At 44.5% G+C, this 288,358-nt stretch overlaps 2 protein-coding genes and 2 long non-coding RNA genes across 7 annotated transcripts; 1 reads left to right on the top strand and 3 right to left on the bottom strand.

Annotated features, from left to right (window-relative positions):
* Positions 1-2,505: 2,505 nt before the first annotated feature.
* Positions 2,506-10,265, bottom strand: LOC120638132. The gene is made up of 3 exons (XR_005659636.1): positions 9,728-10,265; positions 8,260-8,497; positions 2,506-2,745 (listed from the first exon to the last, which is right to left on the bottom strand). It is a non-coding gene; the product is annotated as an uncharacterized LOC120638132 (long non-coding RNA).
* Positions 10,266-18,228: 7,963 nt separating this feature from the next.
* On the bottom strand, positions 18,229-58,366 carry ICE1 (interactor of little elongation complex ELL subunit 1). 4 transcript variants are annotated; one of them, XM_029053697.2, is made up of 20 exons: positions 58,216-58,365; positions 51,190-51,248; positions 49,132-49,166; positions 47,203-47,221; positions 46,005-46,116; positions 45,019-45,095; positions 43,732-43,769; positions 41,477-41,559; positions 41,144-41,183; positions 41,001-41,060; positions 39,080-39,169; positions 38,908-38,970; positions 38,106-38,482; positions 31,562-36,613; positions 29,594-29,762; positions 27,014-27,174; positions 23,375-23,565; positions 22,111-22,217; positions 20,250-20,348; positions 18,229-19,322 (listed from the first exon to the last, which is right to left on the bottom strand). In XM_029053697.2, exons 1-20 carry the CDS (start codon positions 58,297-58,299, stop codon positions 19,141-19,143), a joined length of 7,098 nt encoding a protein of 2,365 aa, XP_028909530.1. In that variant the 5' UTR covers positions 58,300-58,365; the 3' UTR covers positions 18,229-19,140. The 4 variants fall into 4 exon arrangements, with proteins under 4 accessions (XP_028909530.1, XP_028909528.2, XP_028909531.1 ...); XM_029053695.2 differs by lacking the exon at positions 58,216-58,365 and adding an exon at positions 51,498-51,755; XM_029053698.2 differs by lacking the exons at positions 51,190-51,248; positions 58,216-58,365 and adding an exon at positions 49,397-50,880.
* Positions 58,367-96,902: 38,536 nt separating this feature from the next.
* Positions 96,903-108,672, top strand: LOC114807568. The gene is made up of 2 exons (XR_003755624.2): positions 96,903-97,043; positions 108,225-108,672. It is a non-coding gene; the product is annotated as an uncharacterized LOC114807568 (long non-coding RNA).
* Positions 108,673-141,203: 32,531 nt separating this feature from the next.
* On the bottom strand, positions 141,204-277,991 carry ADAMTS16 (ADAM metallopeptidase with thrombospondin type 1 motif 16). The gene is made up of 23 exons (XM_007655522.3): positions 277,434-277,991; positions 277,171-277,273; positions 268,760-269,085; positions 239,033-239,315; positions 235,575-235,774; positions 234,827-234,910; positions 233,224-233,383; positions 231,190-231,295; positions 225,129-225,266; positions 216,191-216,344; positions 212,144-212,239; positions 206,198-206,346; positions 203,024-203,196; positions 202,431-202,561; positions 200,371-200,494; positions 199,761-200,005; positions 195,934-196,072; positions 184,206-184,332; positions 157,681-157,882; positions 155,733-155,927; positions 154,986-155,210; positions 143,399-143,546; positions 141,204-142,544 (listed from the first exon to the last, which is right to left on the bottom strand). Exons 1-23 carry the CDS (start codon positions 277,491-277,493, stop codon positions 142,429-142,431), a joined length of 3,684 nt encoding a protein of 1,227 aa, XP_007653712.2. The 5' UTR covers positions 277,494-277,991; the 3' UTR covers positions 141,204-142,428.
* Positions 277,992-288,358: the final 10,367 nt, after the last annotated feature.

Raw genomic sequence — 288,358 nt, 5'->3', positions numbered from 1 at the left:
TTGGGAAGGGGATGAATAAAGGGAGCGAGTCAGGGCAGCACAGCAGGGAGTGGAAGGAAAGGCACAGAGGGCTAATCAGGGAAGGCCTCTTAGACGAGATGTGCCTTCAATTAAAGCTTCGAAGAGGGTAATGGGCTGTTGGATATGAAGAGGAAGGGTGTTCGAGGCCGGAGGCAGGACGTGGGCGAGGTAGACGAGATCGGGGCGCGGTGAGGTTAGCGTTAGAGGAGCGAAGTGTGCGGGCTGGGTCGTGGTAGGAGGGCAGCGAGGGAGGAGGGGGCAAGGGGATCGAGCGCTGTAAAGCTGATGGTAAGCACTTAATAAACACCATAACGATGGTAACAATAATCATCATTTCGAACCCTTGAAGGGGAGAAGGCGGAGACGAGGTCCTGAGTTTGCACGCTGTCACAGGGAGTGATGGGAGGCTTCGGAGGGCTGATATCTGCGGGCCGTGCAGCTCCCATCCCTCCTCCCCACGCGTCATATTGTTCTACTGGACTCTCCCGAGCGCTTAGTACACGCCCTGCACGCGGTAAGCGCTCAATCGATACGACCGGCCGACTGACCCGACTGAAGGGCCACAACTCAGGCCACTGTGCCGCCGAGTCTCTCCGTGCGGTCACGGAGCGCGACCGACGGTGCGCCGCTCTAGCGTGTGGAGTGCGGATCGGTCAGATCAATTTATTGAGTGCCTACTGTGGGTGAGAACAAAGTACTAAGGGCTTGGGAGAGAAAACGGGGTTGGTAGACACGTTCCCTGACCAAGGTGAGCTTACAGTCTAGACGGGGAGTCACACGATATTATAAATTACGGATCCTTCCCGAGCGAGAGCAGCCTGCTGCTATCCGTCTCCAGCAGCGCACCGTTCGTAACGTGTCTTCCTTCGGCAGTAGCCTTTGGGATCTTAGTATCGCGTTGACCGGCTACGTGTGTGTGTGTTCTTCTTTATAAGCCAAGGTAAAACCGTTAGATGCGACTCTACCCATATACGTGAAGGTACCGGCGCACCGTACCGGGTGCCTGAAAATCGAGAATAACCCAGAGCCACATTTCCATTAGCCTTTAGGCAAAGCTGAGCGAGAAATAAAATGCCAGGCCCTCGACTCCCTCCAGCCAGGAGTTCCCTCCAATTGGCCCGGGATGAGAGGAACGTAGCCCCTCTCCCCAAAACCGTTCTCCTGGGAGTCGAACGTAGCCCCGAAGCCCACCTCGCCCTGCCGGACCCACTCCGAGGCCGCCGGGAGCGGGCCGAACCGCTTCCGTTTGAACCAGGGGAACGTAAAGTCTCTGCTTGAGCTCAAGAGAACAGCTTCCGTCGAGCAGGGCGGTCATTCGGCCAGTTTTACATCGGATATAACGGTCTGCGGCTGACCTGGGCCCGGTCAGCGTGACCCGGGGGAAAGAGCAGGGCTGGGCTTCGGATCGGGGTTCTAGATCTGACTCTTGCCCGCCGTGTGACCTCGGACAAGTCATTTAACTTCTGCCTCCATTTCTTCAACCGTAGACTGGAGATAAAATACTTGGATCGGTAGCCCCATGTGGGACAGGGTTCATGTCTAATATGATTTTCTTGCGTCACCTCCCCCCAGTGCTTAACAAAACTAGATAGCATTAAGAACTACCGGTATGGTTTCGGGGCCAGATTCCTTTATTTCCAGCATATTTATTTTCAGCGGCGATCCACCCTCTGCTGCTGCTGCTCCTCTGCTGACTTCTGCGCCTCAGATGCAGCAGCCAAATTCAGAGGAAGGGGAGGTAGTGGGAACGGGCTAGGATTGGGCAGAACTGGGCCAAAGCGGGCAGTCTTTTGCGAAGAAGGGATCCGAACGATGTCTTCGCGTTCCATCACATACCCGAGTGAGAGGGTAAATGTGTGCGAAAATAATAATGATATTGTTAAGCACTTACTGGGTGCCAAGCACCGTTTTAAGAGCTGGAGTGGTTACGGATTGATCACATTAGACACTGCCCCTGTCCCACATGGGGCTCACACTCTTCATCTCCATTTTACGGACGAGGTGACGGAGATACAGAGAAGTTAAGCGATAGGCCCGGGGACACGCAACAGACATGTGGCGGAGTCGGAATTAGAACCCAGGTCTTTCTGACTCCCAGGCCCGGACTCTGTCCACCAGGTCATACTGCCTTGCGCGCTGTCGTCCCATGCATCTTGGAAACTTCGGCTCCCAGCTCCAGCTCCCGGCGGATGGGCCTGGAGCAGATGGCACCGTTAGAATACTTTCAAAGGCAGGGGAGGAAATCCTGGGTCTAAAAGCCTGCAATTACACTACACGGTCAAATTTTACTCCCGAATCCATTAGCTTCTACCGTCCTGGGTTGCCACGGTGGCGGTCTCAGGTGCGTTTGATGAAATAGAAAAAAAAAAAATCCTCGTCCAGGGGAGAAAACACTAACGGCTGAATCCCTGGGGTTTTGAGTGGGCGCACGGAAGGCAAATGGCACGGAAGTTCGAAAAAGTTCGAAAAGCAGAATAGAAGGGATCTGAGCAGCTATTTATTGCCTGCTGTTTAACCACCAGGATAGTCCCAGCCTCATTTTCGAGCCATTAAGCGGGGAACTGATGACTAGTACTCTCGCTTTCAAGTGGTCTGATCCGCCTTGGTTTGCTTTGGATACCGCAGGCCGGGCCCATCGAGGCAGGGGATTTGTGTAATGATCAGCCCAGGAGTCCGCCTGGATAGACAGCCAAGTGATGTAGGCATTCTGGAGGTCTTCTTTTCCTAATAATAATAATAATAATAGTACTCGTTCATTCGATTGTATTAATTGAGCGCTTACCGTGTGCAGAACATTGTACTAGGCGCTTGGTAGAGTCTAGAAATCTAAAAATTCTAAAAAGAATCTAAATCTAAATATAAAGAGAGGCCATCAGGACGATCCCCCTCGTGATTTTACGGCAACACTTTTGCACCTTTGGATTTGAACCTCGGGAAGGCTGAAACGCATCGGCTGGGCCGGATCTTCCTTTAACTTCCTTTACAAGATCCTAAACCACCCGCACAGTCCCATCAAGACTCATCTGTATTCTTGGAAGGTAGGTTTGCTGCTGAGACTCCGCTGCCTATTGATCTGTAGTATAGTACAGGAAGATTATTCCTTTTTTTTTACTGAATTTACTTCTTTTTGATTTATTGCTTTTGCAAGCGAGTTATTGATCGGAACAAAACTCGGATAAATTAAATTAAAGGTTTAACCCTAAGCAGCTTTTTCCGATATCAAAAGTCATCCGTATTCTTTTATGCTATGCGTTACATGCCTGCTACGTGTTAAACACTGTTCTGAACGCTGGGACAGGTGGAAACTTAATTAGATCGAATACAGTCCCTGCCCCACGTGGGGCTCACAGTCTAAGTAGGAGGTAGAACAGAAGCGTGGCTCAGTGGAAAGAGCCTGGGCTTCGGAGTCAGAGGTCATGAGTTCGACTCCCGGCTCTGCCACTTGTCAGCTGTGTGACTGTGGGCGAGTCACTTCACTTCCTCTGTGCCTCAGTTCCCTCATCTGTAAAATGGGGATTAAAACTGTGTGAGCCCCACGTGGGACAACCTGATGACCCTGTATCTCCCCCAGCGCTTAGAACGGTGCTCGGCACCTAGGAAGCGCTTAACAAATACAAATACCAACATTATTATATTTACTCCCCATTTTACAGGCGAGGAAAGGGAGGCTCGGAGCAGTTAAGTGACTTACCCGAGGTCACACAACAAGCGATCGGCAGAGCCGGGATTAGAACCCAGGCACTCGGACTCCCGTGATGTGCTCTTTCCACTAGGCCAGCCTGCTTCTTCAGTTAAATTCTGCCATTTGGGAATATTACACTTAGTCTTTCTTTCTCATTTTCCTCCCTCCTCCTTCCCTGCCTTCTCTCAAAACCCTGGCAGAAAGCTTTGCTCTCCAGTGACAATATCTTTCCCCGTGCAGTACTGGGTTTAGACACGGAAGAATGTGTATCGCTTTTTATTCATTCATTCATTCAATAGTATTTATTGAGCGCTTACTATGTGCAGAACACTGTACTAAGCGCTTGGAATGTACAAATCGGCAACAGATAGAGACGGTCCCTGCCCACTGACGGGCTTACAGTCTAATCGGGGGAGACAGACAAAAACAATGGCAATAAATAGAACCGAGGAGATGAACATCTCATTAAAACAGCAGCTGAAGCTCTATTGCGAAGGGCATTCAGAAAGGAGGGGCAAAGAGATGCCGTTCTGATATCGACCGCTCCACTTCACATTGGTTCCCGTTGCCATCAGAGGCACTTATAAATAATAAAGAACATCGTATTTCTCTAGACATTTCCATCAGGTGGCCTCAACATCAAATCCGACGCAATCCTGTGAAGGTGAAGGTCCAGTGGCTTTAGTTTTCCATTTTAGGGATAAAACGTGGACCTCGAAGAGGATACCGTTGTCTTCCCGGAGATTCCAACCCTTCTCCTCTAGGGGATAGAAGCCCTGTGGTCCAAAAGAAGCACTGAGACGATGGATGAATTCCCAGGTGAATGGAACGGACTTTCCCATTTCTGGAGAGTCAGCTTTGGATGGCAAATGGGCGGTATTTATTGAGCACTTACTGTGTGCGCAGCAATATACTGGGCGCCTGGGAGGGGTCGAAAAAACAAGGCCAGCCCAGGTAGAGGCTGGGTTCAAGTGGCTGCTGAGGCGGGCGGAAAATGACAAACTCAGCTGGAAGGATCCCGGTTGCTCATTGCAACCCGACCCAATCAAACATTTCTATAACATATTCTAAATAAAGTTCAGGAGGAAAGTTGCAAGGTCAGAAATATTTTTGAATGGGTTTTTGCAGAAGGAAAAGAACATTTCTGACCTAAAGCTGCACTGAACAATCTTTCATTTATCATTCGCGCTTGAGCAAAGACTCTCCCTTAATGTTTTCAAAATCACTGCTCTCTCCCTAAGCCTACCCAGAGAAGCCTCTCCTCAGTCAATCGGTAGCGTCTATTGAGCATTCGCTCTGTGCAGAGCGCTGTACTGAGCTGTACGCTAAGATGCACACATCACCATGTCTCCCGATAGGCAGGTTGCCCTCCTCTCAGTCAATCAGTGGTATTTATTGAATGTTTACTGCGTACAGAACACTGTTCTAAGCGCTTGGGAGACTACAATACAGTCTTTCCCTCCGCCGCTGCCCGGGAAAGGTCCGGTCAGAAAGATACAAAAAGTGATTCGGTGAAGTAATCTGTGGTGTGAAAGGGAGAGTTTAAATAGAGAATGGCGGTAGACGGAGAAGAATCAAGATTTTTAAGATTCCCCACAACTCAGACCATATCGGCACTAAAACGGTAACATATATATTCTAATAAGAGCCTTTTCTTATGGTACACTCTGTCTAGGTTCACACTAAACAATAAGATAACTCTACCCAAGGCCGGCTTGGCCCATCGTTGCTCCAGGTCCAAGAGTATGGTTTTAATGATTTCTTGGCCAAAAACTATTCTTTGCCCCTGGAAATGAGTGGGGATAGCAGGAATTCTATCGTATTGTACTTTCCCAAGTGCTCAAATATAGTGCTCTGCCCAGGATAAGTACTCAGTAAATACCACTGAATGATCAGAGGAACACAGAATACTGTTTAATTGCCATCTATGTGGTCTATTTTGATCAGCGCACGTATTCAGATCACCATTTCCCCTGTCATTAACTCCTAAGCTTTATACATTCCCTTTAAAAATCAGTATTGATAATGACGACGATGTTAATGGTATTTAAGTACTTGATACGTGCTAAACATCGTATTAAGTGCCGGGACGGATACGAGACCATCAGGTCGGAAACAGCCCCCGTCCTGTCCGACGTGGTGCTCGGGGTCTAAGTGAGAGGGAGGGGAAGTGCAGATGAGGAGCCGGAGACACTGATAAGCCAAGTGACTCGCTTAAGGTCGCAGGGCAGTCACATGGCACATCCAGGATTAGAACCCAGGTCCTCTGACCCCCCAAACCCGCGCTCTTCCCGCTAGGCCACACCGCTTCCCCTCTAAGACCTTTATCGTTCATTTCCTTCATTTCATCTATTCACTGTGACGGCACACGTTTAGCTAACAGTGATACCGAAGCATCCGCGTGAGCGGAAAGGAGTATTCCATACGTTACATGAAGTGTTGATTTAGCTGATCTCCGAGAAAGGCTTCTAATTATTCTGCATTATTTCTAACCCTCCATTTCTTTTCCTTTTCCTCAAGAACTCTCCGCTTCCCTTCTTATCCCTCCACAGCCTAAACGTCTCCGCTGCCCGAATCGAAAATGTCCACCGGTTGTTGATTCTACTCTGCATAAAGCAGAAATGATTAAGCCTGGGCTTTAAGGTAACCAATCAGTTCCCTCCCCACCGCTTATCCTCGCTCCTATCTCACTTCACCCCAGCTTGGATACTTTGTTCCTCTCATGCCAATCTACTCACTGTGCCTCATTTTTTTCCACCGCCGCCCACCTTGTCCATATCCTCCTTATACCTGGAACTCCCTCCCCCTTCACAGCCGGCAGACCCCCGGTCTCCCTACCTTCAAGCCGCTGATAAACATCACGCCTCCTCCAGGAGGCCTTCCCTCATTAATAATAATAATGCTAATAACGTCGGTATTTGTTAAGCGCCTACTATGCGCAGAGCACTGTTCTAAGCGCTGGGGGAGATACAGGGTCATCGGATTGTCCCACGTGAGGCTCACGGTCTTCATCCCCATTTTACAGAGGAGGGAACTGAGGCCCAGAGAAGTGAAGTGACTCGCCCACGGTCACAGAGCTGACAAGTGGCGGAGCTGGGATTCGAACCCACGACCTCTGACTCCCAAGCCTGGGCCCTTTCCACTACAGCTCCTAACCACTTGGGTACTCACCCCCTCCCACAGCATTTATGTCATACCTTAGAGAAGCAGCTTGGCTTAGTGGGAAGAGCCCGGGCTTGGGAGTCAGAGGATGTGAGTTCTAATCCCGGTTCCGCCACTTGTCTGTTGTGTGACTTTGGGCGAGTCACTTCACTTCTCTGGGCCTCGGTTCCCTCATCTGGAAAATGGGGATGAAGACGGTGAGCTCCACGTGGGACAACCTGATTATCCTCGTATCTACCCCGGCACTTAGAACAGTGCTTGGCACACAGTAAGCGCTTAAACGACCAGATGCCATCACGACGATACCGTCACACTCTATTGCTTCCCCCCATTTTAAGGTCCGTTTTCCCTGCTGGATCGTAACCCCTTGAGGGCGGGGATCATGTCCACGAATTCTAATAATAATAATAATAATGATAATAATAATAATGTTGGTATTTGTTAAGCGCTTACTACGTGCGGAGCCCTGTTCTAAGCGCTGGGGGAGATACAGGGGAATCAGGTCGCCCCACGTGAGGCTCACAGTTAATCCCCATTTTACAGATGAGGGAACTGAGGCCCAGAGAAGTGAAGTGACTCGCCCCCAGTCACCCAGCTGACAAGTGGCAGAGCCGGGAGTCGAACTGACGACCCCTGACTCCGAAGGCCAAGCTCTTTCCACTGAGCCACGCTGCTTCCCCAATGTTAATTCTAATAACGTGGATCGAAAAGGGCAGGTTTCTAGAGGCCCAAACCGAGCATATCTGAATGGCAGTCGGGGCTCCTGTTTGGAGTCCTTGGAAAATGAGCAGTGTCCCCAACAAAAACAATTCCCCAACTGAACCACCTTCCCGAGAGACACCGAGGTACCAGTTGATCCGAAAAGCACCCGGTTGAGGAAGCCGTGTTCTTTTCCTGTTAACCAACTACGCCCATCTGACGAGGCCGCTCGCTTTATGGGTGGCTAAGGGGGAAAGAGAAATCTCTCTTAAGGAGCGTCCCGTGTCTGGTCGGAGCTACTGCCGGCTCGGGGCTGCACTACCGTCGGAAAGCAGGGAAACAGAGCCGTCAAATCACACCTTAAAATTCCTAAATTTCCATTTAAAACCTGGAAATGAAAGGAAACCACGTGCACGATTCCTCCCTAGAGATGCACTCTGAGGAAGCAGGGTTTATTGAAAGGACGGCTAGAAGAGAAAAAGCCAATTCTAAGCTTTTGCTCCCAGATCCCACCACAAAATTTGAAAGCTGTTAAGAAGAGGAAAGGACAGGCTGAGATACCAAAGCCAAAGTACCACGTTTACTTCAGCTTTTCCCATACCACTTCCTTAAACCCAAAAGAAAGGAGCCGGTGGAACTGAAAGAGAAAGATCAAAAAAACCCCAAAAACCACACACACTGGTCAGGGTGTTCACCTTAATCTAGTTTCTACGATGGCCAAGTTTCCAAGTTGTTCAGAAATTGAGGTCGGGCATTTCCTAACTCTGTTACGAACCAGAAGATTGATTCCTTTGCCTCTGAAAAAGAGCAGCTTGAATATAGAGTCTCGTAAAAAAAGATTCTCGACGAATCCCGAGATGGAAGCAGTCAAATTTCCAAGTCTCTCTTCGAAAAAAGGTCAGGCGGGTTTTAAAATTTCCATTTTCCGCTCCGCTGCAAATTGAACAAACAGGTTTTTTACTACGCAAGTAAATGACGGCCTCCGGTTATACAGATCCACAGTAGAAGTTGTTTGGACACTTCTACGGAGACCTTAAGTCATAATTTATCTTCCTCACTTGTACTGCAGGCGACTCTCCATCCAACAGAACAGATCTGCTGTTTCTCTGGGAGCGGGACTAGCTTAGGAGATGAGCGAGAAAACACAAGACGGATGCTAATCACATTTTTATAAAAGGTTTGGAGGTTATTTCGAAGAAATGAAGCAGGTTGGGATATTTAATTTACTCAAACGGCTTCTACTTTGGCATACAAACCATCCTGGGGAGACAAACAGTGATATTACTTCGGAGAGGCTTGGCGGCGGCTCCGGCAGAATCCAATTGTGCTTTTATGGACACGTTTCCCTTTTAATGAGATTCTGGATTAGATGTAAGCAGAACAATTAGAATGCTTTTCACACCCTCCCATTGTCTCCCAGGGGTGAGGAAAGATCAGAAGCTCGAAATGAAATAGGAAATCCCGTACAGCATTTGAATGATTGAAAACGCCGGGAAATGGGAAAAGGGAAGGGAACGTGTCTGCCGACTCTCTCACACCGTACTCTCCCAAGCGCTTAGTAGAGTGCTCTGCACACAGTAAACGCTCGGTGAGTACTTCTGATTGAAAAGTCCGCTTCTCGGATCCCGGATATAACGATAATGATCGTGGTATCCGTTGAACGCCTCCTACGTGCAAAGCACTGAACTAAGCGCGGGGGGGGGGATACGAGGTGGTCGGGTGGTCCCACGTGGGGCTCGCGGTCTTAATCCCCATTTTACAGATGAGGTAACTGAGGTACGGAGAAGTGAGGTGACTCGCCCAGAGTCGCACAGCAGGCAAGCAGCGGAGTCGGGATTCGAACCCATGACCTCCGACTCCCAAGCCCGGGCTCCTTCCACTGAGCCACGCTGCTTCTCATGAATACGAGGCGAAGACAGTTCTGGAGCCACTATAAACTACAATAATTTTGGGTGCCCGTACGGGGAGCAAGCACGTTAAACCTGTTCTCTGAGGTAACAAAAGAGTATTCTTTGCCACGGCTCAGTCAGGATCCAGGCTGGAATGGCGGAAGCACCCAGCGGCAGGAGGAAAACCGATGGGGAAATCCAACTGGGCGATGTATCCCCAGAGAAGGCTGAGGTTAAAAAAAGAGTTACAACTGAACGATCATCACGCTCTCACCTGTGGCTATTATCATCATCGTAGCCAGCGGCGGCAGCAGCAGCATTTAGAGTTACTGCGCCCTCGCCGATGTGCTTGAGAGCAGAAGACACGGTCTCCTCTTTATTCTTTGGACCACCCAATGCGGCAGGTGCATTTATGATCAGCAAGCTGTCTGCGGGGTCCCGTGCAAACGGGAGCTGGTCTTACTACGCGAGGGATGTCCGTGGGGAGCAGCCGAGAAAAGAAAACATAACCGACTTTTTAAACAGCGTCCACGTCGCGTAACCCAACTTCCCCTTCCCCCGGACTATTCCGATCTGTTAGGCAGCCGACCGCTGCGTGGACCCAAATACGATTTGCGATTCCGCTTCCTTATGGAATTGCCTGTACCCCTAAACTTCGGCCCGGGCCTGAATTTTCATTCACTCATTCGATCCGACGGTATTTATTAAGCGCTCACTGTACGCGGAGCACTCCGCTAAGCCGTCGGGAGGGTACGATACGGCAATGGACAATTCGCACAGCCACGAGGAGATGCCGAATTTAACGATCGCCACCTAGATTCAGGCCGAACCACCGGCCCGGGAATGATTTCTGTGAGAAAAGGCACCTGCGCTTCCGAAAACGCTTCTCGTGTGTGGAAGAGAGCGACCGGGTCTCCCACGAGGCACGGCTGAGTTTGAGAGGTGCTTTTAAGCCTGCCGTCCCAGCCGGGAAGGAACGTGAATTGGGTTTCAACTCTATTTCCCATCTAGCCCGCAAAAAAGAAAAATGCACAGTAATCGCTTCTAACGGCTCAGAGAGGTGGCTCCGGCCCCCTGCGCAATCTTCCTGAGAGCGACTTCCCTCGGGACGTCTCGGGCTCCCGTAACTATTCACGGTGCCGACGCCTCACATTTTCCGGCTACTTCCACAAACCCGCTTCTCCCGCAGGGACGTCCTGCGGGAGAGGGAGGAATCACACGGCAGACACGGATTCTCAAAGCAGATTTAAGGTAAGCCGGTTTTGTTTTGCGCTTGGTGATAAAGCGATCAAGTGTCTGGATGGCAATTATCGTCATCGTTTCTTCCCCTCCCCGAATCCTCTCCCGGCCGCTGCAGCAAATTCCATTCCATTCAACCTGATCAGCAAAAAGCCAGAAGAGGCTGCTCTCTACTGGGGCAGATAAGACATCATAATACGTGGCATCTGTTAAGCGCTTTACTATGAGCCGATCACCGTGCCTAGCACTGGGATGACAGAAGGTAATCGGGTCGGACCCAGTCATAATTATCATAATGATAATTAGAGTACTCGTTAAGCGCTTACTACGTGCCAAGCACGGTACTAAGCACCGGGTAGGCACAAGATAATCAGGCTGGACATAGTCCCTGTCCCACACGGGGCTCACGCTCTAACTTCCCGCCTTCAAATCCTTACTGATTTAGCTGCCATTGTTTTTACGAGACGTTCTTCCCCTCGACTCTACTTATCGCCATCGTTCTCGTCCGTCCGTCTCCCCCGATCAGACCGTGAGCCCGTCAAACGGCGGGGACCGTCTCTATCCGTTGCCGACTTGTTCATTCCAAGCGCTTAGTACAGTGCTCTGCACATAGTGAGCGCTCAATAAATACTATTGAATGAATGAATGAATGAATACTGAGCGCTCACCTCCTCACTTCCCGGACTGAGCCCCCCTTTTCCTCTGCTCCTCCTTCCCTCATCGCCCCGACTCCCTCCCCTCTGCTCTACCCCCCTCCCCACAGCACTCGTGTATATACACACATATTCACTATTCTATTTATAATGACATGAGCATATCTATAACTTTATTTATTTACATTGATGCGATTGCTCTCCGGCCACCTGCTTTTTTTTTTTTGCCCCCTCTAGGTGCTCGCAGCCTACAGCAACAGAATTTCTGTTGCTTCTACGATCAAAAGTCAGGTCACAGGCCAAGCTGAAGTCTACAATTCATTCATTCATTCACTAGTATTTATTGAGCGCTTACTATGTGCAGAGCACTGTACTAAGCGCTTGGGATGTACAAATCAATCCAAACAAGTCAAACACCAATCAAATACAAATCCAAGTCATACTTATTGAGTGCTTACTGTGTGCAAAGCACTGTGCTCAGCACTATCCAGAGGCTGGCCCGAGGCCCCTCGGGACCGTAGCCACTACTTTGGTGGTGGATGAAAAGGTCCTCCTGGCTCTCTGCTGGGGGCAAAGGGTGACTACTGAAAAAGAGCTCTTTCCTTCCCATTTAAAAAAAAAAACAAACCCCAACTTCCTCCTTGAAATTCAGATTCTGCTCCTATATATCAGGGTATCTCCTTGCCAAAGGATATAAAACTAACAGAGAGCGTTTAAAAAGAAAGTCCGGAACAACACATCTACTCCATCTGCTACGACTGAACTGTTCCGCTGCCTCCCGGCTCCTCACCTACACGTTCTCCTCTCCAACCTGTACCATTAAAAGCCGTTCGGCTGCACTGCGCCGAGAGACCTGCACGCACCGCAAACGACGCGGCACGTAACACGTTGGGCATATCGAGAAGTGAATGTCAAGCGGATAAGGAACTAAACGCTTCTAATAGAGCTGTCTCTTCAGAGACAGCAAATGGAACATCCCCGTATCAATTGTACAGGCTTAATCTCCAGCCGCCCCCTCATCCCCCTCCAAAAAAAAAAAACACTTAAAAAAAGTCACAGAGTTCTTCTTGGGGAAGGTCAGAGGAGAAAATATCACTCCTAAATTAAAGGTTCCCTTTCGGTCACCAGGAGCACTAGGTGAAAGGGGGATTTGAACGCCCAATCAGGATCGACGTCTTAGCTCCGGGGATACCAAAGGTCACGGAACCGAGAATGTCAAAACCGTCACTGGACAAGTATCCCGCCCTCTGCCAACCTTTGTACTACATCATCTTCCATTGATACCATTCCAGGGCTTCCGATGATGATGATGATGATGATGATGATGATAAAAATAGTATTAAGTGCCCTCTATGTAATAATTATGGCATTTGTTAAGCGCTTCCCATGTGCCAAGCACTGTTCTGAGCGCTGGGGTAGATACGAGGCGATCGGGTTGTCCCACGTAGGACTCACAGTCTTCATCGCCCTTTTACAGATGAGGGAACTGAGGCACAGAGAAGTGAAGTGACTTGCCCAAGGGCACACGGCTGACCAGCGGCGGAGCTGGGATTAGAACCCATGACCTCTGACTCCCAAGCCCGGGCTCTTTCCACTGAGCCATGCTAGTTCTATGTACTAAGCACTCTTCTAAGCACTGGGGTGTGATACAAGATAATCAGGGCCCACGTGAGGCTCTCGGTCTAAGCAGAAGGGAGGACGGATATTGAATCCCCATTTTGCAGATGAGAGAATGGAGGCACAGAGAAGTGAAGTGACTTGCCCAGGGTCATACGGCGGGCAAATGGAGGAACCAGGATTATTCATTCATTCAATAGTATTTATTGAGCGCTTACTATGTGCAGAGCACCGTACTAAGCGCTTGGAATGTAAATCGGCAACAGATAGAGACGGTCCCCGTCCTCTGACGGGTTTACGGTCTATTCGGGGGAGACGGACAGACAAGAACGATGGCGATAAATAGAGTCAAGGGGAAGGACATCTCATTAAAACAATAGCAAATCAACAGAATCAGGGTGATGGACGTCTCATTAAGCAAAATAAATAGATTTTGGATTAGAAATGGATCAGAACCCAGATTTTGGAGAGAAACGGATTAGAACCCAGCTCCTCGACTCTCGAGCCTGTGCTCGAGGCCATGCCGCTTCTCCTTCCTCTACATTTAGGGCCCAACTGTGAGGAAACGTCTTTTGTCCTAATCCGACTCCCGACTGCCCTACCAACTCCTTTCCTCTCTAAAACGCCGCTACGTTTTCCCAGCGCATTCTACTCAACCACCCGGGTATCGCGGTCCATCGATCTAAAATTCTACGACGATATTCCTTTCGTCACAACGTACGCTTTCAAACCACCGACGTGTGATAAAAACCTTCCTTTTATGGGAGGAAGTTGATGATGAAGAAATAACCGATAAGAAAAAGAAGAAGGCTTTGGGAGTCATCCAGAAGTCACAATAATGGTAATAATAATTTCGGCACGCGTTAAGTACTCGCGGTGCCTATCAGACGCCGTATCGGACGTCGTCGGGTCAGACGCACGGGGTTCACAGTGTGACTGATAATGTAATAATAATAATGATGTTGGTATCTGTTCGAATCCCAGCTCTGCCACTTGTCAGCTGTGTGGCTGTGGGCGAGTGGCTTCACTCCTCTGGGCCTCAGTTCCCCCATCTGTAAAATGGGGATGAAGACTGTGAGCCCCACGGGGGACAACCTGATGACCCTGGATCCTCCCCAGCGCTTAGAACAGTGCTCGGCACAAAGTAAGCGCTTAACAAACGCCATCATTCATTATTACTCCACGTTTTCCCTGGACTTTTCCTAGCATCAGTGGCCTCCCGGATTACGCGTCCAAAACACGCTCCCCTAAATCGAGTCACCTGGCCTCCCAGAGACCACTTGGGTTCAACCTGCTCTTCAATCCACTTGCCTGCCTCCGGGGCCGTCCGCGGTATCCGCAGAAGCCTTTTCTCCGACACCGCACGTCGAGAGAGTCGACGTTCTTCCCGTCGCGGTCTTCCCCGGTCCGGCTTCGGGATCCGTACGTCGCCCGTTGCCGAACTGTACGTTGCAGGCGCTTGGTACGGGGCTCTGCACACAGCGAGCGCTCAATAAATACTACCGAACCACCGAATGAACCGGAAACCCTAATAAAGATGCCCCATATTTCTTTATTTCGCGTCCACGTCCGCCGTTCGTGTTTGGTATCGGGGCGCCCTCTGGCGGGCCAGCGCTCTCACTCGCCCATCCTTCTAGACTGAAAGCCCGAGTGGGCGGGGCCTCGGTCGGAAGGAGCTGGGTTCGAATCCCTCCTCCGCCACCTGTCCGTTGGGCGCCCTGTGCCTCCATCACCTCACCCGCAGAATGGGCACCGAGACCGTGAGCTCCACGTGGGACGTGGACCGCGCCCAACCCGACTACCGTCTATCTACCCCCGTGCCCGGCGCGTAGTGAGCACTTAATCACATTCATTCCTTCGATGGTATTTATCGAGCGCTTACTATGTGCAGAGCACTGGACTAAGCGCTTGGAACGAACGAGTCGGCAACAGATAGAGACGGTCCCTGCCGTTCGACGGGGGGGGGACGGACGGACGAGAACGACGGCGATAGAGAGAGTCGGGGGGAAGAACGTCTCGTAAAAACAACGGCGACTAAATAGAATCGAGGCGACGTACGTTTCATTAACAAAATGAATAGGGTGATGAAAATATATACAGTCGAGCGGACGGGTACGGTGCCGAGGGGATGGGGAGAGGGGGAGGAGCGGAGGGAGATGGGGGGAAAAGAGGGTTAAGCTGCGGAGAGGCGAAGGGGGGGGGGGGCGGGAGAGGGAGTAGAGTGAGAAGGGGGAGCTCCGTCTGGGAAGGCCTCTTGGAGGAGGTGGGTTTTAAATAATAACGTTGGTATCTGTTAGGCGCTTACTACGCGCAGAGCACTGTTCTAAGCGCCGGGGAAGATACGGGGTCATCGGGGTGTCCCACGTGAGGCTCACAGTTAATCCCCATTTGCAGATGAGGGAACTGAGGCCCAGAGAAGCGAAGTGACTTGCCCACTGTCACCCAGCTGACCAGCGGCAGAGCCGGCATTCGAACCCATGATCTCTGACCCCCAAGCCCGGGCTCTTTCCACTGGGCCACGCTGCTTCTCTGCTTAACAGATACCATTAAAAAAAAATTAAAATTCGCTTCGTAGGTAGCCAAACACCGGATCTGACCTTTAGACGAAGGGTCACCACCTTCTAAAAAAAGAAACGTCCGACGTAGAGAACATCAAATTGTTAAACACGGAAGATTTACGGATTAGATCGGGGGTCGATAACATTTCTCCTTTCGTCAGATCTGGAAACGTCGCGTATCCCCTCACCTGGGAGCGGCCTGGTTTAGGGGGAACGGGGTGGCCTAGTGGAAAGAGCCTGGGTCTGGAAGTCGGGAAACCCGGGTTCTCAACCTGGCTCTGCCACCGGCCTGCTCTGACCTCGAGACTTTACTATGCCTCGGTTTCCTCGTTTCTAAAAATGGGAATGACATTCTCCCTCCCGTTCTCCCTCCCCCTTGGATCGTGAGCCCGGCGTAGATCGGGGACCGTGATTAATACGACTGTTTCGCATCTCTCGCAGCGCCGAACACAGCGGTTGGCACGTAACCAAGACAGGCGTCATCGTTGGCGGTAAGGACGCGGGACGGGGAGTCAAGATACCAGGGTTCTAATCCCAGTTCTGCCGCGGGCCCGCCGCGGCACCTTAGGCAAGACGCTCTACCTCTGTGGGCCTCGATTTCCTTATCTGCACGATGGGGCCGAGATCGTTTGAAAACCTGTGTCCCTAGTACTTAACAAATGTCGCCATCATCGCCGCTCCCTAGCTGTCTACATCTCCGAGCCCTGGTCGCTGTTGTTTTCAATTTAGGCGGCGGTTCAGCGGCAGGCTGATGGCAGTGTAATCTAATTACGGAGCCGGTACGGGGGAAGCCGGGGCGCTTCCCTACCCTGGGCTTTCTTCCCTACATTGTACTTTTCCAAGCGCTCGGGACAGCGCTGTGCGTACAGTAAGCGCCCGATCGATCCGGCCCAATGAGTGAATGGATGAATGCCATTTTACTGAGCACTTACTGAGCACCGGATGGAAGGAATCCTGAAAGGTCAACGGGTCCCGCTTCCAGCCTTCGGCCGGGTGACCCGCTAAATCACGGGAGACACAAAGAACTCTACGCGCAACCGATTCGCCTCCGTTTTCATCTCCCGACTGGGGATGACCCGGGTCCCAGCTGCTCGGTGCCCGTCTCTACCCCGCGCGGCCCACCTCTGCCTCGGCGACAAACGCCCGGCCGGGGTAGCGGGTCGGCGCTTACCTCCGCGGCCCTCGGCCCCCTCTCTCTCGGGGAGGGAGGAGCGTGCGTGTCGGGGGTCCGCCCGGAAGAGGCGGCGACAGCAGGAGGTCACGGCGTAGATGGCATCCTTCTCGTCTCCATTCCTCCGGAGGAAGGGGATGAGGCTAAAAACTAGAGAGCAGCAAAGGTAAATCTCACAGGACCGGGGAGGTGGACAGATCAAGCGGAGACCGCCGAGGACCCCTGGGCAACGTAGCGCACGCGGACGTGCGTGGGCTTCGGCAGGCGTGACGATAGAGAAGCAGCGTGGCTCGGTGGAAAGGGCCCGGGCTTGGGAGTCGGAGATCACGGGTTCGAATCCCGGCCCTGCCACTTGTCAGCCGCGTGACTGCGGGCGAGTCGCTTCACTGGGTCTCAGTCACCTCATCTGTCAAATGGGGATTAAGACCGTGAGCCTCACGTGGGACAAAGTGATTACCCTGTATCTACCCCGGAGCTTAGAACGGTGCTCTGCACACAATAAGCGCTTAACAAATACCAACATCATTATTAGAAACACCTCTGCCGCCAACGGGTTACGTCGACTGTGGAGACTTGGCGTGTCCCAGTGATACTCGTTTCTTAATTATGAGAAAGCCAGATACGCGGTAACGTTTTGAAAGTTCTGCTCGGTAAAATCACTTCGTTCTCAAGCTTCCGCTTGTATCACGTCATCGAAATACAGCGACGACTTGATGTCAGAGCGATCCCTTGCTTAGTTTGCTTTCGCCCGTGGAAAGCGGCGTGACACGGGGCCCGGGGGGTCTAAGGACCCGGCTCCTTAGCCCAGCTCTGCCGCTCGTCTGCTAGGGGACCACGGGGGAGATGCCTTAACTTTTCGGGGCCTCGGTTCCCTCGTCAGTAAAAAAAAAATAATCGATCCGTTACCGACCGCTTACTGTGTGCCGAGCACTGTGCTGAGTGCTTGGGAAAGTACGACCCAAAAGAGTTGGCAGATGCGATCTCTGCCTACCAGGAGCTTACGGAGACGAGAGGCCCGTTCTCCCTCCCAACTTGGAGCGTGAGGCCCAGGCGGGACAGGAATTGTGCCGAGCCGATTATAATAATAATAATGTCGGTATTTGTTAAGCGCTTACTGTGTGCCGAGCACCGTTCTAAGCGCTGGGGTAGACACAGGGTCATCAGGTGGTCCCACGTGAGGCTCGCGGTCTTAATCCCCGTTTTACAGATGAGGGAACTGAGGCCCAGAGAAGTGAAGTGACTCGCCCACAGTCGCACAGCTGACGAGTGGCAGAGCCGGGATTCGAACCCACGACCTCTGACTCCAAAGCCTCTTTCCACTGAGCCGCGCTGATTATCTAGTCCAGTGTTCGGGCACGGGGACTGGCACGTGGTAAGCACTTAATTACCGCTATTTTCTTATCAGCGATAAATTCCTCATCCGGTGATTCTCAATGAACTTACTCTTTTCGATTGCTTTCTTTGATCCGGATATCCCGAACTGAAGTTTACCTAAAGTCAGGCACTTGTTTTCCTTCACGTACGCACGGCCGGCTAGCAGTATTCACTTTGATTTTATTATAAAAAAAAAAAAATGTACAGCGTTGTCTAAGAAATGGTCAATACAAGATAAACCATATTAGGAGGCAGAACCACGTGAATCGTTAAACCTGCTTTCTATATACAAACTCTAAAATTCCCAAAGTGGAACATCATTAAATGTGAAACACATTATAGCAATATACCCTATATACAAAACATACAGAGATCTGTTGGTTACCTCTGAATCTTTCATATACACGTAATCGAAACATAAAACTTTCACTGCCGCGATTCCATCGTCCCCGTCGGCCGGAAGCCGTCGAGTCGCTCTACGAACGGACGGAAAATAAGTTAGACGGAGTTTTCGCCGCCGGCTCGGCTTGCGGCCGGCCGGGAAGGCCCACCTAAATAAAACACACGGACACGTGGTCCGCGGTCCACGTGGCTCGCTTAAGGGAAGACACGTCCGGCCCACGTCTCGAGGGCGCGGCCCGGAGGTATCTCCGGCTCCGCGACCGAAAGCTGTCGTAACTTACGTCCATTTTAAAATACCGCGCGGTTTAAAAAACACAAAAGGGCATCTCCTCCTTCTGCAGCAAAAAGGGCAAGTCCGGGTTCTCCTCATCCGACCGAAACGCGTCGCTTCGGCCCATCTGTCATTTACAGGGGGTGGTGGGCTCACGTGAAATGCACATACAAGTTACACGGGACAACTGTGCAACTAGAACGTCCCCGGGGCGGGAAGGGGAGGGAAGCAAACAGTGCCTCCGGCCTCTCCCTCCTCCCACGCCGGCAATCAGAGAGCGATTCTCCTGGCCGTGTCCTTCTGGATATTGCTTTCGTCCTCGGGCGTCTCGTAAAACGGCACGACCCGCTTTTCTCCTCCAGACAAAAAGGCACTTCTGTGGGCAGAGCGGTTCCGGGCGGTTTAAGCGCGTTCCGCGGCTCGCATCTCGCTGATTTCAGCTATGCAGCCGCTGACCGCGGACGGGACGCTCTTCGCGGCCCCCGTTCTCCAAGAGTTTAACACGTCGAACGCTTCCGACGGGTTGCTGGGACTCAGTTCGCAAAGCGCGTAGACAGCCGCCAACTGCACGGCCCAGGGTACGGCTGCGGGGAGGAAAAAACCGATAAGAGAGTTCGTTCGGTCAGTCACCGGGAAGGTAGGTTTTCGTATTCTTGGAAAGGTCATTTTTCACATAAAAGACTATTCGAATGACCTGGATCCCACAGCTCAGTTTTCTACCTACAACGAAAATCACTCAGATAGAGAGAACGGTAATTTCAGAAGCCGACGGGCGCACGGAGTTAAAGCTCTGCTGGCCCAGGGATCCAAGCTGTTTAAACGGAAGACTGGGACTCGGCTTCAGAAACCTAACAATGATGATAACGTTGGCAGTTGTTAAGCGCTTACTACGCGCAGAGCACTGTTCTAAGCGCTGGGGGAGATACGGGGTCATAGGGTCGTCCCACGTGAGGCTCACAGTTAATCCCCATTTTACAGATGAGGTCGCTGAGGCCCGGAGAAGTGACTTGCCCACCGTCACACAGCTGACAAGCGGCAGAGCCGGGATTCGAACCCACGACCTCCGACTCCCAAGCCCGGGCTCTTTCCACTGAGCCAAGCTGCTTCCAAATTCCAGTCGCCAACATGGATGCCACTTATGGAATTCCGGGCTGGGCTCAGCCTCCCTCTAGCCCAGAGCCCCAGCAAATGCTCTGCTCCCAGATCCGTGCTCTACCTAGTAGGCCCTGCAGTTACCTGGGCTCTCTGTGCCTCAGTTTCCCTACAGGCATAGCAGACAGAAAGCTGTGACAGTAATTGCTACCTTGGGGGGGGGGGGGGGGACGGTACGGCTTACTGAACCCGGTGCTCAAAGACTTCCGGAAAAATGGCTGCCTTTTAACTTTCTCTCCCTTGACCAAACTAAGGGAGACAAATCAGTGAATTTCCAACACGGTGAAAAACTACTAAACGGAAAGAAGAACTTCTAAGTATAGCAAGCATAAAACGGAAGCTATAAATGGGGTCTTTACCTTCTTCTGGCGCATGTTTTATGAAAGTACCGATGACTCTGCTGATGTTTTTCACAGCAAAAGAATAGCCTTCTTTTAAACCTAGCTGGCCTAAGCGGCCTGAAAGAAAAAAGAATCGACACGCAAAACATCAATGGATACGTTCGTATTGACCGACCCGCCACACGGAGGCATTTAAAAGTGAATACGTTAAAACTCGGTTCACTGTAAGTGCCCAATAAATACGCTTGATTGATTCTACTCTCTACAGGCGCACCCCCAGATTGTGGCCACCCCACGATACCGACTCGCCCCGGCAAAGTCCATTCGCTCCCGGCTCTCCACCGGCTCTCCATCGCTGTCCTCTGACCACGAGCCTCCCGTCCCCCGTCTCCACCACGACGCTCCCCTTCTTTAGCCTCCGTACTTTTGGTCCCCCTAACGTTCTTTCATTGCCGCGTTGGCTTTCCTCGTGTGAAAACAACGGACGAGGCCACGGCGATTTTGAAGCGCTGGGCGGAGGCCGTGAGACCCAGCGGGAAGCCGTCTGCCGATGGGAAAAGAATGACAAAATGGCTCTCTGGTTCTGGCACTTCCAAGAGGGGGCAGAGAGAGGAAGAGCCAAAATCTGTGCGCTGCTCATCTCATTTACACGGCGGCGTAAACGAAACAGAGGAACAGAGTTGAGGACTTGATCTCTTACCTCTAGTCAAAAAAGATTTAAACTCTCTCAGATAAAGGTCCAATATAGATCCCTGGAAAAATATTCCACAAGTTGAGATCCCATTCCCCTCACAGGGGAGTTCTTCCCCACTTCTAATAACTCCTTCCCCTTGGAGAAAACTGATTTTCAGATTTTATAACTTCCTCGTATCCCTGATAATTATACCTCCCCTCCTCTTCTCAGGAAATGGAACATTCCATATTCCCTTCCCACACCAATCAGTGGTTTTTATTGAGCGCTTACCGTGGGCAGGGAACTGTACAGAGAAATTGAGAAAGTTGGGTACACCAGAGTGGACAGACGTCGTACCGGCCTACAGGGAGTTTACAGTCTAGTCGGGGAGACGGATTAAAAAAAAATACAAAACTATAACAGGGGAAGCAACAGAGTGTTAGGGTACGCTCTGGGGATGGAGTGAGCTCAAAGTGCTCAGGGGGGCTTGGGAGTGAGAATGGGATGGAGAGCTTAAATAAAGCATCAAAAAATGAAGACGTATACATCGGTAACACCGGGCCAACCGTTATATTTATTAAGATATAACACACACACATACTCCACCCTCAAAAAAAAGTGTATCTTGTAATTCCTAAGAGCAGGATTTGAGAGTGGTCTTTTTCCAATTTGTGTTAAGGGCAAGAGAAGCAAGGTTTAAACGAAGTTCACATCTAAAAAAAAAATAGTTTTACCCATTTTTAGGGTGACAGGACTTTCACTTACCGGGAGTCGGGCAGGGAACACCAAAGGCTGACACCATCGGTGCCTTTGAACACCAACGGCCCAGCGGCCCTCTCTCAAATCCCCTTCAAAGGTCCTGTCCCCGGGGGGGCCCGAGAATGACTCAGAAAAGCAAAACGACTCGAGTACAGACAGAAGGAGGGCGACAGTCTATCATGAGGACGGTTTGATTATTAATAGTTTATCACTTAGCCCTGTCAACAGATCGGTTCGTTGGAGCCTCGGGGAAGGGGATTCAGCTGCTCAAAGGCAAATCGTGCCCTCTCCCCACCAGGCTCACGATCTTCAATACCAAAAGGAATAAAAAAAGCAACGAAAGCAAGGAGCTCTAAAATGGCAGAGCGGTCCAACTTCCACGATCAAGTCTCTTTAGGTCGCTTTAGAATGGACTCGGTGCCGTTTCCGGCACGACCGACTACTCACCGATCAGTCTGAGTATCGACGCCACAATAACATCCGGAGGGCACGTAGTGTTCGTGTTCCCCTTTCTGTGCCGTATCCACGTGTCCATGACTGGCCACAGCTCTTTACTGGAAAATGAAAAGACACCACTCAGTGCTCAATTCTGCAAGTCTTCTGAGCGATTATGACTCGATCTTCAAAAGAGCTGGGCCACAGCCGGTCCAAAACGACCCCGCCCGCTTCCTTCATCGACGGATCTGTCATCAGCTCCTGAGCTGGGGCGTGGACGGGAAAGTCAAACTGAAAACAGTCTATGGTCTCGACCCACTTCCTCTCCAAGACTCGAGGCTTTATTAACCCGCTCCCTTTTCTCAAGCTGCCAACAAGGTTGCTTTCAAACGCCATACGGTTGCAGCCACGGACGGGTTTTCTAGGGATAACGCCTTCCACCGGGGAAGCGTTTGATACTCCCGTAGTGAAATGATACAGCTGTGGCACAGCCTGCTACGAAGATAACGGCGTCACCTCCCGCTCCCACCCAAACGGTACAACTGTGGAGAGAGATAGCCTTTCAAACAGAGCGACTGAGAAGATTTATTAAAGAGACCAGAGGGCCTGTCCCACCTTAAAGCCATCAGGGTGCCCGGATTCAAACTGCTTCCATCTTGCCTTCTTCCCTTCCTGGAACTCCCTCCCTCCCTTCTGAAATCCCACCTCCTCCAGGAGCACCCCCCCCCCCCGATTAATTATGCATTCACATACTGCACTGTTTAAGCACTTATCCATACATCTAGTCTCTTTTTCCCTTAAGTGCAAATACTCTTGTGTCCGAATCCCCCATTAGATCGTAAAGTCCTGAGGGCAGGATCCTTTTCTTCGGCTGTAAGCTTCCAAGGAATTAACAGCACTCTGCACGGTCGCTCAATAAATACCGACTGACCAATATACAGTAATCAACGAGGTATAGAGGAAGCACCGCGGCCTAGGGGGAAAGAGCACAGGTCTGGGAATCAGAGGAACTGGATTCGATCTCTCCGTCACTAATCCGCTGGGTGACCTTGGGAAAGTCACTTAACTTCTCTGTGCCTCAAGTTCCCTCATCTGTAAAATGGGAATTCAAAACCCGCTCCTACTTAGACCGTAAGCCCCATGTGGGACCCGACCCCGGCGCTCAATACACCGCTTGGCATATGGTAAGCGCTTAAGAGCTTCCGCAATTATCACTGCTCATAATAATAACGACAGATCACTTCCACACAGCTCAGATCAGAGAACAGCTCCATACCTTACGATGTTATCGTGTGTCCAAACCCATTTCTGATGACAGCAAAGTAGATCGATAGCAAATATATATTCCCAAGTGCTGTCACTTAGGTCTTCACCAAATTTTTCTCTTAACTGAAATTCCATTTTAGGACATAACTGTATCGCCAAAAGCAGACTTGAGATCATGATACCGACATCCAAGGAGGAGTTCTGGAAAGTGAGAGAGGAAAAAAAAAAATGTAAAATTAAAAGGGGAGTCTACTATTTAACACAAAGTACGCGAGCTAGGCTCAGATGGGGAAATCATTCACAGATAGAACTGAAGAGATCTTAGATTAATTTTGAATGGGGAATAATGCTGCCCTCCGTTTCATCTGAGTTTCGACTGACCATTTTTAACCTCAGTGGAAACGACACAATCGTCTATTCTTCCCTCGCCGCAACGACGAACGGTAAACGCGCATTTATTACTCAGAGTGGATGTCCCTGAACCAGGGACAGAATGCCCCTAAAACAATCAAGACTCCTCTCTCTCTCTCTCACTCGGTACTTGGCTGAAACAGAATCGGTGAATAAATTCATCGTCCGTTTTTAGCCACTGCGGAGTTTTCACTCTCCACCTCTTCTGGCCTCTTCACCCGCTGGTCCTGACGGGTAGAGACGAGCACAGTTTCACAGCAGCAGTGGACGGGGCCCAAGGCCCAGAGCGGAAAGAGCAGCGGCAGCCCACGCCTCCTGTCTCTCCCGCTCCCGCACACTACCGTGATTTAATCCTCCCCACCTTGGTGCCTTCAATTTTAGCCCCCATCTACCGTGACACCCCACCCCACCCCACCCACAAAGCTGAGGTCGATAAAATTCATTCATTCAATAGTATTTATCGAGCGCTTACCATGTGCAGAGCACTGTACTAAGCTCTTGGAACGGACAGTTCGGCAACGGATAGACACCATCCCTGCCCACTGACGGGTGACAGCGGGGAGAGAAGAGGGGGCCGTAAGTCTTCTCTTCGGCTCTGGTGCCGATTCTACGCTTATCATCGCAACGCGCGAAATGGATCTCCCAGGCTAGATGCAGACCCCACGTATTATCACTGTTCAACTCCCCGGCCAATTATCCCTCATTTCGTTTCCGAAGTTCCCCGAAATGGCTTTAGGCTAACCTCGACCAGTCAGGTTGGTACATGAATGACACTGTTTCAGATCACGATTTACAATTTCTCTACAAAACATTTTACTTATATCCAAATATGCCCGGCCGTTCAAAAACACCAGCGACCGCCCTTACCTTCGACGGGGCGGGGCCAATAATCTGTCCTACGCGTTCTTAATCTGCCTAGTGCGCTCTTAGAGAGTAAATCTGACCTTCTGGGGACCACCCACAAAGCCTTCAGAGCAGAGGTGGGAAGTTACATCTGCCAGAGGACTACGTTTCTGGGGAAAGGGGCCCCAAGGCCCCACGAAAGCAACTCTCCATGAGGGGGATGAGTTGACGGTGGTACACTTCTAGACAGGCCACCCTATGACCATCTGTCATTAACATTCTCAGAACTTGAAATAGAAACGGTTTGGCGGTGGAGAAGGGAAAATGAAAACTGAATCCAATAAGGAGAATTATTTAACCCAACGATAGGAGCTTTGGTAAACTCTTTAGTTCCTCACTCAAGGACAAGTTAAAGTCTACCTGGGTCACTATACGTTTTCTCCCTGTTAAAAGCATTCGTCCGTTCTGTTCCGGTGTCAGGATTTGCCCACCTATTCTCCCACCCGCGGTAATCTCGGAGCACGATCAGATGACCGAACCTGGTCAGAGGAGTCAAAAGGGCAAGAAACGGGGTGCAAAACTGATTTAGATTTAACTTATTTGTGATCCACACATATGCCAATGAACACCTCATGACAGCTCCCCGCCCCAAATCTTCAGTTTCTGTGCGTCTCAAACTGTGGGAGCAGCTTGTGTAACTATTGGAATATGAGATTCAAACACTGACTTGCCGGCAGGCGTAAAATAGGTAACTTGTTCTGCCTCTCATCTGGGTGGGTGGTTGAAAGAACCGTGCATCTGACAGAAGCTTTTGTCTCTAGACACGCAGAGAGGAGAGGCGAGGCCTAATGAGTACGGCACGGGCCTGGAAGGAGGAGGAGCTGGGTTCTAATCGCCGCTCCGCTACTTATCTGCTGTGTGACCCTGGGCAAGTCACTTCACTTCTCTGTGCCTCAGAAAAAAGGGGAGTAAGACGGTGAGACCCATCTGGGACACGGACTGTGTCCAACCTGATTAAGCTGTACCTTCCCCAGGGCTCAGCAAAGTGCCTGGAGTGTAGTAAGCACTAACCAACTACCAGTGACAAGCAGAAAGCATCCGGCATCCAGCAGAGAGTTCTATTTTGCAAAGCGGTACAACTGGACGGAAGACAATTTTAGAGGCTGCTGAAGTGAAATGCTGTAGAATAATAATGATAACAATAACGGTCACTAAGGACTTACTGCGTGCCAAGCACGGTGCTAAGCACTGGGGTAGCTACAGAATCGTCGGGTCCCAGATGGAGCTCACAGTCTAAGCAGGCGGGAGAACGGGGATTGAATCCCCATTTTGCAGATGGGGGAACCGAGGTACGGAGAAGCGAAGCGACTTGTCCAAATCACACAGCGGACTAGTGGCACAGCGAGGGATTAGAACCCAGGTCCTGACTCCCAAGCCCACGCTCTTTCCACTGCGCCATGCTACTTTTCAATCACACTATCAGTTCCATGTACCTGACCTTTCTTAGCCAACCGATCCCACAGTCCAATCTTCACTTTACAGTTCTTTACTCAGATTCCAGCCCATTCTTCCCCCAGAGCCATGGTACTTTGAAATCTCCACTAGGTGTACAAATATTCAAATCCATCATCGAATGAGAAGAGTGACTGTTGCTCACGAAAGAGGTGGCTCTCTTTGCCGTGGGTCAGACATCAGTCCCTTTTTCTACATAACAACCCAGGAGAAAGAAGGATTCATTCAATAGTATTTATTGAGCGCTAACTATGTCTGCTCCCTCTCTGCCCCCCCCCCCTTCACCTCCCCTCACCTAAGCCCCCTTTCTCCCCTTTCCCTCTGCTCCTCCCCCTCTCCCTTCCCCTCAGCACTCTGCTCATTTTTATTACCCTATTTATTTTGTTAATGAGGTGTACGTCCCCTCGATTCTATTTATTGTGATTACGTTGTCTTGTTTTTGTGCATCTGCCTCCCCCGATGAGACCGTGAGCCCGTCGACGGGCAGGGATTGTCTCTATCTGTTGCCGAATTGTCCATTCCAAGCGCTTAGTACAGTGCTCTGCACGTAGTAAGCGCTCAATAAATACCATTGAATGAATGAATGAATGAATGAATGACTGAACTCTGTGCAGAGCACTGTCCTAAGGGCTTGGAATGGACAATTCGGCAACAGTTAGCGACGATCCCTGCCCAGTGACGGGCTCACAGAAGAATGATGGGCTGGAGTAGGGGGCCGCTACTCTAAGATACAGCAGCCCCCGGCCCCCCAGCGACCATTTCCGCCCAGACAGAGGTGGACGAGGCCCGCGTACCCCAGGCTACCATGCCAGCCCCCGCCCTACGTGCCCAGCGTTGCTGGCTGGGGACGCCCAGGGCCGGGAAGGGATCGAGCCCAAGTTACCTCTTCCCAGTTGAGATAAGCACTCAAGCAGTTCAGAACCTCTCCTCTGGCACGCTGCCGGGCGACGAGCTGGATGGCTTTGTTCAGCACTCCTTGAAAGATAAATATATCATGCCACGTGCTTGCGATGAACAGAGTTAACTTCTCAGATTCTGGAAAATCTAGAGGAGGGAACACGGAATACAACTTTTCACCTCACAATCTGGACAAAATTCCAACCATCACTTTGTCACAGACTTGAACGTTCAACCCCTGCCCTTTCCCCCGCCTCACTACACAGAAACGCAGAACCGTAAGGCTCTGGAGGGCTTTTAAAAGTGATCTGCTCCGGCCCCTGCAATTTAGACGGGTCTCTTTCAAACTTCTCATACGTCATCATTTCCGAAAATTGTTACGTAGATGGAAAACAGAGTGATTTGATAAAAGTGACGGGTCAGATAACCCAAAACCTGCACACATAATGAAAACGATTCATTTATTAAGCACTCACTAAGTGCCAGGCACTGTGCTAAATGCTGGGCCGTTTCCAGGATGCTAGATAAATAAGACGGATTTTGAGTAGGGCTCAGGGAAACGGCTGGGAGGTTTTCTGACCTAGGACTTTTCTTACCAAGTCTTTTAAGATCGTGTTTTAGAGGGAATCAAGCAAAAGTGAAAGGATTGTTCCTCTATAATCACATCGGCTCTTAAAGTGGAGGTGCTAAATAGACAGGGAAGGTCTCAGTAAATACAAAATTAAACAGGGAAATGTACTGAATTTTATGACATAAATTTGACTGTCTTCACTTACACTGCAAGTTCTTCTTGAGCAGGGAACCTTTCTACCACCTCTACTGAACCGTACTCTCCCAAGTGCTTAACGCAGTGCTTGGCACACAGTAAATGCTCAATGAACACCAATGACTGAAAAGGTGTCTACTAAAACCATTTTAGGGTGTCCCATCTGAAACACAATGCAGGTCGATCCCTCTACCCTTACCCATTTACCTCTCGTGGTTCTGTCTTTAGATCGTAAATATTAATGTCTATCTCCCCTTGCAGACCGTAAGCTCGTGGGCAGGGAACGTTTCTACAGCCGTTATACCGTACTCTCCCAAGAGAAGCAGCGGCTCAGTGGAAAGAGCACGGGCTTTGGAGTCGGAGGTCATGGGTTCGAATCCCGGCTCTGCCACTTGTCAGCCGTGTGACCGTGGGCAAGTCACTTCACTTCTCTGCGCCTCAGTTCCCTCATCTGTAAAATGGGGATTAAGACCGTGAGCCCCACGTGGGACGACCTGATGACCCTGCGTCTACCCCAGCGCTTAGAACAGTGCGCTGCACGTAGTAAGCGCTTAACAAATACCAACATTGCTATTATTATTTAGTACAGCGATCGGCGCCCAGTAAGCGCTCGGTAAACACCACTGAACGACTGATGTCGAAAGCTCGGAAGTCACACGGTGGGAAAGGGAAGGGGGGTTCGCCCCGGTTGACCCTTCGATGGGGACAGGGACGACTCCAGAGCCGGACGGTGATCCGTCGGTGCCCCGGATGAGGCAAAGGGGCATTCCTCGGAAGCCCCATCCAGCAGTGCTTTACCGCTAAGCAAGCTGAACGTGGAGGCGGTGTGTTTGATTCTGAAATCTAAAGATTTCTCCAGTCGGTCTCCTTCATTTCTAGGTAAAGACAGCCCGACCCATGTCACAACTGAATAGCCGTCCCAGTTGAATCCGCTATTGGCTTGGACCTGCCATGTCTATTTCGCACGTACGCTTTAGGCACGGATATGGTCATCGACGAGCAATTTCTGAAATAAACAACGTCGGGACGATTCATTCGAAACCTCTAGCCGGGAGAGCTGGAGTCCAGGCTCCGGGCAGGGCTGATGCAATCGTGAGACATCTAGGCAACGCATCTACGACTTACTGCTCGCAATTTAGAACTCCGTAGGTTTAACGGCTCATTTACGTTCAGCCCTCCGATACATTACGTGTCACCTGATTTGATACTAGCCTGGCGATTGCCTTGATTGATAGAGTAAGAAAATTATCACTGGAAACCTGAACATTTCAGGGAGGTATGTCACTACAGGAGCAGAGAAGTAGGGGAGATGAGGCTAAATGATTGAACATTCCTTCCGAAGACTCCTTCAAAAGACCTTCAGCCTCTTCTCTCCTTCCGCATTTTTTTTTTTTTGGCCTGAACGCACACCTGATTTCAAGGCTCTCACCTGCTCCAACAATCCCAAAATAACTCAGCTAGGAGGTACCTGACCTTTTCCTTCCCGATGACTAAGACCGGTGTTCCCACGAGCAGAATGAAAGAGTGAAATCAGACTAATTCGCACTCCCTCGGTGAGGGACTCTCATCTCCGGCATGACCGGAAAGCGAATACCCGGGGGTAGATCTTGCCGAAGCCATATGAGAAACATTTAGTCTGTAGGCAGGAGACCTGCCTCCGTCTTGCCTTTACTCAACGGGTAAACCTGCACGTCCGCTAGCAATCTGAACAAATTCAAAGGTTTCCTCGGTGGAAAGGGCTACGGGTAACTGGGGAGGGGCAAGATGACGTCTTCCACGAAGCACGACCTCTCGCCGTACCTTCTTTAAGCAGGGTGTAACAGAAGAGGCGAGCCCGTTCCAAGTCTCCGAGATGCCTGCAGATCCCGACATACACCCTGCACAGGGCATGAACGTAACTGTGGTCCGGAGACGGCTTCTGCGTTTTCAGTTCGGAGAGAATCGCGTGAAGCAAGGTTTCTGCTAGATGCTGTGACGACAACGGAGAGAGCGATTTAGACCGGCCTCGACTTTTGGTCTCAACAAGACCAGCTGTCGGAGTAAGATTAAAAACATCCCAATCGTTTCTAACAGAGGAAGGCGATAACCTCGTTATAACACTGCCGCTAGACAAAAAGAGCATCAGGCCCCTGCTCGGAACTGGGTTGCACCAAGGGGCCCGTAGCGGAGTAACGAGAGCAAAGAATCGCCTGAACGACGCGGATCAAGAAAACTAACTTCAGACCGTCAGGGCCCTTGCCTCAGAAGCAGATTCAACTGGCTGTCACGGACCGTTAAATGTAAAGTCTAAGTCAGTCGGTCACCGGTATGTATTTAGTGCTTACTGTGTGCAGAGCACTGCTCTGAGTACTTGGGAAAGTACTCACGCTTGAAGCAGCGTGGCTTAGTGGAAAGGGCACGGGCTTGGGAGTCAGAGGTCACGGGTTCTAATCCCCGCTCCGCCACTTGTCTGCTGTGTGACCTTGGGCGAGTCACTTCACTTCTCTGTGCCTCAGTTCCCTCATCTGTAAAAATGGGGATTAAAAAATGTGAGCCCCACGTGGGCCAATCTGATTACCCTGTATCTACCCCAGGGCTTAGAACAGTGCCCTGCACATAGTAAGCGCTTAACAAATACCATAATTATCATCATTATTACGATACAACCGTGTGGGTAGACGCGATCCCCACCCACAAGGACCTCACAGACAACCGGGGGGACACCGATGTTAAAGCAGATTAGGGATACTCTAGGGGAAATAGAGTATAAAAATATTTACGGAAGCAGGACTGCGTCCAACCTGATTTGCTTGTATCGACACCAGTGTCTAGTACAGTGCCGGACACGTAGTAAGCACTTAGATGCCAGGAAAAATAGTTCACTGTCAGGCGCGTTTATTCATTCAGTCAATCGTATTTATTGAGCACCTACTGTGTGCAGAGCACTGTACCAAGCGCTTGGGAGAGAACCATATAACCCCATAAAGAGACACATTCCCTGACCACAACAAGCTTATATTCTACAGTCTGGTCGATGCAGAGGGGAAGATGGAGGAAATTGAGGGTTTAGTCTGAGAAGACTTCTCGGAGGATATGTGATTTCAGGAGGGTTTTGAGCATTCCATTTTCTGTCCAAGAGGTCCGTCCCAAAGCACTCCGGGAAAGGGGACAGATGACAGTGACTCGCTCTGAAGAAGGGAAGAGATCCGTTCAAAGCATTCGTAGGCATCGGGAACAGAGTCGGGATGAAAACTCCAAAATTAAGTCTGTAGACTGTGAGAGACGAGACAGCTCCTTTTCGGGGTACTGGCCAACGCACAGCAAAGGGTCTACAAGATTTTGTTAACGGAGCACTCGTCTGCCAAAAAATGACAAGCGAATAAAGCCAACAGAGAACTGGCCTAGTTGACAAGAGCCCGGGCTCAGGAGTCAGAAGGACCGGGGTTCTAATCCCCGCTTCGCCACCTGTCAGCTGCGTGACCTCGGACGAGTCACTTAACTCCTCTGGGCCTCGGTCACCTCATTTGTAAAATGGGGATTAAGACTGTGATCCCCATATGGATCAACCTACTTATTTCGTCGCCATCCCAGTCCCCGGCACACAGTAAGGACTTCAATACCATCAAAGCAAACACAAACGAAAGCTTCTGCGGCAAAACTTTCATCTCTTGAATTCTAATTTTTTGGGGGGGGGGGGGGGCAATTCATCTCCCCTAGAAATTCAGTGAACTTTCTATCCTGTCGAACCGAACGTCGGAAGTCGGCGACGAACCAGAGCACACCGCTTACCTTCTTCGTGATTCCGAATTCAGAGACGACTTCTTTCTCTTGATCTCTCATTACCGGCTTCCTAGAAATATTCCCCACGTACACATGGCTGGAAATGACAGGCAACAGATCGAAACAGGTTTCGGCGATTTTCTTCAGCGCGTCGGTCACGCCGCCGTCGCGGGGCTCGGCCATCTCTTGGGTCGGCGAAGGCGATTCGCCAGCAGAGCTGTTGGCCGGCTCCCCCCCGGGCTCCCCACGGCCCGCCCCCGGGCTTTCAATCTGAGGGGACCCGGCTGGGAGGTCTTCGGCGATCCCCGCGGGAGCGTCCCCCAGACCGTTCTCCGCTTTGGGCGACTCGCTGTCTAGGCGCAGCCTTTTAGCGCTCCGCAGAACCGACGTGGAGACCGATGCCCTTTTACACCCCCGCTCCCGTGAACTTGCGGACTGAGTCTCCGCGTCCTCTACCTTCTCCCTGTCGCCCTCGGCGCCGGCGCCGCTTCCCGTTTTAACGAACGCCGTCGACGTGGAGGCGATCGCTTTGAATCCCGTGATCTGGTTGACGGGCCCCGGTAAACTTTTGCAGTTGGACTGGGGGCACCTGTTCAGCTGAATGTTGCCTTTGAGGATGTTGAGCGTTCTGGCTCTGGCGGACAGTTCCGGGTACATGGTGTCGAGGATCTTCACGGAATTCTCCTGTGGCCTTCCGGGCGTGGAGTTGCCCACCGCGGACGGAGGAAGCCTTCCGGGCACGGGGAGGGCGTGCTTCGGCGTGGCGGCACAAAACTGCAGGGGGGACGTGAGGATCCTTCGACCGGCTAACGCATCCGAGGGCGACGGACTGGCGAACAGGGGCGATTTGTACCGAGGGTCGTCCGACAGCGGAGACATCAGCGGAGGGACCGGCGTGTCCCGTAACGGGGAGATCAAGTCATCAAGAGGTGACGGTAGCGAGGACTGACTAGAGGTCGACATGATCGGGGAGACGGGACGCAGCGCTCTCGGGGGCGTATCCAGTAAAGGGGGCAGCAGGGGAGGCAAAGGCGGACCTATCTCTTCCCTTATCCTGGTGATCACGTCGGAAGAACATTTCGTCGGGGTGGAAGTGTCGGCGTTGGCTAAAACCGGCTGGGTCACGTGACCCTGCTGAAGTTTGCCTTTACACCTGCTATGCGATAATTTCTGAGGAGGCCTCCCTTGTTCAGGTTTCGTCTCGGTGGAAGCCTCCGTCGACGGAACCGGTAACTTTCCGTTCGGGAGATCTGACCGCGTCCCGTTGCTACACACCGGGTCACCGAAGGTCTCCAGTTCTAAGATATCGTCTCTACTATCAAATTCGACGCTCTGGGACTCGGGAGTTAAATTATGTTCTCGAGGGACGGAGAGTAACCCGGATGCGGGGAGTAGATTCCACAGACAGCTGTCTTTGGACATAGCGCTTTTACCATTTCTGGAAAAACTTTCCCGGGACAGTAAGGGATGGACGAGCTCCTCGGGAGCGAGATCATCTTCCAGCCTCTCTGGACAAATATTATTTTGAGCTTGAGGGGCTTCTGCGTGAGTCGCACGGGCCTCGGTCCGGTCCGTTTCTGACTCGAGTTGTTCGCCATTTACCGACCTCTGGTTGCCGGGCTCTACGATTCCCAGATCCAATTCCCCGTTCTTCACAACACGTCGATTTACGATTTCGGGGTCCCTCCCTGACACCCGATCCTGCGGCTGGGTATCTTCCGACCCGTCGGTATCATTCCCCGTGGGGTCCCGTACTAACGTCTCAGACGGCTGTAATGTTGATCCTGTCCACTCGGACAAAACGTTCTCTCCATCGCTAGTTCCCCCGTGTGCAGCTGAGCGCCGTCCGTGTTCTACCCTTTGGGTCGTTTCACCGTTAACCCCGTCGAGCACGGGAGGGCCATTTTTACGACTGAGGTTCTCCATCGGTGCTGGGACACTTCGGGTGGTTTCGCCGTGAACCCCATCAACTGCGGGAGGATCATTTTTACGATCGAGTTTTGCCACCGCTGGCGGAAGCTCATCTACAGCATCCGATGAAGAGGGGTTAGCCACGGCACAAGGTAGAAAGATTCCTTTAATCTCTCCCCCGGCCACGCTGCTGCATGTGGTCATGAGAGAGGAGTCTCCAGATTTTCTGCCAGCAGGAGCCTGGAAATTGGTCTCAATGTTTTGTGCTTCTTCTCTGGTAGGTGTCTGAAGTGAGGCCCCCATAAAACACTGGGTAAACTGGCTCTTACACTTGACTTTTCTTAAGGGATAAACCTCCTCTTCCGATTCGCTCGTCTCTTTGGTAGCCTCCAAAGAGTCTTCCCAGAGTCGGCTTCCATTTTTTTCTCCAGGTATCACCTCCTCTTCCTTTAGTTCGTTCTCTCCACGCTTCTCGGTCACCCTTTCTTCACCAGCACTTTCTGTCGTGGAGTTCCCCGCCGCATAATTCCTTACAGGATCGCTTTCATACTCTACTCCCGCCGCTGGAAATCCACTGCTCTCAGACGCAGCATTTAGGGTAAAATTTTCCAGGACTGCCGTTAAAGATTCGATTTCCGTGGATGGCCAACGCTCTCGTTTCACCACAGGTACGTCGGCATCTTTAGCTGCAACTTCCGTTCGTCGCTCTGGAGGTTCTACGACGAGAACGGGTTGCTCGCTCTCACTCTCGATTTCTCTCGCGCTTTTACTTTCACTAGCGTGACTAAGTGGCTCACGCTTCGCTTTTTTAACATCAGCACATTCTGCTTGCCGATAAGCCAAGGGAAACTGAAAAGAGTGACTGACGGGATTCGTGCCTCTGCCATTTTCTTTACTTAGGGAAGAAAACGTTTTAAAGCCCCAGAAAAAACAACTCGCATCAGCCGGGTCAGAAACTCTGCACTTCTGCTGCAGAGGTCCATTCCGGATCCGGGGCGTGCTCGGAGACGGGAGGTCAGGGCGTACAGTTCGAGCTTCGCCTCCCGAACTCACGGAACCCCCGGGGTCTATCTCCTCTAAAGCCCTGCCGTCTTCCCACGTCCCGTTTATACAAGGCCGGGGGTCCTCGTCGACACCCGCTCCCGAGGTAGTCAGAATCGTGGCATCACAAGGCTGATTTGGCTTCCCTCTATCACGCAGGACAAACATTTCTGCCGTATGGCTTTTCTGGCTTTGAACCGAGAATCCTTCAGAAGGGACCGGTGACTCTCCGGCTGTTGCACACACAGAATCCTCTACGGCGAGGAAATCAGCAGAGGCCTTCAAATCGGACCGTGGCCAGGTTGAAGTGGCTTGCTCGACCGGCGATGCCGCGTCTACTTCCTCGCTTTCTAATGGTTCGTCACTTTTCTCGATGACACCTTTCGGTTGGGGTGACGTCCGTTCAGGTGGAATATTCACCTCCCTACCACACGATTTTAGAGATTCAAGCTCCGCAACGGGCTGTTTTTCAGATTTTGTCTGGTCGCCGTCTGTTCTCGAATTTGTTTCGAGGGATAAGGACAGAGTCCTACGGTTATGGCTAGCTACAAGTAATTCCTCCTTCAGTTCTACGGGATCGTCTTCTCCCTCAAGAAATTCTAATTTGGGTGACATTCTTGTGCCTTCCAAGGTAGACCTCAGTTCTAACTTCAAAACTTCTTGTTCACCGCCTGGTTCAGCTCCCGGTCTTTCAAAATTTCTCTTCAGTAGCTGCTCGCTTTCTTCAACGCTACGTGATTTGTATATTTCGAAACTACGATCACACTTTACCAAATTACTAAGACAGTCGCTTAAAGATGGGTTTTCTAATTCGGTTTCATCAACTTCAATCCTCTGATCTTCAATTTTATCTCGTTCGCCACTTCTGCCTCCACATCCCGACTGATCGCCTGGCTGCACTTTGGCCTGGTCTTCTGGAATGCCGGCACCCTCCATCTCCGTGCTATTCTGGACTGATTCCGTCGTCCCCGATCCGAGCTTCAAAGCCCGGAGGGTGAGCTCCAGTTTGCTTTCGCCTCGAGAACCCTCTGAAGGCTCCGACCGCCTGTCCGACGTGGACAGATTCTGAGACCGAGGAACTGGCTCGCAAGTGTTTGGTTCCACCGGTGGGATCTCGCCAAGGTTAGCCTCAGTAACAGAGTCTGTAACAACACACTGCTTTACTGTCCTTTCCATCCTCGACTGATACGTCATCTCGTTATCCTGACTCTTGAAACCGCTGGAGTTAAGCGATGAAGAAGCATCGGTAGAAAAGGAAAACAAAAAATCCTCCCCAGGGTTCTCTCTTCTAAGGGCGGCCTCTCCGTCTTCTGATTCGCTGGTTTCTTGGAAACCGGGCTCCGACTGACGGTTGGACATTTTCATTTCTTCCTTCTCACTCGCTGCCTCTCTGCCTTCTTCCTGGAGACGTCGGTGGGCTGTCGACACACTTTCGCCGGGACAGGCGATTTCCGTTGCCATTTGTTTATCAAGTTTCGACTGGGACGCTTGTTCTTTAGCTGACACGCTCTCCCCCGGAGGCTCTGCTGGTTGAATGGACCTTTCCCGGCTACGTTGAGGGCTACACGGATCCGTACGCGAAGGGGAGGCCTCCACCGCCGGCACCGGGACAGGTGTCGCCTGCCTCGGGCACTCAGAGCTAGGAGACGAACAAACAATTGCACAGGCTGTCTCTTCGACTTGCACCGCTTTGTGATCCACCTCCTGGATTGTTTCTGCCACTTGGCTTTCCATCTTCTCTGACGTACCCGACTTGTCATCCGTTACATATTCAAATGGCACCGCCGGGGGTTCTTCATCAGTTCCGGTGGAAGTTATCGAAGCTGTCTGCTCTGACTCCACTTTGTCCTCACTACAATCTCTTGGTTTTGTTGTCAAAATGTCGTACCCACCGGGTGTGACGTCATTCTTATCCAGTTTACTTGGGCTCACGATGCCGGGGTCTGGTTCGGGCCCTTCGTCCCAGTGTTTACTTTCCTCTTCTACACCGTTGAGGCCATAGGTGTTCTGGAATTCAGCTGGGTTGTTTTCTAGAATACATTCGACAGCTTGCGCACTATGAGATATTTCGTCGTCGCTGGAATCCGAAAGGTCTCCAAACAACGTGTCCTTCAAACGACAGAACAGTTTTCATCATCAAATATGACATTTTTAAATTCAAGACTCAAAATCCCTTTTTTTAATTAAGGGGGGACGGTACAAGCTTAACCAACATGCCTTCGTAAGATGATTCATTCTTTTTGAGTTAGAAGTTTCCTTTGGCCAAATCTCTCAAATACCCAAGGAAGTCAAAAGGATGAAGGACCACTTAGAAAAACAGGAAGTAACAGGCTCAAGGTAACAAAGGCTAAAATGTGACATGGCCATAGATAAGGATTAAAAAACGTTACAGTGGGACGTGGTCGCCAGCGGGAGGACTCCTACACAAGGGTATAGAAGCACCTAAGGAAAGGCTTCCCGGTAGATGACTTTGCCGTTGCAAAAAAAATAACTGAACCGCATGCCTGGCGTCCTTCTGACCCCAATTTTTGATCCGCAGCACCACTGGTTAGTGCTGAAACCAGCTGCCTCAAAAGCACTTAGCTATTTTAAACTTAATAGAGAGTCAAACGAGCAAGACGTCCCTGAGATGAAAATGACCACGATCGCTTTCTTTTTCGCGACGTGACGATCGAGTGAAACCAACCGGGTTTCACTTCCTTGAGCAAGACATGGCAGTAAACACAAAATGCAACTCCCTAGGTGACTGTCACGTGGAGAACATCTCTCTGCCAAAAGTTGCATCACAAAAGGAGGCTGGAGGCAAAGTAATAGATGTCACGCTGCTCCATGTCTGTCTTTTTACTTGCGTAGCTAGAAAGCCTTTTGTCCCCTCTTTAAAGATCTCCTTGCTTCTTGCTGACAAGGAATATTAAAATATTGTCAAGAAGTAGCAGGCCAAATAGCACAGCTGCACCGTTTTAAAACCTCAGAGTAATCTCTGAGAACGACAACCTCCTCTGTCAATAATAAAATAATTGAAAGCTTCATAAAACACAGATAGAAATGAAATCCATTTAAATTCAATAAATACTTTCAGCATGACATTACCATTCTATCGCTTCTAATATACCAAAGGATATGAACCCATTCATCAAAAACTAATTACCTAAAAAAAATGGCTGAAAATGACTTGGCAAACAAAGAGGTGGAGCGATTCAGAATGGAAATAAAGCTGCAATCTGTGCAACGATTAGCAACTTGAGTGAGACTAATTGAGATTTCAATTCAGCCGACAACTCTGATCCTCTCAGCCTTGTCTGGGGACCACTGACGAAAACCGTGGACCGGGCTGACCACCAATCTGACCCCGAAAAAGAGTTCTTTAGCTTCTCTCCTCTTTAACGGAAGACATCTGAAGAAGGATAACCAGAGAAGCCCCCGGATTTTCCACTGATTCCAAATACAAACCAGATTTTGGCCCCCAATTCCATGACTTCAGTCTTTTACATTCACAGAACCAACACACACTAATTGATCACAACGGGCGTCCAGAGACAGCCTGAGATAAAATACCACAGTAGCAACTGGGAAAGACAACTGCAAACACTCTGTAACTCACTGGCGTAAACCGTGGCAACGATTTCACCGGAGACAAAAGGGGAGGGGGTTTGACCCAGTTCAAGATCACTTGTAGCTCCTCTTCAGTGAGTTTGTGTTTTTCACCCGGGAAGTCAGACCATCTGTCCTGTGCCTCTTCTGTCCTCCCAGGCTCTGTCCCGTCGTCCTCGCGAAAAGCAATTTCAATACTGCGGTCCTCTTCGCCGATCCTGTCATCGGCTGAGGAGTCCGAGCCAGGAGGTTCCCGGTCTACTTCCATCGACAGGGTCGTTAAGCACGTCTGCATTTCTAGGGTTTCTACGGGACTGCTCTGGTGTGGAGGCGCTTCACAGTCATCAAGAGACTTCCTCGACTGTCGGTGTTCTTCGGCCGCCTTTTCTGTGAGCAGATATTTAGAAATCAAACATGGACTATCGAGCTTTACGGAGGTTAGCGGTCAACTACCTTTACGTTAAGTCCCCTCGTGTTAATCAAGCTAAGTGAGTTAAATTAGCACTTTAAAAAAGGAAACGTTCTCTCTCAAACTGGATTTTAAGGCTTCCAATCTACCGCGCAGCGGGCTTTCACGCCAGAGGTAAGAATGCTGTGCCATCCCGAGTTGTATCGAGGGACCCGTTCGACTGTCATCCCTTGATCTGGAGACCCCGTTCAGCACATACTTATTTGGAAGCCAGCACAACATTGTCAAACTACACTGAGAGTGTGCCGATTAAGGACGATATGTACACGTGAAATGATATTTCTAGTCTCAGAACTCCTAAAATGGCTATTTTTTAAACCGTCTTAAATGCTGCATCACGCACCTTCCTCATTCAAAGCCTTAGTTTTCTTTTCTGGTGTCACTGAAAGTTCTTCGAAGGAAGGTGCTGTTAAAAAAAAAAAAATCCCATTATGTATTGAGAATACTGGGTGACAATCTGCCGGGAAAAAATAATTTACTGAGCTCAAATTCACGCTAAGATGGATTTCTCTTACATGGGATGCATTCTTCATCCTCAGGCTGCAGTGTCTCTGAGGTGGAGTCGATGCACAACCAGAGTTCTTTCAGTAACAATCTTATTTTTTCTAAAATAAAAAAAAGGAAGCATAATAGGAATCTACTGTATTGCCATTTCTATTTTAGACTCCTAATGATACCCTGCATTTATAAAAACAATGGCTTTGGTTGCTTTTCTCTTAAGGGCATAGCACAGAATTCCAAAAATCAAACAGCGCAGGACAAGACCGCACTGTTGACAGCTCAAACTGAACACGTCCGAAACAAAACTTCTATCTTCCCACCCAGACCCTGTCCTCCCCAGTCATCCCCATCCCTAAGAGACAACGTCACTATCCTCGGTATCTCACGAGCCCATAACTTCCCGCTGTCCTCGACTCGTCTCTCACACTACGCACACATTCGATCCGTCACCAAATCCTGACAGTTCCACACCTTCGCAACGTTGCTAAAATCCGCCGTCTTCTCCATCCAAACTGCTACTTAACGGATCCAAGCACTCATCCTCTTCCGCCTTGACTACTGTACCTGCCCTCCTCTCTCTCCGCGCCAATCCATACTTTGCTCTGCTGCTCAGATCATTCCTCTAGAAAAAGATTAGTTCAAGTCTTCCCACTCCTCACGAACCTCCGGTGGTTGCCCGTCCACCTCGGCATCACGCAGCAACTCCTTACCACTGCCTTTCAAGTACTCAATCCGCTCACCCCCTCCAACTTTAACTCACCGATGTCCTCCTGGAGCCCAGGCCACACGCTGCCCTCCTCCTCTATCACCAATCCGCTCCCTGGTGTGTTTTACTCTCTCAAGCGCTTAGCAAAGTGCTCCGCGCACAGCACGTGCTCACTGAATACGACTGATCGATTGTGCTCTATTCCCGTTTATCCCGCCACCAACTCCTTGCCCACGTCTTCCCTCTCACCCGGAACTCCCTCTTCCTCCAGACCAGCAGTCTCCCTACCTTCGAAACCTTATTAAGTCACCATATCCTTCAAGAGGCCTTTCCCCAACAAACCCTCTTTTCCCCGACTCATCTCCCTTCTGCGTTGTCTGTGAACTTGGATCTGTATCCTTTGGGCATCTGGTATTCACCGTACCCTCAGCCCATAGCACTTATGTGTATATATATATATATACACATATATATATATATATCTTGATATATAGAGATATAGATATATCTTGATATATAGAGATATATTGCTATATATCTTGATATACATCTTGATAGAGATATAGATATATCGATATATATCGAGACTTAATATATCCGTTAAGTAGCAGTTTGGATGGAGAGGACAGGGCAGATTTTAGCAACGTTGCGAAGGTGTGGAACTTTCAGGATTTGGTGACGGATATCTTGATATATATCAAGATATATATATATATATATATCCATAAATTATTTATTTAAATTGATGTCTGTATCCCTCTTTAGGCTGTAAGCTCACTGTGGGCAGGGAATGTGTCTATCAACTCTGATGCACTGTACACTCCCCAGCGCTTAAGATGGTACTCTGCACACGGTAAGCGCTCAATAATTACCCCTGATTGACTGAAGATTTAATGCAGCTGATACGGTACTTACGATTTGGCTTTTTTCATATGGCAAGTAACCCAAACGAAACATCAGTACTGATTTCTTCCCCCAAACAGTCTGGAAATGGTTTGATGTTGATTCAGTTTTATTTTTTTTTAGAAACAAAAGAAACGATTGATCTTTATTCCAAGAGCTACTTAAGGAAGATAGTAATAATAATGGATCCACACAGGCTTGTTAAACGTTCCCATTACGATCACTGAAGACTATTGATATTGCTAAATTTCAACTGCCGGTCTAGCAAAAACAACAATTTTTTAGCTCTGGGAGGTGGAGTAGAAATTGACATGCCTTATACTCACTTTTATCTAAATTGGCAACTGGATCATCATTGGAGCTTTGTGTTCCTGTATGTTTCAGCACTGTAAAGATAAATGAAAACACATCAGTTTGAATTCCAATATAAACGGAAAGATACGAAAACATGGATGTACCAGATAATCACCTTTTTTATTCTTCTGCTTGGGAAATGCCTCTATTTTTTCCTGGAAAAAACAAGTTTGACATTACAATCTTTGCCCTTGATAATTTCCTGATATTCCCCACACCTGAACAACATCTAAAATGCTTCATCCTCATGAAAGCCTCTGCTACTACTAAATGATGACAAAGAGCCAAGAATTCCTGTAATGGCACTGTTCAAATTGGTTCCATTATTTGAACCTCAAAAATTGAAGTCTCCATAGAAAACCTATTTTATTATGTCCTGAGATTTTACACCAACATCACCCAAACCATAAACTCACACCTTAGGAATTATACAAAATATCAGTACTACCTGTGCCTTCTTAAGCTCCTTTTCAAGAATTTTCTTTTCCATTTTCAGTTGCTTGAAGTCCTGGGTCTGTTTTATCGCAGCCTCTGCATTTCAGGAATGCAAATGGGGGAAACGAGGAAGGAAGATGGGAGGAAAAAAACATCACTTGGGTTGTTGTATTTAACAAAATCCTTATATTTTGCAAAATTACAATGTGCACATCTTCAAATGAAGCACACGATAATTCAGATCCATTTGTTTGGAACGTCTACGAGACGCAGAGAACACTCCCGAACAGATTCTTTACAGACTTACTATTTAAAGCTTCTTCTAAGTGGCTAAAAATCTTAGGGTTACTTTTAGAATATTGGGAAGGCGGCACAAGGAGATGCTTGAGAACCTGTTGTTGCTTCTGAATTTAGTGTCAGTTTGAAATCCTCGTTGGTTTCTCCCTGAGTGTCTGTCTGGCCTTCCTGTTAAAACAATGATCCTCACGTAGGTCGGAGACCACGACACTCAGCGTCACAGAGCGTTCCCAGTGCACCACCCACTGTTAGCGTTTGGGGAAGGAATCTTGAGAAGCTCCATGACCAATCTCGAATTCTTCAGGTCTTCCACTCCTACACTAAAGGACTAAAGGACACTAGAGGACCCTCGAGTCACGGTCCTCTTTTAAAATTCCAGGATTGAACACTGGAATGGCTGATCACCATCCTCTGAACAAAAACCCTTCAAATACTGGAAAAAGGTTCATTGACACTCAGCCTCCAATTCACCAAGTTAACTACTCCCTATACTTTAATCTTTCTTTAAAGGTCTTTTCCCTTTCATTAGATGAACGTCCGAAGAACCAGTTCCATCCGTCCTCAGGGGTTTGGCTTGATGCAGAGGTGAGAGGAAGTTACCGAGGAGCGGAGAGACACGTAGACCGTCATTTTTAAATCACGAGTCCTTTGCCGTGTGCTATCTCATCCACCGCTTGGAGTCATTTTTTGAATTAACCCTCTGGATATCCCTCTCTTGGCGGCCCTAAACACGTACACCAGATCTACCTCTATTTACCCCTTAAAAATCGGCCTCGGTCTCGTGCTTTCAACGATCCCGTCTCCTGCGTGACCGGACCTCAACCTCGATGGGCCGAACGCTTTCCAGGATTTCACCGTTACTGATCCTCTTCCACCGATGCTATTTATTGAGCGCTTACTGCGAGCAGAAAACCGTTCTAAGCGCTTGGGAGAGCTCGATGCGGTCGGCAGACACAACCCTCGCCCTCAAGCAGTTTACGGAAATACTCCAGCGAGGGAGATCAACGCTAATCGACGCAGGGGGAAATCGACCGGGATTGCAAAGTGACACTAAATTCGGAAGTAACGACGGGTCCTCGTGCATCTCCTCGTTCCTTTCTGTCCCGGTGCTCCTGGGATGCGGTCCTCTGTTCCCTCTGGACGTGGGCCCTGCTCCCCTGGGACACAGCTCCCGCTGTGGGAGTGAGGTATCAAAGTGCTTAAGAGGGATGGATCTGAGTCGAAATGTCCTCCTGGGGAGGGAGAATAAATAGCATGTAGGGGTCACGTTAGCCAGAGAGACCTCGAGGAGATGTGACCTTACTGCGGCTTTGAAGACGGGGGTGTGGTGGACCTTGCCTTGCATTTCGTATTAAGTTCAGTTCATTGGTAATCCTTTAAAAACTGTTCCAGAAGTTCAAAGCGTTCTAACCCAAAGTTAGAGAGATACTGCTCTTTGACAGCAAGGCCTCCAACAAATGATTGAACTAAGCTACTCAAACCCAAGTATTTCTCCAAGATCTCTCTCAAACGGAGAAAACACAGCAGTCCTTTTTACCAAAATACCAGGAGGATTTGGGAAAAAACAGGCTTTCAATTTTTCTCCTATTACAGATTTCCACTGATTTCACGGCTACAAACAGTAGCTTTTTATACTAGCGAGATATTTCCTACAGAACAGAGTACGGAAACTCTACCTTTCCATTTTCTACAATAAACCCACTCCTAATTGATACCATGTATGGGAAAACGAAAATGCTCCGACTATTACGGCTGTAACAACATTTCGTTTATTCGTCCCATTTAGGTTAGATGATATTGTCTAGTGATTTCAGAGATCGGTACGGTATTTATACTTCCTCTGACAGAGCTGTTAATGGGTTTCCATTAAGGCAGCATCAAAGATGACGGGAGAAAGATCACTTTACCAGGCATCGGTGCCACCTACCAAATACTCCCCATTATTAAAATAATTATAGTCGTGCGAGTTACCTTCCAGCTTTTTCACTCTGGCTTCCAGCTTCTTCTTCCTGATGATGAAATTATACGTTAGCTGCTGAAGATCAGAGTATTAGACGTGAAACTGCTTCCAAAACTAGATTTCTTAGCGGGTGAGATATCAATCAATTATTGGGATTTCCTGAGCACTTACTGTGTGCACAGCAATGTTCTAGGTGCTTGGGAAAATTGTACAGTATAAAGATATGAGAATGAGTAGACAGGCAGTGTCAAACAAGAAAAAAAACTGCTCTGTATACAAAACGAACTGCTACAGCTTGAGGTTATCAAGAAAAACAGAACAAAACATTTTTATTACTAATTAAATAACTCTGGAGATACAGCGTAGCTCAGTGGCAAGAGCCCAGCCTGGGAAAAAGAGGATCTGGATTCTAATCCCAGTTCCTCCACTTGTCTGCTTCGTGACCCTGGGCAAGTCACTTATTTTCTCTATCTCATCTGTCAAAATGGGATTAAACCTTCCTGCTGCCGATTTAGACCGTGAGCCTCTCGTGAGGCAGGGGCTGTGTCCACCGTGATTATCTTGTATTCCTCCCCAGTGCTGTTCCCGTGTTACTGTTCTAACCACTGACAGATTCCATAACTAATTACTGAGGTTATTAGACTTTTTATTTAAAATAAATGCCATTTTTAAAAGTGATTGGTAGGGGAGTACAGAACTGCATTGTAAATTAACCCCCCGCAGAAATCTGTGGGTCTTTATTCTGTAAAACACATCTTATGGAAATGATGAACAGACCTTTGGAAACTCAAAGGGCATTATCGGGATTGATTTTCACAAATATATATCATGGAAGTGAAGGTCTCTCATATTTTCATAAAAATCCTTTTAGGTTAGTTTGTCATTTTACAGAATATAGCACTTTTCTAAGGAACCTCAGCAGCAGTAATAAGCCAGCCTTGTCAAGAACACTATGTATAATAGTATAATATGTTGCAATTCAAAGATTTTTGTGTGTCTATAATGTGACCGTTTTAAACTACCTGGAAACGAATGGTCGCTGATACCTGACAGTTCTGTTTAATCTTCTATGACCGGATTATTTCTTAAGACTCCAAAATGTTCGGTTTCAAACACCGTAGAGTAAAAGACAATTCCAAAGAGTGTGTTAACAACAGTCACAGGGTTATCTCACAGAAATACGCTGGGATAGCGCCTTAAAAATTAATATTAACCTTACAGGAGCTAAAGGTGAAATGCATTAATGACCTTTAAAGTAAGACATATACACACTTATATAAAGTGGAATACACACTTACACGATATCACTTTTTAGGCATTCTTCTTTCACACGTGTGTATTCCAGATGAGTCTCCTGGTATATCTTGAGCGTACTCTACCAGTGGAAAAAGAAAACGGTCACTGGTCCAAAGTCGCCTCTCTTCCAGGACCGAAATACACAGAGACTGCTCGGTTCTTTTCCCCGTTCTCAATCGGTTCCCCGGTGGTCCTCGACTAGTTGGCAAGGATTCAATCTCTAAAGGTTCAGGAAGGTCACTGAATAATCCTACTTTAGGACACTTGGGGAATCGATCTTCCTGTACGTGGCCAGACCAGAAAAGAGAAAGAGCAGGATGGACTCACGTTGACCTGCGCTTCCTTTGTTCTTGCCCTGACTTACCGGATCTCAGATCAGAACTCCCACCTTTCCCTGGAGAAATCTGAAAAAGGCACCTGTTCAGAAGCCCTTCTAGAGGAGCAAACCGACACCATGTCTACCCCGCAACAAGCCCTACCAGCCACACAGGTATAATCAATAGAACAGATGCTCACGTGATAGTTCACGAACGCTTTTGGAGTCCTAGGACTAGTTCACGAACGCTTTTTGAGTCGTAGGACTAGTTCTATTTAATGCTTACTGACCACAAACAAAGAAATCGAGAACGGGTTTATCAGATCTGCAGAGGAAACTAAACCGGTTGGGATTGTGAGCGCTCTGGGAGATAGGTTCGGAATAAAACTCCAAGATCTAGGCAGATTGGAGAAATGGGGCAAAATTCGGTAAGGACAAAATTTTGGGAAAGGAAAAAACAAAAATACAGATCAGGAAAGACTTGTTAGGAGAAGAACCGGGAGTAATAAAAGACAAGCTGAACGTCTCTAGCTGCTATTTAAGGGATGGAAAGTCGGTTCCGTAAAGGTATAGATTTGCACGAAAGAAAAACGCATCTCTAACCTTATTTCCTTCAGATTACGGAACGCTGAATACGTGGGACTTTAGAGCAAGTTTCAGACCAATTTTTACCTTTTTCTCTTCCAGCTCTGCTTTCAAGCATCCCAGTTCTTCCTGACATTTCTCCAGAGGGGAAATTTTTTCCAGCATCTGTTCTACTTGGTGACGAAGTGTGCTGTTTTCTCTAAGATGAAGAAAACAAGTGAGCTTCACGGCGCTTGTATTTCGCTATTGTCATAAATGATTAAAAACCAATCCTGCTCTGGTCACTTTAGAATTGTACCAAATTTTGCGGGTAAGAAGGGTGGAAATCTCCTTTTGCTCTACAGACCGAATGACCAGGACAGCTCTGAAATCACTGCCCTCTCCCCCCCCCCCCCCCCAAGAAAAGTGACCCTTGGTTCTATTAATTCACCCGTGCTGAAAATTATTCACTGGAAGCTGCTAATTTGGTTCACCTGCTTAGGAAATGTAAAACACCTGGACATTTGGAATGAAGTGACTTTCACACTTTAAAAGTGTGACGTCAGCAAGCCCTTAAGTAATAACGATAATCTACTAATGACGATCATTCGTCAAGCGCTCGCATTGTGCCGAGCACCGAACTCACTGAGGAAGATACAAGGTCACCCAGTCAGACCACAGTCCCTGTCCCACGTGGGGCTCACGGTCGGGGCGACCCAAATGAATTGTCCGAATCACATGAAAGAATCGGTCCCTATAAAGCTTCATTCCAGACGGAAGGATGAAAAACTCTGTTAAAAGTCCAGACTGAAGCTAAGCCAGATTCTGAATATTAGCTTGTGCAGAGCAATCAATTCAGTTAAACAAACTGCTGTTTAGGAGCTCTTCTGATCTTCCTGACATCTGAACTGAATTCGACAGAGGACAGATTCATTCGTTCAATCGTATTTATTAAGCGCTTACTGTGTGCAGAGCACTGTACTAAGCACTTGGAAGAGTACAATCCAACAAAAGTGACAATCCCCACCCACAACGAGCCGCTCAACAGCTTGGATGATTCCGCCACACGGTTTAATACATCAGGTCATAGCCGTGAGCAGCACTCTGGAAAGTGCGCCTCAATGTAATAAGAAAGCCACGAGGAAGAAACGGACAGATCTGTTATCCAAGTAATCCGGGTTGAAAAAAAAAAAACTAGAGTAGGGCAGTAGCAAAACCACCAAAATGTAGCTTTCTGTCTTTAGGGTCAAACTAAGTAATATCACTTAAAATGCTACCTATGGCTACTATGTAAATGTGCACTTACCTTTCGGCAAATTGCAGCTGTAATCTCTGGTTAAAGAAAACTCAGAACTGGATCCTGTATCCCTTCCGGAGGGAAAAGTTATTTTTAATCAACCGAATTCGTAGTCTTCACGCCCCTTTCCGTCCCCCTTCCATTTCACCAAAGAAGGAATTGGACGACGCCAGTTTAGTACCCCAAAAGACTTCAAGGATGCTTCTGGATTTCCCCACTTGCACGATTCAGGAAGTGAGAAAAATTTGAGAGGACGAGATCGAAATTAACAGCGAACGAGACAAACCGGAATAATGGTGTTATAAAAATTGGATGAAATTCGGCCAAGGCGAGTGCAAAACCGTTTCCCTTCGATAGGTGTAACAGCATAAAAAATAGAACGGAGAGAGCCCGACCAGACGAAAAGACAGCAGAAAAAGAACTGATGGGGGTCATGGCCGATCACAGGCTGAGTGAATTCAGAAGGTAGTGTGACTGTCAGAAAAGTCAATATACATTCCTCCGCTGGGCTACATCTGTAGAAGTATGGCACACGAGGACAAGGGAGCAATCTTTTGTTACGCTTAATGCTCTAATAAGGATCTGGTCCGTGTAATTTCCCGTTTCGGTCAGGCAAACGGGTGAAAGATCGTAAATACGTCATCTTACGGGATGCCTAATTTGGTCTCCTTCCTCTCGGAAGGACTACCTGCATGACGCGTCCCATCTGGAAACCTCATCTCTGATGCGAAAAGGACAGAGGTTTTAGGAAGAGGTCCTCTCACCTTCCATTTGAAGCGCTTTTAAGGGTACTTGTAGAGACAGGTATTCTGGAGAAGAAACCGGTACAGGATTATTCTGGGCTCTCCTTGGACAGTGTTCAATCTGTTCAATCAATTTGAGTGCTAACTGCGTAGAGAGCATGGCAGAGTATGACACAGTTGTTAGATATGATTCCTGCCCTAAAGGAACTTAATATTAATAATAATGATGGTATTTGTTAAGCGCTTACTATGTGCAGAGCACTGTTCTACGCGCTGGGGTAGATACAGGATACTCAGATCGTCCCACGTGGGGCCCACGTTTTTTAATCCCCATTTTTGCAGATGAGGGAACTGAGGCCCGGAGAAGTGAAGTGACTTGCCCCAGGTCACCCAGCAGACAAGTGGCGGAGCCGGGATTAGAACCCACGACCTCTGACTCCCCAGGCCGGGCTCTTTCCACCGAGCCACGCCGCTTCTCCACTTCATATTATTTACTGAGCTCTCGCCAGAGTACGGACAAAAGGTTTACGGCCCCTGTCCTCAAGTTTATAATGTACCGGGAGCATTTCTGCATCCTTCTGAATAATGTCCTCTAAAAATTTAGTCTGAATAATTCATTTCTCTTCCTTTTAACACCTTTGTCCCCCTTTACATCATCAGTGCTTTTCACACCTAAAAAGTATCGTTGGGGTTTTCAAAGTTTTGAATCGAACTAGAGACTTAGTTTGAGTCTTAATGACACTCAAATATAAATAATTCCTAAGTAGCAGGCACTTCAAATTGGATACCCCATGTTATTATTATTATGGCATTTGTTAAGCACTCAGTATGTGCCAAGCATCGTCCTAAGCGCTGGGGTGGCAAATCTGCTCCCCCTCCCCAGTAAGATGACCAATAGTGGTATAATTCAGGAAACCAGAGATACCTATAGCACTCAAAATTCCGGGCCAAGTCTAATCACAAAAACCTTCTGATTCCTCACCATCATTACCGTCAGCATTTAATCAGTGCCCAAAATACATATAGAGAGACACGGTCCCACAAGAATCTTTCAGCTCAATTTCCAACTGTCGAATGAAAAACGTTAAAAAAAAAATAACACTTCAGAAAATGCCCTCTAAATTGGCACCAATAAAATTCTGGAAAATAATGTACACCATAAGCTTAGAAGTTAAAAAAAAATTGTAAAGGATATCATTACATTTATGTTGATATTCCGCCAGCAAATTTCTGTAAAAGAGAATGAAAGAGAGAATGAATTCCTTTCCGGGAAGTCGGTGGGTACTCGGGAACATGGAAGGTGGAAAAGTTACCCTGCTTTAATCAGATCGGTTTCAGAAAATCTAGAAAATTATAAACACATTATCATCCCGCTGTTAATTTAAGCACAATTTTGACTCCCTTTTAAAGGTACACAGTAAGTATACTCCAGTTGGACTTCTCATCGTGGCCAAATTTACCAAAGGATGACGTCCGACTGCTCCATCATTCGAAACGTGCGCCTGACGACGAGGACGACGACGACGACGACGACGACGGAGTCTCCCATCGAGTACAACGGTGGTGTTCCCCTGCCTGCCTCACCGGCTCATTTCTATTCCGTGCCCGGCCGGGACGACAGCGTGAGTGGCCCCGTTCAAACCACTACTACTGAAAACGCGGGACTCGACATCTTTTAAATACACTGTTGAACCGAGGTGAGCTATGTCAAATCAGTCGGTTCCGAATAACCTCTAATCCTTCTCCGGTTTGAGGTTCGAAAGCGGCTTTTGTGAGGCTTAACGGAACATCACGATACTGAGACGATCCGTGCCCTCACGTCGGAACTCTTTCGTCGTTCAGACACGTTACCGGCTCAATCCGTGCGGCGGAGAGAATGGCAGACCCGAGGAGAGGTTCTAGGTCCTAAACCGCCATTTCCTCTTGTCCCAGATGAATCCTCGATTCTTCCAATCGGTTTTTGCCAACCGACACCCACTTCTAGCAGATGACGGTACTCGACAAATAGCAGAGAAGGCCCGTTTCCCTCATTTCGCTACCCGCGTGCCTCGGCCAACAGGGTGGGCCGGGAATTTCTTCGCGCTCACCTGCCGGGCTGGCCGGCCAGCAGCGACCTTCACGGTACCGACGCCGGCGGACAGGATCTGAAAACTCTCTTGCGCTCATTCCCACGAAACACGGGTCACGTGAAAAGAAGAAAAATTCGGAGCAACAGAGGCCGAATGGCAATAAAATCCCTCCTTGCCAGGGAGATCAGTTCCTCCGTGAACGCTCCCGTTACTGCTCCGTAATCATCAGCACTAGCCTCCCTGCTCCTTCCCCGCTGTCGGGACTCGGCAGACTGAATTACCAAAAAGAAACTAAACGCTCGATATGATCGTCGGATACGCCCAGAAGTCAAGGACGAGACCGCTCGGAGCTCTGAAACCCTGATGAGAACGGGACGGGTTTCCTGGGAAACCAAGTGCCGGCGACGACTGGCTAATAAAAGTCCGCCGTGATTCCGAAAAAGGCAATGACCCAACGGCACCACGTCGACACGATCAGACGTCACGTTACTAAGCCATCTGCTTTATTCCCATCTAACGCTGACCTGAATGCAGAACCTCCTGCGGAAAGTGTGACACGAGAGAGCGAGCGCGGGTCTGATGTGCTACGGATGTGTAGGCGGGAGGCAGAGTCAGTCCGTTCCAAGTGCATTTCCCTGAACGTGCTCGCTTGACCCGAACGCTTAGTACAGCGCTCCGCGCAGAGTAGGCGCTCAGTTAATACGGTCGCTCGATTAAAATCGACGGGCTTAAGCCTCCCCCATTCAGGTCTGCTAAATCTGCTCCGATTATTTATACCGGGAGGAGGTACGGGATCAGAAACGCGCAGAGAAGACGACGAGAAGCAACGAGGGGTAGGAATACGATAAGTACAGAGATGACACCCCCGCCGCCCCCGATCATCTTATGGATAAAACACATCCCCCACTTCTTCAAAATGTCAGAGGATTGAGATCAAGCATTTTTTAAGAACAGACCTGACCTGGTTAATCTGTCACGTCTTTAAACCCCGATTTAGGATCCTCGTTGGTAGGTCTTATCCTAGGATCACTCCTCAGAAGAAGAATGCAGCGGGCTTATGAAGGAGGTGGGCTCTCGTGGCGAAAGCCACGTAGAAATCCAGGCCGAGAAACTCTGAAGATGTCCCTCCCCCAAGAGTGTTAAAGCTAAAATACAGATTTTCAAAAATGAGCAGAAACACTTACCCCGTATCAATTATTTTTTGCTTTAGGGTGATTAGCGCGGCCACGTATTCATTTAAATTCTGAAAATAAGAAAAAAAAATACATAAAATCACCGACTATCCCCTTGCTGGCGCTGACCGTGGGAATCACAGATCGACAAAGCTTTTGGATCTGGCGGTTGATTCTAAATTTGCAGCGCCTTTTCATAAGCAGATCGGATACATCCACTTTGGGAGAAACGTAATCCCCATTCGCCCGTTCCTTCGTTCGATCGTATTTACTGAGCGCTTCCATCAGAAGCTAGCGAATCGACAGTTCTTACTGCGCACCTCGTGTGAGCGGAGCACTCCACTAAGCTCTCGGGCGAGCACCAGAGAGGTCAAAGATCTGACCCTCGTCATCGAGGGGCTTCCGATCCAACGGGGGAGAGCGACGAGGGCATCTGCTGAGAGGAGGAGGAAGAGAATGGAAAGGTGGTACCTAAATAGAGAATGTACATGGATATCGGGTGGTCGAGAGTGTTTACGTATCAAGGTGGTTGGTAGTTGGGAGAATGTGACGGGGGAGCGGCGGCGGGGAGAGAAAAAATGAACTCACGAGAACCTCTTGGAAGAGGGGGGATTTCAGTAAGGCCTCAAAGACGGGGAGAGCTGAGGTCCGGCAGGTTTGAAGGCTGCGGGGGAGGCTGGCAGATCTCACGAGTCCCAGGCAGGAAAAAGAGGACGTAATAATAATAATAATAATAATAACGTCGGTATTTGTTAAGCGCTCACTATGTGCCGAGCACCGTTCTAAGCGCTGGGGGAGATACGGGGTCACCAGGTCGTCCCTCGTGGGGCTCACGGTCTTCATCCCCATTTTACAGCCGAGGCCCAGAGCGGCGAAGCGACTAAGTCACACAAGTGGCGGAGCCGGGATCGGAACCCCCGCCCTCTGACTCCCAGGCCCGTGCTCTCTCCACACTGAACCACGCTGCTTCTCGGGGGTCGGAGACACGCTAGGAGGGGATCAGGCGGAGGTCAGACGTGTAGACTGACGCAGAGGGGAGCCATTTCTTGGTGGAGAGATTTTAGGTGTGAAATGACATTTTAGAAAGATCCGGGACGCAGAATGCAACGCGGACCGGAGACGGAAGAGATCGGAGACGAGTGAGGAGGGGGAAACAGTAGTGTAGTCGACACAGACCGGAGAGACCGACGAGGAGGAGGATACGGTAGCACAGTCGGCCTATCGTCATCCGCGGTATCTGAGCGCTTACTAGGTGCAAAGCACTGGTCTGAAGCTCTTGGGAGAGTAATAATAATAATAATAATAACGGTGGTATTCGTTAAGCGCGGACTATGTGCAGAGCACCGTTCTAAGCGCTGGGGTAGACACAGGGGAATCGGGCTGTCCCCCACGAGGCTCACGGTCTTAGTCCCATTTTACAGATGAGGGAACCGAGGCACAGAGAAGCGAAGTGACTCGCCCACAGTCACACAGCTGACGAGCGGCAGAGCCGGGATTCGAACCCATGACCTCTGACTCCCAAGCCCGGGCTCGTTCCACTGAGCCGCGCCGCTTCTCTGGCCAAGCTGCTTCTCTAAGAGAGTACAGGACAAGAGAGTTGGCAAACACTCTCCCTCTCTGCAATGAGCTCACTATGTAGAGGGGGAGACAGACACTGACGTAAATAATTTGTAATATGATGACTTTTTTTTTTTTTTAAAGTGCTTACTACGTGCCAGACATTGCACTGAGCCCTGGGGTGGATACGAGCTAACCAGGTCGGACACGATCCGCGTCCCACACGGGGCTTACAGTCCGAATCCCCATTTTAGAGACGCGATACAGGTAACGGGCACCGAGAAGCGAAGTGACTTGCCCATGGTCACACGGGCGGCAGATCCGGGATTCGAACCCAGGTCCCGGGACTCCCGGGCCCGCGCTCTTCCCAGTCCGCCACGCCGCTTCTCCCCCGACCGCTCGGGCCGGGGCAGTGACCGCTTGGAGGGGGGGTGGGGGGGAAGGTTGGATGGGGAAAGTGTGGCGGAGGGGGAGGAAAGGAAAAAAGCGACGGGATTCAACGAGACCGAATACGAGAGTTCGGAGACCGGATCGGCCGAGGTCGTGGATTGAGGAGAGGAGGAGGACGGCGGCGTTCACGGGGACGGGAAGGGCGGTCGGAGTTGGGCTTTCGACGTAAGGACTCTGAACTGAGCCGCGGCCACGTCGCGGAGGGAAGGGGGAGCGTGGAGGCGAGCGGTGAGGAGTAGCGAGATGGACGCAGAGGGGGTGGGCGACGCCACCGGGCAGGTGCATCTCCCGGGCGAGCACGGGAGAAGACAGAAGAGCGGACAAGAGAGCCGGGGGAGCCAGAACCCGGCCCGCAGGGAGAGTCGGAGTTTTAGGGGCCGAGGAGCGGAAGCTACCGAAAGAGATCGAAAAGCCACTGCGGGATGTTCTTCTTCCCTCCAGCGGCAAACAGAAAATCATCTAAATTAAACCCGCTCCTCCTCAAAGACGTCACTCAGCGAAAACAACGCCGGGAACCGGGATCGGCGTCCCGCACATTCGTCTTAAGGAACGCGGACGGGCGTCTCTGCGGCGAACCAAGGGGAGTGGGCTCGGAAGTCATGGGTTCGAATCCACCGCTCATGGGCCGTACGCCCCTGGGCAAGTCACTTATCCTCCCCGGGCCTCAGTTATCTCCGCTGTAGAAAGGGGACGAAGACTGTGGGCTCCCCGTGGGACGACCCGATCACCTTATATCTTCCCCAGCGGTCAGCACGGCGGCGCTTGGCACACAGCAAGCGCTTCCAACGAGTACCAACATCAGGCGCTCTGGCTAATTCGGGCCTTAAGGCCGGCATTCCCTATTCATTCGACCGTCCGCCGGTGTCTACCGAACGCTCACGACGTGCGGAGCGCCGGACTAAGCGCTTGGGATGGATAATCGGGCGACGGATCGAGACCGTCCCCGCCCAGTGACGGGCTCACGGTCTGACCGGGGGAGACGGACAGCGGAGCGAAAGAGAACGAGACGAAGACGGGACCACATCATCGAGAGAAAGGGAATCAAGGAGACGTACGCCCCATCAACGGAATAAGCGGGGTTAGAAATAATATATACACAGATACGAGGTAATCAAGCTGTCCCACGTGGGGCTCCCGGTCTTCATCCCCATTCTACAGAGGAGGTGACCGAGGCCCAGAGACGCCGAGTGACCCGCCCAAGGGCACCCGGCTGACGAGCGGCGGAGCCGGCATTGGAACCCGTGACCTCCGACTGCCAGGCCCTCTCCACCGAGCCAGGTGGCTGCCGTTCTAGATCGGCGCGTAGAAGAGCGCGGCGGAAAGACGCCGGGCCCGGGAGTCGGGTGGTCGCGGGTTCTACCTCCGCCTCTGCCGCTCGTCCGCCGGGTGCCCTCGGGCGGGTCGCTTCACTTCTCCGGGCCTCGGTTCCCTCCTCCGTGAACTGGGGATCGAGACCGCGGGCCCCACGCGGGGCAGGGACCGTATCCTCCCCGGCGTTCAGTACCGTGCCCGGCACACAGTAAGCGCTCATCACCCTGATTAGGATCATCTCCCCTCGGCTATCCGCGTCACGACCCGACAGCGCCGTCCTCTATTTTCTTTAATGGAACTACTGAGCGCTTACCGTGCGCGGGGCACCGTACTGAGCGCTTGGGAGAGTACGGCAGAAGAGAGCCGGTCCCCGTCCGCGACGAGCCCACAGTCTAGAGGGGAGGGAGGGAGGGAGGCAACGGACCGACGCTCCGCAAGGCAGAGGGTGTCTCAGTTTGAATTCCACCCCTTTGAAATTCTCCTTTCGGCTAAAGCTTCTTTTAGGGTATCTGTCGAGCGGGTCCTACGGGCCGGGCCCCGTACTCGAGCACCGGCGCTGACGGAGGCTAAGCAGGTCGGACACGGTCCACGCGGGGGTCACAGCCTTAATCCCCCCTCGACGGTGGCGGGGACCGAGGCCCGGAAGTTACACGACTTGCCCGAGGTCACCCAGCAGGCCGGCGGCGGAGCCGGGATCGGAACCCAGGTCCCTCTCTCTCCCAGGCCCGCGCTCTATCCGCTCGGCCACGCCGCCTCTCTTCACGGGGAGGACGCTGCTTGTCGGTCCGGAGAGAACGGCACGTTGCGATCTACGCACGGAGGGGGCTCGAGGACCTCGGCGACTCTCTTCCCCTCTTCCTAAGCCCAACCGAGAGCTCCCCTCCTCCGGGAGGCCTTCCCAGACCGAGCCCTCCCTTCCCCTCCGCTCCTCCTCCCCGTCGCCCCTTCTCCCGCCCTCTGCTCTTCTTCCCCCTTCCCCTCGGCGCTGTGCTCGTTTCTATATATCACTCATTACTCCGTTCATCTTGGTAGCGACGCGTACGTAACTGGGGTTCTATTCATCTCGACGACATCCACGCCAGACCCCGCGTTCCGTTCCGCTTTGCCGCCTCCCCCGTTTAGACCGCGAGCCCGTCGTCGGGCCGGGATCGTCTCTATCGTCCGTTGCCGAATCGTCCGTTCCAAGCGCTCGGCACAGAGTGAGCGCCCAATAAATACGACTGAGTGGATGAACGCAACCCCAGCACCGAAAGCGCTAGACCAGTCTCCGGGAGAAGCGAAGACCGGCGTTCTCATTCACCTTTCGCCGTGGCACGTCTTGAACGGCGCCGCTCAAAGCGCATCGCCACAACAACTTCTCCCCGCGGGAGGTTCTTCAAGGACACGGCGCCCACCCGACGGGAGAATCGGCCGCCATCTATCCCGGGCACGGTGACCGACGAGCAGAAGCCGCGCGATCGACTCCGTCGCTGCAGTCTTCAGGGAAAAGAGGGTCCGAGCGACCGACCTCGGGCGTGGATGAAAATTCTAGAAAACCTAAAAGACGCCGGTTCACCCCGCGACCGACCCGGCGGCCACGCGGGCGGAAGAGAAGAGTCGGGGCACGTAGACGGAGGAAGAGTCCGGATGCGAGAGCAACGAGCGTCACCAAAATGTCTGGGATACCTCGGATTTAGTTCCAGACTATATCACGGGAGAGTCGAGAGGTCCCCGATGAGGGGAAAGTTAACAGGAGCCTCCCAGACAGAAAACTTTTAAAAGGTTTTGGGTAGATATCACAGCAGGTGCTCAGGTGTCAGGTCCTCTTCCCCAACCTCCCTTCCTCCCCGCTTCCCTCCTCCCACCCTCGTCCTCCATCCCCATCCTCCCATTCCCATCCTTCTTCTTCCCATCTCTGTCCTCCCTCCCTTCTCTCTTCCTCCTCCCTTCCTCATCCTTTCCTTCCCTCCTCCCTCGTCCCCCTTCCCTTTCCTCATCCTCCCATCCGCGGTCTTCTTCCCTTCCCTTCCCTCCCCTTCTCCCACCCTCCCTCCGTCCCCTTCTCCCACCCTCGTCCTCCGGTCCCATCCTCCCATCCCCGTCCTCCCCCTTCCCATCCCCACCCTCTCGGGTTCTCCGCGTCTGTCGTTTCAACGCCGAGCGATACGAGCAGACGTAGCTTCGAGGTATTTACGGAGCACCTCCCGGGCGCAACACGCCGAACCGCGGGCTACGGGAAGCACCACGAGACGCAAAAGACACGTTTCCCGCCCGTGGGTCTTCCTATCCAGTTTTGAATCTTGAGAAACGAAATGCCACTCGATCGTCAGCCGCCCTCTACCGGGACCTCAGCCTCTCCATCGTTTCACTCGTCCGGTCTCTCAGAGGTAAAACAGGGATCGTCCCCAACTTCCCAACAACCCCGAATTCCACAATCGGCTCCAAACGGCACCTAACCTCCTAGTCGGAACCGTGGTCCGAAAGGCAGGCGAGACCGTCACGCCAGTCCGCGGTACTTTTTGAGGGAGGAGGGGGATGAGAGGAGGGAAGAGGAGGAGGGAGGATGGGGAGGGGAAGAGGGAAGGGGGGCAGAGAAGAGGGAGGGAGGACGGGAATGGGAGGAGGATGGGGATGGGCGGATGGAGATGGGAGGAGGATGGGGATGGGAGGAGGATGGGGATGGGAGGAGGAGGATGGGGATGGGAGGAGGAGGATGGGGATGGGAGGAGGAGGATGGGGATGGGAGGAGGAGGATGGGGATGGGAGGAGGATGGGGATGGGAGGAGGAGGATGGGGATGGGAGGAGAATGAGGATGGGGATGGGAGGAGGCTGGGGATGGGGATGGGAGGAGAATGAGGATGGGGATGGGAGGAGGAGGATGGGGATGGGAGGAGAATGAGGATGGGGATGGGAGGAGGCTGGGGATGGGGATGGGAGGAGAATGAGGATGGGGATGGGAGGAGGCTGGGGATGGGAGGAGGATGGGGATGGGAGGAGGATGGGGATGGGAGGAGGCTGGGGATGGGAGGAAAGGAGAATGGGGAAGGAGGGAATGAAGGAGGATGAGGAAGGAGGAACGGGAGGGAGGATGAGAAAGGAGGGAAGGAAAGGAGGAGGAAGAGAGAAGGGAAGGGAGGGAGGACAGAGACGGGCAGAGGAAGGATGGGAGGACGGGAATGGAGGGCGAGGGTGGGAGAAGGGAAGGGAGGGAGGACGGGGAAGACGAGGGGAGGGAAGAAGAACGGGGATGGGAGGATGAGGAAAGGAGGAAGAGAAGGTGGGGAAGGGAAGGAAGACGGGGGAAGGCGGGGAGGGAGGGCGAGCAAGGGAGAAGAGAGAGAAAGAAGGGAAGGAGGACACAGACGAGGAGAGGAAGGATGGGGGTGGGAGGACGGGGGTGGAGGACGGGGATGGGAGAAGGCCAGAGGTGGGAAGAGGAAGAATGGGGATGGGAGGATGGGAAAAGGGGGGCGGGGGGAGAGGAAGGATGGGAGAATGGGAAGGGAGGACGGGAAGGGGAAGCCCGGGGAGGGGAGAAGGGAAGGGAGGGGAGAATGGGGATGGGAAGGGAGGGCGAGGAGGGGAAAAGGGAAGGGAGGAAAGGAAGAGGAAGAAAAGGGATGGGAGAGTGGGAAGGGGGAGGGGAGGGAGGGTGCGGCTGGGAGGACACGGCGGGCGGCAGAGGAGCAGGGGGAGGGATGGGCAGCGGGAGCAGGAGGAGAGGAGGAGGCCGGCGGTACCTGCTGGAGCTGGGAGCAGCCCTGACAGGCCGAGGCGTCGGCCGCCGTGCCCGCCGTCATGGACTGCGTCTCCCCGGGCATCATGGTGGGGCCGCCGCCGCCAACGCCCCTCTCTCTCTCCGTCCGTCCGTCCGTCCGTCCGCCGCTCCTCCTCGGCCCTCGGCCCTCGGCCCTCAGCGGGGCGGCTGAGCGCCGGCCGCCATGGGGGGGGGGGGGGGGGGCCGGGGAGGGGGCAGCGCGGGGCCCCGCCCCCGCCCGCAGGCCCCCGGGGCTGCCCCGCGCCCCGCCTGCCCGGACGCGCCGCCGCCGCCGCCGCCTCCCCTCCGTCACCTCCGACCCTCCCTCCCGCCGGGCCCGCCGCCGGACCCCTCCCGGGAGGGGACGGGGCGGGACGGCGGGGGCCCGGGCCCCCCGAGGTGGCCCCCGCCCGCCGGGACTACAACTCCCGGCGCGCCCCGCGCCGCCCGCGCCGCCTCCCCGCCCCCGGCCCGCCGCCGGGGCTGCTGGGAAATGGAGTTCCCGCCCGCCTGGGGGGGGGGAGGGAGGGAGGAGGGAGGAAAAAGGACCGGCCCGAGGCCTCCTCCCCGCCCGGCGCTTAGAGCGGCGCTTGCTGCCTTAACGCTAACGTTCTCGCCCACGCCTTCTCCCCATTTTCTTTCTCCCCCGATTAGAGCCCGTCGAAGGGCAGGGACCGCCTGATTATTAATAATAATAATAATAATAATGAGATGATGATGTGGGTGTTTGCTAAACGCCGACGAGGTGCAGAACACCGTACTAAGCGCCGGGGGAGAGACAGGGTGATATCGGGTGGCCCCCCCGTGGGGCTCCCAGTCTTCATCCCCCTTTTCCAGATGAGGTCACCGAGGCCCAGAGAATAATGATGTCGCTATCCGTTAAACGCTTACTATGTGCACAGCGCCGTACTAAGCGCCGGGGGAGAGACAGGGTGATATTATAATAATAATAATAATGTTGGTATTTGTTAAGCGCTTACTAGGTGCAGAGCACTGTTCTAAGCGCTGGGGTAGACACAGGGGAATCAGGTTGTCCCACGTGGGGCTCCCCGTCTTCATCCCCATTTTACAGATGAGGGAACTGAGGCACAGAGAAGTGAAGTGACTTGCCCACGGTCACACAGCTGACAAGTGGATATCGGGTGGTCCCCCGTGGGGCTCCCAGTCTTCATCCCCATTTTACAGATGAGGTCACCGAGGCCCAGAGAATAATGATGTCGCTATCCGTTGAGCGCTTACTATGTGCACAGCGCCGTACTAAGCGCCGGGGGAGAGACGGGGTGATCGGGTGCCCCCCCCCCCCCCCCGTGGGGCTCCCAGTCTTCATCCCCATTTTCCAGATGAGGGAACTGAGGCCCAGAGGAGTGAAGTGACTCGCCCACCGTCACACGGCTGACGAGCGGCAGAGCGGGGATTCGAACCCATGACGTCTGACTCCCAAGCCCGGGCTCTTTCCACTGAGCCGCACTGCTATCTGTTACCCATCTGTCCATCCCGAGCGCTTAGTACAGCGCTCTGCACATAGTGAGCGCTCGATAAATACGATCGAATGCATGGACCTGCCCTGTGACCTGCCATCATGATATTCGTGGCGATCGTTAAGCGCTTACTAGGTGGCGAGCCCTGTTCTAAGCGCTGGGGAGACGCAAGCGCAGAGGAGCTCGGTGGGAAGAGCCCGGGCTTGGGAGGTCGTGGGTTCGAATCTCGCCGCTGCCCCTTGTCAGTTGTGTGACGGTGGGCGAGCCATTTCACTTCTCTGGGCCTCAGGGACCTCATCTGGAAAATGGGGATGAAGACTGTGAGCCTCACGTGGGACGACCCGATGGCCCCGTGTCTCCCCCGGCACTTAGAACGGTGCTCGGCGCGTAGTAAGCGCTTAACGGATACCGACATTATTATTCTCTGGGCCTCGGTGACCTCATCTGGAAAAGGGGGATGAAGACTGGGAGCCCCCACGGGGGACCACCCGATGACCCCGTCTCCCCCCCGGCGCTTAGAACGGTGCTCTGCACATCGTAAGCGTTTAACAAATACCGACATCATCATCATTATTATTATTATTATTATCAGGCGGTCCCCGGTGGGGCTCATCATCTTCATCCCCCATTTTGCAGATGAGGGAACTGAGGCCCCGGAGAAGGGAAGTGACCTGCCCCAGGTCACCCAGCAGACAAGCAGCGTGGCTCAGTGGAAAGAGCCCAGGCTTGGGAGTCGGAGGTCGTGGGCTCGAATCCCCGCACTGCCGTTTGTCAGCTGTGTGACCTTGGGCGACGACTCACTTGACTTCTCCGTGCTTCAGTGACCTCATCTGTAAAAATGGGGATGGAGACTGTGAGCCCCACGTGGGACAACCTGATTACCTAGTATCCCCCGCAGCGCTTAGAACAGTGCTTGGCACGTAGTAAGCGCTTAACAAATGCCACCATTATTATTCTTATTATTCTTACAAGGGAATCGGGTTGTCCCACGTGGGGCTCACAGTCTTCGTTCCCATTTTACAGATGAGGCGACCGAGGCCCAGAGAAGTGAAGTGACTTGCCCGAGGTCACACGGCTGACAAGTGGCGGAGCCGGAATTAGAACCCAGGACCTCTGACCCCCGAGCCCGGGCTCTTGCCATTAGGCCGTGCTGCTTCTCTAAGCGCATACTATTTGAGCCGTTGTGCATAAACTCGCCTGAGGACCTTCACTTTCCTCGCCCCCGCTGTGCTTTTTTTTTTTTTCCCCCTTCCCAGAAATTGATGTGTAAACGGTGAATTTTGCCAAGTCTTCTTCTTCCGTATAGCCCACCCTCACTACGCCAACGGGCCTAATAGAGAACGCACAGTGAGAACACTTGACAAATGTGACACTCGATGATACACGGTGGGGCGGATCCCGGGGCAGACAGGATTTAGGAAAACGCTAGTTCTGTATTCCAATTTCCACCTTTTCCTGGAGTTCTTTGTCCGAGCCCAGGTTTGGGGGCGAGGGGGGGGGATAATTGCTTTAATTCTCCATTTCCAAAAGAGATCCATCTACTGATCTGGGGGTTTTCAAATAGTATTTTACTATCACCAAAGTAACTTTGCGGTTACACCTTATTTTAAAGTAGGCTACCGATGCTAAAGTCTTTTAGAGTGAAGGACCCTACCTTATCCATCTGCTCCTCCTCCCCTCTCCATTCCCCCTGCTCCCACCCTCTGCTCTTCCCCTCCCCACAGCACTTGGGCATATTTGTTTATATTATTTATTGCCATATTTTAGTGATGATTTGTATAGATCTAAGAGTCCACTGAACTATTCTGATGGTATCGATGCCCGACTACGTGTTCTGCTTAGCCGTCTGTCTCCCCCTTTTAGACTGTGAGCCCGTTGTTGGGCGGGGATGGTCTCTACGCGTCGCCCCAGGTGAAGGCGTCGTGGCAGAAGGGCAACAGTAAACTACTTAAAATTACGATTTCAAAGACAACGCTGGTGATTTCGATTTAGTCAGTGACAACACAGAAATGAGGCGGCCGCCCTCGAGAATCCTGGCATTTGCGATGATTGGTACGTGCTCGAAAAGTTGCCCGTCAAACCAAGTCTAAAATATTGAATCTCCGGATTCCGCTCTATATCGGGAGAGGCGGATTTACCTCTTCGTCTCTCAGATTTCTCTGAGGTGAAGCATGGGATTCCCTCTCGGGGTCGCCCCTGGAGAGTTTCCCGTCCTCCGCCAGTCTCGGCGACGGGAGGGAGAGTCGAGCGGAGGCCGGTCCGGTCCATTCCTGGCTTGGGCAGTGGCTGGCGAGCGGAAGGCCAACGGCCACGAGGCGAAATTCCCCTGCGCTGGACTTGGGCGACGTGGGAGAGAGTCGAGGGCAGAGATTGAAGTCGACCGTGAGGAAGGAGGGACCGGTAAACCGCTTCCGGATCTATACCGAGCAAACTCTCCGGATTCGATAAATACTATGGAATGAATGAACGGATCCGCTACCAGAACGATGGCAGACGGAGAGCGGGGCCTTCCGGAAGAGATGCGTCCGCGGTGTCGCTGCGGGTCGGAAACGACTCGACGGCGTAAGACAAGACGCGTGGGATAAAGCTCAGAACTCACGGACCTGAAGCTTTTCAAATGCTACTCGCCTCTGTGCCGTCCGTTGTTTTCAGGAATTGAGAAGGGGCTGACTGAGGGGTGGTCATTTTTAAATCGCCCTTGGCTTGTCGATCCGGTACCTAAAAGAGCAAAAGGCTTGGAATCAGAGTGGCTGATCTGCATTAATATTCCTTCCCGAAAACACCAAGTGCCAACGGAGCGTCGTTCTAAAAAGACATATCGCTCGTACTTTCATGCGGAATAATCAAACAGTCATTATGAAATTGTATTTTTGTGTGAAAAAAATAAAAAAATAAAAAAATGAAATTGGGCTCGAATAGATCTTTTGGCAGACTTCTTGGAAAGGGAGGAAAACCTCTCTCGGGCGTGTTGGAGGCTGTAAACGCCTCTCTGGACTTGCGGGCAGGGATCGGGCCTACCGACCCTGTTATACTGTAGCCTCCCAGGTGCTTCGTGCGGCGCTCGGCACGTACCGAGCGCTCAGTAAATAGGGTTGATCGGAGCTACGGCATCACGGGAGCTGGGACGGGCCACCTAGTGCGTGTGCTCTCACTTATTCTTGTTTTTAGAGAAGCAGCGCGGCTCAGCGGAAAGAGCCCGCGTTTGGGAGTCAGAGGTCACGGGTTCGAATCCCGGCTCTGCCACTTGTCAGCTGTGTGACTGTGGGCAAGTCCCTTAACTTCTCTGTGCCTCGGTTACCTCATCTGTGAAATGGGGATTAACGGTGAGCCTCTCGTGGGACAACCTGATTATCTCCCCCAGCGCTTAGAACAGTGCTCTGCGCATAGTAAGCTCTTAACAAAGACCAACATGATTATTAGCTTTATCCCCATGGGATTTGTTAAGCGCTTACTGTGTGCCAGGCACTCTGCTAAGCACTGGGGGGTAGATACAAGTTGATCGAGTTGGACAAAGTCCCTGTCTCATAGGGGGCTCACCGTCTTAATTCCCATTCTACAGATGAGGTGCCCGAGACGGAGAAGTTACGTGACTTGCCCGAGGTCTCCCAGCAGACAGGTGGCGGAGCCGGGATCGCCACCCGAGTCCTCCCGACTCCCAGGCCCGTACCCTATCCGCTAGGCCATCCCGGTTCCTGTTCCTGGTGAAATCCAATGAACTCCTTAGAGGAGACGTCACCTGGGGTTCAGCCCAAGGGTTTAGAGGGAGTTGTTCCTGTTACACATTCATTTGACCGTATTTTTTGAACGCTCACTACGCGCAGAGCCTGGGAGGGTTCAATTTCACGGCAAACTGACACAGCGCCTGCCCTGAACGGGCTTACGGTCTCGAGGGGGAGACAGAAGTGACTATAAATAACCTTGATTCGAAGGCGATGCAGCCGACGAGCCTTCGGATTCGTGTGCGATGGAGATTTTTCCTTCCGTGCGATCAGTGTGATCGGAGTTGGAAATCTTCTCTGAAAAATTCCTCTTCTTTTCCCAAGGTGTCGAATCCGACAATTGAGCGTCTGATGCGGAGGCACCGCGGCCTAGCAGAAAGAGCCCGGACCGGGAGTTGGAAGACCTGGGTTCTAGTCTTGACGCTGCAACGTTCCTGCTGGGTGACCGTGGACAAGTTACTTCACTTCTCTGTGCCTCCGTTCCTGCGTCTGTAAAATGGGGATGAAATACCTGTCCTCCCTTCTAGACCACGAGCTCCACATGGGACAGAGACCGTGTCTGATCTGTTTGCGTTGCACGGATGCTGGGGCTTATAGCATTCTGCTTGACACGTAGTAACCGCTTAAATACCACTTTAAAAAAAAAAATGAACCAGAATGAAAAAAGGTCTCTGATATTTTATTATCCGGCATCTCCCCCAGGGCTTAACCCAGTCCTTGGCACAAACGAAGCACTTTGTATTCGTTCATTCATTCAATCGGATTTATTGAGTGCTTCCTGGGTGCAGACCAGTATACTTTGTTCTTGGGAGAGTACGGTATAACAGTAAACAGGCACATAATAATGATAATAATGTCGGTATCTGTTAGGCGCGTACTACGCGTCGAGCACTGTTCTAAACGCTGGGGGAGATACAGGGTCATCGGGTTGACCCACGAGAGGCTCCCGGTCTTCGTCCCCATTTTACAGATGAGGGAACTGAAGCCCAGAGAAGCGAAGGGACTCGCCCACAGTCACACAGCTGACAAGCGGCAGAGCCGGGATTCGGACCCGTGACCCCGACTCCCACGGCCGGGCTCTTTCCACTGAGCCACGCCGCCTCTCTAAGCCCTCCGCCCACCACGAGCTTACGGTGCCATCCATTATATCATTATCCCTCATCAAGCTGGTGGTGGGCAGGAAAGGTGTCTACCGACTCCGTTCCGTCGTACTCTCCCGAGGTGCTCAGTACGGTATTCTGCGCGCACCAGGTGCTCAATAAATAGGACGGATTGAGGGAGAAATAAGTGATTTCTCTTTGACGGCGCCTGGTCATATTGAGCATTTCCACCAGGTGGCTATCTTTCCCTATTGATGGTTTCCCCCCAAAAATCAGATTTTTTCCAGAGGCCTCCCAGGCCTGTCACCTTAAAAGCCCAACTGAAAAAGCAGAGGCGTTTAGCCGGACAGTGTGGGGGAGAGGGCTGAGGGTCATCCGTCGTTCCTGACAGGAGACTCCGTGAGCGCCGCCGCTATCTTTCCCCACTGATGGTTTACCTCCAAAATCGGATTTTTCCAGAGGCCTCCCAGGCCTGTCACCTTAAAAGCCCAACTGAAAAAGCAGAGGCGTTTAGCCGGACAGTTCCGGGGCAGAGGGCTGAGGGTCATCCGTCGTTCCTGACAGGACACTCCGTGAGTGCCGCCGTGGCCCGGACCGGAGATCTCTCCCCGTCCCTCAACCTTCCCCTGCCCTGCGCTCTTAGATGCGGATGCTCCTTCGACGCCTCTGCCCCCCATCCGTCCTCCTCTCTGGTTCCGGGAGATCGGCCGGGGAAGTTTCACCCGATTGAGCCCTTTCTGTGTGCGGGCGGAGCGCTGTGCTATAAGCCCCGGGAAGGAGTATATATATATATATATATATATATATTTTTATTATCCTGTTTATTTTGTTAATGAGCTGTACATCCCCTTGATTCTATTCACTGCTGTTGTTTTGGTCTGTCTGTCTCCCCCGATTAGACTGTAATAATGACGTTGGTATTTGTTAAGCGCTTACTACGTGCAGAGCGCTGTTCTAAGCGCTGGGGGAGGTACGGGGTCATCGGGTGGTCCCACGTGAGACTCACCGTTAATCCCCATTTTACAGATGAGGGAACTGAGGCACTGAGAAGTGAAGCGACTCGCCCGCAGTCACACAGCTGACAGATGGCGGAGCGGGGAGTCGAACCCATGACCTCTGACTCCGAAGCCCAGGCTCTTTCCACTGAGCCACGCTGCTTCACGTAAGCCCGTCAATGGGCCGGGATTGTCTCCGTTACCGAATTGTCCATTCCAAGCGCTTAGTACGGTGCTCTGCACGTAGTAAGCGCTCAATAAATACTATTGAATGAATCATCATCATCATCATCATCATCACGAGGATGCCGGTACCACCGGGATTCTACTCCGGCTCAGCTCCGTCTTCCCAGATTGTTATAAAGGACGCTAGCCGAGAGCCGACTGCTGGAATTCCTATTCCCGACCGGACCCCCAGGATCTCCACTGGGCTATGGTCTACTCTGTCAGCTCCCCCCGTGGCAAAGGATTTTGAAACGGAAGTGTTCCCCTGTGAAAATTCCGATCCGCTGAAGTGTAAACTTGTAGGCAGAGAGAAGCGGTGTGGCCTAGGGGACAGAGCACGGGCCCGGGAGTCAGAGGTCCCGGGTTCTAATTCCGCCTCTGCCACTTGTCTGCTGTGTGACCTTGAGTAAGTCGCTTAATTTCTCCGGGCTTCAGTTACCCCGTCCGTAGATACAGGGAAGCAGCGTGGCTCAGTCGGGAAAGAGCCTGGGCTTCGGAGTCAGAGGTCATGAGTTCGACTCCCGGCTCTGCCACTTGTCAGCTGTGTGACTGTGGGCGGGTCACTTCACTTCTCTGTGCCTCAGTTACCTTCATCTGTAAAATGGGGATTAACCGTGAGCCTCACGTGGGACAACCTGATGACCCTATATCTACCCCAGCGCTTAGAACAGTGCTCTGCACGTAGTAAGCGCTTAACAAATACCAACATTATTATTATTAAAATGAGGATTTCGACTCGAAACCTCGCGTGGGACGTGGACTCTGTCCAACTTGGTTATAATGTTGGTATTTGTTGAGCGCTGACTATGTGCAGAGCACTGTTTTAACCGCTGGGGTAGACACAGGGTAGTCGGGCTGTCCCCCGTGAGGCTCGCAGTTAATCCCCATTTTCCAGATGAGGTAACTGAGGCCCAGAGAAGTGAAGTGACTCGCCCACAGTCACCCGGCTGACAAGTGGCAGAGCCGGGAGCCGAACCCATGACCTCCGACTCCCAAGCCCAGGCTCTTTCCACACTGAGCCACGCTGCTTCCCCGTCTCTACTCCGGCACTCAGTACGGAACCCGGTAGACAGCAGGCGCTTAACAAATACCATTTAAAAAAAAAATCAGGCCTTCCATTACGCTCTCCCGAGAGCTTCAGTACGGTGCTCTAGATTGTAAGCCTGTGGTGGGCAGGGAACGTGTCTACTGACTTTGTTATAGTGTACTTTCCCAAGTGCTTAGAACAGTGCTCTGCACACAGTAAGTGCTCAATAAATAATATTGACTGATCGCTGTATACACCGTAGGGGCTCAATAAACACTACTGCTTGTCCGATCGATGGATGAAGCTTTCGGGCAGACAAAGTTAAAGATCTTAGAGAAGCTTGGGACCAGGTTAAGACAATGTGGATGAGTACAGCAGTCTTTCATTACGTTGTTTTCAGATAAGTCATCCATGGTGTTTGTTGTGTGTAGAGCACTGTGTAATAACGACGGGTATTTGTTAAGCGCTTCCTACATGTGCCAAGCACTGTTCTAAGCGCCGGGATAGATACGAGGTGATCAGGTTGTCCCACGTGGGGCTCACGGTCTTCATCCGCAGCGTGGCTCAGTGGAAAGAGCAGGGGCTTTGGAGTCAGGGCTCATGAGTTCGAATCCCAGCTCTGCCACTTGTCGGCTGTGTGACTGTGGGCAAGTCACTTAACTTCTCTGTGCCTCAGTTCCCTCATCTGTAAAATGGGGATTAAGACTGTGAGCCCCACGTGGGACGACCTGATTCCCCTATGTCTACCCCAGCGCTTAGAACAGTGCTCGGCACATAGTAAGCGCTTAACAAATACCAACATTATTATTATCATTATCCTCGTTTTCCAGATGAGGTCACTGAGGCACAGAGAAGCTAAGTGACTTGCCCAAAGTCACACAGCCGATAAGCGGTGGAGCGGGGACTAGAACCCGTGACCTCTGACTCCCGAGACCGGGCTCTTTCCGCTAAGCCACGCTAGCGCATGGGAGACTACGGGAGAGGAGGTCGGCATGATCCTTGCCCTCGAGGAGTTTCCAATCTTGTGGTTGGCAGTGTGGCCTAGGGGATAGGGCACGAGCCTGGGAGTCAGAAGGACCGGATTCTACTCCCAGTTCCGCCACTTATCTGCTGCGTGACCTTGAACAAGTCACCTGACTTCTCCGGGCCTCAGCTACCTCCTCTGTAAAATGGGGATTAAGAGTGTGAGCCCCAGGTGGGAACTCTGTCCAACCAGATTAGTTTGTATCTATCCCAGCCTTTCAAACAGTGTTTGACACACAGTAAGCACTTCACAAATACCATTCTTCTTATTATTAGGGCAGCAGGGAGTAGGTGGGGGCCCTTCCCTCTTCTCCAAGATCTTACTTCATCCCCACTGACCCTCAGCACATGGGGCAGCTTCTGAGCTCTGGGATGCAGGAAATGGGGTGAGGGGAAGGGGCGAGGATGGAAGTTTAAAAGCGGGTGGGGGTGAGTGATAGGGTGGGTTGACAGGGAGAAGCAATTAAAGAAAAAACATTTAAAATACCCGTTTGGGCGACCGACGGCGGCGGGCTTCCGACGTTGATGCCGGCGAGGCAGAGCAGAGGTGTTTCTCTGCCGCTCGGGCCTCGACCATCACGCGAAGCCACAGGATTGCTTCAGTAAGGGAAATGGATCAGTGGAGGGCAGCACCAGACGCACAATACACTCCCTTAAAAGATGGAAAGCATCTGGGTGAGACGAGAGACTCCACCGACTCAGTCCGACCAAATTCCCTTGATCGCCCTCTCCTTGACTCCTTCCCGCTCCTCCTGTACGGAGCCAGTCCTTGAATAGCTAGCGTAAGAGTGGCTCTTCGGTCACCCCCGTGGAGGCCGGTCAATCCCTTCATTCGTTCTGACAGATGCTGCGGATTTGAAGGTCATTTCTAGCCAAAACTTTCCCTCGGTTTCGGGTCGTTCCTCACCCTACCGTCTTCAGAGACGACGAGCGACTCTCGCCTTCTACGGCGTTTCTGTCCCCGAGTCTTCCAATCTCCCTTTAGAGTGGAAAAGAAAAATAAGAAGGAGAGGGGCGAGGGAGAAAGAGAGGGGGAGGGAGAGAGGGGGAAGGGGGGAACAAGACACGGCCTCAAGAGAAGGAAGTCGAAGCCGGGTGAGAGCAATTGTACTCGTCCGAGCGCTTAGGACGGGGCTCTGCACCCAGTAAGCACTCAGGAAATACTCTGGATGGATCGATTGATTCTCCACACTAAACGGAAGCCTCCAGTCTTCTCGATTTCTCTGGACTGACGTTACAAAGCCCTTTTATTCACTTGTTCTCAGAGCTGGCAAGAGCTTGCAGCGAGGCAATTCTGGGAAGTCGGGCACGCTTCACACCATCTCCATCTCCTTGTCCAGTGGGGGGGGGGGGACCAGCGCGGCTGGTTCTAAACCGAATTTCCAAATCGTTATGATCAAAACCCAAACAGAGGACAACCTAATGACCCGGGCTGTCGGGACTTAACTAAAATAACACCTGGGCAAAGCAGGTAATCTTTGGCCGTCATCTTCTCGAGGTCATTAAACAGCGGCAGAGGGAGATAACGTCAGTCTTTTACTGAGAATCCTTGCTTCGGAGCCCGCTGGGGGTCACACCCACAAAACCCAAGAGCAGAGATCAATCAGAGGAATTTACTGAGCACTTATTATCTGCAGAGCACTGAGCTGAGCACCCGGGAGGCTCCCGTACAACAGGATTAGCAGACACGTTCCCTGTCCGTAACAAGTTTACGGTCCACTTAGACTGTAAGCCTCAAGCGGGACACGTCCGCTTGATTAACTTGAATCCGCCCCCGTATTTAAGAAGAGTGTGTGGAACAGTCAGCGCTTAATGAATGCAATAATATTAAATAAAAATCGTATCTACTATTATTGCAGTTGTTAAGCGCTTACTCGGTGTCCAGCGCTGGGGCATATACCATAAAATCGGATCGGACACAGCCCCTCTCCCACCTGGGGCTCACGGTCCTAATCCCCATTTTACAGATGAGAAAACTAAGGAACAGAGACCACAAGTGACTCACCCAAGGTCACACAACAGGAAGCGGAAGAGGGGGGATTAGAACCCAGATCCTCTGACTCCTAGTGGCATTCTCTTTCTCCTAGGCCACGCTGTTGCTCTGGTATTGGGGCATACGCCCCGATGCAGGTAACCAGCATTTTTTGCTGTAGTGTCCATAATTTGGTTGTCAAAGCTGGGTGCAGTTCTACTCACAGATATGAAAATAATAATGATCATGGTATTTATTAAGTCCCTACTATGTGCCAGGCACCGTACAGAGCACTGGAACTTAAAGACTTGATAGTTGAGTCTCCTGGGCGGCGGTAGAGGATCTGGAAACGTTCTGGGGAGGGTGGAAAATGCGGCATTGAAACAGGCAAGAAAATCCCCAAATGAATGGACCTGGAAATTAGCACAAGAACTAATTTAGATCTAAGGAATCTTTGTCAATTTTCAAAAAGAGTAAATTTCCAGTTCGCCAGAACCAGATCGTTTGAATTCGTATAACCCGTGTTCTGTTCCAGCAAGAGGAAAGTATAACAAAACTGACTCGAGATGGCAAGGCATCGCTTAGTTGGCTTTAGTCCGTCATGAAATGAATTCATTTGGCAGCCACGGCAAATAAAAATAAAAAAAGGAAATCGACTCTAACGAATCAGTGATTCTTGCTTTTGTAAAACAATATATACGACATATTGTGCTGAACCAGAGCAAAAAGCCATTTAAAACAGGAAAGGATTGATTTCACAACGCAGGTTTCAACATCGAGCCCAGTACCTCCATCTCTGCCAGGAACAGTGAACTTGCTTCTCTCTCCTCGGGTAGGGGAGATTACTAGGGAAAATGGCAATCCGGAGAATCGGCATTTGGGTGGTGCGCAGAGGGTCTCGCTCACGGGGGGAAGGTCAACCAGGTGATCACCGGGGATTGCCCAGGTCACTGCCAAATTCTGTCGGAGGCCGCTGAGGACCTGGCCGTCTCCGAACCGAGTCTTGCTGGGGTCCACCCTTGCCCAGCGTGTTACGGTCGATGCCGTGAAATCCTACGGTTCCATCGAGTTGGCAAGGAATTCTACCAGTCCAGCAGTTCAGTCACCCCGATGTGGATGGCACGAGAGAGCGCCTCCACATTCAGAGCACTGGACAAAAGAGTCCAAGGGCCGCAGGCAAGACACAGGCATAGGAATAATAACCGTCACGATAATGGTATTTGGTAAGCGCTTACTATGTGTCGAGCACTGTTCTAAGTGCCGGGGTAGACACGAGGTATTCAGGTTGTCCCACGTGGGGCTCACGATCTTAATCGCCATTTTGCAGATGAGGTCACTGAGGCACAGAGAAGACAAGTGCCCAAGGCCACAGAGCAGACAAGTGACAGAGTCGGGATTAGAACCCATGGCCGTCTGATTCCCAGGCCCGTGCTCTAGCCACTGTGCCACGCTGCTTCCCGTTACCAGGGGAACCAATCGCTCGATCTCAGTCGCTGGTATTTTCTGAACACCTACTGAGTAGTAAGCTCTGTACTGTACTGAGCACTTGGTGCGAGGAGGGCATAACAGAAGCAAATACAAGTTCTCCGGCTTCCACGAACCACGAAAGCGACGGAGAAGAGAGACGAAAAAAGATTTACAGAGAATGGGAGTGGGAAGAAGGAGAAGGATAAAGAAGGAAGCGGTACGGCTACCTGGGGATGAAACAGCTGAAGACATGATTGAATGAACGATTGCAACGATTCATCTACAGTTCCATCAAAAGGTACATATGCACAGTGTTGAGGCTAGGAATAAAATATAGGAATAACCGACCAGGTAGTAGAGAAGGATAAGAATGTGTATTTAAGGAAGAAAAAGGAGTAAGTTCTCAGGCCAAGATGTAATTAGTCAACATGTAAACAGCACTGCTGAATGAATATCATTGTCTTGACTCCCTGATAAGTGGCCTGGAGAATCTAGCAGAGATAAATCTAATGAAACCCACCTGGGGTTATTGGCTTTTGTGCCGGGGGCCGATGGAGTGATCGAGTCTCCCGACTCTGCTTCATTTTACCCTCCCAAGTACAGTGCTCTGCACAGAAGCCGGGTGGCCGAATGGATAGAGCCCGGGCCTGGGAGTCAGAAGGATCTGGGTTCTGATCCCGTCTCCGCCACGTGGCTGTTGTGTGATCTTGGGCAAGTAATTTAACTTCTCTGGGCCTCAGTTACCTCATCTGTAAAATGGGGATTAAGATTGTGAGCCCCATGTAGGACAGGGACTGTGTCTAACCTGATTTGCCTGTATTTACCCCATCGTTTAGAACAGTGCCTGGCACAAAGTAGACACTTTACAAATCCTACAACTATTGTTATTTTTCTTTTTATGTCATAAGTTCCATTTGGCACACATTCATCCAGGACCATATGAACCTAAGCAGCTCGTGGTGGGCAGGGATTGTCTCTCTTTATTGCTGTATTGTACTTTCCCAAGCGCTCAGTACAGTGCTCTGCATGAAGTAAGCGCTCAAGAGATACGATCGAATGAATTGAATGAATGAATGAATTTGAGGGGCGGGATCCTTGAGTCCCCTCCTCCCCTGCAATCTGCTCCAAATTCTTTCTGTTCCCTCCCCGAGGCAGAGGGAGGCTGGGTGGTTAAAATAAAAAATTCCAGACATAACGGTGTCCAGTGTTATATCAGTGTCAGACAGGGGACAGTCCAACTGAAAACCAGACTGCCCAGGATAAATGGACAAAAAGCCACCCTAGGCCCTCTCCCGACACACCTTCTGCCCCCGTCCGATGTACATCATCACAAAAGGCCCAACATCCCTGATTCCGTTAACTGCGATTCATACGTCGGACCCTCTGCCCACCACCCAAATGCCGATTCTCTGGATTGCCATTTTCCCTAGTAATTTCCCCAACCCAAGGAGAAAGGAGAATTCTATAGCCAAATCCAGGCTCTGTTACTAATTTCCTTGGGTGATCTTGGAACAGTCACTTCACTTTTCTGTTTCTGTTCTCCCAACTGGAAAACGGATGTAACGGGGAAGAGCAATTGGAATTCGTAAAGTACTTTGCTATCTATTGGTGAATAGCATGATAAAGTTCAGAATGATGATCGTGTGCGATTTTTTAAAGTCACGGATCAAGAATTCAAAAAGAAAAGCAATAAATTTTCAACTACATAAATATGCTCCATCGTTCACGAACCAAATGGTACCAATTTATCAGAGTGGCTGAAAACCCAAAAATGCCTCATTCCAAATGGAGTCAACAGTTTTGATTCCCTTCCTCTTTTTCTAAAGGGAAAAGTGCAATTCACCACTGAGGTCCCAGATTACAGTGTCAATTCTCATAAATTAACGGCATAAAATAGAATGATCTTCCAAGTCGGAACACCTCACTACAGTAGGGAAAGATCATACATTCTCACTGTACTTTTTTTATATTTCCCTAACACGGAATACCCTGCCCCAAAAGGGAGGTAAGGAATCATAAAGGCAAGAGGAGGAATAGAAAGGGTGGAGGAAAGACAGAGGGTGGGATAGGAAGATGGGAGAGGAGAGAAAAAGAAGAGTGAGAAGAGGAAAGGAAGACAGGAAAGGGGAGGGAAGCCCAGAATCTTCTTAGACTGTGAGCCTCATGTAGGACAGGGACTGTGTCCAACTTAATTTTCTTATACCTACCCCGGCACTCAAGACAGTGTTTGACACATAGTAAGTGCTTAAGAAGTACCATTTTTTAAAAACACAACTACTTTTAAACTTTTGGTAGTCAAGGGCAGTCTTGACTTTGGGTGTGTTCTGCTTTGCAATGGGGTGGTGAGCAGGGGACGGGTGTGTCTGTGGAGCTATTTCCTGGTCCAACAATTCCATTTCTTAACGGCTTCTTCCATTCCTCCTCCAGACACACACATACACACACACTCTCTCTCTCTTTTTCCCTTTCTCTCTGTCTCTGTTTCTTCTTCTCCACCTCCCCAAACCGAGACCTAGTTCTGTGACTTTCAGGGGACCCGCACTGGGCAATTTTTCCCCCTTGGGTATCCCCTCCAAATTGATGGCATTGGGTGATTCCAGTTTTGCCTTCCACCAAGACTGACTCAATGGCAGGAAAAGGGAGAGGAGGGCAGGAATTGAGAGTTGAGGGTACAAGGAAAGAAATGGAGGGACAGGAATGGAAAGAGTAAGGGATGAGAGGAGAGAAAGGAAAGGGAGAGGCAAAGGAGAAAAGAGGAAGACAGAGGGTATATCAGAGAGAAGAAGGAAAGAAAGAACAAGAGCAAAGAGGATAAGGACGATGGGGGAAAGACTAGAGGAGGTAATGGAGGGAAGTTAAAGCAGAGGAGGGATGATGGAGGAAGGAAAACAATGAAAGTATGGGGGAAAATGGAAGGAGGGATCGGTGAACTAGAAGATTGGGTGGCAAAAAGATTTTGCTTCCTCCACCGCCCCTCCTCGTTCCCTGCTTCCACCCCATCTGGCCCCAACCCCCCATCTCTGACTGTCATAAACCTGGCAAGGAAAATGTGAGAATCGAGGATGGGGAGACGAGATGTCAGCCTGTTTGACTCTTCTGCAGCCTGTCCTACCCTAATTGGGATGCTGGGAGCACGGGCAGCGGAAGCTTGAGATCAGGGGCAGCCCCGAAACAAAAAGTGCATCTTTGGCTCCACAATACCTCCAGCGTCTCTGGCAGTGGCTAGATTCTCCAACCCCTTACGTAGGCTGTCCCTGGGAAGGAAGGAAGGAAGGAATGGAAGGAAGGGTGAAGGTTAGGTTAAGGTTATTCTCTTTGGTGAAGAGAGAAACGAACACAGGTTGGATAAATGATACGAAACTGTTTATTTATCACGTATGAATCTCAGAGGGCAATTCTTAAACAAAGCTATCACACAGCAGAAGCGGTAGCACCAAACTTAAACACGGCGATTCTTCAAAAGGTTCAGTTATGCTACTAACATAAACACATATCCTGATCAAACCCAAGCACTTTCCACTTCAGATTTTCTATCACCCTCTTTGGCGTCTGCTGCCGCTATCGGTTGGAGCAAGCGTAACTTGCTCTTTGAGATTCAACATCCTCCACACTGATTGGCTAGGGATAATTTAACCCGGTGTGGTGGGAGATCTGTGATAATGAGATTGATGATGAGCCCTCATTTCCAAGGAGATTCAGCCGCCTACAGATGCAGGCGGGGATCGAGTGCAATCTCTACACACAATTTCTGCTGTCACCATTTTTTATAATTTACACACACCCCTGGACCTCATCCACAGGGCCACGTGGGAAAATGGATTTCTCGTTTCATCCTACCGGACTGTCTTGGTTACACAACGGAAGCTCTCTCTGCAGGGTTTCTCTTTCTCACATTTCATACCCCCGGCCCCCCAGATCCCGCCTGCCCGATGGAGCAGGTGAGGAAGCGGATTCTGTCCCAGGGCCATGGAGCTGCCCCGGCCCTAGCGGAGTCCCACTCCTCACAGCTTTAGAGTTAGGAGTCGGCCGTGGCTGGAGCCTGGTCACGAAAGCTCCACAGACATGAATCGTTTTGCGTGACACTATTTCAGGGCCCAAGAATCCAGACACCAGCACACATCAGATGAATTCAAATTCAGCTTTGGAAAGAGGCACTGAAAACATGAACCAGCCCAGCCTTCCCCCAGAGATACCGAGAGCCAGACAACCTCCTCGGGGCGTAACAGACACTTACCATGAAGCCAGTTGACGGGGTGTGGCTTCCACAAGGGAGGGACCGGGAGATGACGATGACTCCATAGAAAATGTCAATTTGCTCAGAGGCCGGCTGCTGCTTTGCAACCCAACGTGCCCCGGGTGGACAGCTGTGGGTTTTGGAGGCTGCGGTGGTGGCGATGTGCTCAGATAGTCCGGAGGGCACAAAGTGCTTTTAAAACCACGTACGAGAACATTATATTATTAATACGAATGCATTTCGGCCTTTTCTTCTGCTTAAAAATTGCCACTCTAGGCTAAAATCGATAGGGAAATCTGCCTCAGACTCCATATTTTTTTTTAAGGCCTGATTATCATTCTATCTTCTAACTTCTGGCCTGGCCACTGCTTGATGCCAAATGATTTTAAATCATCTTTCTCTAACACCTGAGAGTGAACAGAGAAATGGAATGCATTCTATCCTTTTGCTCTCAAAACCTTAATCTTCATTTCCCCAAGCTTTCTCCGCGGAATTATTTATCACTCTTGATAACCCAGTTCTTCCGAAATGAGTTACATCCCACGCACTCTCTCTTGACAGTTTTGGTTTTACGGGCAATTCTTCCGAGGCTTAATCATTGGCCAGACCGAAGATCCTTTCAGAGACCACTGGGTGAAAAGCAAAGCGTTTTCTCTAAAAACAGATCTGACCGACTCTCGATTTCTGGGTATCCCTGGGAAAGTAACTCGATCTCCGTGGTACAGTATCCATCCCCGAAGGCCTCCTCATTCTAGAGAGTGCCCCCAAAACCAATGGCCCTTCAACGGCAGCGATTTCGAGCAGCATTCCTAGCACGAGAAATGACTTCCCTTCCCTATAGTCTTTCCTTCTCCATATGTCGCGGATCAGTTCACAGATTCATTTTTTCCAAAGAGAGGATCGTACCCAGATGAGACTCAGCATAAAAGTCGGGCCTGGGTCGGGGAATAAGAAGCCAGGAGTGTGAGGCAGCTAAGCAATGGGAAAGTATGAGTGTGTCACTGGTTGGCAAAGGGGTGGAAGAGGAGGGAATTGGAAGGTTTGGGCAGCTGGGAAAGGGTGGATACAAATGTTTTGGCAGCGAAGAGGGTGGTGGAAGACTTGGCGGCAAAGAGAGGTGATGGGATGAGGCGGAAGCAGCAGCACAGGGAAGGGTTAGCAGCTGCAGCGGGGCAGAGACGGTGGAAGAAGGCATTGATGGAATGTGGGATCACTTGCCCATCCGAACGCAGGCCTAGGATCAGAAGTGTCTCTCCTGGATGAACACTTAAGGATACATTCCCCTGTATCGCTTTGGAAGACTGGAAAGCGTGAAGGTGGACAGAATTAAAGATGAAAGGCTCCTTTTATTGATGGTCAGAATGGAGTCAGCGATCATTCGGAGCGGGAATGATCCGTTAATGGTTATTCAATCCTATTCCGTCCTCCCTCTGCGGGGCAGGGGTGGGGAAGTAGACTTTTGTAAGGGTAGTTAGGGTACCATTACTTTTCCTTTGAGGGGAAGGATTTTTCCATTTTTGCAACCCTCAAGCGCAGCTATTCCTGCCCATTATATGTCACCAGGCCAGGAGGTCACAAAGTGGGGCATGGCCAAAGCGAGGAGAAGGCCGACACACCAATTCAGTTTTCTGGCAGGGGAGAATCTGGGCAACCTTAAACAAGCACTGGCTTTTTATCCCATTGCTGCGGAATGGTGCTGCTGCAAAAGGCCGCAGGAGGGAGGCGGTGGGAGGGTACAACGGAGATGATGAAATTTTCATAATGCATTAAGTAGTTTCCAAATCAGGCAGGACATGTGGCCACCCAGCAGAGTAGGCGTTAGCGAGCGTGCCTGTACTTTTTGAAATAGTGTAGCAGAGTTGGGTTGAGACTTCCACATCACATAATGAATTAGGAGGGAATTTAATCACTTCCCCCTCATAGTGCTAATAGATTTCCCGAAGGCTAAGGAACAAAGGGAAAACCATTAGTTTATCAAGTGAAGGATCAAAACATCATCATCAAGCAGACTCACCCTTGGCCAACAGGTTTCGTGACTTTCCAAAGGGTGCTTGGCGGGCCTTGTCTGATGCCATTAATCTGTAGGAAGATTCTCTGGCCCCTCTGCTGGAGACTAGAACAGGTAAACCTTAATTACCACCCTGGAGAGGGCGGTCAAATATAAGGAAACACAAGAAATTGGAAAGGTCAAAGTGAGATTTTTTAGTAGGCCTGTCATTTATTCTGGCCACCCTGAATAAAACACCATCTCCACACTTGTGGGAAGGACAGTCTTGGAACTATTTCTCCATGGGTAATCCATTCCATTTCCACCTCTTCATGGCTCAGTGAAAAGAGCATGGGGCTGGGAGTCAGAGGACCGGGCTTTCATTCCGGCTCGGCCAATCGCTTGCTCTGAGACCTCGGGCAAGACGTTTAACTTCTCTGTGCCTCAGTTTCCTCAACCGTAAAATGGGGATTATCTCCTACTTTTGTCTACTAAGAACGTGAGGGACAGGGACTGCTTCCGACCTGACAAACTTGTATCTACCCCAGCGCTCAGAACAGCGCTCGACACATAGTAAGCACTTGAAAAATACCATAAGACAAAACAACCATAATGCCCAAACACAGTTACACACACGCGTACACAAACAGCATGGTTTTTAAAACTGGAGCCCTGCATTTCTCTTGGCTGGAGTCCTAATGACAATAACTTTTGTCTAACAGCAGATGTAGCTGACCGACAGCTGGAAGAATTCATAGGTGCAGCGTAAGACACGCAAGGGGGCTCTCTGGATGATGGCAAAGTAATCAGTTCTCCCACCACTGACACAGGGTCAGTATTCCAGGAGATTTGGGAGTCTGCAGATCATCTCTGTTGATTTCTGCTGCCTGGATGTCGGAGACTTCTGTGTAAAATATTACTTGCTTTTCTACAGTGAGCTGTTGGTAGTTTCGCTCGGGTTGGGCCGCTTGACTGGCGTTGAGAAGGAAGGGCCATTGTCGTTTTCTTTCCTGGCTCCCTTTCGATGGCTCCTGCTCTTTGTCCCGGGAGAGGAGCTGGGTGGGGAAGCGCACAGGTTAGTTGGTGATAAATCCGGGCTGATTCCCTGGAGGCTGAGAATCAATCAATCGATCGATTAATCGTTCATTGAGTGCTTGCTGGGTGGAGAACACCGCACTAAGCACTTGGGAGAATCCGATAGAGGAGTTGGTAGAGGTTCATCCCCTGTCCCAAACAAGTTTAGCAACCTTGGTTCTCAGAAAATCTCTCTGTGTCTGTACCCTGACCCTCTGTGTGCACTGATGCTTATTTTCATGGAGGGGGGTTGGTGCTATGCCATTTGAATAGAGTGGCCATCGTCTCCATCTGGGCAAATGTCTCTTCCATACTGTCTTCAAGGAACTTGTAACCTGTTCGACCTTACAGTGAGTGTAATTCATGATGGAGTGCTCACATGCTCAATAAGATCCAAGGTGACCACTCAGTATTTCCTGTGGAACCTATCCAGACTTTGTCTTAAATTCTATCCCCCCATAAGACCTTGCAGCACTCTACTGCCTCCTCTCCACTCTCACACAGCTTCCAAGTTTATGAATGACTCGGGTGACTGGGTTGTTGGGTAGGGATTGTCACTATTTGTTGCTGAATTGTACTTTCCAAGCGCTCAGTATAGTGCTCTGCATGCAGTAGGTGCTCAGTACATACGATCGATTGAATGAATGAATGAATGACCATTCAAGATGAAATTCCCTGCCTTCTCATTGGACCTCAGGTCAATCACCTCAGGTGATTGCAGGAGCTGATTTTTAAAAATCCTCTTTGTTTTTGCCTGAAAACATCAGTCTCTGACCCTAGACCCCAGGGACAAATCTACCCCACAGCACCGAACATGTGTGTAGCGAGATCCATGTATTTTTTAAATTGAGCCTCAAAAGTCTCTCTGGGGAATCTCCTTGTGCTGTACTTGGGTCTACCCAGTTTTTCCCTAACCCACATTAATATTTGGAGTGTTTTGGCCTTAAGGGTGCCCCTTTGAATGTGTCCTTATTGATTCATCCGCTTCCCTAAAACCATTTTTCCAATGGTTTAGGCCACTGTGGATTTTAATCCCATCTTTCAGAGTTGAAGAGGAGTCAGCAGCATGGGACTGGGGTGGATCGGCAATGGAAGCAACGACATCCAAGGGCTGGGAAGAATTCTTCGCTCTACCCAACAGTGAGTCATCACTTATTAGTACTCTGACCATTTTTGGACATTGCCCTGTGAAGAGGATGTGGACAAGCTGGAGATCGTCCAGAAGAAAGTGACAAAAATGATTAAAGTGTTGGAAAATACGTTCATTCTGTGAAGGAGAGCTTAAGGGGTTGGGATTGTTTTGTCTGGAAAAGAGGTTAAAAGGGTGACTTGAAGCATAAAAAGAGGAGATGTTTAGCATTTGGTCCCCATGACCTCAGAGGACTGAAAGGCTCAAATCAATCAAAAAGAGCACAGTCTAGTGGAAAGATCCTCATCCTTAGAATCCAGACTCTGTCACTTGCCTGCTGGGTGACCTTGGGAAAGTCACCTAACTTCTCTGTGGCTCAGTTTCCTCATCTGTAAATTGGCATTAAATACCAGTTATCTGTCACCTTTAGGCTGTGATTTCCATGTGGGACACTGTCTGCCCCGATTATCTTATATCTACCCCAGAATATAACATAATGCTGGGCCCATAGTAAGCACATAACAAATATTATACTATATAGCAAAAGGGTTTTTTTTGAACAACTACAGTGGGCAGAGCACTCTCTTAAGGTTTATATTGTGCTGTGCTCTTTCCACTAGGCCACGGTGCTTCGTAATGAGAATGGAAAGCTGGACACATGAATAAATAAGTGCTCAAGCGGTAAGATCTGGTATTTGTTAAGCACTTATTATGTGTCAGCCACCGTACTAAGCGTTGGGGTGGACACAAGAATGCCATGGGTGGTTGTTACCGTTAAAGTGCTGAATTGGTCGACGATAGTATTTGACCCAGAAAAAAGAAAATGAATCAGAGAAAGCTTCCTGGAGGAGGAAGGATTTCAAGGAGGCAGATGGTGAGGGCTGTCGTGTGAGGTATTTGAAGAAGGAAGGAATCCTAGACAGGAGGGAGAGTGCGAGCAAGGGGTCAGAGGGGTAGCACAGTTGAAAGGTTAGTCTGGGGGGAATGAGGCAGGCGAACTGGAGTGGAGTTGGAGAAAGATAAATAAGAGGGAGAGAGCGAGAGAGAGAAATGATGGAGTGTCAAAGTCAGCGGTCGGGAGTTCCTGCTTGATGAATTGGAGCCGGAGATATTTTTGTTGGACATAAGAACTTCTGGATTAGTAGGACTAGACTATCAAGGTAAATTGAGGAGTCAGCATTCTTGGAGATTTTTTAAAACAACGAATAGACATCCATATGTTCTGGGTGATTTAGTTTCTCACCAAATTTCACGCACAGTACTGGATCAGATGATCTTTGGAAATTCCTCCCAGCTCTAGGATTCTCTAAGAGAACCCGCAGTCAAATGAACAAGACACTTAAATTAGTTTCCTCCAATTGGGTCAAAGTTCAAATGACCTTCAGGCTCTTCCTTAGATCCCATCCCATTGGATTCTGAGCAGTCAACCTGGTCGGAAATTGTCCAGCAGGTCTTATATTTGTTTCCTTAAACATCAGGGTTAATATCCTATTTTTTAGGAACAACTTGAGGATACAGGACTGAGATTGAAATGGTTGTTCCTTTTATCTCCCGAGAAGATATAGTTGGTCCTACATCTTCCCCATAGAGATGGTAATGATCTTTAAGAGCTGGTCGTTCACCAAAATGGCTCCTTTTGACTGTTCTGAGATGTTCTATATAGTTCTGCCCCCACCCCTACCCCCCGAAATTGGGTGTATTGGGTGCTCAGATCACTCTATAGTAGTAATTTAGAGTCTCCTCATATATAGACCTGAGCCCTGCCTTCAAGGAGTTTAAAATCGACCTTAGATCCCACAAGAAGTTTTGAACACTGAGCATATATTTCCTAGAGTCACTTGCTGGAGTAGAAATAGCAAGTAATAATAACTGAGATGTCTGTTAAGTGCTTACTAGGTGTCCGGCGCTGCGCTAAGCAATAGGTTAGTCACAGAATTGAACTATGTCAGATTAGACATAGTCCCTGTCCAACATGGGGTTCACAGTCCAAGGGAGGCAGAGTACAGTTATTTAATCACTATTTTATAGATGAGGAAACTGAGGCACCAAGAAATGAAACGACTTGCCCAAGGTCCCGCAACTGAAATTTTACAAGCTCGATGAAAGACTGTTGTAGATCAAGAATTTCTGAAACTCTCCTAGTTGACCTGGGTTGTGAGTTCACTCTCCCCATAAGCAAGAATAGTCTGCCCTAAAGATTACTTTAAGATTATAAAGGATAACAATTATCAGTGGGAGAACTAGAACAAATACTATCTGCATTATATTACTCCGCCTTCATTATGTGTGTAGAAAACATGAATGCATGTGTTTGTTTATTACAAGGAAAGCGTCATAGCAAACTGAGATCAGGTCGCGGGACAAACATGATGCAACCCAAAACATAAATATTTCCCAATGAAATAGAAAGGTTCAAAGTGCTCTGAACTTTTGGGGAGCGGTATTTTTGAAGGAATAATAACTCAAGTATTATTGGAGAATAAACTATCATTCTTCCCTCCGAGGAAGAAGAAAACCATTTTATAAAATGGAAATCTGCTTGTGTTGCTTTGTTCTATAATGTCTAAGATGTTTGCCCAGTTTCTTTCAATCTTTTCTCAAATAAATCCCCCATTCTCACTAACCATGAGAAGAATTACTTAACAAAAATCACCAAGAGATGAAAACAAGGCTTCACCATGGCAGACTTCCAGCACATCTAGCTCTATGATTGGTAGAACTAGATTATAATGTCTTTGGGCTTGAATTTTCTATTCACAGACACTTTTATTCCTTCAATGTAATAATATATAAATGAACATATCCCAGCACCTCAGATTACTTTCTATTGAAGAGGAAAGGAAAAGCCATTTCCACATATTGCGCACAGGACAGGTGCATAATTTCTCCAGAGGTAGGGAACTTTGAGAAGGAACAATTAGTTGCTTAATTAGACCTTTGTTACATAAACACACTCAGTTTTCTTCCCTGGAGCATCCATGGGTTAGAGTTTCTAGTTTCTTTACTCCCTTCTGCTATCCTTCTCATCTCAGAATTGCATCCTTGCCTGACATGGGGATGGTTTTAAATTTCCTTGAAAATTTAAAGAATGGATCCATACAGGCCTTAAGACAAGGACGATTTGAATTTTTGATGGAAAGAATCTCTCTATCAGATGAAACTGCTAAACATCCGAATCAGAGAAAGTTTTGGTGGGTGAGAGACTCCTCTGTTTACTGAGAAGTAGCTTTATTAGAATACATAAATTAGAAATCCAAAGACGTTTGTCCTAGTCTATCTCATCATAGAGTGAGAGCTACCACCGTCTCGGATTCTGGTCACTGGTTTTGGTGTTGAGCTAGATCTGGGGTGGTGGTGATTCATGAATTTAAGCTAGTGTCCCCGTGAATCTTTTCTTAGGGATGCAACGTGGTCCCAGGATTCAGAGCCCTGGAAATCCTGCGCCACTCTACCTGGTTGGCTGCATGAACTCAAGAAGCAGCGTGGCCTCAGTTCTCTGTGCCTCAGTTACCTCATCTCTAAAATGGGGAATAAGACCGTGAGCCCCATGTGGGACAAGGACTGTGTCCAACCTGATTAGCTTGCATCTACCCCAGTGCTTAGTATGCTGCCTGACATATAGTAAGTGCTTAACAGGTACGATAAAAAACAAAGCAGGAGAGGCTGGCGTTTGTGGTGTGAGGAGCTGTGGAGCGGAAGATTCGTTCGCTCAGTCGTATTTATTGAGCGCTTACTATGTGCACAGCGCTGTACTAAGTACTTGGGAAAGTACAATGCAACAATAAAGAGTGACATTCCCTGCCCACGACGAACATACAGTCTAGAGGAAGATGCAAAAGAGATGCAGTAATAGCAACGATAAAGGGATTGTTTTGTGGACAGGGCTGACCGACTATGTCTCTACTGCCTTGGCATCGCCACTGGGACCACTTCCTTAGTCTGGCAGCTCCCTTTCCCTCTGAGTTTCAAAAATGCCAGGGCTACCCAAGGGTCATGACACTGGCAACGAGGCCTGGCTGATCATCGGTTTTTCTGCCCCCCAAATTGATCTGATTTCCCCACTATATTCCAGCCCTGCTGAAACTCTCAAAGTCCTCGTTCCTATGGGGCAGACCAGTCCTCACAAAGGCCAAGTGAAAGCCGTACTTGACAAAATGTAGTGAGTAGAAGCCGAAACAGCATGCTCAATATCCAAGTCATATAAATTTACTGGGCAAATTATATTGTCTTTGCTGCTATCTAGGCATATCCTGCCAGGTTTTTTAAATTTTTTTTTTGTGTGTGTGTGTGTGTGTGTGTGTGTGTGTATCTGATGGAAACTACTTAAGGGCAGAAACTTTGTTTTTACGTAGAACTAAATCCACCTGGGGCACTGAAAATAAATAACAGTGTCATTTATAGTGACGATCGATGCTATGAACGAGAACCCTCATCCTGCATTTGTCAGACTCTGACTGCGGCTGGGTAATTCATCGAAAATCTCATTTCAACCCAGGTCTCGTCGTTCCCCTTAGCCGCTCCACTCACCGCTTAGAGCCCCTCCGCCGCCGGATGCAGTGGCAGATGTCACTCGTTTCGAGAAATTAGGACTCGCAGGAGGATTCTAGAAGGAGAAAAGCTGACATAAATGGAAAAATGGGCTGGTAAGGGTCATGCGCATTGGTCAATCCAAGATCTGCATCTGTAGCAAGGAGGAGGGAAGAAGTGTTGAAAGGTTGGAAAGAGGCCAGTCACACTGATCCTTAACTCTCCCTCCGTGTTTGGATTCTTAGCTGCGGGAAACTCAGTTGTGCTCTGGAAACCTGAGCTCCAAAAAGCTCGGCTCCTTTCTGTTTGCAACCGACTGAAGGGAGCTGGGATTTTCTTTTTCAGCATGGAAGGAAGCTGAGCTACCCTGGAAGCCAAATAAATCACCCTCCACAGAGCGCCTTTCCCCTCGGTCCAGTGTGCCCAACCTCTAAATTGAATAAGTCATGGCAGGACATCCCCTTTAATTGAAATCAGCTGAGAAGCACAGATAATAATGATGATACTTGTGGTATTTGTTAAGTGCTTATTGTGCTTATTGTGCATCAGGGACTGTTCTAAACATTAGGATGGATACAAGCATATTGTGTTGGACACAGTTCCTTTCCCACGTTGGGCTCACAGTCTCAATTCCCATTTTACAGATGAGGTAACTGAGGTAACTGAGGCCCAGAGAAGTGAAATGACTTGCTCGAGGTCACACACCAGACAAGGGGCAGAACTGGATTAGAACCCGTGCACTTTTGACTCCGAGACCCGTGCTCTATCCACTACACCATGCTGCTTTTGCCAAGGATCCTATTCTCAGTAACAAGTCAGGTTTCTATTCTTCCAGGTTCTGATTTGAATTGCAGACAAACTTCCAGACTGCCTATTAAGAGATATTTTGAACAAGTTCATTTGTGAACTAATGATAATGATTTGTGAACTAATGATAATGATAATTTCATTTTTATTTGTTGAGCGCTTACTATGTGCAGAGCACTGTACTAAGTGCTTGGAATTTACAATTCGGCAACAGATAGAGACAATCCCTGCCCAATAATGGGCTCACAATGATAAAAATAATAACAATCACATTTGTTAAGAGCTCATTATGTGCCAAGTATGATAAGAATTCAGAATGCATTGGAGGAGAAGGAAGAAAACAGAGGTGACCAAAGCATGAGGTTAGAAAGAGAACAGAAACCAGAAGGAGAAGGTGACTTGAAGAAACCTTCAAAATAATTTTGAAAACATAATCAAGTCAGGTCATATCTTCTAAGGTTGGGATGGAGAAGGTTGGGAAAAGGAAGGGAGGATGATAATAAAGGAGATAATAAAAAAGATCTCTGCAGAAAGTTCTGCTTTAAGTCATTATTCCACTCACTAGATTCCCATCTCCATAGCTCCAAGATATTTTATGAAATAGTAAAAGCCATATTTCCTAAATGCCTAATATGTGCCATGAACCGGGTAGGTACAGTGGGGCTCATAGTCTAAGGGTAAAAGGGAACAGACCCTTAATCTCCATTTTATAGATGAGGAAACTGAACCACAGAGAAGTCTCTCTCCTGACTGCCAGTCTTCCACTCTTACCATTAAGTCACAGGTTGAAAAGGCTCTTCAGAATGGGAAAATTTGAGTGGGGAAGAGAAAGAGAGAGAGAAGGAGCAGCAGCATGGACTAGTGGGAAAGGGCACGAGTCTGGAAGTCAGAAGACCTGGATTCGAATCCCAGCTCTGCCACTTATCTGCTGGGTAACCTAAGCCCTCTTAACATCCCTATGCCTCAGTTACCTCATCTGTAAAATGCAGTTGGAGATGGTGAACCTTAGGTGGGACAGGGGCTGGGTCCAGCCTCATTATCTTGTGTCTACCTCAGCACTTAGTATGGTGGCCAGCACAGGGCAAGTGCTTTATAAATACCATTAAAGAGAGAGAGAAAGAGAAAGAACAGACTCGAGAGGGAAAGAAGGCGAAGAATAAAGCACCTTTATGTTCGCCTCCCTCACGGGTCTCCACAGACCTAAAGAGAAATGGTGACAGATTCACTGCTTTAAAAATAGATAAGAAGGTCTTTAGCAGCTCCGTGTGCACAGTCAATTTTTCATAGCTTTCCAGAGGTTGAAAAGGCCTGCCACTAAAGGTTGCGATAGAGATGATACAACCAGTTGAGTGTTGGTGTTGAAAAAATGCTGGCATGCTCACCAACTCTAAATTGATATTAATGTCAAGGTCGCTTTTTATAGTGTTCCTGAGGGCATTAACAACAATGGAGTAGTACAAGCTTCATGGTACCTGAACTTGAATCAAGCTCACATTTTTCTGATGCGTACTTAATTTGATTTTGGCACAGAATCTGTGTTTTTCTTGGGTTTTACATCATCTATAAGGTTGCATGGTTACACTCTAACAAAACATCATCTATAATCAAACTAGACTCACAGAAGAAAGAAATGAATGCCAATTCAGACTAATCTTAGCCTTGATGGGAATAACTAGCTCTCTGCTGTGAATGATTAGCCCAACATCTGTGTCAACACTCTTAGAGCTGCAGATAGAGATGCCATTAGTAGTTGTTCACAATCAAATCTTTAGTATCCCCCTGGAAAAAAAAAACCTCACAAAAACACATTTTAACAGTAACTCTCATCCAGAGAATGAGTAAAAACAATCTTTATGTCTAGCCCCTTGTGATCTTTGGACAAAAGGCATTTATGCATAATAATGACAATTGTGGCGTTTGTTAAGTACTTACTGTATGCCCAACACTGTACTAAGCACCGGGATAGGCATAAGATAATCAAGTCGGAAGCCGATCCTGTCCACGTGGGGCTTCCATTCTATATAGGAAGGAAGGAAAGATAGTGAATTCTCATTTAAGTGATGAGGCAACTGAGGCACAGAGAAGCTAAGCCTTGCCCAGGGCCACACAGCAGGCAAACGGCAGAGCCAGGTTCAGAACCGAGGTCCTCTGACTTCCAGACCTGGACACTTTTCATCAGGTCCCACCGCTTCTAAGGGAGCAGCAATAAATCCTTTTACCCATAACAATATTAATTCCTGATTAATTATTTACCCATTTGAAAGATGAGGAAACCGGGGTCCAGCGAAGTAAGTGACTTGCCCAAGGTCACATAACAGATGGAGCCAGGATTGGGACCCCGGTCTCTGACTCCCAGGCCCGTGCTCTTTCCCCTAAGCCGTGAGACACGTTCACCGTCCTGCAAAGGGGTTGAATTAGACAGGGACTTGAGTGAGGAATCGGGAGAAGCCTGTTTGATTCAACCCGCATATTCAACAGGGCTCTGCACACAGGAAGCGTTCAATAAATACGACCGAATGAATGAATCTGTCATCGAATCTCGTCGGCTGTACCTTTACGACATAATGAATTCCACCTCTCCCTCTCTATCTAAACTGCTACTCTGCTGATTCAAGCTCTCACCCTATCCTGCCTCGACTACTGGATCAGCCTTCTCGCTGACCTCCCTACCTCCTGTCTCTCCCCACTCCAGTCCTGAGTTCACTCGCCGCCCGGATCATTTTTCTTAAAAACTCTTCGGTCTATGACGCCCAACTCCTCAAGAACCTCCAGCGGTTGCCCATCCACCTCCACATCAAACAGAAACTCCTTACTATCAGCTTAAAAGCACTCAAACAACTCACCTCCTATCTTACCTCCATGATTTTCTACTACAACCCTGCCCGCACACTTCACTCCTCCAGTGCCAACTTCTTCAGCTTAGAGATAGATGAGATAGCTAGGATTTTTTGCAAGGGTTTTCCTTTGTTGGTATAAAAGATGTATCTTTATTTTCTCAGGTGCATCCTCAGATTTTCTAGAGGCTTATCAGTGTGGCCAATTTGAAGACTCTCAAAACTTTGCCCACTTCCTCCCTCTGTCTTGGAACTTCCTCCCTGACCTCCACTCTTCACACCTTCAAAGCCTTAGTAAATTACATCTCCTCCAAGAGGCCTTGCCCGACTGAGTCATTTTCCCCCTACTCCCTCTCTCTTCTGTGTCGCCTGTGCACTTGGATCTGTGTCGCAGCATGGCGTAGAGGATAGAACATGGGTCTGGGAGTCAGAGGGCTATGGGTTTGAATTCCAGCTCTGCCACTTGTCTGCTGTGTGACCTTAGCCAAGTCACTTCACTTCTCTGGGCTTCAGTTCCCTTATCTGTAAAATAGGGATTGAGACTGTGAGCCCCACATGGGGCAGGGGACTTTGTCCAACTCTATTTGCTTGTATCCACCCTAGTGCTAAGTAAGGTGCCTGGCACCTAATAAGGGCTTTACAAACACCACAATTATTATTATCATTATTATTATTATTATTATTACATGCATTGTACACAGACTCTAAAAGGGACCTGATCTTAGGCCGGGCAAGGAAAAGTGAAGGAGCTACTTAACGTTTACAGACTGCACATACTGGTTCATTTTCACTCCCCTGGAGCGCTTATCCCTATCCCTGGTGCGTATGTGTATGCGATCCCTCCACTTCCTCCCAGAGGGAGTCATCTCTTTAACCTAAGGCTTCAGATGATGGCTGGGGAAATGAGAGAATTCAGGGGTGACAGAAGAAGATTCATCTCTCCTCTCTGCTCAGGAGAGCTAGCTTGGAAAGGGAGAATTGAAATCTGCCTATTTATATAGCGCAAGATCACCCCTTTCCCCTTCCAGTTTCAAAAATGATCACAGGGGAGTAATTTGGGCCATTTTAGGAAAAAAATGAGAAAAATCGCAGACAGCACTAAGAATCAATAAAGATCCAGGGGAAAGCGCTGCCTTCCAATCTGTGCAATTTGTGCAAAGTTCCACATATGTTATACATATTTCTACTGTAGTTTACAACAGAAAATTGGCCAGATAACCAAATTGTATTTATGGAGAAGTTTATTACATTAGGGAGGAAATGTCCTATTTACCTTAAAGCTAAAATATTTTCTTTTCTCCTTCAGACCTCAACTTTTGGGTCAGTTTATCATTCCTGGGGACTTCTCTGTTTCGTCCACCTCGGGCACAGGGTTTATCCTCCGCCTGAGAAGTGGAAGCAGAACGAGGATTCAGCGAATTGAGATCCGATCCTCATCCTAGGGATGACTGGCAGTTTTCTCCAATGGCTGGAATGGGAATAGGATGCAGCTAATTGAAACGGGTAGCAGGTTCATAACCTTCGATTAAGTAGTTCCCCTTTCCAACTCTTTTCCTGTACTGGTTAACTCAATGCAAATTAGAGACTTTAATAAAGCTAGGATTTTTTGCAAGGGTTTTCCTTTGTTGGTATAAAAGATCTATCTTTATTTTCTCAGGTGCATCCTCAGATTTTCTAGAGGCTCGAGAGTGTGGCCAATTTGAAGACTCTCAATTTGCCAGTTTAACCTTTCTTAACCTGGAATATACATATATATATATATATACACATCGAGTACAGTAAAATTGAGACTTTAAATGAAAAGGAACAGTTTTTTTATTTTTGTTTTTGTTTTTTCACGGCAGTCTCCGTTGAGCTTGACTGCTTCTGAAACCCCTTGAGCTGTTTCAAGGGAAAGGAACGGAGGAAAGCAGTGCAGCACAGGATATTTCAGGCTCTGATGCCAGCGAATTCTTTAAAATAATAATGTCAAATTGGACTCAATCCAGCCCCAGATTAGATCTCATTCTGGAAACCCAGTTTTATCTTTTTTTTTTTTATCTTTTCCTCATGTCTGTATTTTTTCTCTAAAAAGGTTCAATTACAAGGCAAGATATCAGACAGGGAGAAGGGGAAAAACAGTATGTCAAGAAAAGAAATCTATTTCATGTTATTGGATCTTGAGTCCGCTTGCTTTCTCTTACTCCTTTTGACTTTCCTTTAGCCTGGCAGCTTAAGCATAGGCAGTGACCTAACTCAATATTTCTCCAACTGGATTCGCCATCAAGTTCTGGTCTTGAAATTTCAAATGGTTTGGATCTGGACCTCTGTGAACTCCTTTTGATTTGTTTAAACTGATCTGCATGAGAAACCTCAGATTTTTGCTGGTATTTGTGAATCTAATCCGGGGAAATAATTTGTCATTTTTGCCTTGCAGCCGAAGCGAGCTTTCCCCCTTAGAAACTGTCTTTTTCTAAATTGCCCTTGGCGAAGATGTGGTGGCTCATCTCATGGCTTTGCAGATGGCCAATTCTGATTCCAGAAAAGAGCCTTGTCTTTCGCTGTAGATATGACTTGTATTCCTTTCAAGTTCACTTCCAAAACACTCACTGTATGTGGTTTGGACTGCACTGAGGTGATATCATTCAAGTCAGAGTCCTTTAAGTCACCAATGGTCCCCTTGCTTATGTGGCCAGGGTGTTAAAAGGAGGAGCAGGCTCAGAGAAAATAAAATAAATAATACAAATCCAAGTCAAACCAAATTAGTGCGAGTCAGAGATGCAGTGTGGTTCGTGGGGAGATTGTGGGCGGGGGATTGTGTCTGTTACATTGTTATGTTGTCCTCTCCCAAGCATTTAGGACAGTGCTCTGCACGCAGTAAGCACTCAAATACGATTGATTGACTGCACGTGGGCCCAGATGTCAGACATCCTGGGTTCTAATCCTGGCTCTGTCATTCGCCTGCTGTGTGACATTGGGCAAGTCACTTAGCTTCTCTGGACTTCATTTCCCTCACCTGGAAAATGCTGATTAAATACCCATTCTCCCGCTCCCTTAGACTGTGAGCCCTCTGTGGAACTGGGACTGTCTGACCCAATTGTATTATACCTCCCCAAGCGCTAAGTGCTTAATAAATACCACAATAATTCAATACTACCATAATTATCTAATAAAACTGAACTCATCTATCTATAAAGTCGATAGCCCTGGGCCTGAGTCCCGAATGGACCCATGCAAAGGCTCAACTAGACTAAAGAAGGTAATACATGTCTTTTAGAAGTGGGCTAAGAATCCTTGCAATAATGCATTTTGTTTTACTGTAGGTAAAGTTACTAAGGGATGTGTCACATGCTCTGATGAATATTTCCCTCGGTAAAGATTCAAAAGAGTAACTTCAGGGCTCCAGATACAAGAGATGGGTTTGAACATTCTGGATAATGAGTTAGTCTTGGTCAAATCCTAAAGACTCTGATCTTCTCGGATGTCTGATCCACTGATTGCCTCCCCGGAGGGTATTTTCCATCACTTGCTCCCCTAGAAACCAATTACTTATGAGTTGAACCCACACGGCCTATTCACGTATCCTCATTTGCCCCCTCCACAGACAGAGCTCACGTGACTTCACAAGAAGCTCGTGCAGGAATGGGAAGGGAGAAGAACATTTAATCCATGAAAATGTAATTAATTTTCAGCGTTATGTGTGACTGTTCACTTGGCAGAAGGAAGAAACTCACTTGTGAACGCTAAATAGACTTTAGGGCTCATCATCTTTTTCTTGCAACTTGATTTAGGGAACAATATGTCAGTTCCATGGTGGTTAATTTCAATGTAGGTGCCCATACCTTGGTATTACTACGGGGGGCCACCTCTGCCAGAACTTTTCAAGCAGGATGGGTAACATGACAAGCCCACACTCCCCTTGGATATGTAAAACCTGCACGAGGAATACAGATAAATAGAAGGACTATATTTGGAGGGGCCATAAATATTAAGAAGAAGGAAAAATATAATTTTCAGAGGACTCCTTTCCTATTTTATCAAAAGAAACCCCTTTTCCACCCATCCAGAATGCTTGGATTCAGATCTCTATCATCAGTGACTTCTTTCTTGTAGCTTTCAGTGCTGCAGGTCCAAAAATCTTATCATTCCTGCAAAGATTGATAGGATGCTATATTTAATAAACTCATCTCTTATATTTTGATTTGCCCAACATACACTAGTGCCAACGAGGCCACTTCATCCTGAAAGTCTCAGGGGACCCTGGAGGTTGAAAATGTGAGTTTTGCGTGTGCACAACCTGAACGGGAAGCGTTTTTCCGGATGAAGAGGATGAGTCTGTTCTGCTCAGGGACTTTAGATCTCCCTAAAATGATCCTGAAAGTGTCCAAATATGGTAAATGTTTTATTTTAGCAACCGTTATTTACTAGCTATTTAAAAACCTATGGCATCAGTACTGCTTAAATCACTTTGTGAAATCTATGGGTCATATTGATGTCAGAAGTCCGCACAATGAATTGACTCATAGAAAGCAACAACAGGGCAATTGTCAGTGAATGGAATAACCTTAAAGAATTAAGCAATATTAAAAATTCAGCAATAGCTCAGTATATCAGGATATAATTTTGTAATTATCTTGCTCCTTGGAAATGAGCCAATATAAGCACTCTATTTTCAGAGTGATTAAGTACTTTACCTTCCACTCAGGTGAAAAGAAGTTTTGCCAAACTGTCAAGACTAAAAAGCCAGTCGATGGCTCAGCTGAAAATTTTCAAACGCAAATTGAACCTCCAAAAGTGCATGTGGGCAGGGAATGTGTCTGTTATTTTGCACTCTCCCAAACACTTAGTATAGTCCTTTCCCCTCAGTAAGCTCTCAATAAATATGATTGATTAATATTAAAATAATTGATTAAATTGATATATCTCAAACCCAATGTTCAAGCTTCCCCTGACCCTGTCTGGTCCTTCCCCTTAAAATTGGCTTCCCCAACCATGTCATTTTTCTCCTTCAAATTCCTCCTAAATGTTCACCTTCTGGATTCATTTCTTTCTTTATTCCCCTTCTCCCCTCACCCTTACCTGGAGTACTTGTTAAAAGCTTAATTTTGTATTAAGCACAGGGGGAGGTACAAAATAATCAGGCCAGGTAAAGTCCCTGTCTCACCTGGGGCTCCCAGTGACAGGGGAGGTAGAACTGAAATTTAATTCCAATTTTCAGATGAGGAAACTGAGATACAGAGATGGTAAGTGACTTGCTTGAGGTCACACAGCAGACAAGTGGCAGAGCCAGGATTAGAGCCCAGTCCTTCTGACTCCCAGGCCCGTGCTCTATCCACTAGGCCATGCTGTTTCTCAGTGTAATATACTAGAATCCCCTTCAGATATTTCATCAGAGTAACTTTAAAAGGAAAGAGGTGAGCACTGAAGCCGGAAACAGTTCTGCTCAGGAATTAAAACATTTCATTTTCTTCAGGATGTGGGTGTTGGGCAAAATCACCCTGTGGATAATTAAAAAGGAAAAAAAAATCCTATCAATGTGCCAGCCGTGAGGCTTGGCTACCATACTTCCTATAAAAATAATAAATAAAAACAGGCGATTGCATTTGATGTAGGAAAGGGCCGGTCAACTATTCCAGGATGTTTCAAACAAAAGATTTTTTTTAACATCATAGATGTCCTTGTGAACTTGGTGAGTACAGAGGATGTGAGGGAGGTAACGTAGCACGGTCTGAACTCAAATCAATTAAGAGGGAAGCAATTTTTTTTGAACCGCAGCCTGAAACTAAAACAGTAGTGAGGTCAAAACTCATCTCCCATTAAATGCCAGGCCATGGGTTATATAATAAAATAATTGCAGTGTCTATTTGAGTTTCACAAGTTGTCCCTGTACCTTTGCTTCTCTTGGGACATTTAATTTCTCAGGAAGCCGGGACTTTTTTTAAAGATTACACCAGATGGTGGAGCTGGCAGTTTCCCTCTAGGTGGTCTCAGTTTGGATTCAGATGGCTTAAAGACTCTCTAGATGTTACAGAGAAACTGAGAACAAGGCCTGTATCCCAGTGAGCTGGGGAAGATTTTAAAGTAACTCATGCAGTACAAACAGTTTTATGTCACGTACTCAAAGGACAATAATCTCACCTACCTAGGGTTTTCCTCGTTTCCCTGGAGCACCTAATAGAGCGTGGAAATATGACACCAGAAGGCAGTGTGGCCTAGTGGAAAGAGCAGGGACCCAGGAGTCAGGAGACCCAGATTTTAGTGCCAGTTCTGCCATTCATTCATTCCTTCAAGCAACACGGCATAGTGGATAGAGCAGGGGCCTGGGATCAGAAGGTCATGAGTTCTAATCCTGGCTCTGCAACTTGTCTGCTGTGTGATCTTGGGCGAGTCACTTCAATTCTCTGGGCCTCAGTTCCCTCATCTGTAAAACGGGGACTGAGACTGTGAGAGCCCCACATGAGAATATGAGAATATAACAAAAGTGCATTAAAACAGAGTTGAAGCTTGAATACTTTCCTCGTTCAAAAGAAATAAAGCTAATTATCTTTTTCTAGGCCTTACTGGATGATTCGACTTAAGGATTTATTTCTTGAACCAGAAAGTGAACTTTAAACAATTACAAAACCATGAATTATTGTTTAAAATTAGGATACGACGTTGAACACAGTAGCAAACCACTATCCTGAGACATAATTTTGGTCTGTCTTTCCCTTCTCTGTAAATTCACCTCCAAATCTCTCCTTGATACAAAGGTAAAGCACCAAGAATAAAACCAAAGCTTTGACTTAACCAAAACCTGGGTCAACTTCAGATCCACCCCCTCCTAATTATTGAGTCACATTAGGTGATGGCTCCATTAGCCTAGTCGTTTTTTTAGGTGTTTTCTGTCTATTGACCAGGGGTTGTAACCAAATCAATCCATCAGTCAATGATCGATGGCATTTACTGAGTGCTTACTATGTTTACTATGTACTAAGCACTTAGGAGAGTACAATACAACAGAATTAGCTGAGACATTCCCTGCCCCTAATGAAGTTTACAGTCTAGATTAGATGTTCTTGCTGCATAAATTTTCCTTTCTTCAAGAGAACAAAAGTATCAGCCTGCTAAAGCGCTACACCACCTTGTTCATGCTAAAATCCATAATTACTTGGATTTCTCAAGTTTTTCTCAAGATCTCATTTTCTCAAGTTCTATTGTATTTCTCAAGAAATACATCTATTGTATTTCTCAAGAAATACACTGTCTCAACGTTTTATGAGATCGTGGGGGTACTTATTCTTATTTGGAAAAAATCAACTCAGAAATAAATACTCCCAGAAGTTATATGGAGACTATGTGGACCAACTAAGTTGCAGTCACTCCTTCAGCTCTATTTATCAAACCTTCATTAGAATATACTCGTGGTATGGAAGTCATGAATAGGTATCAAACCAGTTGCAAACAGTACCTGAAAAGGAGTCCATCTGTAGTCAGTTAAACGTAGTAGAAGCAGACCTGAGGTTTTCTGAACTCCTTTTGGGGAAGGATATCAGCTTCTAGACTCTAAGATCCTTGTGGGTGGGAAATGTGTCTTTTTATTGTTGAACTGTAGTCTCCCAAGCGCGTAATACAGTGCTCTGCACACAGTAAGTGCTGAATAAATACGATTGAATTAATGTCTACCAACTGTACTATACTCTTCGAAGTGCTTGGTACAGCGCTCCGCACCCAGCAATCACTCAATAAATACCATCAATTAATTGATTGAGTAAAAGATTCTTAGGACTTAATATTGAAAAATATTCATTTTATGATTTTCTTCTAACTTCAAAGCACGAGATTTTGGCATACGCCTTTGTAGGGTTAACAATTCCCAACAACCACCTTGCACTATGGCATTACAACTGAACAGTGGAAAAGAGTTTTTAAAACACTGCTATCTACTTCTACTTTCTACTTTCTGAGCTAAGAATGCTTTATTTCTTTTTTTAAAGCATTGCTTGTGACACGGTGCTAGGCGGCTCAATGAATTGAGGCTTGTTGAACTCTCATGATAAATGGGACTCTGAAATACAAAGTATTATTATAATAAATGAGCTTTGTCTTGATGGCAACCCTTTAATCATCATAAATCTTGAGAGCAAAATCTTTGCCCTGCTATGAATGGTGTGAATGGTAGGCTTAAATATTGGAGGCAACTTTATCTTAATTCATTAACACGGGTCTTAGAACACCAGGTTTAAGAACTGTACCCCTTTCTCAGTGCACCTAGGATAAAATATCTGTTATGTCCATTTATCTTGATCATTCCTGACAAATGAACAGAAGTAAAGTTTTGAGGGAACGTATCTTCCAAGATTCTGACCCGATATGTTTACCAAACTCCCCTAGTTTCCATGGTGATGACTATTGTCTTCAGTAAAAAGTGAAAGAGGTATTGGAAATGAAATATCCAGAGGTCAATAGGCGGTAATGACTAAAACGGGCTGACTGAGCTCTAATGATTTCCCAGGCTCCCAGGATCACACAAATGTAGCTGATTGAGGCTAATACATTTTGCAAAACACCTCACATTTCTTCAACTGAGATTAGAAAGTTTTTTTCTATGTGTTTTTTTTTGTTTCGTTTTGTTTTATGGGTTTTTTTTTTTGTATGTGGTCTTCTGAAGCTATTTTTCCATTATCTGGCAAAAAGTCAGAGACTATTCATTAAGAAATTTAACACTCATCATTTTTGAGCACAGAAGTGAAATTGTGGGAGAGATATTTCAGTCCAGTTAGAAAGAATCCACACAAACCTTTCCCATGAAGACTGGCTTCTACAAAAGTTATGTCTCTCAGGCTTCCCACCAGCCAGTTGCTGTCAAATTTAAAAGAAGGCTTCATTTCGATTGAGAGCAATCCCTTTGTCCAGGAGTACATGCTGTACCTCATTTTGGAAGCGCAAAAGGAAGCTGGAGATGTAGGACATTTTCATTTAGTTAAATCAGTCAACCATAAATCACCAAGCCCCGTAAATCAACTTTATTACCTTAGGTGCTTGCTTCACAGAACTACTTAGGTTTCGATTTAAAATGTGTTTGTCACAGAGGAAAGGGGAGGAAGGAAGTGACGAAACAAAGAAGTACGGAGAAGAAACTTCCCAATCCCACATTGTCTGACAGGTTTTGAGCTAGATTTTTCTAGACAAGCTTATGGTTGGAATGGACATATCCAGCCATATCCCAGTATCAGCCTTAAACGATCCAGGCAGGTAAGAATCTATCTTCTTCATAAGGATTTCCAGAAAAGAAAAGGATAGAACGCATTCCAACGCCTATCTGCTTTCAGTGGCAGAATATAATTCTTTTGACTTCCTAAATTGTAGATATTTTCCACTGAGTGCCTTACGGTTGTAAGTAATCTGCTTGTTGTGGTTAGGGAGTGTGTCTACCAACGTCATTATATTGTACTCTCCCAAGTACTCAGGACAGTGCTCTGCACAAAGCAAATGTTCAATAAATGTGATTGATTGACTGGTTGATTGGATTCCAGGATCCAGAAGCAGGGACTAGGAATCTGAGAAACAGGAAACCCTGAGAGTTTGGCTGGCTTGCTTTAAGATATTAGATCCAGAGGTGGAATGGGATAGAAAAGAGATGTCCAGGAACACAGAATGCACATAAAATCATTACCAGTATTGATTTTTTTTAACAACAACACCAACACCAACAAAAAAGATCCTAGGCTGCTGATTTCTAAATTTGGGGCCTGACTATGAGCCAAGAGGAGGAAAGAAGGGAGGGGTGGAAAGTTATGGTCCCAAGACCAGAGCTGGGGGGGAAGGGAGTTGTTTTGGAGAACTATTTAGTCATAATGGGACAAAGTAGCTCCTTGAGAGAAGCATTTAAAAATAACAGTAAGAATTTTGTTATTTGCTAAGGGTTTTCTATGTGCCAGGCATTGTACTTAGCACTGGGGTGGGGTGGATAGAGAATAATAATAATAATAATAATGATAATAATAATGTTGATATTTGTTAAGTACTTACTATGTGCAGAGCACTGTTCTAAGCACTGGGGTAGATAGAGGGTAATCAGGTTGTCCCATGTGAGTCTCACAATTAATCCCCATTTTACAGATGAGGTAACCGAGGCACAGAGAAGTTAAGTGACTTGCCCAGAAAGAATTTGCAACTTTTATTCACCCCTCTCTCAGCCCCATAGAACCCATGTACATATCCACAGTTTATATATCTATATTAATGTCTGTCTCTCCTCTAGACTGTAAGCTTGCTGTGGGCAGGGAACATATCTACCAACTCAGTTATACCGTACTCTCCCAAACACTTAGTACAGTACTCTGCAGACTCTAAGTGCTCAGTCAATATGATTGATTGATTAAGTATATTTTGTCTTCTAGTTCCCCTCTAGCCACGTGATTATGACCTATTCCAAGACATTTCTTTTTAAGTAGAACTCTGTAATGAGTCCAGTTCAGAGTGAATATTCTTGGGGGTTTTTAAGTAGAAAACCTCACTGAAGAATCTACTCTGATTCTCCAAGTCTCACAGGCAGGGGTTAATTCAATTTGTTATATTTTGACTTCCTTAGCATTTCAAAGCTATTAACTGTTTCATGGTGTTCTAATGCAAATAGTTTTGTATGTAAATACCTGACCATTTCTTTTATGATCTGGAGCAGGATAAGGAGCCTTTTGGTCTTCTCCTTGGTTACTTTGAACTCTCTTCCTTTTGGTTTGTGTATCTTTTTGGAAGTTTATTTAGATTTTGGGTGTGGAAATATTATCCCAAGGAGAAACTCTGCTTTGGGCAGGGTTAAGGAATAGCAATAAAGATAGCTCATTTCATTCTCTGAAAATGGCATCTGATTTCTTTTTCCCTAACCTCCATTTGCTCTGAGTTTAGAGAGGTCTAAAAGTTTTGTTTTTGCAGACATTCCCAACAGGTAGCCTGTGATGTGGCAAAACAGCCTCATTCTTGGTCTGAATAGTGAACGCTATCTGAATAGGTTTTGTTCTTCAGAAAAATAAGCTATAAAGCTCACCCTCTGGGAGTCAAGGAGTGAAAACTATCTCCTTCAACTCCATCAAAATCTTCCCTCCAACTAAAGGCCAGAGAGCAGAATTGCTCCTTAGCTTCCAATGCCTTACGCCATCTCTGACATTCACTGCTCAGCCCCAGAGTCTCTCCGAAGGTCCCCAAGGGAACTGGTGAGTGAGAGCTGGAAACATAAAAAAATTAAGATCGCAACTATCACAAGGGTGGGAAGAAAAGGGGCTTCAGTTTTCGAGTTGAGACTTGCAGAGTTTTCACTGGGGAATACTTTCTCAAGAGACATTCTGAAACACAGGCCAGTTAACTGATTGAAAGAAAATATTTCCTGACGTCTTGAAGTGTTCCTCGGAGTCAGTGAAAAAGATCACAGAATTGGAAATCAGGGTTCTAGTTCCCGCTCTGATAGTGGCACAATGGGCATGAACTTGCGGGACAGGGTCTGTGTCCAACCTGAGTTCCCATGTCTTACGTCTGGCCTGGAACTCCCTTCTTCTTCATATCTGATGGACCCTTACTCTCCTCACCTTTAAAGCCCTCCTAAAATCCCACTTACTCCAAGAGGCCTTCTCTGACTAAGCCCGCAATTCCCCTACTCCCTTGCCTTTCCATGTTACCCTGGCATTTGGATTTGTACCTTGAAGCACTTGATATTCATCCCACCCTCAGCAACACAACACTTATTTACATATCCATAATTTATTTATTTATATCAGTGTACATCTTTTCTTCTAGACTGTGAGCTCCTTGTGGGCAGGGAAAATATCTACCAACTCTATTATATTGTATTCATTCGTTCAATAGTATTTATTGAGCGCTTACTATATGCAGAGCACTGTACTCTCCCAAGTGTTTAGTACAGTGCCCTGTACACAGTGAATGCCAGTAAATGTCATTGATTGATGGAATAATTGATTGTATCTACTCCAGCATTTAGTACAGCGCATGTCATATAGAGTTTAGCAAATATCATAATTAATTCATTCATTTTGGGCAAGTCATCTCACCGCTTAGTTTCCTTAACTATATAATGGGGATAAGATGGCTTGTGGGTCCCTTGTGGAATCGGGAGTCTGCCCAATCTGCTAACCCTGTCCTCAAGGAGCTTTCTCAAATCAAAAGGGGATGTCGAACCGTTCATCACATCCAGATCGGCTGAGAAGCTGGTCTAGATTTCGGGCACCTTGAGTGAGTGCTCATACAATCCTCTACTTTGCCTCAGGAATACTCTCCCAAATACTTAGTACAATGCTTTGCACACAGTAAGTGCTCAATAAATATGGTCGAATGAGTGAATGAATGAGTTAATTAATGAATCCATCTGACTGGCTGCTGATGCCTGGGAGTAAACTGGGACTCCAGACTGCCCTTCTGCTCTTAGTTTCAGACAGCTTGGACTCTGGAGATATCCTCTAGGCTTCCCAGAACAGCAGAAGGATGAAAGGATGAGCTTGGGCCTGAAAAGCCCACAGCGCTCTCTGTCAACCTGCAGGCATACTGTTATATGGGCTATTACATGGAACTATTGCTTCTTGATTATAAATGGAGCATTTATTGCTCTCAGCTCTTTCCGTAAACTCATGTTGGGTGCCATGAAGATTCCGGCCAGAAAAGAAAATTTCTCACAAAGAAATCCTTTCCCAAAAAGTTCATTACCCTATGCAGCTCCGACCACCGGTCACCCAATGAATACCGTGGAATGAATGAACTTGAGCCATTAAGGTTCGTGACCGCGTAGCTGTGGTTTGCATAGCTTTCTCCTTGCTCATCATTGGAGATCTGGGTTTAGACATTTCATGTTTATATTTTTCTAAGCTTGAAAGAATTCAATAGAGAAATCCTCAATGAGTCTGAAAGTACAGATTTTCAAAGGCTAAAACCGACTAGGCGTGGTAGTCGTACTACATTGTTCAACATCAATGTTTATAACCGGAGAAAGGAAGCAGAGCAGTGCAGGAAGACTTACTTCTGAATGTCTTACAGTGGGTGGGATCTCACAGGTCCTGAAACCTAGTTCCTGTTGGGTGGATGTGGGGAGATGTGGGACGTGCCTTGGAAGAGAGAGAAGAAGAGGAGTTCTTATTTTACTTTGATAGCCTAGGGAGACAGAGACAGAATATTTCACAATATTTTAAATACTTCACCAATATTTCTGCACACTGACACCCTATTCCTCTGACTTATCAATCAATCAATCAATCGTATTTATTGAGTGCTTAGTTTTTGCACTAAGTGCCAGACATTGTTCTAAGCACCTGCATAGATACAAGGTAATAGGGTTAGACATTGACCATGTCCCTTATGGGGCTCACAGTCTTAACCCCCGTTTTACAGATGACATAATTGAGGTACAGAAAAGTGACTTGCCCAAGGTCACACAGCAGACAAGCAGCTATTAAGCAATGCTTCTTTCTTGCTTACTGTGTGCAGAGACAGCACTGAACTAGACACTTTATAGCAGAGTCAGCAGACATGTTACCTGCCCATAAAGAGCTTACAGTCTAGAGGGGAAACAGATGTAAATATAAATAAATTACAGATTCATTCATTCATTCATTCAATCGCATTTATTGAGCACTTATTGTGTGCAAAGCACTGTACTAAACACTTGAAAAGTACAATTCAGTAACAGAGACGATCCCTGCCCGACAATGGGCTCACAGTCTAGAAGATACGTACGCAAGTGCTGTAAGGGCTAAGCAAGGGGTGAATAAAAGGAGCTAATCCAAGCCCAAGGGTGACACAGAAGGGAGTGGGAGAAAAGGAAATGAGGGCCAAGTTAGGGAAGGCCTCTTGGAGAAGGTGTGCCTTCAGTAAAGCTTTGAAGGTGGGGAGGGTGTTGGCCTGTTGGACATGAAGAGGGAGGACCTCTGGTGCAGGCCAGAGGCAGGACATGGATGAAAAGTCAGTCTCGAGATAGATGAGATCGAGGTAGAGTTTGTACGTTAGCACTAGAGGAGCAAACTGTGTGAAGTGGATAGAAAAGCAGCGAGATGAGGTAGGAGGGGGGCAGGAATTGAATGCTTTAAAGCCAATGGTTAGGAGTTTCTGTTTGATGTAGAAGTGGATGGGAAGTAACCGGAGGTTTCTGAGGAATGGGGAAACATGGACTGAAAGCTTTTGTAGAAAATCAAGAGAGAGGTATAGGATAGTAGTTATGATATCTAGTGAGCAGCTCACTTGAAGGGTTGGACAGAAACACGTGAAAAAATGTTCCGTAATCCCCTTCTCCACCTTAAGCAGTAAGACCCATGAGGGACAGGGACTGTGTTTGACCTGATTTTGCTATCTGTTCTGAAGTCTGCAGGATGGACTAAATACCCTCTCCATCTCCCTTCTATCCTAGACAGTACTAAATACCAGAAAATATAGGGCTCTGTTTATTACTCATTAAAACATTAAATAGAAGGAAATCCCAGTGGTCTTATTTTTGAAAGATACATTCCAGTGCAATTGGACCCAGTGGTGTAGCTGGAACCAGGGAAGCCCAGGGGGAACCCAACCAATATATTTTTCAATTTGCATCAGTCCAACTTGACCCAGCAGGGCTTGGAGGAAATAGGGGGAAATAAGGAGTCTGCATTGTGGAAATGAGAAATGCAGAGATTTCTGTGAAGTGGCCATGGAATGAATGACATATTAATTACATACAAAATGCTATGTTAGAATCCACTATTTCTTAGTCAAGAGCTTAAATGTTTTGTGTCATATTAAGGCCCTGTGTAAAGCCGACTATTCCTTTCCATTGCTGGTACAGTGACGCATAAAAAAACGCTTGGGCAGGAGGAAGATTATCTTTGTGTTCTGAAAAGTTTAGGCTCATTATGCCGATGATGAAATTGTGCTTTGCGGTGTTGGGTGTGCAGTAAACACTCGATGATTCTGTCCGCATGCACAGATTCGGTGAGCTACTCTCGTGTTTAGAACAATTTTGTTCAGAAAATAACTGTCTGTGAGAAATCATGACAATATAATAAATCCATGTGCTTATTTTGCCGCTTTTTAATGCTGAATTCAACAAACTTCCTACATATATCTATCATATAGCCTTCCCAGTGAGGTAGTAGAGAGTCAAATACTATTAAGTTTACTTATTTAAAATATGAGGAACTAGAAATAAAGGTATGTTAGGGTTACTGCCCTGAGTCACAAGAACTGGGAATGGAATCTATTTTTCTTAATTTCCACTCAAGTGATTTAAAAACAAGTGGTCAGATAATTCTCAGATTGGGCAAATAGTCAGAATCCTTTTCAACTAATCAACTAAAGCAGAAGGGATTGCTTTTAATGTTTTAACATTTTTAATACCTTTGGAGACATTACTGAATACTTGGTTTTCAGGATACGCAAGGAGTCTTGGCTCAAAAAAGTCCTGGGGAGTCAAGAGAAGGGAAATTGAAGAATTCCCCAAAAGCCGTTCAAAATACCACAGTGCGAATCTTGGAAAATGGCTTGAACTATCAATTTATGAATTAAATGGGTCCAACATTTAAACACCCAAGCCTGTGGGTGTTGGTCATTGAGGTCAGGATACCTTTTGGTGAATTAGGGTCTCTTTTCCTTCTGCTTTTTCAATCACATTTGTCCTGTGTTCTCTTGAATATTCCATGCGACTGCTTTGCTATTATATTAGGATAAATAGGCTGCAGTCACTGACTGATGGCAGAAGCTAATGTTCAACTAGGTGTTTCCCAGTCTTCTCACGGGTAAAAGTTAGAATCTGCTTCTGTTGTTAAAAACCAGAATCCACCATTCAATGTGATTTGCGCATTCCACAGTTTGAAAAAGGAACTGTTGTCTCTGGGTAGATTCAAGCCACCAAGCTTTCGATTAATGGCCCACTTGCTAACCAAATAAATGCCCCCTGGAGATGGGCCATCATTTCCGAAATCTGGGCCTACTTCAGGCACCATATCGGACTCCTAGATCCAGGCTGAATATTAAAAGGCAAGGCAAGGTAAGATCCCAAGCAATGAGGTTGGGGAACAAAGGCAGTCTACAATATGGAATCAAGGCTTTTTGCTTTATGCCTTTGGATTAGTGGAATGGATTAATCAATCAATTAATTAATGGTATCTTTTGATTAGCTGTCCAACCTGATTAGCTTGTATCTACTCCAGCACTTAGTATAGTTGTTAGCCTATAGTAAACACTACACAGATACTATTGAAAAACTGGAGTTTTTAAAGTAAGACCCAGCTCAGAGCAAACTATTTCTTTATCCAGTTTTTCAAAGACAACAGATTCCCCTCCATCTGAATCACCGAACAATTAGTTTTGATGAAAATTGTATTTGTGGCTCAGTCAGTGGAAAGAGCATGGGCTTGGGAGTCAGAGGTCATGGGTTTGAATACCAGCTCTGCCACCTGTCAGCTGTGTGACTGTGGGCAAGTCACTTCACTTCTCTGTGCCTCAGTTACCTCATCTGTAAAATGGGGATGAAGACTGTGAGCCTCACGTGGGACAAGCTGATGAGCCTGTATCTACCCCAGCGCTTAGAACAATGCTCTGCACATAGTAAGCGCTTAACAAATACCAACATTACTATTATTATACTTACAAAGTAGCTAGAGTAAGTGGGGGAGATAATGAAGAACAAAACAGTACTTCTGGTTAGTGGGAGGAGGCAACAAGAAGATTACATCAAAAAAGAAAGAAATTCAGGAAAAATCTAGAAGGAACCCACATTAAGCTTAGGGAATGTGTCTCCCAACTCGGTTAAGTTGTACTCTCCCAAGAACTTAGTACAGTGATCTGCACATAGCAATCACTTAGGAAATACGATTGATTGGCTGACGTAGTTTACTCGGTCTTCAAATCTGCTCTTCTGAATGATGAATGGTAGTTCATAGAACTAGTATCAGAGCTAATATTTTGTAAACCGGATAGTTGTTTTTTTTAAAATAACCACTGCATTTCTTCACTGTGAGAAGGAGGATGTCTAATGAGCAGTTATGAATTTAACTTTCAAACAGAGGACCTTGACTGAAATATACTGAATCATGTGCAGTATGTTGGATTGCTTGATTTTAGAAAGAAAACAATAAGTAGGCTGTTTCAAGAAAGATTCCCTTCTGACTGCCAAATGCTAAATTGAGAGGTGTCTGGCGCAACTAAGCCATCTCTGCTGAGGCAAGGAGTTTCTGTTGAGTTCTATTTTAAAAAACATATCTTTCATTTAGTTTAGGGGTGTCCAAGATAAATAGCGAGTTGGCAACACTTTGATAGTTAAAAAAATAAACAAACCCTGAAGGAAACATTTTCCTAATTGACATATAATGACATTGTCTTTGGGATTATGAGTGTAATCCTTGTTTTCACAATGGCTTGGTGCCAGATAATGACAGAAATGTGAATGCAATCCTCACTCATTACTGTTAGCATCTTGATAATTGAGTTAATCACTTGTGGATGTTTTGATTAACAATGCCTCAGTGCAACATGGAGCTGTTGGCTACTCCTCTTCCCACCTCCCCCACAGCGCCTCAAATAAAAATACAGTTTTCATTTGATTTTAATAAACCATACACAGGCGTGGCCTAGTGGAAAGAGTACAGGCCTGCGAGTCAGAGGAGCTGGATTCAAATTCTGGCTCCACTACTTATCTGCTCTGTGACCTTGGGCAAGTGACTTAATTTTTCTATGCCTCAGTTTCTTCACTTGTAAAATGGGGATTCAATAGCTTTTCTTCCTTAGATCGAGAGCCCCATGTGGGACAGGGAATGCACCCGACCTGATCATCTTGTATCTATCCCAGTGCTTCGTACAATGCTTTACCCACATTGAGCATTTCACAGAAGCCACATTCATTCAATTGCATTTATTGAGCTCTTACTGTGTGCAGAACACTGTACTAAGTGCTTGGGACAGTGCGATATAACAATAAACAGACATTCCCTGCTCATAATGACTTTTCAGTCTAGACATTAATATAAATAAATTACAGATCTGTGTTGTGGGGCTGGGAGGGGGATGAATAAAGGGAACAAGTCAGGATGACTCAGAAGGGAGTGGGAGAAGAATTATTGTAATTTTTAAATGTACATCACCGTGGGATATTGAATATCAATATCCAAAGGGACCCTTCGGTGAACCATGATGGTATTCTTTTCTATACTAAATAATCTATGCATATGCTCAATCAATCAATAGTATATTGACTACTCACTGTATGCAGAGAACAATACTAAGTGCTCCAGAGTGTACACTTCAACGGAGTTGGTAGACACATTTCCTGCCCAAACGAGTTTACAGTCTATTGGGCTAAATATTATTTACATTACTTACTGAGCTGTACTTCGGGTACTGAGATGACACTCTGTCGGTTAGATTTTGATTGCTGTCCAAGAAACCACTAAAGATTAAACAAAGCTAACAAACTACGGAACAATTTATATCATCAAGAATTATGCCACCGTAGTTTCTCCTTCTTCCACAGGATTTTACTTGACTAGAACTGATAATAAAATGTTACTTTTGTGTTATTTCTCTATGACTACAATTTTAAGGGAGGGATGGTTTAAAAAATGATAAAAGTTTAGTCATGTAAGAAGCCTCTGCTTAAAATATAAACAGAGATCTGAGGTAACCTAACCTCCTTGCAGGATTCTTTCTCTCTCTATCACCTCCTGTTTATGAGATTTGTTACTGAAGAGGAGTGTTTAGGCAGAGATATGACTGTCTAGCTATTAGATACTACCTGTTAGTGCTATGGTTACGCCTCGGGAATCTATTTGTTTTATTTTAAAATCAGAGTCTAAAGCAGTGTTTTGGTTAAGTCCACTTATAAGTTCCAATTGTAAATCACTGGGATTTTGTCAAGTTCCACCACCAGTTCAGTGCATATCAGAACCCTAGAAAACAGCTGGAGGGATTGTTTTGCAGATGAAATGTGATTCTCCACAGATAGACAGGATTACAAGAGCACTGTAGGCAGTATGTGGCCTCAAAGCTCAGTTAAAGATATATATTGCTGCCACAAGGTTAAAAGATGTTAAAGACAGTCCTGGCAGGTGGTATGAACACTTTTGTGACCTACCTAAAAGGCCATTAATATTAGATTAATGAACTCTACGTCATCTTCCACAAAAAGCAACAACAACAACAAGAAAACCACACAACCGCCCCACCCCCATCAACCATGTAAATTCAGAACCAGGCAAAACTGAAGACCATTCCTCCATTTTCCAGTTTGGGTGGAAAGACTGAGGACAAGTTGGTCGGCCAAATGAGGTCAACAAAGTTACTCCAGGGTATAAACAGTATCCAATTTTTGCTGCAATCTGAAAGCATGCTGTCATCCACATACATGAAAGATGGATGAACTCAATCTTTAAGACGAATGGGGATTTAACCATCTGTAACTACTACCATGGAGTATCGCTGCTAGTCAAATCCAGAAAGATTCAAGCCTGTACCATGCTGAACTAGAGGGGGAGACATAAATAAAATTAATTTACGGATATGTATATAAGTGCTATGGGGCTGAGGGAGAGGTGAATAAAGAGTGATGCGGGAGAGGGTGGGAGAAGAGGAAATGACAGCAGCAGATGGACATGAAGGTGAAGATACTGACATTCTAGAAACTGATCTGATGGTGGACACAAGAAGCAATAGAAAGGACAGTTTTGTGCCCAGTGGAAAATGGAAAGTTTGAGCTAAGAGTGGATAGCAATTGCTGAAGTAGGACTTTACCAATTTCTGCTCCACACTACACCAAATTTGGAATGACAAAAGAGTGATCATATTGGTGCCGTAATCATATTGTTTCTAGGCACAATCACCGACTTAAAAAACCCCCATAACTCTAAAATCCACTCGGATCTCTCCTTGCTTACTTTACTAACGTCTCCCCTTCCATGGCTTTTCCAAAAAAAAACACCACTACCCTTGTAATTAGCAAAGAAAGAACACATTTTTCCCCCTCAGCCCTATTTTACAAGGAGGAAAATCTAAGACTACTATTTTTGTTTCTTAGAGGTCAAATAATAGAATTGCAACTAATAAGGGGGAAAAAAGAAAATGTGTTAAATGCCGCTGGGGAGACCTAAGCAATTTTTGTGGCTTTGAATCAATCAATCAATCAATCAATCAATCGTATTTATTGAGCACTTACTGAGATCAGAGCTCTATATTAAATGCTTGGGAGAATACAGTAAAACAGAACAGGTAGAAACATTTCTTGCCTACAAGAAGCTTATGGCGTAGAGGACAGTTAATTCCTTAAAAAAAAAAATCACTTCCCCCCCCGGACTTGAAAACCTAGGAAAATAGTGGAACACCTTCACCATCTTTTCCAAGTAGGTTCAAGTGTGGTCCCGAACAAGGAGGGAGAAGACTTTGAGGACTTGCTTCTAACCACATCTTTCTCTTTTCCTCAAGCTGTTAAGCGTGGAGTGGGATGAAACTGGAGTTGAAATTTCCATGGCTGAAGAAAACAGCAGTACTGTTAAACCTGCCGTGTTCACTGTTGCCATCTGTGCACTGGAGAGATGTGTGAAATAAGCATTAGACTCTTCTCTGAGCACTAGAGGAACTTTTAAAGCCCCAAATCCTAAATGATATTGGACCAACAGTCATTCATTTGATCAGCGTCACTCATCGTCAATTACAGCGTGAAGTATCATGTTTTCAGTTCTTTACAGAAGTGATTCTAAATTGCTTTACCATATTGATTTCCCACCAAACATCACTACTGCACAGTCCGGTGATGGCCCAGACGGTTTTCTGATGTCTCTCAGAGGAAGCTTTTGGTGGGGGGAAAAAAAGAAGCTTAATTTTTATTTCCTGTCAAAAAGCACAAAACAGAGCCTCTGGGCTTTCCTTGAAATGCCTGCTAGAGCTCTTAAGATGAAACGTGTTGCCAAATCTACTCGGAGGTTTATACAAGCTTGAGTGCTTCATATGTCATGGAGCTCTGTCTGAAGACACATTTGATAAGGAGAAATAAATATGAAAAGCCACATAGTTTAAGTAGGAGATTACTAGGAGATATAATTGAAGAGGGAGGGTATCTGAGTTATCCTCATTATTTCCAGAGAACAATAATAGGAGCATTAGAAATTCACAAAAACCCTTATTTGTGAATTGACATCTGGGGTTTTCACTATTGAGTTTATAGATTGATTGATTTCCTCAGTGCATAATTTGTATTGGAGCTTTCAGGGTTTTGGTAATAGGGCCCACGAGAGAAGGCCGGAGCCTGCAGGAAGAGCCCTGGAAGCAAAAGGGAGTAAATTGACTCAGAAAGGAAATACAAAAATCCCTATCTCACTTTACACAATTCAGCTTTACGCCAGTTGAGAGAGAACAAGGTAAATCTGAGACTCTAGCTCTTAGGCCCCGAAGTAAATCTCCTTTCCTCTCTTCCCCGACCTCCAACCACACACATACTTTGTTAGGAAAAGACGATCAATCAAGCAAGCAAGCAGTGACATTTACAGAGCGCTTACTGTGTGCAGAGCACTATCCTAAGCGCCCGGGAGAATATAGGTAGACATGACCCTACCTTCAAGGGGTTTACATTTTAGTGGGGAAGACAGCCATTAAAATAAAGTGCAGGAAGGGGAAGCCACAGAAAATAAAAGTATGTAGATAAGCGATGTGGGAATAAGGGCTTAGGTATGGGTGAGGCTAAGGGAGGAAAGTTCCTTTAGGATGGAGACTGGAAACGATGCAGATATTCAGAATCTGGATCCCTCTCCCAGTACGAATTAAGCACGGGATTTACTCTAAAAAGAAGCAGCTGATTAATCACTTGGTCATGTTGTCTTAGTACCCTGGGCATATGAGTTCTCATCCTAGCCTCAAATGAAAAAGAAAAAAGGCTGTTGAGAATTTTAAAGTAGTGCACTTCAGAGGCATTCTGGTCACAGCAAGCGGGTCAAATTAAATGAGATTTAAGAAAGAAAGGGTCTGAGTGGTAGTTCCATCTCCTACCATCTTTTACTAACCCTAAGTTCTGACAAAGTGCAAAGCTGTATGGTTGCGTGCATTTATTAGAGAGTCTCACCCTCAGGATTTTATCTTGCCTTATTTTGTTGTATGTGTCCTTTGTTCTGAAATCCTGCCACTAATTACGAACCTTTGTCCCAGTGGGGCTCTTTTGGCTGCATTTATTAATCCAGGGATATCTGACTTAAGCAATTCCTTTATTCCCTTTCCCCCGCTGTTCAGCGGGCCCTGAAACGAGATGTGTCCTCACATGATTTTTGGTTCCTGATCTTCTAACGAGGGAAGGGGGAATCCCACAGACGGGGAGGTTGGAAATGCGCAGTCAAAAATGCAGCCTCCTCTTCCAAGAATTCTTCAAGCCAGGGACTGGGCAGAGTAGTGGGACCTGAGATGTCCTGGGGAGGAAGGAGGGAGGCAGGGAGGGAATGAGAAAGGGAAGAGGAAGGGAGAGAGGAGAGACACAGAGAGAGAGAGAGAGAAGAGGGAGACAGAGGGGAGAGAGGGAAGAAGAGAAAGGAGGAAGGAAGAGAGAGAGGGAGAGTAGTCAGTCTTTCTCCTCCTCCACCCCCCCTACGCACTCTTGAAGAGGAAAGAGCTGAAAGTTGCTAACCAGGTGCTAGAGTGAAAGGTGCCAGAGGCAGGAAGACCCGGGAAAGGGCCGTAATGGCAGTTTGGACTGGAGGCGGCTGCTCTCTATTCACTATTGAGTAGATTTCCCCTGCTGTAAAACCTGGTTAGGGGTTAAGGACTTAAAGGTTTTTTTTAATCGTACTCGTTAAACGCTCTCTTTGTGTCCAACGCCGTTCTAAGTGCTGGGGAAGGTACAAGTTCATTAGATCAGACACAGTCCCTGTCCTGCATGGGGCTCACAGTCTACACAGGGGGGAGAAAAGGTTAAGTGAGTTGGTCAAGGCTCCACAGCAATCAGCAGACCTGGGATTAGAACCCAGATCCTTCTGACTCCCAGGTCCTTGCTTTCTCTACTAGGCCACACGGCTTCTTTCATTCAATAGTATTTATTGAGCGCTTACTATGTGCAGAGCACTGTACTAAGCGCTTGGGATGAACAAGTCGGCAACAGATAGAGACAGTCTCTGCCGTTTGATGGGCTTACAGTCTAGTCGGGGGAGACGGACAGACAAGAACAATGGCAATAAACAGCGTCTCTTTCGTTCTCTCCCACTCTTTGGTTTGGAAGTCAAGTGTTTGGAAAGAAAGGCAGCAATGTCCTTTCTCCAGTCCAACGGACAACACCGACCACCTTCTAGCAAACGGTGAGGAAAAGATGGAAAACCTCAGGACTGGATTTCCAAACATGCCATGTGGAGTCGTGGAAAGAGCACCGGTCTGGGAGTCCGAGGACCTAGGTTCTAATTCTGGCTCTGCCACGTGCCTGCTGGGTGTGGGCAAGTCACTTCATTTCTTGGTGCCTCAGTTTCCTCATCTGTAAAATGGAGATTAAGAGTAGGAGCCCCATGTGAGGCAGGGACTGTATCCAACCCGATTTGCCTGTGTCTACCCTAGCACTTAGTACAGTGCCTGGCACAAAGTGAGGGCTTAACAAATACCATTATTATGATTTTATTATAGTATGCATTTAACAAATACCCCAATTAATATTATAACATCAAAGCTTTTATGCTCACATTTTCTCTAAGTATGCTGAAGTAAAATCTACAATTATCTATCAATCAATAAATGGCATTTATTGAATGCTTATTTTGTGCAGAGCTCTGTACTAAACACTTAGGAGAGTACGCTATAGTCAGACATGATTCCTATCGCAAATGAGTACATGTGATCAGATTGTGAGCTCTCTGAGGGACATGGACCGTGTCTAATTAATAATAATAATAATAATAATAGTAGTACTTGTTAAGCACTGTTCTAAGCTCTGGAGTAGATACAAGGTAATCAAGTTGGACATAGTCTCCGTCCCCGATGGGGCTCACAGTTTGCTCCACATTTTGCAGATGAAGTAATTGAGGCACAGACAAATTAAGTGACATGCCCAAGGTCACGAGCGAATGAGTGGCAGAGCTAGGATTAGGACCCAGGCCCTCCTGACTCCCAGACCTGTGCTCTATCCAATAGGCTATGCTGGATAGTTCCTCCCAGTGCTTAGAACAGTGCTCTGCTCAGAGCAAGTGCTTAATAAGTACTGCGACAACTACAACTATCGGGCCAAGTCTATGTTTCATTTTCAGACTTTGAATGAAAATAAGATCCTGAAAAGAGAGAGAAGACCACCGACAGTTAGGGTACGGGACACCACAGCGGTGGAGACCTGCTGTCTGTCCAAGTCCAGCAAGGAGATTCTTCCAGTGAGGACTGTCCCATCTTTATGTTTTCAGAGGCGAGGAGCTGTCTCATTCAGTGAGGTTATCCTCCAGCAATGATTAAAATGCGGATGTATTTTCAGCAGGAGACAGCCGACATCATCACTGGACTGTTTAGAAGACAGGGAGTCATATATGTGCTTCTCTGTCCCCTCACCGGACATTTAAAGGGTTATCGTATGCATGGGAAGAGAGCTGCACGTCGTCTGAATGTCTTCCAGGATGAAAGGAGATCTTCTCCAAGATCTAACTGGGGATGAGTCATCGAGACAAACGTGTACGCTTGGAGGGGGTGAGGGAGAAAGAAAAGGCACCCAAAACATTCCATTTCTCAGACAGGGCCCTCCCTACCTAAACACCAACCTGCTATCACAAAATCTGCTCCATTTAGGTAATGGAAAGGCAAACATATAAATACCATTTACATTTCTCCTAAAACAGAATTGGTTTGAAACTGTTATAGGTCAGACAGAACTATTTATTGGAGACATAAATAACATGTCAGACCACCAAGTCCTTTTATCACTTAACTGATAATGACTACATCTCGTGTCCAGGATCTCAGAACAATTTCTCTCTTTACTCAGGAGGCATCTGATATCTGGTTAGGGGTTGGGGTAAGAATAGAAATGAGCAAGGAGTTGTGATTATGAAGATGGCTGAAGGCTGGCAGTGACTATGAGATGGTTCAGGTGAACTTCCTGCTGGCAACTCTAAATGATAACTAAATACTGATGCTATGAGAGATGAATTGTTTCTGCTGGATATCAGAAAGAGACCCTCAAAGACAAACACTGAAAATGACCTAAACCTTCTGTTTTCCCCAAATGGTTTTAGTCTGCCTATACAGCTCCACTAATGTATTTTGAAAGTCTCGTGATCCCCCTGGGTTCAGCTTTATCCAGAACATCAAAATCCTCAAAAAAGGCTCACAAAATGGGCTCTCCTGGATTTTTTCACAGCTCTCCCCCTTTACCCTTTTTTTTCTGGTACCCAGTGTGTCAGGCACTGTTTTAGGCACTGGGGTAGATACAAGGTGATCAGGTTGGATGCAGTCCATGTCCTATGTGGGGCTCACGATCTTAATCCCCATTTTACAGATGAAGTAACTGAGGCACAGAGAAGTTAAGTGACTTGGCTAAGGTCACACAGCAGACAAGTGGCAGAGCCAACACTGGAACACAGGTTCTTTTGACTCCCAGGCCCGTTCTCTATCCAGTAGGCTACACTGTTTCTCTTTTTGTCTTTATATCTAGTTTACTCTCAAAATACAGTACAATGAAAAAGCAGACAGGCTATGGTGAGATCCGGAGGGCAGTTTTCGGGTAACATAACAAAGCGGTGTAAGACTAAAATCATCATTTTCCTGACAGCGTAGTGTAAGATCGCAAATCAGCAAATAGATCTTTAGGCAAAAAGAGTCTGAAAGAAAACATTCCAGTGCACCCAGAGTGTATCCCTCTTAGTCCTAAATTTGCATTCATTCAGAGATAAAGCTCTTAATCATTTTCATGATAGTGTTCCAGGAATGAGTATGGCACGATGAAGTTCTCCGATAGACACTGCTGTACAGACAGATGGAAATAAGTCGCCAATATACTTAGGAATCAGGCCAAGCCATTCCACAAAAATCACAAGCCCAAGATAAGGAGACACTCATTGAAATTTGATGGTGGTAGGTTCAAAACAAGCAAAAAGAAGCACTTTTTCACACAGTGGTTTGTAAGCGTATGCAATTTGTCACCACAGAAAGTTGTGCAGGTCAAAATGATCCGTAGGTTCAAGGGAAGTTTGGATGAATTCACGGACAAGCAGGCCATAATCTGAAATTTGGAAACGCAAAAAGAAAGATACTTTTCTTTTATTTTGCATCTATCATGAACGCACAAAGAGAATTACTGTCACAGTATTCATTCTTCCAACTATTTTTTTGACGATGTCAGTGAGAGTCTGTGGCCTTGGTGGACTATTAGTCCCAGTAAAGGAATTTTTTTTATGTTCTGATTAGTGAAATCTTTTTCATGAAAAACTTGAATAAATTTAGAAACAATCAGAGTAATCCCTTAATTTTTTTCTGGATGGATTTAATCGACCCTCTGAGGGTTCCTGAGAGTGTTAGGTACTGTGTATAAAATCCCCATTTCTCAGATGAGGATGCTGAATCACACATGGTTTGTATAAATCACATAGCACAAAGAAGAGAAGTGATTTGTAGAAATCATAGAGCCTGTCTGCCATGGCTAGACTGAAAGAGAATCTTCTTTTCCTGATTCTGGCTAATGCTGTATGCAAGAAATGATTTCCAATCTGTGGTTCATGGATCGTTATGTTATTGCTTTCATTTTTATATGCTATGATGCTATGTGAGATCTTCAAATTAAAGAAATAAGCATTTTCCTCAATATTAATTATCAGACCACCTTTCTATCCATTGTTTATCAATCCATCCTCTCTCAATCTAGACTGTAAGCTCTCAGTGGGCAGGGAATGTATCTACCAACTCTGTTACCCTGCTCTCCCCCAAGTGCTAAGTGCAGTTGCCTTGACATAAAAAGCTTTAAATAATCTGAAACAATTTAACTATTCTATTCACAGGATGCATTTTCACTACAACTAACCATAGAAACCTTTTCACGTGTGGGTAGAAAATGACATTTTTTTTTCCAAAAAGCTTAGCAAGTAATTGGCATGTCCTTCTTGACTTTAAGCTCATTGTGGGCAGGGAACATGTCCACCAACTCTGTTGCATTATACTCTCCCAATCACTTAGTATGGTGCTCTGCACACGGTTAGCGTTCAATAAATATCATTGATTGACTGATTCTCCATGCTTTCCTGAGCCTAGTATATGGAGAAATTGGTAAGAAAAAGCCACAAATGGATGGTCCGACGACTGCTGTGGTGTACCTTGGGAACTTCACTTTCAGGCTGAACAAAATGGCTGTTGTCTGGCTCTATTTCTTGAAGGGCAGCAGATAGATTTGGGTCAGAAGTGGCTGCTGACAACTTATAACTCCAGTTGTCACCATCCTGGCAAATACTCCAGGTAAACATGATCTTTGTCAAATACTCCATAATCCAAGATATGCACCCCAACCTGATGTGGGTGACTTTCTGAGTCCCTATTTCCCCATTAAAGTTTCCCAAGTCTTCGCAGATAACATCAGCTGCACATCACTTCAGTAGTCGGCATGACAATAATATGAACAACACTACCAGATCCTGTTGAAGTAAACTAAGCCCGTCCCATTTAATCATTCAGATGGATGAACCCACAGGGATCAGAAATTTCATGATCTGATGGAGGACCTTGTAAGAGACCACCACCGAAGCTAATCGAAACTCCCCCCACTTTTGTAAGGGAAGAGGCAGGAAAAGAATGTTTCAGAGAAAGTAGACCCCAGAGAGAGATGAAATTTGAGAAATGGAAAGTGTTCCTTAAACACCAAGTATTTTACCATTTATTTCCTACCTACTCATCCTTTTCCTTTTCACTCTAGCTCTGAGTGCTTTCTGTTTTCCCTTGTCATTTCCCATCCTTTACATCTTACTTAAAGAATGGGGAGGAATATGTTCCAAAAGGACCCATTTGTTAGTTTAATAAAGTGAAAGTCAACAAGCGTAACAGAGCTCCATAGCCAATGTGTAAAATTCAAAAAATCAGCTCACCAATCCATAGTATTTATTGAGCATCTACTGAGTGCAAACACTGTACTAACAAGGATACAATCAACGGGGGAGACAAAATTATTCACAAAAAGTGGAACAGGAGGAAGCACAGATGAAAATGGATTGAAGAGGGAAAATGTCAAGTGAAAAATCCAAAGAATCTGACTAAATAATTGAATGCATAATTGAACACATGTAAGTGCTAAAGATGCCGATACATACTTTGTGAGCGGGGTTGATCCGGAGGATGGTTGTTCGTTGATTTTCTGCTGCAGTGTCAGTAGATAATGAATCGAGCTTCTGTTTCTGTTTCTAAGTTTGCGTGAGGGCTTGAGGAAGACTTTGAATCCTTTTCTCGGTTTCCTCATCTACAAACTGTGAGACACTGTAGAGCTAAGGAACCAGGGAACCTAACTCACTTTGCACATATAAAATGTTTCATTCTTATAACGCGACACTTCAGGTTTCATCGTTCTCCCGGCTCCCACATGTCTTCGTCCTTGTCCTCTGGAAATGTCAGCAGCCCCCCCAAATTAGGCCCACGATAACTGAGTTTTCAGAAGTCATGATTGGGTTGGACCCAGAACCAGGGCCACCCCATGGCAAATGTCTTCTAATGTTGAGGGGGAGGTAACTCCATTGTTCATGCCTGACAATCTGCTGCCCATTCCTTTCCCAGCTCCTTCACTTATTTGTCTCTGCCTCAACTCGTCATGCTGGGCTCTGCTACCTACTGGGCAAAGAAAATTCTGCTTGAACTGCTAGTGCTTTTCTGAACTTCACACTGTGTTCTTGGATGATTAAGGATTTATTTTCTTCACAGTTTACCAAGTGCAATCTGTTCTTTGCCTTTTAGAACTTTATATCCCCTGAGGAATTGCAACTCCGCGCGCCTGTCTTCATAAAACAAAAGGAAGTAGGTAGTGTCAGCAAATGTTTCAGCTCAGTGGCTCGTCCAGAGCCCCGAAGAAACTCCTGAAATGAGACGTTTGTGTAAGGAATTGCATTTCCTTAGTTGTAAATCTGAATAAGGCTGAGCTTTCCTGTGATGGATTGGGCCTAAGGCATGGAAAGCTTCACTCACTGCTAAAAGAAACGAATGTGACAGAAAGCTAAGGAAGGCACTTAGTTGAAACATTGGGGACTTTTGTTTCTTTTGTTTGGTTTCGGAATCGGAGTTGAAGATTGACTCTTTTTTATCTTAAGTGATGCTTTTTTCCTCTTTTTAAGATGACTGGATAACCCATGGGTCCGTGGAATTAGCAAAATCTTTCAAGATTTCTGGGTTGGTATCTTGAGCACCAAGAGTAAGTTACCCCACCCAAAAGCTGGTATCAAGAAGAACAGAGCTACTATTGAGGAAGAGAACCAGGTCGATATTTGTGGTCCATAAAGAGTCATTTGTTTCAGAAGGAGAGACGGACCTGCCTCCTTCTGCTTTTCTCAGATTTGTTGGTTCCACCAAGAAACTGTGGAGAATTATAGATGAATATTGTGGACTCTCAATTTGGGGAATCAATCAAATAATTCACAAAGTCTAGATGTATGCTTCCCCCAGCTCTAGAGCAATATAATTTCAATAGTTACCGGTTGAAAATGAGCCAATTCTTCCTTTGTGGCAGCCTTCTCAGCTTTCTTTGCTTTCCCTCAGCATGATGATACAAATTGGCTAACTGAGAAAATTGAAGCCAACATGATTTTTTTCACTTAATAGGGGTTTTGTGCTCAGTCTTTTATTTCTGGTCTCAGAAAGTGAGACCAAGAATAAAGTCACAGCCAGAATGGAGAAAAAAAGGCCTTTTTTTGTTGTTGTTCCAGTGATATCGATGGCTGTGCACACCGCTGGGGCCGGTGGTAAAGCTTTCTCAGAAGTTTTAGAGATTTGTATAGCTTCCTGCAGGCAGCCCACCCACATTTTCATTATATTCCAAATATAATAAGGCTGGCCAGACTTCAGCTTCAGGCAAGTACTCTCCGAGGCCATTTCACAGACATTTAAAGCCATTTTGTGTGCAGTAGTTACGGCTTGGAATCAAGGCTTGCAGTCAAGACAATCAAAAGAAGCAGCATGGCCTAGAGAACAAGCCTGGGAGTCAGAAGCACCTGGGCTCTAATCCCGGCTCCGCCAGTTGTCTGCTAGGCATCCTTGGGCAAATTGCCTAACTTCTCTGTGCCTCAGTTGCCTCAGGTGTAAAATGGGGATTGAGAGTGTGAGCCCCATGTGACACAGGGACTGTGTCCAACCCAATTTGCTTGCGTCCATTCCAGAGCGTAGTGCAATGTCTGGTACATAGCTTAACAAATGCCACAATTATTATTATTATTATTATTATGACCAGGTGCCCTCAGGCAGAGATCAACCAGTCATTTTTCCAATGTTGAGCACCCCAGTTGGCATTTTGGCCAAAAATGAGTTTGATATATAAAATTCTTGTGTATACTTCGCATGTCCTATAACCATGTCTGCCTATTGGCTCACTATATTCTGTGCTTCTGAGGGAATATGGCAGGCAGGGATGTTCCAAAGTGTGAATGACACTAAGCAAACCATAATCTCAATCACTGATTCCTTCATGCACATTCTTGGTCCTGAAGTCTCAGAACTGAGGCTTATCAATTAATCGATCACTGGTATTTATTAAGTGCTTACTGTGTGCAGAGCACTGTACTGAGCACTCGGAGAGTATAACAGAATCGGTATCCCTGCCTTCAAGGAGCATACATCTGTTGTTCTCGACTGGAGAGTCCACTGACTGAGCAGGGCTGAAAGTAACAAGGACAGATGCAGGGAGGGAGAGGAAAGGGAAGAGACAGGAAGGAATTGAGGGAAAAGGACAGAGGAATGGTGCATTGCAACAGACAGCCAATATCTGGTTATTTGCAAAATGAGTCAATCAGCAGTTTTCTTTTTGCATCAACAGTTTGGGAAGTTTTTTGATAGGACTACTGCACTGAAGAGATATTTTAATAATAATAAGCAGAATATTTGTTGACCATCATTTAATATGTGTCAAATACTGATGTAGATAAAAGATTATACAGAGTCAGAGTCAGACATGGAGCTCGCCGTCTAAATTGAGGGGTGAAAAGAGGTATTTAATCCCCACTTTACAGATGAGAAACTGAGGCCCAGAGAAGTTGTTACTTGCTTAAGGTCACACAGCAGGCAAGTGACAGAGCTGGGATTTTAACCCAGGTCTTGTCACTGTTAAGTCTGTGTTCGTTCCACTAGGCCACGTGGTCTCCATTCATTCATTCATTCATTCATTCATTCATATTTATTGAGCATTTACTCTGTACAAAGTGCTTGGGAGCGTACAATATAACAATAAACAGACACATTCCCTGCCCACAACCAGCTTACTGCTTGCCTTACACGTGCATCCCAGGAGGGGACAGGAACTGTGGTCTGATATGTGTATCTCCCCCAGTTCTTAGCACGGTGCTTGGCACATAGTAAACCCTTGTCAGCTGTGTGACTTCGGGCAAGTCACTTAACTTCTCTGTGGCTCAGTTACCTCATCTGTAAAATGGGGATTAAGACTGTGAGCCCCACGAGGGGCAATCTGATTACCTTGTATCTACCACAGTGCTTAAAACAGTGCTTGGCACAGTAAGTGTGCTTAACAATACCATTATTCTTATTATTGTTATCGGGGAAATGAATGCATGAAGTAGATTTAAAAGCTCATTTTACCAAATAGCTTTAGCTTTCTCATCCAATCTTTTAACAAACCTGCTCCCAAGGAGCTAAACTTTAGGACTTGAGGATTCTCTCCTTTCCATCCCCTGCCTACCCCTTAATTACAATCATGAGAAGATGAAGAAACAGGAAAGAAAATGGCTGGGTTGTCCACAAACTGGATAGTTATCCCCTACATATTCTGGAGTTGATTGATTATATACTGCTTTCAAGCAAACGCCAAGTTTTCCAATTCAGTTCCAAATTTAGTGAGGCGCCTGAGTGCCTCAACGGAAAGGTACCTCATAAACCTGAAAAAATTATAAAAAATAAACGTAGAATCGGCTAATGACCTATTCAAGAGCATGGGATGCCATCCCGCATTTCTAACCTTTTATTTTGTTTGTGAGTACTTGGCACTGTTTCAGCAGGAGAAATGACAGGAAGAAGGTAGATGGTTTTAGTTCTTCCCCAAAGCAATTTATTTAAAATGCTCTCAAAGGGCAGGTGGATCCAATTTCACTTTTAAAAGGATGAAAAGGAGAAGAGCTGATCACGGTCTGGGAGATATCAGTCCCATGCCAGGGCACAGTGAATTCTAACCAGCAGATGAGCAATTTTTAACCCGAGAAAGCAAAAATATAAGTGGAATTCCACAGAGTCAGAATGGCCAGGTGCTGGTGGGATATAATGTAGAAGGGGTGGGAGGTCTGGAGACGGAAGATTAGTCTTCCGTATATTATCCTCCCTGCTATTCCCTCATCTCAAATTAACATCTTGTATCCCGTCACCAGTAGTATTTTCTCTCTCTCGACTGATTGGCAGATAAAACGCTTCCTCGGTTTTTCCTTCAACTGCCATATATCCTTAGGGTTTAATCCTTGAGTGAGGTCCCCGTTCCCTCTGTCTTTTGTGGCTATTTTGGGATGGACCCTAAGACTCATAGAAAACAAAGTAAATAAATGCATAGCAAGGCACCTTTATCATCCATTCCTGGAGGATAATGAACCTTATTTTAATGAAGTGGAGGATTGACAATTAGACTTTGTGGCACGGAATGAAGTGGAGTGTTGACGATTAATCTGTGAAAATACTATCTGGAGACAATTCAGAAGAACTACCAAATATCTACAGGGTCTAAATTCACTGAAAATTTGCTTTGTGATTGCTTCACTATTATATCATGTAGACTGGGCCAGCCAAGTCTTGTAATTAGCCTTTCCTTAGATTACTATAACAATGACATATCTGTGGCCCAAGCTCACCTCTACCTTCACCTTAACTGCTACTGTCATTTCCAAATTAAATGATTTCTCCTTTTTTCCCACATTTTACCAGAAAAAGACACACAGTTTTCCAAGACTGTGGGTGTATGAGGGCTTCTTAGCTCAAATACACATTTGACTAAAGGGAAAGGCTAAACTGAAATATAACAGTGCTATTCTTATAGATCCTGGTCAAATATTCAAAAGGAGAGCCCTAGTTAGACTTCCTCTGCCCAGTAACAACAAAAAAGAATAATTGTGGTATTTGTTTAATTCTTATTATATGCCAAGTGTTACCCTAAGCACTGGAGTAGATACAAGAGAATCAGGTCCTACACAATCACTGTTTTATATGGAGCTAACGGGTCACAGAATTGAGGCACAGAGAAGTTAAGTGTCCATGGTCACAAATAACAGGTAAATGGAAGAGTCAGGATTAAAACTCAGACCCTACTGAGAAAATACGGCCAAATGCCCACTGGGTAGTGTAGCCCTGGTCACATGGAAGCATGCCATTCAAACTGCATAAAATGGCAGTCCTATTTGAGACAATTGCCCACAAGCTGGAAATTAGGTGATCAGGATCTCAGTTTCCTGATTGACCTCCTGCTATCTTGGCCTGAATACTCTATGCTCTTCTGAGCATATGGCCAAACCACGAAAATAGGTTATCTGGGTCCTTTTTGAAACATATTTTGTTTACCCTTTTCATAATCTTATTTGGACATAGCTTTACTTCCTGCAATTCTTGTTCTTAAACTAAAGGAAATCCAGGCCTGCAATTTGATAATCAATGATTCTTTTTTACTTGGTATTTTCTGTGGGATTGCATCTTAAATCACTGATAATAAACTAGAATTTTGCCATTCCAAAGGGTGGTTTCTGCCAAGCCATGAACCAAACTTGTATTTCTGTTGACACTCAATAATAACAGTAATGATCATAAAAATATCCAACAGGATATTATTCAACATCCAAATTTCAAAGCAGGTTAAGGTTTCAGTTTTCCTTGAAGGTCAATTCTAATTTTATCTAAACAAATTAATTCTTCCCAAAGGTTGTTAGGAATGGAGGGGAAAAAGAGAGAAGGAAGATATTGAATAAGGAGTAACGAGAACTTGGAATTCAGGTGCAATCAAAAATATGTCTGCCACATTTCAGATGTTTATTTCGAACTGATAGAAACATCTGGATTGTGCAAAATTCCTAGACGGAAATTTTGGTAGAAACAGCTCATCTTGCATTTGGGTGGGGTGGCTTTCAGTTTTGGAAACAAGACTGAAACAAATACTTATCTGATCTCATCGGAAGATTTCAAGATCATTTCTACATATAAGAGATGAGAGGTGAGAGCTGGGAAAGGGGTTGTGATATTTGATCTATATAGGAATAAAAGAATCAGCGTTCCCTAGCAGATGTATTCTTAGAGAAAGAAAAACAATGGAAAACACTGAAGGGTGTAGTTAAGAACTCTCAGTGATTCCCTGTGTCATAACCATCACCCCACATTTCCAATTCAGTAAACTAGATGAGGATAATAATAACTGTTATTATTATTACAAAATATCACAGAGCTGGTAGACATGTCCCCTGCATATTAATCAGGAATCCCAGCTTGAAGGCAGATCTATTTGTTATAATTTCTACTGAGCAACAAGATGATAAGGTTGGGGAATACACCTTAATTAGATCTCTTATTCTGGAGATCCACTCAGATCCTGGTTTGGGATTTCCAAATGACAAGTCACTTGCTGGGCCTGACCTCCACTCCAGAACAATAATAATAATAATAATAATAATTATGATGGTATCTGTTAAGCGCTTACTATGTGCTAAGCACTGTTCTAATCGCTGGGGTAGATATAAGGCAATCAGGTTGGACACAGTCTCTGTCCCACGTGGGGCTCACAGTCTCAATCCCCATTTTACAGATGAGGTCACTGAGACCCCAAGAAGTGAAGTGACTTCCGAAGGTCACACACTAGACAAGTGGCAAATCCGGCCACTTAGAACCCACAACCTCTGCCTCTCAAGCCTGTGCTTTCGCCAGTAGGCCGTGCTGCTTCTCTTCAGTGCAGACAATAAAAGTAGAAGGTAATCTACTTGAGAGATGTCACCAGGCAGATCTCTGCTCCCTCTGCTCCCCCTTTGCTCCCCCTTTGCCCTTTGCTCCTCCCCTTTCCCCCTTCACCTCCCCTCAGCTAAGCCCCCTTTCCCTCTGGTCCTCCCCCTCCTCATCCCCTCCCCTCAGCACTGTGCTCATTTGAATATATTTTTTATTACCCTATTTATTTTGTTAATGAAGTTTACATCCCCTTGATTCTATTTATCATGATAATGTCTTGTTTTTGTTTCGTTCTGTTTTGCTCTGCTGTCTGTCTCCCCTAATTAGACTGTGAGCCCATCATCGGGCAGGGATTGTCTCTGTGGCCTAATTGTCCATTCCAAGCGCTTAGTACAGTGCTCTGCACATAGTAAGCACTCAATAAATACTACTGAATGAATGAATGCAATTGAGAGGCAGAATGGGTTCCAGGCGGGGTTGGGGTGACCGGCTGTGGCCCCCAAGAACTTTCATCCTGGCCCAGGTTTTTCAAGCAAGGATAAAAAAGTGAAGGCTACAGCTCAGCCAGTCAGTGCTAAAGAGCATACGTTCAGAAGTACTTCACAAACCAGATGGCTATATATTTTTTAATTGAGTTTTAAACACGAAGCCTTTTTTGGTCTTGCACATATGGATAATATCTGAATATTGTATTCATAGAGAAGCAGCATGGTGTAGTGGATAAAACTAGGGTCTGGGAGTCCAGAGGTCTTTACTACTGGTTCTAAAACTAATACTAGTCCTAATACTCATTCTACCACTTGTCTGCTGTGTGACCCTGGGCAAGTCACTTAACTTCTCTGTGCCTCAGTTACCTCATCTTTAAAAAAAACCCCTGGGGATTGAGTGTGAGCCTAATCTGGGACAGGAGCTGTGTCCAACCTGATTAACTTGTATCTACCTCAGCAGTTAGAACAGTGCTCGGCATTTGGTAAGCATTTAACATATACCATTATTATTATTATTATTGTTATCTAGCATCTTAAAATATCGGATTATATTAATTAATCATTTTATGACAGAAGCTAATTTTCTGTAGATGGATCCAGTGATCCAAATTCTCTCAAAGGAATCTCATCATTTGCCAAGAGTTAGAAACCCAAGGTAATCGTTAATTGATCCACAAAGAAACTGTGGGCCAGACAATCCAGAACCTGTTTGTTTCACATAGGAAAGCCTCAGTTTGCCAATAACTTGGGCCCACAATATTGTGCTGCTGGGGATTTCATGGGGGATTACATGAGTTCATCTTGGCAGAGGATGTTGCAAAAGAGGGAAACAAAGAAATGAAGGAATCGGCTCCTTGGGACATCCAACTAGGGAAACCACCAACCTTGTAGGGTTTCAGTACTGAGAGCTTCCTAAGCCACCCAGAGATCAGATCACTCGCCACTGAAACTGCTGCAGGATCGTGCTTTGGGGGAAGCAATTGCTGATGCCACATGCCGTAGTAATTTCAAGAAAACCTCTGGGTAAACGTTTGGGAAGGAGTTGGGTCTGACTTTCTAACAGTATCTACTTGCCGGAGAATTGTTTTCCCTCCATTTTCTCATGTCCCTCGGTTAAATTCAGCACCTTCTTATAGTAGGCTGGAGGCAGTTAATTTGAATTTCGAAAGGGAGCAGTGGGAGGGAAGGAGAGACGAGAAGTGGGGGTTGGAAGGCGATTTCTTGATTTCTTAATTTTATTTCATTCTCTGTCAGCAAATAGTCACTGGAAAGTCATTTAAGGAGATCTGAAACTTATTAATTCAAAAATGTAACTGGTAACTGATCATGACAGAATCCTGGAGTACTTTATCGGGCACAAATATGAAACCTATCTGTGTAGCTAGTCATACACACATTAACAATACCATTTACATGGGAATGTGACAAACAGATACACTTACCACCCCCCCCAATTGTAAACAAACTAGGATATAGTTGAAAGATAATACCTTTTTCTCCACCATCTGTTGAATGGCCTTGCACATATTTTGTCATTTAGGGCATTCGTTCAATGCTAGGAAAAGATATTTTCCCTATACAACCCAATGATTGTGAAATTCAGAAATGACTTTTGTAGCAGATGTTGGTTCCCTCTGCGGCAGCGGACTCCAGTCTACCGTAACTGAGTTTAAAGAGCACACTGTGGGCAATGTAAAGTTGCTTTTGAGTGGCCTCCATGTCTTTAACCCCCTCACTGCTGAGCACCGAGTCCGAAACTTAGTCTGGTCCACTGACCTACCTCACAGCTACAACGGGAGGATATAGCAAGCACTCTGCTCTAACTCACCGTGGGCAGGGAATGTGTCTTCCAGGCACCTAAGCACACAGTACACAGTAAGTGCTCAATAAATACCACTGACTGGTAGATTGAGTGATTGAAGATGGCATCGTAAGTTAGAGCTTGCCCTTTAAATATTCCACCTTTGTAAAAAAGAGATGAAAATTTAACCAAGAAAAAACTGACCAATAAATTGAATAAATATGGAAGAAAGAATAGGGAAACATATTCTTTCCCTGAGAGACGAACGCAGTTCCAACCCGATGGGGCTGTATGGAGAGAGTAACTAATGATTTTGAAACATTCTACAACTCTGAATTACTATGCGATTGCCAGTTTACAGTAATTCCTCCTTGTTGGCACAAAATACTTCAGTATCTGTTACTTTTCACATTTAAAAATAATTTTGACTGTCTTCAAAACGTTCAAACACATTACAGCGATTGCTCAGTATCATTTGCCATGCACCTCGGATGAAAAGGTCACTATATGCCCTGACTTGATACCGAAGCTCAGATCAAAAAACCCTAATCAATTACTGACCGTTTACTCAGAACGCTCAAATGCCCCTAGATCATCAAGCAGCATTTCTCCTTCAGTTTTGCAACCTTGCCCAAAAGACAGACCTATTTGTTTCTTCGCCGCTGACCTTCCTTGCTGAGTCTTCCATGTTAAGAATGTGTTATAGAACAGATATTCTCTCTGGCAGTGCTACTAAAGGCAGATCACATACTGGTCTTTGGCTGAGTTGGGTTTGCAGTAAATATGAATAATCAGGGGAGTTTACCTGCCAAAATAATAATGATAATATGATGAAAACACTATCAGATAAGTTGCTGCGTGGGTGTATTCAGATTGAAAATGTGGATCTTCTCAGAACCACTGACCTCACTCAGTGTGTGAGGCCGAATTCTGGCTAGAGGCTCTTAAAAACAGTTTCAGTGTTTCAGTTCACTTGCTTTGCTTCCCCTTTTCTATCCCTGGTCCTGGCTCTCCCTATTTCTTGCTTTATGCGCTGAACTGTACCGAGTCTTTCAAAAAAAGACAGTACGGTTCATCTATCTAAATGGCAAGATGTGTGTCATGTCCTTGAAACGTTAAGTCAGGGGGACATGGAGGAAAGGGGGAAACACATTTGTTGGGGTGACGTATTGAAGTCCTGCTTGTCAAAAACAATACGGTCAGCCAACCCAAAATGCTTAATTCCCAGGGTGCAGTACCATTTTACCCTACAGCACTCATGTCCATATTCATAATTTATTTATTTACATTAATGTCTGTCTCTTCCTCTAGACTGTAAGCTCCTTGTGGACCAGAAACATGTCTTATCAATTCTGCTGCACCGGACTCTCCCAATAACTTAGGGCTGTGGTCTGTATGCAGTATGCACTCCATAAATACCACTACTTGATGAAAGTTAGTGTTTAGAACAGTGCTTGACACATAGTACGTGCTTAACGAACGCCATAAAATTATAAAATAAAAAGTCAGCAATGGCACCACTCCCCAGATGCTCCTGTTATACTGTACTCTTCCAAGCGCTTAGTACAGTGTTCTCCACCCAGTATGCACTCAATCAATACAATTGATTGATTACCTTAGACCATGACAAACCTTTGGTAACTTAGGAAGCCAAAGCGAACTAAAAATATTCAAGATCACCAGTGAACTAGTTCCACCATGAAGTGGCTTTGGCTGGGTTCGGGCTTGTGAGACTTAGCTTTGCTGATCACTGTTGACAGACATGGAATCCCAACGCTGAATCATTTCCCAGTATCGAGCTGTAATTTTGAGTATTTAAACCTGAGTCACCTCCATAGCGAAAAGAAGGCTTTGGCTCTATCCTTATTATGTCTTCACACAGACAATTTTTTTTCCTAGAACTAGTTCATCTCTTCCAGAGGACTTCGGTAGGCTTGGTAGATCCATGATGGGAGATGGGGCAATGCACCAGCCCTAAGGACTCCTCAGTTGCTTAACTAAGAAGCCAGTGGATGTGAAAACGTTCCCATTTCTCACAGTTGTTTGGCTTTGGGGAATAAGCTCCATGTTTATTATTTCGGTTACCGTGGTGGCGGAGCTTGCGTCCCATCATTGACACGTGTTAACTTGGAAGGGATAACCTCAAAGCTGGAAAATACCTGATGTGGATAAGGGGTCCTGTGAGGTTAATGGTCAATCACTCTCTTGTTGTGTCTGGGTAATTCCAAAAGTGGTGACCCCTGCTCATTCGTACCTGCATTCTCTGAGTCCAACAACTGTGTTTCTTGACAGAGACAAACCATATTTCCTGGCTGTCCTCAGCCCACTGAAAGGAAATTCTAATCTCATGAAAAAGCAGCATTTGCTGAACATCCCTACACAATCTGAGCAGGTGCTCTTACTTCCAAGCTGCCTCAGTTTGTGTTTCAGAAGGATCTTCTGCATTTGGTTATTCCCACCGTCACTGAGTAGTCCCGGCAGTCAGACTAAAACCTTTTTCATTTCATTATTATAATATGAAACTTGTGGGATACTCCAGAAGTTTCTATTAAAATGGAGGATGCTAGCTCATCTACTTCCACTTCACTTTTCTAAAGCTCAGTAGAAGGCCAGGGATTCAATCATGGAAAAGAAGGGTGTTCTAAGATTCAGCTGTTCTTAAAAGAAAATAGTTTGCAGGTTTTGGCCCTTGCTTACCTAGGTAAGATTTCATTGAAAATAAATTTATCGACAATAACATTTATTTCATCACTCTTCATTCCACATCTCTTTTGTTCCTGTTATGAATCCATCCTTAGATTTCCAATATTGTTTTGAAATAAAATAATCATAAAATCGTTTTCTCTCCTATTCCTAATCTGGAGGGTTTTTTCGAGGTATCTTCCAGATATCTCAATTTCAAAGAATCAACAAAACATCTCATTTAGCAATTCGATCATTATGTTACTTTTAAAAAAGCAGAACTCATGCAAACTCAACCGTGATCTACTATGGCTGTTTGGTTTTTTCCTTGCTTGCTTCCATACAATACATATTTTGTCCCTAATGTCCATTGCACATAACCTTATTGTACTTCACCCTTATTTTGATGGGCCATTTTTCTAAGTTTTCATGGAAAAATGAGCAAGAGTGCAAATATGCATTGATCTTAATGAGTAAAATGACATTACTGTAATCTCCTGAACAACCACAGGAATTTGTTCTTATGATTATTCATGTGCTAGTATAAAGTGAATTTTCCTCCTCACTTCAACGGTACTTTTAATTCTCTAGGTACAAGATGCAACACACTGAATTTTTAACTCATACGAAGGGAGAGAGAAATGGAAGTTCTAATTCTTAAGCACAGTATGCATGCTCAATTGATATGAAAAAGGCAAGTTTCTGGATTGCAAGATAGTTATAATAATATCTTAATTATTTATACTTTGAATTGGGGGGAATACACTGAAATATTTATTAAACAAAAATAACTGGTGTTTTTTGCTCAAAACATTAGTGTTAGAGTTTCTGGGATGCCAAAACTTTCTATAGTGAGTAATAAGTGCTCGGACTTTAAGAAACTCTGCAACCACAGTCTGTTGACTACGGCAAAATTCCTCAGTTGCAGGAGAGTTTTTAGTGGAATATTATTTTAATTTGCCAAGGGCTGATTTTTTTGTGGGTGAGTCATGTAGCTCTACAAGAATGGCTACAGAATAATAGAAAAAACCTCCAACGTGGATTCAGAGTATAATAATAGGTTCAAATTCCTCATAAATTATTGGTGTGTGGTGAATTGAAATGGCATATATGCAAGCAGAGAGGGCAGAACAAGCATTTTAAAGACTGTGCCCTTAACTCTGACCATCTGTACTGCAAATCATTTCTAATAGTAGGAGGAGGAGGAGCAAGAGTAGAAGGAGGAGAATGAGGAGGAGGAGGAGGAGGAGGAGGAAAAGGAGTAACTAAACTTGTTCTCATCCCACCATCAACCCTTTGCTCACATTAGCGCTTAATACAGTGCTCTTCAGACAGTAATCACTCAATAAATACGATTGAATGAATCCTCACTCCTGCCTGCAATAACCTCCCTCTTCATAACCTACAGACCAACACTCTTCCCATCTTCAAAGCACTACTAAAATGACATCTTCTCCAGGAAGCCTTGCCTGATTAATGTTCCCCTCCTATTTTCCCTCCCCCTGTATGAACTATGAAATTAAGTCCACATCCCCTGATAATAATAGTGATAATTGTGGTGTTTGTTGAGCTCTTGCTAGGTGCTGGAGAAAATACAAGATAGTCACACTGGACTGCCCTGTTCTATCTACATGGACAGCTCAGTCCCTGGACTCATAGTCTTAAGCATTGGGTGTAGAGGTTTCAGGATGATCCAGGAACCAATAGGTAGATTCTAAACTCAATAGAAACATTGTAAACAAATAAGCACAGCAAAAGATCCTCTTTACCTATACACAGTGTGCAATTCATTCACTTGTACAGAGAAGACCTGCCATCAGGAGCCTCATCTTTAAACGCAAAGGACAGCATTATGTAATAATAAGAAATAAGTGGGTTTTAGAGGACCCATTCTGGATTTTACATGCCTAATGTCTCTGGAATATTTCTCTCTTCCCAGGCCGAAATCTCAACTGGGAAATCAGGGTTTAAGCTTGAACAAGAAAACAGGAACTAATTAATCAATCAATCAATTAATCACTTGTATTTAATGAGCACTTACTGTTTGCAGAACACTGTAGTACAACTGTAATACAGCAGAGCTGGTAGAGAAGTTTCATGCCTAATGGCTCCCCAAGGTGAAAACCTTAGTAAAAATAAATTAGAGAAAGTTGCATCTACTGTGCACTTAGACTGTAAGCTCACTGTGTGCAAGGAATGTGCTTGATTTATTGTTATAGTGTACTCCCCCAACTGCTTAGTACAATGCTCTGCATACAGTAAGCACTCAGTAAATACAGGTGACTGATTGGCCAGAGAGCCAAATGTTTGTTGACTGCAAATCTATCTCGGTGTTCTTTAGCCACTTATTTCTTGGTGGAGTCAATAGCACATCTTTGTACTCTTAAAACAACGGCACTGACTAATAGCTGTGAAGGAAGAAGCGGGAAGAAATGGATTCAGTTGTAATCTCCCTCGGACTTCTGTTTGTCACGCTTGTCCTCGACTAATTAGGTTGTCTTATTGGATCTAATCAGTGCAGACTTGAGCTAACACTGTTCTTTATATGCTCAAGTGCAGACTTCAAAGTAGAGTTCTTGACATCCAAAAATTTACCACAGACTAATTTTCCACCCTATAGATGGGTTCTCAGCTGCCTTGGCCATCATCAAAAACCAAAGGTCCAAAAGGTCCCTCTCTAGACTGTAAGTTCGTTGTGGGCAGGAAAGTGTCTGTTATATTGCATTCTCCCAAGCACTTAGTACAGTGCTCTGCACATAGTAGGTAGAGAAGCAGCATGGCTTGGAGAATTGAACACGAGCCTGGGAATCAGAAGGACCTGAGTTCTAATTCCAGCTCCGCCACAAGTCTGCTGTGTGACCTTGGCCAAGACTCTTAACTTCTCTCGGCCTCAGGTAACTCATCTGTAAAATGGGAATTAAGAGTGTGAGCTCCATATGGGACAGGAACTGTGTCCAACTTGATTAACTTGTATCTACACCAGCGCTTAGAACAGTGCTTGGCGCAGAGTAAGAGATTAAAAAGAACCATTATAATTATTACTGTTATTATTTAGTCAGTAAATATGATTGAGTGATTGATTGAAAAAGGAGAAAACCATCATGGCCCCTTCTCATTGAACTGTCGCTATGTGGGTCAGCTAGGAGCTCTCAGTCTCTCGGTAACTGGATCTTTGAAAAAAGCCAACCATCTTTGTGGAATTCTGGTTGTTCCTGGAATTTTGCTGAGACTCCTGCTTCACAATCGGTCAGAAAAGACAGCATTCCCCGAGTGTTTATATATGGCTTCCCAGCCTGCGAGGATGAGACGTTTCTGCCTCCACTTCCGCACAACCTATTGGAGACTCATGGGTAACTCCTACTCTGCCCATAGTCCAGAAATCTTCAGATATCTGAAGGAGTTTGACGTTAATCTCCGAGCCAGAGCCAAAGCAGTCTTTGAAAATCCCACAGAAGCTTCTTTATCTTACTTCGAAAAGAGTTAATGTAGAATGTTTATTTCGTTCCAGCCTCCTATCCAACTTGTAAGAGCTCCACTACCTGGCCCCTAATTTCATTTAAAATCCCTTGGCAGAAGACCTAAGATGAAACCAATTGTGAAAGTTTCTGCCCTTGCTGGAACCCGGTTTCTTAGCACCTGCAGTAGACTCCACAAGTGGGCTAGAAGTCCCTTTCTTTAAAACCTAGATTTCCCCGCATTGTGACAATTAAAATGTTGTAATCGATCAACGAATGCTATTTATTGAGCACTTCCTTTGTGCATAAGGAGCACTGTACTAAGTAATTGGGAGAATACAACAGAGTGGGTAGACATGTTCCCTGCCTACAAGGAGCTTACAGTCTAGAGGAGGAGACAGACAGCAATATGAATGAATTACAGATAGGCATATGAGTGCTGTGGAGAGGAGGGAGGGGTGAATATCGAGTGCTTAAAGGATATGCCAGGCATTTTTTAACCTTACCGATAATCTTTAACACCTTTAAGGCATCTTTCATCTTCCAAAGACCTTATCTAAAAGGTTTCTTCTTCTTCCTTCCACAGAAGCTTTTCCTTAGCCTCAGAATAGTCTTTGCCAGAACCAAGGGCTCGAGATAAGAAGAAAAAAAGGGAAATTCAGCAGGCCTAGGAGCTTGGGTTTCCAAAGGTTATCAGTTTCAAATGGAGTTTACTTGGCAGTTAAAATTTTGGAGACGGCTGTATTTACTATATTCCTTAGGGTTAATTTCAGATTATGCAATACAAAGCGATCTGGTAATAATGGGAAGTAACCCTTTGGATTTCATCTGACTAGTTTTTGAGCTGTATTTTTGAGTTCAATCTCACCATTCACCTAACAGAATACACTGTTCCAACTAAAATGATATCAGTCTTTATTTGGAAGGAAGTCAAATCCAAGAACGACGATAATAAAGTATAGAAATTCCCATCTTGTCTTTGTTTATTTCATGTTTTGGGGTGGATCTTAGGCCTTGGTTGGGGCACTGGACAGTAAGATGGCTTGAATTCTTGCTCCGCTACCTCATCTGACCCGCATCACCAAGATCCATTCACAACATCAAATAGAAAAGTGGTCAACGATGAGGTCAGTTCACTAACACTGAGGCAAAGCATTAGGTTTTAGGAAGAAAATGGACTCTGGCAGGATACTACTGTGGCAGCTGCTATTTCATAGAGTATATGCAGGGAGGGCAGGACAAATGCATTAAAGATATAATACATGGTATTTGTTAAATGCTTACTGTGCACAGAACACTGTAGTAAGCGCTTGTGAAAGTACAAGAGAGTTGGTAGACACAATCCTTTCCCCCAGGGAGCTTGTAGTCTATTGAGGGAGAGAGACATTAAAATAGGTTATCGCAGTGGATGGTTGGAAGACAACAGTAGTGATCACACCTGCCCGATGAGCGGCAGTTAGGATTTTCAGGTTTTCGCCATAGCCCACTCAGAGTTACTGTCTTTGAGATACAGGTTTGGGATGATCGAATTCACTTCAAAACCCAACTTAATTTTTTGTGTCACAGTCGACACCACCACTGACCTCCCTGCCCCTGCGGCCTGCAAATTTCCTATTATCCTTGATTCCCCGCTTTCCTTCGACTCCCACATTCAGTCTTTTGCTAAATCCAGCTGTTTTTCCGGTGTTTCCTGGATCCAGCCGTTCCTCGCCAACTAAACAGCTGCCACTCTGGTCCAAGAATTTGTCATTCCCTGGCTAGATGGCTCACCAGAGCCCTCACTGGTCTTCAGGCTTTCAGGCTCTCCAGTTCATACTTAACTCTGCATCCTGGATCGTTTCTCTTCACTCCCTATATACACTCAATGGTTAATCATTCCTCTTCACATCAATCAATCAATCAATGTCTCATATTTATTAAGATCTTAATTTCCTAACCATTGGCTTTAAGGCACTCTACCTGCACCCTTTGTTTTAGAGAAGTAGGTTAGCCTAGTGGATAGCACATGGATTTAGGAGTCAGAAGACCTGGGTTCTAACTCCGGCTCTGACGTTTTCCTGCAGTGTGATCTTGGGCGAGTCACTTTCCAGCGTTGTGCCTCGGCCCTTAGCCACAAAATAGGGATGCTGTTCCTCCTAGTTTAGGCTGTGAGTCTTATGTGGGACAGGGACTGTATCCGATCTGATTATTTTGTATCTACTCCAGAGCTCAGGACAGTCCTTGGGAATGTAGTAAGAGTTTAACGAAAACCATTATTATTATTTTTAAGATTCTCAAATGAAATGAGTTAGGCAGTAAAAATAGTCATTTTCCTGAAGAGCTCTCTTGTTTTCATACTCTGGATCTAATTATCTTATCTTATGCCATCGAGTCACTTCTGACCCACAGTGACACTATGGACACGTCTCCCAGAACGCCCCGCTCTCCATCTGCGATCATTCTGGTAAGTGTATCCATACAGTTTTCTTGGTAAAAATACGGATGTGGTTTACCAAGGCCGCCTATCGTGCAGTAAACTCGAGTCTCCCCCCTCGACTCTCTCCCGTGCCGCTGCTGCCCAGCACGGGTGAGTTTTGACTTATAGCAGTTTGCCTTCCACTCGCTAGCCATTGCCCAAGCTAGGAATGGAGTGGGTAGGCCTCTGTTTGACTCTCTCTCCCATAGCCAAGACTGGTAGAGTACTGAAAACTCTTCAGGTATGATCCTGAGATGTCCTGAATCTAATATGACTATATAATTCCAGAAAAACGGAAATTACCAAAACATTAAATCACAAAATTCCTCTTCCGTGCACCTACCACTCTCAATTGTTCTCATTTTACCTAGTCTCAAGGTGACGCAATATTTCTCCCCTCATGTCACCCACTGCATTCTACTTTTCTTGAATTTTCTGGTGTCTGATTTGCAGCTCTAAATAGTTGAACCGCAGCTTCCTTGCCAGTATTTTTACCTCTTGCCTATTGTATCTCTATTTCCCCTTGCCTTTTCCCAGCATCCCTCCTCAACCTCTCTCCTCCCTGCTTTGGTTTCCTCTTGCCTTAAGCCCTCTGCATCCACTGAAACATTTCTTCCTGTCTCATTTCAGCTTTTCTTCCATTGCTGGCAAAAGGCTATTCCAGGACTCATAATCCTGAATCCCACTGTGACAGCTGCCAAACGGTTTTATGGCCTATGTGGCTTCAGCACTCAGCAAAGACTAAACACTTGAGCCTGATGGATTTAAATCATTTTTGCATCCAATATATTTATCACTTCTCCCTCTCCACCTCCCCCTTCATTTCCCCCGACATTTACCATTTCTCCTGCCCAAATAAGACCATCGCTCACTTCTGTAACATCTCTGCCCTCATGCTACGAAGGTCAAAGTCACACCCTGAAGGTGTTTGCTTGTCTTAGCAAACAGCTGACAGTCTGCTAGACCAAAGCCAAAGATGTTTCCATTTTCCTTTGAAGACCATCTTTACATACATGTGCAGGGAAGAGACAATAATAATAATTGTGGTTTTTGTTAATCACTTACTATGTGCCTAACACTGTTCTAAGCACGGGTAGATTCAAGATAATTGGGTTGGACATGGTCCCTGTTCCCCACTGGGCTTATGGCCTTAATTCCCATTTTCCAGATGAAGTAATTGAGGCACAGAGAAGTTAAGTGACTTGCCCAAGGTCACATAGCAGACATGTGGGAGAGCTGGGATTAGACTCCACGTCCTCTGATTCTCAGGCTCGTGTTCTCTCCGCTAGGCCACGTTGCTTCCTATCAGCAGGTATGTCAGCAGATGGTGAGGCTGCTTGATTTTCAGTCTTATCTAGCAATTTTTTTTCTTCCCTTTGCCTTTTCACCACAGCTTTGTTTTGTCTGGACTCCTTTCCTCAGCCTGGAATTTCTGAGGCCTGTATTGAGTCCGTAACCTATTGTGGTTACTGGCAAATGTGGAAAGCATTACTCCGTCTGAGCTAAGCGATAAAGCCCCCACCATCCACCCCCTTCCCTTCAGATTTAAGTAGCACCTGGTGAAATTCTTGTGAAGTAAAGTGTGACTGAGGACAAAAGACCTTCTGTAGACGGCTGTCATTACCTTTGATGGTAATTGAGAAACAAGGGGGAAAAAACCCAACAAAAAGCCTACTGTGGCATTACAAGACATGTGTCTATTAAACCAGGTAGTGGCACCTGAGTGTCAACATATAAATCCGCTTTGGTGCGTGTTATCAAGATTGTAAAATGATTGTGTAACCTCCCTTTGGCCTTTTGCTCACAGTCCAGGAAAGGCAGAATTTAGCGATTCAAGGACTTCTCTAGGGAACAAAGACTCCCACAGAAGGGTGGGGTAGAAGCTGCTAGAATTTTGGAACACGCTGGGTTGAGTTCCATTAGTGTCCACTCCTCTGCTATGCTGGCATAATTCAGATGCCAATCAATTTGAGAGGCACCGCCCTCTCGCTGAGATTCCGGTGCCCGGCTCCGTGAGAAGGGAGCAGATGACAAACCTGAGCACGGGTGTTGCGCAAAGCAGCGCTGCCTAAAGGAAAGAGAGGAATACTCGGTGTCAAGGGAAATGGGTTCCAATTCTGGCTTCACCATTCACCTCCCTTGTGACCTTGGGAAAGTCACTCGACTTTCTTGTGCCTCAGTTTTTTCATCTGGTAAATGAAAATTACACACTTGTTCTTTCTCCCCTTTAGACTGCGAGCCTCATGTGGGACAGGAACTGCATCTGATAGGACTGTATTGTATCTAGCCTGGTTTACTTCAGTGCTGGCCTAGAGTAAGCTCTTAACAAATATCCCAGAACCATGTACCGAATCTACTGAAACAGAGGATGAGGTGCACAGAACCCGTTAATTCCACCCACCTTAGCTCTGGTTCTGGACAAGCTCTTCCCACCAGCCGTGAATTACAGAGATGTTCTGCCCTTATAAACCTGCCCTTTCTGAGACTTAATGACTCACTTTAAGACTGGGAATAGATGGGAGAGGAGTTTTCCAGCAGACAACTCTCTGAACCATTAGACTGTCCCATTTGAAAGGAGGGACAAAGTGGAGAAAAGACGGGCCTTGATCCATGCACACGTGCTTGTCTACATATTTTATATTTTCTATGATTTGACATGCCAGGGTAACAAGGACTGTCTCAGGTTTTGTGTGCTGTCCAGGGGAATTTCAAAAATTATATAAATGCTCAAATACTGGGTCTGTCCCAGGTAAACTTGACAACCACCTTTGCAATGCCACCCCCATACCGCTTTCACCTACTTTTGGACTCCTCTTTAACTGGAGCCTGGTTCTCATATGCTCAAGGTGGGCTGCAAAAAATGCTGGAATTTGGAGTTTGGATATCTCAAAATGTGGGGAAAATTTATCTCCACTTGCTGGGTGATTTCTCTCTCCATTTCCCTTTCCTTCCTCTCACGGGCACTGAGTTGTCTTGATTTTCAAAAACATTGTCGATTTAGCTATATATGCCTCTAGCATGGGAAGAATTGCTATCATTTGTTCTTAAAATACAGGTTCCCGGGAAGACCACTGGAGCATGCATGATTTCAGAGTGTGAGATTGATGATATAAAGGAAGTACTTAATACTAGGGAAGCAGTGTGGCTCAGTGGAAAGAGCCTGGGCCTGGGAGTCAGAGAACATGGGTTATAATCCTGGATCTGCTGCTTGTCAGCTCTGTGACTTTGGGCAAGTCACTTAACTTCTCTGTGCCTCAGTTCCCTCATCTGAAAGTGGGGATCAAGACTGTGAGCCCCACGTGGGACAACCTGATCACCTTGTATCCCCCCAGCACTTAGAACAATGCTTTGCACATAGTAAGCACTTAACAAATGCCATTATTATTATTAGTAGTAGTAGTAGTAACATTCGATGAACGATGGATTTAAAATGAATCCAAAAGAACCAATGCAGGGCTCAGAAGCAGAATTTGAATGAAGACTAAAAGTAAGCATTCTAGACAGCATCAAAAATATCTTCCTATTTCCAGGTTACGTGGTTAGTCATTCATTTCAATTCTCTGAAATGAATGGACCTCAGTGAAACCGTCGTCTCTTTACAGTGGACACTGGAATGATTCTGGGCAGCTCTGCCAATCTGAAGTGGAAAAGGGATAGTTTCCCTCTGATGGCCCTAACCACATTGAGATTGCCATTGCTTACCCATTTATTCCTATTCACTCCACGTTTCCTCACTCCTGAAGAATCTCCAGTGGTTGCCCATCCACCTCCGCATCAAACAGAAACTCCTTACCATCGGCTTTAAAACACTCATTCACCTTCCCCCCCTCATACCTTACCTCCCTGACTTCCTACTACAACCCAGCCCACACACTTCGCTCCTCTTATGCCAACCTGCTCACTGTACCTTAATCTCATCTATCTCAACACTGACCCTTCAGCCACAAACTGCCTCTTGCCCGGAACTCCCTGCCGCTTCATATCTGACAATCATATTCCCCACCTTTAAAGACTTATAAAATCACAAATTCTCCAAGAGGCCTTCCCCAACTAAGTCCTCATTCCCCCTATTCCCTCTCCCTTCTGTATTGCCTTTGCACTTGAACCCTTTTTACCCTTGGCTCACCCCATCTTCATCCCCACAGCACCTATGTACATCGGTAATTTACTCTAATGTCTGTCTTCCCCTCTAGACTGCAAGCTCCCCGCGGACAGGGAACATCATGACCATCTCTATTATATTGGTACTCTTTCAAGAACCTAGAGTCGTGCTAAGCACTACTCTGATTGAGTAATTAACTGTCTGATTACCCCAAGTGTGAGATGGCCCAACTGCAGATGCAATTATTGTTTGCCATTCCAGGGTCTTCCATGGAGCCGCTGATGCCTGAGCAAAGCTGGAGGCCAATAGAGCAAGCGGGGAGCCTGGGATGGCAATGTAGACAACCCCGAAATGGTGGAATTTGAATCAAGACTAAAAATAAGCATTCTAGACACAGCATCAAAAATATCTCCCTAGTTTCAGGTTATGTGGCTCGTCATTCATTTCAAACACTACATCTAGGTTGTAGTGGGCATCTGCAAGTGGCATCGGAAGAAACCTAAGGCAACCAAAGGCGGCCATGCCGGCCAGGAAGCGCAGTGCTCTATCCATCTGGCACGCGCGCTGGGAATTGCCCACATCTGGTTTCAAAGTTAAATTCCTAATAGTTCTCTTGAGCTAAATAAACACGTAAAAGTCACTTACCACAAGGGAACTAGGGGATACCAGGTGAAAATGAGAAGCAGAATATCTTGTAGGGAAATTTGATCTTGTTTTAAATATTAAAACTCATTACAAGAATCACCCTGTTCAGAGAAAGCATAGAAAACAGAAATTAATGTATGTAACATTTTAAAGATGATGTATTGTAAATGATCTACCGTTTGGCTTAAAAGCCAACACTGCTAACTTTTTATGCATTTAGACTGTTGCCACAAAGCTATCTCCTTTTCTTCTATGTTTGTTGCATTACTATAAAATTTATAATATTGCTCAACCAATCAATCTTATTTATTGGGTGCTTACTGTTTGCAGAACACTGTACTAAGAGTTTGGAAGAGTACAATTTAAGAGTGTTGGTGGACACGGTCACCGCCCACAAAGAGATGACAGTCTAGCGGGGAGCTTACCTTTTGTAAAATCCTCACTTTCCCCTCCAAGAGCTTTTCTTCCACCTAACTTGCCCCTCACAGTAGACAAGATTATTATCCTTTTTATCTCTTAAACTTGTGACCTTGGCATTAGTCTCCACTCCTCCCTCTCTTTCAAACCTCTTATTCAGGGTGTTGGAAAATCCTGTCGGTCCTTCCTCTCTTGGACTGTGAGACTCCCCCCAAGGGACAGGGACAATGTCTAATTCCTCCCCGTCTATTCTCTCTTAGGTCAGTGCTCTGCAAAGAATAAAGATACAATGCATATTATTATTTTTTACTATTATTACCCCTTTACAAAACTTCTATCTCCTTTCTCTCCATCTAAAGCCTCTGGGAGAAACAGCATGCCTTAGTGGCTCAGGCTCAGGCCTGGAAGTCAGAAGGACCTAGCTTCTAATCCCTGCTCTGCCACATGTCTGCTGGGTGACCTTGGGCAAGTCACTGAACTTCTCCGGGCCTCAGTTACCTCATCTGCAAAACGGAGATTAGGAGTGTGAGCGCCATATGGGACAAGGACTCTGTCCAACCTCATTAACTTGTATCTACCCTGGCACTTAAAACAGTGTTTGGCACATAGTAAGCACTTAAAAAGAACCATGATTATTATTATTAGAACTCTCATCTCCAGATTTTCAGTCCTGTTCTCTTTCCACTAGATCACAAGGTCAACATATTATCTTAATCTCCCAGTCCATTGCTCCACACATAGTAAGTGCTCAAAAGATTGAATGAATGACTAATAATAATAATAATGACGGTACTCGTTAAGCTCTTACTATGTGCCAAACACTGTTCTAAGCGCTGGGGTAGATACAAGGTTATCAGGTTGTCTCATGTGGGGCTCACAGTCTTAAATCCTATTTTACAGCTGAGGGAACTGAGGCAGAGAGAAGTTAAGTGACTTGCCCAAAGTCACACAGCTGACGAGTGACAGAGCCGGGATTAGAACTCACGATCTCTGACTCCCAAGCCCACGCTCTTTCCGCTAAGCTGCGCTCCTTCAACAATGGCTGATGGAAGATTATGGCAACTGGGGCAGACCGACCTTCAGGTGTCCGACGTCACTTCCTCATCCATCAGAGGGCCTAAATTAGGATATGCCAATATTCTTCATTAGGACTCAAATCAATTAGAATTTAAAACTCTTACATTTTACCCATAATACTTGGTGAATAACAGTCATCACAGGAAGGCGGTGTGGCCTAGCACACTAAAGACAAGAGAAGCCATTTCATTCAGACGCTTGTCTGCTACGTGACTGGGATCGGACATTTAACTCCTCTGTGCCTCAGCTCCAACATCTGAGAAATGGGAATAAACCATGAGGCCCGTGTGGGATAGTGACGCTGTCGGATGGGATTATCTTGTTTCGGTCCCATTGCTGGAACGTAATAACTGCTTTTAAGTACCACTTAAATGAATTCCAACAACAGGGAAACTCCTTTAGATTGTAATGCTTGGAGTGAAAGTGTGGGTTTCTCGTCCTCTCTCACCCCCACTGAAGTGACGCTGTGTTGTCACAGAGACACTCTGATGTCAGCTCCAGAAAAGGGTCGGGGCTTAGAGATAAATCATGCCTGGGACGCTTTCTGTTGTTAATATAGCCCAGAGCAGGGCAGGAGTGCTTCTCTATCTGCTTCTGTATCATTTTGCTGACCAGACACACTATCCATTACCTGAGTCTTCAAAAAATCAGACTAATGTCGTTTTGTGTCTCAGGTTTCCTGTCGAATGGAGACAAATCATACCCCCAGGGAAATCTTCTGGTTATCTCCAACCCTATCCTGCCTTCACAGACCCTATGCTAGGCAAAAAATGCCTTGTGTACATAAGTCGGGGGTGGAGAGCCAGGCTAAGGGTGTGCTCCTTTCTGGATCTATGTCAACCAGGAACTTGGGACAGGCCAGAGAGTGGAAGCGGCATTTTTAAAGAATCGGTGGCTCTCCGGCATCATCGTCGATAATACTTTTCGAGCATGTACTGTGTGCAGAACACTGTACTAAGCACTTGGGAAAATACTCTACCTGAAACCGTTCTACTGCTTGCATTTTGATCACCCGGATGAAAGGATCAATAGCACCCTCATCGAATTAGCAAGTCATTTTAAATCCAGGCAGTGTTGCCTGGCTTTCTAAAGGAGGGATGGAAAAAATCAGACCAGCAAACACTTAGGATGAAAAACAGGAAGTTATAGGATTGAATCAAAATAAGCTAGCAGAAAATATACTGGGGGGGGGGATGAAGAAATGAAGAGAGTACAGAAACAAATATAATAAAAAATTTATTATAAAATTTCAGAAACATAAATATTCAGGTGCTCATTTAGAGTGGAGCTGCACAAAATAAAAATTCGATTTGAGCCAGCCCCAATATTGAATCGCAGTATGATGAAGTATAATGACGCGTGCCTTGGTCATTCATAAAACGTCGGCTTTCATTCTGAATGGGTATTTTAAAAAAGAACCCAACACACTCACTCACGAAACACAGGTTTTAGATCTATAAAGTTGGTTATTTAGCTGAAATCTATTGTAGTAGTACCATAATTTTTAATAAGAACAGCATGATTTGGGGATAACCAGCTATTAGAAAATAAAATTGACACAAAACACCTTTTATAGTCATGGCAAAGCATAAAGAAACAGGTTTAAATAGAACATTCATTTGTGAATAACAGATAGATTATAAAAAATAAACTAGAAGAATACTCTTGTCTGGCTCGTGAGTCTGGAAGGGAAGAAAGCACCTTCAAAAAGAGTTTGTTTTCCTCTTCCCACATCCACAACGTAAGAACGAGACGCCGAGCTGCTAAGTCCGATCCTTCTCTGGCGGAAGGGACTCCAGTGTGCAGGTGGAAATTTAAAGGTCCTCAGAAGATAAAATAAAAGACACGGCCACTGACAGGTATAAAGGGCAGTCGGCAAACAACTGTGGAAGAATTTGCTTCTCAATGCTGGATTGTTAAGGACATTTGTTCCTGAGCGAGACCCGTGTCTCTCTGAAGCAGCCTCTCCGTTTCAGTGGGATGAGACGTGAAAGGATATGCCCGTGCCGGAGGGTTTTGCGTACTTCTTTTGGCGTATTTTTGCTTCTTAAGAACCCTGCGCCTGTATGAGTTCAACATGGATAGAATGGGGAAGGCGGGAAGGTTTGGGGTTGGGAGTCAGGGGGAGAGATAGGGTTCTTTTTTGCACAAACCCCATTCTTCCGCGATGCTGCTCTTTTCATTTTCTCCTTTGGAGCAGGATCGCGGTGCTGCTAGGCTTGCCTTCTGCTACAATACTGCAAAAGAGTTTTATAAGGCTTCCATGTTTAAATAGCACAATACCGTGTGTGTGTGTGTGCGCGCATGTGGGTCTGGAGGGGGCGGGGGTGAGAGCGTTCAGGTCAAGACAAAAAGCAAGTCAGAAGTCAGACAACCAAAGAAAGTTATTCTTGGGATTTTTCTCTTCTTTGGGCACAGCCCAGTTCAGAATGTGCAGATCATTTTGTACTGAAAATATATATTCTCCCCATCGTGGGAACCAGTTCTCCTTTACAAGTTAGATTTGGAACAAGATTTGCAGCATTGTTTGCCATAAAACTTGTGGTTGCACACGCCGTGCTGAGGCACCAGATAGCACCAGTTGAAGTAGTCTCGGCAGAAGGCGTCTGAAAGAGGAAAGGTGATTTTTAGCCAATCTTACCCAAGGCAGTGACAGACCCCCATCCACGAAGTTAAATTACGCTGGCCTAGCAGCACGGGGGGCTTTTGCCGGCGGGGCTTTGGGCCTAGATATGGCTCTGCTGCGATAGCAGCCCCTTTTCACATCCAGGAGAACTTCCTTGGCAATTTCCGCCTTCACAAAGTTGGGGGTTTCTCCAGTTTTTGTTAATAAAACAATACTCTCACCTAAACGCTGGAGCTTCTGTGCCTGGACCTCTGTTAGTTTAATCTTCCAGGTTAACCTTAGCGACTGATCGCCCGCTAGCTATATTTCTTCTCAGAAAACCTCAGATGGACAAACTGACTTGCCCTGAGCGCTTTGGGGATTCACCGAGGACATGCTCAAGTTCCCCCTGGGAGGATGTAGTGAGTCAGAAGAAAGGAAGTCAATTTTGTCAACGGGCTAAGATGAGTTATACTTAAGGAACGACAAAGGTGTGGAATAGGCTCCTCCTTGCTCACGTTAGATATTTTCTACCAAGAATCATCCATTTCAATGAGGTTTTAGGGAAGGGTCCCCAGTTTATGCCTGGGGTACTTCCGAACATCACCGTTCCAGAGGGACTCTCAGAGAGAGAGACTCGAAAGGGTATCTGGAGAAAGAGTGTAGTGGGGAAGGTGGAAGAGTCGTCCACATGGAGGCTCCCTTGAAACTCAGAGCCCCCCCAAATTCTCTATATCTGACTCGCATCGCTTAGGGGCTCCTACTTTCAACAGCTGCAGAAGCGGGATTAGAATTTGCCGAGGAAATGGCCTGTATCCTGCCACTGAAATGCCGGGCGGCCTCCGTCGGGTTTACCTTTTTTCTCCGGGATGGGGCAGAAGTGGGTGTGGCAGGCTTGGGAGGAGATCGGCTTCTGGTGCAGAAAGCAGCCTATCGCAGGCCTGCCGCTCGCTAAGCATTGCACGGATCGCACCTGAACCCCACCGCCGCATGTCGCCGTGCACTGGGAAGAACAAATCATCCAAGAGGTCACACTCCTCCCTTGTCAAATCCCCCGACACCTCGAGCGTGAAAGAGCCGTTCGAGGTCGGGGAGATCATTTCATAGATGAAACGCAGCACGGGTCAGGGGGTTCTGACCAATCCGGATCCTGTGACTCTGGGCCGAGAAAATCCGGCCCCTCCGAGCCCCATGCGGGACAGGGACCGGGTCCTATTGTAGCAAACCTACCCCGCGGCTTAGCACAGGGCTTGGGAGATAGTAGGCCCTCAACGAATACCACATACTGTGATTAGTAAGCTGAGGGGAGACGTGGCGGAATAACAGGACTTTTATCGGCCCTTCTCCTCCCTCACCAGCCTGTCCGACCTCCTCTGTGCTGATCCCACCAGAGTTCTTGCTGCTATCCCCTTCCTGCGACCACCGCCAACTCCCCACCGTGACTTTCCTTCCTTCTACTACGGCTACTTGGTTCCAGCCCTGGGGACTTCTGCCGCCATGGCACCCCTTAGTGTTCTGCTCGTCTCCTCCCACTATCACTAGCTGTAGCTACAATATCCTAGGAGGACACACACACACACATACACACGCACACCTTCACAGTGGCCCGAAGAGCTTTATACAAGGACAATTTCTGATGACATCAATGCAATCACGAGACTGAAGTTGCTCTAAGATAGCAAAATGCAACCTCTTATTTACACTAGTTTGGGATTTGGTGGCATTCTCTGAAAAACAAAGAAAACACTTCTTAAGAATACTGCCTCCCTGAAATTCTAATTATTCGCTGGAGAAAGGAGAAGGAACTTTGAAGATGCCTGAGGAAACACCATTATCAGGTGCCGTCGAGTCGTTTCCGATTCATAGCGACCCTATGGATGTATTTTCTCCACAATGTCCTGTATTCTGCCATGATCTTTAACAGAGGAAACCATGTGGGGAAAAATCTTCCTTTTTGAAGCTAGAGGCTTTGGTTTTAGTTCTAGATGCTTAAGAGTAGCGGAGCCACGAATGGTGGGCGGGAAAGCAGCGTGGCTTAATGGAAAGAGCACGGGCTTGGGAGTTCTAGTCCCGACCACCACTTGTCAGCTGTGGGATTTTGGGCAAGTCACTTCACTTCTCTTTGCCTCAGTTACCTCATCTGTAAAATGGGGATTAAGACTGTGAGCCCCACGTGGGGACAACCTGATTACCTTGTATATCCCCCAGCGCTTAGAACAGTGCTTGGCACATAGTGAGCACTTAACAAATACCGTCATTATTAATATGAATTAGTTCACTTGCCACCGGTTGGACTTTATTTAAGTTGGTAACCACAGGCATGGTAAATAAGAGTTGGCTTCTATCCTGACATTTACAAACCCATTTTCCAATCTGTACTGTGGAGGCTGTATTTCTTATGCTTAGGAGGTAGAGAGCACACTTGGGCTGCTTTCCCTCCCTCCTCCTGTGGTGGATTAGGGAACTGGAGCTGTCATCTGAATGGAGAAATTACAACACCGGTTGTACTTCTTTTGACTCCTTCACCTAGGTTTCAAAGGCACTTGACAGGCATCAGGTGATTTTTCACAATGGCCAAGAAGGCAGGAAAACCATATGGATACCACACCTCCCCAAGGCTGGCTTGGAACGATGCAGCTGCTCAACAGTTCAGAGAAAGAATAGCAGATGATGATGCAGAAACCAGAGTGCCCAATGAAATGCAGAGACTGTAGGCGAGAAGAATCATCGTTGGGGGATAAGTGGAGGCAATTTTGCCAAGGTGAACTCGGGGATTGGAACCTCCGTGGGATGGTGGGGAGTCTAAGAGCTTGAAATCGCCAGCTCCATTCACCGGTTCACCCCACTTTCCTAATTCACGGCTTTCACAGTGAAGGATAGGGAGAAGAGATTATGACTTTGGTTTGTAGGGATGGTTCCTTGGGCTGAATCTGCCACCTGAATTCCTCTTATTCTCCTGGGGTGGGATTCTGGACATTCCTCCAGTGGTCTCCCCGACTCCCAACCTTCCCTGGATGTGACTGGAGTATCTAACCACTGATCTACTAGAGCATGTACTTGGCCTTGGTCACCCCCAAGGGGAAGGCAGGGGTTCTCAGACTGAACTAAAAGGCCAGACCCACTCTAGAGCAGATCCAGATTCCGTGATCGCTCTAGATCCGGGGCAGACTAGGAGAGGTTGTGTGGAGGTCAACCAAGACTCCAAGTCAAAGAGTTGACCTGAACCGAGGCTGCTCTCTAGGCTGGCCTGAAGCTGGATGAGCCTTTGGGGTGGGCACGATCGAGGCAACTGCTCTTTGGCGTGTATGAGGGTACTGCAATTAATATTTACCCAACAGACTCTTGGAGCTCTCAAATCACTTTGAGCTGAAACACTAGTGCCTTGGGAGGTTGGGAGGCTATTACACTGCCCATGAGTAGCTGCCCCATGAAATCAAGCTGGGTTCTCTCGCCTTTGGCTGGCTTTTAATCAATCATCCATTCAATTATTCATTTATTGAGCACTTATTTAGGACAGAGAACCATGCTAAGCATTTGGGAGAGTATAATAATAATAATGTTAAATGTTTACTATGTGCCAAGCGCTGTCCTAATCGCTGGGGTAGATACAAGGTTATCAGGTTGTCCTACGCGGGGCTCACAATCTCAATCCCCATTTTACAAATGAGGGAACTGAGGTACAGAGAAGTTAAGTGACTTGCCCCAAGTCACACAGCGGACAAGTGGCAGAGCCGGGCTTAGAGCCCACGACTTCCGACTCCAAAGCCCGGGCTCTTTCCCCTAGCCATGCTGCTTCTGTAATAGAAGACACAATCCCTACCATCAAGCAGTTTAAAATCTCATGCTGGAGATAGACATTAAAATAAACTACAGGTATGGGGAAGCAGTGAAGTATAATGATTTGTACATAAATACTGCTGGGGGAAAAGGGGATTACCTGGGAAGAAAGAGCAGAAAAGGAAAGGAGAGATTAATCAGCTCTGGGAGAGGATATTGTGGAGTAAAAGAAGATTTAATGGGAGGAAGCTCTGAACTTGTTAAAAGATGTAATAGGAGAGGTCCCCAATCGATTCATCCTAAAAAGCAAACTGTGAAAAACCCAGTTTGGAAAGCAGTCGCAGTTATGACAATGTTTCAACTCCTAGCTCTAAACCCAAATTATCAGCTCCAAACCCACACCCAAACTAGCAATTAAAAGAATACCCTGCACAAAGTCAGACACTGCAGCCTATTTTTGATGCTTTGTTTCCTGGAACTTAGAAAAAAACATGCTACTTCTTAATCTGTTGCTAGGCAAAGGGAATCCCACCTGCCTGGCCCTCACCCTTCCCCTGGTTGGAGATCAGCTCTGTGCGCCACCGTTGCCAACATCGGCATCATGGGGATGGCCCGAAGAACACAAGATAACAATTGGCGTCCTTGGGGGAGCCCTTTCTTGGCCACGAGGATCCGAAACGGAAAGGACTCGGGTAAATCTGACAAGCTGGGAAGATTTCTGGTTTTCCTTTTTGGTTAGCAGAAAGGCTGATCTCCTAAAAAGATTTAAGTCTAGCACTTGCGACTCCTGCTGAGAAGTACAGCGTGTCTCTCACATTTCTGTAAGGTTTTCACTCACATCCAACCCCTTCCCTTTTTAACACAGCTCAGCAAAATTCCTCAAAAAGCTAATCTTAATGTATGACTGTAAGAAACCGGGGAAAATTAATTATGTGGGCACATAAATGCTTAATTTCCAAATTATCAGGGTCACATGCAATTGATCCAGCTGTTTTCCATCAAATATTACTTATTTCCATAAATTTTGGCATAATTACAATTCTGCATTGGAGAGAGAGGGATGGCCTTTGTTCCTCGGATGATGCATTTCAGACATTCTCCAAGTTCATATTGTGTGCTGAAAAAATTAAGGAAGTGTGTTTGCTGTGCTGTTAAAAGAGTAATTTGATTCAGATGTCACATAAACATCTGCAGACTTCCAATCTCTGACCCCACTGTTCAACCCTTCTCAAATCAACACTCGGCCCTAATCATATTTTTTCTAATGGAGTTTTACCTCAATCAAAACTCAACAGGCCGGTCGGTCATTGTCGAGCAAAGTTCACTAAGTAATAAATTTCCTTAGTAATCAGCACCGTAGACTAATGAGCCTAAGTGAGAGTAGCAATATTTCGGAGAAAACCTCTTGCTCCTCACCTAAAATGAAGGCCCGTGAGCTAAATCGGAATGCTTACAGTACTACTGACCAGGATCCCAATATTACTGGGGCTGGAAAGACAGTAAAAAAAATACCAGGAGCCATATTTATATTTCATTTTTAAGCCTCCCTAATTTGTTTCCCTTGAATATAAAATGAAACATCGGTTAGCTCATAAGCTAAATTCCCGAAACAATGGAAAATCTGACATTCATTTGGTGTTGATTTAATACCATCATCATATTTTAGATACACTGTCATCCATAAAAAGGCAGATTAACCCTTAACAGATCCAAGTTGTTAGTTTCCAAATTCTCAAATAAATCTCATATTTCTCCCTTCTAGGAGTGAAAATTACCCGTCAAATAACATTTGGCCAGTGTTTCTATCTTAGATTGTGTGGAGGCCAGAAAACTGTGATGCAGTCTCCTCCAGAGCCTTTGATCCTGGGGCTGCTGATGGGATTGGTCCCCTGGGAAGTAAATCAACTGGGATCTTAACCCAGGGGAAGAGACTGTCAAATACCAACATTTTTCCCTTCACCTGACCAAGTAATCGGGTTGGTGCTGCGAAGGGCAATAACAGCAGTTCAGGGTATCCTGAACCTGTTTGTTTTTGTGTTTCCAATGTGTCTTAGTATCAGTGATCTCATTTTTTCCTCACAGTATTCCTGTGAGGCCAGGGTTCTTAACCCCATTTTACAGATGAGGAGACAGAGGCACAGACTACTGTTAAAGAAAGAGCTGCATCCTGAGAGATTAAGAGTCTCGCCTGACGTTAGCCAATAGGTCGGGGGCCAAACTGGTGCTAGAATCCAGGTACTCAGACTCCCAGACCTGTACTCTCTTAACTAGATCAGCTGAGGGCTAGGGAGACGGTAAGGCCCCCGAATCTGACGAGGGCTCACTCATCATAGGGCCCCTTAAATCGCAATCAGCTTCTTGAATTGTATTCTGGGGTTTCCACGTAGTTTAATTTGGGCTGAAAATAGATTAGAGGTGATGTTTCCCTGGAAACATTAGGCATTTCCAGAGACAATAACTTGGACGATTCAGACAAAGCATGTTACTATGGCCCCAGTTCACTGGGTAACTGAGGCAAAAGTAAGAGGCCTTGCCTAATTTATCTAGTGAACTACCAACTGAGCTTCATTTTGAACTGCATCTGTCAGACTTCGGTCACCACTCTAAGAATCACTGTTTTGGTCTCGGCTTCCCAGGGATTAATTTTTCAAGCAATCAGTCAATCCATCGATGGTACCGAATGCTTACCGTGTACAGAGCACTGTATTAAGTACCTGGGAGAGTACGATACAACAGAACTAGTAGACACATTCTCTGCCCACAGTGAGCTTCCGGTCTAGAGAATTTGTTTTAATCCCCTTGGTACTCTGGGGGAGAGGTTTTGGTTCCTGAAAACTCCCACTGGGGGACTTCTAGAACTCCCCCAACACAAGCTACTCGTTGAAAGAGTGATTCGACTGAAACACAGTGCCCCGTGCTGAACGGACTGATTCCGTCGATGGGAAGATTCAGTGACCTTCAGCGGCCGAGTCCAGTTCAACTGCTTCTGGCAAATGACGGAGAGACTGGGCAGAGATCTTTCAGGGCCTCCCTCGGAAAGATCGCCCAACCTCTTCCAAGGTCTGATTTTGCTCCAAAGTGCTTTCGTCGGTGTTTGATTCAACACTGTCTGGCTCACTTAATCCCCATTGTACACAGTCCTGAAACAGTTCTGAGTTAGAGCCCGAGAGACCACTTTCCAAGACTCGGTCGAATCACTGAAATTAGAGGTGGAAAAGGCCAATACGTTATCCAGGAGGAGATGCCTCCCTGTGGTGCGGCAATTAGTGGTATTTTCCAATCCAGCTGAAATGTCCTGACTGATGGAGCTTCCTTTATTTTCCTGATATTTACGCAGCTAAGTGACATCTGTTGATTTCATTAACTTACTGCTTATTCCCTTTTCCTGCTCATCAAGACATTTAGAGCAACCAATTTGCCAGAACACCAGAATGTTGAAAAAATGTAATATGATCATTTTCTTCTGAATACCTCCCATTCTCTACGCATTTCATCATTAATTTACAGTGATTGTGAACTTCACTGTTACAGTTAAAGTGTTGAAAAATATTTCACGATCCTTAGGAAGTAATGAAACTTAATGGCAAAAAATACATTTTACTTTTGTTGACATGCCCTGGGCACATGGATTGTATAGTTTACTTTGTGGATCAATTAGATGGGACAAAGGGCCCTGAATATTACATACCTCCAGGGTAGTGAATTTTAGTGAATGGGGAGAGAAGCTGTAATAATAATAATAACGATGGTATCTGTTAAGTGCTTACTCTGTGCTAAGCGCTGTTTTAGGCGCTGGGGTAGATACGCGGTAATCACGTTGTCCCATATGGGGCTCACACTTTGAAACCCTATTTTACAGATGAGGTAACTGAGGCACAGAGAAGTTAGGTGACTGGCCCAAGGTCACCCAACAGACAAGTGGCGGAGCCGGGATTAGAACCCACATCCTCTGACTCCCAAGCCCGGGCTCTTTCCACTAAGCCTCTCTATTTCTCCTTACTGGAATCCCCACCGTGAAGCATTTACTCTGTGCCAAGCACTGTGTTAATTGTCGGAGTATATATAAGGTCATGAGGTCAAATGGAGTCCCGGTCCCACATGGGGCTGACAGTATGAGTAGGAGGGAAATTAGATATTGAATCCCCATTTTCCAAGTGAAGAAATGGAGACCCAGAGCTGTTAAGTGACTCGTTCAAGGTCACACTGCCACTGAGTGGCAGACTTCTTGATTCCTGACTTCCAGTCCTGTGCTCTTCCCTCTAGGCCACGCTGTATTCCCAGCAGGCCCTCAACGAGTTATTTCCATTTCCTCTCCTAACCTATTATTGAGATGATCAAATGTTGCCTAGTTAGGTTTCCGTTACCGAATCCAAAATGGAGCAAACGGTTTTGAGGATCGACACTTAATGAAGCAAATCCTTCCCAACTCAGTACAGCCATTGCGACCCCAATCAATTCCATCGCGACCCCAATCAATTGCCTCAGTTCCCCCTGCACTGCGTCACCCTCCTGCTCTCCCTCTCCGCTAGCCACCATTCTGGCAGAGGACAACATCACTCCCGTTGTCAAAAATGAGAACAGATAAAAATGCAGGATCCAGGGGATCTAGAACAAGTGTGTGCCACTGGTCAGGACCTGTAAATGGCCCGAACTGCATTCACGCTGTCAAGGCCTGCTGTACTCAGGGTATTTTCATTCTGGCTCCAGTAGAGCCGGTTCAATCGCCACAGTGGAGAATGGAACGGCTCATCTGTTACATGGTTCTTTTTCCCCTCGAATCCATGATTCCCACTGAACTTGTGCGCAGTCATGGTGAAGAATGTCTGGAATGAGCTACAGCCCCTCACACCGCTCAGACTGTGATTTCACACCGCTGTTTTCGTCATGCTGATTCATACGGACAGTCAGGCAGGTGTTTGCACTTAGTAGGGCATACCCAGACCAAATTAGCGTGTGAACCATCTGAATCTCTGCCACGTCTTCTAGCTGAATGATTTAAGATAGGCCTAACTCAGTGGTTTCCCCACCAGAAGAAATGATGAATAAAGCTAGTAAATCAATAGAACGTCTATGGCCCCAGTGATAGAGCTGGAGATTTCAAAACTGCTACATGAATAAACCTCTCTAGTGCAAAGGGTAACTGGGCATACAGCCATTTCATCTTGACAATTTTCCACAGTCCCGATCCCAGAGTATTGGGTGAAAGTGCTTATGGCCAACACATCAGTTTATGTTCTTACACCAAAATAATTTATTGTCTTGAAGTCCCATAAAAAACGATATGTTAAATGAAGAGCATTTGCCAGAAAACTTACAGCCACCTCATGAAGAAAATGACTTATCAGACAATTGATTGAGTATCTTCAGGCTTGTGAAGGCTATGGAGATAAATTTTACTCTTTGCTAAGCTGCAAAGAATGGTTCAAATTAAATGCAAATATGACTTTTTTTTTCCCTTCTTGCAAATTCCCCAAAGGTCTCTTTGTGTGTTGGTTGACCAATAACATTTGGAGGAAAAAAATCATTTAATGCCACCTAATCTATTTCCACGTTCTCTGAAATGAGAAGAGATAATAGCAACAGCACCCTGTTCATACTCAAACGAAAAGGAACGGAGAAAACTAGGATCCGGTTTCTGTTCAAAGGAACAAAAGGCGTACACGAGGGAAAGAAAGATATGTTCATTCCAGAATCAGTGGATAACTTGCATTAGTCTTTGACATCCTGGTTGCTAGTCTTGCTAGCAAGCCAGGTTCTAAAGTGTGGAGAGACTGTAGATCAAAATACGATGGTCAAGTAACTTATGTGGGAGGAAGCTCTCTTTGGAGTTGTTTTTTTTCCCCACCCTCTGGAGCACAAGAAATATTGGGCAAAGTGTGATGACACTCTGAACTTCCCATCCCCAAATCTCAAGTTCGAGTTTACTGGGGTTTACTGGGAAACTCTTGCAGGGCTTGAATTGCTTTTTTGGTGCCACCCTGAGAGTCATACAAATGGGATCAGTTAATCAACAACCGTTCTCTAAGCAAACACATGACTTAGATATAGGGACTTGGATGAATGGGTTTTCCCTCTCCCCTATGGGTCTTTCTCGGATCTTCTTCCCTCCTAGATTTTAAGGTTTTTATTACTTGGAGTATTAAAATTGGAGTATTTTAAGTTCTCCAAGGGGGAGAAAAATGGTGGGCTTTATCTCTTGTGGTTTCTCAGTGGATGGGCAAAGCCAAAAGTTGGTCCCCGATGTATACATTCCAAGCGCTTAGTACAGTTCTCTGCACATAGTAAGTGCTCAATAAATACTATTGAATGAATGAATGAATGAATAGTTTCAGAAAACAATGTCTTTGCAGTATTGGCAGGTATTGTTTTTGTCGCCTGTCCACAGCTTGGAGACAAAATGTCCCAAGACTAGTTTGGGAGACCAAAGGAGTGCTTTACTGGCACAGCAGTGAGCTCTGAAGGACTTTTTCCTCACAGATTTGATGTCTTTCCTCTAGAATTCTGGCATTAAGCTGACAGGTACACTAGAGAGGCATACCGAAGGACAAGTTTAGAACTGCTTGATAAATCATCCTTTCCACCCAGCCAGATTTATTATTGACTTTTTTTTTTTAAACCAGCTCCTTGTGAGTAGGGATCAAGCCTCACGCTTCTCTTGTTCTTCTCAAATCTTTAGTATAGTGTACTGTACTCTGAAGGTGATCAATAAGTAGCATAACTATTGCTGCTGTTCCTATTGTTACTCCCAACACCACCACAAAGGGGTAGGCTTCCCTTCCGAGCCCTCGGCATTAGGTGCGGAGTGGCGCTGTGCCGCCAGGGAAGAAAATGCATATTCGGTGAAGGTCACCTTTCATTCCTTCCCAACAGCGAGGAGGGTTTCGAGTTGTGGCTCTCTGGACAGTTTCAAGTACACGGACAAGAGGGCTTGAGTCTATGGGAGCTGGGTGGACGCCTGGCATAGTGGACAGGGCATGGGCCTGGGAATCAGAAGGTCATGGGTTCTAATCGCGACTCTACCATTTTTCTGCTACGTGGCCTTGGGTAAGTTACTTCATTTCTCTGTGCCTTAGTTACGTCATCTGTAAAATGAGGATTGAGACTGTGAGCCCCACATGGGATAGGGGACTGTATCCCACCCCATTTGCTTGTATCCACCCCAACACAATACAGTGCCTGGAACATAGTAAGTGCTTAACAAATACCACAATTATTGTGTTTAACAATTATTCTTGGCAAGGGTAAGGAAAGGCAACCGGGAGCTAAGCAGATGGGAAGGAAAGACTGTGGAATTTCCATTCTGATCCCTGCAGAAGCCACTCTGGGCTCCTTTGCCAGTGACTTCTTACCTCCCTCCCATTCCTGCTTGGGTTTCCTGTGCCATCCTGATTCCCCACTGCCTTCCTCACTGATAACAGAGTTCTGGAAAGGTTATGGGACAGGATGGATCTGGGTTCAGGGCTGGACACGGCAGGGGCTTTGGATCAGGCACAAGCCCGGTGGATTCATTCAATCGTATTTATTGAACGCTTCCTGTGTGCCGAGCATTGTACTAAGCGCTTGGGAGAATACAGTAGAACAATGAGCAGACACATTCCCTGTCCGCAACGAGCTCACAGTCTGAAGGGGGAGACAGACATTAATATAAATAACTTGTGTGCTCACCCAGAGACTTCATGTTCTCCGGGTGAGCGCACGAAGCATTCATCTTAGTGACCGAGATACACTTCTAGTAATAAGTGGTCAGGAGAAGACTCCAGAAATTTTTTCATGGTACTTGTCAAGTGCTTATGTGTCAAGCACCGTTCTAAAAACTGGGGGAGATCCAAGTTAATCAGGCCGGACAGAGTTCCTGTCCCACATGGTGTTCACAGTCTAAGTGTGAGTGACAACAGCTGCTGAATCCCCCTTTGGCAGTTGGAGGAAACTGAGGCCCAGAGAAGCTAAGGCAAGGTGCTCTGACTCCCAAGCCCTTGCTTTATCCACTAGGCCACACTGCTTCCTAATTCATGAGTCCTGCACACATCATGAGCCAGATGATGTAGACTGTATCCATTTTATCGACACCGCTCTGTGCTAATTCAAGAGGGATAGCAGTTTGCCACCCAAAAGAGACCTTGGCTTTCTAATCTTTTGGTCGAGGGAACAGTTCCTTGGGGAAAACACTCAAGAAACAACAACAAACAAAAAAAATCTATGGAAAGATGGATTCATACCCTGCTTCCTCCCTTCCCTTCCTCCGAGTTTGCCTCTGCTTGAGGGCCACCACATTCCCGTTCTAGCTAGCTCCCGTCGGGGATCATCCAGCTGGTTTCAAGCGTCCACATTCATTTTTGAGCCATCATTTCTTCTCGTGTTTCCTTCAAGACCTACTCATTGGAAGGACTGCTTCTACAGAACCTAATGCATGTTTTCTTCCCCTTAATTGGGTGACTTTTAAATACTAGATTTACATCCTCCTAATTGTTCTCTCTCTCCCTCTAAAAATCCCCCCCACACAGACACACACACACACACAGACACAAACTTGTGGGAAATGTTGTAAAATAGTATAATGGGCCACTGGGGACTGAAAGTCTGAGGAAACTACATAGCTTTTACCAACCACAAAATAGTCCAATAAATGTTCTTATGAATCCTCTGGGAATCCAATGGGGCCACATACCTGAGACCAGGGAGAGGAATACCAGCTCCCGTGAGCCTGGCTCACTGCAGGGAAGGCCCGGTGCTTTGGACAGGAAGACAAGGTGCATTCTTTTTCCAACTCCAGATTTGGCTTCAGCAGATGGGAACATTTCTTTGAAGCAAGCTCTCTGTATTTGCCAGAAACATATTTTTCTGCACATTTTAACAATCTTTTTTGGACTCCTTTTTCACAAGTTACTGAACACTAAAGAGAGAGATAGAGCGAGAGAGGCAAAGAGAGATAAAGCCTCCAACAGACCATGGTGGTGATAGTCTTTTCAAAACTACTTACATTTGGTTGGCCCAAATTCTAAAATAACTACCCAATTAAACACCTTGAAATTAATGCACTCCTGAAAAAATGATGAACTTTATCATATCTAGAAAAATGCATTTGTGTACAGTGTAATGTTATTAATATTACTGTATATTACAACCGCCTTTTGGGTTTGAAGATGATGCTATTAATGGTGAAATGTCTACTGATGAGGGTGGTTGATGAAACTTAATGTGTGACTCAAAAATACACCTTCCACATGGTGAGCAGGAATGACTATCCTTGCTGCACTGACCCATTTCTTCTCCAAAAAGATTTGCAGCACTTTCATTTTCCCCTCAGAATTTTGATCCTCCAGAAGCTCCCTTTTACAGACAGTTTGTGAGCCAGGCTACCACCCTCTTCATCCTTCAAATCCATTCTATCTTACGAGAGTCCCGGTTTCCTTACCTCTGACCACGCAGACACAAACCACTGTAACTTCTTGTGTTTATGGCAGCGCCTGAGGACACAAGCTTCTTGAGTTTTGGGTTTCAGTTCTGTGGTGCAAGCACTATCAGGCAGAATCTGGGCCCGGGCTGAGGGATTGGTACTCTTGCAGACAACCATTCTTTTTTTCCACCCTTTGCCACATGTTCGCGAACACTGAAAAAGGAGAGGGAAGGAGTGAGGGATCCCCGTGCGTATGTTCATAGTATTCGGAGAAAGAAGCATTTAAAAGAGGTTCGTGTTATGATTCCATCAAGCTCCCGGGGTGTTTGGAAAATCACCTCTTCCAGCACACTAAATGGTCCCTTACTCCTGAAAGGACAATCATTATCGTCATCTGACGATGGGTTGAGATTGCCTATGTTTTAGAGAGCACTGCGGTGTGAACACATAAAAATCACCACGCTGATCTACTTTTCAGCCACTTTGCCCTATACGAAGTACCTGAACACACAGACCCCTGCCAACTATGAAGGGTTCGACTCAATCTTTAAACATTCCTTGTCACTTCGGTTCGGCGGAGCAATATCGGCGATTAAGAGAGGCGGTCCCCAGGAGCTTACATTCCAGTTCACCTCTTACTAGCCATTATTTTGCACTTATGGTTCTGCAAAATGAGGAGGCATCTGGTATTACTTGGCTTTGTTACATATTCACCATCATTGTATTTTTGCGGACGGGGAAGCTGAAACAACAGAAATTCATTGCCTGATACATCTCTTGAAAAGGCTGTTGTCAATGCTTGCAAAGTTCTGCTTCTAATCATCCAACAGTACTACCACTATTTATTGTGTCCTTTGAGTGTTATCTACAGGAGGCACAAGAAATATTATTTTAAGATGATGGTGGAGGTGATGCCAACTCAATACTGGGGGCTGAAGGTCACACAGGGGCCAATGAGACACTACACTACTCTGGGAAGCTCCTTGGGGAGTGGACTCAGGGGACCTGGGTTCAAATCCTGCCTCTGCCATTTGCCTGATGTGTGATCTTGGGTAATTCACTTAATTTTTCTGTGCCTGTTTCCTCACCTGTAAAATTAGGATTAAATACGTGTTGTCCCTCCTCTTTAGACTGTGGGCCCAGTGTCCGACAGTCTAGTGGGAAGAGCACGGGCCTGAGAGACAGAGGACACGCGTTCTAATCCTACTCTTCCGCTTGTCTGCTTTGTGATCTTGGGTACGTCCCTTACCTTCTCTGGGACTCAGTTCCCTCATCTGCAAAATGAGGATTCAAACCTGTTCTCCCTCCTACTGGCCCCAAGTGGGACCTGATCATTTAGTATCTACGCCAGAGCTTAGTACAGTGGTCGGCCCATAGTAAGCGCATAACGAAAACCAGAATTGTTAAGATGAAAACATCTCAATTATTGCTAAGGTGCCAAAGTACGCAAGCTAGGTGCCAAAATACGCAAGGTACCAATCAACGCGAGAACGTGAGGAATCGAGTGTAATATACTGACGATGAACGTTCAGCTTGTCTTAGAGCCTTAAGATAGGAGCAACCAAATGAACCTAGGTGAGTTCTCGGACCAGTATTCAAATAATAATAGTAATAGTAACAATAATAATAACCACGGTATTTGTTAAGCACTTACCATGTGCCAAACACTACCAAACTCTGGGGTAGATCCTAGATAATCAGATCCCACATGGGACTCTCAGTCTAAGTAGGAGGGAGATCAGGGATTGAACCTCCACTATGGCAGATGAGGGAACCGAGTCACAGAGGTGTTAAATCACTTGCCCAAGGTCACCCAGCAGGAATATGGCAGGGCTGGAATTGGCACCCAGGTTGTCTGACTCCCAGGCCCGCCCTCTTTCCACTGGGCCATGCCGCTTCTCATCAAAAAGTGAAAACAAGCCTGCACATGCGTATTTCCCTTCAGCTTGAACTCCAGTAAACTCACTTCTGACCAGGACCCCACACTCCAAGCAGGTGGGCAGCTGTGGGGATTGCAGGTCTGACGGCTGGCTGGGATGGGAAGTGAGCAGAGGGAGGTGGAGACAGGCTCCGGCTTGGAGTGAATTCTCTGCATGCAGTGGATGAGTCTGAACTGCTCTCCCAGGCCACAGGTCCGGCTGCAGATGCTCCAGTTGCCCACCGACCAGCTAGGGGTGGACAAAGACAAGGCAAGATCATTCCTCCTTCTTACTGCCAAGCTACCTGTTCACTGGGATTAGCAATCACCTTTTGAAAAAATAAAAGGCTACCCGCTTTTCAGGATTCACCACCGCAAATCTACAACTGCTGACCGTGTTGTATTTACTGAAAGCCAGGACATGGGCCCTTCCATGATTCCCTCTTTGTAAGCGTGAAAGTGGGAGAAAGGGAAGGCATCATCATCATTAACGATATCAGCATTATGGTATTTATTAAGCGTTCGCTATGTGCACAGCATCGTGCTACGCGCTAGGGTAGACATAAGGTAATTAGATTGGACATGTCTTAATCTTCAAAGGAGCTCACAGTTTAAGAGGGAGGGACAGCAGGTATCAACTCCATTTTACATAAGAGGAAAGTGACTCAGCTAAGGTCACACAGCAGGTTAAAGGCGGGGTTGCGACTAGAACCTGAGTCTCTGCCAGGTGGGTAAACTGGATTCTCCAAGGTGAGTCTGAACACCTTGCAGAAAAGGATTTTCCACCCAAGAAATGCGAGGCTCGAACCACAGAGCACACCCCCAGCACAGCCCAAAAGAGAATTCACAGTTTCTGAGTCGATAACCTCATTGCCTCTTTAAGGAACCAAGCACAGATACAAACCTTACCCATCACCCTATCAAAGAATCCTAAACATCTCATTTTTTTCCAGATTCTATCTTCTGTGAGAGAACTGGAGAGAAATGAAGAAAAGAAAGATCTCGTATGTGTCATCGATGTAAAACAGAAGCCACAGTGTATTTTTAAGTCCACCTTTGCCTATGTGGTCATGAAATAATGTATACTAAGTGTATTTCTTGGGCAGATTCCATTAGGTTTCCAAGAAAATTAAGGAAGGGCTGTTATATGAACTTTTGTCCCCGAAAGAGAACAATCCAGATCCTTATGAATTTTCTCCCGTTTCAATTGTGGAAAGGTTTCAGTTTCCCAGCATCAACATAGCCAGGCTACTAACAATTTAACTACAATTAAAAAAAACATTAAATCTATATTCCTTATCATGTTAGTCAGTCCCTTAACAAACACTCTTTGATTTTTAAACTACTGAAATGTCTCTCCCTGTTCCTCCACATTTATGGTGGCTTTGACTTTCTTTTTCATTTCTTATATTTGCTCTCTCATTCCTTCAGGCTTATAAATTATAATTGGTGTGTCCATCCAGGGGTTGCAACAGACATCTTGGCTGCTTCAAGGCTTTTCACACCATCTTGTTAAGTCCTTCTGTCTCCACTGTCTTAAGCCATTCCAACTGCGTTGATCCACACTCTTCCCTTCCTCTCTTGGCTGCACATCATTAAGAAATCTTTCTCCCGAAGAAAACCCATTCATACACTGGAGCTGTAAACTCAAAGTGTCTGTTCTATGTCACGAGCCGAGCCGTGGGGATACTTCTTGATTTCAGCTCATGAAAGAGTCAAAATCAACATGAGATCTTGCCCCTTAACATCTTATATTTCTGTCGCTTCCATTCGGTCCAGGCGGTGGGAATTACTGAAAGCCGGAGGCACACGGTAGCAAACCAACTGCAGCCCTGGCTCCCGTTTGGCTTGTTTCTTTGAGTTTACCAGGCGGTGGTTGCAAGCGTCGGGCTGCAGTCACGGTCCAAAATTATGCTGCAAGAGGATTGTTCCATTCACGGCTGATATCTTTCCGTTAATAGAAGCCCCCCGTGCACCCCCCGCCCCCAAATCCCACCCTCCCACTCGTTGCTGCTCCCTCTTCCTGAGAGCTTTAAGAGCCGTGATTCCCCGCATGCTTGTTTCCTTTTCAGTACTCCATCTTATCAACATTCACCAATTGTTGCTTAAGTCAGCTAATTATCTTTTTAGCTCCTTTTTACTGTCTGGAATGGTTTGGCTCTAACCACCCGAGTAGCTATGTGATTTCCTTTCAGGATGCAAAGTTTCTACATTGGCGTTTGAGCTGCATAAACCGGACAAGAAGCTGCAACAGGCACAGATTACTGCCCTGCGGGTGGAATCTAAAAGAATGAACGCTCTGAAGGTTATGATCTGAAGGCAAAAGTGAAGACTATTTTTTTCCTTGCTGGTTCTCTCATTTAAGGGTGGAATTATAGCATCTCATTCGCTAGAACATTTTCTTTCTCCTTTCAGAACTATCACATTCAAATGGGAGCTCCTTACCAAGATACATTGTACTTAACATAGATATTGGCAGCAGATGGCTATTTGGTTATATTAATTTTTTTTCAAGCTAGCCAAGGGGCCACTTTAAAGGAGTGAAGATTTTTGAAAACCCAAAAAACTGGTCTTTTTTCTGCTTGCAAGGATAAAGGTATTTGAAACTAAAGCAACCAAAGAGACTGTTGGAGGGCCTTTGAAAGCAGACTACTGTTAAAATAAAATAAAATGCAGAAGAGGGTCATCTGATGCTTTAATTTCACAAGGGAGAAGTGATAGCCTCCACATTCTACCACGATATTGCCAACACTATGACAGTGAAATGTTCAAAGATTTAGCGATGTTGGGCTGAAACCAGATGTCTCAAAATATTCCCTATCTCCTTAGTTACAAACACCACACATAACTGAATTCCTAGAAAGAAACTTGGGCCTGAAGGAGTCTGTTCTTCACATCTGGAATGAACACCAAAAGGGGGGGGAGAAATGATCAGCAGCAGATCTGTCCACAGACGGAGGCCCTAAAGGAAATCGGATTGTGACCGAGTGACATTTTAATTAAAATATCATTAATTTAAAATGTGATTTACAGTGTGGTTTTACTACTGCAGGCTGGTGTTGCACTGTGCCCTAAGATGAAACATCACTAAGACATGAGGCAGTGAGGGAAGAGCTGAAAGGATCTGAGATACCGTGAACAAAAGAGCAAGGATTTCTGAAACTCCATGTAAGTCTTTCTTGCTGGTCTAAGCCCTCAATCTGACTTCAAGGGAAGGTTGGTTTTAATGCACAGACCTGCAATTAAAATTTGTTTTTGCTTCTCGAGGCATATTTCTGCCTTTTGATACTCATTTGGGTCTCAATGTAGTACACCGGTATACAAACTGGGGCTATTTCTGTATTTGCAAAGAATGGGAACCATTTATCTTCATAACTTATTGATAAGAAATTCTTCATTCCCTATAACTCCTAATAAACGTTCTCAGTGATCTTCATGATTGTAAATCTTTTCTGGGGTGCAGATCTCTTCCTCACTGTATAGGAGGGCGATCTGCCTGCACCAGTGGTCAAACATTAACACGTCTGTAGACAGAGTCTTTCTCACGATCCCACAACAAAAGGTCTACACACATGCTGACGAATGGCTTCTCCTAAATAGTCTAATGTGAAGAGGAGCATAATGTGAAGAGGAGTATACAATCGATTAATCAATGGTACTTATTGAGCGCTTACTGTGTGCATAGGAAAATCCAATACATTAGATTTAATAGACTTGATACCTGCCCATAAGGAGTTTACCATCTACAGGGGGAGACAGACATTAAAATAGTTGTAGTACTTAGTACTTATGCACATCACCACCTGCTTTATGACTTCCCCAACCTATCATTGATTTTGATGTCTGTCTCCTTCTGTAGATTTTAAATTCTGCATAGGCAGGGATCTTTTCTACCAACTCCATTGCTTTGTATTTTCCAAAATGCTAACTACACTATTTGCCCCAGTAAATACCACTGATTGACTAAAATACATTATAGATTGGGGAAATTATCGAATACGAGGATGTGTACATAAGTGCTTAAATTAAACTTCTCACGACACTGAAAGTGAAAAGAAACACATATGAACATTCTGAAATTTGTTCATTGTGCAGGGAAAAAAAAACTAGAAATAGCAAGGCAATAAAAACTCACATAAATTGATGTGCTAAGCAGTGGCATTTGGTGTCTGCTTTCTAACTCAAACACGTCACTTGTTTACTTGGGGTCTTTGGGAATATCATTTTAAGCTTTCTTTGACTTACTTTCCTCTCCACTAGGATACTCATTAAATCTCTGGATTCTCACATGACATCTATTAAGCACCCAGATGCATGAGACATGAGACTGGGCACGAGGTAGAGCAAAATTAAAGAGATCAAGTCCCAGAACTGAGCAAGTACGTTCACAAACCGATGAAAAAAAAAAAGAAAAGCAACCTGCAAAACATTCACAATCACACTTTCCTCCACTGTATAGGCAGATCACTGCTCACTGTCTGGATGGCTCAGGACAGGCTCACTTTGTGACTAGGCTTCCTGCTGAAGCAGCCTCTTCTTCGGACCCAAGGCCTGATTCCACAGCCTCTTCTCCAGATTCAGTCAATCGATCCGTGATATTTAATGCTTACTGTGCTCAGAGAACTGCACTATGCACTTGAGACAGTATAACATAACAGAATTGGTAGATGAGTTTCCTGCCCACACTGAGCCCTACAGCTTAGAGGGGGATATAGACACTAATATAAAAAAATTACATATATGTCAAAAAGTGCAGTGGGGCTAAAGGATGGGGGGATAAAAGGTGCAAGGGTGATGCAGAAGGGAGTGGGAGAAGAGGAAATGAGGGTTTACCGAAAAAGAGGGGTTCACTACCTGACACCAAGGTCCCTTCCCCAGATTTACTGCTTGACCCCGTAGCCCCTTCTCTCTGTGTCTCGGAAATAGGAATTTGTAGCCATCAGTTAGTCAGCAAAGAGCGGTGGCCTGAAGTGAAGAAAGGAGGAAATCTAGACCTGTATCATAAGCCCCTGAACCAAAAACCTTGCCCAGCCATGCTTCTGGTCTTTCAGTTTCACAATCCCTTAATTACCCTGAAACCTTCAATAATAATAATAATAATGTTGGTATTTGTTAAGCACTTACTATGTGCAGAGCACTGTTCTAAGTGCTGGGGTAGATATAGGCAGGTTGTCCCACATGAGGCTCACAGTCTTAATCCCCATTTTACAGATGAGGAAACTGAGGCACCGAGAAGTGAAATGACTTGCCCACAGTCACACAGCTGACAAGTGGCAGAGCTGGGATTCAAACCCATGACCTCTGACTCCCAAGCCTGGGCTCTTCCCACTGAGCCACGCTGCTTCAAAGGTACTCACTGGATTAAGCCCACAGTAATGAAGTGAGGATGAGAAGCAGCATGGCCTAGTGGATACAGCAAGTGCCTGGTAGTCAGAAGGACTTGGGTCCTAATTCTGCTTCCACCACTTAATAATGTTGGTATTTGTTAAGCGCTTACTATGTGCCGAGCACTGTTCTAACCACTTGTCCGCTGTGTGACCATGGGCAAGTCACTTAAGTTCCCTGTGTTTCGATTACCTCATATATAAAATGGAGAGTCAATACTTGTTCTCCCTTCCTACTTCGGCTGTGAGCTCCATGGATGATATTGTATCTACCTCATTGCTTAGTACAGTGCTTGGCACATAGTGAGCCCTTAACAAACAAATACTCCTATTAATGAGCTAAACATGCTGGCATTTTATTATTCTACTCTTCAAATTTAAGTTCCATTTCTCTACAATTTAAAGTCAAACGATGAAGCCTCAAAAGCTGAACGGGAACAAGAAGTCACAGGAGTTAAGCATATGAACCGCCAGAAGTCAGATGAAGTGAGAATTCCCATTATTTGGGGATGAGAAATTATTTTTAGCGGATCTCCTGTCCCAGGATACTGATCAGATCTAATCTTTAAAAGATGCCACATAATTTAGCACGCTTATATTTACAGTGGAAAGGAAGGAGAATGTGCAATCCCGGGAGCCCTAAATTGAATTGGGAAACCCACCTCGCTATTCTAAAGGTCTACAACTCCCCTGTCTCTGCGCAAACCGTTCCCCCAGGACTTTTCTTAGAAGCACTGAGAGAGGCCCCTTTCCATTAGCTTCAACAACAACAACAACAAAAATCTCAGCTTGGAAGAGATGAAAGAGAAATCCATAGGCATTAAGAGGACCTTAAGCTCTGGTACTCTCTGAGGTGTCCTCATTTCCATTTCACAAGCTTAAAGTCAGGAGGATCTTCTCTGTCGCTCTGATGCCCTTTGCCCCTACAGAATAACAATCACCTGATTTTCTATTTGCACACTAATGCACTAGAGCAGATGGGGCTTTTATTCTGTTCCTCTAAAAGCCCAGTATGACCCTTATAAATATAACCTCTGGGACCACACACTGGAAACCTTCAAGCCTTGCCGAGCAAACTTCCCACAGGTCCTAGTGAACCGAGTGTATCCTACCAGTTTGACTCAGCTGTAGGGACGGCAAAAAACAAGCTGGGAATTCTGGACATTCTGTTGACAATCCTAGCTGTTAATCACAGGGAATAGGGAGGAGATGACACTAAGGAAGCGCTTGAAAGCTCCTTGCAGAAACAGCAGTCCTCCTTCCAGTATCATTCTTGCTTTTCCTTTGACACATTTGTCTCAGGAAAAAACGACTCGTGCGAGGAAAAAGAGGAAGGAAATTTGAAATACACAACAAGAGGAGGAAGAGTCCTTCGTGAGTCTGCTAGAGTGGAAAAATGGATTTTTCTCTCCCCGTCCCAAGTTTCTACACGGTAGATTATATGTTGAGAAGAGTTGGGTTGGATACCTTCACTTTGAGAGGTAAAGAAAGGAATTATGAGCTATGATCTAGTTGGGCAAGTGATTAAATACCAAATCGTGTGGAATTAAAGAGGATTTGTTTGTTAAATGGCAGGACTCAAGCATTTGGATCATTTTATATTGGGAATGATTCTGAGCATGCAGTGATGATGCTGTTGCTGTTAATCACTTTGAGCCCGGAGAAGTTGAGGCTGCCAATCCCAGAGGTATCAGATGGTTGAGTCCCTACCTAACTGGGCACTGGATGGAGTGTTGAACAGTTAAGAATCATTTTGAACAAATGCTAGGAAGCATTGGATTGGTGGATCATCCAGTCATTTTATCTCTAAAAAATAACATCAGCCACTGTGAACCCACTGGCTGGGGAAATAAAAATAGGAGAGTAAGACAGCTATAGTGAAGAAACGGATGGCTCTGGTCAAATCGCAGTGACATCTCTTTATTTCTTAACAAACTACGTCATTGGAAAAATTAAAATGATAACTTTTTTCAGTGGTGTTTTTTCCAAGAACTCTAAAAGAAGACAGAGGCCAGGACTTCAGAAATAAGGGATTTGGAATTTCTACATCTGAATGCCTCAGTAAGAATGAGCGAAATGAAGAGAAAAGAGGGGAAGAAAAGAACTCTCGACTTTATTTTCCTCTCCTGTTCCATTAAGGAGGAAAAAAGACCATGAGCTCAACTCCTCACATCCTGACTCGGGTTCAGGTGAGATTTGCATTCCCGGCATGACCCTCCCAGAATCCAAGATCCCTCCACCAGTCTATGACACTGGAGAAGAATAAGCACTTGAAATTTCATCACAGTACTAAACGACCCCAAATACAAAGACCGCTAACAAAACGGCAAAGCCGTTCTAAGTGTAATTCAACAGGCTCTTGCTTGTGAGAAGGTCCAAGGCAGCTGCTGTCAGCTACCTACTCTTCTTCACCAACTCTGCTCCACTCAACTGCTGGGTAAGTGAATCCCATAAACCCTTCGACCCTCTGCTTGCCGTGGCAAGGGGGTGGGGGACGGCCTGGAGACGCTAGTAGAACCAGATCTTGTAGGAGCCTGCGCTGGTCTTTCTTCAGACACGTCTACAGGAGCTAAACAAAAGTGCTGCTTTTCAAGTCAATGGCTTGGTAGACTTTGCCTTCGAAAACAATATTACAAATTCAATCTGTTTTCAATAGCACAAGGACATCACTGCAATGGCGAAAGGCAAATTTAGATTCACCATCAAACTCCTAATTGAGTTCATAGATTATAAGGCTGAATGCAAATGCTTAACCCAGGAAACGATATCTGTAAACTTGACATATCATTTTTCTATCAATTAGGTGTCTCAGAGCTTCATTCCCATTTTGAAGTAAAACAGAAACAGATCAAGGAAAAAAGACAAACTGCCCCAGTGTGTGAGATATTTGAAGTAAAGAAAACCACATGGTAGAACTTGCGGTTCTAGCGAAACATCCAGATTGCAAACCTTAAGGGACAAAATGAAGCATGTGACTGATAGAAACATGTATGAGTATTCATCTGTTTCAGAGAGAGAGAAAAAGCGATAGCCTCATATATAAAGGTATATAAGATGATTACAGGAAAATACTTTTAATACTTTCTTATTTATACTCCCATGGTGTTTTGCCAGCCCCCAAATTCAGAGATTATATTGTAATCATACAGGGCCAAATAAAGATTTCGGTGCTTCTGGACAATGCAGTACTGGTTTCCCCATTGGGAAAACTGCGAGAGTGTGAAAGGGGAGAAGGAATGTAGCCTTCCAGCCTGTCTTCTGTCTGCGACTCTCAGCCGGCCCGGGGCCTCTCCCTGCTCGGACCGCTTACTATGGGCTAAGCGCTGGGGCAGATGTCAGATAATCAGATGAGACATAGCCCGTCTCCCACCTGGGTGTGACTGGGCCTGGTGAATCCAAGAATGCTGGCCTTTTTCCAATGGCTAAAGAGATCCTGCGCTTATTTATCACCTTTCAGCGCAGATGGCTTAATGGCATTTTGCAACTGAAAAAAAAATCAGTTTTCCTTCCCTGCTTCTATCAAATTATTTCTTAATTTGGTTGGATTCAAGGGTCCTAGATAAGTTGCATCTGACAAGAAATTCGGGTAGCAATGTACATCTTAACATTGCTTGATAATTGTAAAACCGGTGAGGGGGAGGAAAAATGAATATGCAACTGAACTACTTAGACTACAAGCCTCATGTGGGAGAGAGACCTGTTAATTTGTAGCAACCCCAGAACTTAGAACAGAGTTTTTAACACATAATAAGTGCTTACCAAATACAATAATAATGATGATAGAAATAATAAAATGAGTACGCTTTATTCTACTGTAGTTTGGTACCCTCGCTGTACTGTTGGAAGATGCCTAAATGAATTAATATAGATCAATGTCAAAATACCTGCTTAAGGAGGCTCTGTTTTCATAACCCTTTCAGCTGGTCATTATGCAAGCTTGAAAAGTGCTAGCATCTGAAATGTCTTCCCCGGTCTCTCAAGAGAGCCAATTATGGGCAGTTCTGGGAGAAATCTGAGTGTCTTTCAAGAATTTCAAAATTCAATTTGACCTATGCTTGTTGCTTATCCTTTATAAAATTATACTTCCCACTGGTAATGTGCTCAGGTTAAATCCACCTCTCAGAGCACAGGATATAAAATGAACTGTAAAGATCAAGGAGAAAAAATTCACACCTCTCTCTAATTTTCAGGGCATATTGATGACTTCATGGGGAATCTCACTTTCTGTTACAGTGGTTTAATAGTCCCTGATGTATTTTCTTTATTTTATGGCACAAACCTGAATATTATGACACAACCCACTACTTCACATTGGAGTTTTTCTCACATCTTTGGTTTTGTGCATCTTGGAGTCATACTCTGAAGTAAATAATCCCAGAGACGGTTTCTCCTGGGAGCACACAGTTAGTAAAAATGCTTCCCAGTTGTCTGTCTGTAGTCCTTCTAAACTTTTATAATTCTGGCATCAGCAGGGAAAGAGAAAGGTGAAGAAGAGGGCAGTGTTAAATCGTTTATTATAGGGTTGTGCACTGACGAGAGAATGAGCAGTCTCACTAGAAATTCCCACAAACTCAATGCTCCAGGAGAGACAGCCGACAAAGATGGATTAAATCGGCCTTCTAAACATGGCAAATATAGTGCACGAAGTATGTTATCATTCCTGACATGGCAGATGGCTGGATCCTGGTTCTCTCTCTCAGTTGCCAATTTTCTGCAGAAAGTACAAGTGGACTATTGCTTTATTAGTGACAGGAACATATTCTACACAATCATTCTTTCAAGATGAAAACTAGGACTGGGTAAAGTGCAAATTTCAACCAGGGGAATTGCTTATTCAGATCAATAGGGAAGGGTGCACATTTGATCTATGAAATGCCTAGATCAAACTCTAACTCATGCGACAGTTAAGGAAGAAAAATCTGAAAACTCTTTTCATTAATCCATCAATCAGTGGTATTTACTGAACACTTACTGTGTTTGCCAGAGCTAAGTGCTTGTGAGAGCGCAATATAATAGAGTTGGTAGACATGATTTCCTTCCCACAAGGTGCTTACAATCTAGTGGGGGAGATAGAGACAGAGGAACAGAAGAGAATAGGGATATGTACATAAGTGTTGTGGTGCTGATGGTGGGGAAACATCATAGTCCTTGAGTATACATCACAATCCCCGATTTCAATTTTACACTTAATGAATTGTTCTCTCTTTGAAATTAGGGGAGGAGAAACAAAAACTGCATCTGCTAGATTATAAAGTCCTTGGGAGCAGGGATGGCGTCTGAAGCCATTGAGCTTTCCCAAGCACTTAGTATTGTGCTCTGCACAGAGTTGATGTCTAAAATGTACCATCAATTAATCGACTGACCGTCGTGAAGCACATCCATGTTTCTGGAGAGGGATTCTTTTGAGCTTTCTGCTTAGCTTGAGTTCATGTAATAATTGGTTGCCACATCATCTTTCACTAAACCATAACCCGATTTCAACCACAGTAGGAAAGGGATTCGAGGAGAATAGCCAAAAAATGACTATAGAGATTTCACAGTTTTAGAAGAAAATTATGTATCTTCCTGGCTCCAATCCCAGAGACACTAACTTTTCTTAAACTCCTGCCCTGCTGCAGGGTATCCAGAGGATGTGTTATGCACTCCTTTTCTGAATCACAATGGCTCTGTTGCCATGGAGAAAATAAGAGGCGACTTGACCTGCTACAGTAACAGGGCTGAGCTGGGAGTCAGGAGGCCTGGGTTCTCAGGTCCTCTCAGCTAATGGTTGTGGGAATTGGGGCTGAGCATAATCTCCCCGGGTCGATTGGTGAAAGGTCACGAGGCTTTCATCCTCCTGTTCAAAATCACAGGAGTCGGGCTCAGAAAATGGCATTACCTAACGCAGGACTGTTGTCTGGAGTGGTGAGATAGTCACGGACTGTTCACTGTGAGGATTTTGACTTACATATTTTATAGTTTCTATTTCTGAATCACTGAATTTTACCTTGTTCTGTTGCTTCTATTGTAGTCTAATTGTTCTCTGGACCTGTTTTACTCCAATGACCGTGTGCTAAGCACTGGACTAAGTGCTTGGGAAAGCACTTTCAACAGAGTTGGGAGACACATTCCGTTGCCTACCAAATGGGTCTAGGGTCTAGAGGGGGAGACAGGCATTAAAATTAATTACGGATCTACCGATGAGCGTTGTGTGGTTGAGGGCCGGGTGGATATCAAGAGCTTAAGGGGTACAAATCCAAATGCATAAATGATGAAGAAGGGAGAGGGATTAGAGGAAATGAAGGACTAATCAGGGAAGGACTCTTGAAAGAGATGGGATTTTAATAAAGCTTTGAAGGTGAGGAGAGTGGTAGTTTTCATATATGAAGGGGATAAGAGTTCCCAGTCAGAGGGAGGACATGGGCAAGGGGTTGACAGCAAGGTAGACGAGAACGAGATATAGCGAGTAAGTTGGCATTGGAGGAGCAAAGAGTGACGGCTGGGTTGTAGTAGGAAGTCAGTGAGGTAAGTAAGAGAGAAGGGGAAGAGCTTATTAGGTTCTGATAAAGCCAATGGAAAGGAGTTTCTGTTTGATGTGGAGGTGGAAGGGCAAACAATCGAGGTTTTTGAGGAGACCGTGTTTTCATTCGGTATCTTGCATTTATCTCAGGACTCAGGACGATGCTTTGCACATAGGAACTGTTTAATACGTTTTGGTAATAATGAGATAACTCATGCGAGTGCCTTGCGAGCTTAAGCGAGCAAGCTGGCACGCGAAATCCAATGCAGTTTTATTACATGGATGAGGTTCAGTACTAGTATATTTCAGAATATCTCCCCTCATTATCCTAGAATTTGACTTGCTGCTTTCTCCCCCGTGGCCAACCCTTTAATTGAGCTGTTTAATATGGTAGTGGGGAGATTAACTTTGACCTGCGGAATAATGTTACTGACGTTATTTCTGTGCTTGTAGCCTTCAATTCTTCTGAATATCGGCCAGTTTTTCTTTAATTGCAAGATGAGAAAGAGAAACATATTTGGTTGGCCTCCACACGATACCATTTATTTCAGGATAATTAGTATTATGAATGGTTAATGCTATAAATGAGTGTAATTATTCAGCAGGATTTGTGTCCTCCGGTAGAATAATATAAACACCATAATTTATGTTTAACAAGTTTCACATATGCTCAACAGCCTAACAGCCTGGCCTGGATAAAGAGGGAAATCAATATTTATAGCCCTCATCCACTAGCTCAGCTGGTTTAAATGTTTCGCTTTGGGACTGTCGCCAAACCCTGCAGGACTTATGATAATTTATTCCAAGATATCAGATGCGGAACACAGAAATGATGTCTGGATAGTTTAGACGGGACTATGATGTCTTTCTCGAACTGGAGAGCGTTCGCGGGAGTGATGTAAGATACTATGAATGCACAAGGATCCGTGATATGCTTGATCGTATAGCCTCGGCACATGTGGTCACCGCAGAGCTGCAGAGACATGGGATCGCTACACCCCAGAACTAGGTGAAAGAGGGTTCTTAAAGTTAAAATGTGCAAGGGGTAAAACTTCAAAATTAGTACAACGCAGCGACTATGAGCTCGGAAGATAACTGATTGGTTTTTGGAAGATCAGAGGTCAGGGGTGGCCAAACTCCTTCCCCTTGAGGCTCAGCATATGTGGTCACCGCAGAACTGCAGAGACATGGGATCGCTACAGCCCAGAACTACATCAAAGGGGGTTCTTAAAGATAAAGAGAAAAATGTGCAAGGGGCAAAACTTCAAAATTAGCACAGCGACTAGGAGCTCAGAAGATAACTGATTGGTTTTTGGAAGATCAGAGGTCAAGGGTGGCCAAACCCCTTCCCCTTGAGGCTCTTCTTCGCCTGCTCTTCATCTCGCAATGAAAAATGCGGTACGGAAATGATTTTACAGTGTCACCGGGGCAGGGTGCCGCACTCTAACCTTCTTTTTAAGGGTGAAGCAGGGAAGAGGCTTGGCCTAGTGGAAAGCTAACGGGTCTGGCAGGAGGAAGAGCTGGGTTCTAACCCTCCTTCTGCCCCTTGCCTGCTGTGTGACCTTGGGCAAATCACTTAACCTCTCCGCGCATCAGTTTCCTCTGACGTAAAATGGGAATTAAGGACCTGCTCTCCCTCCTTTTTGACTGAGTGCCTCATGGGGACTGACAGGGACTGTATCCGACCCAGAGTTTAGTACAGTGCTCTGGACAAAGTAAGCACGCAGTAAATAGCATTGTAATTTCACGATTATTAACAAACACCACCTTATCATAAGCAAAATCATGAAGCATATGGCTACACTGCTAATCGTAATCAGTTTTAAAAAAATTAATCAGTAGAATTTACTGAACATTTACTCTGCGCAAAGCACTACACTGAACTCTTGGGAAGGTATAACAGAAGCCAAACACATGTTCCTTACTGGCAAGGAAATGAGCCAAACAAGTAAAAAACAACTTGACAATCCGCAAGCATGAATGAAGAGCACGAGTGGGAAATTGAACAAAGTCTAGGATGAACAAAGTCTAGCTCCCTGCAATCTCCTCGAAGGCAGGGATCGTGTCTACTAACCCTACTGGACTCCCTCAAATGCTCAGTAAGTGCACGCCACACAGTAGGCTCACACCTCCTCCAGGTCAGGGATTGCGTCTCCTAACTCTATTGCACTCTCCCAACCGTTTACTTAATGCAGTGCACACAAATAAATACCACAGATTGATTGATTACCCCTCTATGAATTAGCAGACAGGATGGAGAAAAAAACAAACAAAACCGAATAAACACAAACTGATAAGCAGAGACAGGAGTGTCAATTTCATTTGTCAAGAGAGCTAAGCCAGAAGCTGTCAACCCCATAACACTTCTATTACTACTAAAAGTACCCCTCCACCCTTCATGATTCGTCTTGGTAAAATGCTTAACAATTGCTGATTTTAGTGAAAATGATGCCTTTGAGGGATTTCTCCATATTCAGTATTTCAATGGGGTTGGTTACTCTGGAAAAAAAAATAGCGCTTTCCTACGAAGCACTCAGAAAATATAACAATTCCCCAAGAGTAACAAAAATTCAGGCTAACAAAAAGTCTGGGTAGCTCTGCCACTCGGCTGCGATGTGACTTTGGCCAAGTCCTTAACTTCTTTGTGTCTCGGTTTCCTCATCTGGAAAATGGGGGTTAAATACCAATTCTCCCTCCCCACTTAGACTGAAAATTCCTTGAGGGGCAGGGACTGTACCAGCCCTGATTATTTTATATCTTCCCCTGTGTTTATTACAGTGCTTGGCACAGAGGAAGTGCTTAACAAATGCCACAATTATCACCAACAAATATCATCAGATCCTAAGCAAAATTATGAAGTCATTTACTATACCACTATCCCTAGTATTAAAAACGAATTTACTGGCAGGGCAGGAATGCCTTCACTAATGACCACTTTTCAGTATCATGGAGTCACATTAACAATCATAAAAAAAAAATAGGGGTGATATTTCAATTCATTCTCATGTTAACATTTGAACAATTTTAGGAAAAAAAAGTGCAGAAGACTTTTTAATAAGATAATACAACACCTAAATGCTTGGCCCTGTACCCTTTTAGCACTTTCATTCAATCGTATTTATTGAGAACACTGGACTAAGCACCCCACCCAGCCTCACAGTACTTATGTATATCTATTTATATATCCATCTATTTTAACATTCACCTCCCCCTCTAGACTGTAAGGTTCTTGTGGGCAGGGAACAAGTCTACCAACTCTGTTTTATTGTACTTTCCCACCAGCACACTGCTCTGTGCCCAGTAAATGCCCAATAAATACCACTGATCGACTGAGAGTTCCTGCTGTTGAAATTTGTTTTCAACATCAATATGAAATCACACCCTACCCCTGTGGGAGACAGTAGTAACTGAACAGACCTTGATTCACTCGTTAAGATGTTGAATCAAAATTTGTTTCTTCAAGGAGTGAAGAGCAGGAGGAATGAGAAGGGGGTTGGTGGATTCCCGTCCTGTTTAGGAAACAGACAAATCTAAACAGTCTAGGAATATGTTGTCTTTCCTTTTTGGTTGTTACATTCTTGGCTACTGTAGTCAGAAGCATATCAAGAATTTGGTTGTTTTATTTTTGTGTGTGTGTGTGTGTGTGTGTCAGTTCTGTTTGCGCTGAGTTTCTTACATTAAGCCTGTAAGGCAGCAAATCAAGTGGAACATGACAATGTTTTATGCTATCTTATGCTTACACTTTTGCCCATGGGGCCTGATTTATTTAATAAGTTGAGGTCTTTTTCCTGAAGGATGTGACTTCTATTTCAGCCTGGTATTTTCAATTAAAAATACTCTGATCTGGGAAAACAATGATTCTGAAGAAAAAACAAAAAACCTGAGTATATCACCTAGGTTCATGTAATATGCACATATGCAAATAATTCACGAAGACAGATAGGATAGTGAAAGAAACTAAACTCCCCCAAATCTGCTAGATATTTCTATGACCAAACACAATAAAATGGAAAATTTAAGACGAAACTATCCACGTAATAAAAATTAATGAACTATTTCGGTTTCTTTTATAAAAAGGAAGGATTCTCACAGTCACCATGAGGTCACACTGCACACATTTTCCAGAATGCAAAGACCATTTCTTTTTTGTTACCCTAACCTAGCATGTTAGACATATTTCAATTAATTAAAGCATTTATTAAGGCAGCTTTCTAAATTCTCACACTTGCCCCGTTACCTCCAAAGAACATGAGTCAGGGAGTGAGAGGCCCAGATTTCTCATTTTAGCTCTGTTACGTGCCTGCTGGGCACCCATGGACAAGACATTTAACTCAGTTTCCTCATCTGTAAATACCTCTTCTTCCACTCCCTTACTCTGTGATTCAGTCATATTTATTGAGTGCCTATTGTGCGCAGAGCCCTGGACCGAATACTTGCGAAAGAAAAACCAAACATCACAGACACATTTCCTGCCCATAATGAGCTTGCAGTCTACGGGGGAGACAAACGTTAATATAAATAAAAAAATTACAGCTAAGAATATAAGTACTGTGGGGCTTCCCAGGGACCGAGTAGGATACGGATTGTGTCTTGACCCCAGTGCATTGTACAGTGCTTGGCACATACTAAGCACTTAAATACTATTATCATTCTTATCAAAACTTAAGAAAAAGGGGGTATATTGGATCAACCAATCAATAAGTGGTATTTATGGAGCACTTACTATGTGCAGAGCACTGTTTTAAGCACTTGGGAGAGTGCAAGAGAATTAGGAGACACCGTCGCCGCCCATGAAAAGAATCAAAGATTCTTCATTTGCAGACACTCTGCGATTGAGGCAACTCTAGGAATTAGTAAATGTCTCAAGGGCAGTGACTTCTGGGACAATAGGGCACTGGGACCGCCGTGAGAGCCATAACAAAAATATGAAAGAGAAAGGCCTTCCCCTCACCCGTTTCACTTACATATCCTCTGATTCTTCTGTTCTTACATTCATGTTTACCTTTGGGGCAGACATAAATAATGAATGCTCTTGTGTACTTTCCAAGCTCAAATTGAGTTATATTGCTCCTCTGGGAAAGTGAGATGAAAGGGATAGTCTAGCATTCCAAAGCATACCCTTATTTCAGACACTTTAGTAATGGTGGGTTTGTGACATCTCGTCAAAGGGAAAGGGGAATTAGATCATTCAGAATACACAAACCCAGGTGATGAAAATTACCCTCTCTTTCTCTCGCTTAAAAGTATCATTGAGTTCAACACTAGGCATGAACGTTGCCCCAGCCTAACCCCGGGGGGCGGGCAATCGCTCAGGGAACTCTGTCTAAGACCACCTCGAGCCAAGCGCAGCCCCCCGAAGGAATCCCAAGTTTGGGCTCTCTGGCTTCCGGGCAGCTGTGGCTCACTAAAAATGAGAACCGACTGGATCAGCAAGTCCTCGGAGGACGGAGGGATGGGATCGCTTCACTTGGAGAACTAGGGGGGAAAACACAGCAAGTCTAGGCTCTCCTGCACGGATCAATAGATTGATCGATCCAATCCATAGCGCTGACTGAACACCCACTCTATTAAATGACTGCAGCAACTCTAGGGTCTCCCACACGGATCAATAGATCGATCGATCCAATCCACAGAACTGACTGAACACCCACTGTATTATATGACTGGGGGAGCATGACGGGTACACCAGGTGTTCACCAGGTGCTTATGACGTAATGGGGAAGACAGACACGGAATAATTATCTGCGGCTGCACCTTCTGGGGTGGAACCGGGAGACTCAGGCTCGTCGTTCACTCGTAAAAACTCCTGACACCAGATGCAAAAATGTAAAAACAAAATCGTGCTATGAATAGCACACCAATTTTTTTAAAAAAGGAAACGCACTACTGATAAAAACCACTGGTTTCTGTTGTCTGAGGTTCCTGAGGTCTCGGAAGCCAATGAATCAACATGAAGTATGTCTGTGTTATATGATATTCATGTTTACTTCTTATCCTACATTAAAGACATTTAGTTGTAAAGACATGTTTGAAGCAGTATTTTTCAGCCTTTTTCTCCTTCAGTTTGCAAAATGCATCCAAGAGATTTGACGATTTGAAATTGATATTCTAGTGAATAAGTGGCATTTCACTGCCCTTTCATCAAGTAGGACATCTAAGAATGCAAGCCTTGAAATATCACGTTCCCAAAGCAGTGACTCAACCCTCATGTCGGATTGTGAACGCGTCGTAGAGTATTCTGTCCTAGGCGCTGTGATAGTTGAGGAATAGGAAGATTTGGCTCCTTTTTCCTCCCTCTGGAATTGGGAAAACAGTTCGTGCAAGTTCGAAGAGTGATCCCTTGCTTAGTACAGTGCTCTGCACACAGTAAGCGCTTAATAACTACGATCAAATGAATGAATGAATCGCCTGGGCTCATCGGAAAGCGAGAGGATGCTTCCCAACCTTAAGACTGGCATCGAAATGTCAGTAACAAGAATCTGTGCCATGGGTTAAGTAGAGGCACATAACGCCTCAGCGGTCAGGGCATGTTAGATGCCTTCTACCTACAGTGGGGAACGGAGGGGAATGGTGGTGGCCATTCCTACTGTTGCACCTTCTGCTCACTCTGAAACAAAAATCCAGCTCATCGGAGAAAGGCATTCTTAAGAGCTGCGGGCCAAGCAGCCATTTCTCCGGGCTGAGCTCCTCAAGTGATATTCTGCCGGGAACGGGGACAGGCTGGGCTCCAGAAGAGAATAGGAAACGCTTAGTATAGTGATCTGCACAGAGTAAATGTTCGATAAATGCCACTATTGATTGACTATGACTTAGCAGCCCATGTCAAGGGGAGGGCGGGGAAGAGGAGGACATATATGAAGAGGAGGAGGAGAGAAGCGGGAGGGAGAGGAGGAGGAAAAAGAGGAAGAGAAGAAGGGGGGAAGAGGATTATTGAAGAAATGGTTAGTTATAGACAATAAAAAAAGAATGTTGCATCTGTGACCTGGGATGGCATAAAGATCCTAAAATTGCTACTGAAAAATCTAAATGTGTGTGAAGGCCAAGGCATTCTCCATTGACTCGGAGGGAAAAAAACGTTTGGTTCGAACTAACTAGTGTAGAAAAATTCTGTTTTTGATATTGGATATGGATAGGCGATACCTGGTTTCAAAGAGCAGTCCTTGCTGCGTTCTATATTCCACACCCAAAGCGCACAGCTCCCTTCAATTTGTTATGAGAGATTGCACTTGCCATTGAGGTGTCTGGCAGTTTCAGGGTGGGGAGACCCTTTCCTTTGTGTGTCTTTATCTAAATTCTGACTCGGAGCTCTACATCGCTCGAACCGCCTCGAAAATGTTTCCAAAATGGGAATCTGGAATAACGAAAGCTGCCGCTTAGCTCATCCCCTGATTTTGTTTGGGGTAGGGTTCATTCGTTTGACTTAGACAATTTGAGTTCGGAAAGGTTTAAAACAACCATACCTGACTTCCCTAGAGCTGCTTTTAAGGCTAAACTAATTGGTTCGGTGGACTTTTGTCATCTTAAATGGAAAGTAATCATTTTACATTCTACATACACGTAAACGCATTCACAAGAACGCTAGGATTCCTGTTTTCTCCACTGCCAAAAACAGCAGAGTCAAAGAGGTCAGCGGCAGAGGTGAGTGCCTATTTTCCTCAAAAACACATGACACGGTGGTTAGATGGAGAAAATGTTCAAATCCAGGCAAATGAAAGCACTGAAAATTGAAAACATAGTTAATAAAAGGTTTGGACATTTTCCCAAGAAAACAATCCGAGCCCCACTGCCAATAGCCTTTTGCACTATAGCAAGGGTGGCCAAGCCTCATGGACCGAAAAGCTGTAAACCAAAAAACATCGTACGGTCATGGCCCGCAGATCAGAAAAACATCCTTTAATCGGAACGGCGAGCGAGCATTAGAGGAAGGGATATGGTTGGAACGAGGTGGTGAGCGAGGGAATGGGGCAGGGCGGAGGCTGGGGTCGTGGGGCCGGAAGTGCCACTACTGAAAAGGCCGGGGCAGAAGCAGGCCACTCAGCCAATCACTGCGGAGCGATAATCAATAAGAAAGTTCGAGCCACACTGCAAGTGGAGAGGAGCTGTGTGTGGCCTCTAAGCCGTAGCCTGGGTGCGAGCAGCTTGGCCGGGCAGGGATTGTCTCTATCTGTTGCCGAATTGAACATTCCAAGCGCTTAGTACAGTGCTCTGCACATAGTAAGTGCTCAGTAAATACTATTGAATGAATGAATTGGTGGCGACCAATGACCTGGGAGTCAGAAGGACCTGGGTTCTAATCCCAGCTCCGCCATGTATCTGCTGCGTGACATCGGGCAAGTCATTTAGCTTCTCTGGGTCTCAGCTCATCTGTAAAATGGAGATTAAGAGTGTGAGCCCCATGTGGGACAGGGACTGTGTCCAACTTGATTCACTTGTATCTACTCCAGTGCTTAGAACAGTGCTTGGCACATAAGTGCTTAACGATTACCATGATAATAATAAAAATAGTAATCATTATTATTATTATTATGGAGAACGAGAGCCCTTGGCCTCTCCAGCTGCTGCTTTCCTACCGGCCGGGGGGTGGCGAGGGGGTTGTCAGTGTGAGGATCAAGACCCAAAACAGTTAAATGTAATAGTTTTTGCTTCTTCAGTCATACCACCCCCACAGTGGCTTCCACGCGTGGGTTTCTGAACCATACCGATGCGAGCCAATTGAGTCTTAATTGTGTCTTGTTTAATTTGGCTCCGTTACACAGCTTTTCTAACTTGGCTGTCTTTGGAGATATCTTATCTTATACAGCTGGTCATGTGTGGGTTTTCAGTTGATTGTTGCTGTGCATGTTAAATGCTCCTTTTTTATAATTGTGTTATCTTTTGGGGAGGGGCCAGACATATCTTTCAAAATTTTATTGTGGCCATCCCCCGAACACCTAGATTACTGCACACTTGGAAATCAAGATTAAGACATTTCTGAACTTGGTTCCCTGGCCTATCAGCTATCCAGTGGGATTTATGTCCAAGCTGTAGAATCTCTGCTCCCTTAAACTGGGACTCTGGCATCGGACAGTGATTAGGTATGGATGTTTTGGAAGAATTCTTATGATTTTATAAAGAAAAATAAATAATTAAAAGGTAGATTCATAAATTGAAAGTTATGCTTGCACAGCTTCAAGATATCGATTTACATAAATATGCCAATATATTTATCGACTCACACATGTATCGATATAGTAGTCGATATCAATTTACTATAAATGATGAGCCAAGACGACTAGCCTCCTTTGGCAGGAAGGGTTACATCTTAAATCTCCCGTGCCACTTCTGTGTGGGCTGGAAGGAAGGGATGGACTGCAGATATTTTAATGTTTCAATACCCCAGGCTTGAAGTGGGCCCCCTTCCTAGCTTCTAAGGTCTCTGATGGTCTTAAATGTCAGCAATCTCATCCCATTAGGTGAAGGGAGTAGAAGTGAAGCCTTCTGTTTTTAAGACCGTAGGACATTTTCAAATCTGATAAAAGATCATTCTAAATTTTAGCACTTAATTATGGACCATAAAATGCTAAAAATGATATTTTCATAGGTATTTCATTCACTTTGCAAAGATCATCATTAATGGAAAAGCTCTAAATTTACCCAGATCAACGTCGCCCAGTCAGTTCACTTTGATTTTAATAGATATGTGACTTTTCTCATCGTCAGTAAGTGCTTACAGGGAGCAAAACACCATTCCAGACTATGGCAATTAGCAATAATCTGTAACAGTAGTCTATTGAATCTACCACACCGCAGGTAGGAATTCCCACACCCTCTTATCTACCTCTCCTTGCCTAAGAAACACACAAGTGGGATCCAAAACCTATTTTCTCCTTCAGCGAAAAAGGAGTCTGTAAACTGAAATTGTTCACGAAATCATCTGGGGGAAAAATGTATTTTATTGCTTGTTAAATTATGTATGCGGCCCTAGAGGAAACAATTGCAAGCATTGTAATGTGCCTGTTAAGTTTAGTGTCATGGTAAATAAAATTGTACTCTAGTTTTTTTTAAAAAAACTTCACTGAAGGCAAAAAAAAAAGAGAAAAAAAGAAATAGAAACCACTCCAAAGGCATTGCTACATTTTAACAAGATTCCTGAGATGAAAGCAAGCATTTTCCCACATAAATGTGTGCTTAAATCTCTTATTCTGCTCTCCTCGATGAATGTTTAAAATACATTTTTTTAAAAATTACAGACCGCCATTTGGAATGTATTTTCTCTCTTTAGATTTCATATTCATCATTCAGGCAGGTACGTTACCAGTGTTTACATTAGAAAAATGGAGCAAAATGGATAGTTCCTGCAGACAAATTACGAGAAGGGGCTCTATTAAGCTGAGTCGAGCAAGACAAAAGGCCAAGAAATATTAACGTGATTTATGAGTCGTGTTTCCAAAGTAAGTGATAAAAATGCCTGATTTGTGCTGAAACCCAAGTCTGAGAATTGGCATGCCAGTAGGATAGCTGCATACTGTTAGGGCCAGACTAACCTCCTAGCCTAGCCCCGGTATAAAGGTGAGACTTGATGCGGGGGCGGAGGAGAGGAAATAAAAGCTTGTTGGCTTATCTCCATCCCCTAGGAGTAGCGAGGAATTGCTGAGGCCTCATTATTTAGCTATGATGCTCCTGCTGGCAGAAGACTTTCAGACATTTTTAACTCATCTTCATCTTGCAACAAAACTCCTGAACTCCAAACATTCCGCACCCTACAGAGATTTATGACTTAGGGGGATTTCATTAGTCTAATGACTCCACATTTTGATAGTAATCCAACACTGTGAACCTTCCACACCACATACATGCCTTTGGATGAGGACAAAGGCAGCTCTGGGGTTTCCAAACGGCACAGCGTTTGTTTTTTTTTTCCATTTAGATTAAAAACCGAGAATGCTGTGGTTTAAGTATTTTGAAGAGCTGCTGGTTCCACTATCCCATCCCCTCTGAGAATCTTCGACCACGTGAATATGAAACACCCAATGGCATCAAACTGATTTGGAATCGGTGAGGGCATGAAGTACATAGTAAGCGCTTAACAAATACCAACATTATTATGAAGTATTCCAAAAGACTATCTGGATGTTCTCGGTGAACTTAACCACGGTCATCTGGGTAAGTTCCGAAAGACCAATGTGACAGATCGCTGATGTCTTTGGAAATTAATCATAGAGGCTTCCAAGGGAGAATTGTTCTGATAAAATAACCACATTTTCATTGTTTGATAAATGTTTGGTTTACAGCCAGTTTAATAGACAACTATGAGCTTTGTCAGCAGCCTGGACTGAGAAAGAACAAAATCTTGAATTCCCAGAAAAAATTTTTTAAAAAAACTAAAGGGAAAAATACTTGATTAAAATGTGATTTCCTATAAAACATCCCAACATCTTCAACTACAAAATATGAAAAGAACATTTCGATGAAATGACTTTCATCTGATAGAAATAGCTTATTTCAAGGACTCTTGCCACTTTTAATTGAATTGGACTTTTGGGGTAAGTATGGCACATTCACTTCTCTCCCTCCACATCTTGTTTTCTCTAAGTCACCATCCACCTACCTGGTAAATTATCTCTTCCTGGACATTGTTTTCTAGTGCACTGAAATAGAGCGCTCGTGCCTGGGTAAAAGGGGCGTGTGAGAATCACACAGCAAGTGTTCAAAAAATGACCCAGTCACAGTAGGAAAGCACATACCTGGGCTAGAGGAAAATAAGTTAAAAAAGAGATTTCTGAGAGAGAGAATTCGGCTGCTCTGAATGCCCCAATCCAGTTCCAGGACCAACATTCCCGAGGAATCCTACCCCAGACCCCATTCCAATTCCCCACTCAGGTTTCAGAGCCAATTTAGACTCTACAATTGACTTCCCCATTGACAGCTTGATGTTTCCTGTAGGAAAAAAGGAAATGTCTCTTCCGCACTTGCAGCTTCCGTTGATCGTTTCCATTTACCCTATTTTGAAAGACAACACAACGGGAGTCTCGGATGGGATGCCAGACCATAGGGTCTCCAGTTTTGAAAGGGGCTAGTCATGACCTATCACTTTAAGACCACATTTTGTGGTTAATGGTTGAGCTCATCTGTATGTTATCTGGCCTGGCATTCGTAGCCCTCTCTCCGCGCCCCCAATTCCTGACATTGATTTTTCTCCTTTGGAATTATGGTAATTTTCTTTAGGATGCTGTACCCATGATATCAGGATATATCCCAGTGAAGTCCTCTTCAGTTGTAGAAGATACGCTCAGTGTATAAAGGACTGAGTTGCAGCATTCTGGATCAGGACCAATATCACAAAGGCATGCAGTACTCTAAGGAGACAATATGCAGGAGGCTCAGAGAGGAGCAATAAAAATGATAACAGGACTAAGAAGGCTGATTTATGAGGCGGAGTTAAAAGATCTGAATATGCTTAGGTTTGTTAACAGTGTCTAAATGAGACCCTGACAACAATTCTACAATCCAAGTGTAAAACTCCAGACAAGGAGAAGCAGAGCTTTTTAAAAATGGCAAAGAGGGTATAGAATGAGATGGTTGGCCTGAAATTAAGATAAGGAAAATGTAGGTTGCATATCAGGAGAAACACTCTAATAGTGAAATTCAATCAAGTTTAAAATGGTCTCACAAGAAAAGTGATGATTTGACATTTAAAACTAGACTGGACAAGCAGAAGATGGATACTGTAGAGAGTAATGCTTCCCAGACAGGAAAGAGACTACATGACCTAATCAGTGTTCCTTCTCCGTCTCTTGTATCTATGATGCTGTTACAAGGGAAATGACCAGGGCAATTTGGTAAAACTATATAAAAGGAAACCCAGGGTAGAGAAGAGCTATTCTTTTCCCAATTGGAAGCTTTACAACAAAAAGGGATTATAATCCTTATATTTCTTTACAGTATAGGCCTCAAGGGGCAGATTTATTTGTGAGGAAAGATTGGGATAAAAACACAGCCAACAATTAATTGAAACAATGTTTTATCAAGAATTTTTTTTTTTTCCAGTGGAATCAAACCACAGACTATCGAGATTTCTCTTGCAGATGAGGGAACTGAGGCACAGAGAAGTTAAATGACATGCCCAAGACCACACAGGAGACCAGTGGCAGAGCAGGGATTAAACCTCAGATCCTCTGACTCCCAGGCCCATGGTCTTTCCACTAGGTCACACTGTTTCTTTTTGAGTGCTTACTGTGCAGAGCACTACACTAAGCATTTAAGAGACTACAATACGATAGAGTTTGTAGGCACAATCCCTCCCCTCAAGAAACTGAATTATTGCAAAGAGGGTCTGTTAAGAAAACCAAAGACACAAAACAAAAAACCAAAGACAAAACTAAAAAACAAACTTGTACTGGGAGGAGTTATTTGGAAAGAAAATCACAACAAATTCTTCAACTACGAATTCAAAAACAGATCGCAGTCCGATTAGGCCAATTCTAACAGACTTCTCTTAAGATAAGAAGTCCGATTTGGTAGCAAGACACATAGAAGACAAAGGCCTGCAAATGGTACTCTAACCAAATAATAATAATGATGGGATTTAAGCGCTTACTACGTGCCAAGTACTGTCCTAAGCACTGGGGTAGATACAAAGTAACCAGGTTGTCCCATGTGGGGCTCACAGTCTTAATCCCCATTTTACAGATGAGGTAACTGAGGCACAGATAAGTTAAGTGAGACTTGCCCAGAATCACACAGCTAAGTGGCAGGGCCGGCATTAGAACCCACAACCTCACAACCCCTGACTTCCAAGCCCGTGCTCTTGCCACTAAGCCACGCTGCTTCTTCTCTAAAGAGAAGAAAAGTACCCGTAGCCACAGAATCTATTCAAGGCCCGTGAAGGAGAAAGCAAATGTTTTCATCCCCTTCTCCTTTGAAAGAGTAATCATTCTACAAAGGCAACCATGCATTTTTGTAATCTGCCTCTAACGACGCAACAGTCCTATACCTATTCCTCATCTACACGGATGTGTATGTTCTGTGGGACAACCAGAAGATCCTAAGGTAATTTTTGCTCTTCGGAGTTTCACACGATTTCCAAGGATTATGGTCCTTAACGTGATTTCCGTTGACCCCATGTTAATGTCAGAGAAACCTTCCTTAACTTCTGTGTATCTGGATTTTTCTACCGCTAGATACTTTTGTTGACAAAAGCTAGGCATGCTGTGTTATATGGAGCTACAGTGCCGGTTCAGATGTTGGCATTATTAAGAGAACTATCATAGGTGTAGAGGGAAAGAACTGACTGTAAGAGGAGAGATAGCAGAAGCAGGACGGTAACTGTCCAGCTGCAAACTCCAACTCAGGTACCTTATAGTCAATAAGCCCGCTATCCCATCTTTATCCCCTTTACCTCATCATTCCCCATGTCGGCAACAGCAGAAACATAATTGTCTCAGTGTTTCTTAGGCATTTCTGCCCCAAAATGAGTTAGGGAGGCTTTATTTCTTTATGGAATGCTTGACATTTAAAAGCTTTCAGTTGCCTCAGGAAGACTTGTACCAGCTGCAGCAAGTGGATTAATTTGATTTGCAAGTCCTCCGCACAATTTCCATTCAGTGACTCATCTCCATACCCATCAGTCATGGCCTGGTGCATAAAGTGCCTCTAATTTGAACCTACCCATTCTTAAAATGTGCTTAGAATGTACACGGTGTTCTTCTTACCTGGGAGGACAAGCGGGCATTTTGCAAGGGATGAGTCCCGTGACTGGTCGAGTCCTGGGATTGCAAAATGATGTATTTACTTGTACTCTCATGTCTCTGTAACAGCCTTCTCTTGTGGTCATCTGACCTGTGCAACAAAAGGAAAATGTATAATAAACCAATGAGAAAAAAATTGTTGGATTTAGCAGAAACTAAACTATACTGTCCATATCATTTCAAAGAATGACTTTCACAACCTGAAGCCACAGTTACTCTAAAGATCTTCAGTAACAGTTTTTTGACCACTTACACCACTCTCTGATTATTGATTTTCCTAGACTAGGGACCAATTCTTCCTTTAATACCTTTTTTCTCCCATTTCGGACATCTCTTGGGCATTTCTCTTTCGAAGAAAAATGAAACATGGACCATATTTCATAGCTGAATTTTCATTTTCAGTGTTTAGGGCATTTCAAGTGGCCTCCTAAAGAACAATGAAGGGACGGAGGGGATGTGAATGAGAAATGAGTTCATGGGACGCTCCTGAAAACTGAAAGGGCAAACCTCATTCCAGACCTAAAGGTTAGTCCAAATCTTCTAGTCATTGACATCATGTTTGTGGTTATTCTCTATGAGGATGGAAATAAAAATGGGTTTTCCAAGGTTATTCTTGGTCTCTAGAGGTAGGGGGACCTATAATCCCACAACTCATATTTGATTGAAGAAAGACTCCTCAATTTTCAAATGAACTGAGTTCAGATATGAGAAATATATCACCCAGGTAGCAGGAGAAGGAAGAAGAGGAGAAGCAAGAGGAGGAGAGAGAGGAAGGGGAGAAAGAAGAGAAAATTGGGCCCACTTGGTGCATACCATGGAGCTGAGCAGTAGAGATAGACTGTATACTGAAAGCTCATTATGGGCAGGGAATGTGACTAGTAATCCTGCTATACTGTACTCTTCCAAGCTCTTATGTACAGTGCTCCGCACATAGTAAGCACTCAATAAATAGCATTTATTGATTGACTGATAGGTCATAGAACCCCACGGCATTATAGTTCTAGAGGTGACAGTTTAAATTTAGGGCTTGTCTCAAATAAAAACCTGAGATATTAAGTTCTCAGTTAGAACAAAACTCCAAGCTTCTCAGTTTTAACCTTGACACCCTCCATTTGTTTCGATTAATTAAATGGGGAGAAAAAGGGCAAACACTGAATACCAGGTTTGTGGGGTTCACTCCGTTAAAAGAAAAAAAATGAGATCTCCACTTATTTTACAAAATATATATATTTGAAAATATTTTTAGATCAGAAAGCAGTTTTCTGACTTCATTCACAGCAAACAGTAAGGGGAGCGTGTGGTCAAATTAGTCTCCCAGGATCAGTTCAGGCCCATTTCGTAGTAATTAGCTGTGCAGTTTTCCTACTCCAGATACAGAAAAACGTACACTGACATTTCTAAATTTACCAACACAGCTGAATTCACATGCTCTGACAGATGATGGAAGGTTTGCTGACATGGGAGCTGGTTGAAAAGACAGTGGCAGGTAAGAAAAGCAGCTGGTTGTAGACATGAAGCACACAAAAGTCTCTACAGCCAAGTTCCTGTAAGAAGTCAAACTTTATTATTCTTGCTTTTTTTATGTAAAGGTTCTTAAATACACAATGGAAACTGACTTGGAATAGGAGGGCTTCTGCTTTGTCAACAGAAGGGAGCGAGTTCAGGGGAATAGATACATTCCACCAGAGAGTTATTTTTCAAAGTGCCATGGAGGAGATAGATTCTCTTAAGGTCAAAGAAAGGAAACAAGTATTGCAGTTGTGCAGCCTGAGGGTTTATTTCCTTTGGACTAGTTGCTTCAAGCTTTTTGCCTTCATAAAGCTAAAGGGCTCATTTAAAATTGTCTCTCACAGGATGTTTTATGTAAAGAAATCAAAAATACGCCCCTGACTCCATTAAAAGTCCTTTTTACCTGGAAAGAATTCTATACATCTAATCATGGATTAAGTGGGGTTTCGATTCCTGCTTTTCCTCCTACTTAGACTATGAGTCCCATGTGGGACAGAGACTGCATCCCACCTGATTATCTCCTTGTCTGTGCCCGCACTTAGAACGATGTGGACATATAGCAAGTTTTTAACAAAGATCACGAAGATTATTACTATTATCATTACGATCACGTCCTCATACAGCTCTTTCTTCATTCATCTTGAAGATGCTGATAATGATGGCGTCTTTAGAATTTTGTAGGACTTCCTCAGTGTTTCACATATTGAGGAAGGGCAGGCAACTAAGCAGTACATCTTCTTCCAGCTTATGTAACAAACGCATGCACCCTAGGAACTTGAAGGAATTTCAGTGCACTTCACAAATTACTTGACATACTGAAGGCATAACCTAGTTATCTATTAGTATCCATTCATTCAATTGTATTTATTGAGCGCTTACTGTGTACAGAGCACTGTACTAGGTGCTTGCAAAGTACAATTCAGTTTTATATTCAAAGCAAATACCAGTTATTACCTCCTTAATTTTCATATCAAGATTGGATGTGGCTTGATTAAATAGGGGAAGCGGAGATGAGCGCTAATGATTGATTAGGACAAATGATTCTTAACTATGGGGTCCCTTGGTCATCAGGGATAAGGAAACCATGGAAATAGGTAGGGTAGTTGAGGCTGCTTCTAGACTGTGAGCTCGTCGTTGGGTAGGGATTGTCTCTATCTGTTGCCAAATTGTACTTCCCAAGTACTTAGTACAGTGCTCTGCACCCAGTAAATGCTCAATAAATACCACTGAATGGATGAGTGAATTGATCATCTTAGAAGTCCTTTCTACAGAATTCACTTTGACTCATCCAAAAATGGTAACAGATTCTGTAAAATCCCCACACAGTAAGCAAGGCCCTAAAGTAAACACATATGCTACTTTGTGTCTCTGCCAGACAAAATACCATATTGCTCCCCAAAGCTCTTCAGCCCAGGCTTACCATAAATGGTATATTGAAGTCATTCCTATAGTAATTTCATAGTTTATTTCTGGATAGGGAAGCAATGGAAACAAAGCCTCGATCCCACTGATATCCATTAACACAGGCTATCTAGGATGGTCTACGGAAGCCATGAGAAAAAACGATGAAATAAGCAAATACCTCCAATATATTCAGGGCCCAATTCAGTTTTATCTCTCTTTCGGGTGTGAATATACTAGCTGGGAATTTACTAGTGGGTTCCATCAAGGACTGGAAGGTCATAATCAGAGAGGCCTGGTCCAAGGAGTCTTTTCTTCCCAGTGGCCAGGAGGGAACATGGAGTAGCTATTGCACGATCCATCCTCAGCTGCTCTTCCCTCCTACCAACTCTCCCTTGGCAGAGATCTTTTCTGGGTCTTTTCTGCCCTGGAACCCATCTGGAACATTGGGATAGATGTGTCTGTTTTGCCTGTTATTCTTTTTGGATTTTGGATTAGCATGCCGGCGTAATAGTGTAAAAACAAACAAAAAACAACCAACTTCCCTTGTCCCACAATTTTCAGTAGCTGAGGTAGATACAAGATAATCAGGTTAGATATAGTCCCTGCTTTAGACAGAGAAGCAGCACGGCACAGTGGAGACAGCGCGGGCCTGGGGGTTCTGATCCCAGCTCCGCTACTTGTGGGCTGTGTGAGTTGGGCAAGTCACTTCTCTGTGCCTCAGTTACCTCATCTGTAGAATGGGGATTGACCCTCTCAGGGTCGCACCTGGAGAGTTGCCAGTACTCTACCAGTCTCCCTCGACTACGGAAGTCTCACATAGAGGCACCCCCATTCTATTCCTAGTTTGGCCAGAGGCTAGCGAGTGGAAGGCAACCCGCAACATGACTCCCCTGTGCTGGACAGCAGAGGCACGAGTGAGTCGAGGGTGGAGACTCAGGTTTACCGCGCAGAAGGAGGCAACGGTAAACCACTTCTGGATTTTTACAAAGGCAACTCTATGGATACACTACCAGAATGATGGCAGATGGAGGTGGGACGTTCTGGAAGAGATGCATCCACAGAGTTGCTGTGGGTCGGAGATGACTCGACAGCATAAGACAAGAATGGGGACTGAGACCGCGAGGCCCATATGGGACGGGGACTGTGTCCAACTCGATTTGCTTGTATCCATCCCAGTGCTTGGTACGGTTCCATGCACATAGTAAGCATCTAACAAATATCATCATCATTATTATTATTACATTCTTTTTGACAGTTCAATCTTTCCTTCTGTATCATCACCAACCCTTTCCCTCCACCATTTTTAGACTGGGAGTCCACTGGAGGCAGGGATATGTCTATTAGCCTTGTTCCATTTCCCACGCAGGGAGGATGGTGTTCTGGACAATTCCTTGTTGGAATCCACCAGAGGATTCCCCACTATAATGTATACACTAGGAAGAGAGAAAACTGGATTAGATTCAGCGTATAGTACAACCCTGGATGATAAACATTACTGAATGAATAAATGGGTGGAATTGATCTGAAAGGGTGATCACATTGATCACCGGGTTCAATTTGCAGGGCTCAATTTGGACTCAAGGATTTACTAGAAAATAGACGCAAAGCTCTGTGAGCTTCTTCAAGGAAAGCATTAATGACCACATGCAGAACAGCTATACAAACATATTGATGTGTACCAGCACGTGTACATACATGTCCAGACACCCACACTAATTCACAATTCAAAATCTGCCTGGGGCCTACTAAAGCAGTACATCAGTCATGGTCATATGGAGTATATTAGCTCTGTGCTCCATAATACACACTGACTTCCTATTGGCTTCCGAGGGCGATTCCAAGTGTTGACTTTAATCTATAAAGACCTGAATGGTCTGGGACTCGGTTAAACACAGAAATTGCTTTTCGCCTTATGCACAGTCACAGTGATTAAAATCAGCTGGATGGCTTCTGCTAATGGTCCCCAGGCTTGATTCTCAAGGAATTAGTGGCAGGATGTTATGCAGCTTCCTTGCTGTGGAATCCCCTCACCCTCTTCCTAGGGTAGTTTGGTGTATTAGTCTTCCAGTTTTTAATGTCCCTTGAAGTTTGAATTTTTGAGTTTAGCCGAACTCTATTGGAATACATGGTGGGACTACCTAGCCTTGGACAATGGGTTCATTAGGAATTCAAAAACAGTCAGTGCCTCCTGTTAAATGATTTTCACGTTATATGCATTTTCGATGGTATTTGTTAAGCACTTACTATGTACCGGGCACTGTATTAAGCAATGGGGTAGATGTAAGCAAATCAGGTTGGACACAGTCCGTGTCCCACATGAGGCTCACCATCTTAATCCCCATTTTACAGACAAAGGAATTGAGGCCCAGAGAAGCTAAGTGACTTGCCCAAGGTCACGCAGCAGTCAGGTGAAGGAGCTGGGATTAGAACCCAGGTCCTCTGACTCCAAACAATATGAAACAAATAGCTGTCTACCTTTTTACCTAATCTGTTTCAATGTTAATAGCCCTTCCTCTTAGGGTTTTCTTCTATATAAAATCCCTTCTGCTGAAATGTAAATTCTCTTACACTCCTCCTAACAGAGAGAAAAGATAATCACATCTTCACATACTTAAAGACAATTAATATATGACCCTATAGCCTAAGTCAAGAGAATGTCTAAAACGATGAAAATAAATTTGCTTATATATAAAAACAGGCTCGTTTCAGAGGGCAGCCAATCTGCAGTTTGATTTTTGAAAAATTCTGTTTATTATCTCGATTAAGGGTGACAAAAACAAGAGGAAAAGGAGTTTGAAGTAAGTGCCACAATAAAAAGGAAGTAAAAGAGTGGAGGATATTGAAAGAGGGTTATAAAATATCCCCTCACACGCCTGAGAAAACTTCAAACAGAGCATAAAGCCTAAAATAATACTGAACTCATGAAGCTGATGCATAGAACAGTAAAACAGAAATAGGATCAGAGAGGGAACGCACCCAAGGCCGATGATGGGGAAGTTATTTATGTTAAGCTCATAAAACCCGAGGCAATTTCGATAGCACGGACGAGGGGAATCCCAGAAACTCCAGAGTGGGTAGAAGCTGAGTAAGGTATTTTTCTAGCACCCCGATGGTGAATCAGAGCCCCTCTTTCTTCTTTACATCAAAAGGTTCAGAAGATTTCCCAGAAATACATACTCTTCAAACCAGTCCTGGGATTAACCCTATTAACCTGCAGAAGACTCTGACAGCTCTGCCTGCAAATCTTCCAACGAGGGCAAACATTAAATAGATCAATAAGCCCTTATCACTTTTTAGCCTGGAGGCATAGCAGAAATTGTGTTGTATTGCACACTGCAGGGACTGTCTCTATCTGTTACCGATTTGTACATTCCAAGCGCTTAGTACAGTGCTCTGCACATAGTAAGTGTTCAATAAATACTATGGAATGAATGAAAGTTGCTCTGATTTGGACAGGTCAGGTTTGAGATGAGGCCATTTGCCTTGGGAAAGTCACTTAACTTCTCTCTGTGTCAGTTCCCTCATCTGCAGAATGAGATTCAATACCTCTGCTCCCTCCTACTTAGACCGTGACCCCCTTGTGGGACCTGATTATCTTTGTTTTTCTCCAGCTCTTAGTCCAGTGCTTGGCACATAGCACTTAACAGATACCACAATTATTACAATGATTATTTTCTCAGGAATTCTCGGCCCAGGGAGAGATATACAGTATAGCAAAGTAAGAGGAAGACCATGAGAAGAATTGTCGTCAACTTCTACTAGTCCTGTAGTAGAATTGCCACCTGCCCAAAACTGCCAACTCGGATTGAGTGTGAAAGGAGCACAAAAATCTCTGAAGATTTTCCACCAGCACAGACAGCTCCAATACTTTTCTTCTCTCTGCTACATCCTCAAAATGGCAATAGGAGTGAGTCAATTTCTGACTTGGGGGTGATTGAAAACATCCTGGAAAACAACCCTGAAAAAGTGTTTAGCCAGTATCTAATACATAATGAGAATATTGAAAATGAAAGAGTAGGCTTTCAATGCATAAGGAAAGAGTTTTAAATCATTCTCTCTTCCTCCAAATATCAAAGTCACCATTTATCATGAAGGTCAAAGTCACTATTTAACACATATGACCCGAGACTACAGAGGGTAAGCTACACCCCAAGCGTTCTTAGAAAAGTTAAGGTTTACTCTCCCTCTAATTTTTTAGAAGGGAGATCAGAGTACCCACAACATTTTATTCCCTTTAGTCATTTTAGGACAAATTTATGACTCGGTTTCCATGTTCAAATGTTTGCAGTTATATTCTTTTTGGCAATTTAGTACATCATTTTTGGACAACTAAGAATGAAACAATCTGGCTTAAATTTTGGAATTTGACAGGACTTGGGAGGGACTTGGGAATCAAATGAAGCACTTTGTGGACTTGAGAGTAACTGCAGATTTGATCTACAAAACATTTATCTCACCAAGTCTTTAGTATCCTAAAGTTTAAGAAGGTCTGAGCAATAAATCCTGATAATGCATGTAACTACAGTAACCATCTACCATTGAATGAATACATCCTACGGAAAACAAAAGTGAAAAACAAAGAAAGAGAAAAAAGAAAAACACAGGAAGGGCCGGATATGATTTAAAACTGCTACAGCTTTGACAGGGACTCCAAAGTTAGTTCAAAGATGCGATTTACATTAGAACTGACAAGGACCAGCTTTAACCTTTAGATGATCACAGGCAGTAACCCTGACCAGAAGACTTGATGTCGCTTTTTAATTTGGGCAAATTAAAGTTGGCACTTTGCTGATTTTTAATTTTGGTTGCAGAGATGGTCTAGAAAATTAAAGAGCGATACCTCAACTAATGAAGACAGAACCATCAGGTGCAAATTCCAGTGCACTGGAACAACGACCTTTGTGTAAGATTAGTTCACTGAATGTATATAGGGTTCTTCCGAACAGGAGCTGCCGTTTGGCAAAGAAATCCTGAAACCCAGGAGCATATACTTTCTTCTAAGAGAGCAGGCTGCAGAATTCGATTCCCTGCATTGTTTTTCCATGGATCCAGCATGGATTCAACTTTTTTAAAGGCAGAAATTCTACTTTCATGTTATGAGGCATAGGAAATGATGCAGCTTTATGTCAAGCTGGGTAAGATCACCATTTGATAATGGCTAACTCACTGATCACTGACACATGACTCAATCTACACCCTTCCATTTAGCCAGTTATCATCTCTGTCTCGGGACGTTCCTTTCAAGTTCAGCTGGACTCCACATGAGGTGGAAATGCAAAGCCCAATGGGATGACAAGTTGGATCGGTAAAGAACACAGAGGTTCTACTGATTAGGAAATCAGCAGCTTGTGCCTCTTCTATAGGATGGAGAACTGACCAGTTTGAATATTGTAATATCCCCAAATCAGGCATTACAGAGAGTCTTTTAAGTCTTCATTTTGAATCAAAACAGACAAAACAACAAATTTGCTTATTTGTTCAGGAGTTGAGGTAAACCATAGCAGAGGGAATCAAATATAGCTAACTTCCCCACCAGACCCTTTCCCTGGTTCCATGGGAGAATCAATTAATCAATGGGACTTACTGAGCTCTTACTATGTGCAGAGCAATGTATTACGCACTTGGGGGAATACGGCAGAAATGCACAATTGAGGATAATTAACTCTTGGAGGCCGCCTGAGAGACATTCCTTGAGGCACACCAGCAGTTTCAATTTAATGTCTTGAAAGGAACAAATACCTTTACTCCTGGTTTTGCAGAAAGAACTGGCTGAGTTTATTAAATTAAAATCAAGTCTGCTGCTGGATAGCAGCTATTTTTATAGGGCTTTCCTGTTTAACTCCTTCCACCTATCACTTCATCCTTCTTCAACTCATCTATTTCTATTTTTTATCCTCTAGTAAAACCCTCTCCAAATTTGCATTCTATCGCTATTCTTCATGTTTCAATCCAATATTAAATTATCATTGTAATACTGGAAAGCATTTCGTGTAAAAAATAACCATTCGCTCTGCATTTCTTTTGAAATTCGCAACTCTACTCCTCCAGGAAAGTAATGGGCGATTCCAACTAAAGATGTCCTCTAAGTAAGGGTAGAGAGAAAAAAAAGACACCTTCCTGTAATCCCATTTGACTAACTTCCATTTATTTGTGTCCTCCTTGTCTCTATCTTTCAATAGTAACATCTACTAAATCAACAAACTATGGCCATAAAGGTAAACACACTCCCAGATTACACAAACCTCCATTTATGTTGTATTCTTTGGAACGTGTTAGACATCTGCAATAAAAAGACTGATGGAACAGCTTAATGACATGCAACATGCAGTCTGCAACAGAGCAGATCTCTGGCTATATTTTCTGGGTAATCGCTGAATCTTTCAAAAAGCAATTAAAAATTTCTACTGCTGCTATAATGAAATCCAAAACATACCCTAAATCCCCTCATTTAACCTTTCCACCTCCCTTCAGCAGTCATTTATAGAACCGTAGCTTGTAATGGAAGCACTATAGGAAGACATAAAAATTCCACCGTTTCTGGGTCAGGCCACTATTCCATCTCTGACAGTGGCAAAGGATGAATGGAACATGCCATGCGACAGCTGCCCTCCTTGAAAATCCATCTAAATTTTTAAAGATGTATCCTTTAGCTACCCCTACACTATCGCTCTACATCCCTAACTTGCCTAGTTGTAACCTATAATGGAACACTCATCCAAGGTTTCATCCACATTTCTCTCAGATCTGCTGTTTTTGGCCTGCACAACTCTCTGTGATAATGATTTCCATATGCTTACCACCCACTGGGTGAAAAAGTGTTTCCTTTTGTTTACAGTGAATCTTCCACCTTTGAGCTTCAAAGCGTGGCTCCTCATCTTCATGTGGAATCTGGTGGACAATTCCATATCTGTCCCATACAAACCCTTCACGATTTCATGTACTTCAATCTCATCCCTTCGAAGACTTCAACTTTCCAGGCTGAAGAATCCTATTTTTTTTTTTTAGCCTACTCTCATTTGGTAAATTTCCATCTGTCCATTCATCTTCACACTGGCAGTGCTGCTTAGTGGAAAGAGAGGAGGCCCTCGATTCTAATCCCAGATTAGTCATTTTACCTGCTGTAGATCTTGGGCAAGTCACTTTGCTTCTCTGTGCCTTATTTCCCTCATCTGCAAAATGGGGATTCAATACCTGTTCTCCTTCCTAATTACTCTATGAGCCCCATGTGGGACATGATTATCCTGTATCTGCCCCAGCGCTTTGTAATACTAGGGGTAGAAACAAAGTTATCAGGTTGTCCCATATGGGGCTCGCAGTCTCAATCCTCATTTTACTGATGAGGTTACTGAGGCCCAGAGAAGTGAAGTCACTTGCCCAAGGTCACACAGCAGACAAGTGGTGGAGCCAGTATTAGAACCCACGACCTTCTGACTCCCAGGCCCGTGCTCTATCCACTACACCACGATGCTTCTCTCAGTTACAGCCATCACCCTACCCCTCACCCACTTTAGGCTCCACACCTAGCTTCCCTCACGGAAAATGCACAACTGAGATCTGTGCTTCATCTATGTGCCCTACATGAGAGGGTGGGGGTAATGAAGAAAAAACTCATCTTCCCACCTGGTGCAAACTTATGGACAGTTGTCTTCTGTAGATTCCCCACCATTTGCTCCATTGGACAACCCAGAGACTTTCAAGATTTCAATAATCCACTCTGTCCAATATCCCAAAGCAGACCCGCATGCCTCCTGATTGATGGTTTCCAGGAGTCCTGGACACACATTTTACTTTGCCGATACATGAATTCTCCTGGGAAGAACTCTGTCTGCATAGCTCTGGGCTAACAAACAGCTAATCCAGTTCTTTTTGAGCCTTCATTAGACCGTACGTATCAACCAACCAATCTTACGTATATTGAGCACTTACTGCGTATAGAGTACCATATAAATGTCTAGGAGAGTACAATGCGACAGAGTTGGTAGACATGCTCTCTGCCCATGAACAGTATGTTTTCAAGTGTTTTGAGGAATGAATGGTTATGTACTTGGTGATTCTTCTCTTCAGGCTATGGATTAAATTTAATTATTTCATTTTATTGTCGATCAGGGCCTTTAAGCCCTCCTCTGAGGGGATGCTGAGCCTCTACCTGAACAATGACATTTGGCCCTAATGCCAAAGGAGTATTATGGGCAGCGTTGGGGAGAGGCATATTGCTTAAGAAGTTCTTTTGGGTTCTCTGATCGTTTCTAGGAAGGAAATGCTTTTGGAGCCGTGATGAGGATGGCAGCAAAACTCACGGGAACAGATTCTACACTGAAAATAGACATAAGAATGAGGGAGTGGAGTAGATGGACATTTTTCCCTCTGCAGCTCCCGTGGAAGACCTTAAGCAGGAAATGGGTCACTCTAACTTTACTGAAATAGATTCACAGGGTATTGAGAAGCACGTGGCTTAGTGGATAAACACTGGCCTGGGAGTCAGAAGGATCTGGGTTCTAATCCCAGCTCTGCCACTTGTCTGCTGTGTGGCCTTGGGCAAGCCACTTAACTTCTCTGTGCCTCAGTTACCTCATTTGTAAAATGGGGATGGAGACTGTGAGTCCCACATGGGGCAACCTGGTGACCTTGTATCTACTCCAGTGTTTAGAACACTGCTGGGCACATACTAATCACTTAATAAACACCATCATTATTATTACTATTATTTCACTGTAGGAAAGCTTCACTGGCTATTGAGCTAGTAAACACAGTAATATGCATAATTTCTAAGCCTTTTTACCTCCACCGCACGAAGCCGAGCACTCAGAACGGATGACCGCCCATGTATAGTTGTGCCTGGATCCAGGTTTTCTTTCGTTTTCCCACTTAGGAATGGAGTATTCCCAGGCAATTCCCGGGTTACGGCCCTGGAACAGAAGCTGAAAGAAAAGCAAGAAATACACAAACATTAATCGATTGATACACGTATATGGAGTAGTGAAAGCTGACATGAACTTATAGCATTTATAAGGGATTTCCCTAGAGGATTCTATTCTCACCCCACTTAGGCTAACTTCATCCAGCCAAGCCCATTTATCCATCTTATGTAGGTTGGAAGTCTGCAAGAAGTTAAATCGAGGGCTACGACTCATGTAAAGTCATGTAATTGCCAATGGGAAAATTCCATATTAGACATATAAATAAGTCGGGAAACTCCTTTCCCAAGATTCCTCCCGTCCTTCTATCTCCAGCTGCAACGGAACAACCGACTGAGTCATTGTTTATTCAATATTATTGTCTATAGCAGCCTGGTAACAACATGCTTTCTGTAGGCAGCAATCTTCTGAACACCCCTTAAAATTTCTTAAGCGCTTACTATGAGCTGGGAACTATAGTAAGCACTGGGGTGGATACAACCAGACTGGGTTAGACACAGACTCTGTACTGGGCAGGGCTCCCAGTCTCCATCCCCATTTCTCAGATGAGACAAATGTCGTACAGAGAAGTGAAGTGGCTTGCCCACGGCCACACAGCAGCCAAGTAGCGGAGCCGAGATTAGAATCCAAGACCTTCTGACTCCCAGACCCGTGCTCTATCTCCTTCGCCACGCTGCACCTCATGTTAGGATCTTAGGAACGGGGATGGTGCCAGACCCCACTATGTTTGTATTTACCCCAATGTATAGCAGAGTGCTTGGTACATCGTAAGACCTTAAGAAGTGCCACAATTAACTATGAGTTAACTTGTGTTCAGCAACTGAAGCCCTGGTAGATATTATGTGGAATATATATCGTCAAGCTATATGCCTAGCGATTTGGCCCCTGAATTTAATATTAAAAGTTTATAATGGAGTTTCCTCATTTTGGGTCGAAAGACCTGGTTTCTAAATAGGGCTGCACCGCTTGCCTGCTGGGGGACTTTGCTCAAGTACTTAACTTCTCTGTGCCTCAGTTTCCTCACCTATAAAATGAGGATGCAATCACTGTTCTCCCTCCTATTTAAACTGTGAGCCCAAAGTGGGCCAGGAACTTCAGCCTCCTTGATTATCTTGCATCTACCTTAGCGCTTAGAACAGGGTTTACACAGAGTAAGCCCTTAATGAACACCGTGATAATAATAATGTCCTCGAATTTTAAAAGTCCACGTGTGGCTGGATAGAACCTCAGAATGTTAGAAGAAATGCTTCCGAATGCATGCAGGGTCAGATATGGAATAAGCACTAACACTTGAGTATTCCTTAATGCATGGTGCTTCAACTGCCTCGCACTGACTGTATTGAACTTGCTGCTGCACGTTGGTTGTCCAGTGAAATCCAACTGGACTGAAGTGCTTCTTCCACTGCTTCTGAAGCTGCTCCCCTTTCTATCTTCCCAGTCTCTCCAGCTGTCCTCGGCCTCCATCCTTCGATAGACTCATGGCCCAGCTTCAACGATTCGTGTATCAGAGAGACAGTGAGATCCTAGAACTGCACTTTCATGCTTTCTACCCTCTCTTTCACTAATGTTTCACAGGAATATTTCAGGACATGTGAAAATTGGCAACTTGTCACCAATTGTCCATTTTCAAGTCTGTGTTGGGCAGTCTGAGATCCATTTCTTTCCTCTCCCTTTCTGCACAGTGAAGGCGGTCAGTTGTTAAGAAGATTAGGGAGGAAAGGGAAAAAAAAGAAATAAAAGGGGGAGGCAATTACCCCCAGTAGTTTCACCCTCTCATCGATAGGCTTTGTTGGTTTACTTTGAAATTTAATTTTCCATTTCAGCTGGACTTAAACAGCTCTTCACATCTCATCTCCCATACGGACAGGGACTGTCTCTGTTACCGAACTGTACATTCCAAGCACTTTGTACAGTGCTCTGCACATAGTAAGCGCTCAATAAATACTATTGAATGAATATTTCACAAATACAGCCTACTTGATCATTTACTCAATTTCTCCTCAAACTTTCCCTCTTCCCTTCCACTCTTTCAGCTGCAAAGTCAATTTTTAATTGTGTAGGGTCCAGGTCCGGGGCTGTGATTTGAATCTGTGTCTAATCTGATGAACTTGTATCTGCCCCAGCACTTAGTACAAGTGCTCATTATGTGCCAAACATTATCAAATACCATCACGATCACTGTTATTCGAGATGGGGGCAGGGGATATGGGCAGAGGAAGGGACAGGGTCTTAAGGTAGAGTTTGTAGAAAAAGAAGGCTTTCAGAATTATTATTTTTTTTTTTGCACAGTCTAATGGGGGGATGGCAAATGGATCTTGGTCATTCCCAAAGGATAGTCATCCGTGAGCAGCATCAACCAGGAGACCCAGCCCTATGGTGACCCAGATGAACTAGTTTTTTCAAAATCTTGCTGATGATGTGGATTAAGGAATCGAGAGAATGTTTTCCTAATTTGAAATGGGAGTAGCAATGGGATAGCCCTCTAGAAGATAAAAATGCTATTTAAAGATACTAGACATATGGGAAAAATTGTCCACAAGAACAGGATGGAATTAAATAGAAAGGAGTACAAGATAATGCCCTTAAGAATTCACAAACTATGATATGGGAAATTTTGACTGGGGGGAAAGTGGAATACAAAAGGAGATATCTTCCAGTGGGTAAGGGGAGGAGGCAGAGAGGAGAGGGAGAAAGTAATAAAGTTGTATGTGTGCCTGGCCTGGACAAGAGAAAGGCAATGAGTGACTTAATCATTATCTTCAAGTATAGAAAGGCCAAACCTGGTCAAGATTCTGCTTTCAATACACTAGGCACCTCAGCTATATTTCTCAGGACTTTGTATATGTATGGGTAGATATGAATTCATGTTATTTATGTCTCCCTGGTTAGAGTGTAAGCTCCTTGTGGGTAGGAAATATGTCTCGTGCTTTTGTACTTTTCAGGTGCTTAATGTAATACAATGCATTGCACTTAGGCATTCAATTAACACCCTTTTTAATACCGTTACTATTCAGTGTACAATAAATGCATGTGCAATAAAATATATTTTACTTACATATCATGCTTCTGTGTGATTAAAAATCCCTATATTTATCCCTATATTTGGTTCAAAAACCAAAAGAAAATGCATTGGTTTCCTATGACTTCTTCCTAGCATTTCCTAGAAATTGCACCCTGCTTATTCTGCCTGTACATTTTAATAGTCTCCATCTCGTGTTTGCTTTAACTATCTCCACGATATTCGTTAAGGATGTGACATAGCACATGAAAACAAATGACTTTCACACAGCAATAGTTCATTGTGGACTACAAAAAAACCTGGCTCCCGTCATTGGCCACAAAGCTGTTTGTTTCATCTCTATTCTCAAGAGAGCCCATCAATTTTGCACTGTGTTTCTATTTAATACGATTGGAATTATAACAAAGAAGAGATCTTTCATGCTGCTGCTAGTTAGATCTTGCTCAAGGGGTAATAACTAGCCTTCAGAATGGTCTCTAAGCACATTCTTGTCAATATAAATTCATTATACTAACAAAATATCTATCATTTCTAATCATCTCAGGGAAGTGAAATAAAAAAAACCCAGGCATTTATTACTGCTACATGATCAGACACCGCTCACATAAGCTCACAACTCTATCAGCGGTATCAGAGACTCAAGATCTTGAAATCAATCCGAGGGGATAATACCTCTACTATCAGAGATTCGTTGGTAGGTCCAGCGGATGTTAAAGTTTCCGATTGATTATAGGACCGTCTGTAGTCGAAGACAGCACCCGAAAATTTGTATCGACCAGACCAGTCAACTGTCCAATAGCCGTTTAGATAATATTTTTTCTGAGAGTTGCGGATGGAAATATAGGATGTGGACGTGTTCATTTCATAAATGCGAATGCTCCGGGCACCAGAAGGAATTGTGACTACCTGGTAGTACTCTAGAATAAAGGAAAAAAAAATAATGCATTTTGGACAAAAAGGTAGGGACTGAACACTGACATTATTGGTAAATAGGGTCACCTCCCCATATTAGCATCAGAAAGGTTATCTGCTGTGATTTAGATATACAAATCACATTTTAAAAACTCCTGAAATAGAATCCTACCAATTTTCAGCTCACCCAACTTATTACTTTTATTGAAAGAGTCTAATGATCAAACCAAAAGTGGAACTAGTATAGAAAATCATAACAGTACACCGTAAGTCCTTTTTTTAACTCCTTTTCCTTTCAGATCTGTTCTCCAAGCTAATGCCAGCGTAAAACATTTCGACCAAACCTTAGGTGAGGCTATCGGATACTCACGGTTTGTATAGTGGTGTTTGGTGTATTGGCCCTTAAAAGTTCGGCAGCTTGAGTTATTCCCTTTGCAAACCCCACAGACATCTTCTACAGCACTGGAACCCAAGACATGGTCACATCCAACTGTCTGAAGAACAAAACCATCAGATCATATAACCATTAGACAAGTAGAAAGCATAAAATCATTTCACAAACGTCACCAGAAAAAATAACCTCATCTCCCACGAGAAACTGCACTGACACAGGATCGGAAGAGACGGAAGAAATTTTCGCGACCAAGGAAATGAATATTCAAAACCCTCATGTTTGCAAAATGTAGTGCACCGCTCGTAAACATTATCTCAATCCCCAAATAAAATCCTGCTTGTTCGCTAGATGCCGCATGGAAACAATTTTCACCAGTAGATGACGTGATTGATGTAGAAATATTTCCTACTTTTCAAAGGACCATTCCGCTCTCTCGACCTGTCCTTATCCCTCTAAATGGTAGTAGTTTCCAATCTGTTTCATAATATAGAATATATTGTGAAAAATCTGAACAATAAAAGTTAATTATGTGTAAGAGCTACTAAAGTTCTAGAAACTTAATTTCAGAGTTTAAGATTGAAAGAAAGACAGAAATCCAGGACAAAAATCTGGGACACTACCAGAGAGTTGGCTCTTTTTCAGGATAGAGTGGGAGCGGCGGTTACTCTTGCTTTGACCCTCTTCATTGCCCCCCCTACCCCGTCCCTCAACTCTGCTCTCACCTCCCCATCCTATTCACCTCCCTACTCAACCACGACATCACCGTTTCCCTTGAGTCTTGAACCACTTAATGTTCATAGCTTTATACTCTATTATTTCCCCACACCTGTAATTTATTTTAGTATCTGTCTCCCGTGTTAGATTGTAATTTCCTTAAGGGCAGGGACTGTGTCTGCTAACACTGTGTACTCTTCCAAGCATTTACTACACTGCTCTGCACAAAGAAAGTGCTCTGCAAATACTAATGATTGTCAGTGATGTCACACGGGGTGTCACCGTTTCCCAGAAGGCTCGGCTGCCATCACTCTTATTTTCAATCAGTTGTATTTATTGAGCACTTACTATGTGCAGAGCACCGTGCTAAGAGCCTGGGAGAGTGTAACGCAACAGAATCAGCAGACACGTTCCCTGCCCATAAGGAGCTTACGTTTCTCATTCATTCAATCGTATTTATTGAGCGCTTACTGTGTTCAGATCACTGCACTAAGGGCTTACACTTTTCCGACTTCCTTGCTAGCAAAGTATCCACTTATTGCCGCAGTTTAAGGTAGAGTGAGCTAGAAGAAACCTGGGCTTTTCACAGAGGAAAGGAATGCACGGTTCTGTGTTATCCAGTAGCATGGCCAAGAAGAACACAACCAGTGGCCTAGCCCCATTTTTGGTTAGTCAGGGGTAGGAATGATGGTCCTTTTCCTTGATATTCCTCTAAGCGAATCTCTGATGCCAACTGCTCTCTTCTGGTAGCTGTCTGGGTAATAGTGTGGTATTTGTTGAATGCTTACTATGTGCCCAACACTGTGCCAAGCACTGGGGAAGAGTCACTACGATCAGATCAGATACAGTCCCTGTCTCACGTGGGACTCACAGTTCAAGTGGGAGAGGCTGCAGGCATTGAACCCCCTTTTTGCAGATGCGGAAGCTGAGGCCCAGAGAAGTTAAGTGACTGGCCCAAGGTCACCCAGGAGACAAATGACAGACCTGGAATGAGAAGCCAGGTCTCCTGACTCTTGTGCTCTTTCCACTGGGCCACGAGCTTCTCAAACTCACAGAGAAAACTGTTGTTATTAATGACGGGCTACGCTGGCTTCTAGTTGCAGGTGGCATGAAGCTTGGTTCAAACACAGCAGCCGGCAAGGGGAGGATGACTTTTCCCTCTCTGGCAGTTTTCGAGTGTTTGCTGATGGAACCTTCCTGAGCCACAGCAGTGGTGTGGGAAGTGCTTAACAAATACCAGCATTATTATTATTATGATTACTTTTAAAAAAAAAATAGCAACAGCTTGTGTTCATAGTAAAATACCTTTTCATTGTCATTACCTCACATATCCCATCTATACACACATTACGGCTGTCCTCTGAGCACGGTGTCCCATCTTTGACTTTGTTTGACAGAGAAAAGAAGAAATCAAATCCTTCTGCAATACAGTAGAGCTTGCACAAATCCTGATCTTAAAAAGATGAAAGAATAAGTACATATAAAAGGATGCATTATTTCAGCTTTAGTTATTCTCCCTAGGTGGAATAATAGCTTTCCTACAATTAGATTTTCAATCTCAAAAAATCATTGTATGTTTCATAATAAAGTCATTTTTTATGCTATTTTTCTCTTTCTCCCTCAGTTTTCTAATCTTTTCAAACATTGACTAGATAGATTAAAACAACTCTCCTAATGTGTGTTCGTGTATTTATGCATGAGGGATATATATGTATATATATATATATATATATATATATATATATATATATGAGGGATATATATCTCTCTCATTTTCAAAGATGACACTACATAAGACAAGATCCTATCTAGTATCAAGCATTCTCTCGTTTCTTTGAAAGTGAAAATGCACTAGCCTCCAGCCTTCTAGAAAACAAACGCTAAAAAAATTAAGGAATTTGGCTGTGAAATTTACCTTCTACTTGTGTGTACGGTTTCCATTTGTAGTACCATCCTCTGAATTGCTTACTGTTGTATTCTGCACACTGAATGGCTCTAAAGTCAATGCTGTTTTTAGGACAATTTTGGCTGTTACAAAGTTTTAGCATTCGCGTGGAGCCCTCACAAAATTTTCCCCCGTGTGACGGTCTGAAAGAGACATTTACAATTTTGCTTTATTTTTAAAAAGTGAAAAGGCTGCCTCTTGTATTATTAATTGGCTTTACATGCACACAGACCTTTGCAATTACGGTTCTTTAGAGATCACAACCCTACAGTTGACAAAGCCATTGGCTGAGGTCTTAAGATGATTATAAATGGAAGTGTTTTACAAACAGTAATTATTTAATTTTCACCAGACACTTTGGGTAGAGATAGAACTAACCGGCATTTTATATTTTTAATGGAAGTAGAAATACAGAAGAGTGCCAAAGTAGAATTCATAAAAAGAAAGAAGTGCCTTATGAACCCCTCTTCGTGATTTGCACATCACAGAACAACATGTTTCAAAAACACATCCAGACAAGTACTAATGTGATTGTGTTATATGAGCAGATGCAAATCATTACTTCTTAAAAGAATGGAAAAATAACATATTCCACATACCAGACAACCCCAACCCCAACATACATACACATTAAGACAGGACTGTGAGAGAATGCTAGCAGAAGGCAATACAATTTTAGGATTTGAGTAAATTTTAGATCGTTGATGAGATTGTTACTCTTCAAAGACTTGGATATATTTCAATCATACATACAAGCCTAATTCCCCACTCAACTGGCAGTTTACCATTTCCACATCACCTAAGCACTTAGGAACTCCCCCTTCCCTCCACCAGCAGTTATGTATATTTATTTTTGTTTATTTATATTTATTGCTCCTTAGGGGCAGGGAACATGTCTTCCAACTCTTTTATATTGTAGTCTCCCAAGTGTTTAATACAATACTCTGCACACAGTAAAAGCTCAATAAATATGATTAACATATTAATTGCTTCCCTCTACCTGTAATTTATTTTAGTTCCCGTCTTTCCCACAGATTGAACAGTGCTCCTCACCTATTAGCTCTCAATAAATGCTACTGATTGGTTGATGAATATAATACGAGTAGGCTTAGGATCGCTCTGTTAAGCCCCAGATTCAGCTTATTTCATTGATGACCAAGTAAGAACTAGTCTGAAAGTCTTACTGAATGGTGAATTAGGATTCTTAATGACCTACCAGATTAATAATAATAATGATGGTATTTGTTAAGCTCTTACTGTGTGCCAAGCACTGTTCTAAGCACTGGAGTAGATACAAGATTTTCAGGCTGTCCCACATGGGGCTAAAAGTCTTAATTCCCATTTTTCAGATGAGGTAACTGAGGCACAGAGAAGTTAAGTGACTTGTCCATGGTCACACTGCTGATGGGTGGAGGAGGCGGTATTAGAACCCACGACCTCTGACTCCCAAGCCCGTGCTCTTTCTACTAAGCCACGCTGCTTCATTAAGTGTAAACTGCACAAGTGACCTCTTTCAGAGTATTATTTAGAACAAACTTTACAGATATCTAACAACTCTAATAAGAAGCTGTACTATATACTGCACGAATGGAAACATCCCAGTCTCAGAGGTGTGGACAAGCTCTTGCTTCACGGGCCCTGGCTCTCTCTGGCCCTGGGCTCAAAAGGGGGCTAGTTGTGGAATATCTTGCATAGAAAGGAGTGGGATTTTTTCTAAACATCTCTTACTCGCACCACTCTTCTCTTCGACCCATTTCGAATTGGCTCCGAATAAAAATGTTTTCCTAGGAACAGGCTGTGATGAAGCCAGAAGAATGGGCTAACGTTGTCCACATTAAGGCGACAGTCAGAGCTGCCATGGGACAGAATTGTACAGTAGGTACAGTTCTCCAGCCAAGCTTCCGTTCTGGCTGCAGATTTTGGAGGTTATAAAGGAGAAGTGCTCGTCTAAGGGCTTGGTGCTTGGGCTTGTGAATGGAGCTATGCTTACCTCTAATCTAAGATCAGGCCAGATGCTCAAGCCCCAGCATTCCTATGCCTGTCCTGAAGAATAGAGCTGAGTTTGCTTGCAAATTTGAGGTTAAATTAAGGCTCCTAAAGATGAAAAGTTCAAAGGTCCAGTAATGCCAAAAAAATGTCCAATTGAAAGCTCATTTTTTAACCAAAGAAATGCCATCGGAATGTTCTTTATTGAACTTCAAAGTGTTAAGAGTGGAAAATGAGCATGAAGATTCTTCATACCATCTCCCTTTTCATCAATTAAAGTTAAAAATCTTCAAAAGAAAAAGCTTTGAACCATTCTTGTTAAGATGTATTAGAATCATATTAGAGAAACCCAGAGAGTCACAAATACAGTATCTTGACTGTACTGGTTGTGTTTTGACATTGGCTGAAAGGTACGAATATGAGTCTAGACATATTTAGATACTTTATCAATTTTTATTATTTTGATTTGTGAAATATCCTTATATATCACATGAGCTAATTCTAAGCAGCTGAAGCACCATCTGGATTTCGATCAGTCAACTTGACAGACTCGGAAACTTTGACCTACGAATGAAAGTTTCTCTGTGGTGCAATTCTGAACAATTCAGAAACTTTTCCCTCAATTTGGAGTTGAGCAAATAAGGATGAATGTGAAGGGAAACTCTTTGCTTTTTCACGTGGTTATTTGATCAGATCTTCCTATGGTAAAATGAGATAGTACTGGATCTCTAGCTTGAATAGAAATCTCCAGTTTCTTTGCAAACTTTCCAAACTTGCCTACATTTCTGGATTTCTACATCCCTCACACCACCAATAGCTGGACTTTCCAAAATGTATTGCGGGACTTCAGAAAAAGAACCAGACCCGAGCTCCCATCAATTGCCATCTAATTTAAACCCTAGTTTTAATTTACTAGCAAACCACATCAGTTCCTGCTGAGTAAAATGGTTTTTGCATTTAAGTTTAGGAGAATTTGACCACCTTGCTCTTCGCAGCCCTGTAACCTCGTAAACATTCCTTTCCATAGTATCTACTATATGGAGCAGTATACATACCTGGCGAACTCTGTTTCATGCTTTAGGAGGATTTACGCTTCTGGGCTCCATCTGCGCCTAAACATTTAAAATAAATTAAAGGAGAATAAAAATGTATACATACCTTGGATTAGTGCAGTGTCGGTCTCTGTGAGACACTCCTCCTCCACATGTTCTAGAACATGGAGACCAATGAGACCAATCCGACCAGTGGCCATGAGTGGGCTTGGGGCCTTCGTCACCATATTTCACACATTGGCCACCTCGGCACCACTGCAAAATGAGATTTTTGAATGTCATTTGAGTTACAGTAAAGTCTTCCATCCCCCTTTGCCAAAAAAAAAGCCCCAAACAAATAATACATATGTTAACATCACCTAATCATCTAGTGAGTATAAGGTACCATTCTATGCAGAAGATTCTGTCCTAATTCTTAAGGAGTCTATAATGACAAGAATTTTAAATTAGCGCACTAGACTATCTCCCAATTGTGTATATCTGAGCCATCATACGAATTGGCTAGCAGCATCTGTCTATGGCTTAACAGCCCTAACAATACCCGATTTGTTAAGCAGCTGATGCTTAGGGGATTTGACACCATTTACTTTGTAACGCAACTCAATATGGAAGGGCTGAAAAGAGCTATTGAGTACTGGGCTCTGTCACCTGGAATACCGACTCCAATTCTGGTTACCACTTCTTAGAATGGACTTAGAATAAAGCCGGAAAATCGGAGAGAAAGCCAATAAAGATAACTACAGGAACGGAGAAGTTTTTTTTTCTTTTTTAATGGTATTTGTTAAGCACTTACTATGTGCTATCCTGTACTGTACTTTACAAAGCACTGGGGAAGATGTAAGATAAACAGGTTGAACTCATAGGACTCACAGTCTTAATTCCCATTTTATAGATGAGGTAACTGAGGTGCCGAGAAATTAAATGACTTGCCCAAGGTCACATAAAAGGCAAGTGGTGAAGCAGAATTAGAACACAGGGACTTCTGAATCCCAGCCTGGGCCCCTTTCATTGGACCACGCTGATTCTGAGTTTCCGTATGAGGATACCTTGAAAGAATTAGAACTTTCCAATCGGGAAAGGAAAGGATGAGAGAGAACATGACAAAAGTCTAGGAACTCATAAGAGGTGTGGACAGGGAGAATATAGACCTGTTGTTCAACCAGTCGTGTAACAACACCAGAAGGAGATGAAGTATAACGACAATAGGTTCAATACAAAGGAAACACTTCACACCGCTGATGGAAGGCATTTCGAATTCACTACCATAGAAATCTGTGCAGGGAAAAATTATTAGTAGGTTCGAGAGGTTACTGGATACATTCACCATGGAGCAGTCTTACGGGTCACTAGAAGGCAAGGGCAGGAACATAAAAGATAAGGTTAGGGATGTTAAATGGTATATCTACTGTTGAAGAATGAATACTGGGTTGGATGGGTGATTTCTTCTGGCCTGGAAATGCCATTGCTTATTTTTCTTTAAGATTAGACCCATTTGTCAGCTTCTACAAAGGCCCAATTGCTGCTTGATGCTGATGGGAATTCGGCACTGTCGCCCTCAAACTGCCATCAGCTGACCTGGATTCCGGGGTAGGGATGAGGGATGGAAAAGTTCAGAACCCGACCTGTCGTTTGAAGTGTTGATAGCAGGATAGTTGGAGCAGGCTCGGAAGCAGGGCTAATGGTAAATAGGCAGGGATGGTGTCTGCTAACTGTTGTACTTTTGTCAGGGGATTGGTATAATGGTCTGCACATAGGAAGTACTCCATAATAAATACCATTAATCGATATTTGACTCCGGTTGATCCTCTTTGCACAGTACAATCTCCACTAAAAATGGATTGGTTTTTATGCTAGGTTTTCCCCATTCACCTTCGGGCTCGACGGAAAATGTTCTCCGGGAAACGTCTATTCAAAAATAGGCCGGTCCATGCGGCCCCGGCCCCTGCCGTAACATCTTTATTCAGGTGCAGTGGTGGGGTGAAATACTCCTTCTCGACTCTGAGCACAGTGAACTGTAACATCTATTATGAGCTTAGACCAAGGAATTACAAGTCATTTTTAAAATCTTATTTTTAGGTGAAGACTTAATAGCCAGTGGAAAACTCAAACGTGTAGTTCAGCACCTTGTAATTACAGGCCAGTGCTTCTAAAACACCTGGTCTCCGTGACCCCAAGTTATTAGTTGTTGGCATTTCTGAGGTCACACGGCATTCTAGCAGATGAAACAATTCAGATAGAATTTCGTCTGCTCCCCCTACCCCAAAATCTCACTCGAGATGTTATCGGAGCTCTCTTTTCAAAAGAAATCTTTCACAACTGCAAGGCAAGCCGAGTAGCAATAAAATGACTCATTAATTCTATTTTAAAAGTGGCATCTGGAGATCAAAATTATTTACTAGATTGGTCTTGAAAAACTAGCCACGTTACCTCTTTGGAAATAACTCCCCTCTCGTCCGTTCGGCAGGGAAATAAATTCAAAGTAGAAGTCCTATTGAATGATAGGGTCTAAATATGACAGGGAAACCTCATTTGGAACTTGGTAAAAGCTGCTAATCAAGTGAAGATTTGTGTCAGAGTGGTGTAAAGTTCAGAGGCCTGTTAATCATGGCATGGTTTTATTATAAGTAAATATTTAAGGACATCATCACATTTAAGGAGACATTTTAGATACATCTGTTTGGGCTGTTTCGCTTGATTTTTTTTCTGTTCTTTCCTCTGCATTGCCACACACACGATCATGCTAATTTGGCAAGATGACTGTAGTTCTGAAATGCAAATCTCTAAACCCAAACAAGAAGCCAATCTTTCTGTCCCCACCTGTTTCCCCGAGGCTCTTCCTGTCTGCACTCTCGCCACAGCACCTGCCTTCCACCAAAGCCTTTGAAGCAACGGGGCAGGAGAAGCAGCGTGGCTTAGTGGAAAGAGCCCCCGGCTTGGGAGTCAGAGGTCGTGAGTTCAAATTCCGCCTCTGCCACTTGTCAGCTGTGTGACTGTGGGCAAGTCACTTCACTTCTCTGGGCCTCAGTGACCTCATCTGTCAAATGGGGATGAAGCCTGTGAGCCTCACGTGGGACAACCTGATCCCCTTGTATCTCCCCCAGCGCTTAGGTCAGTGCTCGGCAGGTAGTAAGCACTTAACAAAGCCATCATTATTATAATTAGAGAAGCAGCGTGGCTCAGTGGAAAGAGCCTGGGCTTGGGAGTCTGAGGTCATGGGTTCGAGTCCCGGCTCTGCCACTTCTCAGCTGTGTGACTGTGCAAGTCACTTAACTTCTCTATGCCTCAGTAACCTCATCTATAAAATGGGCATTAAGACTGTGAGCCCCACGTGGGACCACCTGATTGTCTTGTATCCTTCCCAGCACTTAGAACAGTGCTTTGCACATAGGAAGTGCTTAACAAATGCCATAATTACCGCATTGGTGGCTCAGTGGTAGAAATTCTCGCCACCCACGCTGGTGACCCGGGTTCGTTTCCCGGCCAATGCAATGGTTTCCCAGTGCTTAGAAGAGTGTTTTGCACATATCAAGCAATTAACAAATATCATAATTATTATTATGGGTTCTAATCCCAGCTTGGCCGCTTTGTCTGCTGTGTGACCGAGGGCGAGCCATTTCCCTTTCTGGTCCTCAGTTACCTCATCTGTAAAATGGGGATTGAGACTGTGAGCCCCACGTGGGACAGTCACTGTGTCCAACCCGATCTGCTTGCATCCATCTCAGCTCTTTGTATGGTGTCTGGCACAGTGTGAGCGCTTAGCAGATACCACAGTTATTATTATTGTTTTATTCACCTCAAACTCAAAAACTCCTTGTAAGGCATTGCTCATGTTTTCCAAAAGAAAAGTCAGATGGATCACGAGGTTGAATGATATTCCCCAAAGGACCCAAGCCACACATTTGTTTTCCTCAAATCCAAGAGACCTGTTTCAAGGTCTGCATTTTTAAGAACGTTTCCAAACAAGGGGCTTCTAGGCCTGATGATTTCAAACCATTAGGAAGCATGGGCAGTTGTATTTGGATTCTAGAATCTTAATTCCACGAGAAGCTAATTAGGTGCTACGATGCTATGAGGAAGCTGCTCTTCCCAGTACCACGCAGGTCAGTATAAGTTAAATATACTTCTTGGATGAGGTTCTCCTGTGCTTCTTTTTAAATTGGAAGCAGACGGCAGTAACAGCTCAGTTAGTTACCTGGAAAGACAATAACTCATATCGAGAAGCATAGCAGTACCAAGACAACCCTCTCTCTACCTTGGAAGCATCATGATTCATGAACTGAAAGGAGAGGGCTATCTACCTCCCAAGAAGTGCCAACTTTTCTGCAGAGTTTAATCTTGAAAAGAAAACCAAGTCAGAGGAGGCTAGGAAATTTTGATTCATTGCAAGGATTCCTTTTCAAACTCAGTATTCCATGTAGACCTCATGTCCCCTTCACAAAATATCATTTTTCAAAGTACCAAGCATTCAGATCTCACTTTTCAAAGATATTGGATATGTATTCTGTTTTTTATTATGCATTAAACCACTTCACAAAGAAATCTCTCTAATTTATACACTACCAGGACTAGGAGGTTTAAAATTAAACATTAAGCGCCCTAGAATGCAAAACATTCGATTTGCAGTCAAGTTCACTTCTTTGAGATGAATTGTTCCTGTATGCGTTTCAGAGCATGGGCACCTCACATCTATTCTTTCTGTCCATCACTATTGTAACTGTTAAATCAAAAAACACATGCGGACATGATGTAAATATCTTTCAGCTTACCGTGTCCACTTTGAAAACTACTGCCATTATCTCTCTCTTTCTCTAAATTAACTTCGTCCTTTTTAACAATTCCTTTCAAGTTGAACTTTTGATTCCTTGACTCTCAGGTCTTCTTTTTAAATGGGGCCATTTAAAAGTGAACGTAACACTCTAACAACGACGTGACCCATGTAGAATATGGCTTTCCCAAGTAATACTCTTTTTTTTTTTTGCCACTTCTCAGAACTTGTTAGATTTTTAATCCTTACTATGGACTTCCAGCTTTAGCCTATTGACAGTATTCCAAAGTAAGCCAATGTTTTAGCTTACTGTATCCCGCCTTGACTAATACAATGGCCTTATTGCTGACCTCCCTGCCTCCTGCTCTGCACACTCCAGTCCACGCTTCACTTTGCTTCCGAGTTCGCTTTTCTAAAAAAAACTGTTCAGTCCACGTTTCGTCACCTCTAGCAAGAAACTTTAATAGTTGGTCATCCACCTTCACATCAAACAGAAACTCCTTACCATCGGCAGCACCCCTCTCTCTCCCTCCTACTTTAGCACAGACCCATTTACTGTACTTCAATCTCATCCCTCATCCCTCTCTCGCCACCGACCCCTTGCCCGTGTCCTGTCTCTGTCCTGGAACTACTTCCTCCTTCATATCTTACAGACCATCACTCTCCCCTCCTTCTTAGCCTTATTAAAATCACATCTTCTCAAGATGGCTGATTAAGTCCTCATTTCCCCTACTCTGCCTCACTTCTGCACTGTCCATGAATTTGGATCCATGCCCTTTAAACACTCGATGGTCACTCCATCTTCAATCCCACAACCCTTATGTACATATCTTTGATTTCTTTTAATGTCTGTCTCCCCTTCTTGACTGTAAGCTCCTGGTGGGCAGGGACCATGTCTACTAACTCCACTGTATCTCCCAATCATTAAGTACAGTGCACTGCACACAGTAAGAGCTCAGTAAATACCACTGATTGATGAAAGTTTTAGTATTTCATTCTATTTGACACATTACTATGTAGCCATTTGATCTATCAATTGTATCTATTCAAAGCTGATAGCCACCGATATGTCACCAAAATCACATGTATGGAGCTAAAGAGGAAAGACCACTGATACTCAAGTGAGAACCTGAAAAGATCTTCTTCCCAACTTCTATGAAAGAAATGCCAAATTTAAAAAAAATTAGTAAGTAAGATGACACAAATGGATCAGATATGCCAAGGGGAGGAAATCCAATGAATCAACATCTAATGGCTTTCCAAAAATTTGGCATGCCAAGACCTTACCATGTCATGCCCACAAATAGTGCCTTCTGCAGCTGGCATAAATTTAGTCTCACATTTTCTTCCAATCCGATGGCACCAGAGAGCTTTACAAATATCCTAAGAGAAAATATCAAAAAGTGATCATTAGCCTGAGAGGCAGCTCCAAACAGAATTTCTATGAGGACATTTAGTTGTGAGTTGTGGTAGATTAGGTACCATTGTAATGCGATCAACTCGCTCATCACCTAGACATACTCACAGCAACATTTCATATTATCATTAAAGTTCACTAGTGCAAAATGACTGTACCATCTGCCTGAAGAAATTCCTTCTGCAGTTTGAGTTGGATATGGTAAAACTTTATTTTTCTTCGACTACTTTACCATGCTCCTAAGAACTTTTAAATAGTTGCCTCATTCTTCTCTAGAGAAAAAAGTCATATCTTCCTGATGATTTATTTATGGTAGGGGTTTGGGGGGGTGTCTCCCGTCGACAGTGACGAATGAGCTTTAGAACTGAGATTTCATGTCTGAGAACCTGGGCGAAGGAACTGATTAGAGAGGAAGAAATTTGATTATGGCCACTTACACACTGTTGCCTTTCCATTTGGGTTACCGCCGGGAACAGAGGTGCAAAGAGTGAATAAGTACGCCAGGGTCTGACATATTGCAAGGTGAATACAAAGTTTTTTTTTGCACGCAGCATTCTTTCTGCAGTTAAAAGTCAGGTTTCTTCCCTCTCCACCAAGCTCTTTACACTGGACCAACATCGAGGCCTGATTTATTTATAATACTGTACTGTATACAAAGTATATGTTGGGTAGCTACTATGTGCAGACTGGACTAAACACTTGGAAGAATATAATGGAAGTAAAAGATATGATTCATGTCCTCGAGAACCTTGTCCTGCATTATGTATTGATTTCACATAGTCTTTTCAAAAGTGGTTTCAAAGTGATTTATTTTATCTTAGTTTCTTTACGATGAAGAATCTCATTCTCACTAAAGTTAGCCAATGTAGAGAGAGAGCATTATATCTTGTTTTGTCAGGAAAGAAAAATTTCCGTCCATACTTCCCTGTGTAAATAACACATAGCTTGTATTAACTTTTAAACATTAATGAGATGCACTATGCAAGGTCTTTATATCAATATCAATTGCTGATTACCTTCTCTATTGATTTTCTTTTCTACTGATGAACAATGGGAGATAAATTTTCATTCTTTTGGCTATCTACCAACTCTGCTGTACTCTAGCAATTAGTGGTCTGCAGATAGAAAGGGCTTAATCAATTGATTAATTGACTCCCTCAGTGAATAGTTCTCCTTTATATGTCAAATGTTAACTAGCTTTTGGGAGCACTTCTCCTTTCCCCCCCCTTTTTTTTTAAAAAAAAACCAAAGCTATATGAGTAACCCCTTTACCATTGAGGTTTTCCATAATAGCTGCCACAAAAAGCATAAGTCTTGGAAAGAGGGAAATGCTCAGTGGCCAATGGTAACGGTCACAAAATATCTGTATCTCGTCATTCTTAGGAACAAGTTACCTTTGTCTCTAGAACTGTGTGACTCTTCTCTTACGACCTATTACAATATCAGAATCTCCACTGCCTCAAATTGTGATCTTGTGAGTTTCTGGTGTGTAAAACCCACCTCCGGTAGGTAAATTGTTGAATCAGAGAGACTGAACACTTCCTGTTCACAGTCGGAAGGGCATGGAAACTATCCCAGCCAGACAGCTGATTTAGAAAGTTCCAGAGAATGAAACTCAACAATCACCAATGCTTATATTTTCCCAATGCCTCACAGCTGTCACTGTTAGGTTTCCTTAATGTCTATCCCAAATTTCTCTAGTTAAATTCTATCCTCTTCTGCCCTGTCCTCACTGTAAACAGAGAAGACTTGGTCACTCCCTAAATACAGTTTCTTTATGCCAGGGTGGCTATTGATTTCCCTCCCAGCCTCATTATCTCTTTTTCCACTGAGTCCTTGAAACCCTTCCTCAAAGAGGTTATCTTTCAAACCTTTTTTGCTGCTGCTCATTTTCTCAAAACAAATGAAGTTCCTCGGAGATATGCGCTAGCGAGATGTTAGACGCTAAGTAGGGTTGTGATGGAGATTGGAATTAACCAGGCACCCTCCTCCTGCCAATGTTAGATGCATCTGAGCATTAAGTCAAATGAAATTTCATTTTAGGTGAAGGGTGTTCCTGGCATTCATCACAGGCTTAGCAGCCTGTCAATCCTTTTCTGCAGCCTCATGGGGTAGTGAATATGTTCTATTTGGTGCCAAAATCAAGGAGTGAGGAGGACAGGTCTGGAAGGCCACACAGAAGAGGTCGGCAATGAGTATCTATGCCACTTTGATGATCAAGTTTCAAAACACACTTGGCAGTTTACATCTTTGGGGTCAGCCCACTAAACCATGTTGACAAAGCAGGCTAAGTACTAGTAAGTACTGTTAGTGGCTGAATATTTACCCATGCACAAAGTCTGACAAATCCTAGGCACACACTTACTGAAAAGCTTTTGCAGCTGGAGAATTTATTGTTTGAAACCTACATATGTTTACTAAACAATGCTGCCTTTACCTCAACTCAAAAATGTAAATCCTTTGTTAACGACTGCTGATAAAGATGAAACATATCCAATTTGGTGGAAGGTGGAGTCCAAAAGGCAAAGTACCTGAAAAGTTGGAGCATTAACCAAGTACTTAAGCAACAGATTATATTTTCCCCCATGTAGAAAGAGTAGGTCCCCTGGAAAATAAGGGAGAGTAAGCATGGACTTCTCAAAATGACATGGAACATTACGTAAATGTATGTGCTTTGTTTGAAGGTAGCCTGTGTTACCCACTGGGTTTTAAGCTCTTTTTATTAAATAACCTTGAAGCACTTAGAACGGTGTCATGTACACAACAAAATCTCAATAATGGATTGGACAGTAACTAGGCAAAGGCCATTGTGGTGACATCAAATCAATGTTTATCCCCATTTAAAATGTTTTCATATTTTCCAGCAGCTTCTTGAAACATCTTTTAATTTTCCAAATGCTAAACATACCTGTTTTAGGACTTAACCATATACTATGTAGTTTTAATGAGATAACATAGTGCGGTCTAGTGGAAAGGGGATGAGCAAGAAGGGCAAGAAGGAACCTGAATCAGTACTGGTTCCTCTTTTGTACAGTTGAGTTTGAGTGCATTGAAGTAATCAATGGTTTTTACTGAGTGCTAACTATTGACAAGGTACTATACTAGGCGTTTGGGACACTACAGTACTAGAGAGTTGGTAGACATCTTCCTGACAGCAAGGAGTTTACAGTCTAGAGGGGGAGTTGACAGTCTAGCGGTAGAAAGGGATTATTATCCACTTTTAATTCCCTGATTTCCTGTTGCTTCCTTCAATTTTCTATTTCTTAAGCTAATAGATCCTGAAAATGAGGATACATGTCAGCCCAGTGCCCTGTTTGCTCCAGAGCAAGGACAGCAGGGACATATGCCTGCCTGGCATGTCATCCCACCTCCTGTTGCGTGACCTCACTTCCTCCAAAAGGGAAGAATTCCGTTGCAGCAAGACCCTGTTTGAGGAGTTGCTACTGGTTTATGTCTACACTAATTACAAAAAATACCTTTCTCAGGACCAACTTAAAACTGGGCTTCCTGAGCTTCCGCAGCACGCTCCGAACTAAGTATTGTCCAGCCATCCTTGCAGAATATACTTGTGATGAAATGGCAAAATATTTTCTAATCAAAGCCCAGTCCTGAAAAACCGCTTCTCTGACTTTTGACTGCTTCACTTAGTTGGAGAATCATTTCTTTGCTTCATCCTTAGACCAGAAGCCCTCTGTTTTCAACACTATAGAATTCCACGTTGCCATCGGATCACGGGGCGTCAAAACAAAACAAAGAACTCTTTCCTCTGATCATCTCCAATTGGGGGCAAGTATCCAGATATCCAGAAACCTGAAGTATATCTCGGTTGTCCTGACTTTGATAAACCTTCACTTTTGAACCAGGTTTTGTTTTCTTCACATCAATTGCATTTAGTGGATTTCACAATCGTTTCTTGCCTTTTTAAAGTCCAACATGCACAGCTTGGCCTTCTCCCCAAATTGCCACTTGCACTGTGTGTTGGCATCGTACAGCTCTCCTGGCAGCTTTTCGGGATACTTGTATTCATTCACAGGCTTAGGCTGATCAGCAAGGCATATGGCTTGAGCGGTGCTGAAACAGAGAGGGGGATAGGCAGATTGGTGCCAATCAGATACAGACAGTCAAGGGCTTCCACGCTTTTTTTGCTTCCATTGTGATAAAATGAAGCATGAGTTACTGTACCAAAGGGCAGAAGAAACCCTTCTCTTCCCCACGCCGAGATCTAACGAAGAAACCCTTCTCTTCCCCGCCGAGATCTAACTGTACATTTACCAAGATTGCAACTAAAACATTCAGGGCGTTCCCATTTTCAGGAATCGTACAATCATACCACGATGCCTTTGATCTTCTGAAACGGCACTTCAATCTCCACCAATGCCCAAGGTGGGGAATGGTGAGCTAACCAATCAGTCGATTGATGCTATGTATTAAGCACTTTTTGTGTGCTGAACACCTACTCAGTACCTTAGTCCTGAGCACTGTAGTAAGCACTCGAGAGAGTGCAATCGATGTGAACCCTGTCCGAAAGGAGCTTACAAATCTAAGACTACATATTTTTTGGGCTAGAAGCCACTGCTAGAAGCCCTGGTCCTAATCCATCAATCAATCAATGGTTTTTTAAGCACCGTTACTAGGTGCAGAGGACTTTACCCAGCGTTCGGGAGAGTACGATCAAACTGAATTAACAGGCCTGCTCCCTGCTCGCAACTCGTTCATTGTGGTCAGGAAATGTGACTGTTTATTGTTATATCGTACTCCCCCAAGCACAGAGCACAGTGCTCTGCGCCTAATAAGCATTCAATACATAAAAAGGAATGAATATTTTAATGTCTGTCTCCTCTTGTACACTGTAAGCCCCACCTGGGCAAGGATAGCCCTTACCAACTCAGTTGTATTGTACTTTCCCAAGTGCTTAGTACACAGCTCTGCACATGGTAAGTGCTCAATAAATACCACTGACTGATGGAGATACCTTCTGTGCTAAAAGCTGCCTGACGTAAGAGGACGTTCAGTCGTAACAGTTGAAGGACGGGGCCGTGGAAGTGAATGTGACAGCTGTCAAAACACAGCCTGCCTGCTAGGAATGTTCTTTTCAGTGATTTTCAGAAGGTCGCTGCCACCTGGCCAATGAATTTACTGCTTCCATTAGACCTTCGCCGCACCAAGTAAAAATTTCCGCCAGCAGTTCTGACCCCCGGCCAATTCCTGAGAATCGCATCTAAAGGAGGAGATCCAATCTAGTAAAAGACGCTGCAAGGTTGCCAAAGGGTTCAGAGGGGGTATAAATCAAGTATAAGTGTACCTCAGGGGAGAGTAATAGGAAAATAATATGTGGTACATGATCATGCAGAAAAATAGCCAACATGTAATGTACATTTTAGAATGCAGCAGATATATAACCAGAGTGTTTTGACTCAACCCGTTTCTGCTCCGATTATATGAAATTTAACGATCACCTTAGAAATACCAGTGTTGCTGTCCTAGCTCTAGATGGCAATTTGCTTCTAAGCCGCTCGAAGCATTTCATGCGCCGTATTTTGTTTCTTTACCCCACCCCTGCCTGCCTTATTCCCATTCCCACCATGAAATAAGTCAGGACTTGATAGTGTCAGGCCCATTTCACAGATGGACACATCTAAGTCGAGTGAGACAAATCGAGCTGTTTGGGCCGACTGATGAACGGACTTTACCGCCCAACCTCACTCCTACCTCGATGCTTTTTTTCAGGGCTTTTAAAGATGGGTATTCTAAAGAAGACATCTTTGAAACTAAATTATTTTCCACTTTAAATGATGCAGACATTTTTAGCCCGTACCGCAGTTGAACAGCACGTTTTCTATATACCACGCACGATCAAGGCGTAAACAAAATGTGTCATTATTTTGCCCATTTCAGAAAAATCTTTCAAGCCTCTTCCGACTTATCCATGGAAAATGATTAACTCCCATTTTCCCCTGTCATCAACAGTGCTGTGAATCACATATTGTTATTTATGAACCTTGAGCTTTTCCTAGGACATGCAATATAAGAGTTCAAGATATTTTTGTGATTAGTCAGTACTGAATGAGAGCCAAATATGGGATAGAGGCTGTCAAGCATTAAAATCCATTGAGAAGCCAATGGTAACTTAGCAACACTTTCACAAGTCTTCTAGTCTCTAGTACTCCAGATCCGTACTGCCAATAAACTTCCCTGGAAAATATGATCGGTTTAAATCTTGTAATTGCACGGCACTACAGAGCATTCTAAATCCCTCTGTTCAGTATAACCACACCAAGAGAGAAATTAATACGCTACGGTGCCCAGATTGGAAGAAGTGTGGGAAACATATTCAGACTCCTGCAAGTATTTGCGGAGGCACACTGGCTTTCAGAAGAAATTACAACTAAAGCAAAAGCTGGCTCTGAGTACTCTGGGCAATTTCCACCGCACATATTCACAAGCTTGAAATGCTAAACCTAATCATCGAGAGCTAATTTTACTAGATGAGAATGGGCAGGGAGCAGTTTGGTACCTGGAACAGGGAGACGCGCTGAACTTTCCAATACTCTCAGATGCTCATGTTTCACAACTATTAATAAAGGATTAAGTAATATTGAAAGTCTGGATCTAAATGCTTTCACTGAACATGACCCTTACGTGGTTTTAAAATAGAGTAAAAAAGAAGTATTCTTCAGGTGAAACTATGATGGGTTTTGTTACTTGTAAATTCACGAGCTAAAGTTGTCTATACCGTAGGCCTCAGACACAGACAGGATTAACAGAGGTGAGAGTTATGTGTATTAATAATGTCAAGAAAATGACAGGCCCACTTCACCTAATAAACTTTTGATGAATCTTCTCCTACGAGGACACAAAGAGCCTCCATTTTTGACTACACATTAATGCTTTTGGCCCCTTAGAATGTATCAGGTACAAGTTCTGTCTTAAATGAGAATCTGCTAGTTAGAAAGAATCTGTGTGTTTGATACCCTCAGATAAATCTGAAATTTAGAAACAGAAGAGGAAGGGGTAGATACACAGAAGGTGGAAAAGGCTAGAGGAGGAGGAAGCTGGAGCCACCAAAATTGCAATGGCTCAAGATGGGTTTGTCGGGTGTGACATATATTCATTCATTCAATAGTAGTTATTGAGCACTTACTATGTGCACAGCACTGTACTAAGCGCTTGGAGTATACAATTCGGCCATAGATAGAAACAATCCCTGCCCAATAACGGGCTCACAGTCTAAACGGGGGAGACAGGCAGCAAAGCAAAACAAAACAAGCAGTCTAGCGCAAACAACATCAAGATAAATAGAATCATAGATATATACACTTCATTAACAAAATAAATAGGGTAATAAATAATACATACAAATATGCACTGTGCTGAGGGGAGGGGAAAGGGGGAAGAGCAGAGGGCGGGAGAGGGGGGAATGGGGAGGGGAGGAGGAGCAGAGGGAAAGCGGGGGTGCTTCTGGTTATGCTGGAAACCCTCGCTCATACATGGGCTCAGAGTTAAGGATATTTTTGTTTGTCTCCTTAGGAAGGTGGGCAGGGAGAGTTGTTCCGTACTTCCCAAGCACCTACTGAACTGCATCAAGGGGACCCTCAAATGCTGCTACTATAAAGTGGACCAGAGCAGCCAGAATGGTTGAAGTAGCAGTTGTTTCTTCTATCAATCAATTAGTGGTTTTAAGGATTTTAATTATTAAACTGAAAAATGTAGGTTTTTACTGAAATAATAACTTCCTCTTTCCAGAGAGTAAAAATATAAAGAGGGGCCAAAGAGGAAATGCAATTGAATACATTATTTTGAAATGAAAGTCACCAGAAAAAAATAGCTCAATTTACCAGGTACTGATGATCCATTAAAAACAAAATTTAAACAACTGTACAATAGGGAATCTAGTCAGCTAAAGAAGAATGACTAATATAGGATTAATGAGATTTTGTCTCTTTAGACACGTTCGGAGCATCGTTCTTCACAGACAATCACCATCTGTGCAACCTTTACCCCGATCTGTGATGTTGATAGATCAAAGCCATTACCATCGTATTTTTAGGGGTAGGGGTCTCAACACCGAGGAAGTTCAGTATATTGCGTGAGACCAAACAAAGGGCTCTAGGGAGAGGTAAGAATAAAGCTTTGGCTTTATTCCTTAAGCCTCCACTTATCACTGTGGCCTGGGAATCTGGTGTAGGCCTAGAACGGGTGCCGGAAGATATTCATGAGGTACTGGAAGACAGATATTCACGAGGTCGGCTTCAAGAGCTTCGGAAGAAGGAAGATTCCAACCAACGAATGAGACTTTAGTTAGTTTATGATATGGAAACATCTGCAGAGCCCTGAACGATAGAACCTTAGCATTCATTAGCATTTTCAAGCCCCTAATATTACTTGAGGCCCCCTTTCTCTCATTACCAACCACCCTCTAGCCCTCAGCCCTGACGCGCACACACACACAGCCTGAGTTTCAAAGGAAAAAAAAAACTAGATGTCAGTTGGAAAACCTGGCGCTGGAGCCAGAAAATCTTTTATGAACCAGCAAAATCTCTCTCATTGGCCTGCTAAATATTGAGCAATTTGGTACTAGCATAAGATTCTATTAAAAAAATCTTCATTGTAACGTGTTCTGGTATAATACTGACCCATCATGACCCATTCTCTTTCCTCTGCAGTTACCGTCTCAGGGAGAGGGGGCAAGATGAATTTTTCCTGGCTCCGCTCTCAGCCCTAGCTTAGGGATACTCCAGGAAACCTACACCATCATCATCTTGTAGTTCCTACTCGGTAATGAATTGTGTCTTATGTTCCCCATGTTGCTCCAGGGCTAAGTTCCTTAGAAGCAGCAGCAAATAGAAGTGTTTCTGGATCTCAATGGACTAAATTAAAGACCAACCAAGGTAAGAGAGTTGTATTTATTACTCATAGTGGCAAAATATGAAGTTTGGACTTGAGGGTGTCCATAGTCTCAAGCAGTGTGGTTTAGTGGATAAAGCACAGGAATGGGGAGTCAGGAGGACCTGGGTTCGAATTCTGGCTCTGCCACTTGTCTGCTGTGCGACTTTGGGCAAGTCACTTCACTTCTCTGTGCTTCAGTTACCCCATCTGTAAAATGAGGATTAAGACAAAGCCCCATGTGAGACAGGGACTTTGTCCAACCTGATTAGCTTATATATACCCCAGCATTTAGAATGGTGTCTGGCACATAGTTAGCACATAGTTAGTGCTGTAACAAATACCATAAAAAAAACCCCCCAGGAGATTCCACGGTCTATCATAAATACCATTGTTTGATGGATCGTGATATAACAGGATTCCCTTTCACTCAATTAAGCACAGAGGGACTGAAAAGCACCAAGATACGCATACAAGGTTAGTATTATTATACAAGAATACTTCAAGCTTGTAGAGAATTCAGTACTAGGTCATCCACTGCATATCAACAAGGAAGACATAAGGCTATAAAACCCTCAAAAGCCTATAAAGTCAAGAAAACAAATTTTAGCCTTGAATTTGAAGTAGATCTACTATGAAAATATATTCCACCCCTCCTCTAGGATCCAAGCCCGTTGCGAGGAGGGAACAGGTCTACCAACTCTGGAGTAGGGTACTCTCCCAAGCACTTAGTAGAGTGGTCTGCACACAGTAGGCATTAAATACCACTGATTGGCTGATTGATCATCCACTTGGCATAGACTATGCATGTTTTAAAAGAATAGGTCAGTATTTAACATCACCAGTTACCCAAGAAAAGCTGTGTGAAAAGAGGGTGGGGGATGTCCTCCATTTTACCTTTTGGTTTCTCAACAGACTTGAAGGAATAGAAGTGAAACCAATACACAGTTTTGTTTTATTTGAAGAGGAAAAAATTCTGAGGAACACTTGGGGGAAGAGGGCAGCGAAGAAGGGGATTGAATTGGGAGAATCTGTAGTAATCCATCTAAAACACAATGAGAAAAGTTTCATGTTTTAAGGTGATTTTGTTTAAAAAGCAGCCCAGATCTTTAGTTCTGTCAGAACAAGTGCTTCCAATGCATATTTTGGCTAGATCGAGATAAGGGAATTAAGGACCCTGGGCCTCTCTAAACTTGGTATTCCGGATTAATGAAGACACTGTGCTAATGAGGGCAGTCTTGGATTATGTGAGTGTGAGTTTTGTCTACTGTGGAGGGGAAATGGGCATGTGTAGGTTTAGTATTCCTATACAAACTGCAGCAAAGCAGCATGGCCTAGTGGATAGGGCACGGGCCTGGGAGTCGGAAGGACCTGGGTTCTAACCCCAACTCCGCCACTTGTCTTCCATGTGACCTCGGGCAAGCCAATTCACTTCTCTGTGCCTCAGTTCCCTCTTCTGTAAAATGGGGATTAAGACTGTGAGTCCTATGTGGAGCAGGGACTGTGTCCAACCCAATTATCTCGTATCTACCCCGGTGCTTTAAACAGTGCCTGGCACACAGTGAGCACTTAACAAATACCATTATTATTGCTATAGAAATGGCAGCTGAATTTTCCAGTTTGACTGTGGTGACTTCACCAGGGCCTCATAGTATGACCATTTGTATCAGAGGGTAATGGATTAAAGAAAGTGGATTAAGAGATTGGACCAGTGATCAGGAAATTTGCCAACTAGCTGGGCTCTCTTTGAACCAATCAGGGTTTGCAGAATCAAAATTTGGATCTAGCCTGTCCTCCCTAGTTATTGGATGGCTTGGACAGACTGACCCAAAAGCAAGTTCGTCTCTAGCCCGTAAGATCACTGTGGGCAGGGAATGTCACTGCTAATTGTTGCACTGTACTTTCCCAAGTGCTTAGTACAGTGTGCTGCACACAGTAAACATTCAATAAATACAATTGAATGCATGAATGAATGAATCCTGATCTTCCTTCCTCCTCTCCCAGGACCATACGACAGACTGCTTCAAACTCATATCCACTGAGTTCGTCCGATCTGATTCTCTTGTATCAACCAGAACTGAGCGCAATTAAGTTTGGGGAAAACTCAGGCCCTTTCCTTACCCTCATGAGGAAAAACAACAATATTCAAATATCACTGGGTCCAATTCTGCCTCCCATTCAGGCTAAGGGAAAGAACGGGATCCTGTCCCTGTTTCTTAAGACGCATAGAGTATTTGCTGCTAGCAGCTGGAAATTCAAAATTTAAACCAATTATGGTTATAAGCACTAATTCACTGAATCTCTAAAGCTGTGTATATCACCAAAACGGTGTTGTGGATGCCTCAGTGATCCGGTTTAACTGTCCAAGGTGATTACACTTACCTGATAATTGCCAAAATTCTACTTTGCTTTGTCCCGCACAGAAACAGCCAATCCAAATGTTATTCTTGGGGGTCATACAATTTTACAGATGTAAGCATATCTTGACAGTATGTTTAAATAAGTGAACAGGAGCCCTCAGATGTTCAGGGCCTCCCTCAAGTGTAATGTTTATCAATAACATTCCCTGGCAAGAGTAGTCTGAGCAAAAGCAGTTTTCAGAGTTTATGCCATAATGCTTATTGGACTGAAATGTGGACAGTTATTTACAAGGGTCGGAAGCAGAGATGAAGATATCATCATCTAGCTCTAAACATCCATAAACCTCTTGGTTAATTATGCACCCCCACTCCACACGCTCCCTGTAGCCCCAATTTATATTTGCCATTGAGCCAGAAATGACGATAACCCAGATAATATGCTTACAAGACCTAAAGTAGAGCCAATTTAACTGCCTCAAATTATCTTCCCTTAATTTTCAGAGGTCAATAAAGCTACATTTTCATGATATACAAAAGATAATGACAAAAATTCCAAGAATAAAAATGATGACTCCAGGCTCACTGGCTATTAGGACTTTCCCTCTGCTTTCTTTCACCAATCAAGTTAGAAGACTGGTAACAAATGCTGCTCACGGAAAACTCTCACTTCAATCAATTTACTGGGTGCTTATTCTGTACTAAGCATTTGGGAGAGTACCACAGAGTTAATAGACATGCTCCCTGCCCTCAAGGAATTTACATTCTAGCAGTGGAGACTGACAACGAAATAAATGTATAAACGGGGGAATGAACCAAGTTTAAAAATGGTATGAAAGTGTTAGCTGACTGGGGAAAGGGCAAAATCCAAAAGAGAGTTATACTTAATCTTATGTTAATCCCAGTTATTGACAGTACAGAACACTAGATCTAAATTGGGATTCTACATAAAAAGTTCCTCTCCTGAAAAAATCAGCCTAATGACACAAGGGTCCTGAAAATAAATACCAAAAAATGGTAAAATAAGACTTTTACTCATGTCCCCCATGATTTTTCTTTTTACCAACTACATTTTTAATCACATTGATTTCAATTTCTGAGGTTTTCTGGAATTACAGTTTTTCAGGGGAATTTATTTTAATTGTTTTGATTATTTCTTCTCAGGCTATTCTGTTTCTCTTTTCTCAGTGGACAGAATGTTATGGGCCTTGCTAGCCATCGACTAAAGATAGAGAGCTATTGAGCCTTTTTGGATTCCTCATTTATTAACTTTTGCGGGTAAATGCTCGGCTCTCTGTTATTCTGGTCTCCACATGAATTTCCTGAAGAAAAGCAACTTTTATAGCTTCCTCTCAGTCTGAAATCCAGCCAAGTTTAGAATCGGCCAGCAGGGCTCTCTGCTACGAGAAGGAAGCGGTCAAACTTGTCTCCAAAAAACACAGCTAACCCCGTTTTCTCTCCTGACTTCTCTGAACAGCCTCTAGGCAATCTGCCCCAAGTGCTGTTGAAGCTGGAGGGCAATTTGATGGTGACCATCACTGTCATCAAGTTTCCTTCTGATCCATTTCTATTTGAAAAGGCTTAAATGGTTTATTCCGAAGGTAAGAACACATACCTTAAAAATTTATGCAGGTACTGACGACTGCAAGATGACCAGGAGAAGACCCCATTGTGTCCTGCCAATGTCGGGGACATAATATTTCCTTCAGATTTTTTGCACATGTTTCCCTCTCCATCATGAACCATGCCAAAACTGCAAGAGAAAAAGAGACCTATGTTATCCAAACCAGAAACATTTTTGAACATCAGGAATCTAGCACCTAAATTTTGTGTGATCTGTTGGGAATCTTTTGGACAGATAATCCTTTGGCCTAGAGGAAAGAACATAGGGCTGGGAGTTAAGAGACCTGGGTTCTAACCCCAGTTCTGCCACTTGCTTGTTGGGTGACCTCAGGCAAAGTTGTTGAACTTCCCTGTGCCTCAGTTCTCTCATCTGTCAAATGGGGATTGAATACTTTTTTTTCCCCTTCCCCTTAGACCGTGAGTCCCCCGTGGGACTGCATATATGGTATCTACCCCAGTACTTAGTATAGTGCTTGGCACATAGTGTTTAACAAATTCCCCAATCAAAACTGTTCAGGTTTGTTTTCCTTGTATCCATGTGTTTTAAAATGGTCATAAGAAAGTTTGACCTTCAGTTACCTCACTACATTGTTGAGGACTTCCTCTCAGCTGTGCAAATCATCTTAACAAAATAGTCTAAGGGAACACAAACATTTGCTTACAACAACGTATGCATAATTCCCATGAAAGCAAATAAAATGAGAATAGAAAGGAGAGGCAGTCGGTTCTTCCTACGATGTCGGCATCCAGTTTCTGAACAACTTTGTTATACGACGCAATCCTGTAAGAGTGTTCTCTCTCCCCCCACACTGTAAGCTCATTGTGGGCAGGGCCTGTTCTATTGGTACATTGTATTCTCCCATGTGCTTGGTACAGTGCTCTGCACACAGTAAGAGCTCAATAAATGCAACTGAATGATGGATTATTCGACACTAATACCTTGCTAATGGCACAACCTCTGTACCTTGGCAGACACATTTTGGAGGAAGAATGTCCCCTAATTCCCTAACGGCCTTCTATCCTAAATGTCTAATGAAAGCCAGAGCCATAAAAATATACAGTTACAATATTGCCTGCACAGGTAAGCTTCAGATTCGTAATAGGAGATCTTAAAAGGTGCACTCGCAGAGAATCAGTATCTCCAAATGCATAACTGACAGCGTGGGAATGTCAGGCATTTTTAAGGCCATTGGAGTTGAAGATGACAATTGTGCAATTCTCCACTGCATGAAGATGTCTTTGTCCATTACTTGCCTAGCCATCAGGAGATCCTGGTAGACCTGTGGTACTCTGGGAGTTTAAGTGAGAAATGTACCAGGACTCCAATTCCCCAGCCCAGGATCTCCCAATCTCACCTCGACTCCACGGTTGAACTACTCCATGATTAACTGGAAGGTTTCCATTATGTAGACATTTAGACAATGCCATCACCATATATTCCAACCCCAATCTATCAATATGGCAAAAACATATTTTTATCTCACCACTGGCAGCGTGGTCTTCGAATGAGAGGATGGTCAAATATGGTTAAGGTTCTCTATATGCTACATATCAAGAATGGTTTACTAAATGGTGGCCTTATGATGAGAAAGAGTTACTGGAGCTTCCATAATACTTAGGTTGCTTCTAGGGAATAGTTTCTGTACCAGGAGACTCTGACCGGACAACTATAATCTATTTTAAATTACCTTTTAAAGCGGATTGTAGCACAGAAATTACACGTTTCGTTCAGATGGGAAAGTATTCTACGAAGAGATTAATTAACAAGCCCAGGGGTCACACAGCCAGTCTGTGATAGAACTAGAAGGTCTCCAGACACACATTTCCTTGGGTCTATCCATCAGAGCATGCAGCTTCCTTCGGCAAACGGTTCAGCAAGGGAATTTTTCTAATGGCCTAATGCCCGGATTACACATGATCCAAAGCATGCAATCCAACCACTACTATACCGGGCCAATTCTGCAGCCCCCATATCCAGCAGACCTCATTGATCTGTTCAAAATCATTTACTACAATTTGGAAACTGCTTTTCAATGCCTACTAACAAAGTAATCCTGACTCAGCTCCACTTAGGAAACTCCTCCCCCAACCAACACCAGAAAAAGAACAAATCCTCAGATATGTATCCTTGGCAACCTCTGCTCGTTAGATCGGGGGACACCGGATTAATGTAGCACTTCCTACTAGCCTGATTGCATGCATGCAGAAAATACCATTCTGATGTGAAATAATAAGGTGGGTAAGATCTTAGCTGAGTGGGTCCTCCTTCCCACCCAACAGACTATTGCTCTCTCCATCTTCAAATCACTGTTAAAACCTCCTCTCCTCCAGGAAGCCCTCCTAACTAGTCTTTCGTATCTCCATCCCACTTACCCCCATATCGCATCACCTATGCACTGGAGTCTTTATCCTCTAAGTACTCCGGTCTCCAACCCGCCCTTCCATGGCACTTACGTATAGCTCTTTAAAATTGTTTATTTCCTCCTGCCTGTAATTTATTTTTGTGTCGGTCTTCCCAGCTGGATTGAGGGCAGGGATCAGGTCTACTAATTCTACTGTTCTCACCGAAAAGCTCAATACAGAACTCTGCTCGGAGTAAGTACTCAATAGATACTATCGATTGATTCATTGATTCATTCCTCTATTGATTCCTTCCAGATCAGAGTGCACTAGACTGTAAGCTCACTGTGGGCAGTGTGTCTGTTTATTGTTCTACTGTACTCTTCCAAGTGCTTAGTACAGTACTCTACACTCAGGAAGCACTCAATCAATACAATCGAATGAGTGAACAATCTTCTTCCTAGCAATATTGATCTTGTGATAGCAAGTAACCAAAGAGTGTAGTTAGAGTCGCTGTTTTGGACATCACATTCTATGTTGTTTTGGTCAGAAAATGCCCTCGACTAATAGTGGACAGGAAGAATCCTTCAACGTGTAAGCTGCAGAACATTCCGTGTCTAAAAAGGTATGTGTTTGGAATCGCATGTTCTAGCAAGTTCAGAGTGTTAAGATGTTTTGGCACATGTGTAGGTTCTTGCACATATAGTTACAAGGGCAAATTGGCTAAAGCGATTCTCACTGCTGATTAAGAGATGTTCTAACTAGAGGCAGCTTTAGTGGCTGGTAGCCGCCTTCAAATTCTTGATTGATATGGACCCCGACATACTAAAGCTGCTCATCTTCATTTCTGGACCATTTCGCCCCACAGTGCCGATCTTCTGCTTGTTAAATGAAAAACTCTCTCAGTCATGTCTGGCAAATACTTTGCATAAATGAGAATCCATATTGCCACTTGTTGATAAAAGCAGGTAGTAATGACATTCCCTAAGAGCAAAAAAGCAAACATGATTGATGCTATCAAATTTAATGCTGGGCAGCATTTCAAAGTCGGGGCAACTTCAGTTTAATCCAGTGCCTGAAAGCACTAGTATTCTCAGTCTTGTATCTTAATTGCTTATCGGAAATGCTTATTCTCCTCTATCTTCTTCTAATGGACTAGGTGATTTTCAATTTTTCTGTTTGATTATTTAATTAAAGTCACTGAAGGGTCAGAGGGTAGTGATACCTTAATGAAGCTGAATTACTTTGAACTTTTGAAGTTTTAACTCTAGCAGACCACTTAAAATATAATTACGATTTAACTCCAAATTTCATAAAATGCATGCACAACTCACTAGAGACCCAGAAAGTCGGTCAGTCATCATGAGTAATGAAGAGGGGATTGATGATGGGATATAAAGCTTTCTATTTTGGGGTCACCGGTTCACATTCTGCCGAAGTTTGAAGTTAGGTTGCAGCACTTTGTAATAAAAAAAATAACACTCCTACACTGTGAGCCACTGGATTGTTTGAATGGTTCAGGGTGAAAAGAATTAGTGTTCTCAATCCACTTTCTTATAGCAAGGCTCAGTTTCACTAAAACACATCATGTCTAGGACTACCTTTCTTGCCAGTGCAAACAGTGAAAAGCAGAAGAACAAAGAGATTAAAGTACTTTTTATTGCCGGATTGTGGTTTTGTTTTTTTTTTCTGGACTAAATTGCATTCACATTTGTAGCCCAGCAAATACATATACATTTATAAAAAACTGGCATACCTATTAGGGATTGTTTGGATACTGCTTCTGCTGGCTTTTACACCATGTCTGTGAACCAAAAGTCCAGCTCCTTCATGTTCAAAGATTAAAAATAATCCACATTCATTGTGAGATTTAAAAATGAATTAATAGCATTTAATGAGCACTTATTCTGTGCAAACCACTGGACTAAATGCTTGGTAGAGTACAATACAATAGAGCTGGTAGACATGATCCCAGCACACAGGTAACTTAAAATCTACTGGGGGAGATAGACATTGAAATCATTACAGAGTAGATGAGTTCTTGTGAAGAAACAAATCCATTCAAATAATTTGAAACTGTTTTACTCCATGGGATCAGAAGTAAAAATCAGTACCCTGAAGGGACTAAAAATTCAAAGAATAAATCCATAAATCAATAGCAATTATTGAATACCTAACTCTGGGCAGAGCCTTGTACTAAGCACTGGGAAAAGTATAGAATGGAGTTTACATTCTAGAGACCCATAGGGAGATTCTGGAGACCAAACCAAGATTTGACAGAGATGACTTTTTACTATGACCAGGTCAAAATAACAATGAGAATCTTCTATAGGTAGCAAAGATAGTTACAGTTATCCCCATAAGATGACAAGAAGGGCAGATGGCATAAAAACTAAGTGCATGACAAACACATCTTTCAGCATATCTAATAAAGGTGTAAGTGTTCCCATTCATTCCCATTCAATAGTATTTATTGAGCGCTTACAAAAGAAGAATAGGGAAGGAGAGTGTGAAAAGTGGGTAGGTTTGGTTTCAAATGTAGGAAGAAACAGATTTCAACACAAAGGATGGCTGATGGAGGAGTGGGGAAAATAACCATAAATGATAAAAAAGTCTAAACAGTAAAAGGCCTTAAGAAAATGATAGGGTGAAAAGACCAACCAAGAGAAGGAATTTAGCTACAACATGCTAAGATAATGAATCTATACTTCATGTTCTACATTAAAATTAAAATCGGACGAGCTACTCAAGACATGGTCCTATGAGACGGTGGAAGTAGAAGAGCAGTGAAGGAGAGGTTGGAAGTACTTTTTGCCCCAAGCTCTGTTTGGTCTGAAAGGAATAACACCCTTTCCTTCTTGACCATTGAGTCCAAACGAAATTGTGCATTGATGACAATATTTGCACACTGGGCAGAGGAGTCAAGTTCTATTTCCTTTGCATTTAAATGCGTAGTGATTTGTTACCAGTTCATGTTGTTGAAGAACCTAGACAAGTGCTGGTTAAAGATGCCAAACATGGATGAGGTAATCTCTTATTACCTCTAGAGTGAGGTAGACACCAATTATTTTGGGACAGGACTCAAAAGGCCAACATAAGTTGTAAAACTTGACCTCTCCACCGGAATGCAGAGGCCACCTTTACTTCATTTTTAATGAGCCAGAACTCTTGACCTTTCTCTTTCCCCACAACTCTTCCTTTGGATCTATGTCACTACTTGAGAGTAAAACAGTCATAGGGGAGAGGGACGTGAACTCTTTATATCACTATGGGCTCACTCTGAACAATGCAGAAATACCGCATTAATTATTGCAGGATACTAATACCCCAATATCCTGAAATGTTCAGCTCCCTGATCAGGAACATTTGGCAGGATAAAGTCTATTTCTTCTAATTAAATTATTAAATCTAACATCAGCTCCATCCGTGTTACAGTGGTATGGATCCTAAATGATATGAGCCCCAATTAAGTACTAATGTAGTCATTTTTACATAGATATGCAATTATGTTTTTGTCCATACATAATAATTCCAAGGCACTCCATGCTCTTGCTTTACTGAATTAATAGTCCAAGTGCTGATTGTTCTGAACAGTCACTAGTACTTAATAATACAGTTCAAAAGATAACATAAATGCCATAAACCAAGGTTTGGCAGTAACTGCACAGATGAACGGTAATTCCATATCTGCTCTCGGGATTGTATGTACTTACTTATGTCCAGACTCATGAGCAATAGTGAAAGCCAATCCGAGACCAGTATCTTCATTCACAGTGCAACTGCGGTATTTACTACACATTCCACTAATAGGAGCAAATCCTAAGAAAGAAAAAAACCAACAGAAAAGTGATGTATGGTTACTCTGGAGGAAAAAAAACTATATCCTGCAATATTTATAATTTGCTTTTTTAGCACAGCAACAGTGGAAGTTGTCACAATAACAGCATTAGGAGTAACAGTAATTATGATAATAATAATGACAATCATACTTAAACACTTACTATGTGCCAAGCACCACTCTGAGCATTGGGGTGAATACAAATCAATCAGGTTAGTTACAGTCCACACGGGGCTCACACTCTTAATCCCCATTTTGCAGATGAGATAATTGAGGCCCAGAGAAGTGAAGTGACTTGCCCAAGATCACACAGCAGGCATGTGTAGGCATCAAGATTAGAACCCAGGTCCTTCTAACTTCTGGGCCCGTGCTCTATCCACTTAGCCAAGCTGTAAAAGTAGGAGTAGGAGTGATATTTATTGAGCTCTCACTGGATGCAGTGCCTGTATTAAGCGCTTGGCAAAGTACAACAGGACCAAGATGCATATTCCCTGCCCCAAGGGAACTTATCATGTAACGGGAGCAAGATATATAAAACTATCTGCAAATAGAGTGGTTCACATAAATAACGGAATGCACAATTGACTATATACATGTACACAAGCATTACTAGGGGGAGGTAGCTGTTGGGTTGAGATTACTCAGTATTTTAAGAATAAATAGGGAGGGTTGTTGGAGGAGATGGGATTTAAGAGAGGCTTTGAATAGGGGGATGGCAGTCACACTGCCGGAAAGGCCACGTAACACTAGGGAAAGTTACCTACTCCCAGAAGTCCTAAGGACAGTACGTTGCTTCGGCAAATCACTTCAGCAGTGACCAACGGAAATATAACTCATTTGCAGTCCAGATTCAGATAACTAACTGGGATGAAAAGAAATGGGCAGTAGCCTTATCCCGAAGGCTTGTTTTAATAACAATAATAATAAGAAAAATGATATCTGTTTAGCACTTACTATGTGCCAAGAACTCTTCTAAGCACTGGGCTAGATACAAGGTAATCAGGTTGTCCAACGTGGGGCTCACAATCTCAATCCCCATTTTACAGATGAGGTAAACGAGGCACAGAGAAGTTAAGTGACATGCCCAAAGTCACACAGCTGACAAGTGGCGGAGCTGGGATTGGAACTCACGACCTCTGACTCTCAAGCCCGGGCTCTTTCCACTAAGCCACACTGCTGAGTCAAAAAGTTCTGCCAATTGTGGGTCACTTTTCATTTTTAATTAGTTCAAATTTGTCTGAAATCATTTGGAAATAAAAAAGGGGGCAAGAGAGAGCCTGTTGGGCATAGTTCTAGCCAGAAGCCCTTAGTGTGATAGGCTGACCTTTTGATACAGTCTGAGAGAGCTATAACTTTGAGGTGTCCTCAACCCCAGGACCTTTCATGGTTTACTCTTAAAATTGAGTTAATTACGGAGAGATGGGAAGTTAAAGAATGTTATGTGTCCGAAGAGCCTCTGCAACTTTTCATAACATTTTTCCTGGACTGTTTCACTATCTAAACCTTGAACCTAGTCACCTTCTTCTTGAATCAAATAGAAACGTCAACAAGTTCTACACATGTTCCAAATTACTTCACATCCAAGTCCGAAAATGTTTTAAATTAAGAGGCTTGAGTTCTCACACCTTTAGTGTTCTGAGAGGAACAATGTTCTGCTAGATGGGTTATCAAAAGAGCTTAATGGATCCTTTGATATTTGGTCACACTCAAGTTCTCTTCACTACTACACCTATCGGATGTCCCAAAGGGCTAAAAACATGGTGGGAAAGAAATGAGCAGACACAGAGTAGGAGAGAATGAGGGCTGCCTACACACATACACACTTTCTCCTTCTCTCTCTCTTTCTTACACACGCACACACGTCTTCAAACACACAATCCTCCTTGGTAATATGGCAGAGAAATCTTACCCAGTGTGTCACATGGTTCATTCTTCCAGGAACAAATGTCCAGACCTGTCAGCAAGACCGCATGATCATGGCGAGTGCCATCCTTTCCCATCAGGCCAGACTGCCACTGGCAGAAGCTACTCAGTGTGTGGTCAGCGTGGTGACTGATGACAAGTCCTGGCTGCTCAAAAGGAACCAAGACACCAATGAAAAAGGAAATAGCATCTTAATCAATCCATCAGTCAATGGTATTTATTGAGCGTTTGCTGTATCCTGAGCACTAAGCACTTGGGCGAATGCAATCGCCTTGGTGGACATGTTCCCGGCCCACAAGGAGCAGACAGTCAAGAGGGGGATCTTTTTATTATTTGGTGAGTTTCATTCCCAACAACAACGCCCACAAAGAAAAAGACAGCTCATATGACAGAGAGAATGAAGGCACATCTAAGCACGCTAAATTTCCTTGTGAAATTCCCCGAGAAAAACCAAATTCAATGTCTAGACTTAGCTTTCGCTGTGTTGAAGGCAACAGTTTTGATGCTTAAAGTGAAAACTGAGTCGTGAATCACGTGCTCTAATTCTGAGACCTTCGCCTTAAAACCGAATTTTTGTTTCACTTGAATGTCAGGAAAACCTACACTAAATGCTAGTGTGTCAAAGCTTAAAGACAGGTAATGACATACCTTAAATTCTTCTGCGGATGATTTCAAGGAAAATTGCATTAATTAAAGTTAACACAGGTGTATGATCAAACGATAACCTCTAACTATTCTCTACAGGCTGGATGGTTTCCAATGTGAAAAAGTTTTAAAATACAAAATAATTAAGCTTGGCTTGAAAGACACTGATGGTTCAGCTCACACAAATAAGCCACCGGACCAAATTCTTCCTCCACGCCTGAAAAAGCTGGCCATCATTTTATGGCAAATATATATAAAAACCTTTCCTCACTAGGGAACATTAGAAGAAGGCTTTTCCTGAAACATTTCCTGGGTCCTAATCCCAGCTCCACCGCCTGTCTGCTGTATGATCATGGGCATGTCACTTTACTACTCTGTGCCTCAGTTACCTCATCTATAAAATGGGGATTGAGAGAGTGAGCCCCAGGTGGGGCAGGGACTGTGTTCAACCCGATTTGTTTGCATCCACTCCAGTGCTTAGTACAGGGCCTGGCACACAGTAAGCGCAAACAAATACCATAATTATCATTATTATTATTTCCTCAGGGACAGCCATTTCTGTCATTACTGCTACACAACTGGATGCACTGTGTTTTGTGTCTTTCGTCTTTGAAAAGTGGGGAGAACTTCAATATTCAATCTCTTCTTTTGGAGCTTTAGGAAAAAAAATCAACCCTTCTACATTTTGCCCTTCATCCTCTTGCAACCCAACTGAAACGATCATTATACAAACCCAAACATCCAAACCACAGAGAAATCAACCACTTTCATTATATGAACTGAAGAGAAACTCATTTCTTCAGACATAAAAAAGATTAAGACACTTTCAGCCCTAGGGGAAAAAGAGGTAAGGAATCAATATGCCTATTATATTAATGAAAACAAAGCATTAAGACTGCAATCTTTCTCTGAAAAATACAAGACCAGTCTTGGTCATTCTGTACCTGTTCTTCTTCCAGAAGAATCAGCCCCACAATCGCAATATTGATGTTACCTCCTATTGTTCCATCTTTGAACAAAGCAGAGACCTGAAAGGAAGCATGAAAACTAAGTCAATAACAGTGAAACCCATCCATTCAATACAAGCTAGGGTTCAATTCAAACCAGATTTTCCGTGTAGATTCATTTCAATCCATTTAAGTGGGGGACGACAATACCAACAATTTTACCAGCAGTGTAAATCTAATCCAGTAGTGGTTGCTCTGGCAAGAGATGTCAAGAGTATCTATGTGGAGAAATAAATTCTTCAAAATCTTGCCTCTTCAGTTCATTTGAAAAGTAAAAGCAGCTCCCCTCCACATTTCTAGAGCTTAATGAGAAATGAAAACTGAGGACAACTGATTGCAAAATCCCCTTCCAGGATACCGCCTGGTTGAGCGGATGGACAAAGAGATCTATGTCATTTTCAGCATCCTTTCGGAACTGGCGATACGGTCTTTTATTTAAAACTGAAAATTTGGAATATGATATTGTACTTGAAAGCAACCCGAACTGTCCACTAATTCTGCCCCCTTTCCTCTCTCATTCACTGGATGTCTAATCGATTACTATTAGGTCTGAAGAAACCTGCAACTGAATGCTAACTCACAAATAAAACAATGTGTCAATCAGTGGAACGACAGATGCTACAAATAACAGATATTAGGAAAGATTTAATTACCCAGTTGGCCTCAACAAGAAGTGCTATCCTACCATATTGAGTATAGTCAAGACGTAAGTAGTGATATTTTCATGACCATGGTTTTGCATCATCTTTTTGTCTACTACTACTAGTGTCTCCACGTTCAATTCATTATTTTTGTGGGCCTTCAGGAGAGAGCGCTTCTTCCTTAATGGATATTTATATTCATCTGGTAAAATGAAAATATCTTCTCTGGGAGGCTTGGGCATATCTGCAGAAGGAAAAATAGAAGAAATGAATGCAAGTAAATTATGTGTGGTCTTTCTGAAGTCAATTGAGTCTGCACCAGGCAAAACCTAAAGGAATACTTCCCAAAAAAGGTTCTAAATTTGCATTAAAGAGGCAAACTTGCAGTCACATTTCCAATGAAACTGAAGTGCGGTAGGCAACTAATTTATTGTTGTTTTGGAGGATTGACCAAAAGCTGTTAATTTCAGTCCATTCAAGGTCAAATGTGTAGAGGCTAGGGGAACGGTGTCATCCTTGACTCGTCCCTCTCGTTCACCCCACACATCCTATCCGTTACCAAGACCTGCCGGTTTCACCTCTACAATATCGCCAAGATCCGCCCTTTCCTCTCCACCCAAACGGCTACCTTACTATTACGGGCTCTCGTTATATCCCGGCTAGACTACTGTGTCAGCCTTCTCTCTGACCTCCCTTCCTCCTCTCTCGCCCCGCTCCGGTCTATTCTTCACTCCGCTGCCCGGCTCATCTTCCTGCAGAAACGATCTGGGCATGTCACTCCCCTTCTTAAACAACTCCAGTGGTTGCCTATCGACCTCCGCTCCAAACAAAAACTCCTCACTCTAGGCTTCAAGGCTCTCCATCACCTTGCCCCTTCCTACCTCTCCTCCCTTCTCTCTTTCTACCGCCCACCCCGCACGCTCCGCTCCTCTGCCGCCCACCTCCTCGCCGTCCCTCATTCTCGCCTATCCCGCCGTCGACCCCCGGGTCACGTCCTCCCGCGGTCCTGGAACGCCCTCCCTCCTCACCTCCGCCAAACTGATTCTCTTTCCCTCTTCAAAACCTTACTTAAAAATCACCTCCTCCAAGAGGCCTTCCCAGACTGAGCTCCTCTTCCCCCTCTACTCCCTCTGCCATCCCCCCTTTACCTCTCCGCAGCTAAAGCCTCATTTTCCCCTTTTCCCTCTGCTCCTCCACCTCTCCCTTCCCATCCCCACAGCACTGTACCCGTCCGCTCAACTGTATATATTTTCGTTACCCTATTTATTTTGTTAATGAATTGTACATCGCCTTGATTCTATTTAGTTGCCATTGTTTTTACGAGATGTTCTTCCCCTTGACGCTGTTTAGTGCCATTGTTCTCGTCTGTCCGTCTCCCCCGATTAGACTGTAAGCCCGTCAAACGGCAGGGACTGTCTCTATCTGTTGCCGACTTGTTCATCCCAAGCGCTTAGTACAGTGCTCTGCACATAGTAAGCGCTCAATAAATACTATTGAATGAATGAATGAATGAATACCTGGCTCCAAAACCATTTGTCTGCCTGGCTCTTTCACTGCAAGTTCGATTTGCAGCAGGGCCTAGTGGCAAGAGTCAGAGGTCGTGAGTTCTAATCCCGGGTCCGCCACTTGTCTGCTGTATGACTTTGGGCAAGACACTTCACTTCTCATTTCTTACCTCATTTGTAAAGTGGGGATTGAGACTGAGAGCCCCATGTGAGAGCAAAGAGTGCTTTAGAGGATACTGTTAGGGGATACATTAGAGGAAACGGTTTAACAGAATTGTAAAAGAAGATGGAAGGTCACTGGGTGGCGGCGGATGGATTCGAACAAGACAATAATTGTTGTAACTGTACCAAGACTTCTGGAGAGGCTGCCATACATATTTAATACACTTTCGTTCATAGTCTCCTTTGTGTACAAGTAAACTTCTCAGGAACTGAAAGCTCAGTTCATCAATGAATCAATCAGTCATTCAATCCATCAACAGTATTTATTGAACACCGACTGGTTTGGAGCTCTCCACTAAGCACTTGCTCTCTGGGAGTTTATAATTTGGTATATTCCTTATTCTTATTATTCTTATTTTCATCTGGCCTTATGAGGAAGAAACCACTTAGGCACAATGGTAAATATAACTAAAGCTCTAATAAACAAAATGCATTTTCCACCTTAAGGACAAAAAAGCCTTCTAGGACTTTTTAATCACTTCCTCAAGTCTCTTAATCCAAGATTCGGTAGTTACAGGCACTTCTTCAAATTGTGATCAACGTTGGTTATCTAGGCTAGACTGTTAACCACTCAAGGGCACCAGTTTTATCTTCTCTTGGTTCTGAACTCTTCTCTCCCCTGAACTCCACTGAATGCCAGGCCCCCTGAGGGAACTTTAGTAACTCTTAACTGAATTGAATTATAAAACAAAGAGTATTATTATTGTCTGTCAAGCGATGATTAACTGCGTTGAAAAACAGTTTTGAGCATTTACAGTTATTAAAGAGAAATATGTACCCGGTCTACAGTAAAATCACTATTTTAGTAGAGGAATTGGGAAATGAGGTTAAAGAATCTGCGCTCAAAATCAAATGGTATTTGACAGAGCACACCTGCATAGCCCATAGGTGTATAAATGACACACCACACCTCGCAAAGGTATGCACCCTACAATTCTGAAGAATCCATGAATACACTCTTGTTACAAAAGTAACTCGATCTCATCTAACGTTACAACCCTGCTCTGGGAATCTGCTACTCTTGGCATTTCTTGAAGATTATTTTCCAATGTCTCCTGATATAATTCAAAACCTGATGTCATATATAACATTTTTAGAGAACTTAGAACTACCTAACATTGAGCAGGAAACAGAATAGCCCAGACAGAGCAAACCGGCCTTAAAATAGCTCTACTTATAGGAGGCATTTACGGTACCCACTGGCCAAAGAGCTAGCGGATCTGGCCCAGGCTTAGAGCTCTTAATTAGGACATTTAGACCAGATCCACTCTGTCAAATATTCATGAAAAAGTACTTCATCGAAAATCCTTCTACAAAGCGGCATAGACAAGGTCAGTCTCTCTCGGGAGGCAGGCAGACAGAGTAGGGTACAGGGCGTGCGGACAATCTACCGGGCGTCTAGAGCATTCCACGTCTGCTGCGGGGCCGAGAGCTGAACCGACCACTTCTGTGACACCTGCAACTGAGCAGGTCTATCAAGTGCAATCAAAAGCCATACCCAAATGAACTTAGCGTGAGAACAGGCACTTAGTACGAGGCTCTGCACATTGTAAGCGCTCAATAAATGTGATCGAATGAAGGAATGAAATAAATGTACTTACAGTACGCGATTATCGGAAAGCTAATTTTTTAACACTGGGAAAAAAGATGAAACGCACTGCTAGTGAGACCGGTCTTAAGCAAACAGATATTCTCATCGGTTCACGGAAATGCACGTGGGCTCTGCTACCGTGAAGATGCCTTATAAATGAAAAAGAAAAATTGCCCTTACATACATTTCTTGCGTCTTCCACAGAAATGCTGCTTTTGTAGATGCCTGAGATTAAATCCACTGTGGAGGCGCTGATTTTCCCGATAAAGTCCGTTGCGATTTTCCAATTCTCTCTTCCGCTTAACCAACGTTATCTCATTATCGCTGGGCGCCTGGGCTTCTAAGGACCTCTTGTATAGTATGTGGGAGTGGCGTCCATCGGGTGCAGAATAATTATGTTTAAGTGCTATGTGCAGAGGTAGCGGTTTCAAGAAATAATCTGCTTCCTGGGTTCTGATCAGGCCTGACTAGAAGAGAAGGAAAACAACAAAAACCTTTCTCATTGCGTTGCACCTCATTTTAGCCACTTTACCTTCTGTCAGCATAACTTAGCTTTCCAAACACCGTGTTGGCTATTGCTCTTCCAGTCAGCCGTCGCTACAGCACAGTGAAGCGTACCGTGAAGTTGGTGGGGATGGGACAACCTCAAGGATTTTTAACAGATGACGATGCTGATGATGATCGTGGAACAACTTTCAAAAACTCCCAAGCCCCATCAAACTGTCTCCATATAAGAGTGAAAATATGTTAGGTTGGCCGAAACAATGCCACGTCTATGTCTACGAAGGGTTTAAATGTGGGACCACAGAGCTAATGTGAAAATCTATGGGTTACTCAGAGTTCAGTCACATTAAGGGTCACCACACGATTGCTGATTCTTGTTAGGACTCTCATTCACACTTGAATAGCACTGTTCTCCCTTCTATACTAATTTTAGCCAAATGTGGATGCAGGATTTTGTCTGACATGGCTTGATTATCTTCTTTCCTACCCCAGTGACAGGTATGATGCTTGGCACAGAGCATATAACAGATACACAACTATTATTAATTATATGATTCCTGCTTCTAAAACTAACTTACTGTGACTGCTCTAGGGCTGAATATTTTCCATCATTTTGGCTATTCAGTATCCAGTTAATCATACTTACAATCAATCATATTTATTGAGCACTTACTATGTGTATAGCACTATACTAAGCCCTTGGAAAAGGACAGTATAACAGAATTCCCTGCCTATAATGAGTTTACAATGAATAACTGTCCTATAGATTCTCCTTTCGGTAGGGATTGACTCCGTACTACCTTGGACTCCTCAAACCCGGATTCTTCAACTAATATTTCAGGGTAGTGAAGATTGGGTATGGCTGAACCGGTCACATTAATATATGTTAACTGAAATGTAGTCCACTGCTGCTTCAGTGGAAGTTACTTACCTTCTCAGCTTTTGGGAAAGAGCCAAATTAAATTCTAAGGGAAAGCAATTCAGGTTCAGCAAAGAGGCGATCCAGAGTTACTGACCTCTGGGGTCGTGAGGCTGCTGGTGGGAGAGAGGGTGAGAATGCCACCCTCCCCGCCCCATAAATTGTTCGACATCACTGGTCAGCACCTGGTGGGGGAGAATGCCCCCGGGAGACTTGGATTAAGGATTGCCAACTTTTTATGTCCTGGATCAAGGAAGAGCCAGCTTCCAATGTGGCGCCCTAGATTAGCTCTACCTGACTGAGCCCAGGAATGAATTGATCATATTTAGTCCCAAAGCCTGCTACAGGTTATACGGGGCTATAACAGCATTATAGCAGATTGTGTTAAAACCCACTGAGTCACTCCTTGTGAGCCCTGCTCGGGAGTCACTTTCATTGTGAAGTGCTGGCTCTCTTGGCATTGAAAACCAGCAGTGATAAATGAAATAAGATACAGGTAGGAGGAAAATTTGCCAAACAAGTGGTGAAATTCACCACTTCTATATTTTCATTTTGTGTAATTTTCTTGGCTGGAAATTGCCATACCTAGAGAACTCCACATTTCACTAATTAAACCATGGGAAACAAAGGAATTGATAGTGGATGTTTTCTGATTGAGGTATCCTAAATATATGTTCCTTGACAATTACTTTTACAATGAAAAAACAAATCTTTAAAAGAAATGAATGGTATTTGTGGCATTTTGAGTCATTAACACAACAGCCAAGTGGATAATTTAATCAAGGTCATGAAAACTCAACAGTTCTAGTTAATGTTTATCTTACTCTCATAACTTCAGTGGCATACTAAAGAAAATGCCATTCTGCATGAAGAATGCGACCTGGGGTATTAAATTCTTAATGCATTTAACGCCTACTAGATGACTAAACAGATCAAACCTTATAAGGGCATCATGGGATCTTGAGGTTTTCAGGCAAGTTTCAGAATGTTGTCTAAGTCCCTGGGGTAAATGTTCTGTTAATGAAAATATAACTCAAAGGGGAAAAAAACAAAAAACCTCTCAAAGGAGACAGGACTGTTCCATTTTTATAGCTCCTTTCCAAAAAAAAAACACTTCTCAGAAGAATTCATCATATCCAATTCGTAAACCTTCTAAAGTAGAAGAAAAATGGTCTAGGTATGCCACATCTTCTTTTTCGGGTAGAGAGTCAATATTCATTACAAGTACTCTTAACTGGATGACAATATATATTTTAAAAACTAAAAGGTTCCCTGCACAATATTTAAAATTCAACAACAATGCATCAGTCCTAGATCTCTAAGTTGATATGAGGCAAATGCTTTAAGGAAAGTATCTAAGGTAAGTACTGCACATCTTCTGCAATAACGACACAAAATAACCATGGATAAAAAGTAATTATTTTTCAAACACACATCCATTTCTTTCTCCTGTTAATAAGAAAACCACAATTGGAAACATCTTCATCCTTATCTCAGGACCCTATGAAGCAGTGAAAGAAATGAAATATGTCTAAGATTTTTTGAATACGACAATTAATATTGAATACAGTAACCGAGTGAAAGGCAGTCATAGTTGAGAAGCAGTGTGGCCTAGTGGAAAGAGAATGTGTCTGGGAGTCAGAGGACTTAGGTTCCAATCCTGGCTTCGCACCTGTGACCTTGTACAAGTCACTTAACTTTTCGATGATTACCTCAGTTACCTCGTCTTTAAAATGGGGATTAAGACTGGGCACTCCACATGGAACATGGACTGTATCCAACCTGATTATCTTGTATCTACCCCAATGCTGCCTGGCGTAAATACTATTAAAGAGAGAGGTGGGGGAGAGAGAAGGAGAGGGGGTGGAAAGAGAGAGAGAAACAAATTATAACGATCAGTGTGATACATTATATAACAACCTCGAGAAACCACAAAACGTGTACTGCAGCGTGGCTCAGTGGAAAGAGCACGGGCTTCGGAGTCAGAGGTCATGGGTTCGAATCCCGGCTCGGCCACTTATCAGCCGTGTGACTGTGGGCAAGTCACTTCACTTCTCTGTGCCTCAGTTACCTCATCTGTAAAATGGGGATTAAGACTGTGAGCCCCACGTGGGACAACCTGATTCCCTTGTGTCTACCCAGCGCTTAGAACAGTGCTCTGCACATGGTAAGCGCTTAACAAATACCAACATTATTATCACCGGGGAATAGCTGTGCGGATGTGGGAGTGGGAGAAGGGCAGGGATAAGAATCAATCAACTGTATTTATTGAGCGCTTACTGGTTGCGGAGCACTATATTAAGCGCTTGGGAGACTACAAGTGAGTTGGTAGACACATTCCCTGCCCATGAGGATATTTCTGGCTCCCAGCAGAAAAGCCATAAGAATGGATACTTCTCGGATTTTCTAACCGTGAACTCTTGAGAGTATTCAGTCCCTCTTTAAAATAGAAACTAGTCTTCTTGTCCTTCCCCTCCTGCTGATTGAGTGCTCCTTATACTCAAACCAGACACTGAGTTTAGATATAGGCAGGGATTGTCTCTATCTGTTGCCAAATTGTACATTCCAAGCGCTTAGTACAGTGCTCTGTACATAGTAAGCAGTCAATAACTACTGAAGGAAGGAAGGAAGGAAGGAAGTAGAAGGTGGGGTTAGCGTCCCGTTAGGTTAAGTGCCCTGGGCACAGAAGAGATAAAGTAACCGTCGTGAATCTGGTCAGTATCAGGATTATGTCAGCTACTACTACTACTAATAATAATGTTGGTATTTGTTAAGCGCTTACTAGGTGCCGAGCACTGTTCTAAGCACTGGGGGAGATACAGGGTAATTAGGTTGTCCCACGTGGGGCTCACACACTTTTAATCCCCATTTTACAGATGAGGGAACTGGGGCACAGAGAAGTGAAGTGCCTTGCCCACAGTCACACAGCTGACAAGTGGCAGAGCTGGGAGTCGAACTCATGACCTCTGACTCCGAAGCCCAGGCTCTTTCCACTGAGCCACGTTGCTTCTCGTGGCTAAAGGGTACTAAAACGGTCTTCTTCATTCTGTATTTGTCCCCTCCTTGCTCCCATATGTTTGCTCTGCCTTCTTGAAGTCTCCTATTACTATTCCACCCAGTACCAAAACAACAAGTCCTTCCTTTCTCATTTCCCCAAACCCACTTCCACTTGCAGTTCAAATGCGGCCCGTGCGCTCTCCCACTACAGATCGCTCTCGTTTCGTGTAATCTGTCTGTGGAGGGAAGTGGCTTTAGTTCTGCTCCTGAGCTCCATGGCCTCTTGCCAGCTGTCTGCTCTTCAGGCTTCAAGTACTGAACACTTGAGGCACTTGAATTGGTGATAAAATTTCCTGCCACAGTGTAGACTTCTAAGTCATTTCTGGGGACTCTGGCTGGATGCTGATAAAAAGGGGTCTGAATCTAACTTTCTGCCCAAACCAGGCTGTCTACAATGATATCATCATTCTAGATTCCTACGATATATCCGAACCCTTTTGCTCGCTGCTGGGTCCCAAGATTTCTGCAAAATAGGTGACTAACTTGGGGTTTGTGAATGAACGGTTTGTGAAATGTTTTCTTTTTTTTTTTTTTAATCACATCTTGTTAGCATCCTGGAAGTGACCGGAAAGGAGGGGTAGAAACACGAAAGGGAAATCAATCGATCAGAAGTGTTTATTATGAGAACGACGAGGCCTAGAAGAAACTGCAAGGATCCGGGAGCCAGGAGAACAGGGTTCTAATCCAGCTCTGCCACTTGTCGGCTGTGTGACTGTGGGCAAGTCACTTAACTTCTCTGTGCCTCAGTTTCCTCATCTGTAAAATGGGGATTAAGACTGCGAGCCCCACGTGGGACAACCTGATTCCCCTATGTCTACCCCAGCGCTTAGAACAGTGCTCGGCATATAGTAAGCGCTTAACAAATACCAACATTATTATTATTATTATGTGATCTCGGGCAAGTACGTCATTTAACTTCTCCGTGCCTCGGTTTCCTCATATGTTCAAATGGGTATAAGATACCTGTTTCCCCTTCCCCTCAGACTACCTGCTTATTTACCCCAGTGCTTAGTATGTCGCTTGGCCCAAAGTGAGAACTTGAGAAATTCCACAATCATATTACTGTTATTAGTAAGGGGATCTCATCAATCAATCGATCAATGATAATTATGGAGTGCTTGTTGAATGGAAAGCAGTGTACTAAGACCTTGGAGGATACAATACAAGAAATGGGAGACACGATCCCTATCCACCAGGAGTGTAGCAGAGGAGACACACCGTAGAGGTCGGAAAAATTAATCGACGTTTAAATATGACTTCCTTATACTATGTTATTCCCAGATAAACCACTGACCCAGATATTTCATTAGAGCAATTCTGAGGACGTTAAGATATGAGGACATGTTATTTTCAACCTTCTATTTAAGTAGCTTACTGATTCACCTGAATCCAAGCTCAGAGCCCTGGTTGAGTCTGATCTTTTTCCACTCGGATCTCCTTACTGGACAGCATGAAATAAGGCCAATGGGCCCAGAGAATGTACTGTATTAATACAAGCTTCACCACGCCTAATAAAACAAAAATAAAAGCAAAGTGTTGCCTGATGCCTAAAGAAATAGTGTACTGCAGTTGTAATAATAATAATGATAATGTTGGTATTTGTTAAGTGCTTACTGTGTGCCAAGCATTACTCTAAGCGCTGGGTTAGATACAAGGTAATCGTGTTGTCCCACATGAGGCTCACAGTCTTACTCTCCATTTTACAGATGAGGTAACCGAGGCACCGAGAAGTTAAGTGACTCGTCCAAAGTCACACAGCTGACAGGTGGCAGAGCCGGGATTAGAACTCATGCCCCCTGACTCCTAAGCCCGTGCTCTTTCCACTTAGCCACGCTGCTTCATGCTGCTTGTAGTATTTATACCCTCTAAAAGCCTGGCATGCAACCCAACACTGCATGAGACCCGAGCTTCAAGGATAGCGAGCTCTCGGGTAGCATCATCTCTGCTACTTTTAAACTGCTAAAACGTTGGCCAGGAACGACCAAGGAAGAAATGCTAGAATATCAGGATCAGGCCAAAATGCACCGTATGCCACCAAGTACGCTGATGGGGATACCCTACGCCGTCAGGAAACGTCCTCGAATCCCCAATCCGGCTTTCTGGGCTCTAAGATTGCCAGGACCAATCCTTTGTGCCACTGGAAATTTGCTTCTGATCTCCTGCCCTTGCTTTCACAGAATCATTTTAGAATCCATGGGTGCCCAAGACACTTGATGTGTAGCTCTTTAGCAAGACACCAGACTAGGTATGAGAAACAGCATGGACTGAGAAGCAGCATGGCCTAGTGGATAGAGCACAGGCCCGAGAGTCAGAAGGACCTGGGTTCTAATCACAGCCCCGCCACATGTCGGCTGTGTGGCCCTGGGCAAGTCGCTTAACTTCTCTGTGCCTCAGTTACCTCATCTGTAAAACGGAAATTAGGACCGTGAGCTCCAAGAGGGACAGGGACTGTGCCCAACCTGAAAAGCCTGTATCTACCCCAGTGCTCTGTATAGTGCCTGGCACACAGTAAGCACTTAATACCATAAAAAAAACCCCAAACCTGTCTGATTCACCTTCCAGGGGTTAACTAGTATGGTCTGGGATGACTAGAGTGACGGAGCAGTGGGGGTAGGATGAAAGGGAAGCAGAGCTCTGGAATGTAACAGAACTGGTGCTTTTTAGTGTCGGCTGGTTAAATTGACACGCAGTTAGGAATGTCACGGTATCCTTTGACCGAAAATGTGACAGAGGAGGGAAGACGTTTATTGGGGTAACTCCTTCTGCTCTGCGTAGTCCAGATCCAGGATACGGTTTACAAATCCCATGATCCTTTTAGGGTTTGAGGTTTTCTGGCCCGAGGTTTGCTTAAAAGGGAGCACTGTTTTTCGGCCAGAGGATGCTGATTTAGAGAGAGCCTGTTTCAAACTAGGAAGCCTTCTCTAGACTTTACACAGGTGGTTTGTCTCTTCAGAGTTGGAAGTCCCGGGAGAAATTCTGAAAAATAACTAACGTGAATGGGGAAGATTGCAGCTGCTACCAACGCAAATGCCTAGTCATAATGGTTATTATAATAATTTTGTGGTATCTGTTTAGCGCCACAGGCCAGGCATCACGTTAAGTGCTGGAACGGGTACAAGACAATCAGGTAGGACACAGTCCATGACCCGTAAAGAGCTCACAGTCTGAGGAGGAAGGAGAACAACTTTTTAATCTCCATTTTACAGATGAGGAAGCTGAGGCCAAAGGCCCAAGAGCATGCCAAGGTCTTTAACGTGCATCTTTCTCAGTGCTTAGTACAGTGATTTGCACATAGTTAGGGCTTAATAAACACTATTACTACTATTATTCAGAATCGATCAAAAGGGATAGAGTGGTACCAGATACACTCTCAGAATTACCCATAATTATCCTTATATTCGCTTTATTCAGATCTGAAAGAAAAAGAAAGTGATTGGGCTAATATGTGCTTCTTTCAACTTGGCCTGGATTTTGCATTATTAAAAATATTTTTCTTAAGCCTAGTAAATGCACCAGAGTAAGGGAATTTGTTTGTATGCTTTCTCGAGAAACAGTGAGTATTTTCCAAAACCTGACACAGCTCATATGCCACATTGAAAATTGCCAGCTATCTAAGATCTAAAGAATCTGCTTGCAAGCTATTTTAAATGATTTCATAAAAAATCAGCATCTATATTTAGTAATACGGTATAAAAAGTATTATTTCAGTTGGTCCATGAAGGAGTCCCTGTTTCAGTTTTTAGCACTTCATATGCATAAAGTGATTCGCCATCATTTGTCAGTGCTTCCTCAAATTACATCATCATCATCCAGCTAAGGGAATCATCAAACAAGCCAAGAAACCGTCATCTTTGGCTCTTCTTCATTATCCATAAGCGATAGCGCTGTTTTGTGAAATGATACAGGTCAGCCATCAGGAGACTTAGGTTCTAGAGCCTTTTCTCCCACACACCTCTTCCCGGACCTTGGGCAAATCATTTAACTTCTGTGCCTCTTCCCAACTAATTACCAACACCTTTAGTAATATTAACTTGGCAATCCCTGCTAGAACTTTGTATTTATTTATACTCATGTTCAGCACTTGAGTCATGTATATTCGATCATGCAGTCTATTTCCTTTGATTCCCAGGGTTGCAAATAATAATTATGGTATTTGTTAAGCATTTACTATGGTGCCAGGCACTGTGCCAGAGCTTAGCCCTGGATACTGGATTATATCTCTCTCTCCTGTTAGACTCTAAACTCCTTATGGGCAGAAATTATGTCTTGGGCAACTATCGTACTTCCTCAATCACTCAGCACCATGCATTGTCCTCAATTGGTGTCCAATAAATATTACTACTAATACTCTTTGTGCCTAAGTTTCCCCCTCCATAAAACATGGATAATGATGCCTCAATCTTCCTGTCTCTCGAAGATGTCTTGAGAAAGATGTTTCGAGAATGAAATCAGATAGATGAAGTGATTTTATAATTCTGATGGTGTCTGACATTCGCTTATACTGCATTAAGCACTGTTCTAAGCACTGGGGAAGATACGAGTTATTCAGGTTGGACACAGTCTCTGTTCCACATGGGGTCGCAATCTAAGTATGAGGGAGAAAGAGTATTATAGTATTGTGATTATGACAAAATGTAATTCAAAATTCAATATTCAAAATACAAAATTCCTCATATCAAAAATAAAAATAGGTTTCATCAACAATTAAGGTCATTTTCGACGGAAGCTGGGTTCACGAGAAACCTTCTCCTGATATGTAATTATGGTGTTTGTTCAACACTTATTAGGTATCAAGTACTGATTACCCTTAAGAGCAAAGTAGATCTAGGATTTTAAGGCAGTATTTCAAGTCAGAAAGAGTGAAAACTCCTATTGGTCAGGGAATGGTGTGGTATTTTGTACTTCCCAAGCAACCAGTTCAATACACCACCCCAGGCAGCCACGTCATACCCGCTATAACAACTACTGAAATGAGAGAAGAAAATGGAAGTGGAACCACCAGCAGTGCCTTGGAAACAATCATTTCCTCCATCAGACAATTCTGGCAGAACAAGGAGGATCTGCGTAGAAGGAGCTGTCATGGCCACATGGCCAGCTTTGAAGGGCTCAAAGCAATTTTCACATTTTCACATATTTGGAGGGGAGGCATGCAGGCCACTACATGGGAATTTTGGTTAACTGTAGCAATCGTTTCCTCTCCAATTTTCTGCTTGATTGACAGCCAAGCCGCTTAAAATTCTGAGGGCGCTAGGAGTCGAGTAAACATTATGTTTATGAAGAGAAATGTGGGTTTTTTGAGAAGCAGTATTGCTAAAGACATTTGATATTCTGCTGGGACAATGCTTTAACAGGTTGTACTAATACTGAGGAAATTCCACAGAAAATCTCCCAGAGACCAATTTGGTTTTCACACCATATAAAGCACTCTGGTTGATCCCCACACACTGAAATTCAAAGAATAATCAGCTGCAAGGGCAGCTGGTGCAGGATGGTGAATTCCTCCTTCTTTCCTTGACTCCAACAATCCTCAGAGCCTAATCCTACTTTCACACCTTATTAAAGGGCTTTAGTTAAACTTTGTTTAATTTTCTGGGTGTGGCGAACGATTTGGCTACTTAATTTATTTGGCCTTTATATTCCCTGGAGTTTTATTACTCAAAACCAAAATATTTTCGAGCACCAAGCCTGCTTCCTTTCTTTTTTTTTTTTTCTGGACTCTCGTAACATTAACCAAGTCATATATTTCAGAAGCCATTTTGGACCAACCAATTCCCACCGACAAATAAATATCTCAGAGCTTTAACTATTTGAGAAAGTAATAATGTTCCGTAGCACTGGGGCGAAAGCTTACTAAAAGCGATACAGAATTCCCAAGTGTTATATATTTCAACCTCCTAATCAAAGCACTTTGACCAACACCTTGAATGCCACAGTAAGGAAGGCAAAACTCAACTGGTCTTTTTCTTTACCTATCAATAATGAAATTTCATTAGTAATCATGTGAAAATGTGGTCTTTGGCTGTTATTTTATGGAGTTCTGCTTAGGTAATGGTAGGATACTTAGTTAATATGAGAGAGTTCATTAGCCAAATTAGAGAAAAGTACAAGACTAATAGCAGACTCCATAGAAATTCGACCTGTAAATACATGATTACTACCTAAAGTGACCTTTAAAATCACTTAACTCATGCTGCAAAAGTTTCCCTGAAGAGCTGTCCAACGTTTAGATGTATGCACGTATTAAATTTAGAGTATGCGTCATGGAGTAGGAATTCCTCTTGGGCTTTAGCCAAATCGTGCAGGTATCAAAATCAGATCCATCGTTACTCTAGTTCCTTGAATAGTACGGCTCACACGTGTTCAATTATCTACACAAGCATTTACACACGCAGACACACAGACAGACACACACTCCCACACAAACCCAGAGCTCTCTGTCTTTAGCTTTCTCCCTGCGTAACCAGGACCGGCAGTGAAATCAATGAGGCCAGTTCTCCTACCACGGGGATGTTTTATTCGCGTCTCAGAGGAATGAGCTGGTGGTAGGAAGCTGGGGTGGGATCTCCGTCCCCTCCCGACAGGCACCAGCACATGGACATTGCACATCATTTGGTTAAGGCGGTGCTTCTCTCTACGTCGTCGGTTCCCGATATCACCAGAGTGCCGGTTAGTTGTTCCACGCCGATTAAAAACCTGGATAATCACCATTTCTGCCTTAGGACATTGCTAACTGCATACCCTTCTGTGATACAAATATAAACTATATATCTATAGTTACCTATGTGATTCAATTTACATTATGGAGAGGACGTTGAACTGGGAATCCGACCGACTAATCTTCAGCTTCTTCTCTTTACTTTAGTAGCTGTTAAGCTCCTTCTATGTACCAACCATTGGGGTAGAAGAAAGAATCGGGTCAAGCACAGACTCTATTTCATATGGGGCTGATAATATAAGCATGACTGTGAATCCCTATTTTACAAATAAGGAAACTGAGGCACAGAGAATTTAAGTCATTCGTCCAAGGTCACAGAGCAGGCAGTTGGCAGAGCGGGGATCAGAATCCAGGTCTTCTGACACCCAGGCCCGTGGGCCCGTGTTCTTTCCACGAGGCCGTGCTGTACCTGTAGAAGATATGGGGTTGAAAAACAGAAGTTGATGGGATGGGGATGCCAGATTTTGGAACGAAGACAAAAAACGGGGGCTGCGTTAAGGTGTGGTTTTCAACGCGTCAAAACGTCCACTCAGGAAGGAGATCGTGGGTTTTGGGGTGAAACGCTGAGGGTGGGGAGGGAAGAACCCCATAGAGTAGGGGAATAGGCACGCAGCAGGGAATGTAGGGAGGTGACAGATTTTTGACACGAGGACCCTCTGCCTTCCAGTTTCCACGATCCCACAGAGTCTTCCACAACCCCGGACCAGAAACCAGCGCTACCTAATCATGGGGTGAGTGGCACAGTCCTGAGCCTACGCCTGGAAGCATCTATTTTCGTAGGGTCCTGGGACCGTGAACCAGGAACACACATGTTCCTCATTAGAGGCAATACGCCTCAAGGGGGCTGTCACCCGAATCCACACGCCATCTCTTCATGCCATTCGTGCTCTGTAGCACACGTTCGGTTCATTGCGTAGTGTGCAATCAGATGGCAGCTTCCCTACTGGCATGGAGAGCTGGTGGAACAGAATTCTGCGTTGAGTTCATCAAGCTCACACTTAGCTCATGAATCAGCTGCTTTTTCAATTTAATTTTGACACTGAACAGTCACTCCTTTCAACTGATTCTATTGCGAATATTGATTTTGCCACCTAAATTATTACCCATACTATCAAACGTAAAGCATGCCGAGAAGCAGCGTGGCCTACTGGGTAAAACCCCGGGCTGGGAGTCAGAAAGATCTGGGTTCCAATCCCAAATCCGCCACTTGTCTGCCGTGTGACTTTGGGTAAGTCACTTCACTTCTCTGTGCCTCAGTTACCTCATCTGTGCAATGGGGATTAAGACTGCGAGCCCCATGTGGGACATGGACTGTGTCCAGCTTGATTGGCTGGTATGTACCAAAACACTTCGAACAGTGCTTGGCACATAGGAAATCCTCAACAGATACCTTAAAAAAAACCTAAAGACACAACGCCCTGTAAAGCTAATGGGAAACCCACGTTACAACTAGTGAAAATTTCCTTTTCCTAATTTAAATTCAGTAATTGCAGAAAGCTCACTATACAGAAATTAGCATATTTAAACAATCTCTCTATAGATCTACGTCCATGTTATAAAGATTAAATCTGGGAATCTAAACTCTGTAATGATGCTCTGCCATCCTTCTAAAATAAGTCTTTATTATTCAAAAAGTTATGTTTAAATCATAGTTAGTATGAGAAGCAGCATGACCTAGGGGAAAGCACACTGGCCTGGGAGTCAGAAGTCCTGGGTGCTAATCCTGTTCTGACACTTGCCTGCTGTGTGACCTTGGGCAAATCACTTAACTTCTCTGGACCTCAGCTCCCTCATTTGTAAAATGGGGCTTCAATATCTATTCTTCCTCCCACTTAGAATATTAGCCCCATTTCGGACAGGGGCTGGGCCCAGTCCGATCACCGCAGCGCTAAATACAGTGCTTTGCACAGCTTAAGTATTTAACCAATACCATCTTTATTATTAGAAGCCAAATGTATTGAGTAGGTCCTTGGTACGGAGCACTGTACTCAGTACTTGGAAAGTACAGAAAAACTTAATGAAACCTTCCCCGGTCCCGAGGAATTTACACTCTAACGGAGAGGCTTACACAATGGATTGCTAAATAAATGGGCTCTATTTAACAAAATTGGGGATGTTCTGGGGGCTGAAAGGAGTATGGCTTTTATATGGCAGTCAAATGATGTTTTCCATCAATCAGTGGCATTTATCGATCACTGTGTGCAGAGCTCTGCATACAGTAAGCGCTCAGTAAATACCATTGAATAAATGTACGGAGCATAACAGAGCTAGAGGATTCGATCTCTGGTCATAGGGCGCTTCCAAGCTATAAGCTATGGCTGAACATGTCTCCATGTCTCTTGGAGGAGATCTCCAAATAACAGGATCACCGCCTATAAAGACGGTATTGCTTCGTGGCACCAGAAGCGTGCTGCAGGGTAAAGGGAGGCTCCCTAAACCAGGAAGAAATGGGAGATTGTAAGCTTCTTCGCTAGAACGTAAACTCCTTGAGAGCAGGGATCATGTCTACTAACTCCTCTGTACCCACCGAAGTGCTCAGTACAGGCTCTGACATAGAATAAATGCTCAATAAATACCCGTGACTGATTGATTACTCCTCCGTGGTCCGATCCACTGAAGTGTATTCAAAATACTGCCTCTGTATTTGGCCCCTAACACCCAAACAAAAGACAGACACTGCATTTCTATAAAACGTTAAGTGTTATACAGTATTTGGGTTACATATGTAATCTTTCCAACTGGCTATTATAAACATCCGTTACCATGGACACCGAATAAGACCCTTCACAGATCCCAACATTAGTTATATGCATGACTACATAAGTTCTCGTACAGATGTGAAATTCCCCAGGGGAATATAAAGCGGACAACTAAACCTGATGCCAGAAACTCAGCTCAATTTCTACAAGCACTCTGACAGGGCACCCTGACGTTATTCAGTGCGGAAAAGTAGAGAGAGTTTACATATGAATCCTTATGCACTTTTTCCCCAAAATGTTTTCCCGAGAATTTTCCATCAAGAGTTGGAATGTAAAGGCGAACTTCCTTGGGAGAAAGCATCCTCATAATATTTGCAAAATGGAAAAAGGGTGATCATCTCACATCTGCTCCATGAAACCTTGAGGCGATTCAAGCAAAAGGACCAGGTGAGAGAGAGTGAGACTATTGGATTCAAATGGTCAGTACGGCAGCTGATTTTTTTCCCCCCTCTCTTCCGAGTAGGATAACACGAAATGAAACACGATCCGTTTCATAGACATTCAGGCCAGGCAACGCTTCCTTTTTATTTCTCTGCTCTATTTCCACAGGACATTATTTCCCAGAGACCCCTAGTCCTCTTTTACCAATCTCACTAGGAAACTACAGGGAATATCTTCTCCGTCCAGGTCGTAGAGAAGCCGGGTGGCTTAGTGGCAAGAGCCCGGGCTTGGGAGTCAGAGGTCGAGGGTTCTAATCCCGTCTCCGCCACTTGTCTGCTGTGTGAGCTTGGGCAAGTCACTTAACTTCTCTGTGCCTCAGTGACCTCATCTGTAAAAATGGGGATTAAAAAATCTGAGCCCCACGTGGGACGATCTGATTACCCTGCATCTACCCCAACGCTTAGAACAGTGCTCTGCACGTAGTAAGCGCTTAACAAATACATTATTAATTAATTAATATATACCAATTCAAAAGAGAACCTGCTTCTCACTGAATTAAAAGGTATAAATTTCTTAATCAAGAGATTTCTTGGGACTCTAAGGCAAGAACTGTACTTTCCCAAGCTCTTAGAATAATGCTCTGCACACAGTAAGCACTCAATAAAGACCATGATGATGAGGAGGCCAAATGTTTAAAAGTCTCTTGAAAAGGGAACATCCTATCACTCTACTCACTATGAGCAATGTATTTTTTATTCACTTTCCCCATCTTCTGTAGAACTATTGTCTGCCAGGAATGCTTAGGAAAACCGCAACTTAAGGTCCTAATAAGCATGTTAAACTTCCGAACCATATTCCAGATGCTCACTACTCAAACACCATGTTTCAAATTTTCTGAGTGGAGCTTTTACCGTCAAATCACAACAAATCACAAAAACATACTATTTTCTTCTAATATATCATTAGTCAAATCAGGTTTCTGGTCCTCACTTGAGGGTGTGAACAAATTATTTCAAAAAATACAATTATTCCTGGTTGATGATTTTCAGGGAATAATAACAACAGAGAAGCAAGGTTTTTTAGATCTGTTGAATTGGTGCCAATTTGTGCTAAACTTGACTGACAGAGAATATCTGCCCTCAGATAAGAAAACCCTTTTAATCAAATATTTAAATGGATGTCCAAATGCTTTTAATCAGGAATATCAAAGTACATGCTGACTTTCAAAATGAATAATATTAAACATCAAATTGCTTTCTTTCCCCCTGATAGGAGTGAAAATCAGGAATTTTGGATTTTTAAAACGTAGAAAAAAATGAATCTACTCCTTGGAATTTAAATGCCTATATTTTGGTGTATGCCGTAGTCTATTCCTAACTAGAAAGTGAACAGGAAATTGGAGGTCAAACTGCATCTCAGTCCCCTTTACCCTTAAATTGTGTATTGCTGGCAATATGGACACGGCTGTAAAATCCTCAGCAGGTAGCTGGAAAATGTTACACTGAGGGTCATGACAGCTGTTTTTTGTTTTAAACATGATATTCAGAAAGGATTATTTACAACATGTCCAAATTTAAAAGAAAGGCTTCTGATAAATCAATGTGGTACATACCCGAGAACCAACATCTCCTTAAAAGTGGCATAGCTATTTAAGGTGATTTTTGATAGCTTGCTCATTTCATTTTCTCCCTCACTCCAAATTTATAAGTCAGCTAATCAGGAGAAATCAATCAATCCTAAAGGTTGTGAAATGTAGTGTGTTTTGTAATGATGATGAGCCTGGATTGAGTCAAAATCTGATCTTGCTTTTCTGATTCCAAGTCAGAACTTTTCTGTGTAGCTGTCAGGGAAATTTTAAGGGCAGGAATAGCTCTCTGCAAAACGATCCTCTGGATCATTTCAATTTAGGAACCAGGAATCACCAAGCTTTTTCCAGATACTTTGAAAAAACTATTAAAGTGTGTCATAACAAAACCTCTTTTCAATCAGTAGCGCTTGTTGAGCGCTTACAGAGTGCAGAGCACTGTACTAAGCGCTTGGGAGAGTGTGCTATAGCAAAGTTGTAACATATTCCTTGCCCAAAGTGAATTTACAGTTTAGAGGGGGAGACAGATAGGAATATAAATATTTAAATGATGGAAATGTACAAAAGTCCTGTGGGGCTGAGGAAGGGGTGGAAAAAAAAAGTTGTAAATCCCAGTGCAAGGATGACACAGAAGGGAGTGGGAGAAGAGGAAATGAGGGCATGAAGAAAATGCAGCTAAAGTACTGTTTTATACCCCAAAGCTTTCACACCACCAGCAAATGTCGTATTTGAGATGCCTTCAAGTAAGGGAATTTATGCTTCACCACTTGTTTTTTAAGCCAAAGGCATACAAGGTATACAGCTGGAAAAGGTTAGGGTGCCATTTGAACATCTGCAAAGTGAAGATTAGACACTACAAGCAGCATGGGTCAATGGAAAGAGCCCGGGCTCGGGAGTCAGAGGTCAAGGGTTCTAATCCCAGCTATGCCACTTGTCAGCTGTGTGACTGGGCAAGTCACTTAACTTCTCTGGGCCTCGATGACCTCATCTGTAAAATGGGGATTAAGACTGTGAGCCCCATGTGAGACAACCTGATCACCTTGTATTCCCCCTCCCCAGCACTTAGAACAGTGCTTTGCACATAGGTAGTGCTTAACAAATACCATTATCATTAGCATCATCACTATTATTATTCTCCTTTAGACTGTTAGCCCTAAAAGGGATGGGGCTTGGGCCTGATCTACCTCCCCAGGATCGAGTATTGTGTTTGGTGCAGACTGTGAGCCTCAAGTGGGCCAGGGTCTGGGTCCGGCCTGCTTATCTTGTACCCACTCCAGGGCTTGGAGCACAGTCAGTGCTTAACAGATACCTCAGTTACGCTTACCATTACTGAGGCATTCCTTATGCATAGTTCTTGATGCTGTTTTTACTTCCCCTTCCCCATCTCCCAGTCTTTCTCAAACCCCTGCTTCAAGGCAATTGCTTCAATTGATGACTGGCTGCCAGGCTGATCTGTCTTTTCTCATCATCTCCCAGCTGTTCACTGCTATGCCAAACATCTGATGTTGTTTCGCTAAACCATTTCTTCTGTCATCCTGTTTATGGCTCCCCCATTTCGCTGCAGCGCGAGGCAGTCGTATTAGTAAACTGCTGTCATCCATCCTCCTCCCATGTCCCCTCCAGAGAAAGGATGGGATGGCCTCGCTTCGATGCTGGTGGTTTGACTGTGGTCCAGGACTTCATTGTTTGCCTTCCCGTCTTGCCTCAACTTTAAAAATCGCACAGAGGTGGAAATGATGGAGCTGCTCTAGAAATCAAATGGGATGTTTGTGGTATAATTCATTTAATCATATTTAGTGAGGGCTTACTGTGCGCAACGCACTATATAAGCGTGTGGGAGAGTACAACAGAACAATAAAAAGACACATTCCCGGTCCTCAACATAACCGGGTCTAAAGGCTGTAATGATTATTAGATGTGGCAGTTATATGAACATACTCAGTTTAGGCCAAATCTTGACGCTCAGAATGGCACCTCACTGTCTTTGAATCTCCCAAAGGACTCATTGGTGTCCTTTTGCTTTGGTTTTCTATTTTGCCTATCTTGGCATCATCAGACAATGAGCACTCTAGGGAAGGGTATCAAATAGTAGCAGCCACCTGAAGCATTATGATGGCCATTTTGGGGGATGGGTGGAGTTTTCTGCATGTACATAAGCTCGGTCTTCTTCAGATGAATTGCCAATCCACACCCCTACAGTATTGGTAAGTTCTAAACCTGTATCTCCTCTTAGGGGTGACCTTCCAGATCTCAGTTATCGGAGGATAGATGTTCCTATATTAGTGATTCAAAGACTTTGATACCCTCAACCTGTTGACTCTGGTTTCCCAGAAATTGTATTCTGACAGCAGCTTCCCTATATACGAATATACCGACCATTCTCATAATAATAATGATGATGGCATTTGTTAAGCGCTTACTATGTGTCGAGCACTGTTCTAAGCGCTGGGGTAGATACCAGGTAATGAGGTTGTCCCACGTGGGGCTCACAGTCTTAATTCCCATTTGGCAGATGAGGTAACTGAGGCACAGATAAGTCAAGTGACTTGCCTAAAGTCACACAGCAGACAAATGGCAAAGTCAGGATTAGAACTCACGTCCTCTGACTCCCAAGCCCGTGCTCTTTCCACTGAGCCACACTGCTACTCATCTAACATAGAGGCTGCATTCTTACAGTACTCTGAGATAAAGAAAATTTGCTTGGTAGTACATACCCCATGCTGGAAACCAAGTCCATGTTCCCTGCCTTCTTTTTCTTTAATATAGTCTTTGTTAAGTGGTTACTATATGCCAGGCACTGTATTAAGCATTGGGGTAGATACCAGATAATCAGGTTGGTCACAGTCCATTTCCAACATAAGGCTCACAGTCTTAATCCCCATTTTACAGATGAAGTAATTGAGGTACAGACATGTTAAATGACTTGCCCAAGGTCACAGAGCAGACAAATGGTGGAGCCGGGATTAGAGCCCAAGTCCTCTGACTCCCAGGCTCAAACTCCATCCACTAGGTCACACCGCTTCTCACTGTTCCTCTGGAGAGAACGTTCCTTAACTGACCTTCTATCCAAAATACGTAGTGAAAACACGTGTCGGGAAGAACTGACTGTTAATAACACACACTTTTCCACACATGTATAAATGCACTTCCATTTTCTAGGTTGGGTAATAGTAGAGAGTTTGAGCAAGAAAACCATTAGTTGAAATATACATTTTTTGAGCTGTCAGATTTACGTTAAAATAGGCACAAAGCATAAAGCGCAGGTCAAAAGTGATATTCCCTCTCTGAATTGAGGTTGATCAATATATTCATTCTGAACAAAATATATAGTCTCACCCGGGCTAGGCCATTCTTCATGTCCTCAATACACAGCACGCTCCTTTTCTACAAGTGACTGTGGCTACTTAATTCCCATTTCAACAACATTTCATACTTCGAAGCTCTACAAAAATCAGCCTGAGGGGCCGGTCATTAAGTTTACATCCAGTCTGTCGATACATACGTGGCAAGAGCTTTAAGCAAAACTATCAAGAAAGCTTAAGAGGTGGGGAATATATAAAGGGAAAACATGGGAAAAACCATCCAGCAACGTGAAGTCATCACATCTACTAAGGATTGTAACAATACCGAATTACAGACCCTTGTTTCCCCTCAATTATTCCCTTATTTCCCCAATTCTCCTGAGGACCATTTAAAGCCCCAGTCACGTACGCCAGTTTCCAAGGCACGCCAGTTGCGTCTAATTGGCACAACTCAGTCACCCTCAGTTTTGCTACATTGTGATGGCTGCCATCTTGAAGAACCTCACAGTCTTCATGCTTCAGAAAAACATGTTGTGATAATAATAATGATGACGGCATTGGTTAAGCCCTTGCTATGTGCCAAGCACTGTTCTAAGCATTGGCTAGATACGAGGTCATCAGGTTGTCCCACAAATGAGGTAATTGAGGCGCAGAAAAGTTAACTGACCTGCCCAAAGTCACACAGCTGACAAGTGGCAGGGCTGGGATTAGAACCCACGACCTCTGCCTCCTAAGCCCGTGCTCTTTCCACTAAGCCACGCTGTAACAGTACAGATGCCTTGAGCGACAGATGCAAGACCGTTTCTTCTTTCACCACACCTGCCCACGCCAACCTGCCGATCGTGTTCTAAGCGGGCAGATACATTTTATGGAAAGAAACACATCTGTGTGGCAAGGAATACATCTTCCAGCTTTGCTTTAATCGATCCTATTTATTGAGCGCTTACTGTGAGCAGAGCACTGTACTACGTGCTTGTCAGAATGCAATATAAAGGAGTTGGTAGACACATTCCCTGCCCACGAGTTACTCTCCCAAGTGCTTAATACAGTGCTCTGCATGCAGTAAGTGCTCAAAAAAGTTGATTAAAAAAAGAATACTCCCCACTTCTGCAAGAGTATTCTATCTATAACACGTAACGTGCTAGAGGAGAACCAACTATACACTGGTTCTGGCAAGAAGAGGGCTGCATGGGAGTCTTGGGTTGTGGGGTAGGCCGGTATCCCATGGAAACCAGAATCTGTTAGCACAGTCCTGAATGGAAAAGTCATATTTTAGCTTCTCTTTTGACTTTTGGTATTCTCCTAGATAAATCAGGAAACATGGCAATCTATTGCTTTTTGTTTTATGACTTAGAGATGACCCACAAAGGGAATAGCCCCAAATCCCTCAGTTTCAGTTGTGTAATCTCTCCATATGAAGAGAAGTTTTTTATGGTTGGTGAACAGGGAATATAAAAAATCAAGATATTACCCTTATTGGACCTTTTCCCAAACCGAGGAATTATTCAGTATGCTCGCATGAGTCCAAAGTAATATCCCAGGTGTAGCAGGGCATAGATATCTTTCTTCTTAATACATGTATTTAACAAAGGTTTCGAGTAGGTTGGACTCTGTCACATATGTTAAACCAATTTTGGTCGATGCTATGCATCCACCAGTCTTCCTCAAATAGTTTCCTTCTTAATTTGTGATCCCAATGGGTAGTCAAAGGAAATGTCATTTTAAAGCAATTAGGATTGACATGGAAAGGTAGGTCAGAGAGACAGGACCAACGAGTGAGATATCGGGCATATACGATGCATCGTGGCCTAGTGGAAGGAGTCCAGGCCTGGAAAAGGATTTTCAAATCACTTGCCTGCTGTGTGACTTTAGGTGAGTCATTTAACTTCTCTGTGCCCCAGTTTCCTCAGCTGTAAAATGGGGACTAAATATCTAAACATCCCCACTTAGATCGGGAGACTCATGTGAGACAGTGACGGTGTCCAACCTGATTAATTTGTATCTAGTCCAGCACTGAATATAGTGTTTAGCACATAAGCACTTTAGTACCCCAAATACCAGTATCGCTAAACGAAAATCTCCTGAAGAAAAGTTCTGTGTGAGATTTGGCGTGTGACAGATCTAACTCCAGTTGAGGGGAAGAAAGTCATGGAATATGAAAATACCAAACTCCCGGTGGGCAGAGAGAATGTGTCTGTTCACTGTTGCATTGCACTCTCTCAAGGGTTTAGTACAGTGCTCTGCTCACGGTCAGCACCGAATAAATAATAAATAAATGTACAAATACGATTTTGACTGACTGGCCGACAGCACCCCAGCTCATTCGTGCTCTGCTGTTGGTACAGTGGAAATAGATTGGCTCTGGAAGTCAGGCCACGTGGATGCTAGTCTCAGCCCCGCAATAAGGGGAATTCTTGATGAGGCTATGTCAAAGACCGCCTGGGCATTACACGAGTTGGACGGGCCCACGGTGAATCCTAAAAACATACCATGATTTTGCATAGCGGGCAACAAATAACCCGAGGCAATAACCTGCTGGATAATTGTCCTCGCTAGAGCTGTGCTCTGCCACTATGCTGTGGTCCTTTCAACTGTAAATATTTCCACATCTGGAGCAGACAAGAGAGTACGAGCGGGGCTAAGCAACGCTTTCCTGCAATACTCACTTTCTAAATAAAGGTTCTCAGGACTCAAGCTTGTGTGTCATTTTTACGGGAAGACGCCATCAAAATCAGGGAGAGTTATATCAGTATTTTCATGCAGTTGGCACAGAGGGAGGGAGGCAGCTGAAGAACAGTAGGTTGCAATTATTGAGGGGAAAATTCTTTGCAATAGTTACTGTGACCAGACTGCTCATCTATTTCCCTCCTGAGCCTGAGGTGCTTCACTTAATGCAGTGCTCTGAGCAAAGTAAGTGCTCAATAAATACCTTTGATTAACTGATCCACTTCCTCCCTTGCCTCACGTGCCTGCCTGGGCTATGGAGGGACCCGGCAGGATGTCCTCATATCTCTCAAATGGGGCAGCACGAAGAAATTTTCATTAAACTTAGATAGTAAGCACTCAGTAAGTACCACTGACTGATCAGGCCCATCAGAACCTAAGTGTAAAGGAAATTTTCTATAGATAGGACAGACTTCCATTGTCATAAAGGAGCATAATCGGCCCATAAGGCAATGATTATTTTGAATACTGATCGCAGATCTGGATTATGCCAAAACAGGCATTTTGCCTATGCCCGAATCCTTTTTAGCAATAATAACAAAAGGGGAATGTATTAAGCACTTACTATGGGTCAAGCACCGTACTAAGCACTGGGGTAGAGCCAAGATAATCAAGTCAGACACAGTCTCGGTTCCTCATGTTAGAGACAAGGAAACTAAGGCACGATGAAGTTAAGTGACTTTACTAAGGTCACACGGCAGCAAGTGGAGGAGGTAGGATTAGAACTGAAGCCTGAATTTACACCACTCATCTGCAACTAGGATCTGATTTTCTCTTCATTAAACTCTCAAATTAATGTCTAAAGGGGAAGCATACATTCTTCACGCATGAGTCTTAAAGCCTTTATGTACTAGCAAGAGTGCGTATTCTTTTATCTCAAGTAGGCAGTTAGATAGTGGGCCTTTTATTTTCTTTTGTCCGTTTTACTTGGCTTCCATCACCTGGTGTAACACTTGGACCTGCAACCTAATGACAGCAACTGTTTCCTCACATGCCCCCAGAGAACTCCCTGCCTTCATCTGCTACTTCAGTTATTGGTCTGCTCTTTAGCCATGGCCCTCGTCAAGCCACTGGCTCTTCCATCCTCTTCCCTTTCTGTAGACAATTTTCTGGCCCGGGTACCCTTTTTCAATACCTGGCAGCATTTTAAGATGCAATCACAAGAGCGATCGGAGGCTTTCAAATATTGTTATAAGAGAGGAGTTTTCAGAGGGTCCCTGGATCTAAGTCCTGTCCAATTAAATCCTGGGGCAATGGAGTGAGATGCCATTTGGGATATTCTCAAGTAGCACTATAGGGTCTGTTGTTCTTCACAGCATCGACAAATCGCCAGCAATTTTAACATCCAGGCAGCAGTCATGTCTGGAGAAAGGAGGCAGACAGACGGCTCACACATTTTGGTGCAGTAAATAAAATCACACAGTACTTGAGAAGGATAAAGCCAAACTACGTTTTGAGAGGATGTTACAGACAATTAACAGATACTGAGTCTGTTGCTTGTCTTTCTACTCAGAACTGGCCCGAATGCAGAACTCAGATGGACTCTTCGCGAGTCAGTTGGGCTACTAGCAAGAGGAGATCGTGCAGCATCGACCCTGTGAAGGGCAGCAGGATTTTTTTTTTCCAATTTCAGCCTGTGACAAACACACCCTATTCACCACGCCTTTCTACTCTATAAGCTTTACATCTTCAAAATAATTCCTACATTATGCATTGTTCCCATGAGGGAACGATGAATTAAAATTTACTCCTACTAATCCTCTGGCCAGGATAGGGATAGTGTTCCATTTGGAATGATGTTATCCATCAAACAAATGAGAGAGCTAGTACAATCTACTTGATTTAAAATGTTTACTTGATCTATATAAGTTGTGAGTGGAAACTGTATGCTAATCAACTTATGTTTTTTTAAAACGTGGCCTAGTGGAGAATAATAATCAATAATAATGAGGATGGCATTTGTTAAGTGCTTACTATGTGCCAAGCACTGTCTGAGGACCTGTCCCCAGGACAGATTCAGGAGACCTGGTATTTTAGGGGAAAAAAAGGCATCTAGTTAGCTCAGGAAAAGTTTCAGATGTGTTATTGGGATAAAACAAGAAAAAACTAATAGAGCAAGCCAAATGATAGTGCAATAATGTTCGTAGACTCAACAGAAACATTTCTATTAGCTGAAGGTTTCGCGTGTCGAAGGACCAGGGTTCATAATGTTTCCCTTGGAGGGTGCGTGGCTTCAAAGCGTCCTCTCCTTTTAGTTTCTGCAGAGTCTTAAATTGTAGACTTGTGAGGTGAGATTTCACATGTACATCTCATCTGGCATCATCAGAAAGATAAGAACCTGGCAGTTAGTGGCTGCTCTTGGTGGAAGACCCAGTGAGTAGCTTTGAAGTTCTTCCTCAGCTCTGTCCAAAGCATCTTTGTGATCATACTTGGCCTGGACCAGGGATTTAGGATGACAGTGCGAAGGAGCAGGGACTATCGTCTGCCTCGTAGTATGCACCCTGACTTTTTCTTTTAGACTGTGAGCCCCATGCGGGCAGAGTCTGGGTGTGTTCTGATCGTCTTAGAACAATTATTGGTAATTACTGAACATTTCTTGTACCTACCCAGCAAAGCTTGGTGTACAGTCATCACTTAAAGATCACAATTAGTATTCTTTCAGCTGGGACTCGACATGCAGCAAACAAAAAGCTTGAGAGTTATAATTCTACTTCTAATTTCTCATATGAGAGTGCTGAACATTTAAAGATAATATATTTAAATGCTAAAACGTGTTTTTTTCATTGCCAGGCATGAGATGGAACCCTTCTCTCTCGCTCCCCCCCCCTTTACTCCACAAAGAACAAAAACATTCAAATCCTTTAATTCTACAAGCCTTTGGCCAATCACCTCGACTTTAATATCGTTACTCTAGATCACGTCGGGATTACACTGACCATCTACCAGATGAAACATCCGTGAAGCCGGAACCAAAATTTTCCTAAGATTAATGACCAAGACACGTATGATGCATCCCAGAGGCCATAATGTTAAATTATAGTGTTTATTGTCGAAAGAAGTCTTTTCTCCTCTCCTCTGCCTGGTCTTTCCCGTAGATGCACGGTTACTATTTTAGCCAGTAGCTGTTAACTCCCACTGGGATCAAAGGAATCAAAGCAGTCAGCGATCCTTCACTTCCACGGACTGCCTACCCAGACAAATCTCTAACAACGTGCTGCTCTCCACAGAACCCTGGGGCTCACAAAGGACTGTAGGTACTAATGAGTTGACACTCTGGTGTTCTAATGAGGCACATTTTTGCTTCTCTCCAAACGATACTCGAAGGATATGGAGCGGTTAAGTGAAAGATACCATCCTTTTGTGGCTGGACACGTGCTTCCTATTTCTAGTAAGGAGGCCGTGTTTTGGAAAGCCAACTATGAAGCATTCTAATTTTCTGTGTTCACCTGCGCTGACCCCTGCGTTGTCAATCCCCATTACTTTTATGACACCTATTTTCATTAGAATCTTATGGACGGAATCTGCCAGGCTTCAGGCTGCAGAAGCAGCAGCGTGGCTCAGTGGAAAGAGCACAGGTTTGGGAGTCAGAGGACGTGGGTTCTTACCCCGGCTCCGCCACTTCACTTCTCTCTGTGCCTCGGGTACCTCATCTGTCAAACGGGGATTGAGACTGTGAGTCTCAGGTGGGACAACCTGATTTCCTTGCATCTACCCCAGCCTTAGAACTGTGCTTGGCACCTAGTACACGCTTAACAAATACCATTATTATTATTATTACAAGAAGCCGACCGGAGGCACAGTACACATCTATCCCTTTCAGCAGAGTAAGTGCTCAATAAATACGATTGAAGGAACGAATGAATAATGAGCAACGTTCCCCAAGAAGACAGTAATTGTTCTATTATCATTTTCCCCGGATGGATGGACCATTAAGGTAGGCTGGAAGTGGGGGGAGCGCAAATTTAGTCAGTGTCTGAGCTTTTTCCCCTCATCACTGTCATCTTGGGATACACCATTTCCTACAGTCTCTGCTGCGGGTTATCACCTTCGGCTTTTCCCTTGCTCCTTGAACTGTGGGCCACCTCTCTTACATTAAACTCTCACAGGTGCTTAGCCCAGTGTCTGCACCCAGTAAGCTCTCAATAAATACGATTAATTGACTGAGTCTGATATTTGTTTTCTCCATTCCTCCCCGGCTGGCAGTAGTTTACAAGCTCAAAAGAGGCCGAGATCATCAAATCGATCAATCGCATTTACTGAGCGCTTTAGGACCTATGCTACTGAAGACACTCCATATAAAAAGTTATTTGCTTTTCAGTCTGGAGGCTCCAGCATATGTAAATATATATAGATATAGATATCATTACAAAAGTTACAATGTACGTGTCTAAATAGAGACTAGGTAGCTGAAGACTACGCCTGGAGAAATTTGATCACATCTTTGGTGCAGAAAACCACGTTAAGATCAGCAGAGACCTTAAAGTGCTCTGCCAGCATTTTCCCCTTGTTATCAAGCCCATATGTACTTAAGGGAACTATGTTTCCTTATGATTCTGATTAGTCAACACTTAGCTCATCATTATTTTCAGAGAGAGATATTTGATGTCCAAGAAACTAAGTACTATTAGCTGTATTCCCTAGGCGTAAGAAATCTTACTTTGCCAAGAAAGAAACACAAACCTTCAAAATTTCAGATTTGGTTCAATCCCTGGACCCGGGAGGTTTAAATGGATCTTAGATCTGGCAAATGCTCACCTCTCCCTGCTCGTATCTACCGAGGAAAACATTCAGACACTTCATAGGCTGTTTTTCAGCTTTGCTGTCAGGACAGAGATGAACTAAATAAAATACGTGATCAGATCGATATTTCAACAAAACAAGAGAATCTAGGAGTCTGGATTTGTTAATTTTAGGAGTTGTAGTCTGTCCCTTGGCAATCGAGAAGCTTTTGAAGGTAAAGCCAGTATCGCTATAATGCATGTTTTCACTCTTCTATTTGGCTAGGACACAGTCAGGGAAGTAGGGAGCGTTCTTCTGACCAAAATGACCTCTTTGGATGTGGTCCGTTGCATTATCAAAGAAACCGTTTATGGATATGCACACGTGATACAGTGTAGGACTGGGCGAGTAGTACAATGCAAGCTTCCCTCGATGCCAGGCTTCCTAGAAGACAACCCTCGAGCTATAATAATAAAAATAACGACGATAATTGGGGTATTTTGAAGCGCTTACTATGGGCCGGGAACTGAACTAAGGGTGGATACCAGTAAATCAGGTTGGACACAGACCCTGCCCCATGTGGGGTTCACAGAGGAGAGCTACGGGGGAGCTGAGGGTATAAAATTTCTAATCTGAAAGCTGACGGCACGGTAGATACTTGAAGGTCATGGCTGCCCCTTAGACAATTTAATGTGAAATATCTGCGGCCGGATTAAGGGGTTGGGCGGAGGGGGAGGTTGGGTTCACGATCCCCTAGCCGCAGATCGCTAGTCATCGCCACCAGTTCCACGACATCGTGGGAAGGCTGGTCTCATACCGAGGAGCAGCGTGGCACAGCGGCATAGAGCACCGGCTTGGGAGTCAGCAGGTCATGGGTTCTAATCCTGACTCCGCCACTCTCGGCTGCTGCGTGACCTTGGGCAAGTCATTTCACCTCTCTGCACCTCAGTTACCTCATCCGTAAAATGGGGATTAATAATAATAATTGGGTATCCGTTAAGCGCTTACCGTGTGCCAGGCACTGTACTAAGCGCCGGGGTGGATGCAAGCAAATCGGGTTGGACACAGTCCCTGTCCCATAGGGGGCTCCCAGTCTCAATCCTCATTTTACAGATGAGGGAACTGAGGGGCAGGGAAGTGTGACTTACCAAGGTCACACAGCAGACAAGTGGCAGTGTCAGAATTGGAATCCACAACCTTCTGACTCCTAGGCCCACGCTCTCTCCATTACACTGAGCCTCGCACGGGACAGGGACTGTGTCCAACTTGCTTATATCCACCCCAATGCTTAGAACAGTGTCTGGCACATAGTAAGTCTTTAACGGATACCATTACGTTTAACCCCTCGTTGGCGGGCTGGGGGTCAATGTCCCGGATCCCAGAAACTGCCAAGGATTCTCTTGCCTCCGCTGAACTCTGAGCTGAAATTTCCTCTAACCTCCAACCGTAGAGCACAATGTCGCTGTCCCACAGCGCACTCGAGCTTCCTGTTGGCTTTGGGAAATAAGGGGGTGTATTTGCTTTGTCTAGGATTTCTCTGTTTTACTAGCAGAATCTCTCCACCTTCGGATGACAGTAAAATAAATAGATGTTGGTATTTGTTAAGCACTTAGTACGTGCAAAGCACTGTTCTAAGCGCTGGGAGGATACAAGGTGATGAGGTTGTCCCACGTGGGGCTCACAGTTTCAATCCCCATTTTACAGAGGAGGTAACTGAGGCACAGAGAAGTTACGCGACTCGCCTAAAGTCACACAGCTGGCAAGCGGAGGCTCTGACTCCCAAGCCCGGGTTCTTTTCACCGAGCCACACTGCTTCTCAAATCACAGTACTGAGTGATTAGTTCCACCATGAGACCGCAACAACCCCATGGGATCGAAGTTGTCTTGATCGTGATGATTTCAGTGAGAGCATGGGAATGAGGATTTTTTTCTTCCCCCGACAAGAGAATAAAAAGAAAAAAAGAAAAGAATGAAACAAATACCTCTTTGGAAATAAATGGGCTTAAATAGTTCTCAACACAATTGCATATGCTGCGTTCCAGTTTAAAGTACTTCAGTTCATAATATAATAGGCAAAGTCATTCGCGGATTATGTTGGATGGGCACAGGAAACTATCCTTCCAGTTAGAGACACATTAATTACATTTGACTTTCATATTTCTTTGCAGTACTTGAAACCATCTAAAGCATCAGTGAATGGAAACCCTACATTGTTTTATGAAGGGAGACTGGGAATCCCTAAATGCACAAGTTAAAAATATAAACAAACACAGTATTTTCTTTGAAAGATGTCTGCACATAGATTTTGCTAGTTGTATATTTTCTTTTTCAGAGTACTGTAAAGCTTACTCTATTGTCTTTAAAACACTTCAAAAAATAAAGGCGAGAGACTGGAATTTATATTAGTCATCTTTAATAATAATAATAATAATGTTGGTATTTGTTAAGCGCTTACTGTGTGCCGAGCACTGTTCTCAGCACTGGGGTAGATACAAGGTAATTAGGTTGTCCCACATGAGGCTCACAGTCCTAATCCCCATTTTACAGAAGAGGGAACTGAAGCAGCGAGAAGTTAAGTGACTTGCCCAAAGTCGCACAGCTAAGTGGCGGAGCCGGGATTAGAACCCATGACCTCCAGCTCCTAAGCCCGTGCTCTTTCCACTGAGCCACGCTGCTTCTTTCATTTTTAAAGCTCACAAACACTACACTTGAATATGCCTCCTAAACAATAGACTTACAGATAAAATAGAACACAGCATTTGAACACATTCTTAAACAAAATGTTTCAGAGGCTGGTCCGTGAGCAACAAAAATACAAATACACCAGGACTGGATTTTTTTAGTGTTGTTTAGAAAGCGGTCCTATTTTCTGTCAAATTTTGAAAATTCTTCGTATAGTTAGGATTTCTAATTTTTTCAGATAAAACAGCATTTTCAATTCTTCGCTACTGATTCCCCTTCAAAATATTCCACTTCCGTCAAACTATTTCCTATTTCCGAAGGAGGGTAAAGAAAAACAAAGTGTATACCTTTCATGAGATGTGAAAACACCTGGATTTCCATCCTAAAACAAAAAAACAGTGCAAAGATCTTGCTTCCTGATCACATATGCTATAAAAACAACAGTTAGCACCACTCCAAGGTCAGATATCAAACTAGAATCATGTTAAGGTGAGCCTGCCAGGGGGAGGGATTTAGAACTTTTTCAAAATTCAGATTGTATAAAAAAGAACTGCATAAACTTACCAAACCTTGGCAGGTCGAAAGTGCTACTGAGGAGTTTCGGTGTGATCGTAAGAAGCCTTGATAAAAACAGAAGTCTTCTGGAGGGTAAGCGTGTACAGATTTAGTACCATTCTTCCCCAGTGTCTGTACTGTAAATCCAGGCGCCATAAGGCTATTGGAAGTCTTAAGATCCATGTGGAAGTCATGTCCAAATCCATGAAGCCGAAGGTGGAGCGAATCAATCCCCAAATGGGTAGCTGATCTCTTCCTCCTTTGATGATGCATAACTTCGTGGGACCTGTAATCTCCATTTTCATCTACTTCATAGGCTGACACGATTTCATATTCTGCAGTTCCAAAAAGTCAAAAGAAGTAGAAAGCCACAAAATCATTTTACTGTAACTCAGATAGAAGTATAATCTAGTACCATTAAGACCCAGGTGGATTTCAAGCCGTTCACACTGCCTTTAGGATCGTCCCATGCAGGCCTCACCATAGAGTTGGCTTCTTCCAGGAGTCTATCTTCCAAATCCTCGACTTCCCTTTCATTAAGTTTTACCATGGAAAGTTCCAATTCCTATTTATGAGTGGCACATGATTATGCGATTGTTCCTATCCCTCTAGACAAACAAGATGGTCTCTGTCGTGATTATGTTATACAGACAGAGAACAACCGACGTGCAGGAGAGGAAAACCGATCAAGAGCTCAGAATAGGTGGAGACTTTGGAAGGGACAGCTATGTGAATTCAATTCATGAGGCCACAAACAAAAGCGGCTTATACAATGGAGATTTCAGCTAGGAAGACGAGATAAAGTACTTTCTGTAGAGATGCCAGATACAAAGATGCGAAGATCGGTTGGACTGCTAGTCCGAAAAATAGCCATCGTACAGGAGATGGATTAGTTTGGCAGGGCACAAACTTTTGGAGAAGTTGCTTTTCCCTGATCAAAGATGTCATGAAAACTGAGATATTAACAGGTAGGCTCAAAAACGGAGATTAAAACCTAAAATAATTGGGATATTTGTTAAGCCCTTACTACGAGTCAAGCATTGTACTGAACTTTGGGGCAGACAACGTATTCAGATTGGACACAGTCCCTGTTGCAAAAAAGGGTTCACACTCCAATGGGGAGGGCGAACAGGTATTAAATACCCATTTTTACAGATGAGGAACCAAACACAGAGACATTAGCTGAATTACACCACAGGCTGGTGGTGGAGTAAGGATTTTCTTTTAAAAAGGTATTTGCTCAACGCTTACTCTGTGTCAGGCACTGTCCTAAGCACTGGGATAGATATAAGTCAATTAGGTTGACAACAGTCCATGTCTCACATGGAGCTCATTGCCTTAATCTCCATTTTATGGATAAGGGAAATGAAGCAGAGAGAAATGAAGTGACTCGGCCAAGGTCACACTGCAGATAAGGGAGAGAGCTGGGATTAGAACCCAGGTCTTTCTGACTTCCAGACCCAGACTCTATCAGCTAGGCCAAGCTGCTTCTCAATCTACGACGGATTAAAACCCAGTTCCTCTGACTCCTGGCACATTCTGTCCACGAGGCCACGTGTGACCTGAATGAGATAAACTTTTGTGAGGCTGAAAGGATCTAGCTTTAAATTCCAGGAATGCCTACTGGAAGCACTGATTAGGCAATATTTTGTTCTATTCAAAAATTTGTTAGAAACTCCCTATCGGTAATGTTATTGTTGAAAATGAAGGGTAGTTATCTGTCTCAATTTATAGAATTTCGAATGGATTTTTTTTTATTCATTACTATCTTTTTTACTTTTGATAAAATGCCCGAAATGTGTGGATTTTTTTTTTTTTTGAACCACCGGTTCTTGTCGGAGAAAATCCCGGGAATACTTTTGAGCTTGTCTTTTGATAATTTATGAAGTGTTTATATAATGCATCTGCTCCTATGCTGAACCATTTGTTAACCTCTTATCAGATTGGTTTCCTTTACATGAGATCAGATAACACAGCATAGTTCAAATAACCTTTCTTAATGCCGCACTTCACATTAGTTACTGCGATGCTCTAACATATTATATGTCAACATAAATCATGAATCTGAAAAACATCAAGGTAAATCAGATTTCTTGCCATCTGTACCATGACCTTGGGCTTAAACAAGGTGGGAGCTCACGGGACATCATAACTAATACTCTTTTTTGGTTGCTTTAAATCAGACCTCTTTTGTTTTTGATGTCAATGCAGAAAAAGGGTTTAGAAAATATCCCAATATTTCCTCTAGCACAGAGTCATGGGAAGAGACAGGATAATATTTTAAAGCACAAGAATCAATCTTTCAGGCGATGCAAAGAACTGTATATTTTCTGCATCTCTTCCTCTCTCTCGCAAATATAAATGCTCAGACCTTTTAGAAGAATGAAGAGGGCCATAATGAAAATGGTGTCCAACCTGATTACCTTGTATCCACCTCAGTGTTTAGTACCGTGCCTGGCACATGGTAAGCACTTAAATACCAACACCATTATTAGTATTATTATTAATGCAAACAATGTTCATTTTTGAGGGAGGTTTTTTTCCTCAGGACAGGGAACACTGATATAAATGACCTTAAAAGTAGGCAACTCCATTACCCTTTCATGGAGGACAGTGCCTGCCACTTAGTAAGAGCTTAACAAATATTGTAAGAAAAAATTATCAGGCACTGACTGTGTGCAGATTTCTGTTACTAAGAGCTTGGAAGAGCAATAATAATAATAACATTGGTCTTTGTTAAGTGCTTACTATGTGACAAGCAGGCTTCTAAGCGCTGGGGTAGATACAAGGTAATCAGGTTGTCCCACTTAGGGCTCACAGTCTTCATCCCCATTTTACAGATGAGGTAACTGAGGCACAGAGAAGTGAGGTGACTTGCCCGAGGACACAGCTGACAAGCGGAGGAGCCGGCATTAGAACCCAAGACCTCTGACGTCCAAGCCCGTGCTCTTTCCACTAAGCCACGCTGCTTCTCGTGTACAACACTTTTGGTGGACATATTCCCTCCCCTTAAGGATCTTACAGTCTCAAATGGGAGACAGACTTTAATATAAATAAGCTACAGGTACGTACGTAAGCACCGTAGTGCTGAGGATTGGGGATGATCAAGTGCTTAAAAAAAGAATTTATCTAAGTGCAGAGGCGACGCCGAAAGGAGAGGGAGTAGGGGAAAAGGCACCTTAATCTGGGAAGGCCTCATAGAGGAGATGGGATTTTAATAAGGCTTTGAGAGTGGTAGTCTGTCATATATGGAGGAGGAGGGCAGAAAGGCCAAAGACGTGTGATTTCACTGGATACCTCTCATGATCAAGGATTTAGCACAGTGCTTAAGCACTTAGTACACTCCTCTGCACACAATAAGTGCTCACTAAATACAAAGGAATCCATAATCTCTACTATATTTTGGTTCCCGTGGAACCGTTCCATTTCTTCCCCCATCCACAGCTAGCACACCTTGAAGCACAGTTGCGTACAAATATTTGTCAGAGCAGGGATTTTAAAATGGGGCTGTAGACTTTTTGGAACAATACTGCATCTTGGAAACTAGCAGAAAGCTGAAGATAGACCATTCAAATGATCCTTACCGAATATTATCTGGCTTTTAAAAACACTTCCTCAAATTCCTGTATATTTTGGCAACTGACTGATAGGGTCCCATTTGATACCTGAGTTGGTCAATTGATCGATAGTATTGAGCGCTTACTCTGTGCGGAGCACTGTACTGAAGTGCTTGGGAGACTACAATGCAACAGAGTTCCCTGTACACAACAGAGTTTAAAATCCAATGGTGCATCATTAACCTCAGGAACACGGTTTCCTTACCTGCAACTATAGGTAAGCCCAACTCCTTAGCCTGAATATTTTCCATCCAGTAGTAAAAGAGTCAAAAGGCCGCACAAGTAACACGTTAACTGAAGGCATGATGAGAAAACTACGGATTCAAATGATTAACATATCCGATTTAACCATTGGAAGATCACAGATCTTTGCTGAAAAAAAGGCTAATCCCTGTGCCACCTTGGGAAATGAGTGACACGTCCCTTGACTTTGTACCTCTAGTTCAGAGTTTTCCCTGATGCACCTCATTTAGAAGTAATTCATACCCGCTGGCTTCCTGGACCTTCACTGTGGACTAAAGGGACAGAGACAGTTGGCTGCTTCGGTCATTTTGACACCTCCCTACTTGCCCTCCTCCGAGTCTTGCGTGAGCTCTTCGAGTTCACGTTATCAATTCAGTGGTAGCGAAGTGATGACAGAAATGGAGCTGAGCTGTTTGAAACAGTGGCTATTTGCAGCCCTCATTTAACACAAAAAGGGTAACAACTATTTGAAACAAAAAAAAGAAGTAAAAGAGCCACTAGAGAAAATGGTGTAGCCCAGGCTATTAAATCAACCTCCCTTGCTTCTGTCAGCATATATCTGTCTCTTTCCACAACTCGCTCCCTTTGCACCAAAAACTCAAAAAAGTGTACAGACACCTTAAAATGTGAAGTGATTGAGCTATAAGATCGACACATATATCCCGGGCCGTAAGCATGATCTGCTGCATGGTGGAGGATGGGAGAGCAGGAATACAGCAAGAAAACTGGGTATCATTATTCAAACCATTTCTTAAGCACCTTTTCAAGTGTGGTGCTTTCCAGGTGCTCCGACGGAGTTCAAAAATGTAATCTCTGCTCTCTAAGAACGTGCGCTATAAAGGAATGCATCTCCTCGGCAGAGTCATTTGGGCCTGAGAGTCATTCTTAAGATCCAATATGCAAATGCAATCAAATTGAGCATAATAAAATGAAATTACTGAAGCCCGTTTTCAAGTTGGCTCTTGTCAAATATACCTACAAACCCCTGTTCCTCAATCTTATTCCCGAGAAGGATGATACAAGGGGACCCCCTGTACAAATCAGCATCTCTATTCATTCAATCATATTTATTGAGCATGTACTGTGTGCAGAACACTGTACTAAGCACTTGGAAAGTATAATAAAACAATAGAGACAATCCCCGCCCATAATGGGCTTTTCCAGATCTCTAGATGACCCACTGGTGGAATAAAAGCTAATTGAAAACATGAAGAAAGCATATGTAAAGTCTCATAGGGCTTGTGAACATATCTGGAATTTATTTTCATGTCTGTCTCCCCCACAAGACTGAACTCCTAGTAAGCAGAGAATCAATCAATCGTATTTATTGAGCACTTAATGGAGTGCTTGGGAAAGTAATAATAATAATGATAATGTCAGTATTTGTTAAGCGTTTACTACGTACCAAGCTGTTCTAAGCGCTGGGGTAGATACAGGGTAATGAGGTTGTCCCACGTGCGGCTCACAGTCTTAATCCCCATTTTACAGACGAGGGAACTGAGGCACCTAGAAATTAAATGACTTGTCGAAAGTCAAACAGCTGACAGGTGGCGGAGCCGGGATTAGAACCCACGACCTCTGACTCCTAAGCCGTTTTCTTTCCACTGAGCCGAGTACAGAGTTGATAGACACATTCCATGCCCACAAGGAGCTTACAGTCTAGAGGTGGAGGCAGACATTAATATCAATGAATTACGGATGTATACCTAGGTGCTGCGGAGGTGAAGGAGGGGTGAGTGAAGGGTGCAGATTTAAGTGTAAGGGTGACACAAGGGAGTAAGAGAAGAGGGAATGAGGGCTTAGGGAAGGCCTCTTGGAGGAGGTGTGCTTTGAACGAGTCTTCGAAGAAGGTGGTGAGAGTGATAGTTCACCAACTCTGCATTTAGACATCATCTACGTGTCCGCCAACTCTGTTGTACTGTGCTCTCCCAAATGCTTAGTACAGTGTTCGGGAATCAATAAATACCACTGACTGATGCATGTGCCTGGATTTACTATTAACTGAGTCATGACTGCATTTGTTATAAAAAAAGAATATCAGAAGAATCAAGCCTTCTCCTGTTGACAAAGTCCGCCCAAAGATAACAAGCAATAATCATAATACATGACCACCGAAAATAAGCCTCCTTCTCAGGCTGCACATCTATTTCTAACTCCAAAGATATTTAACCACAACAATCCTTCAGAATCTGAAGGAGTGTAGCTTTAAAGATTCTGGCCAGGCCACGTCTCGTGTTTAAAGCTGACTTTTAGAGTCGATTTAGCAACGTGAAACACACCCAGGTAGACCTCTCCGTTATATTTGAAGTTGAAGGTAAGGATGGTGAGATCTCAACTGCGCGGGGAAAGAAAGACCCGTGCAGGACTCCATTCCTCACTGAGTGCTTATAAAGAGGGCCATTTTCTATGATGAAGCGTTTGCCAGTCTCAGTGAGTTCGGAAATGCCGATATGCCTACAAATACAGGTGGGGGGACCATTCGTCGTCCCTGAAAATGGAATTCTCGTTATTTGAAATAATTCAAATACATTACAAGTAAAAAAAAGTTCTAGACAAATGTCAAGATCATAACTTAAAAAAGCTGGGAATGAACATGGACTAGTGGAGAGAGCACTGAAAGTCGGGAAACCTGGGTTCTAATACCAGCTTCACCACAAAGCTGTGTGATCTTGGGCAAGTTACTTAACCTCTCTGGGCCTCAGTCATCTCAACTGTAAAGTGGGGACTAAATATGTTTTCCCACCCCATGCGTAACAGGGACGGTAATCATTCGTTCATTCAGTTGTACTTACTGAGCGCTTACTGTGGGCAAAACACCCTGCTAAGCACTTGGAAGACTATCCGATCTGATTGCATTTGGTCTATTTAAGTATATGGTACAAGTCTTTGTCTTATAGTAAGCAGAGATAGGTGATATCTCTACATGACACAACTACAGGGAAGAAAGTCATAATAATAGGCTCAAAAATTGATAACTCCATAGAAAGAAAGGCTAATTCTATGTCTAGTCAGAAGCAGCGTGGCTCAGTGGAAAGAGCCCGGGCTTGGGAGTCCGAGGTCATGGGTTTGAATCCCGCTCCGCCGCTTATCAGCTGTGTGACCGTGGGCAAGTCACTTCACTTCTCCGGGCCTCAGTCTCCTCATCTGTAAAAAGGGGATTAAGGCTGTGAGCCTCCCGTGGGACAATCTGATGACCCTGTATCTCCCCCAGCGCTTAGAACAGTGCTCTGCACCTAGTAAGCGCTTAACAAATACCAACATTATTATAAGCAGCGTGGCTCAATGGAAGGAGCATGGGCTTTGGAGTCAGAGGTCATGAGTTCGAATCCCAGCTCTGCCACTTGTCAGCTGGGTGACTGTGGGCGAGTCACTTCACTTCTCTGGGCCTCAGTTACCTCAACTGTAAAATGGGGATTAAGACTGTGAGCCCCACGTGGGACAACCTGATTCCCCTGTGTCTACCCCAGCGCTTAGAACAGTGCTCGGCACATAGTAAGCGCTTAACAAATACCAACATTATTATTATTAGGCTGAAATCAATTTCCCTGCGAAATCATCTATAAGGTTTACATATGGCGCCCTCTGGCGGTTTTAGCCTTCAGCCATTTGAGCCTTAACACTTCCCTTCTTTTAATCCATCTCGTAGAGCTTCATAAAATTCCCCTTTTTCGAAATAACGGCTAAAGATCCATACTGTGGAATTCTCCAAGGACATTTCCTTCACCTAACTGCTGAACTGTTGACTCCTCGGGAAATGAGAAACTAGCCCTTATTTTACAAGATGCACTGATCAGTCACAGGTGTGACTGGTGGCTTGGGATCCCTTGTTCTCAAGGCGATGATGAATTTGAGGCCCAGAGCTCTAGGAAAAACCAAGCACGTATCTGTGACTCCACGACGTAGCTGGAACACCTTGAGGTTAAAAGTGAAAAGAGCACGGCTAACGATGCGTAAGTTAAAAACGACTTGCGATTTCAAAAATGGAAAATGTACGCCCCGCGGGTGTTGATGTATCTTAAATGTAAGAGCAAATGTGGATCCAAAACCTTTAAGGAATGGTTATCGGTTTTGCGCCGTGGTAGGAATAATAGGTTAGGTGCGTATACATCGTCATTCGTGCAACTTTAATATCCGAGGCTCAGTACAGTGTTCTGCACGCAGTGTGCGCTCAATAAATATGATCCGATGAACATCCCAACCTGATTTCATTCAAGTTGAGATATTCGACTGTCATATATACGCAGTCGCCCAACAATTTTATAATGGCCATTATCCCAAATCCATACCTAATTTAGACACGGAAAAGGATGGGATTTCTTTTGGTCTCCCACTGGGTGTCTATTTGTATTTTCATGGCTCACCTACCATTCATAAGCCCTGACGGTCCTTATAGGAGGATCTAAAGGTGATGCAGTGTGAAGAACAAAATTAGTAAGTTATGAGGGTTAGACATCTTCTTTGCCATTATAACTATTTACAGCACCAATAACTCGGGAGAGAAAAAAAGAATTACGAGCTGCCGATCCGTCAGGATCAGAATCCCAAACCTTAGTGACTTACCACTCTTTTCTAGCAAGTCCAATAGCTCAGGGTGCAGGGAGGGATGGGGGTTAAGGCCTTCGGGAGTTCCGGCTGTCGTCGCCACGGCACACACAGGTGCACGCTAGAAAATATTTGCAAACCCACATCAGATCGACTTGAAAGGAAAAGGTGGGGGGGGGATAAGAGGGGGAAAAAGAAAATCACTCACCCAATCGGTCAGACCAATGACAAGGGCCCTGGCACCGGTAGAGACGTGTAAAAACAACGATGAAATAACTTACCTTGAAATCTATTTCGAAGAGTAGGAGCAGCCAGAGCAAAACACAACTTCTTAACGTCATGATGATGTTCTCCCCACTTTGCCAGAGAGTGGAAAGCGGAATATAAAAAAAAAAAATAATCCTACAACACACCTCCCCAGCACCTCTGGGCAGCCTCCTCGGGTCGATTCGAATTAATTGGAGCTCTTTATGCAGCTGGATCCCCCAAGTCTCAAGGGGAAGGGTCTGGAGTGTCTTCCTTCAGCTGTGGAGGGGCTGCAGACTGCAGGGCCGGGGACCTGGAGCTGGCCCCAGCCTGCAAGGATTTCCAGCCTTTCGGCCTGACTCGGATGCTCAGGTTGACTGTCAGAGCCGCTGCCGCCCGGCTGGGATTGGGGTGGGGATTGTTCTCCCGAACGGTGAAAGCAGAAAGCAGCAGCGGGGAGCTCTCAGAGCTGGAGGAGGAGGAGAGGGAGGAGGAGGAGGAGGTGGGATGGGATGGACTGGAGGGGTCTCCCCGGTGACAGGAGGAGGAGGAGAGCTGAGCAGTGAGATGGGAGGAGTGCTGCATTCACACGCTCCCTCTCCGACCCACGTGAGTTTCTGCGGCGGCAGCAGCAACAACAACTCTCCCCCCACCCTCAGCTCCTCTTCTCCCCCTTCCCCACTCCCGTCTCCAGCAGCCGGGCCCTCTGAGTGACAGGAGCGCTCAGCCATTGGCAGACGAGCCCACCTGCAGCCGGGCGGGGGGCGGGATAGAAGGATGATGTGGGGATCATGTGCTCACTCTGTGCCCAGCGCTGGGGAAGATGCATGCTCAGCGGGTTGTCCCACGTGGGGCTCACCGTCTCCATCCCCCTTTGGCAGATGGGAGAACTGAGGCACGGAGAAGTCAAGTGACTTGCCCACAGCGGACCAGTGGCCAGAGGCGGGATTAGAACCCACCACCTCTGAGTCCCGAGGCCGGGCTCTTGCCATCGAGCCACGCTGCTTCTCTAGACGCGCAAGGAGCCTGCCTTTTTTCTAGCTCCCCCCCCCCCCCCCAGATCATCAGATTCAAAGATGCTGCACCATTCGTTCATTCCATAGTATTTATTGGGCGCTTCCTATGTGCAGAGCACTGTACTAAGCGCTTGGAATGTACAATTCGGCAACAGATAGAGACAATCCCCGCCCAGTGACGGGCAGACGTTTCCCCCTCCCCTGCAAAACACCGGGGAGGTTGAGAGAAGCCGATCCAAACGTTCCCTTTCACTGGGGAAATTTTAAAGTTCCACTTAATTCACTCGGCTTGAAGCTATCTCTTCATTTTTCTCTCTTTATCTTTATTCCCCTCCTGCCCCCCATTTTCACTTTTTTCTTTTCTTTTTGCAGTGTTGCTTTTATTAGCGCTTCAATCTCATTCAACCTCCTTCACCTTTTTCAGGATAATTTTAGCTCGGTTACTCCCTGGACGACTTCTGGCTCAGCTCTCACGGTTTTAACTTCTAGTCTGTGAGCCTGTTGTGAAGCAGGGTGGCTCAGTGGAAAGAGCCCGGGCTTAGGAGTCAGAGGTCATGGGTTCTAATCCCGCCTCTGCCACCTGTCAGCTGTGTGACTTTGGGCAAGTCACTTCAGTTCCCTGTGCCTGTTACCTCATCTGTAAAATGGGGATGAAGACTGTGAACCCTACGTGGAACGGCCTGTTCACCTGTGTCTACCCCAGTGCTTAGAACGGTGCTTGGCACGTAGTAAGCACTTAACAAATACCAATATTATTATTATTATTATTATTATTATATGTTCAAGGCAATGGAACCATTGGTTTGTTGTAGAAGGAAGTTCCTCTTCTCCCTCTCGTCTTCTTACTGTGAATGTTCGGCAAGACTCTGCTTCGGTTCTCTCATTTTCTCCCTCTACACCGACTCTTACGCGTGGCTTCGGCTACCGTCTCGGTCCTGAGGTTTCAAGATCCTCGTATTTCCACGTGCCTCCACCTGGATGTCCCGCCGGCATCTCGAACTCAATGTATCCGACCTGATTATCCGCTATCTCTCTTCAGATTAGATGACCTCTGACTCCCAAGCCTGGGCTCTTTTCGCTGAGACACGATGCTTCTCATCTGATCCGTATTTGATACATCTGATTAGGTAATAATGCACCTTGTATTATGTATGTCCGGTGTAAAATTAAAAGAATCAAATTTCCTACATCAAAATCACTTGGTGTTGAAACCCAAAGACTCTTTTTCTACCATGTTTCAAATAGAATGAAGGAAGAGCCATATCCTGATTTGAAAGTATGACTTTTAGGATAAACATAAGGATGCTTAAGGATTTCCTTAACTAGGCAGTAATGGGATTTCTTCTAGGATTAACCCATTCTAGGATAATCAATCAAAATTTTTTTCAGAGAGAGCAATTGAATGTCATAAAAGCTAAGAATCTGAACTTCAAAAATTTAAATTCATTTTTTCAGGCCATTTCAGTTTGAGTTTAGAACTACTTCATTTCATAATCTTTATGCTTGCAGTTTGTTTCCTGTCGGTTTGAACTGGTTCACATTATGTCAGTGAATATTACTCCTAGGGAATAAATACGTTATATCATTTGAGAAGAAAAGTAATAGTTTCAAATGCATCTTAGTTAGGTGAAATAAAGTCTCCCCCAAAATGTGTAAATTATTCTAGTAATTAATCAGTGGTATTTATTGTGTGCTTACTGTGCGCAGAGGACTGTACTAAGTGCTTGATATTTAGTAGCGTGGCTCAGTGGCTCATGAGCTTGGGAGTCAGAGGTCATGGGTTCGAATCCCAGTGCCGCTGTTTGTCAGCTGTGTGACTGTGGGCAAGTCACTTCACTTCTCTGGGCCTCAGTTCCCTCATCTGTAAAATGGGGATTAAGACTGTGAGCCTCATGTGGGACAGCCTGATTACCCTGTATCTACCCCAGCGCTTAGAACAATGCTCTGCACAGAGTCAGCGCTTAACAAATGCCAACATTATTATTATTACTATTAGTATCACACAAGGTATTGCTGGAAATACTTTGAATCGGCTCTGGTTTGTATTCAATAAAGGAATAAAAATAATGATTTGGTTTCAGTACTGATTTGAATCTGTACCTGAACTTAATTTTTTTGCATTTCCTAGACTGTAAAGGTGGGGATTGTGACTACCAATTCTGTTGTAGTCTTTCATGTCCTTAATACTCTGCTTGCCAGAGATTAAGGGATCAGGAAATATCATCGGTTCACTGCCCACGGATTGATCCACTGCCCCAGTGGGAAGGTGACTGGCAGGTTCACGAATGCAATTGGCACCCTATACAACAGTGCTACTAGAATGGTAGTTGTTAAGCGTTTACTATGTGTCAAGCACTGTACGAAGAGCTGGGGATTAGATTCAAAATAATCAGGTGGGACACAGTCCCCATCCAACATGGGGCTTACAGTCCAAGTAGGAGGGAGTAGATTTTAATCCCCATTTTAGCTGAGGCCAGGAGAAGTTAAGTGACTTGCCCAAGGTCACCCAGCAGACAAGTGCAGAGTCAGGATTGGAACCCAGGTCTTCCGACTGGCAGGGCCTTACTCTTTTCACTACACCATCGCCTCTGTGCAGGTTCACAATTGAGAAATTTCAGGTGCAAGACTTGTCCCTCAAACTCGACAAGACTCGGTCAGCCCATTTTGTGATTCTAACTTTTGTGTCTGCATTACCCTCCCTATCAGTACTTAGAACAGTGCTTGGCACATAGTAAGCGCTTAACAAATACCATCATTATTATTTCAGAAAGGGGAATGATAACATTTTAAAATTTTGTTCTTTTTTTCCTCAGGATAATGAAAGTTAATGAACTCCCTCCTGTATGGCACAGAGATTGATTTAAGCCTCACAAATCCTATACTGTGTTTTATCAAGTTTAGCTCTTCCGGGTAATTTAAATGAAGTATTTACACAGTAGTCCACTCTCGCTGGCAGAATGAGAAGAATGAAAACCATTCTGCAAACACTGTACAACAATGTTAAACACATGTTCCAAGGAGACACTTTGTGTGTATGGGCAGAAAACATTAACAGACAAAAGCATTATGTTCTATCCCACTTGAATCCTGCAGCGAACCATGTGGTGAACAGAGAAGTCCCTGATCACATTATTTTAGGATGAAGTAAAAATAGTATTTCGAACATTTTGAATTACATTTTCCTCATGGCAAAACCATTTCTCCAACATGCTCTGAAACAAATAGAACTGAGAGGAAATATGTTTATTTTGCAGAAGTGAACAATATAATATCATTGTGAATTAAGGGAGACTATCAATTAATTTTAAAGACCGCTGCTTGGGAGACACAAAATCAGTCATGGAATCACAAGTAGATTATAAACCTCTCCCTAGATGTACTAAGTGCTGGGGTAGATTCAAGCTAATCAGGTTGGACGCAGTTCGGGTCCCTCGGTGGGGTTCACGGTGTTTATCCCCATTTTACAGGTGAAGTAATTGAGGCACAGAGAAGTGAAGTGACTTGCCCAAGGCCATATAGCAGATGAGTGGTATCTACCAACTCTATTTATTGTAATGTCGTCTCCCAAGTTCTTATTACAGTGCTCTGAACAAATAGTGCTCAATAAATACCACTGATGGGCTGATCGATTAACTCACTTATCCTAGAATTGGACAGGTAAAAGTCAATTCTTAGTTTGTCTAAAATGTTCTGTTCCCGTCTTTAAGCCAGTTAAAGATATTTTAATATCTCTTTTTTTGAGAAGCAGAATGTCTTCCAATATAAGTTTATATTTTTATTGAAACGGTCTAAGTAGATGACTTTCTGTACCACAAAATAAGTTGTTTCAGTTCACTGGCGAATCTTTTATTTGCTTCAGCTGAACTACCACTAAGTTCGAAGAATACGGTTCAATTAGTATATTTTGCATACAAAGTAAAGAGACAGAGACTTGCTTTACAAATTCTGATCTTGTAGCTCTACGAGGAGCTGAAAAGAAATGAACAGAGAATTCAGATGCTTTACCTTATCTCCATGGGAGCGTATGCTGAAGTTTTCACTAAGCAGAAATGTGGGAGGCTTCTGATAATCCTCTGCAAATTCAGAGGCATACTCAGGGGTTCCAGTCCAGAAAACAAAAGTGTGACTCGAATCTTTCTCCTGGTAGTTACAGCATCTGCACAGAGAAGTGTATAGATTAAAAATATTGAAATGAAATGTCTATTTTAGAACGATTGTTAAGAGTTATAGTTTTGAACACAACATAAGGGAAACTATAATATGCGTTTAATATATGTGTGACCCCTGAGCTGAAATGTACAAAGAAATTGTTGTCAGGGGGCATTATGATGAAGTTAAACCATCTTCTTCAGATATATATGTCAGGTAATAATTAGCAGCTGCACCATTTACCAGAGTTAGTTTTATCAGAGTTGATTTCCTGCCGAAATTTCATAACTCTTTTAAGTATAAAATGGTAGCTCTGTAAGTTTCCAGTAAGGGCAGCTTTCTTGAACATATTGGAAATCTGCATGAGGATAGTTTTTTTAGAAAAGATTTTCCCATTTGAAATAACCATTTTTGAGCAGGCTCTGAAAGGAACAGAATGAACCTGTCTGCAGGCTCTGAAAGCAACAGAATGAACCTGTCTGCAGGGATGCCTTGTGCAAAACAAAATGCTTCTGGAGCAACAAAGAAGGCCATTTGCAGGCAAGGGTGGTTGTTTTAGGGGAACGACTTCTCCCCTAAAAGTGCATCCATCGCTCATTTCCATAAACGATCCTTCAAACAGCATTGTCCCTGCTCAGAGAGCAACTCCACATCCAGTCAGCCCATGTATTTTAAGCGACATGATTCTCTTGATGATGGCAGCTCTCATCGTCACAGAGCAGTCTGGTCTGAATGAATAGAAAACCCAAGTGACACTTGGAGGTACTGAGGGAGAGGAATAATAGAGGGTGCATCCTAAAAAGATAAAAACCCACATTGCACCACACCAGCTAGGAAGCAAAGAGTGGGAGAACTCTACTTCCCCAATCAATCAATCAATCAATCAATCAGTGGTATTTATTGAGAAGATACGATGAGCAGGTGCCTATGCTGCAGTGCCGGGGAGAGGTTTTTTTGTTTTTTTTCCCCTTTGGAGAGTCCAGAAGAAGAGCACACAAAAAAGAGAAATGGCTGACTGCTTACTGTCCTCCCATTTTCTGGACTCAATTTGCGAGCCGTCGTTGAGTGAGACTCTCACTTCCAGTGTACAATTGGCAATTAGGCAGCGCAAGTTGTAATCCCCTGATTGTTTAATGTAAACTACCACACAAGTAATTTTTTAATCCTCCTAAGGATGTCATAAGCTAGGTGGCAGTCTCACATCATTTTACAGATGAGGAAACTGAGGCATAGAGGAGTTAAATGCTTTAGTCTTGGTAAAACCTCCCATAATGTAGATGTGAATGCAAATACCATTAGAAAGGCCCCGAGCCCGGATTTTACCAGAAAAATTTCCAAATGGCAGTGGACACAAATTTAAAGCTAGCAATACACTCCTGCCCCAGTCAATTTAAACCTACGTAAGATAATGCAACTTATGTCTAATAAAAGGTATAAGACTTGGACCAAGGTATTATAAATGGTATGTTTATTCATGTATTAAATTTCAGCCCAATATAAGACTACTACATTAATACGGTGAGCTGTAATAAGAGAAACCCCAGCAGATCTATATGCAGTTTGGGAAGCGAGTCTAACCCTGGAAATCACCTTCATTTAAATTTTATATTCTTATTCTGGAACTGCTACTTTTTGGGCACTGCTCACTTGTTATTCGCTTTTATACAAGTTTTAATGAGGGCTCCATGTCAACTTTTTCTTTGGAGAATAACAGCACAGCTGGAGTTCCTGTATAACGATATGCTCATCAATATCATCAAATGAAATCACTCGATACCATGAATTGATTGATGTTTCAAGAATTTGATTTGTACATTTGGGAAGAATTCAGTACAATGAGGAAAGCTAATGATCATTGCTATATAATGTGCGAGCGCAATGTCTTCAGCAATTCTCCAATTCTGAAAAGAACAGGGAAATTTAAGTAGGCAAATTACAATTCTCCAAAGCGACTGAAGGTAAACCAATTTTACACATCCTTGGTATAATTTAGAATTTCTAGTTACTCCAAATGGCTGAGCTTCATCGCATCCAAAGACGAGCAAAGCACAGCTTTAAAATAGGACTCGAGAGGGAGGAGTGGTCGGTCATCTTTGAATGGTGAGCCATGCCTAACAGCATCCTGTATTTTTCTGGAGATTCCCTCATCCAAATACTTGCTAAACCTGACCCAGCTTAACTTGTCAAAGTTAATAGGATTACTGACTAAATAATATGGCTGCAGGCCAAAACTGTCACTTTAATAGCCAAGAAGTAATGATATAACTTCAGTGGTTTGAATGGTGATTCTGTTGTGGGTTGTAAGACTGGATTTACTTTCAAACTTGGGCACCTTCTATACATTGAAGAGTTTTATGACTTTGGAAAAGAGGCCGAGTAGGAAAACTAGTAACCAATGGGGACAGGCAGCATTATTGTCTTGACTCCACCTTGCTTCAAATAACGGCTGTTTTTATCTTTCTTCATCCAACTTATAGAAATAGTTGGCCAACAAAATGTTTCTGGTATTTAAAACCTCAGGGTTAAATATATTGTATCCACTTTTTGGGTCAGTACATAAAAATCTTCATGCAAGCGTGCAAAAAATACAGACCGTTTCCTCGATCCCCAAAGTGAGGAAATGAAGTAGACTGAGGGGTCCCAGGTGCCATCTTAGATTCTGGGTCTGTTTATACCTTATTGCTTGTCTCCACTGAATAAAATGTTTCTTGATAGGAAGCCAAGTACGACATATTCACCTTCAGCCCAATGTTCGAAAAACTATGATCTTCTGGGATGGAAGAAATTGGTAAAACACACCCTATGCTTTCTGACACACCAAGGAGGGGCTGCGTCCTAGGATTTAGGCAGTGTAATATCTTGATCAGGATTTGTGGGTTCTAGGTTTTGTATATCATTGATGGTGACACTCTTGAGGATACAGTGAAAGCAGAGTAGCTTTTCTTGCACAGAAAAGTAAAATTCCAAAGCAAAAACTCTGCAAATTTATGTGACATTTGCCCTGTTTAGAGAGGTCAGTTTTCCTTTCCTAGTACTAGAAGTAGTAAATGTATTTAACTGAGTAGGATGCATTTACCTGAATTGGATTCTGATGGAGAGTGGATGCTTCGCTCTTTATCCATACCAAAGCCATGAATGCATATTCCTAACAGCGAGAAGGCCCTTCTATTCTGCTTTTCAGCTTCCATAAAGGACTGATTGAGCACAGCTTCCCATGGCTCCAAAGTTTAAATGCACATTAAAGAGACAGTTACATTTGGATTAAGGTTTGACTATACTTTTTTGGGGGAGGGGTTAACCTAATTTTCTCCCAGTTTATGTCCTTTGGTTTTAAGTAAATTGTGTTAAACCCCCAAAAGATTACAGGCTAACCCCAATTTTAAACTAAATCATTTGAAAACAAAAGGTAATTTTACCCTGTGAGGTTTTTTTTAACCACAAATCCATATTAATATTAATCGCTTACTATGGGCCAGGCAACATTCTAAGCACTGGGGTGGATATAAGCAAATCAGATTGGACACGGTCCCTGTCCCATAAGGGACTCGCTGTCTCAATCCCCATTTTACAGATGAGGTAATTGAGGCACAGAGAAGTGAAGTGATGCACCCAATGTCACCCAGCAGACAAGTGGGGAGGGTGGGATTAGAACTCATGACCTGCTGACTCCCAGGCCCGTGTTCTATCCTCTATGCCAGGCTGCTTCTCAGGTGACCGTGTGCAGCTGAGACTGTTATTAATAATTATATAATGCTAATATAGCTATTATACAATGTAATAAAAGAATGCTGTATGCTATAATTTATTATGCTACATTAGAGTTAAAATATTATATTACAATAATTATACGATACGATTTTGGTACTTGTTAAGCACTTACTCGATGCCAGGCACCTCTCAAGTGTTCTCCGATCACTGAGATGGTTGGCTTTAAAGTAGTGAAGGACGATTATGAACCAGAACACAAACTGTTTAAAGTCATATACGTATGACCGCAACTCCCTCACATCCATTAAGTCACAAAGAGCTGTTCAAGGCCTTGAGTTTTAGACAATATCTTATTTCTCAAACAGGGATCCACCCCAAGGCAAAGGAGGCTCTTGATCCCTAATACGTGCAATTAATAAACTATTATGCTGTATGACAGAGGGATTACATTTTGGGTATTAAATTACCTCTAACCTCTTATATCACTAAAGGAGGTTTATTGCTAACCCAAAGTGTAGATTACAGCAATGGAAAACTATATAAACAAGGATCCCTTGAAGAAGATACCACTAAATATGACACATATACATACTCCGGAGAGTCCTTAACACTATCTTTGCTAACGTAAATAAAAATTAGGGACTCTGTGATCTTTTCCATTTACATACTAAGTGAGGGTCTTCTGGAATTCTTCTAGATTCCTCGTTTTCCATTTGAGAAAGTGTTTCCACCTGGGAAGGTCAGCAGGCCATAAATTGTCACATTTTCCCAAAGACACAGTATGGATGGTTCCTCATTTCCACCGGAACCGAAGGAGGGGGAGGTCATTTGGTATGTTCTTGGCCAGAGATGCTAGGGGCTCAAAAACCTTGGTTGGAGTTCAGTTTAAAGGCAGAAGATAATCAGGGCTCTCTAATATTCGGTCCTCAGGAGGTCCCAACAAAAAATGTGCATGGAAGGCCCCTTCTGCTGCTGGAAGCTTTCTAAGCCCTCATTTCTTCTTATCCCACTCCCTTCTGCATTATCTTGCACTTGGATTTGTTCTCTCTATTCACTCCTTCCTTAGTCCCACAGCATTTATGTGCATATCTGTAATCTATTTATTTATATTAATCCTGTCTCCTGCTCTAGACTGTATTCTCGGTGGGAGCAGGGAATGTACCTACCAACTCTGTTGTACTGTACTGTCCTAAGCTCTCAGTACAGTGCTCTGCACCCAGAAAGTGCTCCATAAATACAATTGATTGATTGACCCAGCCGCTCACTCAGAAGCCCTCTTCAGACGTGAGGCATCACCAGCTTATGACTTCCCAAACCTAGAACTGCTTCAAAAGGCAGAGGTTCCAGGTCAAATCCAGGAGAACAACCGTGTATAACAGTTCCCACAAGTCACGGACCCTTCAGGACTGGGCAAGTGTCTTCGGATTCAAAGGACTGTTGGATGATAACGGTGTGATCCTGGAAGGATGTCAGAAGCCTCAGGAATACAAGCCGGTGTCCTAATGTCTCCTGATGTCTACAACCCTACCAGAGTCTCTCATGTCTGTTGAGACATATCTCATGTCTCAACAGAGACATATCTCAACATATCTCAACATGTCTGTTGAGAGCCATATCACCAATTTTCACTGGGATTTGGGAGGGCCCCTGTGGTCGAACTGTTCACTTGATTTGTGGAGGTTGTTCAACCTATCTCTTCCTTCTCCTCCATTTATTCAATCGTATTTATTAAGCACTTACTGTGTGGAGAACACTGTACTAAGCGCTTGGGAAAGAATGATACGGCAATAAACAGTGACATTCCCTGCCCACCACGACCTCACTGTCTTTTGAATTTCTTAGGCTGTTGTCTCAATAAAAGCCCACTGTTAGGGAAATGGGATGGGGTCCTGATTTGATATAGAAACTCATTTACATAAAGCACTTTACTATACCTCTAAATCCCTTATGCACGTGCTCAGTACAGTAATAAAGTAAAATAATGTTCCGCCTGCACTTTGCCATTCGTTAAATACTACATAAAATCAATCAATCAATCATATTTATTGAGCACTTACCATGTACAGAGAACAGAAATAAGCACTTGG

This window comes from Ornithorhynchus anatinus, chromosome X3 (genome assembly GCF_004115215.2).
Source record: "Ornithorhynchus anatinus isolate Pmale09 chromosome X3, mOrnAna1.pri.v4, whole genome shotgun sequence".
In the NCBI taxonomy this organism is placed as follows: domain Eukaryota; kingdom Metazoa; phylum Chordata; class Mammalia; order Monotremata; family Ornithorhynchidae; genus Ornithorhynchus; species Ornithorhynchus anatinus.
The sequence above is the reverse complement of the archived record's forward strand: the minus strand, read 5'-3'. Positions and strand labels throughout refer to the sequence as shown.

Excerpts from the sequence above, each read along its gene's own strand:
- ICE1 (XM_029053697.2), bottom strand. The coding sequence starts at position 58,299 with ATGATGCCCGGGGAGACGCAGTCCATGACGGCGGGCACGGCGGCCGAC. Across the intron at positions 38,483-38,907 it reads TAAGGCTTTGAATGAGGAAG|AAAAGGCGGCCGAAGAACAC; the intron begins GTGCGTGATGCA and ends ATCTGCTCACAG. Across the intron at positions 19,323-20,249 it reads AAAACATGCGCCAGAAGAAG|CCGTACCCTGGGCCGTGCAG; the intron begins GTAAAGACCCCA and ends TCCTCCCCGCAG.
- ADAMTS16 (XM_007655522.3), bottom strand. The coding sequence starts at position 277,493 with ATGACGTTAAGAAGTTGTGTTTTGCTCTGGCTGCTCCTACTCTTCGAA. Across the intron at positions 216,345-225,128 it reads TACCTGCATAAATTTTTAAG|CACCGCTCAAGCCATATGCC; the intron begins GTATGTGTTCTT and ends TCTCTGTTTCAG. Across the intron at positions 200,006-200,370 it reads CAAACACCACTATACAAACC|AGTACTACCAGGTAGTCACA; the intron begins GTGAGTATCCGA and ends CCTTTATTCTAG.